This window comes from Phascolarctos cinereus, unplaced genomic scaffold (assembly GCF_003287225.1).
Source record: "Phascolarctos cinereus isolate Bilbo 61053 unplaced genomic scaffold, phaCin_HiC Scaffold_4;HRSCAF=312, whole genome shotgun sequence".
Taxonomy (NCBI): Eukaryota; Metazoa; Chordata; class Mammalia; order Diprotodontia; family Phascolarctidae; genus Phascolarctos; species Phascolarctos cinereus.
The window spans coordinates 646650635-646907504 of record NW_027555847.1 but is presented as its reverse complement, the minus strand read 5'-3'; the positions used below and the strand labels follow the sequence as shown (position 1 = coordinate 646907504).

The 256870-nt window shown below is 43.6% G+C and overlaps 1 protein-coding gene across 8 annotated transcripts; it reads right to left on the bottom strand.

Moving 5' to 3' along the window:
* Positions 1-35433: 35433 nt before the first annotated feature.
* On the bottom strand, positions 35434-232683 carry PTP4A3 (protein tyrosine phosphatase 4A3). Of its 8 annotated transcripts, XM_020994927.2 has the most exons (8): positions 232558-232683; positions 171817-171961; positions 146626-146681; positions 59565-60685; positions 52265-52357; positions 47066-47196; positions 44148-44222; positions 35434-36517 (listed from the first exon to the last, which is right to left on the bottom strand). In XM_020994927.2, the coding sequence occupies exons 4-8, from the start codon at positions 59667-59669 to the stop codon at positions 36400-36402; spliced, it is 522 nt and encodes a 173-aa protein (XP_020850586.1). In that variant the 5' UTR covers positions 59670-60685; positions 146626-146681; positions 171817-171961; positions 232558-232683; the 3' UTR covers positions 35434-36399. The 8 variants fall into 8 exon arrangements, with proteins under 8 accessions (XP_020850586.1, XP_020850593.1, XP_020850594.1 ...); XM_020994934.2 differs by lacking the exons at positions 146626-146681; positions 171817-171961; positions 232558-232683 and adding an exon at positions 67636-67974 and having other exon boundaries at positions 59565-59967; positions 60389-60685; XM_020994935.2 differs by lacking the exons at positions 146626-146681; positions 171817-171961; positions 232558-232683 and adding an exon at positions 67636-67974 and having other exon boundaries at positions 59565-59967; positions 60596-60685.
* Between the last annotated feature and the right edge of the window lie 24187 nt (positions 232684-256870).

Genomic DNA, 256870 nt, shown 5'->3' with positions numbered 1-256870 from the left:
TCCCTGACCCCAAGGAGTTTACACTCTACTGGGAGAGAGAGAGGGACATATGACATATGAAAATACAAATCAACAAAAAGTTATATGAGGAGAAAGAGAATATCAACTGGGAGGGTCAGGAAAGGCTTCATGTTGAAAGTAGCACCCAAGCAGAGCCTTTAAGGAAGCTAAAACTTTTAAGACAGTAGTCTACAAACATTTTTTTTGATTGTGCATCCCTGTTCTTGCATCATATTCTAGAGCACGTACCCTCAATATATGTATGTATACTAATATCTGTAAATTATATACATGTTCATGGTTTTAAAAGTCCAGTTTATTTTAATATTTGATTTTAATTACTGTCATACCTCAAAAAGATACTTCAAAAGATACTTAAATTCAAATGGAAAAAAAATGTGTGGTTGGCTTTACTTACTAAATCATGATACTCATTTTTTTAATCTATTTCATCAGTTTCACAAAAGATCATTGTTGGAATTTGGCCAGCAAATTTCCAACTTCTCGATGTCAATGAGTTAGTCTTGCAAACTAATTGGAAAGTGTTATATTTTTATACTATCAACAAATGGGTTCATAACTCACTGAAAATCTCCATTTGGAAGAAAAACACACTAGAAAATTCCATTTGTAAGTTTTTTAAGTATACAGATAGACTTTATGGGTAACACATCATTTTGGGCAACAAAATCACACAACAATAGAAACATTTCTGAACATCCATTTTCAAAATGTTATTTCCCTTAGCATGAGTTTCTTTCAAAAAGCAGTTGCCTTCTTATTCATTGTTAAAATATCACATTTATCTGATTTACAAAGATATGTAGAGAACTAACACAGATGTATAAGACCAAAAGCCAGTTTCCAATGGATAAGTGGTCAAAGGGTATGAACCAATAATTCCTGAAAGAACTGTGAACCATAAATCATATGTGAAATTGCTCCAAATCGTTGAAAATGAGAGAAACATACAGCAAAACAATTCTGAGATTTCACTTCATACCCATCAAAATTGTAAATATGAAAGTAATCAGTGTTGGAGGGGTTGTAGAAAAACAAGCACACTAATTAACAGAGCCATGAATTGATCCAGCCATGCTAAAAGGAATTGGGAATTATGATAAAACAATAACTAAAGTGTTCATATCCTTTGATACAGAGACCATACAGTTAGGCACATATACCAAAGAGGTCAAAGATAGGAAAGCCTAATATTCACCAAAATATCTACAGCAACACTTTTTGCAGTAGAAAAAAATGGGGAAAAGTAGATGATCATCATTTGGGGAATGGCTAAATAGATGGTGGCATGATGGGTTATTAATACACCAGTGAAGACCACAGGGAGCCATGGGAAGATTTATATGAACTAAGACAAAGTGAAGTGAGCAGAACCAAGAAACAGAGAGAATGACTACAACAATGTAAATGGAAAGAATAACAAAACAAAATGAATACAGTGTGATTAGAATGAAGTTTAGCCTCAAAGAAAACTAAAAATGCATCTTCATTCTTTGCAGAGTGTGACTATGAATGTCAAGTACGACATACTGTCAGACTTGACTGATAGATTGGTTGGTTTTATTGTGCTGTCTTTTTTTTTTCTCTTTTATCCTTTGTTATAGAGGATGGTTCTTTGGGTGAGGGGAAAGTATTGGGATGTATTGGGAAATTAAGGTGATGTAAAAGCATTTTTTTTTAAATTTAATATCAACTCTACCTTAAAGAGACAGTTTGAGAATATTTTTTTAATATCTGCTAGGTATCATGTTACTGATCATCGCAAAAAATGATTAGCAAATTTGTGACATTTTTCTTTTTGGAAAAAAATATTAAATTCAGTAATTCTTTCAAGTTTTTTCAGGAAATAAAAATAACCAGTGAACCTCTTTGTGGTGATAATGTTGGCATTCATAATGGAGGGAGGGGAAAGATTTTTGGAAGGGTTTGTTTTTTGTTTTTGTTTTTTTTGTTTTGGTAGCATCTGCCAAATACTTCATCATGAAATTTTTTCCAATACTTGAGTCTAGAAATCTACAAATGTTTTTGCAATGTATCTTATATTCAAATATACATCCCTTACTCTTCCTATGGCTTATTTCACGAGTCTAGAGATTAAGCTAAGCTTGTAGCATTAAAATCAAGCATGTGAAGCATGTGAATCAAATACCAAAATGCATCTGTGATTCTATCAATTTAGCCAATGAGCACTCAAGTATTAAGTGCCTACTACATTTCAGAGAAGAAAGTACAACTTTGGCAACTGATTGGATACATGGGTTAAAATTGGGGGCTGAGGATGACATCCACGTTGCACATCTGGATGACTAAAAGGATAATGGTAACCTTGACAAAAATGAGAGTCTGGATGATGGCTGAGTTTGATGGGAAAGATAATTGAGATTTTTAGTGCAGACTATGCTTGCCCAATCTTGTGATTCATCTCACCATGAAGACAAGAGGACCAGCCAAGGGTTTCCTAGTACAGCCACAAGATGAAGTAGGGAATGGAGAGTGGGTAAGTTAGGAAGGGAAAGGATTTTGCCAGGTCCACATGTGTAGCTACAGAGGGTACCTGGATCATGGTTAGGTTAAAACAGCTTAGTATGAAAGGAGAGGTTGGAAAAACTTGCACAGCAGTGGAAAAAGACAGACTAGAGGAGTGTTTGGGGAATAATAGAGGAAAGGGGTGGTCGTGTTGTGTTGGAGACAAGATTGGCGATCATGGGGCAGGGGAGGATATGACCCAGATTCCCACCCTACAATCAGTTGGCCTTGGATCATCAGCAGTCACCTCATAGATCTTTGAGGATGCATGGTCCCTGATTTGGAGACTACTGTTCTAAAAGACTAAGCTGAGGAAAGAATACATTTCAGGCATGTGGGGATAGCCTAATGCAGAGTCACAGAGACAGAGGATAGGATGCCAAGTTTCAGGAGCAGCTACTAGATCAAGGCGGCTAGAAGACTGAGCACATGAGGGAAACAACACAAACTATGTCTGGGAAGGTGAGTGGGAATCAAGATGGTGGGTGATATTAAATACCAGGCTGATGGATGTCTTTTTTCCTAGAAGCAATAGGGAGCCACTGGAGATGGTTTTAGGGGGACTTGGCATGGTCAGACATATGCTTTGGAAACATTATTTTAGCAAGTGTGATTTAGCAAGGTAGACTGAAGAGGGGAGAGATTGGGAACAGGGACACAACCTAGGAGATGATGAGAGTCTAAACTAGGATAGTGGCATTGTGAATGGAAAGAAGTTGGATGCAAGAACGTTGTGAAGCTAGAACTTACAAGACTTAGCAACTGATTGAGCAGGGGCCACAAGGGGAAGGGAATATTCAAAGATGACTCTGAGGTTATAAACCTGAATGACAAGAAGGATTGTAGTGCCCTTGACAGGGATGGGTAAGTTTGGAGGAACTGCAGGTTTAAGGAAGGAAGATACTAAGATTCTGTTGTTTGTATATTGAATTTGAAATGACAGTGGGACACCCAAACGAAGATGTCTAGCAGACAACTGGCAGTGAAGGACTACTTGTTGTTTGTCCTTCATTCTTAAAGAGGATCAATGACATCAGGAGGGTAATGCCTTGACTCGCAGGTGAATTGAAGTGAAGCAGAGCTGCACAAAGGCATCAGCCTCACTCTCTCCCCCAGGGTAAGCGAAGTCCAGTGACAGGACATAAGTCAAGATGACTGGCAGTGACCCAGGATGCGGTGGGAGACCTTGACCTTTTGATGCTAAGGTCCTTCTCAGGTCTCAGTTTGTCTGAAGCAACACTCATTCAGTGACTAAAGGATAAATTAGAAGTGAGACAAAAGATGGCCTAGTTTGCCTCAGTGAAGGACTAGAGCACAAGAGATAATAAAACTACATAAACCAATCAACCAACAAACTTCTAGAAAGTGTCTTTGAAGTGCCAGGTCTCTGCAAGGTGCTGGAGATACATAGATAAAAATGAAACGATCCTTGCTCTCAAAGTGTTTACATTCTGTGAAGGCCAGAGAAGAGATAGCAAATTACCTATCTAAATAGAAACTGGAGCCAATGGGAGTTGATGAAATAACCAAGAGAGTCAGGGACAGAGCCTTGAGGAATACCAACACTTAAATGGGTAGGAGATGACCATCCACCAAAGGAGATTGAAAAGGAGAAGTCAGACACTTGAAAGAGCATCAGATAAGCCAAAGGAGGAGAGATTATACAAGAGGGGCATGTAGTCTGCTACATCAAAATTTTCAGAGAGGTCAAGGAGGATGAAGACTGGTCAGAAGCCAGATTACAAGAGTTTGACAAGTGAATATAAAATGAGAAAGAAGGATAAACAACTTTTTTCTAAAATTTTGGCTGTGATGGCAAGACATATGTTAATAACTTGAGGGAATGTCATGGTCAAGTAGAAAGATTTGGGTTTAGGAAAGGCAGGAGATCAAGGAGACTTGGATATATTTTCAGGCAAAAGAAAAAAAAGAAGCTATTATATAAGGATATAAGAGATTTCAGATGAAAGAGGAAAGAAATGATGTAGGAGGAAAGCTCCCAGAGGCTGATCAGAAATGTGTTACTATAACATTGACAGAATAAGAATGAGGAGAGAGTGAACCAGATGATGTCTGTAATCCTTTCTGACATTCTGCGGTCTAAGGTCCCTTCTAGCTTTACTACTCTGTATTTTAATCCGTCTTCCAGCCCTAACACATTATGTTCTATAGTTTAAGGTTCTTTCAAATTTAATATTCTGCGTTCTGATGTCACTTTCAAGCTATAACAAAGGGGAACAACTCACAAAACAAGGCAAGACACAACAAGTACCAAATGTGTGACCCAGACACTAAGTACTGAGTTCTGAGGAAGAAAAGATCACGTCTGGCTGAGACCACAAGTAGAAACCCATGCATAAAATTATGAAGACAAAGATGGGGGGTGGGGAACATCATCTGAAAAGACTCAAGGAGACTGCAGGAAACTCACCAACCAACTTTGATTTGTAAAAGACATCTAGCGAAGACAGAAGCAAGGTCAGATAAGTCAACAACAGAGAAGGAATAAAGGCATGACAAGCTACTATCAGAAGAGTATGAGAAAGAGCCAAGACTGGCCAGGAGAGCTGAGGAGGATACAAAATGTAAGTCATTAGCAAGGAAAAGAGGAGGATGGAAGAAGGGATAAGAATACTACTGGGGATGGGTGGGATGCTAACTGGCAAGAGAGAAAGTTTAGGTACTATTCAGCTGTTTTGTCCCAAGGAGAATGATCTCTGTATAACCAGTAGGTGGCAAGGAAGGCACCTTGACCTACCAAATTGTTCCCAGAGCTAGAGGTATGGGCAAAGTGTCCTTAGAGCTCCTTATCCCTCTCTCATGGAAGTTTTTCAAACTGCAAAATAGCTGCCGCACCCACCAGGCTCACTCTTGGGGCTCTTCATTAGATTTTAGCAGAAGTACCTTAGTCTCATTTTTTTTTTAACCAGTCAAACTAAAACACTGTCCTCTAGGCTTTGCAATAGTTCTAGAATGGCTCAGAGCCCCCAACCTAATTCAACTAGTCAAAATGTCTTTCTCTAGAAGGGGATTCCACTATCCCCTGGCCCTACTCCTTATATTTCTCTATATTTGTAAGCCTTAAATAAAATACAACACATAGCTTAGAAATTTTGCTGCCTAACAGGGCTTTTTTGTCATAGGTTAAGAGCTTAGAAACAGTGGCAAGATAGAGTCAAGACAACCAGCGATGGCCCAGGATGCAGTGGGTGACCTTGGCCTTTCTAAATTAAGGTCATTCTCAGGTCTCCGTTTGTCTGAGGCAATTCCCATTCAATGATTAAAGACTGGGTCAGAATGGAGACAAAAATTATTAAATACCCTTGGGGACATTTAGCTTCCTCCTAGAAGAGAAAGGGAATGACTTTGTCCCTCCTCTCTCATCTCAGCCAGCCTCAATCAACAGTGCAGATTTCACCCAGAAAATAATTCACCCTTGGGTCTTTCTCACCTCTCACCCTCTACTGCAGCCCCACATAGAACTCATCATAACTACTCAAGTTGGCTAGAGCCTCACCTTTGGCTCTCTATGGCCCCATACTGCAGCCTCCTCCTTGTGATGGCTTTCTCCCTCCCATATGCTTGATTTCAGGGTGGTTCTATGAGCAAGCTCCTTTACTAAGGGTAGAGAGGGGTTTGAGCTGGGCCCAGGAGTCTGGGTACTATCACATCCCTTCTCCTAATTCTCCCCACCTTTTTCAGGTGGGGTCAAGTTGGGAATACATTTGGATTGGAAAGGAAAGAGCAGAAAGGCCTAAAAGAGAAGTGTAAGAAACAACTTGGTACAGTGGATAGAGTATGAAACTTAGAGTCAGGAAGACCTGGGTTCAATTCCTTTCTCAGATACTTAATCAGTTGTGTGACCCTTCACACCTCTCTTAATCTCTATTGGTCTCATCTGTGAAATGAGGGGGCTGGACTCAAGAATGTCTAAGGTCCCTTCGAGCTCTAAAACAATCAATGATCCTACAAGCTGGAACCCACAATACGAGAACACCTAATTGCCCTTGACGAATTCATCATCACTGTTCCAGATGAGCTATATCCTTAACTACCAAAAGGAATGATGGATAGGAATGCTAAAGTACTACCAGTGTTATGTGAAGGATGATGAAGTGTACTTGATCCAGGATTTTTTTAAGGAGAGAGAAGACTTGGCAAACTATAGACCAGTGAACTTGAATTCAATTCCTGGTGGAATTCCAGAAAATATTTAAGAAATAACTAGTGATCATCTAGAAAAGAAGACAGTTTTGTTAGATCTCCTCAAGCTGAAGCAGATGCAATGGGTAGAAATTAGCAAGAAGCAAATTTAGGTTTGATGTCAGAGGAAAACTTCTTAACAGTTAGAGAGACCCATCAGTAAAATGGGCAGACTCAGGAAGCAGGGGATTGTCTCTCACAGGAGGTCTTCAAAAAAAGGCTGTATGACCATCTAATCGGGTAGATGTGGAAGCGCTTTTTTTTACATGTATGAGTTGGATTACAAAGCCACTGAGGTTGCTTTGCAGTCTAAAGTTCTATGATACCGATCAAGAAGAGCTTCTCTGAAAAGAGTTCTTCATTTGGATGTAGATCCTAATGGACAAGGCTCTATACCCTAAAATGGGCAGAAATGGGCAAGAAGCACCTTGTCTCTTTCATGCCCAGGAGGCTAGCATGAGGAATGTCTTGGACAGAGGAGGGAGCTTGGCCTGAATGAGGGTTAGAAAAGCCAAGGCAAGGTAGAGAATGGAGATATATGTTGGAGAGGAAGCTTGAAGCCACAAAATGGCTGAATATTTCCTTTACTCTCTTCTCTGTCCCCCAGATCATCCCCTACAGGTAAGAAAAGCCTGAGATTCAGCTAATACATGGTCTCTCATGCAGGTGGGTTTTAGGATGAAAGGAATCTCAGAGTTTGAAAGGACCTCAGAATTCTCTAGCCCAGACTCTATTACTTCCTTATAGCCTCCCATCAGTCTCTGCCTAAATTCCATGACAGGGAACCCACTCTCTGTCAAGGAAAACTATTACATCAAGGGACAGTTTTAGGGGCCATTCTTCCTGGCTCTTTCTGGCCTAGTGTCAAAGGAAGAGAATAGAAAAAGCCTGCTGGAAGATGATGCCATTTATTTCATTGGCTATTGCTAGGAGACAACTTGAGCCTTCACATAGACCTTCAGGTGCAAGCAATCTTTTCTGTGATTTGTGGAATGGTCATTTTCCAAACTGTCATGACACATACTCGAAGCCCTGCCAGGAGACCTGAACAGCAACCACCAGTAAGTTGTGGTTTCATGCAAGACATTCTCCCTTCACCCAAAATATCTAACCAAAAAAAAAAAAATCCCTGATCCAGCACAGGAACATATATGACAGCCATAGAGGAGAGCTGAGTTGTTGGATCTGAGTGTTAGTTTTGCTAATAACATAATAATTCTGCAGTCCTGAGCAAAGCCATTTTCTCTTCTTTCCTTCCTCTCTAAAATGACAGGACAAGACTAAATGACCTGGAAGGTCTCTTCCAGTACCAACATTCTCTGAATGGGATCTAAGACACCACCACCACCATTCCAGCCAGCTAGATTTGAAACCTCATTGTCCTCAGCTCTTCACTCTCACCTGGCATATCCAATGTGTGGTCAAATCTTATTTTTATCTCCACAACCATGTCTTTCATGTACCTCCCCTTCTCTCTACTCACACAGTCACCACCCTAATTCAGACCTTCCTCACCACTCTTCTAAATTACTGCATAGACTCCTATTTGGCCTCCCTGCCTCAAGTATCAGCCCACACCAATCCATCCTCCACACAGCTACAAAAGTAATTTCCCAAAGCAACACCACACTCCATTATAATATAAGATCCTTGAAAACAAACAGGGACCTTTTCGTTTATCTATCCCCAGGACCACCATGCTCTCTCCCCTTCTCAGTAAACCCCAGTGGCTTCCTATTACCTCTAGGAACAAATGTAAAATCCCTTGTTTGGCATTCATAACTCTTCAAAACTTAACCCTTCTTACCTTTCTTATCTTCTTAAACATTCCTCCCCTCTAAGCACTCTGTGGCTCAGGCATAATAGCCCACTTGCTGTTTCCCATGCACAATATTTGATCTCCCATATTCTTTCCCACTGGCTATCACCCTTGCTCGGAAAGCTCTCCCTTCCTACCTCTGTCTCTTGGATTCCCTGGTTTCTCTCAAGACTCAGTTTAAGTGCCACCTTCAACTAATTGCTTGGCGGATAGAGTGCTGGACCCGAGTGAGAAAGGCCTGCGTTCAAATCCAGCCTGAAACAATCAGATGCTTACTAGCTGTAAGACCCTAGACAAGTCATTTAACCTTTGTTTGCCTCAGTTTCTTCATCTGTAAAATAGGAATGATAATAGCACCTACCTCTCAGGGTGGTTATAAGGATAAATGAGATATATGTATAGCACTTTACAAACCTTAGAATGCTATATAAACACTAGCTATGATTATTACTTTCTACAGGAAGCCTTTCTTATCATCTCCTAATCCATACCTACTAGGACCTTTTCCTCTAAAGTTTATCTTATATACGTACACTTTGTTTCCCCCAATTCAGATCATAGGATAATAAATTTAGAGTTGGAACCTACTTCAGAAGCCATCTAGTCCTCCCCCGTCATTTTACAGAAGAGGAAACTGAGGCTTGAGAGAAGTTAAATGACTTACCCAGGATCACATGGTGTGAGTCAGAGTCAGAATTTCAACTCGTGACTTCCCGACCCCTAACTTTAGCACTCTATCCACATTACTACTCCTAACACCACAGAGATTAGGATGTAAGCCTCCTAAAAGCAGGAACTATTCTATTTTTCATCTGTGTATCTCTGATGCCAAGCATGTAATCTGGCACATAGCAGGCATTTAATAAATACTAATCAATTGAGTCCCCTACTCCCTGTCACATGGCCTGAAATTCCACCATAAACGGCTTCAACCATTTAGTTTAAAGCATTGTCCATGACCCCTCTCTCTGCCTCAATTTGCAAATAGAGATTCCCAAGACAGAAGTACAACACAATAAGCCAAACCTAGGTGTACTGCACATAGGTTATATTCAATATTTGTTTACTGATTATGCTGAAGAGTTGTGCTTGTGGTTTCTCTTTTGCTGCCTTTTAAATAGCTCCTTCCCTCCAATCTCAGAGGATAAGGCATCTCTCCTATCCAGAGGATAAGGCATCTCTCCTATCCAGAGCTAACTCCTCCACCTACATCTCTGATCCTGTATATTCCTCTTCCTGAGATCCCCCAGTACGTCTGGAGTGTATGTCTCTGCTCCCAATGAATGCATTGTCTCTTAATAATCCAGTAGCTTCCCTTCAGCACTACATGGATGATTTGGCATAGGGAAGGGGAAGGAGAGGAAAATACCCTTGCAGCTCCCACTTTACAAACTCTCTTACTCTGACAATGCAGAAATTTGCCCAGGGTTTAGCTATTTAATGGGGAGGGGAGGTGAGGGGTGAAGATGGGGGTGGCTAATTTGTTTGCTCAACCAATCTCAATTCCTTCTTGACTTAATCAGACAGGCATTCCCACTCATAAAAAAACAACAACAGGATGTTACACTTCATTAACACATTAAAACCTCATCATGGTGTAATCTCAACTGAGCAGGAGGGGAAATCACATCCTCCTTCTCTCCCATGTGAGTGCAATGTGTTGAGTGTGATACGTTGAGTTTAGCAAACAGCTAGCTCCTACTCCAGTCTGGTTAGAAAGTAAGAGTGCATAAAAGGGATTCAAATGATATAAGGCTGAAAAGGTAGGTTGGAACCAGATTATGGCATGCTGCAATCCCAGGCTATATAGATGTTCTGTCTACTATGTCTACTTACATGTATATGTACATATATAAACACATATTTGCTTATTATGTATGTATATATACATGTATCTTTATGCCTATATGTATGTAGACATGTCTAACTCTTTCTATATATTTATATCTATCTATATCAATTTATCTCTAGTTCTGTAGATATATGGGAGTATGATGTAATGAATAGAAAGGGCAGCCCTGAAGTCAGGAAGGAGTAGGCTCAAGTCTTGTCTTGAACTCGTGCAAACTTTGAAATCTGGAGCAAATCACTTAACCTATCAATGCCTCAGACAACTCTCTGAGACTATAACATACAGGTTAAGTTAATGATCTATGTCAGCAGAAGGTATTTTACATACCCAAATTTTCCCACCTGGGATAAAATCACATGTCTGGACCAAAAAATAAAATGCATTCCTTTGGCTTCAATTGTCGCCTCTCTGCAGAGGATTCCTGGATGTTTTCTCTCATCCTCACCTCTCCATGGAGGTTCTGTGCCCACTTCTCCAATCTCCTGTTGGACAACTCCACCTAGACGTCTGATGAGCAGCTACAATTCAACACAAACAAAACTAAACTCGTTGTCCTCCCCCCAAAACCTCTTCCTCCCAACTCCTCTTTCTGTTGACACCTTCATCTTTCTCAGCACCCAGTCTCAAAACCTCAACGTCCTCTTCTGCTCTTCTCTCCCCCAGCCTCTACATTCAATGAGTTGTCAAGTTCTAACCTCCCCTTCATTTGCAGTGTCTTTTGTAACCACTCCTTCTTTCCACTAACAGTGACCACTGTAGATCAGGCACTAATCACCTTGTCCCCAGATCACTGCTCTAGCCCCAGAACAGGTCTCCCTGACTCCATTCTCTGTTCTCAATCCATCCTGCCATAGCAATCTCCCTAAAGCACACCTGACCATACCACTCTCCTATTGAAACATTTTCAATAGTCCACTACTGCCTACAGAATGAACTCTTAACTCCTGATTTCAGTGCTCAAAGCAATCTAAAATCTAATCCTAACCTTTCCAGCCTCACTTCTCACGACTCCCCTTCATGTATCTTTTATTCCCCCAGACAAATTGACGTATTTATTCTTTCTGGAATCTGGTGGATCAGATCTTCTCCCACTTCCATGATGGCCACATACATGGACCACCCTCTGTCCTCTACACCCTTCAATCTGTCTTTTCCTTCAAGTCCCAGCCCAGGTGCCATTTCTCCAACGATACTTTTTTTTAACTCCCCCCAACTAGAATTACACAATTGGAAAGATCTTTAGGCACCATGGTACAGTGAAAAGAACACCAACTCTAGTAAGGTCAGAGGACCAAGGTTCAAATCTTACCTCCAGCACTTAATACCTGTGTAACCTTGGGCAAGTCACAGTTTCCTCATCTGCACTATGAAAGTTGGACTGAATGGCCTCTGGGATCCCTTTTAATTCTAAAGCTACGATCCTACTCCAACTTTGTCTGGAAAGCACGTACCTGAGAATTGGTCACCCAGCTTTTGTTTGAAGACCTCTGCTGAGGAGAAATCCACTTAAGTGACTCCCTTACGGACAAACAACTAGTAAGTGTCAGAGGCTGGATTTGAACTCAGGTCTTCCTGACTCCAGCCCCAGTGTTCTACCTACTTTACCATATAACTGCCTCTGTAATCTTAGGAAGATTTTTCCTTATTTCAAGCCTAAAGTTTTTCTCATTGCCATCTCCCTTCTGTATCCCATCAGCATTGTCAAGGGACTAGACATAAATCCCATCTCTGTATGAATCTGAGCAAGTCATTTAATGATCAGTTTCCTCACATGGGAAATGAAGATGGCGGATGAGCTGACCTCTGAGCTCCCCTTCTAGCTTTAAATCTTTGATCTTATGATCTGTTTGGCATCTCCTATGCATATAATAATCATCTAACTTTTATCATACCTCTTTGTACATATTCTGTGTATTTCATAGACTCTAAGCCCTTTAAAGGCAAAGATTGTATTGTTTCTTATCTCTGCATCCCCAGGACTGAACATGAGACCCTAGATACAGTAGGGGCTTAATAAGCGCTCATTGAAATGGCATCTGGAAGGCTAATGTTATGGGAGGGAGGAGGGGAAGAGTAGAATTCAACCACACTCTGCTTGAAGCAAATAGTGCCATGCAAACATCCACAGTGCTTTGCATATAGTAGACATTTAATAAGTGTTTGTTTAATCAAAATGAATTGAAAAATCACTCTGATGTACAAAGAGCCCTAAAGGGAGCAGCTGCCCTCAATTAATGACTAGAATCAAAGAATCACAGACTATGCAAGCTGAAAAGAACCTTAGAGGTGATCTAAGTTATCTCTTTATGTCCCCCACTGTATACACCCAGGGATTGGCACAGGACAGGCACTCAATAATAATAATGATGATGATAATAGCTCATACTTACAGAGTGCTTTTTAGGTTTACAAAGTACTTCCTCAAAGGAGTCATCATAATAATCGATTATTCTTCTGAACTATCTTTTTGCTAATTCTTCCTGTCCTTGGGTTTACTGTCTTTGTTCCCAAGGATAAGTGGAGATAGTTATCTTTTTAAAAAAATCTTTGTGATATGCTAAGAGACCTATTGAGAACAAAAGGCACCAATGAAATACTAGAATTATGGTATCCTATAACATCAAACCTAGAAAGGGGATGGGGGGAGGGGGGGTTGTCAGTGAATCCAGAGCCCAGGACTCCCTGCCTCCTATCTGCCACCCACAAGCCACCTCCTGAGTAGTTGTCCCAATGCTCCAACAGCAACAAAGACCTTGGCTGCCTCAGAAAAGAGCTGCCCTGTTCCTGTCAGCAATAATGTTTTTCTCTGCCCAGCTCAGTGAGATGAATGCACAGGGGAGCCCGGCATTGGAATGAATGAGATTAATAGGCTTTATCTGTTCATTCAGCCATTGTGAAGTGGCGTCATTGCGAGGGCAAAGAGGCAGAAAGAGCAAAACTTGTTCCTTTTTCAAAGACACAATCCTGTTACACTCCCCACCCCACCCCCACCCCCCAAGCCTTCTCTTTAGCTGATTAACTATCTGCTTCCTTATAGAAAACCAGCACTGGGTTAGGAGTCCAAAAACATGGGTTCTAGTCTAGCATCTGACCTTGATTCAATCCAAGACCTTGAATAAGCTTCCCCTCTCTGAATCTCATTTTCCCCACAGAAAGAGGGAAGCAGCCTGCATCATGTTCTTAAACAATTTTGTGTCATTGATCTCCTTGGTGGTCTAGTGAAGACTATGGACTCCTGAGAATAATGTTTTAAAATGCATAAAGTAAAATACACATGATTATAAAGGAAACCCATTATACTGAAACACAGCTATTAAAAAAAATTTTAAAGCAAGTTCACAGATCTCAGAATAAGGACCCCTGGAGATATCTATAAGGATACTTCCAATTTTAAAATTCTATGTTTTATGTTCTAAGTACCCTTCCAGCTCTAACTATATATCCCATGCTATTATAACTCTTCTAACTTTGATATTCTGCATTCTATTTTCTAAGGTCCATTCAAGCTCTGACATTCTATGTTCTAAGTACCACAAAAATGTCAGAAATTGCTGGCTTTTTATTTTTCTGAATGGGGAGAAGGGAGAAAGTCTCACAGCTCAGGATGGAATAAGGTAAATGCCCCAATTTTCAAAAAGGCAAGAGAATGTAGTTTCCAAACTATAGGTAAATGAGTTTGACTTCAATTCCTGGCAAATTCTAGACTGTATTGTTAAAGGAATTTGGGACAGGGAGGGAACATTGATGAAAGGAAGCAGGGATCACAAAAAGTCAGCCAGGATGGCTTCACCAAGGAGAGGTTATGCCAGACTAGCCTCATTTCCTTTTTTGACAAGGTTATTGGGCTGTTAAGTCAAGCAAGCATTGCAGAAATGGTTTAGTTGGATTTTAGCAGAGTATTAGATAAAGTCTCTCATGTTTTCTTGTGAACAAGATGAAGAGAGGTATGTTAGATGATAGTACAATTAGGTGGAATCTGAATTGGCTCAATAATCAAAAGATAATTATTAATGGTTAATTTATAGCAATGTGAGATGAATGAAATAAAAAGCATTTATTAAGCACTTATATTGTGTCAAGCATTGTGCTAAGCTCTAGGGATACAAACAGAAAAGTCAAGGCAGTCCCTACTTTAAAGGAGCTCACACTCTTAAATGGGAAAGAGAAAACATATGAAAGATGGTTTCACCTGCAGGGAGGATGGAAATACCAGGAAGATTTAAGGGTGAGGATCCTGAGAGGCTGGAGAGCAGAGTCAGGGCAGAGCAAAAAACTCCTGAAGTCTCCCTTTATAACAGCTCTTTCAGCTTTGATATTCTGTACTGTATTTTCTAAAGTCCATTCTAACTCTGAAATCTTATGGTCCAAGTCCCACAAAAATGCAGGGAGTTGCTGGCTTTCGATTTTGCTGATTTTGCTCCAGCCATATCTTCATTTGCCACCAGCTGCTCTGCTTGGTTTCATATCTTCCCCAGCTCTTGTCCCTTTTCCCATTCTCCATCTACTGCTCTCATTTGGTTTTTAAAAATCATTTTTTAGCTCCTTCTTAAACTCTTGCTTTAGTTCTTCTAGGAATTCTTGCTGGATTTGTGCCCAAACTGACTTTTCTTTGAGACATTGTTTGTAGACGTTTTTGAGTCATTCTCTTCTTTGTGGCTTAAGCTACCTAATACCTCTTTATGGTTGTGGGGGGGTTTTTGGTTTCTTTGTTTGCTCCTTCTTCTAGCCTACTTCTGTACTTTAGACTTTATGTTAGCTGAATATTGCACATTTCTGGGACGTGAGAGGAAGGAGATGTCTAGCCTGCACTTCTGTCATCACATCTTTCTGCTGCTTTCAAAGCTCTGGCTGGGGACCTACAAACTTTCAGTGCCCCAAAGCAGTAAGATTCGGGAGGGAGGGGGGAGTTCTGTTCACTGCCCTCCTGATCTGACTTCTGCAAGTTCTTGAAACAAATTTGGGTCTGCTGGCTTGTTTTTGGTGAATAGTTTCAGTACACTATTGCTTGATTCAGTCACTATTGGCCCAATGGGAGACCCTGCAGGTTCAGAATGATTGAACTGCTGGCCCCTCTTTGGTCTGGGATGCTACACTCTGCTCCTGGGCTCAGAGCCACACAGCTACCATATGCTTCCCAAAACTTGCTCTGTGCTTTGTCACAGCTAGAGCCAACACTCTGCTCTAACTGCTCTTCTCCACCCTGTATCTGTGACCCAGCACTGACTAGTGGGTAACAGAGTTGCTAGATAATACCCTTTCCTGCATCAACTGCTTATTCAAGGATCCCCTGGGATTTCTTTCTGGTGCCCTATCTTGGCCCTCTCACCCCCTGGGCACTATAATACCCCCTACTGCTGAGGGTAGGCTCGCTCTCATGGCCAGATACCCTCCTCAGAGTCCACAGACCTCTCTATCCATCACCCTAAGCTGCCCTGGGTTGGAAAAAAATAAAAATCCACTGACTTCTTTTTTCACTTTTCCCAATCAGAATGTGTTCTCCAGATCTTTGCTGAGGAGATGGGGTGGGGGAAAGCTAGACTCTAATGCTTCCTCTCTCTCTCTGATAGCCTTTGTTTGGTTGAATCCACCACTACCACCACCACCACCACCACCATCATGCCCATGCACCAGGTACCCTCTGGCACTCCCCTCTTTTCAGCTTCCTTTTGTGTATTAGCCTTGCTCTAGATTGTAAGCTCCCTGAATGCAAGAGCTGTCTTTGTTTTTCTTATTTGTGTCCCTAGCACAATGTGCCTGGCACATAGTAGGTATTCAATAAGTGTGTATGGTATTATAGATGGCAAGGCCTGATGGCCCTCCATCTCATGAGAAGGAAAAGAGCTGGTAATTCCCATCTTATCCAAGCAGTATGAGTAGTCAAGCAGCCCTAATGGGGTCTAAGTAGGCCAGGACTAGGAGAGAGGCCAAAGGGAAGGTAAAGGAGAAGAGATAAAAGGAAGTCCCAGTGGAGTCCCTCAAAGATTTGGGTTTGGCCCAGTGCTGTTTAATATCTTTATCAATGACTTGGATAAGGGTAGCGATCAAGTTTGCCAAAAACTAGGATAACTACCAGGACTAACAAATCAGAAAGCAGAATGAGGATCAACCAAGTTCACTTTCTGACAGGTTAGAAGAATGAGTTCAATCTAATAAAACTAGGTGGTTCATATTTGATCTGGGAGGTGATACAGAGCTATTGAGTGCCTTCAACAGTAACAGGGAAGTTTGACCACTGATCAGAAGAAGATTACAGAAGATGGCGAAGTGAAAGCAGTGACTTGCTTGAGCTCTCCCCAAAGTCCTCCAAATACTCATAAAAAATGGCTCTAAACAAATTCTAAAGCAGCAGAACCCACAAAAAGACAGAGTGAAGCAAATTTCTAGCCCAAGACAACCTGGATGGTTGATCAGAAAGTTATATTGCACAGAGCTGGCAGAGGAGCGCAGTGCGGTGTGAGCGCGCAGACTGCAGTAAACCTGGAGCAGGCCTTAAGAGCACTGAATCTCAGGAAGGTGTAGCAGTTTCCAGACCTCTCAACCCACGAAAGGCAAAGACAACTTAGAAGGGCAGTGGGAAAAGTCTGTTTCTGCGGTGAGAGAGGAGCTAGGTCTCAGAGCCAGTTCCAGAGTGCAGAGCTCTGAGCGTGGGCCCCTGGGCAGTGGCTGCATCCTGAGCTTCCGGCCCATAGACTGAGGGGGGATGGAGTGGCTGATCAGAGGGGGACTTGCCAGTGCTGAGGCAGGAATCTCTTGCTTTGCCCATGCTTGGATCTGGGTCACAGTTCTGGATGGCGGTCCTGGGGCGAGGAGGAGTGCTGGCATGGTGGAGCTTGTAGTGGCTGTGGACAGGAAACCCTCCTCACAGTTCCAGGACAGAAAGGAGTGCTTGTGGTCACTAATAGACTACAGCACAGGCCAGGAAAGGAGTAAACACCTTGTCCCTTATCATACCACCTTGGAAGAACTGAAAATTTACAGGGCCCTACAAGTATCTCTGAAAACAGCTGTACAAACCCCTGAAGCTTGAGACAGTATATTCTCCACATTGGAAGCAGACTCTTACCTTAACAAAGAGTTTAAAACTCAAGTAATTGGCCGGGATCATGAGCAAGCACAAAAAGAGTCAGACTATATTATCTTACTTTGGTGACAAAGAAGATCAAAACATAAAACCAGAAGAAGACAACAAAGCCAAAGCTCCTACATCCAAAGCCTCCAGGAAAAATACGAATCAGTCTCAGGCCTTGGAAGAGCTCAAAAGGGATTCTGACAAGCAAGTAAGAGAAGTAGAGGAAAAACTGGGAAGAGAAATGAGAGTGATGCAAGAAAATCACAAAAAACAAGTCAACAGCTTGCTAAAGGAGACCCAAAAAAATACTGAAGAAAATAACACCTTAAAAAATAGCCTAGCCCAAATGGCAAAAGAGGTCTAAAAAGCCAATGAGGAGAAGAATGCCCTAAAAAGAAAAATTGGCCAAATGGAAAAGGAAGTCCAAAAAATTACTGAAGAAAATACTTCCTTAAAAATTAGAATAGAGCAATTGGAGGCTAGTGACTTTATGAAAAATCATGACACTACAAAACAAATTCAAAAGAATGAAAAAATAGAAGACAATGTGAAATATCTCATTGGAAAAACAACTGAGCTGGAAAATAGATCCAGGAGAGAGAATTTAAAAATTATTGGACTATCTGAAAGCCATGATCAAAAAAAGAGCCTGGACATCACCTTTCAGGAAATTATCAGGGAAAACTACCCTACTATTTTAGAACAAGAGGGCAAAATAGAAATTGAAAGAATCCACTGATCTCCTCCTGAAAGAGATCCCCAAAGGAAAACTTCTAGGAATATTGTAGCCAAATTCCAGAGTTCCCAGGTCAAGGAGAAAGTATTACAAGCTGCCAGAAAGAAACAATTCAAGTACTGTGGAAACACAATCAGGATAACATAAGATTTAGCAGCTTCTACATTAAAGGACCACAGGGCATGGAATATAGTATTCCGGAGGGCAAAGGAGATAGGATTACAGCCAAGAATCACCTACCCAGCAAAACTTAGTATAATCCTTCAAGGGAAAAAATGGTCATTCAGTGAAATAGAGGACTCTCAAGCATTCTTGACGAAAAGACCAGAGCTGAAAGAGAATCTGACTTTCAAATGCAAGACTAAAGTAGAACAGGAAGAGGTAAACAGGAAAGAGAAATCATGAGAGTTATTAAGGTTGAACTGTTTACATTCCTGCATGGAAAGATGATATTTATAACTCATGAGACCTTTGTCAGTATTAGGGTAGGAGAGAGAGAAAAAAATGATGAGAGAGAGAGAGAGGGCACAGGGTGAGTTGAAGATTAAGGGGTCATATCTGGAGAATAAAAATAAGGGATGACAGAGGATTATACTAGCAGAAGAAGAAAGGGAGAGGTAGAATGGGGTAAATTATCTCACAAAAAAAAACAGAAAAGAAAAGGCTCTTACATTGGAGGGGAAACAGGGGAAGATGAGAGAGAATGAGTGAATCTTATTCTCATAGGATTTGGCTTAAGGAGGGAATAACATTCACATTCAATTGAGTATGGAAATCTGTCTTACCATACAGGAAAATAAGGGGAGAAAGGGACAAGAGAGCAGGGGAATGATAGAGAGGAGGGCAGACTGGGAAAAGGGGTAATCAGAAGCAAATACTTATGAGGGGGGACAGGGTCAAAAGAAAGAATAGAATAAATTGGGCAACAGGATAGGATTAAGGGAAATAGAGTTAGTTTTTCACAACATGTCTACTATGGAAGTGTTGTGCATAACTGCAAATGTATGACCTATGTTGAGATGCTTGCCTTTTCAATGAGGATGGGTGGGAAGGGAGGAAGGGAGGAAATTTGGAACCCAAAGTTTTAAAAACACATATTTTAAAAAAATGTTTTCACATGCAACTGGGAAATAGGAAATACAGGAAATGGGGTACAGAAGTCTATCCTGCCCTACAGGAAAATAGAATGGGAAGGGGATAAGAGAAGGGGGGGGAGAGATAGAAGAGAGGGCAGACTAGGGGAAGGGGTATTCAGAATACATGCCATCTTGGGGTGGGGTGAGGGGCAGGATGGGGTGAAAATTTGGAACACTCAAAATCTTGTGGAAGTAAATGTTGAAATGTTGAAAATGAAAAATAAATAAATTTATATTAAAAAAATAAAAAGACTGTAGGGCATGGAATATGATATCCGTAAGGCAAAGGAGCTTGGATTACAACCAAGGATCAACTACCCAGAGAAAATGAGCATGATCTTTCAGGGGAGGAGATGAAATAGGGGACTTCCACACCTTCCTGATAAAAAGACCAGAGCTCAAAAGAAAATTTGATCTTCAAATACAAGACTCAAGAGAGACATAAAAAGGTAAATAGGACAGAATGTAACAACATGTTATTAATAAGGGCAAACTCTTTACAACCCTACAAGGGAAGATGACACTTGTAACTCTTGAGAACTGTATTATTATTACACCATGTTAAAGTGGGTGAGTATAAATTGACTTTGATGTAACGATGAAAAAAATCTAATCAAGCAGATTAAATGGGTCCAAGTAAGTGAATTAATTTGATCTAAGAAAATGTACTGACAGAAAAGGAAAGGAGGAGGCAGACAAGGGTAAATTACATCACAGGAAAGGCACAAAAACCTATTCCAGCAGAGGGGGAAAAGGGAGGGAAATGAGCATTGTTTGAACCTTACTCTCATCAGATTTGGCTTAAAAAAGGAATAACATAATCAGTTAGGTATAGAAATCTAGCATGCCCTATAGACAGTAGGAGGGAAAAGAGGAAAGAAAAGGGAGGGGGCTAATAGAAGGGAGGTGGGACTCAGGGAAGTGGTGGTCAAAAGTAAAACACTAGTGAAGAGGGAAAAGGAGAAAGGAGAAAGAAAAGCATAAATAGGAGAGAAAAGGATGAAGAGAAAGACACAGATAGTTATCATAATTGTGAATGTGATATATGCTATTATGCCATAAGAAATGATGAATAGGCATACTTCAGATAAACCTGGAAAGACTTGTATGGTTTGATGCTGAGTGAAGTGAGCAGAACCAGGAGAACGTTGTACACAGTAACAGCCATGTTGTATGACGGACTAATGTTGATAGACTTAGCCCTTCTCAGCAATGCAAGGATCTAAGATATCTCCAAAGGCCTCATGATGGAAAATGTTATCCACATCCAAAGAAAGAATGATGAAGTTTGAATGCAGATCAAAGCATACTATTTGCTATTTTTTTCTTCTGTTGTGTTTTGTTTCTTCTTTCTGGTGGTACCTCCTATTAGTTCTAATTCTTACAACACGACTAATGTGAAAATATGTTCAATAGGAATGTATACGTATAGCCTATATTACATTGTACACCATCTTGGGGAGAGAGGGAGGGAGGGAGGGAGGGGGAGAAAAATTTTAAACTCAAAACTTATGGAAGTGGTTGTTGATAAATCAAAATAAATTAATAAAAAAGAAGGGAAAAAAGAACTAGGTCGTTCAGTGGATAGAGTATGGGGGCCTAGAGTTAGGAAGACTCATCTTCCTGAGTTCAAACCCAGCCTCAGACATTTACTAGCTGTGTGACCCTGGGCCAGTCACTTAACTCTCTTTGCCTTAGTTTCCTCATCTATAAAATGAGCTGGAGAAGGAAATGGCAAACCACTCCAGTATCTTTGCCAAGAAAGCCCCCCAATGGGATCATGAAGAACCAGATACAACTGAACAACACTCGTATTCCTAAAATCAACCTCACAAGTGTATGGTGTGGCTAAACCCCAACTCACATGAGAAGTATCTTGGAGTTTTAACGGATTGCCCACTCAACATGAGTCTAGCATCAATGCTTGATTGAGTCCGTAATCTCACTGACAGTTCTATGCTCCTTTCACCCATCCATGCCTTTTCCTCCTATTTATTTCTCATCCATGTCATCCCATAAAGACTTCACAAGAAGTCTATTCAACATGCTTGAGTCATTCCTCTAGCTCGCTCAACCTTTAGGGGATGCCAGTGGGACACTCGGGGCTATCAATACATGTATCTTGAACACAGACTGCAAATTGACAACCAACCAGGCCCAGAATTGAACAGAAGAAAAGCAGGCTGGTTTCCAAGTAGGAATCAGTGTGACATCCCGGCTGAAAATGCTCATGTGATCTTAGCCTAAAGACAAATTCAGTGTCTGGTACTTAAGAGATGACTGCCCCACTATACTCTATCTGGCTCAGACCGTAGCCGAGGTATTATGTTCAGTTCTAGCACCACATTTTAGGAAGGACATTGATAAACTGGAAAGCATCCAGAAAAAGGTGACTGACATGGTGCAGGGACCTGTTCAGGCCACAACTGCGGTACTTTATCTAGTTCTGGGCAATGCATTTTGGGGAGGCCATTGATAAGCTGGAACACATTCAGATGAGGCCAACTACAATGCTAAGGGTAGTAGAGATCATGTCACACTAGGATCACTTGAAGGACCCTGGAATAGTTAGCCTGAAGAAGAGAAAACTTGGGGCAGCTGGGTGGCACAGTGGATAGAGCACCAGCCCTGGATTCAGGAGGACCTGAGTTCAGATCTGGCCTCAGACACATAATACCTACTAGCTGTGTGACCCCTGGGCAAATCACTTAACTCCACTGTCTAGCCAAAAAGAAAAAAAAAAAAGAAGATAAAACTTAGGGGAGATCCAATGGCTTTCTTCAAATGTCTTTAGTGCTGTCTTATGGAAGGGAGCTCAGATTTATTCTTCTTGGCCACAGAGGGCAAAACTAGGGAGATGCATAGAAGTTGCAGAGTTGAATTTGGGTTGGATAGAAGGGAGTATTTCCTTATAATTAAGATGCACAAGCTACACCAGAAGAAAATGATTTTCCCATCCCTGGAAGTCTTCCAGCAAAGACTGGATAACCATGTGTCAGCATGCTGTAAAAAATATTGCTCAAGACCAGATTGAATTTTGAGATTTCTAAAATCCCTTCTGATTCTACGATTGTCTAAGCTTTGCTCAGCTTTATGGAGTCAAGCCTGGCCCACTCAGGGCAACAATGCTCTGGTTAGGGCCAAGACACTGGAATCACCCAAAGGGTAACTCCTCCAGAGGTTTCCCAACTGAAAAAAAAATCACTAAATAGCAGATTAATTGGATGTATGGTTTATGGACCACAAGTGCCACCAAGTGGACAGAGAGCAAAATAAGTCTTGCTCTCTGCCACCAGAAAGAGGATTTTGGCCTTTAAAAAAAAAAATACACACAACACCAAATTCCTCCATGAAAGTCATAGAATGTCAGTGCCAAAAGGGACCTTAGAACACTGAAATGTCAGAGCTGGAAAATGCTCTTAAATGTAGAATATAAATGTTCAGAACTGGACAAGATCTTGGCAATCTTCGAGTCCAATCCCCTCATTTTACAGCTGTGGAAACTGAAGCCCAGAGGAAGCAAGAATCATAGGATTTCAGAGTTTGAAGGAACCCTGAAGGTCAATAGAAGCCCAGCTCCCTGCTTGTTGCATGCCTTCTAAAGTCTAGAAAGATACAGTGACTTCCCTAAAATCAAGCAACCTTAGTCAAAAGAAAGTCTTATAGTACATTGAAATGAGCCCTATTATTCCCAGTTCACTACCCTCTCTGAGACTGTTTTCTTCTCAGCAAAACAAAGTGACTGGACTAGACACTCTCACAAAGGGTCCCTACCCTTAGGGTTCTGAGCTTGTTGGAAACTCTGAGGCTGTTTAAAGAAGTAAGACTGACACACAAAAAATGAGGAGGAAAATTGGTCAAAACATATTCAGGAGCTAAGTTTTGGGGTATGAGAGCAATACCAAGGACTTCTGCTAATTTCCTTCCCACAACTGATCTCCTCTCCTTTTGTATTCTCTCTCTCTCTTTCTCTCTCTCCCTTCCTCTTTCTCCCGTTCCTATCCTCCTATAAGCTATCCCATAGCCTCACTACCTCCTCCTTGCCATTGTCCTTAGAGAACAGAGGATCCATGACTTTGTTTTGCTTTTTTAATATTCTGATAACTGTATTTCAATATAATTCTTTTCATTTGTAGTTCTAAGTATTCTATCTTATACATTTAGCAACATGATTCTGAAAAGGAGTCCATAGGCTTCACCAGACTGCCAAAGGGGTCCATGACCCACAAAAGGTCAAGAGCCTTCGCTCTGGATTGACTAGTCGTTTTTCAGACGTTCAGGATCCTGTCAGAATGTAGACAACATTACCTGATCATCTGAAGAACTCCCTTTGCCCCTGAGAAATCTGAGGCTCTGAAATCTTTTGTGACTTGCACAGGTCACAGAGCTAGTTATCTGACAGAACCTCATCTTGAGGGCGTATTAGTAGATGACTCACTCTAGGAAAGTCACTCCCCATCCTTGGGGCTGTTTTCCCATCTATAAAATGGGAATAATGATATTTACACTGCCTACCTCAAACAACTGCTATGAAGACAGAGCCCCCTACACCTTAAAGCTCTGGATAAATATGAGCTGTTCTTATTACTGGTCTTGGGCCAGGGGTGTAACCAAAAGGCTTGAAAAGCTGCCTTGGCCTTGTTTCACGAGCCCAGACCGTCCTGGGCTACTGTTGTCCACACCTTTCTGTAAATCTTCGCGCGGTCTCCAACCAACATCCTGGGGACCTTCCTGGACATCTCTTCGCGTGACACGGCTGACAGAGTAGCATGAGGCCACCCCTCAGTTAGTCCTTATTCTCCCTGTAAGACTGGCCCCTCCCCTCTTCCGCCTGTTCATCTCTGTGATGACATCCTTTATGCTGCTTCTCCTGCACAATTCTGAGCCGGCAGCGTTTTGCAGGGTCCTCCTCATGCTCACCATTACCCTTTGGAATTAAAGGTGACCCGAAACTTTGGCACAGTGGAGAGAGCATTGGGGCTGGAGTCAGGAAGACCTGAGTTCAAATCCAGCCTCAGACACTTACTAGTTGTGTGACAATGGGCAAGTCACTTTACCCTGTTTGCCTCAGTTTCCACATCTGTAAAATAAGCTAGAGAAGGAAATGGTAAACCACTCCAGTATCTTTGTCAAGAAAACCCCAAATAGCTGTGTGACCCTGGGCAACTCACTTAACCCCACTGCCTAGCAAAAAAAACCCAAGGTCACCAAGACTCAGATATGATTGAACATGTCTGACTTTAATTCTTCAAAGACCGGCCTTCCAAGAGTCCCAGACATACAGCAAGGATCAGTGTGGGGAGTTATGGATGTAGAAACACCCCTACCTCCTACACCCTCTGCCCCAGCAGATCCCAACCAATGTAACTTAGTAGTTGTCTTTTTTTTTTTTTTTGGCCAGGCAATGGGATTAAGTGACTTGCCCAGGGTCACACAGCTAGTAAGTGTTATGTGTCTGAGGCCGGATTTGAACTCAGGTCCTCCTGAATCCAGGGCCAGTGCTCTAACCACTGCACCACCTAGCCGCCCCTAGTTGAGTCTTAAGGAACCGTTTGAGAAACACAGAGGTTAAGTGATTTGCACAGTCACAAAGCTAGTGTTAGATGTGAGATTTAAACCAAGATTTTTGATTCCAAGCCTAACACTCTGTCCACTACTTCCTCACTGCCTCTGTACCAAGAAATGTGGATTTTTTTTAAAAACCGAGTCTTGTTTCAGGAAAAGCTCGAGATCAATAAAACTCAACCTTAGGCTACGTTAATGCCCAGAGATAAAAGGTAATAGTCCCACAATCTTCTACCCTGCTCAGACAATTTCTGAAGTATTGTTTCAGTTCTGGGGGATACATTTCAGGGCAGTGATGAGTTGAAAGTTTATAGAGTGAAGAGAAGACAGGAGACTAGGCCATATGAAGTTGAGCCTCTGCTTCCAAGGTTGACCCCCACCGCTCCACTGAAACTTTTTTCATAAGTTACCAATGATCTATTAATGGCAAATGGCAATGGTTTGGTTTGGTTTTAATTCTACTTGACTTTTCTATCTCATCTGACACCAATGGCCACCCTCCTCCATTGGGGTTATTTTCTCCTCTCTTGGCTTACCTGATGTTGTTCTCTCTTGGTTCTTCTCCTACCTGTCTGTCTACTCCTTCTCAGTTTACTTTGCAGCTTTATTGGCCACCTCCTATCCCCTAGGAGGGGCAGCTAAATGATGTAGTCAATAGTGCAATAGGCTTGGAACCCAGAAGACTCATTTTCATGAGTTCAAATCTGGCCCAAGACACTCACAACAGAAACAACTGAACAATAACAAAGTCCCCTAGGAATAGGTCTCTCTCGAGGCTGTCCTAGACCTTCCTTCTTTGTTCACTGGCTTGATAATCTCATCTTCTCTCTTGGGTTGAATTATATTTCTGCAGATGATTCCCAATGCCAAACGCCTGCCGAATATCTCCACGGTGATGTCTTATTAGCATGTCAAATTCAACTCACCGAAAATTATTCATCATCCTCCCTCCTCTTTTAAACTCCTCTTTTACTGTTGAGGGCATCAGCATCTTCCATGTCACCCAGGTTCAAAACCTTGGAGTTATCATAGACTCCTGTCTTTCCATCAGCTCTCCAAATCCTGATCTTGCTTTTAGACAGTTCAAATGCTACCTCGTCCATAAAGCCTTCACTTGAGCTCCCCCCATCTCTCTTTAAATTACCTGTTTTCCTTATGTGTAAGCACATATCCTCTCTAGAAGAAAGTCAGCTCTATGAGGGCAAGAACTATGCACCTAGTGCTTACAACACAGTGCCAGGCAAACAGTAGGCACTTAACATGCTTGTTGAATTGAACTGAAGGAACTTTAGGACTCAGGAGAGAGGCATGGTCATGGACCAGAAAGAAAGATACCAGAGCACAGAGCTTGGATCAACAGAAAGGCAGCTTTCAGCTCAATTGTGTAGAGAGGAATGTAGTGAAGAGAACTAAATATAAAGCCTGAGGACCAGACCAGGTCCTAGCTTGGCTTCTAACTATGGGTGTGACTTGGGACAAGACATTTAATCTGGGGGGCGGGGCGCTCAGAAAATGGGGAAGGGGAAGAGATTTGAATTAGATGATTTCTAAAGTCCCTTCTAAATCCCGTAACTAAGCACTACCTAACCACCTGAGCTACCCACAATGGAATAGGCTGTTTTGTTAGGTAATGAGCTCCCTGTCAATAGAAATACAAATGCTGAGGCTGAATTAGCACCGCCACCCCCAAGAGAGGTTGTAAGACGGGATTCCAGCCCTCGGAGGTGTTTTCAAGCTCCAGTGTTCTCTGCTTCAGTGGGAAAGAGCTATTTTCTTATGGGGCTCTCTGCAGGTGAGGGTGGAGGAAAGGAGAGAGATGGAAAAGAAGGACAAAGAGAGGGGGGAGGGGGAGGAGGAAGGGAAAAGGACAGGGAGGAGGGGGAAAGGGGAGAGGGAAGGGACAGGGAGAGAGAAATGAAGTAGTGGAGTAGGAAAAGTAAACCATCCCCCTCCTCCTCAGGTGCCCCAAGGGCACCCTTCAGGTTGTTCCAACTACTGTTCTGCCTGTCTGAGCCCTGGCATCTTACCAGTGGCCCTGCCCAAGACCGCCCCAGTTCCCAGTCATCCAGGGAACACACATTCTGTACAGCCGAGAATCTGGAACAGTGCCATGACTGATGAGACTCTCTGGTGAGGGAGTCAGCGAGAGCCTGAAGGAACTTCGGAGCCCGTCTGCTGTAGACCTCCTCATTTCACAGATGAGGAAACTGAAGACTGAGTATGCAGGATGTCCCAAAAGTCTTAGTGCAGTTTTGAACTTTAATACCTTCAGAAACCTAAAGCTACAAATTTTAAAGAGCAACATTTGAAAGGGTAATTATTTCCATCTTTAAAATTTTGATATTCAGACTATTTCTAAATTTTGTAAGAAACTTTCATCAGCTGCTGTTCAGTGACTGAAAGGACTGCATTTGTAATCCTAGCATAAGAACAACCAAAAAATGAGATTTTGATGCATACGTGGCAGTTTTCATGTCACCCCACAAGAAAAAAGTCTAATGGAGATAGATTAGGTGCCTGAGGGGGCCAATCAAGAGGGCCTCTTCTACTAATCCATGGGACCAAGAAAGTGTCATCCAAAAACTGCCAAACGCTATAATGTATAATGACAGGGTATCTTATCTTCTTAAAATTAAAAAACATATAATTCAAAATTCACAAAATTATATAAGTGCAAAACAAATTTAAATAACTTCAATTTGAAATTATGTTTCCTGTAATATAGCCTTTATATTTCTAAATTTATTAAAGCTTAGAACTACCCTAAATCTTTTGGGATAGTATGTGATTTTTTTTTGGAATCAGAGAACTTGGGTTCTAATTTTGCTTCTTCCATTTGCTTCCCACGTGACCCTGGATGAGTCACCTAACCCCCCTTGCCTCAGTTTCCTCATCAGTGAAACAAGGAGAATGGACTAGTTGACTTCTAGACCTGTCCTCTAAACCTATGATTCTATGACTTGATGTATGCATGCATGACATTCAGGAAATTTTGCCTACAGGATAAAGTCAAAGCCCTGCCCATTTTAACTAGCTTCACCTCCACCTTCTCCTCCTTTGAGGATCTTCTTTGCAACCAATATGCTTTTCCCTCCTGTTGTCCTTTCTGAACCCTGACTTGTATTGTTGCACCTAGACAGCCTCCCCCTCTTCAGACTGCCCTCCAAAGTCCAGTTCTGAAGGCACTTCCTCCAAGAAGCCCCTGACTGCTCCCCACACAGTGACCTCTCCCTCTTCGGAGCTCCCCCACCATTTTGTACCTCTCCTAGAGTCATCCTGCATGATAGTTGCTAGTGCACCCACATTAGGGAAAAGATCAAGGTTTGATTGCCAGAATCTGAATTGGAACAGACCTCGGTGGCCATCTTATCCAACCTCTAACTCACAAGAAACTTCCTGTATAGTCAACAAGTACTTATGAAACATCTACTATGTGCCAGGCATTGTGCTTTACAGCACTCCCAATGAGTGGCCATCCAGCTTCCACCAAAAAAACTCCAATGAGGGACAGCTAGGTGGTGTAGTGGATAGAGCACCAGCCCTGAAGTCAGGAGGACCTGAGTTCAAATCCAGCCTCGGACCAAACACTTGACACTCACTAGCTGTGTGACCCTGAGCAAGTCATTTAACCCCAATTGCCCAAAAAAAAAAATTAAAAATAAAGTAAAAAATAAATTTAAAACTCCAATAAGGGAACAACCATTCTATTTTTGGATAGGACTAGTTAGGAAAGTTTCTTTACAATGAGCTTAAATCTGTCTCCTTGCAATTCATCTTCCCTCCTCATCACCTGGCCATTGAAGGTACTTCTATAGGTGTAATCCCACATCTACAAAACAACTCTTTAAATACTTGATGGCAACTACCACATTCCCCCTAGTCTTCTGATAATTTATTGGCTTGCCTCAAAGATCACTTGTCTTTCCAAAGGGCAAGAAAACAATGATGGGAACTGCTATTCCAGATCTAATTCTCACCCACAATGGAAGCACCGGTTGCTGGAGCAGAAATGAAAGAATCTGGAGAGTGACCCAATTACTCCTGGTCAGACCTTGTGATACTAAAAGAAGAGAAATCTGGGCACAGTCTTGCCACACACCCTCGATGTACGCAGAACAAACATCAAGGGGTTCAGGGAAAGGTAGGATCCCATTACTGAAAATTTTACAGGGGAAGTCAGCCCAAGGAAGATAGGAAGGTCTCCAAAACACACTTCAAAGATAAACCATTCTAATGAGGAAAGGGAGGACTTCACAAAAGAGCTCCATATACACATGCATAAATGCACAGGAAATACACCAACCAATTTAAATTTTTAAAGATCTAAGGAAAATTGGAGTAAGATGAGGTCATGGATGATGGCTAGATGGACAGATGAAGGAACAAATGAGAAAAACCTAAGTGCCACTTGTATGCCAGGCATTATGATAGGTGCTGAAGATACAAATTTAAAAGTGAGACAGCCCTTGCCTTCCAGGAGCTAATATTTTAATGAGGAAGACAGCACACATGAAGCGATGGCTAAGAGAATGGGCTTTGTTCTAAGGAGTCATAGAAAGTGAGTGAAACCATAGGGCACTTGACTTCTACTTCCTTTCCAGAAACAATAATAGTATTGATATATTATTCCTAAAGCAAGAAGTAGAGGGGAGGAAGGGGTATCCTTGAATATATGAAAACTGTTTAGGGTAGATGGATATGAAGCACAGTCTGGGGCAGTCTAGATATAAGGTTAGGTGAGTTTGTACTTTCATCAATCAGGACAATTCAGCAGAATGGTTTAATTCCTCCAGAGAAGGGGGCATAATCTCTGGAGGTCCTGTCCAGTGAGTGCTACTGCGGGTGGAAAAAAAGTAGGAAGTAGCAACAGAACAGACAGCAATATATCTAGAGTGAATATATGTGAAACATAATCTAGGGCTGATTAGATATAAAAGGTAATAAATGCATTACAGGAAGATGGATTTGGAAACATTGATGCCCTCTAGAAAATTTAGCCCAATCTGACCCTGTGATAATTGCAAGGTACAATCCCCCTGACTCCAATTTTGAATTCAGCCTGGAAAACAGAGATAGTGTCATGTGGGTATAATTTTACCCTGAATGAAGCAATAACATTTTCTATTCAGAGTGGATTTTACAAAGTGCTTTCACACATCATCTCTTTAGCTGCTCAGGAGAGCCCCTATATGACAGGCACGACAGGGATTATTCCATTTTTTACCAATAAAGAAACTCGGAGAAGATAATTTGACCCTAAATTATGCCACTAATAATTAGCAGTTAGGGTCCTAGGGCATTACCTGGGTGACCCTGAGAAGTAGGTCCCTTCCTCTTCTCTGTGATGAGGGTAGGGTTGGGCTGGAAGACCCTTCCATCTCTGACTGAATATTAGAGCCAAGATCCTTTCATTCAAGGATGGATAAATACTAAAAGCATGACACAGCCCTGTAAGACTGTTAAAAAAAAACAAAACGCTAGTACTTAGCATGAGCTATTTTTAACTATTGTATTACAGATAAAAGGTTCAAAAAGGGGTAGGGACCACTGATTGGGACTGGTGGGATGGTAAGGTATGAGCTACTTAATTTTTACTTTGCCGATTTTCTCTGCCAAAGACAAAGACTATTGTCTTTTGGGCCAGAAAAGACAGAATGAAAGTAGCTAATGGAGAACTACATTGCAAACTAGGAATAAAAGTAAGCCACTAACTTCTCTTGACTATAAACCAAGGTACACAAAAAATTGACAGATGTTGCTGCTGAGCCACTACCAGTGATCTTAGAAAGGCTGTCAAGAACGAAGTAGACACAAAAGACTGGGGAAGAGGAAACGTTCCAGTTTTCCAAAATATGAAGAGAATGGAATCTGCAAATTATAGCCCAGGAAGCTTTGACTTTCATTTCTGACAAAATCCTAGACAATTGTTAACCAGATGGCTTGAGACATTCTTGAAAAGGAAGTGATGACCACCAAAAGTCGGCAAGAACATCCTCATGCAAATCACTTCCTTTAAAAAAAAATTGACAGGGTTAAAAGAGTGGTAGATCAGCGAACTTCATAGACAGTTTACCTAGATTTGAGCAAACTATTTAACAAAGTCTCTTGTGCTATTCCAATGGATAAAATGAGAAGGTGGTTTAGTTTGGTGGATTTTGGAGCTGGTTGAATATAGCTATTTGTGCTTCACAGTGGTGCTTTTGTGGAGTATTCCAAGGATTTGTGCTTGGTGCTGTGCTATTTAACACCGTTTAACGTAATGGATAGAGAAGCTGGCCTTCCCAAGTCAGGAAGACTCAGGTTCAAATCCTGCCTCTGACATATACTGACTGTACAAGCCTGCGAAGTCATGATCTGTCGATTCCTCAGGCCACGTTCTAAGACTATAACCTGCAGAGAACATTCCTACTTGTACTGATAGAGGGAATTCCTCACTGAGAGGTCTCTGTATCAGTGAAATTACAGGTCCAGCAAAAAACAAAACAAAACAAAGAACCTGCTACTTAGATTAGCATGTCATGCTCATCCAATTTACAAATATGGAAAGCTCTAATATAAAAGAGCTCAAAGTCAATCTGGATTCAAAAAGATGCTGACAGGCTAAAATAGTACAGTCCAATCTAATATGATGATTATTAGAAATGTGTAAAGCCTTCATAACTTCAAAAATAAATCAACTTACAAACACAAGACGGCAGGGGATGGTACGGCAAAGTTGAAATTCATTTGAAGAGGATCTTGGGACTCTTGTGACCTACAGTGCAACATGGTATCCAATAAAGCCAAGATCATCTCAGACATTCAGTCCAAGATTAGTGAGGTTCGATATTCTTGGTTCCAGGCATATTTTAGAGAAGGTTAGAGTACATTCAGGATGATAGCATTGGAGGTCATGCTATAGAGGTTTGCTTAAAAACTGGGGGAGTTTCACCTGGAAAAGACTTAGAGTGGACCTGTTAGCTTCATCTGAAGGGCTGTCATGAGGAAGAGGGATCACACTTGTTCAGCATGGTTGAGGGCGGGGTTAGGGGGCAGAGCAAGGAAGAGAGGGTAGAAGTTACAGAGGTGGAGTTAGATACCCCTTAAAGAATTTAATTGGCCAGAGTAGAATGGGCAGCGTCTAGACAAAGTGGCATCTCCGCCACCAGGAGTCTCCCAGCCAGGATGGACAAACACTTGTCCAGGATTTTGTAAGGAGGTCAAACACCCAGGTAGGCACTGAACTTATTTTCTGAGATATCTTCAAACTCTGAGATTCTTTGATCTATATGTATAACCTTACCACTGGGGTCACTAAGATATGTGTGTAGGATGAATGAAGGAAGGAAGTCTGGAGAAAGTATAGGACATAAAAGTGAAGGAGATTCTCCCCTCTCCCACTCCTGGACTGAAGATTCTCCTCTCTCCCACCCCTGGAGACATACAATACACAAATGTTAGGTCAGTTTGGCTTGGAATGTGATTCAAAGCCTTCGGAGTAATTATTCCAACCAGAGACAAACTTTGGCTGGAGCTTGGGAAGCTCCCAGGAATAATGGGAGTCAGAAGCCAGATCCCAAGAAATCATCTTGCGGTTGTCACTGGCTTAAGAAAAATACTCCCTTCAGGACACAGGCTCACATACCTACAAACTGGACACAGCTGCGTTCACTTTGAGTCTTGAATCACATATTAGGGGTATACACGTACTACCACACACCCACAGTTCAGGGTAGAGGAAGATTCACAAACGTCTTCTGGACAATTTTGCCTCAGCCCTTCCCCACCCCCAAACTCTGAAATCTCAGGATTTGGTTAAAAGGGCCTTCTTGTTTAGCTCATTCCCTTTACATCCACACACACAAGGTAACTCCAGTGATCAGGTTGACAAGACCCATCATTTATGAAACTTCTCTGCGTAAGACTTCATAATTGTAGCCCCCACTCCCCACCCTACCCCCACCCTCTTACATTTTACTCTGTATCTGTTGTTGGTAGTGTGGTTATAATGGGAAAGACAGGGAGCATGGTGTGTGGAAAGATAACATTAGTCCAAGTTTTACTGATGACCCAACCTTTGTGACCCTGGACATGTCACTTCCCTTTCCAAACATCCCCAGGCAACACTCCAGACTACAAGTTGAAGAAGAGTTGCCAGTCTGGATTGTTAGAAGGAGTCCTCAACTAAGAGATCCCTACAGCAATCAAATCACAGATCCAAGTAAAAGTAATTAATAATTAATAACAGGAAAATTACAGGACTCGAGTCAGGAAAAACCTGGATTTGAATCCCACTTAACATGGATATGGCATTTATTTAACTCCTCCCAGCCTTAGTTTCTTCTCTCATCTGCAAAATGGGAGACAGTACCTGTAGTACTCACTCCACAGGGCTGCTATGACAATCAACCGAGTTGAATTCTATAAAGTGCTATATAAATATTGCTATTAACAGAGTTATGTGTCCCCGGGGCCTTGCACACAATAAGTACCTAATAAATGTTTGCTGAATTTTAATTCAGTTGCTGACTCATTCAGGAGTTCAGTCCCATCATGGTGGTAGAATTTCACGTGGGGAATTTCACAGCTCTAATGACAGGAGCTAGCTACCCAGCAAGGCTGAAATTACCAAACAGTCCTCCAGGGGGTGCATATACTCAGCAGTGAGGACACAACAGAGATAGCTTAAATGACCCAGCTGTGCTTGCTCTGATGAATTCTAAAAACTGAACTGAAATCTCCCTTTTCTGGGAAACCAGGGCCCCACAGTTTGGAAAAGGCCATTGATACACTGGGTAGTGTCCAGGAGTCCTCAAGTCCGTATCAGTATGAGAATGAGCTGAAAGAATTAGGAATGTTTCACCTGAAAAGGTCTAAGGAGGCACATGGTTTTAGTTAGATTCAATTATAAGAAGGGCTGAAGAGTGGAAGAGACACAAGCTGCCCAAAGAAAAATTTCATCTTGATGTCAGGAGACACTTCCCAGCAATTAAAGGAATCCAAGAGTGGGATCCTTTGGGGAGACGCCCACATTGGGTCTTCAAGCAGGGACTTGGTGGATTAGAGTAGAGATTCAAAGGATCATGGACCCAAAGCTGGCTGGTAACTTTGGGGTAATCTATTCTAACCCCCTCACCTCACCAAAGAGGAAATAGTCTCAAGGAGATTCAGAAACTTGCCCACAGTATGGATTTAACTCTATGGCCTCAGAGGTCATTTCTAACTATGAAATTCTGGGATTCTGTGAACTTCCCCACTGTGCTCCCTCTGGGGCCAAACAGGTCTACCACTGTTCACAATCCCTTCTTGATCCCTCCCATGGCAGACCCCAGTGGCTGGGGAGGCTGGGGTTGAGGATGAATTCAATTTCATTCAATTCAACAAATATTTATTAAGCACCTACTGTGTGCAAGGCACTGAAAGCATCCCAGGGTCAAGTCTGGCACGGCCACCCCACACCCAAGTTTCTCAGAAGGCTTTAGACAAAACCACCAACTCCCATCTGCTTCTTGTCTAGGCATCTTAGGGCCCATGCATTCATGTGAAACTGTGGCCAGGCCTGGAAACTGAATCCTTTCTCAAAGATAATTCTGGGCCAAGAGAGGGGATCTTAGGCTGTGAAAAAGCTAGAGGGGTCCTAGAAGGAACCACAAAATTTTGGAGTTTTATAGTTCAGCCCCTCTCATTTTACAGGAGGCCCAGAACAGGAATATTACTTGCCCAAGATCACACAACCAGTGGGACAGCTGAACTTAGAACCCAGGTCTTTTAAGTCCCAGCTCTTTCCACTACAGGACAAGAGAGAAGGGCCAAAACAACATTCAGCAAGCACCTAATTTGGGCAAGGGTCAACTGGGGGCTGAAGTCATCTCCTGCTCTCTATGCAAACATCTTTTCTCCCCCAACTCTCACCCTGTACTTCACATGGACATAGGAGTGGGCCACCATCACTGTTTGTTGTTAGATCTCCCCACTATAAACAGCACCGAGGTCCTTTCTGGTCCACCATTCCCCTTGCCTCGGCCAAAAAGAGCAGAGAGATGGAATATGTGACCCTGGACAAGTCACTGTGCTTCCCTGGGCTTCCTCATATGTAAAATGAGGGGGTTGAACCAGACGGCCTTGGAGGTCCCTTCTAGCTAGCCATCCTCGATCCTTTATTTGTTCTTCAGAAGATGCAATTCCCAGGCTCAACCACAAGGTGCTGCCAGTGACTGGACTCTTTTGTGCTTAGGGAGTCATTGGCTTGCTAACACTTGAACAGACACTCGGGGAAGGGGAGGGGACAAGCAGTGACTTCCAAGCCCACCCAACAAGGGACTCACCCCCAGCCCCCAGCAAGGGCAGAAGGCTGAGAGGGAAGGCAGCATGTAGGGACAGCCCCACGTCCATCTCCCCAGTGGGTTTCCCAATCCTAGGGTCTTGGGGATGGGCATGGGGGGTTGGGGGGATGAAGCCTGGAAGCCAAGACCAGGGTTGGGTTGGCACTGCCTGGGCTTCCTCACCCTCCTTCAGAGACAGCCCAGCCACAGGTTAGGCTTTTATTGCATTTCAGTTTCCGGAACAATGGTTTGCCTCAAAAAGTCCAATAATTTAAAGGTGACGATGACAAAAGACTGAGGTGGGGGTAGGATGGAGGGTTGGATGGGAGAGAGTGGAGGAGGAGTGAAAAGTGAACTTAAAAAAAAAATCAACCAAACCAAAAGAAAACAAAAGCACACCCCAAAAGCAGGCTGCCAGATTGGGCTGAGTCCCTCGGGCAGAGAGGGGAGGGACAGGCTGGGGCCACTGGAAGCAGGACAGGCTTCCTGCCCCCTGGCTGCAGAAACAGTTTCAGAGGAAGGAGAGATAGAGACAGAGGGAAACAAAGGCAGAAGCTGAGAAAGAGACAAGAAACAGAGAAAGAGAAACTGTCAGAGATCAGAACATTGGGGAAGAGAAAGAGAAGAAGGAAGAGAAGAAAAGACAGAAGGAAAACAACTGGGAAAGAGTGAAGAACAGAGAAGGCCAAAGGTTGGAAGAAGGCTAAGGAGGAGGACACAGGAGAGAGGGAGAGAGAGAGGGAGGGAGGAAGGGAGAGGGGAGAGGGGGAGAGAGAGAGAGAGAGAGAGAAAGAGAGAAGAAGAAAGAGAGAACGGAAGAGGTTATAGAGAAGATATGGGAGAGGTCAGAAGCCAAAGATTAGAGAAGAGACAGAGAAAGAGAGGCCAAGCAAGAAAGGAGACAAGAGAATGCTTCATTGGGGAGGAACAAAAAATCTGTCAGTGTCTCTTTTATCCAAATCTTCAGCCATTGAACCATCCAAGCCTGCATGTGAGGGGCAGGCTGTGTGTGTGTGTGTGTGTGTGTGTGTGTGTGTGTGTGTGTGTGTGTGTGTGTGTGTGTGTGTGTGTGTGTGTGTGTGAGAGAGAGAGAGAGAGAGAGAGAGAGAGAGAGAGAGAGTGTCGGTCTGTGGGGGCAGGTGTGTGTGTGCTTGGCGAGAGGCTGACGAGGTTACATGATACAGCATTTATTCTTGTGGTTGTGTGGGTCTTTGAATCGGAGTCTCTGCTTTGGCCGGTACTTTTCCAGGTACGTGAGTTGTTTGCTGTTGATGGCACCCCTTCGCTTCCTGGGGGGAGAAAGGGAAAGGAGAGGAGGGAGGTCAGCTGGAGAAGGACAAGACGGATGGACGGACAGGGACCCAGCGGGCCAACCAGAAAAACTAACCAGCATGGTCTTCATTCCCGCGTTTAACTACATGGCCTTTGAGGCCCAGAGGGGAGGAGGGAGGAGGAAGAGGAGCCTTGGGCCCAGTCCACAAGAGCTTAGGCCCTGGCTTGGAGTGAGGGCTCAAAGAACAGGAGATCACAATAGGACTGTGGCCAGAAGGGAGAGATGTCACAGTGGGCCACAAGGATCAGGGAAAGCTTTCTAGAGGAGGTGCCAGCTAAGCTGTCCTGGTGGGACGGGGTGATTTTGGAGAAGTTCTATCATCCCTCTGGCCTCAGTTTCCTCCCCTGTAAAATAAGGAGCCTGGATTAGATCAGCTGGAGTAGAACAGGTCTAAAGCCTATGATCCAATCCAGGAAGGAGCCTGGCATTGCACAACAATGAGAAGACTAGAGAAGAATCTGCCTGGGGTGGAAGGGAGGGGCTGGAAAGGAGAGGAAGAGAACATTAAATGGGAAGCGTGAGTCTCTGTCCTGCAAAGAGGGCAACGAGGGTGGGAGTGGGAATGGGGTTTTCCAGCTTCATCCACCTGGTCCCAGAGGAGCCACTCAGAGCCTGGATCTGAGGCTGGGCTCAGACCATGACACTACTGAGAGCCTCTGGAACGGGCAAGTAGTCCAGAGCATGCAGTGAGGGGTGCAGGGAGCTGAGAGAGGTCCAGCCCGATACCACAGGCCGTTGAAGCTGTGGACCACTATGCAAAGAGCACTGGGTTTGAAGAGAGAACCTGGGACCAAATCCTTGCTCTGAAACTTAGCACCTGTGTAACTTTGGACTAATTATTCCATCTCTCTGGACCTCAACTGCTTCCTCTGTAAAATGCAAAGGCTGGGCTAGGTGAACTCCAAGGTCTCTCTTTTTTCCCCGCTAAAGTCTCTTAAGAGCCCTAAAATCCCATCTCTTAGACTATGGTCAAACCAGCCCAGGAGCACGGCAGGCAGAGAGGCCACCTATACAGCTCAGATTTCATGCACGTGTATGGACCTCCACACGTTCATGTAGAAATACGCACATCTAGTACATGAGGCAGCACGACAGTATCCTAAAGTAGAAAAAACACTAGACTTGAGGAGAAGGAGCCTGGGAACAAATCCTACATTTATGAGCTGTGGGGTTCTGTGGCTTACAACTACTGCCACGCCTCAACATGAATGGGCACATACATACGTACGTGTACACACGCAGTCAAGAACCAGCACATGTGCATACCTGTATGGACATCTATACAGGGATTCCTGCATGTATGAATGTGTCTGCTGGCACGAATAAGAGGCAGCAGAGCTTAGTAGGCAGCATCTGGACTTGGAATCAGGTCGTGAGACCTGGGCTGAAACCCTGCCTCTGGCACTTACTGGCTGGGGCACTCTCCCTGGGTTAGTCACTTCCCCTCTCTTGAGCACCAGGAAACTCTCAAATTTATCTACTAAATAGCAGATGGGCCACTGTCTGTATCAGAGAAAATCTCAGAACCTTGACAGGATGTGTGTTCATCCCACAGTTACTTACATACAAACACACACACACACACACACACACACACACACACACACACACACACTCCTGCTTCTACAGCACAAGACAGTTTACAAATAGCTTTTACACAACCACCTTGTAAGGGAGGCCATGCAAAATACTATCACCCCATTTTACAGATGGAAAAAGTCTGAGAGATAAAATGACTTGTCCAGAACCATGCAGCTAGTAATTAATGCCGCTGACACCTGAACTCAAGTCTGGACTCTAAAACTAGCACTCCTGCTCCCCCACACTGTCTGTGCAAACATATACAAGCCTAAATGTGTCGATGCTTAAACAAATGCACTGTGAGCAGGCACTTCTAGGCACTCCTGTATGCCACCCCCCCCCACGAATATCCTTTCACACACGCAGACCAACATGCTTACCTATTTCCACATACAGGTAACAGAACTCTCCGTTCCCCTCCCTTACTACGCCAGCTCCTCCTCAGAGGCAGCGCCCTTGCCCTATCTTTACTCTGCCTCTGCCTACCAGCCACCGATTCCCCACATATCTGCCCTGGACCTGGTAACAGGAATCAGTGTTTCTGTCCTAGCATTTCACTGACCCAAAATTTCCAAGATTTAGAGGCAGCCTGAGTGGCACAATAAATTAACAGAGCCCAGGACTTGGGAACCAGGAAAACCTGAATTCAAATCCTGCCTCTGACACTTACTAACTGTGTGACCCCGGTCAAACCACTTAACCTCTCCTGGACTCAGTTTCCTCATCTATAAATGGAATAATAACAGCACCTACTTCCCAGGGTTGTTGTGAGAGCCAAATAACATGTGTAAAGCATCTTACTATAAAAAAAAAGACGGTAGCTATCATCTCCTTCATTATTATTATTATTAATTTCCCTCATCCAGATCTTCCTTCTACTTCCATTATAGCAGCCCATTCTCTAAGAATTTCTGTGGCTAAAGAATTCACTGCCCCAAGGCCAGCCCTATCGTGATAAGCAACTGTACTTGACTAGACTGGTCTTTGAACAGAATACAGAGTCTGTCCCTGGGCCCATGCTGGAAGCCCTCCCAGCTGAGGCTGACCTACCAGAGTCTGGGCTCCATTGGACTGACCTTTGGCTTAGGGTCACCTCTGTCCCACAATGAAGCACTGTGAGTGGATGTTACTGCTGCAAAGGCCTTTGTTTCTATGTACATTTCATCCTTCTTTTATAAATCCCAGAGTTTTTTAAACTTATTGACTTCAATGGATAAAAATGTAGCTTTTTAAAAATTTAACTCAATTATTGTTTGAACTTCTGACCTGACTGCAGAACAGAAATTTTTTCTTTGATTTTTCAATTTTCTTTAGTGTTTTTTAAGGGCCAGATCAAACTTTTCTTGGCATATGGACCATAATTTTTTTAAAATTTATCATTTATTATAAATGTGAATGGGCTGAATTCTCTCCTCCAAAAGAAAAAGTTACAGACTGGATTAAATAACAAACTCTCTGAATGTGGTGATTACAGGAAACATATTTAATGCAAAAGGATTTACTCCATTAAAATTAAGAGGTTGGAATAAAATGTATCAGGCCAATAAAGTAAGTATGAATAATGCAAGATTGGAGGCAAAAGATTTTATTCTTTCCACTTTCAGGATATTACAGGGCATCCTGCTGAATATAGGTCATTTCTCCAAACCCTGACTCTTCCCCAGGAAGCCTTTGGTGACTAACCAGGTCCAGCCTGGCCTCCTCTGTCCCCAACTTCCCCCAGGGCCAGGCCTCAAAGTAAGTGCCAGGCCACCTCACATTTGGTGACAGGCATCCTTGAATCATTCTCCTATCACAGAGTGTTTTGTGTATGACAGAAGCCATCTTCTCCAGGCAGATTAGGAGCTTGGACCCATGGGCTTCCCTAGTACTCAGTGCCTACAGGAACTCTGTTCTTCCTACCTACCCCCACTAGATGAGGCCTGTGGGAGCCAGCCTACCTTCTTGTACAATAAACAAGTCAGCCTCTGGAAGAGTACACACAGGATCCCAGGGGCTAGCCAAGACATCCCAGAGCTGGCCAAGCACAAATCCCAGAGGCTCCTCAGAATCGTGGGGAAAGGGGGAGATCTTTTCATAGGATCCTTTTAGCACCAGGGAGAAGGACCTTTGAGAAGTACTTAGGGAATGGGGTTTAGACATCAGTTAGCCTAAGAGGTCTGCTCTCTCCTGGGAGATGAAAGGGAAAAATAGCTCCCCAACCCTTCCCTCTGGCCATAAGGATTTCTCCATCAAGCCCCAGTCCCAAGTTACAGTACAATAATTATACTGAGATTGTTTTAGGGTTCACAAATCTTTCTCCACAACAACCCAGTGAGGGCTATAGGAAGCAAAGTATCATTTTTATTATCTCTACTCTTACAGATCAGCAAACTGATACTCAGACGAGTAAATGACGTGTCCAAAGTCACACAGCTAATCCACGTCAGCTGGGATTTGAATCCAGGCTCTTCTAGCTCTCTCTAGTATTCCCACAGCCTCTAATTGGACCACAGGCTTTAGAGAGGGAAGGAATGATTCAGATTGTCCATTCCAGCTCCCTTTAAGTCCACTTTCCACTCTTCCTCCATTCCCTTTCCTCCAGAGCCTCTAGTTCCATTCAGGGAAGCAAAGTGAACTTGGCCCAGACAGCAAGTAACATCCAGAACAAGATGGGCAATAGTCTTACCCTGGGTGCTTAATAACCAGACTTCATTTGGAGTACCGGACTCAGTTCTGGGCACCAGAGTTTAGAAGGACAGTGATAGAATAACATGGCCAGAAGTGGAAGACCAGAAGAGGGGGAGGGGATGGCTACACAACACCCCTGGATCATCTGAAGGACTTGAGAGTGGTTAATTTGGTAAAGACAATATCAAGGGGGGACATCATAACATAATAACACCAACCCACATTTCCATAGGGCTTCAGTTTTAATACATGCTTGCCTTATAATGATTCTCCTATAAGGGAGATAGTACTATTATTCACCACTCACAAGAAGAGAAGGCTGAGTGAGGCCCAGAGAACAGAAATGATTAGCACATAATCACATGACTAGGAAATGTCAGAACTGGGATGTGAACCCAGGTCTTCTGATACCAAGTCCATCGATTTTTCCACTATACCACAATGCTCCCTCCTCTCATCCTAGGAAAGGCTGTCACAGGGTTAAAGGACCCTTATGGCGTTCCAGAGGGCAGAGTTGGGGCCAAAATGGGGCTGGGAATGGGAGTTCAAGACTCAAAAGCAGCCAGATCTCAGCTCAGGAGACACCTATCAAAGTACTTTCTGTGTACAGAGCTCCGTGGTAGGCCTCAAGGAAATACAGGGTCTAGATAAGAAATAGTCCCTGCCTCCCCTCCAGGAGCTTAGTATCTCTAGAATGGCCAGAACTTTCAAAGTAACCAGAGCAGCTGAATAATGGAATGGGCCACCCATTTAATGAGATAATACCTCTAAGGTATTTACTTCAGTTTCTTCCCTTTCAATCCCCAGGTTAGACCCAGAATCACCAAATTCATGAGTTAGAAGGAATGGGCCTTAGGGGATATTTAATCCCAACTACACACAAACAGGAATTCCCTGGCAGAATCCCTGATAAGCAGTTATCTGGGACTCCACTAAAAGAAATTCAGGGGGTCATACTCACTACTTTCCCAAAGCAGATCACACCACCTATACCACCTTTTTTTTCCCCCCATATCCCCAGTATTTATTAATGACACACAGTTAGGTGCTTAATAAGTGCTTCTGGACTGACTGACTTTGGGACATCTAGAACCTCGAGGAAAGCCTAAACCTATCTCCCAACAACCCCTCTCACACTGCCCCACCCTAATGCTTCTAGTGCTATCAGTAACTCTGGGGCCTCGGTTCCCTCTTCTAGGTAACAATCCTTCAAATGCTTGAAGTAAATTGTCATGTCATTCCACTCAAGTCTTCTGGGTAAACATTCCTTCAGCTGGTCCTCTCATGTCTCCATTCCTCATACCACTGAAACTATTCTAGCAAAGTCTCCCTCTGCATTGCAAAGGGAGAAAAGAGAGTTGAACTAGAGGGACCTCCAAGATTCCTTCCAGCTCCAAGATTCTATGACTCCAATTAATCTTCACTCAGGTGTTTTCACAGGAAAGCTCACCTGGGGTCCCCAAGGATCCCCAGAGCAACTGCTGTTATGTTCCTAAACCAGCCCTGGCAACGCTGTAAATACTCACAATCTCTCCCATTGGCAGAACCCTGGTTAGCTTTCCAAATAAAACACAGCCTCATCTCATCCTTACAAAAGACCTGTGAGGTCAGAACAGCAGGGGTTATGTTCCCTGTATTCCCAGAGTAGGAAGTTAAGGGCCAGAGAGGGAAAAGTGGAATTTCTAATATCACGCAGCAAAACAGCAGTGGAGTCTGAATTACACCAGAATCTGCTTACCAACATGACAGAATCTCTAAGTCAGAAGCTACCTCATATGTCACCTGGTCCAACCCATCCCTGAACAAGAATGCCTTCTAGAACATCCCTAACAAGTGAGAAAGAGAGACTGACAGAGAGAAGGAGAGACAAAGACAGAGAGAAAGAAAGACAGAGAAAGATGATAGAGCTTGATGGTAGAGATAGAGAGATGGAGAGATGGAAAGACAGATGAACAAATAGGCAGACATAGATGACAGAGACTGATGAAAGAGAGACAGATGGATGGATAAATGGATAGTCAGAGAGAGAAACATAGAGAAAGAGAGAGACACAGACACAGAGAGACAGATATTGATGGTAGAGATGAATGGATAGAGAGATAGATGAATAGGTAGGCAGACATAGAGATAAATGACAGAGACAGACAGACAGATGGACAGACGGATAGACAGATGAGAGAAAGAGAGACAGAGAGAGCAAGCAATCTAACAGTATCCAGTAGAAGACTGTCAGTGAGAGGCAACCCACTACCCCTATTTGGCTTCTGGACAGCTAGAAATATTAAAGAGCTTTTTCTTTACATTCAGACAAAATCTTCTTTGCAATTTCCACTCATTACGTCTAGTTCTGTCCTTTTCCTCCTACACATGCCAGCCCTTAAGATGCTTAAAGAGGCCAATGATCCAAGCCTTCTCAAGACTAAACATCTCTGGTTCCTTTAATAAAGCCTCACATGGAATAGTCTACAGCCATAGGAAACATAAAATCTGGAGAGATGGAGACTGGGGAAAGGACCAAATCTCTCATTGAGACTGGTGACCAATTTCCTCCAGGCTAGAGTTAATTTCTGTGGCTATGATAAAGGGTGACAATAACAACCTGTCACTGATTGCTATGGAGGAGCGATGTACCTTTACAATAATAAAATGCTAAAGCCCAGGGAGAGAGAGCCATTTGCCCAAGGTCATACAGCAAAGTCATACTTGAAACCAGGTTTCACAGTGTCCTTGGCTCCTAGCCTGACTTCCTCCTCTCCCTGTCCCCCCACCCTGAAGCTCTATTTCAACTCCTCCCTTCCTACTTCCACTGTGACCCTTCTATAGAATGGAAAACAGAGATTACTACAATGTGCCATGTGATACAGTGAAACTACAAACTAGGAGCCATGGCCACCATGCTCTTGACTTGTCCCTCTGGTCCAAGCTAGCTGTGTGACTTCTGGCAAGTCAATGAATCTTTCTAGGCCTCAGTTTTTTATTGTAGTTGCTGTTTTTAAATTGATGAAATGGAGAGTGGTAACTGTCCATGGATCAAAAAGGCCCCAGTGACCTGCCAGGAATACACAAAGGTCAAACAAGGCAGAGAGACTGGAATTATCTGGGGGGAAAAGTCCTTTCCTCTGGCCAGGCAGTGCTGTAATCTTTTACACTTCATCCCTGGAGCAAAGTCTTCTCCATATTCATTCCCCACAGGACTGCGTGTGTTGGGAGGTGCTAAGGGGGAAGCGGGTTGGAAATTACCTAACTACCTTGTGGACCTGACTCTTATGACAGAAAGGGGGACCCTTCCTCCAACAAAAAAAAAGAAAGAAAGAAAAAACTTTCTGGGCACTTACTGTCGAATGAACTGGATGGCATCTTCATACTTCATCCCACTCTCAATCAGGGCCAGAGCGACAAGGACAGGAGCCCTAGGAGACAGACAGCGGGGTGGGAGTTACTGCCAAAGGTGATAGAGAGCCCTCCGACCCTCTCCCTCCCAACTGAGCCAATCAAACCAAAAGATGATATGTTGTAGTAGACCTAAACTTTGTAGTCAAGAGGTCTCGGTTGTATCCCAATACCAACTCTTACAAATGGTATCACCCTCCACTGTGAGCCTCCGCTTCTCCACCAGCATATGAAGACAATAATTCTTGGACTAACTACCTTACAGAGACATAGTGAAAAAGACCACTTTATAAACAGTAAGGAGTCTACAGTAGTGCATTGTTATTACTCAATACAGCTGAGCATGGAGACAGAGGCATAGCTACTATAGACTCTGGAAGGCCAAGTGTTTGGAGACAGTGGTAGGTGGGCACAAAGATGATTCCTTCCTTTAGATGAAAGAGGAGGGAGTCAGGTCAGATGCCCAGATGAGTTTCCTCACTGCAGGATTTCCCTGGAGACTTTAATAATATAGTTTTTCAGTAAGTAGATTTGCCTCCTCCCCAGCCCTTTACTTTCCTCCCTTGTTTTCTGTTCACATGAATCTGGCTCTAATTATTGAAGAAGCACCTCTGAGCCCACATTCTCTAGTCTTAACTAGAGAATAGTCTGTAACTGCACACCCAGCTTACTCTGATCTCTCCCTTTTCCGAGTACCTACAATCGGGGGCACCTATATCACTCATAGAATCAGAGGATTTCTAAATGAGAAGGGACTCTCTAAATGTCCAACCTCTATCTAAGTAAGAACCTTTTCTGCAGGATCCTTGCTAAATGGAACTCTATCCTCCACTCAAAGCTCTCCAGAGAAAGGAACTCACTACTTCCTAAGGCAGCCAACTCCACTTTGGGGCATGTCTGTTAGGAAAGTCTTGCTTGCCTTGCCCTGAAATCTTCTGCTCCACAACTGTTCTTGGTTGTGCCAACTAGGGCGATGGCAAAACAAATCTAACCCCTCTTCCACATGACAGCTCTTCAGATACAGGAAGGCAGTGATCCTCTGTCCCATAAGTCCCTTCTTCAAATTAAACATCCCTGGTTCCTTCTACTGATCCTCAGATGCTATGCTCTCTACTCCTCCATCGGTCTTGGTTGCCTTCTCTGGACATGTTCCAGCTTATCAATGGCATCAGAAACGTGGCATCAGAAGTAAACACAATATTTCATATGTGGTGTGATCAGGGCAAAGCATGTAGGACAAGGATATCCTCGTTTTGACTGAGACACAGTGTCGTATTTTGTATCGAGACACAATGTCCCAATACAGCCTATGGTTACATTAGGAGGTTTTCATACAGTGCTCTAATATAGTTATCTCTTCTTAGGCCTATGTCTCATCTCCAACACAGTATTGTCAGAACCAGGAGGGAAGGGACTGTGTCTTACACCTCTTGGATTTTTGCCCCACCCTCCCTGGCCCTAGGCCACAGAGCACAGGGCCCAAAACACGATGGGTCCTTGAATCTTTTCTAACTCAACATTCATTTGTTTCCCCCCCTGTCTTTTGCTGAGTGAAAAGATCATCAGATCCCAAGTTGGATCAGAGTTGGAAGGGACCTCAGGTATCTGGTAGTCCAAACCCCTCATTTTAAAGATGACCCAAAGAGACTTAATGGCTTACTGCTAACAAAAGAGAGAGTCGAGATACAAACTGAGGTCATCTGACTCTAAATCCTTTCCAGTATTATACCACCAGACACACCAAAGTGATAAAATGGGAGGAAGAGAGAACAGATTAGATGATAAAAATCTAATTTGAAAAAGATCTGAACTTAGCTCAGTGACTTAAATCTGGGCATGAACTTAGAAAGCATCTGCTCCTTTATTTTACAGATGAGGAAAATTAGGTCTGGAGAGGTTAAGTAACTAATCCAAAGTAAAACAGGTAGTAAGCAAGAGTGATGAGATCTGAAACCATGCCCCCTAACTCCAAAACTCCAGCATGCCTTTCACCACACCACAGTGCCAATGGATAGAACACTGGACTTGGAATCAGGAAGACTCATCTTCATGAGTTCAAATCCAGCCTCAGACACTTTAGCTGTGTTACCCTGGGCCAGTCACTTAACCCCATTTGCCTCAGTTTCCTCATCTGTAAAACAAGCTAGAGAAGGAAATGGCAAACCACTCCAATATCTCTGCCACGAAAACTCCAAATGAAGTCATGAAGAGTCAGACACTACTGAAACAACTGAACAACAAAAAATAATAAACAAAATGAAACTTACTGTGGATGATTGTAATTTTGGTGCCCCTACAATAGGGTGTAAAAAAATTACCTTCACTAGTACAGGATAGGGGAGATGCCACAAAAAGCATTTTGTGAAAGAAAGTCTCACTTATTTAATTAAGGTCTTCAAATGAAGGCTACAAATGAACCCTGGATGGGTTTAGGTAAGGCTCAAACCAGATGGCCTCTGAGGTCTCTTCCATCTCTAAGATTCTGTCATTGTAACTCTAGGTTTTAATGATAACAATTTCAGCATAAATCAACAGTGTGGTGTGGCAGCCAGAAAATACTAATGCAATCTCAGGCTGTATCAACATACCAAAAGTGTAGACACTATGAAGAGTTCTCAATGACAGACAAAGAAATTTTTCTTATTGGTGGAAGTCAATGAAGATCTATTTATTAGGAGAGACTGAAACTCTCCAGTGATGAAGATTCTACCATGTCACTCAATCCACAGTCTGACAACTATCATGGTTTGTTTGGGAAGTGCTTCCTTGTGCCCCTCCTCCCATCTAGCCTAACGCCTCCCAGTGGGGCAGCAGTGGTGTGGGTCCCTAAACACTCTCCCTCTCTGGGGCCCCTCAGACTCACCGCCCCAGGCCAGCCACACAGTGGACAGCAACACAACTGCCAGGGTCTTCAAAAAATTTGGTTTTCAGCAGATTGAGCCAGTCTTCCACGATCTTGCCAGGAGGGGGAGCTCCATCATCAAAAGGCCAGTCCTGGGTGGGCGGGCCAGAGAATAGGCAAGATCAATTCAGAAACTTAAGAGTACCCGGAGAGCCCAAACGTGGAAATAGGAACAACACAGCCACCAGCTGGGCAGCTTCTCTCACACGCTCTCACACACACGCAGAAGTAGGTGCATCTTGTCTTCTGCAGTCAATGGAATTGAAGGGCTTTTGTCCAAGGCTAGAACAGCTAAGCATCTCAGGGTAAGAAGAGCCATCTGCTCTAACTGGCACCTTAGAAGGAATCCCCCTTAGAGCATCAGTAACAAGGAGTCATCTAGCCTTTACCCACAGATACCCAAAGAGAAGGAATTCACAAGAGGTCATTTAAAAAAAAAAAACAACAGACCAGATGTAGGAGGCCCAGGTTTGATGCCATCTCTCATATTAATTAATAGCCATGGGCAAGTCCTTTTAACTCAGTTAAGTCTCTTTTCTTAACTGAAATATTTATACTCTTGAACTCACAGGGTTATTGTGAGCAGAAACACTGGTGAATTTTGTCTAAAAAAGATTTGAGGATTTTGGTGAATTGCAGGCTCAATATAAGTCAACAGAGTGATGTGAGGACTGAAAAAGCTAATGCTTGGGATCCATTAACAGACATGGCTTCTACTCCTCTGCGCACTCCTTTGCAGAAGCAAGAAGTCCACAAGTGTGGAGCACGGCGTATACTTTCAATCCTTTTAGATTTTGTTTTGGTTGGGTGGTTTTACTGACTTTTTTCCTCTTCTTCCTGGCACCCAAGTAATGTAGAAAATAGAGAGTTGGGCCTGGAGTCAAGAAGACCTGAGTTCAAATCAGGTAGAGCCATGATTGCAACCCAAATTGGTTCTCTGGCTCCCATGCACGCACCCAGCTATCATGTCTCCCAAATCTTCTCTTCTCCAGTATATACCTGGAGTTCCTTTAAGGGATACTCATCTGGCTTTGTTTCCTCAATCAATCAATGAACACTTATTAAGCATCTACTACGTGCCAAGCATTGCTCTAAACTCTGAGGATACAAAAAGAGGCAAAAGAAAGTCCCTGCCCTCAAGCAGCTTACAATCTAACAGGAAAGACAAATGCAAACAAATATATACAAAGCAAGCTATACAAAGGGTAAATAGGAAATAATTAACAAAAGGAAAGGCATTAGAATTAAGAAAAGTTGGGAAAGGCTTTCTGTAGAAGGTAGGATTTTAGTTGGGACTTCAAGAAGGCTTCTTGAAGTCTAACTCACATCCATCTTGCTGCAAAACATGGTTACCATCACCTCAAAAAAACTGGAATAATTCAACTTAACAGAGAATTCTCAATTAAAAAAAAAAAAGACATCCTTCTCCTTACAGAGATCCTTGGACCAGACGAACCCTAGTGTACTTTCTAACACTGACATTTCAGTCAACTCAATTCAGTTTAAGAAATTATGTTATTATTAAAAAATATTATGAGCAGGACCTTGTGCTACACTCTGGGGCTACAAAGGAAAAAATGACAGACCTTATGCTCAAAGAGCTGACAGCATAATGCGAAAATACAAAACCTGTATGCAAAAATAAGTTATGGTACAAGTTACATTGTGATGGGGGAAAAGGAAAGGTCCAAGCAAACTGATAACAGAAGAAGGGAGATTATCCCTTTCCCCTGGACCAGCTGGGGCAAGGCTGTCCAGGAAGGCTTCTAAGACGAAGTATTATCTGAGTCACACGCTCTCTGATCTGGAAAGGGCCTCAGAATCCACTGTCTAATCTGTACCTGACCAAAAAAATGTCCTCTATCATATCTGTAAACAAATAGTCATCTAATCTGCTGAAGAGGGGAGACTGCAGCAGTGAGAGGCCTCCTGGTGATGGAGAACTCATAACTTCCACTGCAACCATAACTGCTAGGAAGTTTTGTCATGAAGCCTACATCTCCCATTCTACAATGTCTACCCATCACCATAAGGTTCCACCTTATGGGGCCAAGCAGAATATGTCTAACCCCACTCCATACACATCCTAGTCTTTCATGGGATAGCCCCTCATAAAAATGATAAGAGCTATCATGTCCCCTTTAAGTCTTTTCTCCTACAGATTCAATATCCTCAGCTTATCCAGCTAATCTTCATATCACATGAGCTCCAAGGCCTTCACACACAACCCTAGCCACCACCCCCTGGGTGCTCTCCAGATTCATCAATGTCCTTCCTGAAAGGTGGTCTCCAGAACTGAACACAGTCCTCCCAAGTACCTGACCAAGGCAGAGTATAATGAGACCATCATCTACCTCAGCAATGCAGCCTGAGATCCCAAAGTTTGGGGGCAAGCTATAGCACACTGCTGACTCACACTCATCTCCTACCAGACTCCCTTGGCTCTTTTTCAGAAGAACTTGTTTATGTAGCCACACTCCCCCTCCCCAACTTGCACTTGTGATGCTGACTTTTTTTTTAATCCAAGTGTAAGATTTTAACATTTATCCCTGTTAAAATTCATCTTGTGCCATTTGGCCCAATGTTCCAGCATGTAAGAGATTTTTTTTGGCTCTAAATTCCTTCAGGGAGAGTAGTAGCTACCGCTCCTAGCTTTGTATCACCTGCAGATCTGTTAAACTGGCAGACTTGAACCAAGTCAAGGAAAAGTCAGTGGCACTGGCCATCGTGATGCTTGCTGATTGGCTGGGAATGAGAATAGGATTGTAGAAATGACCAATGAGCCGGTAAGCCTCCAGTGAGCGAATCTCATATTATTAAGCTTGGTGTTTTTGTCCTTCACCACTCTAAGGGCAATGTGGAAGGAAGTGCTCTAGGAGAGAGAGAATCAAGACCTCACCACCTAGCTGCCTCTAACAATAAAGAATAACAATAATAATAGCAGCTAACATTTATTAAGCACCTACTACTTGCCAGGCATTATGCTAAACTGGGGATATGAAAAGAGGCAAATGATAGCTCCTGCCCTCAAGGAGTTCAAAATCTAACAGGGGGAGGCCACATCCCAATAAATATATACAAACAAACTACATAAAGGATAAATAGGAAATAATTAACAGAGAGGAAGCTCTAGAATTAAGAGGGTTTGGGAAAGGCTTCCTATAGAAGATGGTATTTTAGTTGGCACTTGAAAGAAGCCAGTAGGGGGAGATGAGGAAGGAGAGCAATCTAGAGAAAATGCCCAGAGCTGAGAGATGAAGTGCACAGGAGTCAGTCTAGTCGGGTCTCACTTCCAGCTTGGCCAATGAAATGCTGAGGGGACAGGCTGAGGCGACAGACTCCGTGGCAGATTATCCTGCTCTCCCTGGGAGGGAAACAGTCACCCTCTTATCAGGGACCAGAAGAAGGACCCAGGAACAGAAAACACTTTCCTGTTCTTGTTGATGCAGCTTCAGCACGCTTGTTTGAGACTCTGGGGAGCTAAGGCCTGAGTACCTCCCCATCCTCCTCCTCCCTAGGGTAGGGAAAGCCAAGGAAACAGCTCCCAGAGACAGCCCAGGGGATATCCAGGACTAACTTCGACCAAAGCCTAATTCAGCTGACTGCAGGCTGCCCGAGCCCCACAGAAACAAAGCTCTGGTTATCTCTAACCTATCTGTACTTCAGGGTCCCTCCCTATCCAATCTCTTCCAGGAAGCCTTCCTGGACCAGTCTTCCCTTATCTTTTCCTTGAATCCCTCTAACCCTCACCATTTAAACCACGCAACAGAAATAAACAACAGGCATCCAGCAGTCTACACCCATTTGCCAAAATGTTTTCACAATATCTCTGTGTAATCAGCAGGGCAAGGAAAATTACCCCATTTTACAGATAGGAAACTAAGGTTCCAAGTCTTAACCAGAACTCAGGTCTGTTGATAAGCATTCCATGCATCATGCTGCCTCTTACGCCCACACACAAATAAGAAACACAAATTTACTAGCAACACACTCACAGGTACAAAATTCACACACAAGAATGAAACAGGTATGCTCATATATATACTTGAATATGAGTACAAATGCACACATACCCCTGAAACACCCACAGGTTTCACCTCAACCTATAGGTGTGCACGCGCGCACACACACATACACACACACACACACACACACACACACACACACACACACACCACACGGGGTGAGTCTGTATACAATACTACCTTATACCCCTCCTTCCATCTCTGCTTTGCCCTAAAGTTCCTGCTAACCTGCTACAGTTGAGTCAGTCAACAAATAATCATTAAGGGCCAGGCATTGCATGCTTGGCACTGTACGAAAGGATGAGGATACCAAAAGAGGTAAAAGACAGTCTCTTCCCCAAAAGAGCTCACAGTCTAACAGGGGAGAAAACAAGCAAATAAACATATATCTAAAAGTTACACATAGGATAAAGTGGACATAATCAATAGAGGCAAGACACTAAAATTAAGAGGCTTCCCACAGAAGATGGTATTTTATCTGTAACTTAAAGGAAGCTGTGGGGGAAGGGGTCAGTAATCAGAGGGAAGGAGGGAAAAGGGTCCAGGCATGGGGGACAGCCAAAGAAAACGCCCAAGAGCCAAGAGATGGAGTGCCATGTTCTTGGAAGAGCCAGGAAGCCAGGGTCACTGGACCAAAGAGTACATGGTAAGATATAACTCTGCATGCCTGGAAAGGTAGGAGGGGGCTAGGCTATGAAGGGCTCTGAATGCTAAAAAGAGCATTTGGTATTTGATCCTAGCACAGATAGGAAGCTAAGCAATTTTACTGAGTAGGAAGGTGCCAAGCTCGGAACCAAACTCCAAATGGTTTGCAGCAGCTGCCTCTTCCCACCCCTCAGCCCAGTGGAGAGAGCCCTGGGGGTGAGGACAAGTTCAGCAGATGTCTTGCTGTACCACTGTGGACAGGTCACTCTCTGTTCCCTAGCCCTCTAAAATCAGGGAGCTAGATTAAATTATCTCTAGGATCCCTCTCAACTCTACCTTTCTGTGTTCTAAAGTCCCTGCAGCTCGACATTCCAAGTTCTAAGAGATGCCAAATTCTCTGCCCCCACTCCCAAGCCCACCCATCCTATACTCAGTCTCCCTACCCCCCAAGGATCGCAGAAATGGCTAAAGTCCAGGGGCCCTTGCTCACCATGACAGTGATACCATCCTTCTCCAAAGGGGTCTTGTCATAGGTCACCTCACATACCCGAACCACAGTGGTGGCCCCATACTTCTTTAGATCCTGCAAGAGGAGAAGAAGAAAGTCACTGAACAGAGGGGACAGAAAAATCTAGCTCCCAGACTTCAGTCCCAGGCAATCTTCCAGCCCCATCCCTTTTCAAAGAGACAGCCACAGGGAGCTAATTCCAACAGAGGGACTTAGCTTCCACTTAGCCTGAAGTTTCCCTGAAAAATAGGGGAGAAATAACAGTGATAATAACAACAAATAATACCTACCAGATTACAGCACTTTACTCACAAAATCCCTCATGCGGTGAGGTGAAAGGTATGCCAACTACATGGCACAGTGGACAGAGCGCTGGGCCTGAAGTCTGGGAGACTCCTCTTCCTGAGTTCAAATCCAGCCTCAGATACTTATTAGCTAGATGACCCCAGGCAAGTCACTTAACCCTGTTTGCCTCAGCTTCCTCATCAGTAAAATAAGCTGGAGAACAAAATGGCAAACCACTCCAGTAACTTTGCCAAGAAAACCCCAAACAGGGTCAGGAAGAGTCGGACACAACTGAAAAACAAACAACTCCCATTATGTTATCATTATCTCATTTAATCCTCGGAATGACTATGCTGTCACTGCTATTCTCATACCCGTTTTACAGGAAACTGAGGCTGACAGAGGGTGACTTTTGCCCAAAGTCACACAGCTCAATAAATGTCTGAGGCAGGACCCAAACTCAGGTCTTCCTGACTCCACTTCCTCTATCTGCTGTACCATGCAGCTGCCTCTAAGAAGATAATAAATAATCCCAGACTCTGACCCAGGATTCCTGGGAAGCTCTAGTGCCTGAGAGGTCTGCCCCCGGAGCCCTAATAGTGAAGGATGCCACTACGCCTGAGGAAATCTCTTCTCAAATCTATGCCTGCTCACTCTTGATATTAATAATAACCTCAAACTCTGAAAACTAGCCAACTCCTGAGGCTGAGCCCCAGAGCCCCCGGGCTACACTCAGTGTGAGTCCTGCCCCTGGTCACAGCTCAAGCTGGAATCTCCCAGCCCCTTCAAAACAGAGGGCCAGAGGGCCACCCAAGACCTGGGCAAAGCGTTCTAGATGGCTCAGGGCAGCCCCTCTCTGTTGCTATGCAACCAGGGCATCTGAGTCTAGGCTGTGCAGAAAAACGCAGATAATTCTGTCCTTGAAGACTCTCAGGTAGAATAGAGATACTTAAGACATGGGCCTCTCAGGCGCTATTGAGAAAGGCAGAGAATTTTCTGAAAGATAAAGATTCTCCCCAGGGAAGTGCCTTTCCTCCTGTCCCTCCCCTCCTCAGGGCCCCCAGACATGGGAGGCCCGAGAGCTGCTCGGGTAGAAAACCTGGCAGCAGGCGCTGCTGGCACTGGGCTGAGCCAGCCCCCGTGGCCCTCTGCCCAGGGCCTCAGGATTAGACACTCTGATATATGCACAGATTCCTAGAGCATGAAGGGACCTCAGATACCGTTTAGTCTAAGCACCAAATTTTATAGATCAGATGACTGAAAACCTAGACAGAAGAGGTGACTAATCCAAGGTCATCTAGCACATCAGTGGCAGACTCTAGATTAAAATTCCCAAATGCCAGACCAAGGTTCTTAACATTCCCCAACACTGCACCCGGGGCCTTCCTCTTCAGCCATCATCTCTATCTCCCTCCTGGGGCCCCAGGCTTTTACTGCCCTTCCCAGGCAGACATGGGGGCCCCAGACCCAGGGGAGGACGCTGTGCTCAGCCCTATCTTTTGTTCCCCCCTCAACCCTGCCAAGGACAAGCCTGGCTGCTGGGAACACTGTGTGATCACTGCCTGGTGCAGAGACAGGAGCAGCGGGAATGAGGGAAGCTGACAATGAACTTGAGAAGATGTGGAAGGATTTGTGGGGGAGGGGAAGGGAAAGGGCAAGTGGATGGGAGGATTAAGAGCTGGGAGGAACTTAAGAGACAGGACAAGACTAAGCCCCTGGTCCTACAAATAAAAGAAAGCAAAGGGCTTCAGGAGCAGGTGTGTCAGAGGCAGCACTTGAACTCAGCTCCTTCTGGGGCTTTGAGACCAGCTCTTTACCTACAGATGCCCTGCCTCCATACTACCACACAATGCTCTTTAAATAACAGTTCTCATTTCTATAGCCGTTATTCAAGGTTTCCAAAGCTCTTTCTTCACAGCAACCCCACTGATACACAGCGTATGATTATCTCCATTTTACAGGTAAGGACGGTAAGGCTCAGGGAATTCAAGTAAGGTGCTCTGAATTACAAAGCCAACACTTTCTTTTCCCTGATGTTTTTGCTTAGCACAGATATAAAGTGCTTGGCACAGTGTCAAGCACATAGAAAGCGCTACACATTTCCTGCCTCCCTCCCTCTTCCCTTCCTTTTTTCCTCTCTCCCTCCTTCCTTTCCTTTCTCTTTCTCTCCTTCCCTTGCTTCCTTCCTCCCTCCTTCCTTCCCTCTCTCCCTTCTTTCTTTTCTTTTCTCCCTCTCCCTCTCTACCTCTTCTCTTCCTCCCTCCTTCCCGACTTTCCTCCCTCCCTCCCATCCCTTTCCTTGTCTTCCTTCTCTCCTTTCATTCCTTCTTCTCTCCTTTCCTTCTTCTTCCCTTCCTCCCTCCTCTACCTTTTTTTTCCTTTCTCCTTCCCTCATTCCCTCCTTACTTCCTCCCTCCCTTTCTTTCTCCTTCCTTCCCTCCATTCCCTTCTTTTTCCCTCCCTCCTTGCTTCATTCTTCCCTCTCTCCCTTTCTTCCTAAATATCCCATAGTCCTATCTGTCCATGCCTCTTTCACAATCATCCTTCAATCCCAAAGCCTCATTAAGGCAGATGGGATACTATACAGTCTCAGACAGAGAGATGACTCAGTCTCGGCTCTCACTAACCTTCAGTGGGACCTTGCACCCACACCTCCTGGAGGTGGCAGGGTACTTCTTGAAGCTGGCGGGTCCTGGTCAGGACTGACCCTATCCCTCTCCAGGGACAACCTGCCCCCACCACCTGACACATATCCAGCAGGAAACTGTTTAGAGCCCCATTTCCCTATCCTTGAAGGGCCAGAGCAGCCATCTGAGTCAAATCTACCACACCCCCTGCACAAACTGCTCACAACAACCAGTTAGGTGGCGCAGTGGATAAGAGTGCTGGGCCTAGAATCAGAAAGACTTGAGTTCAACTCCAGACTCATGACACTTCCTAGCTGTGTGACCCTGGACAAGTCACTTAACTTCTCTTTGCCTCATGTTCCTCAATTGTAAAATTGGGATAATCATAGCATTTACCTGCCAGGGTGCTTGTGAGGATCAAAAGGTAATATCTGTAACACGCCTAGCATAGTGCCTAGCACCCAGTAGGCATTCAAATAAACAAACGCTTGTTCCCTTCCTTCTTTCCTACAACAATACTAACCCAATAAATTAGGGAATACAAGTGACTCTACTTTGCAGATGAGGAAAGTGAGCTCAGAGAGAGGAAGTCATTTGCCTAAGGCTAAACAGCTAATAAGTAGCAGAGCCAGAGTAGGACCCTAAGTCTCTGGACTCCAAGTCTAGTATTCTTCCCATTATGTCTTGCTGCCTCTCAAACCAACTACCCCTGGGTATAGAATCCTGGTATTCCAGCAAGAATCCACTCTAGTCCCTTTGGTTCGGGGGGCGCTGGCCAGGAAGGAGACAAGGGGGAGGAGAAGAGGAGAATGAAGAATGGCCTCTCCTGGAATACCTCTAGTTACAGAGAGCTCACTACCTATCCACTATTGGAACGCTCTGATTCTTAAAAAACTTTTCTTCATATTGAAACATTCATCCCTATAAATTCTACTCCCTGGAGTACTATGTCTGTTCTTCATGCAAGATTCTGACAAAACCAACAGAACTCATGTCTGAGGTACGTTTCCAGGTATAGGAATGAGCCACATTCTCTTTCTCATCAAAGCCCTAGGTAGCCTTGACTTGGAAGATATCTGAGGAGTTGGGGCTCAGTCTCCAGCCAGGTTTAGGGTTCAGACTTTAGACAGAGGTTAGGGCTCTGCCTGAGACCAGATTACAGCTCAATCAGTTAGTGAGATTAAGGCTGTGTCAAGGGCATTTCCCCTCCGAGGATCCCCATTAGCCCAGAGTCAGCCCCACCCCAGCCCCACCCTCTAATCTAGGTTTGCCCCAGGTGGTGCCTTTGCTATCTTCTCTGGCCAAAGATAAGGAAAGGCCAGATTCTTTTCCTAGACCTCTGGAAACAGTCCTCATGTGTTGGGAAGGGGCTGTAATGACAGCACATGGCCCACTCAGAGGAAATACCCCCCTTACTCACCCCCAAGAATAAAAATAGCCAGATGCCCTAGCGAAATGCCATAGGCTATTTTGAGGGCCATGGGGCTTTCCCCAAAGGAATGCAGGGGCCTCAGCTCAAGAACAGGGACAGCAGTTAGGGGAAAAAAGCATCCACTTCCCCTTCTTCCCAAAGCAAGGTCTGAAATGCAACACTGGTGGAAAGGAGAAATCCCGGGGCTCGGGAAATCAGAAGACCTAGGTTCTAATTCTGTCTCTGCAGCTCCAATGATGGGCAACCTTGAGCAAAGTACTCCCTCTCTCTGGGGGTCAGCTTCCCCTTCTAATTAATGAAATTAGAGTAAATCATCTCTGAGATGCAACAGAGGATAGGTTGGGGGAGCAGTAAACTTTTGGGCTTGCAGTTCACTTGGTGACCAAGTTTTAGGCTCAAGTCTTGGGGGAGGGAGGGTTAGACTTGTGTCTGGGGTGAGGGCTCTATCTCTGGCACCAAGGAAACAAAGCTCACTCACCAGGCCATCCGGGATCAAGTCTGTGACCTTGGCCTCTTCAGTACCAAGTTCTAAGCAGAGACCACAATCTTTCATATGACTTGGCCAGAAGCCAGAGGAGCTGTCTCAGGCTGGTGCCTCAGGGCAGGAGTGCCCACACCCAGTCTGAATACTTCCCCAGAGATGAAATTCAAAGGACTGGGAGCTAGAAGGCTTGGTTTCTAATGTTCTGTAACTGAAAGCCCCTCGATCTCCAGGGCACATCTGCCAGGTAAATATCTTACAGTTGACTCACCTGCGTCCTCAGTCTCTCTCTTTAAAACAGATCTCCTGAGAATCCCGTCTCCTTCCAACAGGGAATCTCAGAGTAGAAAAACAGCTCACAACCTGAAGAGTCATCTGGCCCAACTCAAACCTGAAGAGTCATCACCTCCATATATCCCAGACTCCACCTGAATATCTCCAGTGATGGAGAACTCACTACCACCAAGAGAGACCTTACCACATCTGCACAATTCTAACTGTTGACATCTTTTTTTCCCCCTCTTTATGTTGAGCTGATATTTGCCTCTGAAGCCAAGCAGAACAAGGGGGAAGGGAATAAGCATTTAATTCCTACTACGTGCCAGGCGCTTTACAAACATTATCTCACTTGATTTTCACAACAACCTATTTTACAGTACTGAGGCAAATACAGCTTAAGTGACTTGTCCAGGATCACAGAGCTAGTGTCGAAGACTGGTTTTGAACTTGGGTCTTCCCAACTCCAAGCCCAGTACTCTATACCATGTGCTACCCAGCTGCCTCAAACCTAATCATTCAACCACAGGGCAACCCTTCAAATATCTGAACAATTGCCCTCCCAAATCCTCTATCCACACAGTTGATTTTTTTAATCCAAAAGAAAGACTTTGCATTTAAACCGATTACATTTTACTTTACTAGATTTAGACCATGGTTCTATAACCCAATGGGATCTCCTCCAATCCTGACAGAGTATCCCAATTTAGCTCTCCTTCCTAGTTTCATGCTATTTGCAAATGAAGGATGAGAGGGACAGGGAGGGCTCTGTGTAATCCTATGTGGTTCTTCTCATCTCCTTTTTCCATACCTCTTTTTTCAATAGGCAGGAAACCTGACAAGGATGGCACTGATAGTAACGAGGACCAGGGCCACAGCTCGGTTCCCAGCACAGACCCTAGGCTAGATGGCAAGGAGCATGGACTGCAGACCAGAGTCCCCAAGCGGAGTTTAGCCTGGTGAATCGGTCACCAGGAAGTGGAAGAGGGCTATCTAAGGAACTAACATGACAAGTTTTCCAAGAGAAAGCAGCATCAAAAGCTGTAAATTCTACGGACAATGAGAGATTCCATTCGGTTTGCCTGTTAAAGGCAGGTTCCACAAACACAGCTGAGCCTTGCAAACAGAGCCATGTCAGGAAACAGATCATAGGACTTGGAGCAGCAAGGGTCTTTAGAAGATCACAGATGCAGAGCTGGGAGGGGACCTCAAAGGTCAGTTAGTCCAACTGCCTTACTTTAAGTAAGGCAATTAAAAAGGAGGGGGAGGGGAAAATCATTTGCCTATGAACATAGACTAAGTAGCATAGCCAGAATTTGAACCCAAGTTTTCTGACTACTCTTCCCAAAAGTTGGTGGCAGTTGGTGGGTCTTCAAACCTCCACCGGATTCTGCCAATGGGAAAACATAGCAGAATGTTGGACAAAGCACCAGGCACTGTCAAGAGCCAAGGGATTCTGCAAACATCACCAATCTCTGCAAAGAGCAGTTACAGACACCAGCTGAAGACACTGTGTCCTGGGTGGAGGGAAAAAAACATGTGGGGCTCCTTTTCAGTCACATAACCCACATGGCCAGCATAACCCTTTAGGGACATTTGTCCACAGTAGTATGCCAAGTCAGTGACAAGAGTTGGGACTCAAAGCCAGGTCTCCCTATTGCAGCAGCACAGCTCTTTCCTCTGGGCCACAGAGACGTGAGCAATTCGCGCTCCACACTTCAAGGCCCTGTGATTTCACTGGTGTGATGGTAGAGCTGGCACCAGCAGAAATCATAGCTCCCTGATATGGTAGGACACAGTTCTGGTTTCCTCAGCCAAGATAAGCATCACCTGGTGGCCAAGTGTCTCATAAAAGACCTCTCCAAACTTAGCCTTTCCAGCCTGACAGGAGCTGCAAAGACCCAGGGTTACCTCCATGTCACAATGAGATGTCAAGAAAGGACTTGTGGGGAGGTAAAGAATTATTATCACCAAAACCCCCAGAATCCCACCATAAGAGGCCTTGGCAATCACCTCACCCACCCTCTTCATTTTATGGATGAGCAAACTTGAGAGGTGAAGTGTTTTGCCCTAAGGACACACAGAATTTAAAACGGTAGAGCTCATATTTGAACCAAGGATTCTAGATGTTCATCCTCACCCCACCGCCCCCATGTGTCCTGGCCCACCAGAGGGATTTACCTCAATGAAGGTGTTCAAGGTGGCATTGGTAGGGTTGTGAGTGATGAGGAACCGCATGTTCTTGTAGCAGACCTCGACAGGGGCTGGCCGGTTCATCCGAGCCATGGTGTGGCCTCTTGTGGCAGCAGGAAGGTAAGAAAGGGGCCCAGGAGGGGAAGACTAGAGGAGGGATCAGGGATGGGGAGGTACAAAGGGACCAGGGCGCCCGTCAGATCCCTACCTCCACCAAAAGAAAAAAATTAAAATAAAATAAAACACCCAATGAGAGAAATAGAGCCCTGTGCTTTTTGAGGGTGGGGGCAAAAAAAGAGTTAAAAAGCAACACCCCTCAAAACCAACACAAATGTTGTGCAAATGTTATCGGCTTCTGGAAACGTGTTAAGGTTGTCACAAGGGTTCTAGTCTGTTAAAAAGAAAAACAAAAGCAAAAAAAATCACCAAAAAGCCTGACTCTTAAAAAAAAATGCACCCCCTTCCCCCACCCCCAAAAAGCCCTTCTATACACGTAACAACCAGGCCAAGACTCCAGAACTTGAAGCCAAATACTTATATGGGATAGGATAGGGAGGGGAGGGCCCCAAGGACAAAGACCATAGATCTGCTGTTCTGTGAGCCCCCGTTTAGGCAGTGGGACGCAGCTGTACACAGCCGGGCCCAGCCAGCAGCAGGCAAACGCTAAAGGAGCCTCCTTTCTTTCAGCCTTCCCTCTCCCACTCTTGGGGTGGGCAATCAAAAGAAGCAGAGGGATCTAAGTTTAAAAAAAAACAAACAAAAAAAACCTCCCCAAAAAAATCCCAAGGAACAGAAGCGACGTAAAACTGAACTCGACTGGGGAGAGAAGGCCTCTGTAGATACTGAAAAGTTCGGGGCAGTGACGGGGTCCTGGGTCACGTTACCCCATCGGGGTACGGGGAGTCCTTGGGAGCAGCAGGGGGCTCAGGCAGCAGGGACAGCCACGGGCGGACGCCGGGCGTTGGGAGCCATTCGCAGGAGCCTTGAATGGTGACAGCTGGGGGCGGGCGCCTCCTCACCGGCGGGCGCGATGTTGCGCGTGGCAGTATTCAAAACTGCTCCCCACAGGCGTCTCCATAAATCCCGGGCTGTTCAAAGGCCAGCAACTTCTGGGCAGAGAGGGAAAAATAATTTTTTTTAATCCGTTATTCTGACTCAACCCTGCCATCACTCCTACTATGAGATAACTAACCCATGTAGCTGACCACGTAGGCTCCGAGCTGTGTTTACTGCAGCAAGGATGGTGGGGCACTGAACTCTCTCACTCTCTGGCCAGGGAGTCTTCTAATGCCCTTGAATATGGCACTTCAAGATAGCTGCTAGGATTAGGACTCAGCCAGTGACCAGAGTGGGGCCTCAGCAAACAGTCAACTGACCCACAGAGGGAGCAAACTGGTCACCTTGGCATCAATGCCACCACGTTCGAAGCACTGAGTAACATGGCCAAGATGCACTCATTCAGAGTCTTAGAGTCACAGAAAGTTAGAGAACTAGAGAGCATCTCAGAACGTCAAACCAAGGACATCTGAGCTACGAGAAGCCTCGGAAACAAACAAGGCTGCTGGCTTCAGTTCACAGATGAGAAAATTATTTCCCCAAAGGTCACCCAACCAATCAGAGGCAGAGTCGAATCTCAAACCCAGAGATTTTGATGCCCACACCCACGTGTTCCTCTTACCACACCATGCTGCCTCATTAGACTATTAGATTAAAGAGTCAAGAGAACTGGGTTCTAGTTCCAGACCCCGCTGCTACAAACATGCCATACGTCCCCTTCTGTGATTCAGTTGTTTTCGTCGTGTCCAACTCTTCATGACCCCATTTGGAGTTTTCTTGACAGAGATACCCGAGTCGTTTGCCATTTCCTTCTCCAGCTCATTTTACAGATAAAGAAACTGAGGCAGAGGTAAATGACTTGTCTGGGGTCACACAGCTAGTGTCTGAGGCCAGATTTGCACTCAGGTCCTCCTGACTCCAGGCCTAGCACTCTGTTCACTGTGCCACACAGCTGCCCACATGTCCACTCAGGACCTCAGTTTGTCCACTTGTGAAATAAGGCTAATGAGATACAATGAGAAAGTCCATGACTTTGATTTCAAAGGACCTGGTTTCCAAACCTGACTCTGTTCCTTGTCGCCTGGGTGACCTTGGCAAAGTTCCTTTCCCTTCTCTAGGTCTGTTTCCTTGTCTATAAATGAAGGGGATTGGACCAGATCTCTCCAAGGTCATTTCCAGTTGTAGCTCCTAGGATCCTAGGATTCCTGCTCATCCCACCACCTCCCTCCCTGCCTTACAGGGATCTCTAGTAAAGAGCAAATGAGATCCTGGTGTTTTGGAACATACTGCTGCTGGCAGATGGCTGTCTCTGCTTCATTCTGACTAGGAGCAGTGATATTTCCACCACCATGAGGAAGAAGGTTATGGGGTGACCTATGCCCCGAAGCCACCAGAGCCCAGGAGGGCCCCAGCTGGGGTTTCTTAGCCACACTTTCCGGTATTACAGAGTTGGCTGACCCAGGAAGGTCAGGGTAGAACAGCCAAGAAGGAAGGATATGACGCCGTGGGGCAGCTGTCAGAAACACCTTCCCACATCCCCCAGCCTCCCCAACCAGAAAGATAAGGGGGAGGCTACTGCCAGATTCTCCCAGCTCTGGCCTCCTGCCCAACTTAGGGCTCACAAGATCACCAGAGATGGAAGGAATCTTAGTGTCAAAGGTCCCACCCCTACACAGGCACTGGGGAAACTTCCCCCACCTCTTCCCCAGCCAACAGCACATCAGTTGCCCCTTCTGAGCTGAGAAAAGAGAAACAGTAGTTGTGGGCAAGGAGACAGCTGCAGAGACCTAACCACTGTGTGTGCGTGTGTGCCCGCGCGTGTATGTTCTGTGTATGTGCGTTCTACGTGTGCAGGGGAGTGGACAGGAGGTTGTATGTCCATGGGCACGTCAGTTTTGGGTGTCTCCTGGATGTATTTTTGTACACGGGGAAGGAGGAGCACCACATGTATGTGGCTGACTGTACGTGAGAGTGCTTCGGTTTGTTTCTGCGCCTCTATGTGTACACACACGTATGAGTTTGCACATTAGCATATCAGTGTCTATCTGTCTTCCTTTGCTTACATGCACAAGAGAGATAATATGGGTATAAATATCTATATGTGTGTGGTTAGGTGCGTAGCTGTACGTTGAGGGGGGCATCCATGTATGTATCTGTACACGCGTGCCTACACCTACGTAAATGTGGATGTTGGTGTCTATGTTTATAGGTTTATACACATATGAGTGCACGCATATGTAGGTGGGCATATGAGTACACTATGTCTACATAGTTGTTCAGATGCTGTCTCCTCCATTAGACTCTGAGTTCCTTAAGAGCAAGGAATGCGTTGTTTTCTTTGCACCTACCCCTCCTTCCCCCCTCCCTCCATCGCTTTAGCTCAGTTCCTGGCACATAGTACGTGCTTAATAAATGCTTATTGATAGTGAATATGTACAAGTAGGTAACCAACTCAGTGGGAGGGTAAGTGGATTCACACATGTATGTGCATTGATTTGTGACTGAAATGGCAAAAATAGGGGCATACAGAAGAGTGTGTGTGTGTGTGTGTGTGTGTGTGTGTGTGTGTGTGTGTGAGAAAAAGTCAGTCACTCCTGGATAGACCACACATCATTGTGTCAGTCCTGCTGACTCCCCTGATAAAAGAGAGAGAGAGAGAGGCGGCAAAAGGGGAGAGCAAAAGGCAAGGATCCCAGGGCTAAGTGGGCCTTCCTCAGGTGGGACTTCCAGACCCAAGCCCAACTCCTCCAACAATGCCTGAGCATTGGGCCTGAGCAACAGAAACTTGCTTCTCCTCAGGAAAGGGAGGCCAGGTAGGGACCTGGCCCTGATGCCTGGGCACAGGAAAACTATTCCTCTCCAAGCAAGGAGCATGAAAAGAGGGGTCACCAATTGGAGGGAAGAAGCTGGTAAAGGAAAAGAGGCCTTAATTAGAACTCAAAGTCCTAATTCCCAACTCCTTCTGACCCCCTTGGCATCCAAGACACATCAAACATTCATGTAAGCTGCTTTCTGTCCTTTCATCCCCGTTATCTTGCACAGCGCCTGGCACCTAGCAGGTTCTTAATAAATGTTTGTTCTATTGCACTCCTGGGGCAGCTAGGTGGCAGAGAGTACCAGGCCTGGAGTCAGGAAGACCTGAGTTCAAATACCATCTCAGATACTAGCTGTGTGACCCTGGGCAAGTCACTTAACCCTGTTTGCCTCAGTTTCCTAATCTGTAAAATGAGCTGGAGAAGGAAATGGTTTACCATTTCCAGTATTTTTGCCAAGAAAACCCCAAATGGAGTCACAATGAGCCAGATACAACTGAAACAATTGAACAATAACAAAAACAACAAAGTACACTCCTAGAATCATATGAAACAATATGGGATGGAAAAAAACATATGACTGGGAACCTAGGAAACCTGGGTTCAAGTACCTTCTTTACTAATGATTCTATATGACACTGGGGACATCCCCTCTTGGGGTCTCAATTTATTTCTCTATAAAAGAAGAGGCCTGAACTAGCCAAATGAATAAGTGAATGAAAAAGTATTTATTTAATGCTTACAATGTGCCAAGTACTGTGCTGCATGCCAGGGATATAAATACAAAAGCAAGGAAACTGCCTTCAAGGAAACTACATTCCAACGTCAGAAGCACATAGAGATAATAATAATAACAGCTGACACACACAGACCTCTTTAAGGTCTGCAAAGCACTTTAGATAGGTTATCTAATTAGAGCCTCACACCAACCCTGTAAGGTAGGTTACCAATGAAAAACTGAGGCTCAGAGAAGTTACACGACTTGCCCAGCTAGAGAATGTCTGAGGAAGAACTCAGCGTGCTTTCCTGCTTCGAAGTCCAGAGCCATGGCAAGTCACGGCCAAGGAGGGACTCTATGGTCCAAAAAGTTACTGGGAGGATTACTGGTCTAAAGGAAGAGAAGACTGCCCCGTCCCATCCAAGAACAATGGCAGATTTGATATGATCATGGTCCATGATTCCAGAACTGGAGAGCTAGGGGAGGTGAAGAAAAAGGTATAAATGAGGAAGTAAGGTAAAGGAGTAAAAGGCTAAAAAGGAGAGTGAAATGAAGTATGACTGGGGCTTTTCTGAAACACTAAGTGGGACAGTAAGCAGCAACAATTAGGAGAGGGGGAGCCCCTAGGGTGGAAGTTCCTCCAGGGCACACATCTCTGCCTACTCTGACAGTCTGTGACTATCTACCGTCTCCAATCTCTCTCCACTGACCACAGAACATCAGAGCTTACAGAGCCACAGCTCTTCACTTTACACGAGAAACCAAGGCCTGGAAGAGGTCAAATGGCTGGCCTACAGTCACTGATCGGTAAACAGCAGTGTCTGAACCCAGATCTTCACACTCTAAAGTTCAGAGCTCTTTCCACTACTCCACACTCCCCATGAGCCACTTTTAAGAGCAGTGTTTCCAAGTTCTCAACCTGGGGTCGGTAGACTCCAAAGAGTTACAAGAAACTTGTCAAGGGAATAAGGGGATTATCTGGCAAGTAACTATATTATCCTATTGAAATAATCCACAAACTCCAAACTGATCTCAATCAGTGAAGTTACAAAATTTTGTGTGTACTCTTGGAAGAAAACCTAATTAATCTCTTTATTTCTTTCTTACACATAGTAAGCTCTAAAAACAATCTTTTTTCATGCTAAAGAAGGTGTATGGAAAGATTTGCTGAAAAACCAGTGAGTACAGGAGCTGAAAATGGTTTGGGAAGCCCTGCCTTGGAATAACAGAACTTTAGAACTACAGCCCAGAGACAGGAATAATAGCCCTAAAGTCACATTGCGAGGCCACAGCAAAACAGCTGGGATCAGTGACTCCCCAGAGCCCCTGCCACCCAAGCCAGAAAGCTCTTTCCACTAAACCAGGCGGCCTCTCAGTAACAGCATGATCCACAGGGGCAGCTAATTCTCAGACCTCTCCCCACCTGGGGTTGGGGCAAAAGGGAGGAAAGGCAGGGAAGTAGAAAGGGCGGGATGTTTGGGAAAAGCAACTAGTACTGGCAAACCTACTTCTAGTAGTCAAGGTAAGGATGAAGGTATGATAGGGAGTGAAAAAACTTGGAGACAGACTAGACCAAGGGGTAAAGAGAATTGCCCCAGGCCCAAAGAGAAAAGGCTGGGAGATGAGAACAGAAAGCAGAGGCATGAACAAGAGAGGAAAGTGTGATTATCAAAGCCAGGAACTTTTCATCTCTAGCTGGGAGGATCCACTCTCAGTGCCCAGAGCTACAACCATGAGGTCTGGGGCAGGCAGTGACTATTCCTGAGCCCACAGCTAATCTCCAACTCCTACAGAGCCCACTCAAACGAGGTCCCTTCCCTCCATATCCACATATTCACATCCTCCCCCACCAAATACCCTCTTTACACACGCAAACACATACACATACAGCTCTAGCTACACAAGGAAGCAAATACACAAAATCCCCACACATACTTCCTCCAGCAAGGAGCATCATTTCCCCAAGATACATCCTCCCCAGCCCCATACAGATACAAATTCCCCTCTGACATACATGTTAACACAAGAACACACAAACACCTCAAACATACACACACATCCTCTCCTGCAACACCCTAACTCAAAATCTCCAAACAGGCCTTCCCCTTCCTCCCCACTCCACATCTAGATACATCACCCCCAAACACGAGTCTCTCAACAATACTCAGACATGTCCCAGAGTACATATATCTCCACACATTCTGACAAGAACACACACACACACACACACACACACACACACATATGCCCACGCCAAATAAACACTCACGTTCCCCAACATATTCCAACAGATACACATGGGAACGCCGGCTCTCTTCAAGTCACATACAGAATTTCCATATGACCCTCATATAGCCCTCCTTTGCCACACACACCTCCATACTCTTTGCTCCGGAAATGAGAACGAACACACACACACACACACACACACACACACACACAAAACGGCCCCCAAACTTCAGCCAAACATCCAGCTGAAAGCAACAGGTTTTCCCCTCCCTCCCCCAGCTCCCACAGGTGCTGGGGTCCAACAAACACTGCTCCACCAGCATGCTGTGTCGCCAGAAAAGGCTGCTTCTTCCTGAGAGTGAGAAGCATGCATTCCTGTTCCTACAGCCTTTTGAAAATCTACTTCCACACCCATGTGGGCACCAACACAGACTCATGCTCACCCACATGCCAGTGGGTTCAGATGTGCGGGGGCATGCACACCAACAAATGCTCGCAAAGACCAGCCCACAGAGGAACCCTGATTCCCCGGAAGCCTCTACAGCAAAGTACAACCAGCCACAAGCACATTTCCCAGGCAGTGCCCCCAGGAACACACACACAACACACACACAAAAAACGCCAGTGGGCACCCCCCTCCCAGAAAGGAGAAGCTTAAAGCACCATAAAAATAGGTATTATTATATGCACAGCACATCCTCGTCCACAGGAGATCACGTAATCTCAAAGCTGAAATGGACTCAACGGGCCACCGGGTCCAACAACGTATCTAAGCATGAACCAGCCTGTTTGAGGACCTCCAGCGATGGGGAACTCACTACCACAAGCGGATGGAGCCTAGGCCACTGTGCACTGGCTTTCGATGTTAGAAGTTCCTCTAAATACTGAGTCCAAAGCTGCAACTTTCACATGTTCTCAAGCACAGCCGGGAGCACAATGACACCCACATGTGTGTATGCATGCACGCGCGCACGAACACACGCATATACACATTTTTACACACACACACACACACACACACACACACACACACACGGCACAGGAAGCTTCCCAAAACAAAGAAGCCATCCTCAGCCTTCCCCACCCCCCTTCCAGGAAAGAAAAGCCCTGAGCCAGGCCTGGGGAAAGGCGTTTTTCACAAGCCACCCAAATGTGCCCAGGGCTCGGGGTCTCCCCAGAGCAGCTCTCTCCCCAAGTCTCCCGCGGGGTCCAAGGGGGGAGAGGGCGGGGGAAGGGGGCTCACCTCTGAGTCACCGCCGGGGCGCCGGCCAGGGGAGGGGAGCGAAGCAGGGCTGAGCAGAGGGGAGCGATGAGAGCTCCTCCGAGGGGCTGAGCTGCGCTGCGCAGCGATGTGCTGCTCTGGGCTGAGCTGGGCTGGGCAGCTCTGCGCTGCGCCGCGGCGCACCGCGCCGGGCCGGGCTGAGCTGGGCTGTGTGGGGCTGCACGGTGAGTGTGTGACCTTAATACGGCCGCCGGGAACCAGTCTGGGGCTGCCCTGCTGGGCACATGACACTGACAAGCGAGCGAGAGAGCGAGCAAGCAAACGAGCGAACACACACACGCATACATACATACATACACACACACACTCACCTCTCCAGCTCACGGGGCCCCTTAGGCATTTCCCAGGCCGGCCCGGTGGGGAGGGGCCAACGGGGCCAGGATCAGGGAAGGGGGAGGGCCCTCGAAGGCAGGGACCAGGGCTGGGGCCAGAGCAGAGCTGGGACTGGGGGCGGGGAGAGGCGGGGATGAGAGAGAGAGGAGAGCCACGGAGAGGAGGGGGGACGGCAAGGGGGAAGGGGGAGGAGAAGGAGAATGAGTGAAGAGGAAAGAAGGAGAAAGACAAGAGATGAGTAAAGGCAGAGAGAAAAGAGTGAGGGAAAACTGCAGAATGAGGGAGAGAGGAAAGAAAGGATGAGAACAAGAACCAAAAAGAAATGGGAGAGAAAACGGAGAGAAAGGACAGAAGAGACGCGACCTAGAAAGGGCCTAACTCTAAGGAAAACTCACTTTTTTAATTGCACTTGAAGGCCCTCCCTCACATCAGCTCTGGAGAGCACAAGGTTTAATTATACTCATTTGGGGTCACAGATTTCAAGAGGAAAGGGACCTGAGAGGCCATCTAGTTGAAACCCCTCATTTTACAGAGAAATGAAGCTAACCCTCAGAGAAGGGAAGTGGGTTGGTTGGCAAAAGTCTTCAAAGTCGCTAAGTGTCAGCATTCAGTGGAGGTCTTTTTAGTTCGAAGCCAACCCTTCTTCCTTTACCAGACCTACCTGAGGTATGAGAGAAAGAAAAGAAAGAGAAGAAATGAGGCTGCAAGATGAACAAGGAAAGCAAAAGAAGTGGGGTGAGGGAAGAATAGAGACAGGTCACAATGGGGTTGAAGGAAACAAATGAGGGGGAAATGAGGGTGGAGAACTCCCAGACAGATCAAAAGCTGACTGGGCTCGTCGTGTGTGTGTGTGTGTGTGTGTGTGTGTGTGTGTGTGTGTGTGTGTGTGTGTGTCTGTGTGTGTGTGTGTGTGTGTGTCTGTGTGTGTGACAGAGAGAGAGAGAGAGAGAATGAGAATGAAAATTACTCGAGTCCAGGGGTCCTCTTCCTGTTCACTACAGAGTGAAGGCTGTGTTTCAGAGACTTGGCCCAGCCCTGAATTTGTCTCTGACTAGGAAGGATGTCCTGGGGTTATCTAGAGAAACCTCAATACCACTGAGCTTAAAGGATGTGTCTAGCTTTTTCTTCCCAGTCTAAGGGCTCCAGGAAATCAGGGTTCCAGGTCTACTCCTCCAGGCCCACAGAGGGCACAAGTACAGGTACAGTGTTGCATATATTATAATTTCTGAAAGGTTTTGGAAAATCTGAAGACTTAAGAGATTGGCCTTCCTAGTCACCACAAATACTGTGCCTTCCATCCCATATGCCACAAAGGGTGGCATGAAAGCTGGGGTACAGTGGGGGCAGGAATAATAATAACAGAAATTCTATGAAGACCCCAGCCCCCATCTGTACCATACCTGACACATTTTCAAAACATTCCCCTACATTGTTTCATATATTGTTGCCAATACAATTGTATTCACTCATTCATTAGACAGACATTTCAGAGTGCCTACCATTTGCTTCACGCTGTGGGAGCTAGATACCCAGTTCAGATAGCATGAAATACTAGCTTTCAAGGAAGTGACCATCTTGTAGAAGCGTAAGATACAAACACATATAACTACAATAAATGACATTACATGTTGGAGAGGTACAAAATGTAATGGTACCAAAGTCTAAAAGTAAGCCTATAGCTTCAATGTGTGCCGTCTATATACGTTACTTCTCTGGGTCTCAGTTTCCTCACTTCTTATAACAGGTTTATTAATAAATTCAGCGTTTCTTCCTTGAGAAACAACCCAGTATAGAAGGCAGATAATAGGTAATGGTGGTAAAAATAATAACAGCAACAACAACAACGTATGTACTTAACCTTAAGGGCAGCTAGGTGGCCAATATATAGAGCACTGTGCTTGGGATCAGTAAGACCTGAGTTCAAATACAGCCTCTAACAATTACTAGCCATGTGATCCTGGGCAAGTAAGTTATTTAATGCTGTTTGCCTCAGTTTCCTCATCTGTAAAAAGAGCTGGAGAAGAAAGGCAAACCACTCTAGTATCTTTGCCAAGAAAACCCCAAATGGGGTCATGACAAGTCAGGCACAAGTGAAATGACTCAATAGCAGCAACATAGTTCTTTAGGGTTTGGCAAAGCACTTTACATAGGTTACCTCACTTGAGCCTCACAACAACCTATATGAGAAAGGAGTTACTGTTATCCCCAATTTACAGATGAGGAAACTGAGGCTGAGAGGCGCTAAGGGACTTGCCCAAGGTCACACAACTAAGTAAATACCTGAAGAGGGATTTGAATTCAGGTCTTCTGGACTCCTAGTCTAGCACTCAGTACTCCACCACCTAGCTGTAGCTACTCTACAACATCCCCAACTACTGCTCATTCAGCCTTTGCTGAAAGACCCCCAGGGACTGAGCAAGCCATCCTACTTTTGGCCACCTCAATTGTCAGAAAGTACTGCTTTTTGGTTTTTTTCTCTTATGAATGAGGAAATCTGCCATTCTGTAACTTCCACCTGTGGCTCCCGGTTCTGCCTTCAGGGTCAAAAGGAATCTGTTAATCCCTCTTCCACATGTCAGCTCTTCAAACACAAGCCCTCCTCGGATAGCTTATCTTGGCACAGAGGTGACCCTGGTTTCCTGAAGACTTTGGCCACCACAACACAAACCCTAACTCTACTGGATATGAAACATCCCTGTTTTCTCATCTGTAAAACAGGAATCATAATTCTACTACCTAAACTTAAGAAAAACACTTTGGAAACCTGAAAAGAAAACAGAGATGGGAATAATTATTATTACACCAAGCTAGAAAGGTACAGGCTTGGACATGGACTATGAGCACCAGCCCCAAAGGCTGGCCGCTAGGTGTTAAATGTTCCTGACCCCGGAAGCTGCCCAGGCAATGAAGGCCTGGGGTGAATACCTACATCCATGAAACCACAGATGTTTGGGAACTGTGCAGAAGTGGTAAGAATCCAAAGCCTCCGAGTGCTACCTCTCCAGATGGGAACACCTTCCCCTGCCCCGTGACCCTCTCAAAATAGACCTTTAAGCCTATAAGTAAACTGAAACCTGAGGAGGGCTAAGCTCCAGAGCTTTGTTTATTCCCCCTGCCCTCCCTTAGCTGTCTCCTCCTCCTTCCCAGCCAGCAGCATTTTCTGGGGCAGTCACCCCTCCCCCCTACCCAGACCGTTACCCTGGAAAGCACCTTCCTGGACTCCCTAAGTAGCCATACCTCAGGCCACCCCCTAAAAGGCTGCTTTTGGTTGGAAGTGCCCAGAGGACCAGCAGACCATTCCCCAGGAGAACTGGGTCTCCTCTGTAGTGCTAGGCATAAATCCTCCCCCACCTCTCTGCATGATAATCCTCTCTCCATAGACACTCCTCTGGTTCCTCTTGAGGGAATGAAATACAACTGAGAAACAAACAGTCCTCAATCTCCCAACTTGTTCTGGAAGGGACTTCAGGGGAAGATAAAAGTAGATCTGGGGGAGGGAGAGGAAGGAAGACGATGGAAGGAAGGAAGGAAGGAAGGAAGGAAGGAAGGAAGGAAGGAAGGAAGGAAGGAAGGAAGGAAGGAAGGAAGGAAGGAAGGAAGGAAGGAAGGAAGGAAGGAAGGGAGGGAGGGAGGGATGAGGAAAGGAAGGAAAGGAAGAAAAGAGGGAGAGATGGGAGGAATAAGGGAAGGAAGAAAGGGAGGAGGGAGGGAGTGAAGGAATGGAGAAAGAAAGGAAGGAGGGAAGGAGGGAATAGAGGAAAGGGGAAGAAAGGCAGGGAGGGAAGGAGGGAGGAAGAAAGTAGGGGAAACATGCCCTTAGCTTTGCCAACTCCTGATCCCATTACCCCTAAGCTTTCCCACCTCAGCTCAGCACTTTAAGAAAGCAGGTTAGTCTTTCCTCCTGCTCCAACAGAAACTTCAAGCAGTTTTTGTTTTCTCTAAAGCTGGCAGGGGTTCTTAAACTGTTTGTTGTGTGTGTCAGACCCCTTTGGTGTCTGCCGAAGCCTATAAACCCCTTCTCAGAATAATGTTTTTAAATGCATATGATAAAATACAAAAGATGACAAGAGAAACCAATTATGTTGAAACAGTCTAGTCTGACCCATACCTGAACAGGGCTCCTTTCTATGACAGACCTAGCCTTCTCTTGCAGACTTCTAGTTAGGAGGAACCTATGACCTCCTGAGGTAACCTAGCCCACTCTTTTAGAAAGTTCCTCCTTATAGCTGGGCTTAAATCTTCTCTGCAGCTCCCACCCTTGGTCCCAGGTCTGCTACTCCATGGGTACAAGCAGAACAACAATGTTGTCTTTGGAACCCAAGGGCTTGGGCCAGAGTCTGCATCTGCTACTTATCAACAGAGTAACTGTGGGCAAATCACTTCACTAGTAAAATGAAAATCAGGCCTCTGAAGTCCCTTCTGGCCCTAAATCTATAATCCTATCTGTGATCTCTCCTCTCCCCATCCCCCTTCTACACAGTAGCCCTTTAAGTACTTAAAAATGGCTAGCTTTAAGGCTAACCATTCTTAATTCTGTCTATCATTCTTGCTATAACATGATTTCAAGGCTCCAATTAACCAATGTCCTTCCCAAAATATGGTGCCTAGAACTGAATATGATACTGACCATGGCAGAATACAATATGAATATCACCTCTCTCATTCTGGACATGTAATGAAGCCAAGACACTCTTCAGGAAGCTCAAACTCTTACTAGCTTTCTTGGCTGCCACTTCACTCAATTGACTCACATTAAAAATGTGGTTCACCAAGACCCCCAGGTCTCTTGCAGATAAACTGTCATCTCAACAGCCTGCCTCATCTTGCTTTGGTGATGCTGATTCTCTGAATCTCAGTGTAGTCCAGGTCTTAACATTTTAGTAATCAAGACCTTAGAGATGATCCAGCCAAACCCCCTTATTTGACTGATGAGATAACCAAGTCTCAGAGAAGGGACTATTTACTCTAGGGTCACACACACCATTAGGAGGACTAGTATTCAAATCTAGGTTTTGCAACTCAAACATCCTTTCCATTAGACCATGCTGCCTCCTTGGTTCAGATTCTTAGTATCCCTCCCTCTCTAGGAGGCCAATTTTTGAAGGCTGCTTAAGTTCTTGGAAGGACACTATCTCAGTGTCCACAGTATCTTCTAGAGTAGTCCTCAAATTTCCTCATCTCTAAACTGGAGAGGGGGCTTAGGTGGCCTCTAAGCTCCCTTCTAGCTCTAAAATGTGAAAGAGACCTCTCCTTCTTTTGACTTCTCATAGGTCTTACCTGGTTCGCCTCTTGCTCTTAGGATTCCTGGTTGTCTTCAAAGTTCAGTTCAGGTACTACTACCAACATGAGACTTTTCCTGATCCTCTCAGGGGTGGGGAACCTGTAGCCTCGAGGCCACATGTGGCCCTCTAGGTCCTCAAGTGTGGCCCTCTGACTGAATCCAAACTTCACAAACAAATCCTTTTATTAACAAATCCTCTATTAAGACCTAGTTCCTAGTGCCATTCTCCTTTCACTCCTGCCTAGACCCATGGAAGTACCTGGTAAATCGACCTTGTCTATATTACGTTTTTGCTTATATGTGTTTGGGTTGCTGTCCCCCACCCCTCATGGAGGGCTTAACATGCCTGTTTTTGAGTCTTTGTCTTTGAACCCCAGAGCCTAACACAGAATTGAGGCTTAATAAATTCTTGTGAATTGACTTGTACCATATTCATTTATGTAAATGACTCAGACCCCTATCACACTGCAAACTCCATATGGGTAGGGAGAGTATCTTATCAAAACCTTGCTTTGTGCCTAGCCTGGTAAGCAAACAAGTGGTGCTTAAAACATGTTTGCTGAACTGGAAGTCGAGACTTCATCATTTTTCATCTTTGTTATACCCAGCAACCAGCACAGTGCCCAGCATAAGACAAGTGCCTAATAACGGTTGCCATGATTTGAATTATGGTCCTTGTGAAGAAGGGAGTGAAGATGGCCAGCATTTAAATAAATAGATAATTTGATCAAGAACAACAATGTACCTGACCTCAAACAAAATAATGCCAGTTGGTGGATGACTGACCAAGCACCGTCCACAACCTCAATGAGGGCAAATAGTTTACGGGGAAAAGGAGGGATTCTTCATTTCCTTTTTTTTTTTTGGACAGGGTTACTAATAGATAATAGGAATGATGTGGACTAACATAACTGGATTTCATAAGGCACCTGACAAAGTCTCTGAGCACATCCATCCCCTCATGAAGATGTAGAGATGTGGATTAAATCACAGCAGTTAGCAGGTTTCTAGAAACATTGATTTAAATGGACCTAAAGAGTAGTATTAATGGAACACTGAGGGCTCAACAGGTCTTTAGTGAAGTGCCCTAAGGCTCTTGTCCCTCCTGTTCTGTTCAGAGAAGCTCAGAACTGGAAGGACACTCAGAAAAACAGGAATCTTCTCTACAACATCTCAGACAAGGAGCCATTCAGCCATCACTTGAAGCTCTCCAGTAAGTCTACCCACTACCTCCTAAAGCAGCCCCTTCCACTTTTGGACAAATGTAATCGTTAGGGAATCTTTCCTTATATCCAAAAGAAATCTACAACTTTTTTAAAAAATCAAAGACTTAGATGAAGGCATAGATGTCACATGTGATAAAATTGCCAGTAATCCTGATGATCCTAACATAAGGCAGGGATGAAAGCTGTGGCCACTGGGGATGGTATCGTCAGAATGCAAAAACAAATTCTGGTCTGAATCCAACAGGATGAAATGTACTCGGGACAGATAAATGTAAAGTCCTATGCTTGGGTCTACAGTATCAGCTGCACAAAGATGGAAATGAAGAAAGGTGTCACTAGGCCACAGAAAAAAAATCAGAGGGTCTGGTGGACTTCAAGCTCAATGGTCAACAGTGTGTCAGGGCAGCCCGAAAAACTATAATGGCATCAGGTCACGTTAATCAAGCACTTATTAAGTGTCACAAGGCACTATGATAGGCACTGGAGATACAAATACAAGGAATAAAACAAAAGAGTTTGCATTCTAACATAAGAGATAAGTATTTAGTAAGCATGGATAGCATGAATATAAAGAGAATAAATACACATTCATGCCAAGGAATTAACTGCAAGGTAATTTGGGAGGTTAGAGTCCAGAAAGATGAAGCCGACATTTCTGCAGCACTGCACCCTGGTCATATTGCATCTGGGGGATCATATTCTATTCTGGGTGCTACATTTTAGGAAGGACAAATTGAAATGTGTCCAGAGCAGGGTGACCAGGATGGTGAGAGGACTAGAGATCATGTCCTATGGGGATTGACAGGAGGAACTGGAGTTGTTTAGCCTGGAGAAGTAAAGATTTAGGTGATGGGGTCCATGCCAGGAGAGCTGGTTTCAATTATCTGAAGAGCTGTCTAGGGAAGAGGAATTAGCCTCCTTCTGCCTGGTCTGAGAGGGCAGAACTAAGAGCAATCTGAGGAAGTTCAAGAAAGGAAGATTTTGGTTCAGCATAAAGAGCTCACAATAAGAGCTAATAAAAAATGAAGTAGGTTACTACCCCCATGAGGGAATGAGTTCCCCATTCCTGGAGGTCTTCAAGCAGTAAGTTCAATGACCATTTGTCAGCAGGGTTGTAAAAGGGATTCCGGCTTGTAGGGTTGGATTAGATCCCCTGTGAGGTCCCTTCCCACTCTGAAGATTGACATTCTATGATCCAGGATTCTGGTCCCAACCGTTTACTTCCCCTGCATTGTCAGGCTACAAAATTAAGCCTCTTGTGTGTAAATAAGGTCAATCCCAGGCTGGGTAGGATGTCATGGAAGCCCCATGGGTAGGATGGTCCTACAGCTGCCCCCTCTAGCCCTTCTCTCAACAACTTCCAAAAGGAAAAAGAACTTTAATATCTCTCTAAGCTTCTGAATGGCTGCAGACCTCACTGAAAGGCTCTGCTTGATGTCGGTTGGATACAAGGTCCTTGGGGTGGGAACAGGAAGGATCTCCCTGAAGGAGGGACTGATGAGGAAAGTAGGCACAGAAGCAAGACTCCTTAAGATACGCCAAGGCAAAGAAGACTCAGAGACCAGGTGTCATTGTCAAGAAGGGTGCCCAGGGGTCTGGCTCTCCCAGTAGTCTGGATTGACAACATGCAGTAGCAGACAGAAGACCTGGGGTTCAAGCTTCACTCTGATACTTCCTAGCTATGTGACTCTGTACAAGTCCTATCTTCTCTGAGCCTCAGGGTCCTCATCTGTGAAATGGGGGTGATAACATCACCTACCTCACAGGTTTGTAAGAGCCAGATCAGATAATATCTTTGCAATCCTTAAACAGCTCTATGTGAACTATTACTGTCAAAAGTCCCTTGAAGCAAAAAAAAAAAAAACAGCCCTTTGCTAGGAATTCAGGAGACCTGGATTCCAGCCAGTCCTAGCACTACCAAAAACTCCCTGTATGACCTCAGACCAATCACTTCCCCTGTCTGGGCCATGGTTTGTTCCCTTGCAAAATGAGGGAAATGAATTAGGATTGTCTCTGAGGAGGACCCTTCCCACTCTGACATTGTGTTCTTATGCCCTTATACCCTTTAGGCTCTGACCTTCTGATTTCTGATCCACTGAAATCAGTGAAGGATCTCTGTCCTCCTCAAACTGAGATGACTCTGACACCAGCAAGTTGTAGTGTCTGAACCAGGCACATTTGCTCACCTTCTTACCAACAGAAAATCATGGGTGGGCTGAGGAAGCTGAACCTGGGGCCAGGGTCACGCTCATCAGGACTAGATGACCTCTGAGATCTCATCCTCCTCTGACAGTCTTCCATTTTGAACTCCCACTCATGGTTCCATGAGTGGACCAGAGTTACCACAGAAATGCCTGACATTTCTCATCTGAATCCCCCAACCTCCTGCAGCCTCCTCTATGACTGAAGCACTGGGACGAATGCTAATAATATTCCCAGAAGGTTAAATTAAAACAGTGTGATTGTTGAGCAAAGGCAGAGAATGGATAAGCATGCTGTGTCCAAAGCCTAACTAGGGAGAAATGGGAGCTTAAAGATGGACAGGCCCTTAGAATACAGAATGTCAGAGTGAGAAGGGCACGTAGAACATGGAATGGCAAGGTTGGAAGGGCCCTTAGAACATGGAAGGCCTAGGTTAGAAGGGCCCTTAGAGGGCATTTATGCCAATCCCTTCACTCTACTGAGGCCAGAGAAGTGAACTGACTTGCTTTTTTCCATATAAAAAGTCATTTGAAGATCTGGGAGTAGATTGGCTTGAAGCTAAGGACTGGTGGAGATGGGGAAATGATGTCAGAAGTAAAATAAGGCCAGATGGGCCTTATTCAAGGTAGAGGGCCTTGAAAGCCATGCTGAGGACCAGTGTCTCAATCCTCTCAGGAATGCACAGCCAATGTCTATTTAACATAGTGAGAGAAGATGTAGTGAGATGAGGTGCAATATACTGAGGTGCAGGGCTGATTCCTACAGTGTCTAGGTAGCTCTACCTCACAGTAAATTGGGAGCAGGACCTGAGGGCCAGGGAAATAACTGTCTCCGGATGTAAATGGAAAGAAGGGTGCGTAATGTAGTGGGGAAAATAGTTACGGATGAGGCAGACAGATGAAACCAAGTCAGGTCTCCTCACAGCTCTATAGAGGTGGAAATGTCCAAGCTCCTATGAGTTCAAATACCATCTCTATTCAGATAACTCTAAAATCTACATATCTAGCCCTAATGTGCTTGGATTCCTGAATTCCTGGAATTCCTGAATATGGACTGGCATTAACTCACCTTTGAAAACTCTACCCTCCCACCAAGCTGGACTGGTAGCTATGCCCCAACCTTCATCCTCCAACTCTCCCTACCATACATTTGCACAAGCCATATTCCTCAACTTCAAGAAATCTTGCCTTTGTTCAAGGCTCAATGCAGGTGTCACCTCCCTGATCACTTTCCTCTGTCCCCAGCTACTCATCTCTCCTCTTCCTCTCCTCTCCCTCTTCCCTCTTCTCTCTTTAGTTCTCTTGTCTCTCCTTTTTCCCTCTTCTCTCTCCTCCTCCTCTTCCTCCTCCTTCTTCTCTCTCTCTCCCTCCATCTCTCTCACTCAGATTATTTTTTTTTTCTTTGCATGTAGTACCCTCTCCAATACAATGCAAACACCTTAGGGGTTGGCATTATCCCCAGTGATTAGTCCAGAGCCTTGTATATGGTTGCTTTCTTCAGCTGCTGAATACAGGGACATGGGTGTAAAGCCATGTAAACACGTGGCAGGGGAGTCAGAAGTAGTGGTTCTGAAATTAGATGGGTCTGACCTTCAATTCTGACAGTTAACTGTGTGCCCCGAAAAGCCGATCTGAAGCCAGGCTTCATAGGATCACATCAAAAATCAGAAAGAGCCCTCAAGATCATCCAGCCTCTCTCACAGACACCTAGGGAAGTTCAGTCCTCACAGGAGCTCATTATGCTACTAAGCACTGGAACCACTGTAAGCAGCAAGGGCAGCATATGAATCCAGAACCTGACTCCAAAACCAGGTGTTTTCCCACTAGGCCACAGTGCCTCTCACAACCTTGCTTCCTCATCAGCACAATGGGGATAATAATACTTATACAACCTACATCTAAGGATTGTAGTGAGCTATAGAAAGGTGAGCCATAATTATAATAATTATCATTATAATCTTTTAATTATGACTACGACCACATACTCACCCCTCCCTGGACCACAGAGGGCATGTCCCCAGAGACCTAACCTGTACAACATCCCAGCTCTCAGAGTAGAGATGGGCAGGGAGGCCAGCAGAGTTCCTGACTCAGTTCAGTTTCCAAAACAGGAAGCACATTTGGCCTTTTCCACATGAGCCATGGTCCACTACCACCAGCCAGCCCCAGCGAGGGACACCAGGTACAGCGGCAGACTGAAGAGTATGTGCATGGAGCATAGGGGATCTCAACCAAGAAAGGCCGCATTTGAGAGCCCACAGTGTCAGGTAGCATGGCCTTCGGACGCAGGGGGCCACACTGGGTTCTCTAACAGCTGGGCCCCGTCACTCCCTGATCAAGTACAAGGTATGCAGTGAGGATAACAGCAAACACATAGGAGGAATTTTCCCTCACACCAACCCCTTCGAGGTCTTTCACCATAGGGTAGTCCTTATGAGGACTGGCTAGCCATGGAAAACTGTATTCAACAAATCCCGGGAGACATGCTATCCCAGGCTAGCCCCTGAGAGGTCTGTTATGCCAGGCTAGCCTCCTCTCCAAGATGATGAGATTATCTAACCCACTAATCCCAGATTCATTCCTTCAAAGTCTGCTGCCCACAAATCAGTGGCTATCGGTTCTCCAACACATCAGCCCAGGCTTCAGCTTGCCAATGTATAAAATGCGGATAAATGAAAAAGGATCCATTCTGAATGCGGCATCAGGCAGCACCATCCATTTCACACGTTCCTTCAGCACACAGTCACCCCAAGCAGCTGGCCTCCATCCTGTCTTCCACAGAGTCCACTCCACCAATAATAAAACTCCCTATCTCTGTGACAACTTAAGATTTAATCAGTTGACAAGCATGTATCAATCTCTCACAAATGTGCCAAGCACTTAGAAAGGGTTGTCATCAAACAATTTTGTGCAAATAGGTAGATGTATAAGTTTTATTATGCCCATTTTAGAGATAAGGAAACTGAGGTCCCAACAGATGAAGTGATTTGTCCTAGATCCAACAGCTGACTTAAGTACTGGCGCTGAGATACAAACTCAGGTCTCCTGGCTCTAGATTCAGGGTACTTTCTACCACATTGCAAATAAAATCAACAAATATTTTATAAATTGCTTATTACACACAAGCTGTTCCTACTTATCTGTCTCATCATAATAACAATTGCTATTTGTATAGTACTTTAAATTTTGTAAAGTGTTTTACATGGGTTATATCATCAGTTGTTGCAATCTTACATAGTCTATAGGCAGGTATGTGGTTTAGTGGATAAAACACTGGGTCTGGCGTCAGGGAGACCTGAGTTCAAATCCAGCCTCTGACACTTACTACCTGTGTGATCCTGGGCAAGTCACTTAACCTCTGCTTGCCTCAGTTTCCTCATCTGTCAAATGGTTACCTCCCAGAATTGTGTGAATCAACCGAGATTATATTTGTGAAGTGCTTAGCACAGTGCCTGGCACACAGTAGGTGCTTAATAAATGCTTATTCCATCCATTTCATTTGATCCTCACAAAAAGTTTGTGAGAATTTCAGTGTGATTATTGTCATTTTTATTTTATAGATTGAGAAAGCAGAGGTTAAGCAACTTTCCTACAGTCCCAAAGCTAATGTCAGAGGTGGGGATGAGAAGACAGGTCTCCTGACTCCCTGTGCAGCCCAGCCCTCTACCCACTAAGACACACACAGCAAGTCCTAAAGTCGAGTTGCCCTGAGCCAAGTACAAGTCTGGGTACCTGCCTTGTGGCTCAATTACCACAGACCCAGGAGTGACACACACGTTCTGGAAATGTGCAAAAAATAACGGGAATAGGACAGACAAGTCAGCTGCAGAAAGGAAAGAGGTCTACACAGCAGATCTTTATATGTCTTCTAGCCAAAAGGGACCAATTTTTGGACTATATGCTGCTTTTGAATTATCTAAGGTTCCCAGCCCATCACACATGCAAGAATGAGACTTAACAGTCCTATTCAGCTCCACTAGGTTTTCTTTTTCTTTTTCTTTCTTTTCTTCATTCAGCAAAGTGCTGATATTCTCAGTTCATGAATCCCCATCCAATCCAGAGGTCTAGGTCAGTGAGACCCTCTAAAGCAGAGCTCGGCCCCCTGCTCATATGACCATGGGTGTTCCAGGATGCATCAGGACTGCTTCTCTTACCTCATCCCTACTCCCCGTGTCTCCTTCACTCCCCCTTTCCCATCTCAGAACTCAGCCAGAGGACCCTGTTGCTCTCAGTTGATTCTGCTGCTGCCTCAAAACCCAGGGAGGAAGGGGAGGGGGGATTCAGACATTCTAGCCAGGACTACATAACTAAGGAACTGGAAGGGCCTTTTAAGAACCATTTTATAGACAGAAGAAAACTGAGGCCCAAATAGGTTAATGACCTGCCCAATGACAAGCAGTTAGGTAGTAGCAGAATCAGAATATGACCTCAGGGTTTCTGATTTTAGACGCATTGATCTTTCTATCTGTTCTCAATCTCGCTGATTGATTCCAGCTCCGAACTCCCATACTCCGAGAAGGAAGGGACCACTCAGAATGCCTATCCCATGGACCCCCACCTCCCTCCTTGGAACCCAGAAGGGCTCAGGTATTCCAGCACAGTATTTCACCATTCCTAGCTTACCCAATCCTGAGAGTAAGGGGCCAACAGTCATCTCCATCCCTCTCCAGCTCCAGAGGCCAACTGCTGCTGGGAGCCTGTGCCCTGGGCTAGCCCTCCTCGCCCCTGGCCAGTTTCCCTCTGCAGTCCTGAGCAGCGCCCACCACGCTGGGGCACGCTTCGGGGCCGCTATTGCCTGAGGTGGTAAACAACTCCCATCCTCCCAGAAGCTTCCTGCAGGAAGCAGGAACCCGAGCAGGGACGGATCCCACGGCTCTCCGGGGATATTCAATAGCCCGAGCAACATATTTCCGAGGCTATTTATAGAGCCGTACAGGCATCACGTGGCCAGGCCCAAGTCTTCCCCATTAGGATGGGGTGGCTCCGACGGGCTTGTTTTGAAAGCAGGAGACGGCGAAGGCCCCGCTGATAAACACCGGGCCCCTCGCTGCTCACCCACACCTGTTTTCTATATTTAGAGTCAGGCATCTGCAAGCAGGCTTGCTGGGAGGAAAAAACAGAGCAAAGGAGCTCTGGAGGCCAAAGCAGACAGGAGAGGGGGCAGGCAGCAGTAAATTAAGCCCACTCCCCCCCCACCCCCGGTCCATGGCAACAAACTCCAGACCTTGCCTATAGGGTAAGGGTAACGGGGTTAAGGGGGCAGGACGAAAAAGAGTGAGAGCAAAGGTACAGAAAGCAGCAGGTGGGAGTCCACAAACCTTGGGGGCTGTCGGCTGGGACCTCTGGCATGCCTGGTAGATAGAGCCCTGGCTGAGCAAGAGAGAGCCGGATTCCAGGCAAGGCTATGCCCCTGAGGGCTGTGTGAGCCGAGGCAGATCACGGGCAGTCTCTGAGATAGCCTCCTTCCTCCTCTGTGAAATGAAGGAGCTGGGCTAGAGATTCTCTCTAAGCTCCCTTTGAGCTCTACAAGACTCCAGAATTCTGCACAATTTGCTTTCCCGGATACCATGTGAGGCTCTTGGGAGGTTTGTTAACTATAAAGCGCTAGAGAGAAAAGAAGAAAAAAAAAACCACCCTAGACTTCCCGACTGCCATCATGCTGAGCCATGATGCTTCTCTTGAGGTCAGGGGCTGTTGACCTTCTTTGTGTCCTGGAAGGAAGGAGACAAGCATTTATTAAGTACCTACTGTGTTCCAGGCACTGCACCAAGCAGCTTCTCCTAGGATCCTCACAATAACCCTGAGAGGTAGGTGCTATTATGATACCCATTTTACAGTTGAGGAAACCGAGGCAGAGAGAGGTGAAGTGACTGGCACAATGTCACACAACTAGTAAGCCTCTGAGCCCACCTCTGAATTCAGATTTTCTGCTCAGTTCACTATGCCACCTCGCTGCAGTCAACAAACATTTATAAAGTACCTACCACGTGCCAGACGCTGTGGTTGTTTGTCCTTTGTTCTCAAAGAGGACCATGACATCAGGAAGATGCCATGAATTGCAAGCGGACTGGGCTTAAGTGAGGCAGGGCTGTGTAAAGTCACCAGCTTTACCCTCTGCCCTACCTGTGTCCAGTGGCAAGACATAAATCAGGACAATTGGAGATGGGCCAGATGAAGTGGGAGGCCTTGGCCTTTTGAAGCTAAGGTCTTTCCCAGGTCTCAGTTTATCTGAGGCAACACCCATGTAGTGATTAAGGCTGGGTAAAAAATGAGGGAAAGAATGGCCTATCTTTTACCTAGTCAAAAAGAAAACCAATCTGGGGGTGAAGACCCTCATGGTTTCTGACCAAAACAGAAACAACTGCTGTTTACACTCACTCTGAGCCATCAAAATCCAAACAAGGACCAAGTGAGGCTTGGGCTGGGACCTATTGTTGGCCAATCAATGAAGAGCCAGAGTGATTTGGGTATAAGGCATGGTCCATAAAAAAGAAATCTAGCCCATGACCCCAAGGTCATGAAGTTTCAGCAATCAAAATTAATATTCCTTTGGCCAGAGTACCTGCTGGTAAGGGCATGATTCCCTCCCTATGTGGACAGAGGGAAAGGAGAAAGAGAGGAGGGAGAGGAGGGAGTAAAGGGAAAAGAGGGAAAGGAAGGAGAAGAAAAAGGAGAAGAGGGAAGGGAGGGAAGGAGGGAGGGAGGAGTTATGTTGCTCAACTGAAACTGGCCAGTTAGGTCCCCAATGGGGCCGCTACTACTACTACTACTCATAGGTTGTTGTTTGGCCTTCATTCTCAAAGAGGACCCCATGACATTGGGAAGGTGATGTCATGACTTTCAAGTGAATTGGATTTAAGTGAGGCAGGGCTATGCGGAGTCACCAGCCCCACTCTCTCCTCCAGAGCCTTCTGGGTCCAGTGGCAAGATACAGATCAGGACAACTGAAGATGGGCGCCCATGCTAGGGCTGGGAATACACAGAAAGGTAAAAGAGAGTCCCTGCACCAAAGAAGCTTGCACTCTGTGATATCTATGGATCCCTTCTTGGAATCATGTTGGTTTAGCCTTCTTTTTTCCCCTTAAAAAACAGGGATTAGTAATTATTAAGATGTATTTTTTTTCTCTATGCAAGTTCTCCCTACCCCAAAATCTATCCACAAACCCCATGACCCTGCCACTAAGAAACCCTGCTATAGATAATCAATGAGTGGCTCAAACAACAAATTTGGGCTGATTACTAAGTCACTTTCCCTCTCTGAGCCTCAGTTTCCTCATCTGTGACATACTTGTATACCATCAACATTGAAAGGTAGTCAGGAGGACAACCCTTGTAAACTTTAACCTGCCCCCAAAGCATGCATCATTATGGGGTTAACAAATGTCAACTATCATTCTCATTACTGTTATTGAATTTGCTTAGCCCCTTTGTGGGGGTGGGGGGAAGAGTCCAAGGCTTTCAACAACACAACTGAGAACCAAAAGGAAGATTTTTTGAAAAGCCACCAACCCAATAACATTATCTTACTCAATCCTCACAACAACCCTGAGAGGTGGGTACTATTGTCATCCCCATTTCAGCAATTAGGAAACTGAGGCAAAGTGATCTGCCACCCACCCACAGCCACTGTATGAGTGAAGTGGGATTCAAGCCCTTCTACCTCCAACTTCAATACCCTGCCTCTCTCACTCCCATCAGGCCCTCTCTCCCTCACAGCCTACTGACACTTACTGCAAATGGGTCTGGTTAACCGGCTTCCAAGCCCACCATGGATGACAAGGCAGGAGAAAATAACCCTGGCAGCCTGTGAAGGCTACAGGGGGAAGAAACCAGCATTTCTACAGCGTGTCGCAAAAGTCTCAGTGAAGTTATAAAGCTTTCATAACTTCAAAAGTGTAAGTGCTACAAACTTACAAAAAAAATTTGAAAGAGTAATTATTTCCATTTTAAAATATTAATATGATTCTTATTAAAATTCAACAGAGCAACAGTCATGTGCTATACATCTCTCTAGTCACTTCCCAAACTTTGTAAAAACTTTTCCCGGCTGCTGCTCAGGGACTGAAAGGATTTGGAATCCTAGCCTTAAGATCTTTCAAACATTGAGGTTTTGATATATATGACAGTTCTGATGTGACCCCACAAGAAACCATCTAATGGAGATAAATCCAGATGACTGAGCTGGCCAAGGTGGAGCTTGGCTCCACCAAGTCACTGGTTTGCCACACATGCAATGTACAATGACAGGGTGTCCCATTTTGTTAAAGTGAAAATGTTAAATTCATTACGCAAAAACCACAAAGTGAAACTAGTGTAAAAAATTTAAGTAATCACACATTCAAGAAATGATGCTTTTGGGTAAGTTTGTAGCATTTAATACTTCTGAATTTATGAAAGCTTAAAATTGCACTTTAAAGTTTTTAAAAGGTCTTTCCATACACTCTTTCATTTGAGCCTCACAACACCTCCTCCCCCAGTAAGATAGGTGCTACAGTACTATCATCCTGTTTTACAGACGAGGAAACTGAGGCTCAGAGAGGTTAAGTATCTAGCCCAGAGTCACACAGCTAGTAAGTGTCCCTCACAGTATTAGAATTCAGGTGTCTCCTGACTCCAAGGCCAGCCTACTTAGAGGTGGCAAGTCTAGGAAGTTGTAGAAACCCAGGAGAGAAGGGCTGTACGTTTAGGGAGTAAAGCCAAGGGCAAGTGTTAGCCATGATCAAACCCCAATTATGGTACATACCAGTTTGTTTAGTACACTTACAGAATCTTTCAACTCAGCTCCAAGAACGAGGTGAGTGAAAATAGCACTAATTTTCATTTCCATAGCTTTTTCAGGTTTAATAAAGTATTTGGCCCACAACCACCCTGCAAGGTAGGTAGTACTATTAATATCTCCATTTCAGAGATAACAAAACTGAGGTTCAGAAAAGGATAAGTCTATTCCCCCAAGGTCTCACAACAATAAAGCGATAGAGCCAACACTCAAAATCACAGGTGTGGAAGTTGAAAGGATTCACCCAACCAGTGAAATACACCCTCAGTAACATGGCTGGGAGATATTTCAATGTTTCAATGGGCGTACCCACCATCACCTCTACCAGACCAGAGTGGGAAAGTCACTGGGCCCGAAAGCAATGTAAGCAGCAAGGGCAGGATGAGAACTCGGGTCTCCTAGCAGCACAGGAACGAAACCAGGAAGCCATCTTCGAAGAATCTCACACCTTACCCAACCCAAAGTCAAAGGCACCAGCCTCCCTCCCTCTGGAATCAATACAGCTGCATCAACTGCCTTGGGAGTCTGGAGCCCTGCTGTCCACTTCTAGTTCTGTCTAGAATTTCACTGGATATGAAATAAGTAGAGCACATTAGGGTTTACATATCACGTTCTAAGCAACCACTTTCTAATGCAGGCAGCCCCAAAATTATCCCTATTTTACTAATGAGTAAATGCACACAGGAGCAAAGTAAAGTGGCAGGTCTTGCTTATGGTCAAACTCACTTTAATGGTTCAGTGTGTACTTACCAAGTACTTGCTATGTGCCAGTTACTTAGCTAAGCACTGGGATACAAAGACAAAATGTTTATGTTCTACTGGGGAGGGAGGGGCAGGAGGGGACATGACATTTAAAGAGCTAAGTTAGTACCACCCACGTAACACATGAGTGGAGCCATTAAAAAAAGCCAGGGATGCCAAGATTCAAAGGTGAAGAAGGAATGTGTTCAAGGCAACAGGGACAGTGTGTCTAAAGGCCATATACAAGGAGTTAGAACGTTGGATTCAACAAACACTAGGTAGGCCAGTATGGCTAGAACAGAGGTGACTGATGACGGTAATTTAAAATATATAAATATATACATATTAATATAATATAACATAAATATAACAATATATTTCTATATAAATATATAAAACTTTAAGAGTTTTATATATTATGTCATTTGATGGTCACAACAACCCTTTGAGATAAGCACTATTCCCATTTTACAGATGAGGAAACTGAGGCTGATTAAAGTTAAATAACTGATTTAGGATCATACAGTTAGGGAGTTGTCCAAAGCAGGATTTGAACTCCAGCCTTTCTGATGAAGAAGTTAGACTTACCCAACCCCTTCCAGCTCTGACCTTCAAATTCAAAACCTGTCTCTTGCTTACTACTGGTGGGACCATATAGATCAATCAATCTGAAGCAATCAATCAAACTACCTAGGCAGCTAGTGAGTAAGAATGATGGACTCAGGGGGCTGGGAGATCTGAGTTCAAATTTGGCCTCAGACACTTATTAATTGTATGATCTTGGGGAAGTCACTCAGCTTCTGTCTGTCTCAGTTTCCCCATGTGGAAATTGAGGATAATAGTAACACATATCTCCCAGAGTTATTCTGAGAACCCAATGGGATAACATGCATAGCTTTGTTATTAAACCTTTATGATGTGCCAGGCACTGTGCCTTAGGCAAATCACAGCTTCTGTGGGCCTCAGTTTCCTCAACTGCAAAATTAGGAGCCTGGGCAAGATAATCAACATGAGCAGCATCAGCCGTCATCATCTAAGGTCCCTTCCAGTTCTGACCTTCTGCCTTACAAGGAAGGCCTCTTTTCCGGCTCTGGCACTATATACTCTATCGCCCTTTCAGCCTCTAGGCCCTGTGATCCTTCTGATCTCAGCCCCCTCCCCAACCCTCCTCCCATGTCACCCAAGTCCTCAGCAGAGCTGGGAACAAGGCTTAGGAGTCTCAGCTCCCAGACAACCAGGCCCCCCTCTCATCAGCAGATAACCTGACCACAGTGCTGAGTCACAGCAGTCCTCTGCTCTTGGGTAAGAGAATTGGCTTCCGAGGTTTTCCAAGAAAAACAAACAGGCATAAAAGAAAAACAGACCAAGTGCTTGCAATTAGCCACGGGTTGGCACAGAGGGATGGCACAGCCTCCCCAAGCCAGGCAACATCGGGATTTCGGCATCTATTGGATCTGTCTCCCGGGGCCTGCCTCCTCTTAGAGATACTACTTATGCATTCACAGAAGATGAGAATGGGAAGGAACCTTAGAACTCATCTGGTCAAAACCCCCTAAATTTACAAGTGGGGAAACCAAGGCCAAGACAGGATCAGCAACTGCCCCAAAGCCGCCCAGCATGGCAGTGGCAGAGTTTGGAATCTGACACCAGGCTTCTGACTCCTAATGTTCCCTCTTCGAGGATTATGGAATCAGAGAGTTAAGGCTAGAAGGGACCGTAGAGATCTCGTAGTCCGACTCTTTGTTTTACAAATGAGAAAACTGAGGCCCAGAAAAATAAAGTGACTTACCCAAGACAATACAGGTAGCCTCAGGCCAAGGGAGAATTTGCCCCTCTGTAGGTGTGGGGCAGTGGGATGAAGGAGGGGGAGAGGCAGTTAAGGCGTCCTGAAGAATATGATTGGGGCCGTGCCCTGAAGGTAGGATCGAAGAAAATCTGAGCTTCTCCAGTGAGCATTTCAGGCTCATGCCTCAAATTGTTTGGTAGGGAGGGAGTAGAAGGAGCTGGGCATGCAGCCCTTGGGGCCACCTGCAGGCATTGGGCAAGGATTCTAGGAACAGCCCCTGAGCTCCCTCAAGGCCACTAAGAATAGCTTTCCCAGAAAGGTAATCAGGTCTGGCTTCCCACTCAGTGGCAGGTGGGCCACAAGGCCAACCAGAGCCAGAGACGGTGGAGTTTCATCATAAATGCACCTTAACCCCTACACCAGAAGAGGTGAGCAGAAGGGCGAAGTCCTGGGGAGCCCTTGAACCCTAAGCAAGGAAGACATCTTTCACAGCCTACCACTTATGAGGCTACGGGGCCCAGCAAAAAGGCTGAGGCCCCCATGTCAACCTTCTGACATCTACTCTGCTATGATTAAGAAGGTTTAAGGTGGGGTGTCTTAAAGATGAGGACAGAGCCCTGGTCAAAACTCCAGTGGCTCCCTAATATTTACAGGATTGAAAAATGTGGCCTCTGTTTGACTGTTCAAACTCTTTCTTTTTTTTTTTTTTATTTTTGCATTTTGGTGTGGCAATCGGGGTTAACTGACTTGCCCAGGGTCACACAGCTAGTTAAGTGTCATGTGTCTGAGGTTGGATTTGAACTCAAGTCCTCCTGACTCCAAGGCTGGAGCTCTCTCTACTTGTTCAAGCTCTTTTCAAGCTGGCCCCTATCTACCTTTCCAGTCTTCAAACAATTTATTCCTTTCTAGACATTCCACAATCTGCCTCCTTACTGGTCCTCACACATGCCATCCCATCTCCAATCTGTAAACCTTTGTGCTATCGGTCTCTCATGCCTGGACCACTCTCCCTCCTCACCTCTGCTGCTTAATCTCCTTGTCTGCCCTCAAAAATCAGATCAAAAAATAAAAATAAACAAAATTTGAATGAATGAATAAATGGAGTAACTCAAATCCCACCTTCTGTAGATTCTTTTCAGCTGCCTCCTAACTCCTACATATACACATCACTCCACCTGACTTCTCTCTGAGATGACCTGCCATTTACACAGTATATAACTTGCATGTACATCCTTAACCGCATGCTGTCTTCCTTATTCGAATTTAAGCAACCTGAGGGTAGAGACAATGTATTTGCCTTTCTTTAAATCCTGAGCACTTAGCACTTAGTGCCTGGCCTGCAAAAAGCACTCAATAAATGCTTAATGATAAGTCTGTCTAGGCCACATCTTAGTTGTGTGGCCTTGGGCAAAGCACTTCCTCCCTCCAAACCTCAGTTTCTCCATCTGGTAAGAAAAAAAAAAAAGGTAAGAGATCATTGCACCACCTCCCTCAGGTGGTTGATGGAAGCATCCAAATTCAATTCCACTGAGATTCATGAAGCACCAAAGTACAGACAGTTGGGTGGGAACAATGACAAGGAATCATATTTATAGAGATTTTTGAGTTCATGAGGTATGAACTGAAAGATAAATTAAGCAGGTATTATAAATGCTTGTTGATTATTCTTACCCTCATTTTATAGAAGGAAATAAGAGGCAGCTTGGTGTGGTGGATAGAGCTCCGGACTCAGAGACAGGAAGACCTGTTCTCGAGTCCTACATCTGGCAAAAACTAGCTGTATGACCCAAGGCGAGTCACCTAACCGTTTAGTGTTCCAGACTGTAAGATGTAGAGAAGGCAATGGCCTTCGCTGAGAGAGGATGGTTCCCTCATAAATTCTCCTCAGGGAATCAGCGAAATCACCAGCCTGGTCTTTACTCCTAAGAACAATTGTTCATAGTTACTTAGCGCTTTAGGTCTTATGACACGTTTTACCTGTGTTATCTCATTTGATCCTAACAACAAGCCCATGAGGTATTATTACCCCCCATTTTACTGAGCAGGAAACTCTGAGGCTCAGAGAAGGGAACTAGCTTATTCAGGGCCACACAGAGACTAAATCAGAAGCAAGATCTGAACTCAGGTCTTCCTGACGCCAAGGCTAGCACTCTCCCCTATACAAACTATTCTTAGCTTACCTACTATACAAAAGCAGTCAGCGGGCAGGACTGGCCCGTGGGCACTGGGTAGACAGCCCTAGTCCTACACCATGCTGCCTCTTTTATGGATGAGAAAGCTGTGACTCAGAAAAATGAAGTAATTGCCAGTATTAAGAAAGCTTCTGATCCAAGATTCAAAACCTGGATCTTCTGATTTCACGGTCAGAGCTCTCTTCTCTATACCAAATGACAGAACTGAATCCTAGAGAGGAGAGGTCTTGCCCCAGGTTATAGAGAAGTAAAAAAAATAATAATAAATAAGGTAGATCTTTCTTCTTCCCCTGTGATCCTATGCTGGCTTCTCTGTTCTCTTGGACTGCAAATTAGATTGTGAGCTCCTTGCTTTTTTTTGTTTTGTCTTATTTTGGCTTCTCTTTCCATCATTAGATCTTAGCACAGTGCTCGGCACTTAGCAGGTGCTTAATAAAAGCTACCTGACTAGTGGACTGGTTGAAGTCTAGTGTATGAAAGCACTTTGGAAGCATAATGAGAAGCTAGTGCTAGGATATATGAGAGAATATGAGAACAAACTCCTCAAACTGGGAAACAAAGCTACCTGAGAATGTAGGTTGCAGCCTTCCTCTGAATGAATCCAGCCCTTGCTTGCTTCCTTCTATATCACAGGGCAAAAAGCTCACATTTATGTAGTTCTTTCCGCCCAGAAGATTAAGAGTATATCCCATTTAACAGATGAAGAAACTGAGACTCAGAGAGGGTAAGAGACCTGTCCCTAGGACAGCAATTACAGGACTGTCAGGGTAGAGGAGAAAGGGAAGGCTTCAGAACTCCTGCTGAAGTCACCTCCTACTCAGGAGTCTCAAGTTCCGGCTTGAAACAGTTCCAGGGATGCCATTCTGGCTCTGCATGTTATACCCTCCCCCTTTTCTCTCTCTGCCTCTGCAAATTCTACCTGTCCTTTGGGGCCCAGAACAAGTCCTACTTCCTCTGGGATGCCTTCCTAAGCTGTTCTGGTCTCTCTAGCCAGTCAATTTATACATCACTTAGCGTCTGTATTAAAACATTTCACGATAACAATAAAGTGACCTGAATTGTTCTGTTAACTACTGACTACGGTAGGTGACCTGTCTTTGTCAATTTGATTCCAGCCACAAAACATCTATTAGGTGCCTCCTAGGACTAACATCCTCTACTCTGTGCTTAGTATACCATAGGCTGTATATAAACCTCAAATGAGCAGGGCCCATATCTTCTTTTCTATCTCTCCCAGGGCAACCCAGTGCAGATAGGGATAGGCATATAATCCACGTTCAATAAATAACCCTCGCAACTTATATTTCTACAGTACTTCTTGCTCACCCTTCCATGGAACACTGGAAGTGAATCACAGAACCTCAAAATTCAGAAAAGAAAAGGAAGTGAGGGGAGGGGAAGGGGGAGAATCATGGAGCAAGTTTGTTTTTTGTTTGTTTGTTTGTTTGTTTGTTTGTTTTTGCTTTTTGGTGAGGCAATGGTTAAGTGACTTGCCCAGGGTCACAAAGCTAGTAAGTGTCAAGTGTCTGAGGTCGCATTTGAACTCAGGTCCTCCTGATCCAAGGCTGGAGCTTTATCCACTTCGCCACCTAGCTGCCCCCACAAAGAAAGTTTTAGCTTCACAAAATACTAAAACAAAAGAATCTTAAAGAGTTAAAGAACCTCAGAACACAGAGCCTTAAAGTACAATCTTCACAGGATATCAGAACAAGGAACTTTGGAACTAAAGAACAGCAAACCACAAAAGCAGAAAATCTTATAGTTAGAAAGGGCTCTCACCCCCCCCAACCCCCACTGTTGGGTTAATAAACATTTATTAAGCACCTACTGTGTGCTAAGCATGGTGCTTTGTGTTGGGCCTGCAAAAAGAGGCAAAAGACAGTCCCTGACCTCCAGGAGCTTACAATCTAATGGAGGAGACACATAACATCCAACTTAAAAGAGAAGAGAGGTAATGTAGGAATACACCAGCTGAATGTCCCTTGGTCAACATCCAGGGAAGTGATGAGCATTCTGCATGGAGGAGAGAACAACAAATCGGAAGAATGAGAGGGAGATGAGAAGGAGTCTACTAATGGTGGCCTTCAGCTAGTGGAAAACCGGGGACATGGTGGGGGGGAATCTAACTGGCCCCATCTACTCCCCTGGAGGCTGACCACCCTGGTAAGCCTACGGCCCTGCAGGCCTTCCAAGTACAGGGCTCCAAAGGGAATATCAAAGTCTATTCCTTTCCCAGCCTCCTGCCCTTCTTAGTGGGGTTTTACAAACAAAAACATTCCACTGTGCAATCAGGGCTAATTACAGAGGGGACAGAGACCACAGTTCCCTTTGGGGAATCTGATGCCTCGGGACTTCTGTGCTTGGGTAGAGGGACCATTGCCAAGTTGTAAAGGACACAAGCTTCTGAAGGCTCATGGGGAAAAGAGGGAGGAGGGAAGATGAGGCCCCCACGGATCTACAATCTGAGATATGACCAGGGATAGCTGCCCTTGCTGGGGTTGGCCACACACTGAGAGAACTTGCCTGTGCCCCAACTTTAAGAGAAGTATTAGAAAAAGCACCGTTTGGGGCTGAGAAAACCTGGGTTTAAGTGCCAGGCCCTCAGCTACAATATAATACAACAAAGATCTCTTAAGTGCTTACTACATGAAGAGCACGATGTCAGTCACAGGGAAAGAAAGCTGAGAGATGCTGTGTGACCTTCAGGAAGACCCTTCTCCTTTCTGGGCCACATGTTCTGTAAGCAAGGGTTTGGACTCCTATCTCCTGACTCCTCTGTCGAAAGGGTTCCCCGCCCTCTCTAACAATCTGTGATTTAACTGCTCACATGGAAAATGGGCAGTTAGGTGTTATCTATGTGGGGAATAGAAGGGGAAGGCAGGTGCTATTCTGATGTAATGAAAAGAGATGTGGCTTGGCCTAGAGGTCAGGAGACTTGGGTGTGAGTCCCAGCTCAGCATCTAAATCACTGCATGACCTTGGGCAATTCCCTTCCCAAGTCTGGGACCTTAGGTGCCTCCCCTGCAGAATGAGGGAGTTGGCCTAGACAAGTCCCTTCTAGCTCCTCACACTGCAGGTTCTAATATTCTATGTTCTAACGTCCTTCTGGCATTCTGTGTTCTAAAGTCCCTTCCAGCTATGACACCTTACTAGCACCAATGTTCCATTCTATTTCTAACTTGGCAGGTGATGTTACTGGCTTCAATCTAATAATCAACGTGTCTTTGCTTAATTCTGGAGAGGGACATACTAGGTTTAGGGATTCTTAATCGGGAATCCACAAACTTGTTTCTAAAAATATTTTTACAAGTATATTTAATTTTTCTTTTGTAATCTTATGTATTTTATTGTATGCATCTAAAGAATCTTGTTCTGAGGAGTCTATCAGCTTCCCCAGAGAGCTAGAGGGTTCAAGGTCAAGAGCCCATGTCTCAGACCACACTGGGAAGCAGTATAGCGTGAATAAAAGCTGTGAATGATTTCTCTAATGAACAGGGAGTAACAGTGCTATTACAATATACTACCACCTGTGTAAAGAGCATTGTATTGGCTTCTGAGGGACAAAGTTTCAACAGATAAGACTTCCTCAGGAACCTCAGAGTCCAGTAATGGGATGAAATACTAATACAGAAAGGACCTGGGATTTCATCAGGGTGGAACTCTTCATCTATGTAGACTGCAACCCACATCTAACTTTTGGTCTTGGAGAGCTGTCTCAAACTCAGAAAACGTTAAATGGCTTGTCCGTGGTCACCCAGTTAGAGGTAAGGTTTGAACTCGAGTGTCTCTGAATATAAGCCCAGCACTCCCTCCATCCACAACTCCAAGCTCCCTCTCTATGACCACCACACAGATGATGATGATACACAAGATTACACGTTAAGTGCAACAGAGGTATAAATGCTAAACACCATGCTAAGTGAGATCCTGGGAGGCCATTACTAAACTGGGGAATCAGTGGAGATTTCCTGGGGAAAGTGACATTGGGGCTTTCAAGGATGGGTTATTTCTGGTTTATCCTGTATCTTTCTTGTTTGTACATACATCGTTTGCACATTATCTCCCCCACTGGACCGTGAGTTCCTTGGAAGCAAGGCCTATCTTTCAGCTTTCTTTGTATCCCCAATGCGTCACATAGTGCCTGGCACATAGCAGGTGCTCAATATTTACTGACCGACCAAAAATAAGGAGGGAAAAACTTTCCAAGTATAAGGAAGTTCTATTTCTGCACTGATTCTGTGTTTATGTACGTCTACATATGTGTGGGTTACAGACCTGTGATTCTTACAGTTATACATAATGACTGCTGTCTAACAATTTATAGTCTTAGCTGCTTGGGACACTGAAAGGTTAAGTGATTTGCCCAGGGTCACAAAACCAGTATGGGTCAGGGCAAGATCTGAACCTAGGTCTGCCTTGACTCCAAGATCCTGCAGGTCCTCCAAGAATCTCCACTACAATGCACTGCCCTGATGCTACAGAGATATTAAAAGAACCAGAGAAAATTTTTTTAAAGTATCCTTTAAAAAAAAAAAAGAAAAAAGAAATGGAGGAAGGCCTCCAATGTGTTGAGTGGATCACCTATGAGGTATTTATGGAAAGACGTCTATAGGACCATAGCACAAGAGCTGGGAGGGGCCTCAAAGATCAGCCAGTCCAACTCCTTCATTTTATAGAGGAGGAACCTGAGGCCCAGAGACATTAAGTGCTCACATCACACAGGTAGCAAGGAGCAGAGCTGGGATCTCAAAAATCTAGTACTTTCTCCCATTGAATCACCCATTTTGATATGCACAGATAGTTTAGGATATGAAGAAATGATGGGAACATTCATATAGATAAGATTAAGAATCCATCCAAGGGCTGAATTATGCTACTCTAAGTTCTAATACTGCTGGAGCAACGAAGGTGACCATGGATAGTCAAAGAAAGTTTCCCAGGGAGGTATGCTTATACTTCACCTTGACGTATGGATGAGGAGATCAGAGAAGATTCAGAAAAGAAGGAAGCCTTGGAAACCCCTGCCCAGCCACCATCCTTCTGCAGACCCCCCTCCATATGTCCAGAATAGCTTTCCCTGCCTAGCCTAGTGAGAAAGATTCTTAGCTCTTCATCTACTGAGCCTGAAATTCCACCTCCTTTGGGAAGCCTTCCTGGACTCCTCACAAAAAAAGACTTTTAAAACTCCCCCAGGGGGATTATACCAGCATGTGAAGCAGGGTACTAGATGTGAAATCAAGAGTCACAGGTTCAAATCCCAGCTCTTTTTACTGATTGGGGCAAGCTACATGCCCTCCACAGGTCTCAGTTTCTTTAGCTACAAAATGAGGAAGGAAGGAAACAAGCCTAGATGAAGTGTCTACCAGGCACTTCAAACATGATCTCATTTGATCTTCACAACACCACTGGGAGGTAGGTGCTGTTATTATCCCCATTTTACAGTTGAGGACACTGAGGTAAACTAAAGTTAAATGACTTGCCCAGGGTCACACAGCTGGAAGTATCTGAGGCCACATTTAAATTCAGGTCTTCTTGCTCCAGACCCAGCTGTCTATCCACTGAGCCACCTAGCTGCTACTGGGAGGTGAGACTAAATGATCTCTAAGATCCCTTTCAATCTAATGACTCCAAACCCACCCTATTTGGAAACACCCATATTCCTGTCAAAGGAACCACTAATTCTTGCAGCCTCAAGTTCATAACTCTGGCATATCTTCAACTCCACTCTTCCTAACCCTACGTGTCCAATCAATTCATTTCTACCTCCACAAAACGTCTCACACCTGATCCCTTCTCTCTCCTCACACAGCTACCACTTCAACACCAGCCAGCCACACCTTCTCACCAAAATGACTGCCCTCTCATCAGTCTCCCCACTCCAACCCATCCCCCTCACTGCTGATGAACTGGTTATGTCACTGCCCACATCAATCACCTCCAGTAGCTCCCTCTTACTGCCTCTGGAACCCAATATAAACTCCTCTGCTTAGCCTTCAAAACCCTTCCCACCTTGCCAGTCTTCACTGCTCCCCTCACTCTGTTACTGAGCTATTCTGGCCTTCCTGCTATTATGTACATGGGACACTCCTCTGCCTTCTCCATGACACTCTGCACCAGCCTTCTCCCAATTCTGGAACATGCTCTCTCCCCACCACCACCTCATGGAATTCCTCTTTTCCTTCAAGACACAGCTCAAACCCCACCTTCAATGTGAAGCCTTTCCTGATCCCCTCAATGCTAGAGGCCTTCCTCCCAAACTCCCTTGTATCTGTTAGTATTCACTTGCTTGTTTACTTGCCATATATGTACTTGTCCGTATGAATATACAGACATGGTACTTGCATGCCCTACAGCATGCATATGTGTGTATGTAAATATATTATATCTATACATATTATAGATGTGTATGTTATACTCTATTATATGTTCTATTACACATATTACATTCTAATGTGTATTGTATGCATATGCATACTCATACATACATATATTCATACATATAGACATATAGTCTTCCCCATTAGACTGTAATGTAATAAACTCCATATAATATAATATAATATATGCATGTGTATGTATCTGTGTATATATGTACTGTGCACATGTACATTGTGGGCATATTGTCTATACATATACACATATAATATATTCACACATATATACATAAAATATGCATGTGTAAATAAATGTGCGTGCATGTATTACATATAATATTGCACTATAATATGCATGCAATTTACATACATATATGCACACATATACTCATCTTTCCCATTAGAATATACTGTATGTTATGTGTGTGTCTATTTGTCTATATTGCATACATATGTGTGCACACATATACACAGTGCATATACATGCATCTATATAGGGACACACACGTATGTTACACTGTAACATATGTGTGGTGTACACGTATGCATATACATAAATATATATACACATACACACATATTTGTCTTCCCCATTAGAATATAATCTCTTCAGCAGGGATTGTTTCATTCTTTGATTTTGCATCCCCAGAACCTAGCACACAGCAGGCACTTAATATATGCTTGTTGACAGACTTTTATCAGTCAATGTTGAGACTACTAGATGCCCAGCTCAGTGCTATAAGGGAAACAGGAGGAAGAGAACCCACCTTCCAAGACCTTTGCCTTTTTCCACCTTTCTCACTGCTAGTGCCCTGAACCCTTGACCTGGCTATTCAACGACTTACTTGTTTTAAACCCTCTCAGACATCATGCATTCTCTGGATGACTCCTGTGTTCACGTTCAGGATGTCTATCTGGGCCAGTGTTTTTCCCTCTGCTATGGGGCTGCACGTGCTCAGACTCTCTAGGGAGGTGTGGAGAGCCACTCCCTACACTGGGGCTCTGGGCTGAAGGTGAAGAAATCTTGCTGTGCATTCAGCCTCAGCCAAGGACACACAGAGGCCCCTACAATCACTGTCATTTTCAAACCTTCCATATCCAGGCCAACCTCTGCCCTTCACTCTTCTACGCCCACGCCAGCAGTCAGCATGTGTGTGCTGGGTCTGCCCTCTTCCCCCATCAGCCTACTAGTTATCCAAGGCCCAGGAAGGAAAGGAAGACTGAGAAAACAAGGGAGGGGGTGAAAATCGGGAGAAAAGGGCAAAAGGAAGAACAGAGTTGGAGATACAAGGGAACTGAAGGAGAAAGGACAATTGTACAGTTCTTGAGGCCAGGAACTAGCTCATATTTGAATCACCTATGCCTAGCACAGTGCCCAGCACATAGCAGATACTCAATAAACAGAATTTAATGGAAACTGTGGGAAAGAAAGAAGTCAAAATGGGGAGAAAAGGACAGGGAGAAATAGGGAGAGTATGGATAGAGGCAGAGAATAAAGGAAAGAGGAAGAGCAGAAGGGAAAGGAAGAGCTGGGAATGGGAAGGGAGAAGACGAGGAACAGTACAAGGGAAGTGAGGCTAGGAATGGAAGGAAGAATAAAGAATAGGAGAGACATGGGAGGGGACAAGATTCATAAATTGTCCTAGCACAAAGAGATCTGGGAGATCATAGCATCACAGACTGCAAGCTAGAAGAGACAAGAATAAGGGTCCTTAACCTTGCTGGTGTCCAGAAACTCTGGCAGCCAAGTGAAGCCTACGGGCCTCTTCTCAAGAGTAATGTTTTTATATGCATAAAACAAAATGCATTGGAGAACAAAGGAAATCTTGGTGTAATTTTCCCCCATTCAAGTTCCTGGACCGACTGGACCAAAGGGATGACCTGAGGTGAAGAACTCCAGATCCAGCCTGATCTCCTCATTTTACAGACGGAAAAAGCAGGGCGTGAGGAAATTAAGAGACTTGACCAAGTTGCCCAAGTGAGATGTGACACGGTTGGGATTTGACCTCATGGCCTGCAATTCCCCATCCAATGCTCTCTCTTGCCATTAGGCCCTGCTGCTTTCCCACCTGCTCCTACTCCCTGACCTGTGGGCACAATGCCCAACCAGAAGTGTTTCGGTTTTATTTTGCTTATCTTTTCTTTGCCAAAGAGAATGCTTTTTGGACTTGAAAGGATAGAACAACAACGACTACTAGGGAATTGATATCTAATTATAGGGAGGTAAGAAGTCATTACCGAAAGACTCTTAATGGGTTTCAATCACTAGGCTTAATGAACTACAGCCCAAGTCCTGAAAGAACCAGCAGACATGACTGCTGAGTGACCATCAGTGATCTTCGAAGGGTGACAGAGAACAGAGGAGATACCATGGGATCTGATTTTCCAAAAAGGAAAGACAATGGAGTCATCAATTGTATGTCAAGGAAACTGACATAGATTCCCTAGACAAACTCTGAAAAATGTTACCAAAGGGATGGTTAGTGAATATCCAGAAAAGGAAACAGTAATCACAAAGAAAAGGGGCAGCTAGGTTACCACAGTGGATAGAGCCCTGTGTCTGAAGTCAGGAAGACTTCATCTTCCTGAATTCAAATCAGGCCTCAGACACTTTACTAGCTAGGTGACCCTAGGCAAGTCATTTAATCATGTCTGTCTCAGTTTCCTCATCCGGAATATGATCTGGAGAAAGAAATTGCAAACCACTCCAGTATCTTCACCAAGACAACCCCAAATGGGGTCACGGAGAGTCATTCACCTCCGAAAGACAGAACCACAACAATCACAAAGAACACGGCTTCATAAAGAATTCATTAAGCTAACCTTGGGCCAGGAGAACAGCTGATAACTAGCTCGGTAAAAACATTTATTAAGCATTTACGATGTGCCCAGGTACCGTGCTGAGTGCTGGGGATACAAATGCCAACAAGTAAGACAGTCCCTGCCCTCAAGGTGCTTACATTTTAACAGGGGAAGACAGCCTACAAAGGGTAGCTGGGGGGGGGAGCAGGTGGAGAGAGGGGTGGCTAGAGTGGAGGCATCTTGCTTTGGAGCTGGTGACAAGCTCCAAGGGCAAGGGGGAGGCTTCATTCCAGGCAAGATCAAGTAAAAGTTCAGCTAGGACATCCTAGGGGGGTTCCTGGAGGGAAGTCTAAGTTTCTAGTGAGGAGGTGAAGAGATGATAGCCAGAGTAGAGAAAACATGGTTTGGAGCTGGTGATTGGGAAGAAAACACCTCCCTCCCTTGTAAAGGTGGAAGACTATTGACTGGTATGGAAAGTTGCATATACAGTCAGAGATGTTGCAGGAGTTGGCTGATTGTTAAACTGTTTGTTTCCTGCCTTCCCCTACATCTTCTTTTTCCTGCATGGGATGGTTCCCTTGGCAGGGTTCAGGGAGAGGTATAGTCAGAAATAAAAGTGATATAAAAACAAAAGATATCCAAAAAAAAAATTTTTTTTAAATAATGGTCTTGCCACACTAGCCTTACTTCCTTTTATGACATGGTTTCTAGATTAGCCAATCAGAGGAATGCAGTGGAACTTAATTTACTGAATTTTAACAAAGCATGTGAAAAAGTCTACCAGGTCATTGTTGATAGATTCATAATTAGTCAGACGGCTGGACCCCAAGTATGGCCACTAATGGTCTGATGCTAACTGAGAAGGAGGCCTATAGTGCAGGACCCCAGGGACCTATGCCTAGCGCTGTTTTGGTTAACAGTCTTATTTATGACTTGATCAAAGGCACAGAAAGCATGCTTAACAAATTTTCAGACAGCACAGGGAAGAAGCTTAAAAAATGGATGCCAGAATCAGGATTCAAAAAGATCTTTTGCAGACTAGAACACTGGAACAAAACTAATAAGATTAAATTTTTTAAAGCGAAATATGAATTCTTATATTTGGATACTAAAAAGAAAAACATTTTAACATGGTAAGCAGAAGATAGGGGAAGGGTAGCTAGACAGCAATTCATCCAAAAGTGCTCTGGGGATTCTAGTGGACCAAAAGCTCACCGTGACCAACAGTATGATACACATGGTAGCCAAGAAAGCTAATGCAATCTTTGGCTCCATGAAGAGAGAGAGAGGCCTGGCTTCTTCTAGGACTAGGGAAGTGATGCTCCTGTGCTACTCTGTCCTATCAAACTACCCAGCCTTGAGTGCCATACTATCATATAATACTGCATAATATGAGATGCAAGCAGACAGAAAACCTACCTCAGAGTCAGAATTACCTGGGTTCCATATATTGGCCACGTAACCTCTCAGTACTCTGGGTAACTTTCTAAGATTCTAAATTGCACAGAAAGTGCTCCTTTGCATTGGGGGAGGGAGCTCCCTATAAATCACAGACTTGGAATTTTAAAAAAGAAAAAAAAACCCTGCAAACTGTATAGTAGAGTTATCTGTGAAAGTGTTACATCTATGTACTGAATTATAAGTTCTATGAGGGCAGGAATTACATTTCATCTAAAATTTCACCTCTTCCCTAGTACCTAGAATGAGGCTCTGCATGCAGTGAGTATAGAATCAGTGTTTTTATTGTATTGAATTTCTGAATTTTATCCTTCCAAACCAATTGAGGGTTGGGAACCAGGGAGAGAGAAAGTTGAAAAGACAAGGAAGAAATTATTCTCAACCATCAGAGAAGGGAAGTGACACCCACAGGAGGAAAAAGGGTGAGGGAGTGGGGAATTGACATACCCAAAGCCAAATTGCAAGGTGGAAGCAGAGCCATCTAGGACTAGACTATGTCTCAACTCCTAGTGCATTGCCCTTTCCACAGCCTCTACCAGAGTGGGGCAAGATGCCAGGGAGAGCAAGGCCAAGTTCAGAGGAAACTTTGGAACATGCCCAGACTTGACAAAGAACCAGCCTGACAACCAAGTTCTGTTTGGGGCCAACAAAACAGCCAGAGGACAACGTGTTGTAGTGAGAAGAGCCTTGGGCTTTGGAGAAGATGATGAGGATCTCAAAGGTCACTGTACAGCTTGGGCAAGCCCCTTCACCTCTGTGCACTCTGGTGTCCTCATCTGTAAAATGAGGGCCTTGGACAAGAAGAGGTGGGTCCCTAAGGTGGGTCCCTTCTATTACCATGGGATGTTTCCTACGGTTCTGAGTTGTGAGTATCAAGAAAAGACACCCCCTCAAGTGGTGTGGTGTAGTAGCAATGATTATTTCAAAGCATGCAGTGCCTACGTTATTTATCCAGGTTTTATGGATAAGGAAAGCGAGAAAGAAGGAAGTCAGAACATCTGTCTGTCCATAGTCACGTTCCAGTGTTCATTCCACAACATAACAGTGTTTTCTCTAGAGATTTGTGGATCATGACAGAAGGCAAGCTTCCTGGAGAATAATGGGACCTTCTCTGGCATTTGGGAGGCATGCCACTAACACACCTTGATGGTCAAGAATGGGAGAGAGGAAGGAGAGTTGAAAAGGAAACCCTCAAGTCTCCTCCCCACCACACAGGACTATATATGCCTCCTGGCTGTCTGAAGTTCTAGCACAAACATCTTTGCTGAGGTCATACATACCTTAAGTCTGAAGAACCTGCAGAAAGAGTCCAGGTTGACAACCAGAAGATCTAGTTTCAAATCCTGTCATTGTTACTGAATAGCTGCATGACTTTAAACAAGTCATTTCCCTTTGCTAGGCCTCAGTTTTTTCATCTGCAAAATGACTAGACTGAACTCAAAGATCTCTAAGACAGATTCTACTTCTAAGTCTTGGACTTAGGACCTAACCTGCTTCTATTTGCTGAGCTTAGCCATGTTTGTGACTACCAGCTATGCACTGTGTGCAAAACCTCCCATTGTTTGTAAAACCTATCACCTTTTTAGGACTCAGTCCCCTAGAAAATGGTTTAGCCTGAATCCTTGCTCCCATGGATAGAGATCCCTTAACAGACTCTTAAGGGATGAAATTTGCTTAGCGGTTCTTCCATCTATCATCTAGTCTTCTTGACATCCAGTCCAGAGGGTTTTTTTTACTGGGAGCTCAGCAGTTAATGCTACCTTCTCCAAGTCTCCTCTGACTCAAAGAGTGATAGAGAAAAGGGAGTAAAAGAATACAGTTAACATAGAGCCCTCTCTCATCCTACTATAAAAGAAAGGATAAAGCTCGCACATTGGATGGAAGAATCAGAATCAGAAAATATCTCAACAGGCTAGAACCGTGGTCCAAATTTAATAAGCATAAATATAAGTCCCATAGTTGGGTTCAAAAGTCAAACTTTTTAAATGAATAGTTAATAATGTTTTGTGAGAACAATGCATTTGAATATGCTTCATTGTTTTTTAAATAACAGTTTACCATTTTGTGATACAGATTCAAACATGTGGTCCTAAATTCATTTTATGAAATACTTAGTCTTAATAGCTGTCAGAGCTAAGAAAGATAACCCACTAAGATACTGTGATCTACCTGAAAGAAGAGCTTAATGGTCTGTGATTAAACCACGATTATCACTAAGTCAGAACACTTTTGTTTGAAATTAGACCAGCAAATTTCCATCTCTCCTACCATCAATCAGTTGTTCTTTCAAACTCATAGGAAGATGTTTTGTGTTTAACAAATGGGTTCAAAACTACTAAAACTCTTGTCAGAAGATTTTTTTAAAAAGGTTAGAAAAATTGTTTCCATGTACGCAGATATGAGTGCTTTTTAACAGGGGACATGTTTACATCATTCTGGGCCACAAAAGCCCAATTTCTAAATGTCTTGCTAATTATGATGGCTTCACAGCATTATTGATTAATATCCCAAGGCACAGTATATATGCTTAGGGTGAAATTCATCGTTAATGACAGCAGATGTAAATTCACATTATTTTAAATACTATTCTTGATAAGTTCAATGGAGAGGTAATTTCTTGCTCATAGCTGATCCCATCATTATTATTTTTACCCTATAATGAAGTCAGATTGCTTACCATCTCAAGGAAGGGGGAAGGAGGAGGGAGGAGGGAGGGTTAAAATTTGAAGCTCAAAATTTTTTTAAAAAAGAAGTTTAAAAATTGTTTTAATGTGCAATTGGGGAAAAATAAAATATTATTAAAAAAAAACACCTTGTACTATGTATGGGTGCAGGAGAGATGACAGCTCTACCACTTTCCCATCTGTCTTGCCATTATTAACATTATCTCAAATTTGCAGGGTTTTTTGCATGTACCTTTTTTAAGGCATTTGTCCATTTTGTGAAAGTTAATTTAGTTAAAACCAGATAACATAATCCATAAATCCACTTAACTGGCAATGTATCTATCACCTTTCAAGCTGCTGGCTGTAGGTGCCCAGGGAGCAGTAAAGTTACCCTGAGAAAGGAGGTTTGGGGACATTTGAGGGGTAGGAGAAAGAGGGCACAGATAACAGTAGGTACAGTTGTGTTGGAGCAGTGGCGATTGTAAAAGGGGCCACTGCAGTGGAATATGACCCATTTTCCTATTTTCTAAATGGTTGATCACCTGTGGTCAGGCCACAGCTCCCACTCTGGAGCTCAGTGACCCAAAGAATGTCTTACCTAACACCTTCATTTTTTTTTTGAGAAATTGACAAGGAGGCCCCAGAAAAGAGAAGTGACTTACCAAAAGTCACCCAAATAGTAAAGATCAGAACTGGGTTTCAAACTTTGTTTGTTTTTAACTCCAAATCTGGTATTCTTTCTAAACTGAAGGGAGAATTCATGGCACAAGAGGAGGGTGGGATAGGGGTAAGGAAGCAGAAGAGAAACAGAAAGAAAAAAAAAAGATCTCAGCAGATGGATAATAAACTCCCTATCCACGGAAGTCTTCTGGAGAACACCAGTTAACTATTTGTAAGGAGTTTTACAGAAATTCCTTTCCAGGCATGGTTTGGACTCCAGATGCCCTCTAAGGTCCATGCCCTCTCCAAGATTCTGTGATTTCAGCCTCGGAAGAGTTATGAAATGTCTTCTGAAGGCAATATCGATTATAAGATCAGATGCCCAGCACTGAGGAGGGAACTGGAGGGTGGCGGGGTGAGTGGGGAAGGGAGGGCAGGCGCCACCGTGGCCACTGATAAAGGTCTCCCGGGGCCTGAAATGAAGAGTGGAGGAAAACAAGCAACCTGTCTTTCAACCACCTCATTCCAGGAATACCACAGAAACAGAGAGCTTACAGGTCCCTCCAATGAGCAGGCCTAACCCCTCGTCTTCAGTAAAGGAAGCTATTATGTTCTCTCTTTTTTTTTCAGGACAGGCACCTATGGCTCAGAGTGGTTACATAACTTGTCTGAGGACCTGGAAAACAGATGGTGGAATGGGGGCTAGAATCTCAGTCTCCTCAGTCTCCACTCCAAAAATCTTACTGTTGGAAGGGTCCTTGTGTGTTATCTAAATTCAGTCTCCCACCTATTTTATACAATCGACAACCACTTCAGTGGATCAAAGATCTGAAGTCGAAAGGATCTCAGAGGACATTCCTGACCCAACCTCAACATTTTACAGATAAGGAAACTGAGGCCCAGAGAGGTTAAACAACTAGCTTTAAGGCAAATAAGTGCTGCAGTGGATAGAGTGCTGGGCCTGGAATCAGGAAGACCTGAGTTCAAATTCAGCTGTAGACATCTGCTAGTGGTTTGACTTTGGGCAAATCATTTAACCTCAGTTTTCTCAACTGTAAAAATGGGGATCATAACAGCACCTACCTCTCCTGGTAGTTCTGAGGATCAAACAAGATAAAATTTATAAAGTGCTTAGTATGATGCCTTGCATACAGGAGGCAATTAATAAATGCTTGTTCCCTTCCTTCCCTGCCTAAGGTCACACCAGAGGTGGCGTATGAATCCCTTGACTCCCCAGCAGTTATGCATCTACTCTCACTCAGAGTACTGGTTGGGGTGCTGGGGTGGGAGAGATACCTCAAAGATGAATCTCACTTTTCTTCACACACTCTGTGTTCCAGCCAAATGGCCTACCCCATGTTTCCGGTATATACCATTCCACTTCCTGCTTCCCAGGCTGGAATATGCTCCTATCCTCACCTCTTCATCTTGGAATATCTACCTCCTTTCAAGGTTTAATAACTTAAGTACCACTTTCTACAAGAAGCCTTCCTCAATTAACAATTATCAACGCCTCCTTCCACTCCCCCAATAGTTATTTATTCCGTACATATCTTGTATTTTCTTACCTGGGTATACGGAGTTTCCCTACTAGCAGAATGCAAGCCACTTGAGGGCAAGCGTTGTTCCATTTCTGTCTTTCTATACCCCAGCACTTAGTACAGTGCTTGGCACAAAGTAGCCACTCAATACATGCTCCCCTTTCACCAAATTTCTCTTTCCAGCCTCCTAAATGGGCCATCACTCATTCTCTGCTTGAATACACCCAACAGCAGGAAACTCTGTCTCAGGAAGCATCTTAATCCATATTGGGATGGAACTGTGTATTAGTAAATCCCTCCTGATCCTGTGCCAGGCAGAATCCTAGTGACTGTCCTGTCCTCTCCCCATCCCACATTCCCCTCCCCTATCTCTTTGTCTTCAGCAAGCAAGTCTGCTTCCAGTACCCTAAGAGAGTCCCTCAGGCATCTGAAGACAGGTCATGTCCCCAAGTCCTCTCTTCTCCAGCCTACATAAGCATGTTGGTTTCTTCAACTGGTCACTATGATAGTCTGGCTTCCAGTCCTTTTTACTGTCCTGGTGGATATCCTAGAAGCAACAGTTCTGATAAGGTTGCCTGTCCTCCTCATTCCCCCTCCCAGAGCTGAGAATCTGATCTAGCTCAGCCAAGGTCCCCAGAAATAAATATATTTGCATATCAAATATCATTAAAGCAATGGAAAAGCTGAGCCCAAAGAAAACTTAGCTGGTAAGAGCAGAAGAAAGAAGGGAACCCAAGTTCATGGTCCATGAAGCAAAATAGAGTCGGATCTGGATTCTGACAAGGTTCAAATCCTGGTGTTGCCACTTACTATGTGACCTTGACTCTGAAACTGGGGCACCTGGGTTCAAATCCTACCTCAACAACTTAATACCAGGGTGACTTTGGGCAGATCCCTTCCCTTCACTGCATCTCATTTTCCTCATCTACAAAATGAAGGGATTATTCTAGAGGGCCTGTGTGGTCCCTTCCAATTCTACAGTAATGGACTTTGAATTTCTGGCTCTTAAGCCAATCCATTCTGGGTCTAGAGCTATCTATAATTCAATGACTTCAAACCTAGTAACCTTCCTACTACATGTGAGAGCTGAGATCCCAATGGTTCTCCTGTCTCCAGCACTATACACTACCTCACCAAAGCAGGGTCACTCTGCCAGAGAGGCTAGGGAAGAAGGGCAGTCAGTCCTAAGGAAGACTCACCTCTCAGGTCTTTCAATAGTCTCCGGGTTTTGTGAGTATGGGGACACAGGGCCATCCCCTCACTACTCCACACAATCCAGCAGACAGCTCTGGGTTAGTCTTGCCCAAGCCCAAGGTGCTTTAAAGGCACCATGGGGTGTTGGCTTGCAGGCCTGCCCTTCCCCTACCCTACCCACCCCTCAACCTGGGAAAGCCTTGTGGAATAAATACAGGGCCCAAGACATGTGTGCACACAAGAGTATTGCTGCTCTAGCAATCGAGGTGGGCTGTGGGCAGTGCTCAAAGTATGGAGAAGAAAGGGCCTCCCTGTTGAGAACTGCAGGTTCTGCAGAGTCAACTGATAAGGGGTTGTCTTGAAGGACAAGGGCCAGAAAGGCTTTCATTAACTCCTGGCAGGCAGCCCCAAAGCAGTTTTTAAATACCAAGTAAACAAGGGCCCAGTTGGCATGCTGAACTGAATTGGGGTGGGGAGGGAGGCATCCTAGAATCTCCCAAGTTGGGACAGAGGACATCAGAGAGGACATCATGACCAACTTCAGAACCAATCTCTTGCTGTCCTACCAGTTGTCCGTGGTCCCCCACTCCTCCACCCCATTCTTCTTTCTAACCAGGTGTCCTGACACACCACCACCTGCCAGTTCAGGTCCAGCAAAACTCTGAGACCAGCTTCGATGAAAGCATATAGGAAGTCTCTGCCAATGAGAGCTTGTGAGCACAGCATCTAGCCCTGCCCTGTTCATGCTGTCTGGGCCCTATGTCTGATACTCAGACCCTCTGGCCTGGATCTTGACCTAGATGCGGCCCAAACTATCCATCAGTAAGACTTGGTTTCCAGACTTTCACAGAACATGAATTCACAGAATGTCAGAGCTTTATGAGCTCAGAAAACAGAAAATGTCAGAGCCAGAAGAGACCAAAGAATACAGAATGTCAGAGTCAGAAGAATCCTAAGAGCTAGAGTTCTTAATTTGGAATTTGTAAACTTAAAAAAAAATTTTCAGATAAATATATTTCAATATAATTGGTTTCCTCTGCAATCCTATGTATTTTCTTTTATGTATTGAAAAACCTTACTGTGGGAAGAAGTCCATAGTCTTCCCCAGAGTACCAACTGAGTCCATGGCACAAAAAAAAAAACCTTAATAAACTTTGCCTTAGAGGTCATGTAATCCAATTCTTTCATTGTACAAATGCCCTCCACCCCATACTTTGAGCACTGCCCACAGCCCACCTTGGTTGCTAGAGTAACTTCTTATGTGTGCACATTTTCCCCCATCTGTATCAGATGGGGACACTGAGGCAGAAAGAAGTTAAAGCACTTGAATGGCATCACACAGGTCTTAAGTGTCAGAATTTTGAGTCAAGCCCAGGTACACTGACTCCAAATCCATTCTTCTCCTCTGTTCACTATATTGTCTCTATTATTCATTCATTCATTCATTCATTCAACAATTATTAAACATTTACTATGAGACCATGGAGCCATGGGACTACAAGTAGCCTCCCCAGATCATCTCAGTCATCCCTCCACCTTAGGGCCGATTTACCAATGATGTCAGGAGAGAAAAACAATTCAAAACACATATATTTTAACTGGGTGCAAAGGTTTTGCTCACTAGCCAAATCCTGGGCCAGGGCAGGAAATTGGGGCTTTTCTGGAATAAGGCTGGTGTCAGTTCTTTTCCAAGCTCCCTCAGCCCCCAAGTGTCACACAGAGCCCACATCTACAAGCTCAGACCTGCCCCTTGCCTGCATCATGAGACACTGTGGCTTACGGAAGAATGGATGGGTATTGGTTCTGGGATTCTTGAACAGGGAGATCTGTGTCATGTGGGAACAGGAGAATAATAGGCTTGAGGGCTTTCTATCACCTTTGGGAAAGAAGGGACCTAAAATTCCCCACAATAAGTAAGGACACAGCATATCACACCTGGTCCCAGTGAACAAGTGGGCTGAAGGAGCCTAGGGAAGGAAGGCAACTCCAAAACAGAGGCATGTGAGAACTGCAATAGGAAGTTTTCAGATGCCTCTCACTGGCAACCCGAGATTAGGCAAAAAGGACAGGTGAAAGGTGGTTCAGAGTCAGCAGGTCAAAGAGAAGTAAGCCCTAAGAGAAAGGAAGAGAGGAACAGAGGAAGGGGTGTTCCAAAGGACACCAGGATCCAAGAGTCTTTGAATCTGGGAATTGAGTCATGATAGAGGCTGAAGGACCTTTAGAACAGATAAAGGAATGTCAGAGCTGAAAGGAGCCTTAGAACATGGATTTTTAGAACACAGAACACAGAATGTTTAGCCTGAGACAACTGCTACTACATAATCTTAGAGAAGGTCTGCCTTCTCTAAGAATATAGATTAGTGCCATAATTTTGTGGTTTTGTCATTTCTAACTCTTCATGACCCCTTCTGGTTTTTTGGGGTTTTTTGGCAAATATACTGGAGTGGTTTGCCATTCCTTCTCCAGCTCATTTTACAGATGAGGAAACTGAGGCAAACAAGGTTAAGTGACTTGCCCAGGGTCACACAGCTAGTGTCTGAGGCCAGATTTGAATTCCAATCTTCCTGACTCCAGGCCCATCACTCTATCCACTGTACCACCTAGCTGCTCTAGAGCCATAACCAGGATGGGGTGATTAAAGCTTTGTCTCTGGGTATCAATATCCAGAAGTGTACCTCCTCTCAGGGGGAGGTGGGGGACAGGGGTTGCCCACTTTCTTCCTGTAGTAGTCTAGAGATTACTTTCCCTGAACTACATGACACTCAGCCACCCAGAGTGACCATGCTGCTCATTCTAGCACTCCCCTTTCCCCTAATCTCCCTCAGGACACCAAGGTGAACTCTATGGAAGTTGGACTATTTCCTCTCTCTAAACAGTAAGACTATCCTCTGTCCCTCAGTACCACTCTTCCTCCACTCCTCTTGAAAAAAAGAAAAGGTCACCTTTGATTTGCCCCAGACACAACAATTACTAGTTACTAAGAGTAGAGCGGCTATAAGTGGACGTGACCTCCCACACAACGTTAGAGCTTAGAAGGGGCTAACAGGTCACCCAGTCAAAGATTACTAAATTTCAAGCTGGAAGGGATTAACTTGTCCAGTCCCCTCATTTCACAGATGAAGAATAAGGCCAGGGAAAGTTAAGTGACTTGTACACAGCTAGTAAGTGCTTGAGGCAGGATTTGAACCCAGGTCCCCCTAACTCCAAGTTAAACATTACTAAAAGCTTCTCATCTAGTCAAACTCCCTCATTTTATAGCAGAGAAAATTGAAGGTCAAAAAGGGAAGAGACCAAACCTCACATAGTGAGGAAATGTTAAGAGCCACACTACAACCTAAGTCTCTTGACCTCTGATTGAGGAATCTGTGGGCTAAAAAATTTAAAATATGGCTAAGAAAGAGGAATGGGCAAGACTCCTTTGGTCTTTCTAACTGAACCGTGCCTCACGCTCACTCACCAGCCTATGAGACCATGCCTACTTGCCTCCTTTATGATACCAGCCCAAATGTGCTGCCTTTATCTTTCCACCATCCACCTTTACCTTTACCATTACCACTGACCCCCAGGCTGGCGAACAAGGGAGGCACCTGCCTTGTCTGCCATCTGTGGGAGGTCTGGAACCCACACCCAACCACCTGGGAGGAAAGGGGAGGTGATTACAGGTGTGAGGGAGAGGGCCGCCCACTTACAGAAGAGTACAAAACCACTACTTTGCTCCAGACAGGTCTGCATGGCGCTGAGGTTTGCCCAGACAGATGTCATTAGTGGGTTAGGAATCCCTGCAAAGTAATCCATTCACCTGCCCTGATCCCCTCACAAAGACATCGAATTCCAGACTATAGTAAAAAACAAGCACCATCTTTAGCTGAGATGGGCCCCAAATTCAGCTACCCCAAATCATCTCTGACTCCTGTCTCCCTTGACCCCCATACCCAATCAGTTAGCAAGTGCTACTGAGCCCAGCTCACAATATGCCACCTATCCATTTTTTCCCTCTTTGCTCCTAAATGCAGCCACCCCATTTGAGGTCTTCTTTACCTAATTCATAGAATCTGAGAATAGGAAAGGACCTCAGCAGTCACCAAGTCCGACCCAGCCCCCAAAACAGATCCCCAGTATAACTGATCTCTTGACAAACGGTCATCCAAGCTCTGCTTGAAGACCTCCAAGGAAAGGGAACCTACTACCTCCTGAGGCAGTCCTTTCTATTTCTGGAGTTGGCAGGGAGTTATTTAATAATGACATTAACTGACATTTATGTAGCACCGACTACGTGCCAGATACTGAGCTGAGTGCTTTACAAATAACATCTCTGACATCCAGCCTAAATCTGCCTCTTGGCAACTTCTGCCCTGGGGGGCTGGGCAATGGGGTGAAGAGAATAAGATGTCCCCAGAAGAGGCCATCATCTACTTGGACATAGCTACATCCAAGGTTAAACCGGACCAAACATGCCCCATGCCTTCAAATGATCTTCCTGGGACATTTACTTGAAGACTTTTACCATCCTAGTAGGGGCTCTTCCCTGGAGGCTCTCCACCCTTACTGACATCCTGTTTGGTGACCACGATGGAACACAATGGTCTAGATGAAATCCAACAGGAGCAGAGAAGAGGGGTCATCACCTCCTTATTTCTGAGTTATGTCTCTCCCACTATTAGACCAAGACCTTAGCTTTTTTTTTTTTTTGGTTACAACACCATACTACAGAACTGACTTGCACTGATCTTGCAGTCCACTAAAAACCCTAGACCTTTCTCAAACAACTGTCAAACTTTTTGGGGGGGGCCTTTAAAAATACCTCTGGCACTACACAGGACTGCTTAATAAGTACTTATTGACTGATATCTTATACTTGTTAAATTGATTTTCTAAACCCAAATACAAGATGTTACATTTATCCCTACTGCATTTCATCTTAGCAGATTCAGGTCATTGCTTTAAGACTTAAGGCAGGCAAAGTGCAGCCTATATATAAAATCTGTGCCTGGTTTTGCACATCCCGAGATAACAACAGTTTTTATATTTTTAAATAAAGTTTTATTATACTGTATTTTAAAATGTAAAAAACAGTCAGCTCAGGGTCCATACAAAAACAGGCTGCCTGCCCTTGCGCCATATTTTGCCAAGCCCTGCTCTTTCTACCTGTCAAGGTCTTTGAGGGCCTGATTCTGTCATCCTGTGTATTAGCTTTCCCTCTGGGTTTTGTGTCATCTACAAACTTGCCTTCTTACCTTCATCTAAGACCAGGTGATAGAGAAAATACTTCTCACTTAAATGACTGAAATAGGTTCCTAACTGGTTTTTTTGGGTTTGTTTGGGTTTTTTTGCTTCTAGTTTTCCCCATTCCTTAATCATCTTTGATATCACTACCAGAGTAATCTTCCTAAGGTAATACTCTGATCACCATTTTGGAGTCAGGAAGACTTGATTTCAAATCTAGACTCAGATACTTATTTAGGCCCGTCACCCTAGGCAAGTCACTTAACATCTGTTAAGTCCACCTCATCTATAAATTGGGGATAATAATAGCACCTACCTCCCAGGGCTGTTGTGAGCATCAAATGAAATGATCTTTGAAAGGCTTTGCAAACCTTAAAGCAATATATAAATGCTAGCGATCATTCTCATCATCATCATTATCATCATTTCACCACTCAAAAACCTTCAGTAGCTGCCCATTGCCCACACAAAATAAACTAAATTCTTGACATCCAACAGTATCAGAATATAAGCTCCGAGTGGGCAGGAACTGTTCTTTGTTTTGTCTTTACATCCCCAGAGCTTACCCTAATGCCTTACACACAGAAGGCATTTAATAAATGCTTGCTGAATGAATGAATTCAAGGCTTTCCCAAGTCTGGCTCCAACATACTTTTCTAGTTATATTTCATACACTCCAACCAATCCGAACTCCCCTCTACTTCCCCATTTTCACTGCCCACCCTCTAATTTCCATGCTTAGAATGGAATCCCCCTCCCTCACCCTCCATAGACCCAAGTTCCTCCCTTGCTTCAAGGGCTAATTTAGGGGCTACCTCCTCCCTGAAGCCTTCCTATGACAAGGCAGCATGGGGTCATAAAGAGTGTTAGAATAGAAGAAAGAAAGACCTAGGTTTGAATCTCAGGTCTAAGCTTTAAATAGCTCTGTGACCATGGGCAACCCATAGGATCATAAATATACATCTAGAAGGGATCTTAGATTAGATATCATCAATCTGATCCCTTTCTTTCACAGAGTAGGCAATTGAGGAACCAAAAAGTTAAGTACCCTGCCCAGGGTCACACAGACACTATGTGTCTGAGGTAGGATTTTAACTCAGGTCTTCCCGATTTCAAGGCCAGTGCTGATCCAATATGACATGCTGCCTCTCATAGGAAATCATTTAATCTCCTTGGGCCTCAGTTTCCTCATCTGTGAAAAGGAGATCAGACCTGTAGTACCTGCCTCAGAAGGTTATTATGAAGATGAAATGAGATGAAAATGTATATAAAATGCTTTTGCCAGCTTTAAAGAGCTATATGAAAGTTGGTTATTATTATCATTAATACTGCCTTACTTGACCAGGTAAAAGTGACATCTCCATGCCTCAAGTTTCTCATGACATTTCATCTGACCTCCTTCTTTGCCTTTATCACACTTATTTATTCACACATCTTTCTCTCCTGTTATCAGACCTCTCTGTGGCTCCCTCAAACTATACATGAAGCTCCAAATATGACAAGCCATTAACAAATTCTTACTCAATTTAATGGAGAGGGATGTCCCAGCCATGAACCAGGGCAGGGGTAGGGAACCTGCAGCCTTGAGGACATATGTGGCCTTCTAGGTCCTTGGGTGCAGCCTTTTGACTGAGTCCAAATTTTACAGAACAAATCCTTTTATTACGGAGATTTGTTCTGTGAAATTTGGATTCAGTCAAAGGGCCGTACTTGAGGACCTAGAGGGCCACATGTTCCCCACCCCTGAATCAGAGGATGAAAACAATGAAAATGATGATACACTTATTAGAAGGAACACCAACATCAACATCCTCAGGGAGGACCCTTCCCCTCTCCAAGCTTCAGTCTCCTCATCTGTAATATAGAAGGGCTGAATGAGATGACCACTTGAGGTCCCTTCCGGTCCTATCTTTCAGTTCTGGCCTTCATTGGTGATATCTTTAATTCATAATGAATACCATTAACAGGGGAGTTTTAAGGCATTTTTCAGTTGAATAGATTTACGGTACCCAAATCTTACCAGTCCCTTCGAACTCAGTCCAAAGCTTGCCTCCTCCAGGAATCCTTCTCTGACCACCCCAGCACATAGTAAGATCTCTCTTCTACGGCACATATGGTCTGAACAATATGATCTAGGTCTGGATCACGAACTGGCTTTTTCTGGCCTCATTCCTTATACTTGAATGAGTCCTGTCTTCCCAAACAGATGGGAAGCTACCAACATTAATTCTTCCTCTGTCCACCCTACAATACCTGGCCCACAACTGGATCAAAGGTATTTGGTCAAGACTCCTTGCCTGACAATCTTACTTTTCCTGGAAATTTTCCCCTTCTTTTTAGGGAAAAACAGAAAGGGAGACAAGGCACAGGATGCTAATAATCAACAGCATTTATTAAGCTATGTGCCAGTTTGGGCGGGGGGTACAAAGACAAAAATTAAATAGTTCCTGACCTTAAGGAGATTACATTCTATCATGGGAGACAACATGGACATCTAATCTATAGGTTTATAGAAGCAGATACAAACGAATACAAGATAACCTAGGATGAGGGCAGCTAGATGGCACAAAGAATAGAGAGCCAGGCCTTGAGCCAGGAAGATCTGAGTTCAAATGTGGCCTCAGACACTTACTAGCTGTGTGACTCTGGGCAAGTCACTTAACCTCATTTGCCTCTTTTTCCTCATCTATAAAATGAACTAGAGAAAGAAAGGGCAAACCACTCCAGTATCTTTGCCAAGAAAACCCCAAATGGGGTCATGAATAGGACATGACTGAAAATAACTAACCAACAACCCTGGATGAAAAAGTACCATAGCTGAGGAGGTCAGAAAAAAATCCCCTGCAGAAGTTGAGTGTTTAAGGAAATCGGGAACCCCAAGAGGTGGAGGTGGAGAAAGAGACAGAGACAGAGACAGTCTCTCTCCCTCCTTCTGGAGTGAGAGAGAGAGAGAAACTGTGCATGTCTCTGTCTCCCTCTTTCTGAGTAATTTCAACATGAAAATGAAGACTCATGCAAAGGAGAAGCTTATGCTCCATCCCATCAACCTCCAGGGATGCATCCAAAGGGTCTCCTTTTTGTGCTAATGCTCTTGTCTACCAGACTTTTCAGATCATCTCTGGCTAACTCAGGTTTTTATGCTAACTACAGGATTCAGCTGACTTTCCCTCTCTTCTTTCTGCAACAGTCTTACCTTCTCAGCTAATTACCTGTATAATCCTAGGCAAGACAATTCCCATCTCTTAGCCTCAGTTTCCTCCTCTGTAAAAACAAAGAGGTTGGACTACATTGTCTCTAACATCCCTTCTAGCACTTACATTCTATATTCTACATTCTAAGTCCCCTTCAGGCTCTAACATTTTATGTTCTAGGGTCCCTTCCATCTCTGACATGTTTGAATTCTGACTTCATCATCTGAATGAGTGTCTTCCCCTTCCAAAATGTCTCCCTGGGCTATTCTATTCTAAATCTGTTATTCAAAGCCCTCCTCAAGCTGGCTCCCACCAACCTTTCCAGTCATATCTCTATTACTCCTCTCTACCCACCCTCTGTTCTAATTAAGTGGAACATTAGCCATTCTCTCTACATGACAGTCCACCTCCCACTTTTACACCTTTGTACAAAGGGTTGCCATGTCTAAAATATATTCCTTTCTCACTTCCACACTCTAAGAATACTTAACTTCCTTCAAAACACAGCTTGGGTATCACAGCTTAATAAATGCTATTGATTTTTTGCAGCCCACATTCCTTTCTCCCTTTCTACTCTCCCCTAAAAAAGAAGGGGAAATTTTCCAGGACAAGTAAGACTGTCAGGCAAGTATTCTTCACTGAAGGGAATCTTAACTTGGTATCCATGGAGTACATTTCAGGGAGTCCATGAACTTGGACAGGAAAAAATACAACTGTATTTCAATATAACTGGCTTCCTTTGTAATTCCATGTATTTTATTTTATGCATTTAAAAACATTATTCCAAGAAGTAGCCCATACACTTCACCAGACTGCCCAGGGAGACAAAGACATACAATGGTTTAAGGGTCTCAGCACTAAGCCTTTCCTGGACTTACCCCCTCCCCCATTATTATTAATTCTTCCCTCTTCAAGTTATCTACTTGTATTTGTATATATTAAGTATTGACATACTTTGATGCCTTTTGACTACATGTGGGTTCTGTACTCCAGAAGAATACACTTTTTGCAGGCAGATTGTTTCTTTTTCCCTTTACATCCCCAGCACTTAGTACAGTGTCTTATGCACAGGTAGTTGTTTTTTAAAATGCTTGTGGAATTTAAATGAACCCTGACCATGAGGCTGCCATCAATCAAGCTATCTCTAGTTTCCTCTATGGGGACTGCCTATAGGACATATTTTACAAGTCCTAAGCAGAGGCAAATTCTCATATTTGAGAGATTTTTTTGGAAAGGGCCCAAAGTCATTCATTCAGAGACATGTCTGATGAATGAAGCAGGAGATCAGACCCATTTTAGGTCACAGACAAGATGTGCCTAAGATAGTTCTGGGAACCTGTACTCACAGCACTTAACACTGAAAGCCCTTTCCATGATGCTTTCAGCAGCAGTAGCAGCAGCAGCTACACTGAAAGCCCATACACAGCAGCACCTTTGAAGTGGCAGCATCATTTAGATCAAGAAGTCCTGGCTTGTCTTTTTAATAAGCAGTATTGTTCTTTTGTAATCAGGGCACCTCTTACCATCAACTCACAGTCAGCTGATTGAAATGCTGAGGACCTAAAAGATCTGTTAGAATTATTTTTTCTGAGAAAGTAAGAACAAGGCAGAAATTCATTTCTGTTTTTTTAGACCCCAAGCCTGGACACCATACAAACCTACCCAAACTTCATTCCTACCCTGGTCAATCCAGTCTTGTGGCTACAATGTAATCTTTCCCTAGTGAATGTAGATTTTCTCCAAGAATGAGGGTCAAAGGATTTAGAGCCAGACGGACCCTTAAAGATCAGCTCAGTAGCAGAAAGTACCACCCCTGGAGTCAGGAGTATCTGAGTTCAAATCTGGCCTCAGACACTTACTAGCTTTGGGACTCAGGGTAAGTAATTTAACCCTGATTGCCTCACAAAAAAAAAAAAAAGTACACCTTCATTTCCTAGAGGACAGAACTGGAATTGGCATGTACAGAGGTCACAAAGGTAGTACACAGCAGACTGGGATTTCCAATTCAGGTCTTCTAACTCCAAATCAATGAATTCTCTTCACAATATCCTATGCTGATTCAATTCAATTTACCTAATTCAGAATCTCAGAGTCAGAAGGCTTTTCAAAGATCAACTAATAGGATCCACAGCTAAACAAGAGTTCCATTTAATTCAACAAACATTTACAAAGTGCCTATTATTTGCAAAGCCCCGTAACATGCTGGAGATACAAGATGAAAAATGAAATAACCAATAGTCTCCAGAAATTTATAGCCTAATATGCGGAAAAAGCCAAATGCTTATCATCTGACAAGTAAGTCAGATACAAGGTACAATGGGAGAGGGGCAAATGAGGAATGCCAGGAAACCTGGGGAGGGAGAAATCACTTTCTTAGGAAGGAAAGGCTTAATGTATAAGATAACATATATATGTATGTATGTATATATACGTATACACACATGTGTGTGTGTATATATGTATGTATATATACACACACACGTGTGTGTGTGTGTGTGTATACTGAGCCTTGAAGGAGGGAGAGGGCTTTAACAGGCTGATGGAGTATGTTCCCAAGGTTGTATACATACACACACACACACACATATATATATATATATATATATATATATATGTGCCGTGTGTGTGTGTGTGTGTGTGTGTGTGTGTGTGTGTGTGTGTGTGTGTGTACTGAGACTTGAGGGCTTCAACAGGCTGATGGAATGTGTTGCCAAGATCAGTACAACCTGGAGGGATGAAAAGGAACTGTCCAAAAGTAGCACAGTACATGGACAGAGATCAAGCCTCAGAGTCAGGAACATCTGGGTCAGAACCCCACCTCAGATACATAGTGTCTATGTGACCCTGGGATAAGTCACTTAACCACAAAGTACCTACAGCCTAAAACAGTTGCCAACCTGCCCTGGAAGAGTAGAAGGCCTTTCTTCACCAGAAGCTTGCTGCAACATTGAAATCAAAGATCCAAGGGGAAAAAAAAATTATCACATTGTTGATACACGTTGAGCTTGCAATCCACCAAAAAGCCCACACTTTTTTTTGACTTTCTGTCTAGTCATGCTTCACCTATCCTACACTCATGAAATGCATTTTTTTCCAACCCACATGGGGCTTTACATTTATCTCTATTAAATTCCATCCTTTTAGGGTCAGACCAAGAGTCTAGTCTTTTCCAAACCTGGTATCCAGTGCATTAGCTCTCTCTCCTGGCGTGGGGTCCTTGGCAAATATTCCCTCTCTCCCCCACCCCACCCCCATCTTCAAATTCAGAGAGAAGTTCATCTGGAAAAGATCAGGGAGGGGAGGGGGCATCACTAATGGACTCCAAGCTCAACTTCCTCAAGGTCTGAATGTTTTAGTGGACTGCAAATTCAACGTGGGTCCGCAGAGTGACCCAGAAGGCCAAAAAAAAAAAAAACAGAATCTTAGATTGCATTAAAAGGGCATCTCCATCTCCCTTCTCTGTCCAAGTAGGTCCCCACATCTGGCATGCTCTCCTTCCTTCCCCCTCACCTCACTCCCCTCACTCCCTTCAACGCTCTGCTCAGGTACCCACTCCTACATGAGAACCTTCCTGATCCCCATGGTTATTTGCATCAGAAACACAGCCAGAAAGGCCAAAAGAAGAGTACAGAGAATGATGATAAGTCAGCATTTATAGAGCACCTCAAGTTTGCAAAACAGTTTACATATGCACTCATCTTTGATTATAGCAACCATTTGAGGGAGGCAATGTTAAGCATTATCATCCCTATTTTACGGATGAGGAAAATTTCAGTTCAGAGAACACACAGAATTTCCCTATGATCACACAAGATATTGGCAAAGGAAAAATTGGAAGCCAAAGCCTTCCCAACTCCAACCCTTCTGGGAGTCTGCTAATACAGAAATGATTCGCCTATCTAGGGCTCAGCTCCCCAGCAACTTCACCTTACCAAAACAGCAACAACTACTCACATTTGAAATAAAACACTTATAACACAACAACACTATAAAGCAGGGATGCAATTATTATTATTATTGTCATCTTTTACAAAAGAGGCATACATTAAGTGATTTGCCTATGTTCACTCAGTAAAAACGATATTCAGGATTTGAACCCAACTCTCCTAAATCCGGTGCTACTATATGCCTGCCACACTTCTTCTCATGAGATCAAAATATACCACAGAGTCCATGCCTCTTATCCAGAAGGGAGGTCCTGGCTCAGAGCCTGTTGACTTTTTTTTTTGGTGTCATTTTTCAATCATGTTCGACTCTTCATGACCCCATTTGGGGTTTTCTTGGCAAAGACATTGGAGTGGTGATTTCCTCCTCCAGTTCATTTTACAGATAAGGAAACAAAGGCAAACAAGGTTAAGTGACTTGCCCAGGGTCACACAGCTAGTAAGTGTCTGAGGCCAGATTTGAACTCAGGAAGATGAGTCAGATGACCGAGAGCTTTACAGAGAGAAGTACTCTACCAACAACCAACAAAATAATTTAACAAGGGCAACGGTAGAGCCAATGTGTGTAGGGGAAATAGAAATCAGCTTTACCCACCTGCAGAGGGCAGCAGTGTACACGGCCTCTCTGGCCAGATTGGGGATCTACGCAGGAGCAAAGCTACAGTACTGAGAACCAAGCAACTTTGTTTCAAAGCCTCGCTCTGCCACTTACTAGCTCTAGGTGATCTTGGGCTCCCTCTCAGCCTTGATTTCCTATTCTGTAAAATGAGAACAATACTCCTGGTTCTACCTACCTTGTAGGCTTGTTGTAAGGAAGAGCTTTCTCAAACTGCAAAGTATTATACAGACAACTTGAGTTCTTGTAATAATTCATAATGACCTGGAACACCCAGGTCAAAAATATGTTCGGTTTCCTCTACTTAAGAGGGCAGGCAGCATATGGGAGACTGTCTAAAAAGATGTCTTTGCAATCAAAACTGGTTTCACTCCAAACAAATGTGTCACTTTAAAGCCGTCTTCTTTCTGACTCTTATTAGAGGATCAAGAGATCAGAAGTCTGGAGCTAGAAGGAAATCCCCAAAGTTCTAGTGGAATGTGAAATTCTGCCTTGGATTTGCCCCATATCTCTCTTTCCCTTGTTCCTCCTATTGGAGCCATCTACAAGGATGTAGACCAGCCCTTCACCTCTCTCCAAAGCTCTCTTGGATCCCTGAAGGCAAGAAAAAGCCTGCCTCCCACAGTTCTTGCTTCTTCAGTGTGAAGAAAATGATCTTACAGAACCACAATATCAGGGATGGGATGGACCTTAGAGCACAACACAGACTATCTTAGCAGGAAAAGGGAGGAGAAGAAAGGGTGGAATAAGCAATTTATAGGGCACCGACTATATGCCAGGCACTATGCTAAGTGCTTTACAAATATTTCTTTTAATCCTTGCACAAGCTGGTGAAGGAGGTGCTGCTATTATCCCCATTTTACAGATAAGGAAACTGGGGCAGACAGAGATTAAGTGATTTGCCCAGGGCCACAGACCTAGTAAGTATCTGAGACCAGATCTGAACTCAGGCTCAGAGCTCTATCTACCCAGCCACCTAGCTGCTTCATACAACCTAGGTACCTTAGATCTTAGAACACAGACTATGGGATAACATAGAATATAAGATGTGAGAGCTGGAAAGGGACTTAGTGACCAGCCATTAGAAAAGAAGAAACAGAAGCAGAGAAAGTAATTACTTGCCCAGGGTCATGAAGCCTAAATTGAGCAGCAGGGTGGTGACTAGACCAAGGTCTATAAACTGTTCAGAGCTCATTCCACACAACCACAACCCCTCTTTTCTGTGGCTCCAATAGTGACATAAAGAACTGGAACTTCCATATCATCTTTGCTCCTGAGAGTTCAAATCCTTTTCAAGAATATTTGTGTCGGGGCAGCTTGGTGCCACAGTGGATAAAGCACCGGCCCTGAAGTCAGGAGGACCTGAGCTCAAATTCAGCCTCAGACCAAACACTTGACACTTACTTGCTGTGTGACCCTGGGCAAGTCACTTAACCCCAATTGCCTAAAAAGAAAAAAGGGGGGGGGAGAATATTTGTGTCTCCTCCATCTTCAACATATCCCTGCAATGCCCACAAGGCCAGGCAGAGGAAACCACCAAGGCCCATGGTATGATTGAGGTCAAAGGGGACACAGTAAGCCAGTGATGGGGCCAGGTGCCATTGCTGCACAGGATCCAGCCTTGGGATCCAGCACCTGGCAAACACAGTAACCAAAACTAAAAGCACCAAATCCATGTTTCTGCCACTAATGACAACAACAATAATAATGGCCATAAGCACTTGAAGTTCTTTCCTCCCAACAACCTAGTAACAGAGGAAATACAAACAAAAACATTTTTTTCTGATGAGGAAATTAAGACCCAGAAAAATTAGCTAATCTGCCCAAAGCCACTTGCTAAGCACTACAAGCAGGATTTGAACCCAGGTGTCCTGACCCCAAGTCCAGTACCTTTAATATTACATCATTATATTTGTCCCTTGCCCTCCTCGGGGCAGATGTTGTACCCCAAACTTGAGCCAGAAGGTACACCAGCCCCCACCCCTATGACTTCAGGCACACTCTTAGGGTTCCAGGCTGGCCCCTTGAGGGAGGGGCCAGTGCCCCAAAGCTGGCCCAGACCTGTACTCACTGATGGCATCTTGATGGCCCTTGCTCCCAGGCTGCTAGAAAGGAATGCCTCCTGGGGGAGGTGACCCTGGTGGAACAGAGGAAAGTGAAATCCGGTTTTTATTTTCTGGAAGATCACCCCCTCCTTCTTCATTGGCCTTCCCCTATCAACAGCTGGGAGTCTGCAAACGTCGCACCCACGTCAAAAGCCCTCTCTGGGCTTGGACTCTGAGCAGGTCTCATCAATCTTTCCCGAAGAAGACAGGAATGGAATGGAGCTCGTAAACACCCTTCTACTTCCATCCCTTGCCAACAATCTTATCTTCACACATCATTCTGACAATTTTGAAGTGAAGCCCTGCCTGGGCAAAGGGGTATCCCCTCTTCATCCCCCCCTTAGTTACCATGTTTAAGACAGGGTTACAGTCTCTCCCCCTCCCCCTCAGCTTCCAATCCCTGCTTCTGTCCTCTCAAGGAAGAGAAAACTGGATCCAGATCCTCTGGGGAGAAAGGAGGGAGTGGAGATAGAATCTAAGGAATTATTGCTGTCCCTCTGTTTCAATTTGGAGGGGAGGAGAGAGGAGTTGAAAAGGGCAGAGAGGGAGAGAAAAAGGAGACAGAGAGAGACAGAGGAAAAAAATAAGAAAGGAAAGAGAAAGACAGAGATGGAGAGAGAGGAAGAACCAAAGAAGAAAGGGAAAGAGATAAGCTAAGAGAGAGAGAGACAGAAGGGCAAACACAGCCAGAGACAGAGATATACAGGTAAGAAGACAGATAGATGAGGAGTGAGAAAGATGATAGACAGACAGATAGATAGATAGATAGATAGATAGATAGATAGATAGATAGATACAGAAAAAAGAGAGATACTGGGAAAAAGAGATGAGAGAGAGAGAGAGAGAGAGAGAGAGAGAGAGAGAGAGAGAGAGAGAGAGGGAGAGAGAAATGTTAAAGAAAGAAAAGGAAGGAAGAAGCAAAGCCAACTCCCCAGGGAGTCATAACCCTACCCTTAGATTTGAATGCTTCAATGGGCCTAGGTTCAGGACTCAACTCCCCAAGTCTGAGGCCCTAACAAGGGACAGGACACAGGGCAGAAGAAAAGAGAGACCAGTAGGAAGGGAAAGGGAGTCTGATTTTGAAACATTCCTTTTGCCCCCACTTTCAAGCACTGAGTACAAACTGAGCCCAGTTGTGCAAGAGTAGCTCATATTTACTGAATGCTTCCTCTATGAAGGGCTCCTTGATTTATCCCCCAGTCAGAGTGAATCTCTTCTTCCCCTCAACCCCCAGAGCTACGAGTCTACAACTCTCTGAAGTCTACCCCTCTGATTCCGCACTGCCTTGTATTACAGATATGTGCGTCCACGTCCCCCACCACCCAAAGGGAGGCTCTAAACTGCTTGACGACATGGACCCCCTTAATGCCAGGCTTTCTCTCTGGGGATTATCTGCAGTTCAGCCTGTCTATATCTTATTTGAACGTAGTTGTTTATCTGCTGCCTCCCCTCTCAGCCCTGTCAGACTTCAAGCTCCCTGACAGCACAGACTGTTATTTTGGGCTTTTTAATATATATCTATATATCTATATAGATATAGATATATAGATATATATATCTCCTCAGTGCTTAACACAGTGACTGGGGCATGCAGTAGGTATTTAATGAATGCTTGCCCACTGACTAGTCCTATTCATCTTCCCAGTCTACAACACAGTCCTGCACTCTAGCAGGTTAGGCAGGCAGTGAACTTGGGTTGGAATCCTGGTTCCATCACTTACCTCCATAAGCAGACCTGCAGCAAGTCAGCTTAACCAATCCTCACCTATAAAATGAAGATACTAATACTCTGATTACCTACCCACGGGAGGAAAGCACTGAATTATTATTATGATTTCCCTATGCAAATGAGAGTGGAGTGAGGAGAGAGAAGGGGATTGGAGTGATGAAAAGGCTAGAAAATAAAGAATTAAGTCCTATGGAGAGGGCGACTCCAAAGGTTGAGGGCATATGTAGGTAAAGTAAAGAGGCCAGTCATGTAGTGAGATCTGAGATGGAAGGGAGAGGAGCCATCCCCCCAATTACCTCTTTTCTATGCCTAAAATTACACTGTTAAAGTTTTATTCCCTTACCTCTAAAGAAAAAGACAATCAGCTAGCACGCATGAGGTACTACGCCTAACAGCTCTGTGTTAAGCCTTGGCTTTGACTGGGTCAAAGACAAACAACATCAACAATAATGATAGCCAGCATTTTTATATCTCTTTAAGGTTTCTGAGGCACCTTACAAACATTATCTCATTATACTCTCACAACAACATGGGAAGTAGATATTATCCCCATTTTTACAGATGAGAAAACTAAGGCAGATGGAGATGAAGTGCCTTGCCCGGGGTCACACAGATAGTAAGTGTCTGAGGTGGGATTTGAACTCAGGGGAGACAATGAAAACCAAAAACTCAGCCTTCCAGGAGCTTACATCATACATGGGAGAGATACGAAAGCAACGATGCACAGACAAGATAGTAACAGTATAAAAAGAAAGTAAACTCAGAAGGAAGAGACTGGGGGAGGCAGAAAGAGGGGTGGCATCCTGCAGATAACAGGATTTTGAGCTACGTCTTAAATAAAGTCCAAAAAGCTATGAGTCAGAGGTAAGGAGGGAGAGCATTCCTGGCATGGGGACAGCCAGTGCAAATGCACAAGCATGGAACAGCCAGAAGGCCAGTATGGCAAGATAAAGAGTAGCAGAGAAAGCAGACTGGAAAAATACAAAGGGACCATGTTTTAAGGACTTTAAATGTCAGAAGAGGGTTGTGGTTTTAGTTTTTGCTTGTTTTTTTTTTTTTTAAATCATGGAGGTAATAGGGAACCACTGGAGTTTATAGAGTAGGGAGAGTAACAAAGTTGGACCCCGGCGTTAGCAAAATCACTGTGACAGCTGAGTAGAGAATAGGCTGGAGTGGAGAGGGACTTGAGGCAGAGGAATCAGCCAGCAGACTACCGCACTAGTCCAGGCAGAGGTGACGTGGGCCTGCTCTTGGGTGGTGTTTGTGTAAGCGGAGAGAAGGAGATATACAGGAAGGATGACATGAAGGTTAAAATGACACAAAGATGTAGTGGGGTAGATACTGCAGGTGTTATTCTCCTTCTACTGATATGGAGACTAAGGCACAGAGAGGTGAGGGAATTCGCCCAAAATCATGCAGCAAGTTTGTAATCAGAGCTGCGATGTGAGCCTGGAGTCCTGAGTCCAGGGCCAGTACTCTCTTTACTACTCCATGCTATCTGTCAACTACAGTCACAAACCAAAGGGGTTCCAGAGGAAGCATTTAAAGGACACCCTTCCTCCACTCTAACAATCATGGCTTGGTCTGAGAGCACAGCCTTGCAGACAAAGGACATTAATGCTCATTAACTCAGCTAAGTGGCACGGAGGATAGAGAGCTGGGCCTGGAGTCAGGAAGACCCTCTTTCTGAGTTCAAATCTGGCCTCAGACACTTACTAGCTGTGTGACCATAGTTGTTTTTCAATTGTGTTCAACTCTTCATGACCCCATCCTTGGCAGAGATATTGCAGTGGTTTGCCATTTCCTTTTCCAGTTCATTTTACAGATGAGGAAACTGAGGCAAGCAGGGTTAAGCAGTTTGCCCTGGATCACACAGCTAGTGTGAACTCAGAAAGATGAGTCTTCCTTGACTCCAGGCCCTGTGATCTATCCACTTTGTCACCTAACTACCCGAGGACCAATTAGAAGGCTGTTGAAAATGTCCAAGCAATAGGTGATATACACAGAGATAAGTAAATATAGACTACTTAAGCACACAGTGGGTGCTTGGTAAATGTTTACTGACTTATAAGCATATTATCTTTTTATCTCCCCAAAAACCCTATGAAGTGGGTGCTATTATTTCTCCCATTTTACAGATGAGGAAACTGAGGCAGACAGAGGTTAAGAGGCCTGCCCAGAATCACACAGCTATTCTGTGTTTAAGGCTGAATTTGGTCTTTCAGACTCTAGGCCTAGAACTCTATCCATAGCACCACCTTGATGTTCTGTTCTAATGCTCTTAAACGTACAAAATGAAATATGTAAAATTACAAAGCAAACCAATCTTACTGAAATTCCATAATCAAAACAAAATTTTTTTTAGCCAAGTTCACAGACTCCAGGGTTAAGATGACTTGCCTTACAGGCAACAGGGAACCACTGATGGTTTTTGAGCTAGAGTGTGATGTGGGCTGACCCATGCCAAGAAATGCTCATGTGATGTTTCACAGTTTACGAAGAATTTGTCTCATAACCACTGGGGAGGTTAATCATGAAATGACTACAATCTTCATTTTTAAATATGAGAAAACTGAGTCACTAGGAGGGGAAATGACATGCTCAGCATCACACCGCTGGTAAGTATCAGAGGCATGAGCTGAACCAAGATCTTCTGACGCCACGATCATTGTGCTCTTCCTGTACCATATGGGAAATCATGGATATAAACATACATGTTTGGGAGGAGAGGGAAGTGCAGGAGGAAGCACAGGAGAAGTAAGGTATACCAGAAGAGCGAAGCCAACAACCCTAGGATTACAGGAGTCAGAGCTGCTTGGGACTTTGGGACCATCTAGTTCCTTACCTATATTTTACAAATGAGGAAACTGAGGACCTGGAGAGGTTATTAACTTGCTTAAGGTCATAAAGTAGGTTAAAAAAAAAACGCCAAACTTGGAACTAGGAGAAATAGGATCACCTTACCATAGAATCACAGATAAATTTAAAGCCAAAGGATCATAAAGGCAGTTAGGTAATCACAACAGAGAGAGAGAGTGCTAGACCTGGAGTCAGGAAGACCAGAATTCAAATCTGGCCTCAAATACTTACTAGCTGTGTCACCCTGGACAAATCACTTAACCTCTGCCTCAGTTTCCTCATCTGTAAAATGGGGATAATAATCATCTCCTTGGGTTGTTGTGAGGAAAACAGTATTTGTAAAGCACTTTGCAAACCTTAAAACACTTACAGAAATGCTAGCTGTTATTACTATTATCATAGTATCATAATTAGGGACAGAAGGAACCTCAGAGGTGATTGAGTCTAAACTCCACCATTTTAAAGAGGAGAAAACTGAGGTCCCTGAAAGTACTTGCCCAGGGTCACTGAGCTAGTAATTCTTTGAGGCAGCATTTCCACCCAGGTCTTCCTGACCCCCAAGTCCAGCAATCCGTCCACTATTGCTACATTGCCCCTAAGGGATCTTGAGCCATCTTGTTGAAACTTTTCATTTTACAGATGAGGAAAATGAGGCCAGGAGAGGCTGTCACTTGCCCAAGGTCACACAGGAAGTAAGTGGAAGAGTCCAGGGTATCGTTATACATAAAGAAAACTCTTTGGCACACATTACTACCCCATCATCTGAGGCTTACAACCACCACACAAAACAGATACAAGTATCCCCATTTTACAGATAGGAAAACCTTCCTCTCAAAGAGGATAAATGATCCAGAGACACTGGCCTCCTTGCTGTTCTTCACAGAAAACATTCTATCTTCCCACCTCTGGACTTTTTCATTAGCTGTTGCCTCTGCGTCTGGAATTCCCTCCTTCCCTGCCTCTACCTCCTGGCTCCCTTCAGACCCTAGCTCAAATTCTACCCTTCCCTATTCTCCCTGAATGCTAATTCCTCCCTTCTATTGATTATCTCTATTACATCCTGAATATATCCTTTTAGTACCTAGTTGTTTGTATGCTGCCTCCCCATTAGACCATGAGCTCCTCAAGGGCAGGGACTCTCTTTTGACTCTTTGTACCCCCAGTGCTTAACACAGTGCCTGGGCACACAGTAGGCACTAAATAAATGTTTGTTGACTGTCTTTCCCAGGGTCACTTGGTGAACAGCCAAGGGGGGCAATATTAAATTCCAGGTTTTCCTGGCCACACCTGAGCCACTCTGGGGTTCCATGAGGGTTCCTCTCCTGAATGATTTTAGGACCCCAGTTGGATGGCCAGGGGTCAGTACTAGCAGAACACAGCAAACTCTGAATGATTCCTAGACATGACGCAAGCTGCAGCAGCAGGAACTGTGACGCAGCCTTAATCCTGGCCTTCCCAACCCCCGCCCCACGATCCTCCAGGGGAGAGCTGGGAAGCACGGTTCCCACAGCTCCTGGCCGGCTGCCCCCAAACACAAACGTTTTCTTTTCTTCTTTTTAATGTTTCCCCCTGCTGTAACGCAGCAGCTGGGAGCGGAAACAATAATTCATGTCTTGCCTCATGTCCTAACTTCTCTTCTAAAGGGCAGATTTCTTATGCCACATGGGCTCCATAAAGTGCCCAGATCCCTTATAGGCTCATAAAAGCCACAAATTCCTGCCTAAGGAAGACACCCCATGGCTCCCTGACCACGTACCCCTCAAGTCTAAATATCTCAAAATATACATGACTTTCCCAGCTCAGAGTGCTGGAAGGAGATTTAGTGTAGGAATGCAGTGGGGATGGGGGGAGGGGAACCTTCCTCCCTGAAGCTGACCCACAATCAAATAACAAATATTTATTAACACTTACTATGTTGCCAGACACTATGCTAAGTGCTGGGCCAGGGCTGGGCATACAAAAAAAAATGTATAAAACAGTCCCTGCCCTCAAGAGTTTACATTCTAATGAGAGAGACAACATGAATACATACATACATACATATATGTGTGTGTGTGTGTGTATACATACAGATAGATAGATAGATAGATAGATAGATAGATAGATAGATAGATAGATAGATAGATAGATATAGAGACAGAGAGGGTAGACGGAAGACTAGTTTTTTTTCCTTCCAGATAGTCTCCAGGTGATCAATGTTCTTCCCCCATTGGGCACCCAGCACTAAACACAATATTCCAACTGGAGTCTGGTCAAGGCAGAATACAGTAGGACTACCTTTCACTGAATCATAGAGTCCAATCCCTACCTAGACGAGAATCCCATCTACAATATCTGACAAATAAATGGTCCTACAGCCTCCACCTGAAGCCTAGCAGTGAGGATGAACTCTTTACCCCTGGAAACAGCCCATTCTGCTCTGGGAGAGCTCTGACTGTTTTCCAGTCTTTCCCTACAGCTTCTACCCATCCATTGCCCCTCCAGGACTATGCAGAGCAAGCCTAAAGCTCTCTTCCCCATGAGAGTCCTTCAGATTCAGGAAGACAGTTATCTGTTATCACATTCACCCTGAGTCTTCTTTCCTGCATGTTCCAGAAGGCTATTGCTGTTCATTTTTTAGTCATGTCTGACTCTTCATGACCACATGTGGGCTTTTCTTGGCAAAGATACTAGAGTGGTTTGCCATTTCCTTCTCCAGCTCATTTTACAGATAAGGAAAGTGAGCAAATAGGGTTAAGTGACCTGCCCAGGGTCATGCAGCTAGTAAGTGTCTGAGGCCAGATTTGAACTCAGAGAGTTGAGTCTTCCCGACTTGAGGTTCAGCACTCTATCCACTACGCATACGCTTTCCTCAACAAGTCACGATCCAGCACCTTCCGCTCCTCTCAATACCTTCCTCCCTTTCCTCTGCACACACTCTAATTTGGCTACAATACTCTCTGATGGAGCCATGACTATCTCCATGTGGGGACTCCTTCCAATTGTAAAGAAGGAAGCATATCCAAGCCTTCTTTGGAACTTTGACTCACCCAACATTGTCAGGAGCTGGGATGGGAACAATTCTGCAGGAATAATGATGATGATGATGATGATGATAGTTAATAACAATAACAGCTAGCATTTATACAATGCTTTCAGGTTTGCAAAGCACTTTACATATGTCATCTCATTTTACCCTCACAACCCTGTGAGGTAAGTGCTATTATTATCCCCATTTTACAGATAAGGAAACTGAGGCAGACAGCAGTTAAGTGACTTGTCCAGGGACATAGAGTTAGTAAGTTCAGGGTCCAAAGTCAAATTGGAACTTTGGTCCTCCTGAATACAAGTCCAGAGCTCTAACCACTGCACCATCTAGCTGCCTCATAATCACAGCAAGAATTTACATACTGCTTATATATGTTAATTCATTTCAGAGCCTAGAGGCTATACTCTGAATTTATACAACAATGAGCCTGCTCTAACACCCTATCTTTTTACCTGTGTGACCCTGGGCAAGTCACTTAACCCTGTTTGCCTCAGTTTCCTCATCTGTAAAATGATTTGGAAACGGAAATGTCAAACCACTCAGGAATCTGCCAAAAAAACCTCAAATGGGGTCACAAAAAGTCGGACACAACTGAAATGACTGAAAAGTGACAATCATGTCTTTGATTTTTCCCGTGCTTTTGTTATCTTTCCATACTTAAGATAATTTGAAAATCGATCCCTCAATGCTTTTCAAAAACGGTGCCACCTCCAAGCACACATTTCTTCTGTATGCAGTGGGTCCCCTGTCGTTTTTCTTCCTTAATTCATCTTTTAAAGCACCATTTCCACTTCCTTAAAGAGCACACAGAATACTGAGTCCAAATGTAAAAGTTCCAAATCATCCCAGATGAGAAGCAATCACTGGCAAATCTGCTCCATTTTCCATCTATTTGTTATTTCATCCATCTGTTCCCTAGGGACGATAAGGCTCACCTTGGTCTCCTTTCAGGCTTTCTTCAGACTCACTGTCTCTTTCACTATTTCTTAACACAGTGCTGCTATCCTCTTCTCGAAGGTCTGGAAGATGAGTTGACATGCTACACTGATACTGCTCCAATGAGGAATCACAGTGAAACTTCTGGGCAACTGGTCAATATCCTCCTTATAACACGGTACTTGTAACTGAACATAACATTTCAGATGCTAACAGCCAGAATATCATATTCCTTATTCTGGACATTAGTTTGCTCAATGGGGCCCCAAATCCTATTCATTATTTTGGCTGCTAGGTCACAATAGTGACTCATCACTAAACCCTCAAGTTTTCATGCAAACTGTTCCCTGGCTTCCTTCAAGTCCCAGCTAAAATCTATCTTCTACGGAACTCTTCGCTAATCCCTCTTAATGCTAATGCCTTCTTTCTGTAGATTATCTCCAATTTATCATATATACACGTGTACATTTAATCACAGAGGCAGCTAGGATAGAGCACTGAGCCTACAGTCCAGAAGACTTGAGTTCAAATCCAACCCCAAACACTTCGTAGCTGTGGGACCCTGGGCAAGTCACTAAACCTCTGTTTGCCTTAATCTATTGAAGAAGGAAATGGCAAACCACTCCAATATCTTTGCCAAGAAAACACCATGGTTAGTATTGGAATGCTATGGCCCATACGGTCAAGAAGAATCACATATAACTGAACAACTGTCTCACACACACACACACACACACATACATATACACACACATATACACACAAACGTAAGCACGCGTGGCACACACAAAATAAGTAAGTAGACAATCAGTCAAATATTAAGTACCTACTATGTGCCAGGCACTGTGCTAAAGTACTAGAAACACAAAGTAAAACTAAAGACAGTCCCAGTCTGCAAAGAGCTCCCAGTCTAATGGGAGGAAACCATGGACTAGGTACAAACAAGATAGAGGTAGAGGTAGAGGTAGAGGTAGAGATATAGAGGTATAGATATAGATAGAGGTATAGATGATATAGATATAGATATAGATAGAGATAGAGATAGATATAGATATAGATATAGATATAGGTATAGGTATAGGTATAGGTATAGGTATAGGTATAGGTATAGCTGTAGCTGTAGCTGTAGCTGTAGGTGTAGGTGTAGGTGCAGGTGCAGGTGCAGGTGCAGGTGCAGGTGCACGTGCAGGTGCAGGTGCAGGTGTAGATGTAGATGTAGATGTAGATGTAGATGTAGATGTAGATGTAGATATAGATATAGATATAGATATAGATATAGATATAGATATAGTATAGATATAGATATAGATATAGATATAGATATAGATATGATCATCCCAATGACTAACCATGATTTTAAAGGTCTGATGAAGTATGCTACCCACCTTCTGACGGCGGAGTCATGGACTTGGGTACTGAATGAGGAATATATAGTATAGACATGAGCAATAAGAGAATATGTTCTGTTCGCCCACCAACCTCCATTCCCTTTCCATCTCTCCTTCTGACTTCCTGGGCTTCAAAACCACACTTCACTCTTACAGTGACTTGTAAGTAGGAGCACAGAAGGCAAATGATGGGAATAACTCAGGACTGAGTTTGTCAAGGCAAAAGCAGCAGTAAGATAAAAGGGCAAAGGATTTGAAGGAAAAGAGGAGCTAAAATAGCTACCTGCTGAGCTGGGTTAGAGAAGGAAACTGAAGTCAGAGCAGAGGTAACTAACCTGAGAGAGTACTGAAGGGTAGAGGAACTAGAGGCCCACCTCCCCTGGAGAAGCTCTAGTTTGTTAATTACCTTCCTAAAATGTGGTACCCAGAGCCGAATGCTTTCCTACTCACAATGCAGTCTGACTTGGACACTGCAGAACAGAACTATTACCTCCCTCACTCTGAATACTAGGCTTTTCTTAATTCAGAATAATGTAATGTCTCTTCCCATCTCCTGATGCACACACTGCTGAGCTGTTCCAGGGATGATGGAGATGGGAAGATGGGAAGTCACCCAAAATTCAACAGAAATCCCCATCTGGCCAAAGGAGTGCAAGGGTGCCTCCCTCCCCCTAAATCAATTTTTTCTCAGGGGTTTAGCTGTAAAGTTCTCTCCCTCTGTCTTTTCAAATCTCTAGGGTTCTGAGTAGGCCCCAAAGGGCTATTAACCAAGTCCCTCATCCAATCAAAGACAGATTTCCTGCCTCATCTAATGGAAATGTCTTTGATTGAATGGAGGACCATCCAGGCCTTGTTCAAACCTAATGAACAATCCAGATATGTTCTCACCTGATAAATTCATGTTACCATTTAAACTACGTTGGAAAATTTAGTTGATTAAGCAATTACCCTCCACCTTGACAGAAAGATCAACAGAGGGAAGGGGAAAAGAGTGAGGAAGCACTCACTGTTCCCTCACAAGTTGTCAGCATTCACCCCTTTCCCTCTGGGTAGGACTACTGACTCAAACCAGTTGGGACACCCAACTTCCTCAATTTAGTGTCACCTTCCTTGCAAAAGCTGTCTCCTAACCTTGAAATTCCGTCTTCCCTCTTGGGGACATGTGCCTCCACTCCTTCCACGGTGAACATCAAGCAATGGAGTCACTTTGTCCTCTTCTCCTCTCAACCCTAGGCCACCACAGGCCAGAGGCTCTAAGAAGGACTTACAGAGGGGTACATCACATGCCTGGTAGAAGTGGAAAGAACCTAGAACCTAAAGACAAAGACGGAGACACACACAAAGACCACCTGAGAAACAGAAAGACAAAGAAACACAGAAAATGAAAGGCAGAAAGAACATAAGAAGAAGACAAGACAGGAACAGAAGCAAAAAGAGAGAAATGGACATAAAAAGAGCACAAACACAGAGAAGACCCAAGGATAGAAAGACAGAGACAGAGAAAGAGACTAAAACAAAGACTGAAAAACAAACTAAGAGCTCCGGCCCCAAAATAGAGACTGTGAGAGGGGGTGGGTACAAATGGCATGGATATGGAGAAATGGCAAGGGTTGGCAGCAGAAGGAGAGAGGTTCTCAGCAGGCTGGGAGTTCAAGTCACTCTCTGCAAACAAAACGGATCACCGTAGTGGCTAAGCGGGCCATTACTTTGTTTTCCGTTTTTCTAGGTCAGCGTCTAGAATATCTAATATGCTTATACCCAAGTGTCCACCTCTTCTGCATATTGTCAGCTGCCAATGGCCTGGAAGCACCCTAAGAGCAGGAGCCGGATCTAATACATCTTCACGCCCCCCACAGTTCAAATCACAGGGCTGGACATGGAGAGTGGCGCTTACTAAATGCTTAGGTAAGCAAGGTCCCTCTTAGCCATCTCATCTCTCCCACCTTACCTGGAAAGGCCATTTGAACACCCCAAAGCATTTACATCCACTGACTCCTTTGATCTTCACAACTGCTTCAGGAAATGATTGTTAGCCCCATTTTACAGATGAGAATACTAGAACATACTAGAGAAGTATAGAGCATTTTATAGATGAGAATACATAGAGCATAGAAAAATAACACTAGATCTAGAATCAGAGAACCTGGGGCCAGAACCCCAACTCTTCTACTAGGAAGTGCTACTACCTGTGCAAACACTGCCGAGTGGCTCTCAGAGCCTTAACTTCATTATCTAGAAAATAAAGGGATCTAGAAAATAAAGCCATCTAAAGTCCTTCCCTCTCTAAATTTCTGATCCCAAATGAAATGATTTATCTGAGGTTTAAGATCAAATCAGTGGTAGGGTTGGGTTTTGAACTCAGGCCTCTTTGGCTTCTAGCCCGTCCAGCTAGGAGGCATGGTGGATAGAGCCACGAGTCTGGAATCAGGAAGACTAGAGTTCAAATCCAGCTTTAGATACTTACCAGCTCTGTGACCCTAAACAGGTCACTTAACCTCTCTCAGCCTATGTTTCCTCACTTGTAAAACGGGGATCACAAGGTTTTCGTGAAGGATGAGATAATCTCTGTAAAGCACTTCGCACAGTGCCTGGACCAGAGCAGGTATCTGTTTCCTTCCTTCCTACTACCCTCATTTTGCTCCCCACTTCATTTTCCTTTGATTTCAACTAACTCAACTCAGAACTCTGGCCACCCCCCAAATCCTGCTCCTCACTCCACCCTGCCCCCATATTCAATAAGTGAGCCAGTCTGGGAGTCAGAAGACATAGACTTGAGACTTCTTCCAGGCTGTGTGATCCTGAACTGGTCACTTCTCTCTACACCTCAGTTTCTGTCCCTGTAAAATGGGGAAAATTGTTCTGCCTACCTCAGAGGGCTAATCTGGGAGGACGGCGGTTTTGTAAGTTTTAGCAGAAATGTTAGTGGTTATTACTTATTCTTCTTTACCTCTTGTTCAGGCCACCTGCCAAACCTGAAATCCCTTCTACAGCCCCTCCTCTGCTAATTCCCATTCCCCTTTCAAAGATTAGCTCTAGTCTCACCTCCTTGAAGCTTTGTACATGTTTATTTTAAGATGCTTATGGGACGGTGAGAGGGGGTTAGAAGGCTGGAGCTGGGAGTCATTTGCACAAAGATAATCAAACCCAATGCTGAGGAGATTACCAGAGCAGTCCTTGGAAGGCTTTGTCCCTAAGCCCCCCTCCTCTAGATCTTTGTGTGTCTAGACCCACTCCTCTATCTCCCAGGATGTGTGCTCACCTCCCAGGGACTCAGCTCCTTTACCTTGAAAATAGGGGATCAGATAAGACTTCCAAAACACCTCCCTTCATTCTCTATAATTTCCTTCTCTCTCTCTCTCTCTCTCTCTCTCTCTCTCTCTCTCTCTCTCTCTCTCTCTCTCTCTCTCTCTCTCTCTCTCTTTCTCTCTCTCTATCTGTCTGTCTCTGTCTGTCTCACTGAATGATCCTCTCTCCTCAAAACTCTTTCCTCAGATCCCTTCTCCTCCCATCTTCCTTGCTCCCTCTTATCTCCCCTCCCTCTTGCTGTGTCTCTCAACCTGCTGGACTCTCTCATTCTCTCCTCCCTCTGTTCTCTCTGTCTCTGTCTCTCTCTCAAGCTCTTTCTGTCAATCTTTCTCTCTTTCACTGTTCCCCACCCTGTCACTTTTCCCCTCTCTTCTTCCCCACCTTCTTTTTACTCCCTCCTTCTCTCATTCTCTCTCCCTATCCCCACCCCACCCTCCATCTTTTTCCCTTTCTGTTCCCCTCCCTCTTACTCTCTCCCTCTCTCTCTCCCTGCCGCCTCCCCATCCACCCCTACATACACATACATATACATGTACACATACACACACACATTCAGGAGACAATCCGAGGGGCCCAAAGAAGAGGGGATGGCCTTAGTCGCTTCCTTCTGTGCTGGCAGAAGGGAGTTTTTCCTGCTTTACCCACTGGGCTGCGAACCAGACACAGAAAGTAGGTTACTGTCTCAGCACCGGGGGCTGACACTTCCGCCCAACACAGAACTTCTCCTGGGTTCCGGCTTCTTGGTGCACTGGGAAGGGAGACACATGGATCGCATACTGGCCAGCCAACAGCTTTGGACTCTCAGGGACAAATGTGTATGTCGAGCCCTAAATTCCTGAAAAGGACAGCTTGCAGACATACACAAACTCAGAGCCCATTGAAAAGCTGGAAGGAAAGGGTTTGAGGCCCTAGCCCAGGCTGTCTTCTTCCCTACTTTGCAGAGGGGAGAGATTGGGGGGGGGGGGTTATTCTCTGAGAGTGGCTCAGGCTGAATAAATAGATAAGCAGGCTCCAAAAAGGATGGGATGGAATGGGGAAGGGGAGAAACAGCTGCTCCCAAAAAGAGCAGTGTGGAGAGTTTAGGGAAATATGGGGCCTTCCTTGCCCTGGGACAACCCCTTCAGGGCAAGCGGCCCAGCTTCCTCCAAACTACCATGGTGTGAAGCATATACAAGTGAAGCCTTGGAGCAGCCCAGTCAGTATTAGCCTCTGAGACCTTCAGAGGGTATTCTGGTCCCTGTCCCCACTCCCAGGTAGAGCTGTGCCTACAGAGCTCCAAACCCAGCACCATCTGCACTGCCTGGTGACCAACACATAGTAAGTGCTCGCTAAAGCTTGCTGACCTACTGAGTGACCAGTGCCCAGCAGACCCAGATGGTACATGGGATACTTAAAGCCCTGTACAATTTCATTGGCTCATTAAGCTCAACATTTCAAACAAACTTGGGATCTCACTGATGTAAGCTTGAAACAGATCCTTGTAGTCAGCTCATCATCTTTTTCTCTCCGACAAGTCTCTCATGATATTCTTGTCATACCACTGCCTTCATAACTCCTGGTTTATAAGGTGCTGCAGTCCTCTAACCCCCACCATGCAACTCTCCAATGCCCTTTTGGAGATCCTCAATGAATCATTAAAAGTTAGTAGTACAAGGACCATTCTTCCCATTTTACATCTGAGGAAACTGAGGCATGGAGAAACAAAGCAAAAGGCTCAAAGCCAAATATTTAGAGGACAAGACAGAATTCCCTATTGCTACAAAGTGAAGCCACTTTCATAGAATCAGAGAAGTTGGAAGGGCCTCGATTCCCCTCTATAATTGCTTGGCATTCTATCCTTCAACTGGGCTCCCATATTCTAAGTAAAACTTCATGGGGTAGCTTCACAGAAGAAAGAGACTTGTGCTCAACAAAAAGAAAGCTAGTTGAACTAATCACTAGTTCTATGACCTTGGGCAAGTGACTTAATTACTCTATGTCTCAATTTTTCCCTCTGTAAAATGGGGGAAGGGTATAGACTAGACCACAGCTAGTTGGCATAGAGGATAGAGTGCTGGGCCTGTAGTCTCTGAAGACCTGAGTTCAAATCCAGCTTCAGACACTTACTAGCTGTGTGACCCTGGTCAAGTCATTTAACCTTATTTGCCTCTGTTTCCTCATCTCTAAAATGAGATGGAGAAGGAAATGGCAAACCACTCCACTATCTTTGCCAAGAAAACCCTAAATGAGGTCACAAAGACTGAAACAATTTAACGACAACAACAAAGACTAGATCAATGATTCTCAAAGTGTGGTCTGGGGGACTCTGGCAGTCCCTGACACACTTTCAGGGAGTCCACAAGGTCAAAACTATTTTCATAATAATAAGATGTTTTAATTTCTAACAAAGTATGTTTCACTAGATGTAGCTCACCCAAACAAAAACTCTTTGGGGAGGAGGGTCCTCAGTGATTTTTGAGAGTGTAATGGGGTCCCAAGACCAAAAACATTTTGAGATCCACTGGCCCAAATGACCTCGAAGGTCACTTGGGGCTCTGACATTGTATCTTCACAATCCCCTCCTAACCTTGACATTTTAAGCTCTGATATTATGCTTAAAGGCAGCAAACTCAAGTGGAAATGGGGCCACCAAACCATATGGAAGGATCCCTCCATGTGCATACTGACTTAGAATATCCACATTTTATTGTATTTTTATTTATTTTGTGACATATTTCCCAATTACATTTTAATCTGTCTCTGCAAGTGTTAGGAGCTGCATCGTGCTTTGACACTTCTGCTCTAATGCTCTGGCATTCAGTGCTGTTTAAATCCTGGCTCTAACACCTACTAACAGTAGGACCTCTAGTAAATCATTTCACCTCTGAGGTTCAGTTTCCCCACATGAAAAACAAAGGGGAGGGGGAGCATACTAGATAAATCTAAGGTCTCTTTACAGTTCCAAATCTATGATCTTCTGGTCCACAGTACAACATCCCTTCCAGCTCCTATATGGTCTAAAGTCTCTTCCAGTTCTTCAGTTGTAGAACTTTATCTACCCGAGGAGAGTCTAATCGCAGTGCAGCCTCTTCTACTGAGTACTTAATCCCAAGTCCTTAGAGCTTTCCTCTGGAGCCCTCTAAACAGTTGGCAGAGTATGCCCATGGCCCCCCTGCCAAAAACTCCACATCCCACTTAAAAGTCTAGTGCCCAGAAGTAGGCATGGTTTTCCTGGAAGAACCTAAACAGCTTAGGGGGATGGATGGAGAGAGGGCCTCAGATGGAAGAGTGGAGAAAGGTCTCTCTGCTCCAGTTATCTTGAACAAGCTCAACAGGTTAGAATACAGAGCTTATTGAAGCCAGCAGCACAGTTTTATTCTCTATTCTGAGGAGGAGATCTTTACTCAGTCACAGTCATCTTGAAAGCTCCCAGCTGAGTGTCAGTCCCAGCAACATACACTGAGCCCTAACTCAAACACCACAGATGCACAGAGTCAGATAAGACCCAGGTATAGGTCGACATGAGACCCCAGATACACACCGTGACCGTGCCCCGAGCCGGGTCAGCAAAGGACTGTGTGAAGAAAACAGCCTTCCATGTTTTAGCAAAGGCCACTCTTACTCTCGGAGGCCAACAAGGTCAGAGCTGTGCCCTCCAGGCCTGAGAGAGGGACATCATCTTAGTAGGTGCTTAATAAATGCCTGTTGGATTAGATTGGATGGGAACAGGCTACATAATATTAGCAATGAAGAACTATGCCAGGAGAGAGGCATAAAAGATATTATCAGATAAATGAACGACAGAAAAAGGAAGTGAGCTGGTCGGTTACAGGCAGAGTGGATAAATTCTTAAACAGGATCAGGAAGACCTAGTTTGGAATTCCATCTCTGATACTTACTATGTAGGGGACAAAGACAAAACATCAATTGACCTATCTAGCCTCAGTTCCCTCATCTGTAAAATGAGAATAATAAATACCCATAGTACCTAAGTCGCAGGTTGATTTGTGGATCAGAAGTGATAATGTGTGAAAAGTTTTTTCCAAGTTTTAAAAGTTTCACATCACATCCAGGCACATGACCAGAGCAACTGGGAGGCAGCCTAGTACAGTGAAAAGGGGCTCTAGAAATGGATGAGGCTCTGGAAACGGAGGAACTAATGCTTACTAGTTGTGTACCCTAGAGAGTTGGATTAGTGGCTCTCAAACCTTTTGGTCTCAAGTACCCCTTTTACACTCTTAAAAAATATGGTCAAAATAAGATAAACTGAGGCACAAAGTTCTGAGCATAATCAATTTATTAGTAAAGTAGCAAATCAATCTTATTTCAGTTGAGGACCCTTCCCCCTCCAAAAAAAAAACCCTTTTGTTTATATGGGTTATATCTATCCATATTTAGTATATAAGAAATTAAAATGTCTTAGTATTATTATGCAGATGGTTTTGACTTCACAGATCCCCCTGAAAGGGTGTCGAGGGCCAACCACGAGTCCTTAGACTATATTTTGGGGACTGCTGGACTGGATGTTCTGCAATGTCCCTTTCTGGCTCTAAATCAATGATCTTACGAGATTACCATCTGTTCAACATCTGCCCTGATTCTCACCACTGGAAATAGTACCTTTCAAACCAGATCACTAAAAACCATGACCTAATCCACTTGGCTTCACAACACCCCCACTGTAGGGCTAAAGTCTTGACCGTTGAAGGAGTGAGTATAAAGTCACCCAATCAACTCTTTCTAGCTGGCTCCAGACCAAATTATGCTTCATATCCCATCCAACCATCCACATTGGCCAACTTTTCATCTGCCCTACAGGTGTGCCCTCCCCTTCACGCCTTTCCAACTACTATTCTGGATACAATAATCAACTCCATAGAAATCTGCTCTCAATTGCCTTGACTCCACAGGTCAAAACTCTCTACTGTGTGTTGCCTTCCCCCACAGAATGTAAGCTCCTTGAGGGCAAGAGATACAAATAGAAAACTATTTGTATCCTTATTGTTTGGTATAGAGGCAGTCAGGAATAAAGTATATAGAGTGTAGTAAATAGAGCCCTGGGCCTAGAGTCAGAAAGACTTGAGCTTAAATCTGGCCTCAGACACTTACTAGATATGCTACTTTGGGTAAGTCACTTACCTCTGTTTGTTTCAGTTTTCTCAACCGTAAAGTGAGGATAATAATGGCACCTATCTTCCAGGGTTATTGCGAGGTTATTAAATGAGATAATATTTGTAAAGTGGTTAGCACACTGCATAGCACCTAAAAGGTGCTTAATACATGCTTCTTTCCTTTCTAATAAGTACTTAAGAGGCAGCTAGGTGGCACAGTGCATAGAGAACGAGCCTTGGAGTCAGGAGGACCTGAGGTCAAATCTAGCCTGAGACATATAACACTCAACTAGCTATGTGACTTTGGGCAAGTCACTTAACCCCAATAGCCTCACATACATACATGAAGAAAGTAATTAATTCAATAAGTACTTAATAAATGCTTTTTTCATTCATTTACATAGATATTGGTTGTCACTTCAATTATTATGGAGAGAGAGCAATGGAAAACCAATGGGACTCAGGTACTCCATTTGTACCCACACGATGTCAAGCAAACAAGAGTCCCTAGTATATGAGATGGATCACCTTCGACTAATTTATAGGGGGACATGGACAGAAGTCATGATGAGAGGGCACTTTTGGGTCGCCATCTATACCACTGGAGAGAGTATCCCACATCAGTGAGACAACATAGACACCAAAGAATAAGGTCTGGACCAGTGATTTCAATGATAAAGAGGACTCCCAGATGAGAAAACACCTTCTACTAATACAGTCATCATGTTCTCTGTAACTTAGAATCTTAAAAGATTTGCTTAGTGCTCTGGAAAGTTAAGTGACTTGTCCAGGGTAACACAGCCAATATGTGTCAGAGGCAGGCCATGAGCCCAGGCTCTTTGGTTTCAAGTTCAACTCTCTATCTATGACATGAGGCTGCCTCTCTACCAAAGTATTATATCTACAAAATAATGAGTCAGTGTGAAAAGTCTGACAAGCAGAATAGAAAAAGCATTTAAGGGGTCAACAGAAGACCCAGGATCCAACTTTAACACCTATCAGAGCCTCTGGGAAAGTCCTTCCTTCCTCCCACCATGCCTCAGATTTTTCATCTGCATAAATGAGGTTATTAATGGGGCATTCTACCACTAGAACTGATTATGAATTACAAAATCCCGCTGATGGTATGATAACCAATGGTTCAAACAAATGATCAAATGAGAAACAAGAGTAACACGAGAGTAAAATGAGACATGATAGAACCAATACAGTACTTAGAATAATCCTCCAAAAATGAAGTACAGTAATAATAATTATTATTACCATTATAACTAGCATTTATATAGTACTTTAAGGTTTCAAAAGAGTTCTCTATATCACTGAAATCACTGGCTCAGTCTTTATGCTTTGGTGGCTTTGTTGTCTCACTGATGTGGGATACGCCCTCCAGTGGTGCAGATTGCGACCCAGCACTGCCCTTTCGCCTCGTATGACTTCTATCTATATCCTCCTATAAATTCTTCAAAGAGGATCCATCCCATGTGCTGGGGGCCTTCCTTTGTTTGACATTGTATGGGTACAAATGAAGTACACTGGTTTTCCATTGCTCTCTCTCTATAATAATTGCAGCAACAACCAATGTCTGTCTATAAGGTTTACACAAAGTTTTGCACAAGTTTACAAATATCTTATTTTATCCTCACAACAACTCTGGAAAGATAGGTGCTATTCCTATACTCATTTTACATGAAAAAAATTGAGGCAAAAAGAAAGGTTGGATTATTTGCCCGGGGTCACAGAGCTAAGCATCTGAGGCAAAATTTGAACTCCAGTCCTCCAGAATCCAAGTTCATTACTCTCGATACCCTGTCCACCTAGCAGCCACAGAGACAAGAGCACAGCTTACTTTGGATAAAGTCACTTGAGAGGCGCAGGTTTCCTCCTCTGCATAACGAGGGGTGGCAGTAGATGACCCCTAAGGTCTCTTCCAAATGCTGACATTCTCACAGACTCAGAAAATATTAAGAAGAGACGTTCTCTCCAAACACAGAAAGTCAGAAGTGAGGGAAGTGAAGGGCACATAGAAGTGGATGTACCCACCCTAGGCAACCAGTGAGTGGCAAGAGCGAGGTTGGAACTAAGGGCTCATGATCCCGGCACAGTGCTCACCATTGCACTATATTATTCTCAACCGAGAGAGAAATAGTCATTTGATAGAATTACTTCAAATTACAGTCCCCACCATATCTACTTTTATGTGTTTACTGTTTCTTCTTGTTCAGTCGTTTCGGTTGTGTCCAACTCTTTGGGACCCCCTTTGGGGTTTCTTGACAGAGACACTGGAATAGTTTGTCATTTCCTTCTCCAGCTCATTTTACAGATGAGAAAACTGAGGCAAACCAGGGTTAAGTGACTTGCACAGGGTCACACAGCTAGTATTTGAGGCTGGATTTGAACTCATGAAGATGAGTCATCCTGATTCCACGTCCAGTACTCTATCCATGGCACCCCTTAGCTCCTTACATATCATCAAATTCTGTCATTGGCAGTTAGGTGTTACGGTATATAGAAAGCACTGGAATCGCAGTCAGGAAGACCTGAGTTCAAATCTTGTGACTCTAGGCTAGTCATTTAACCTCTGTCTACCTCAGTTTCCTCAACTGTAAAATGAGAATAATAACAGCAACTACCTCCCAGAGTTGCTGTGAGGATCAAATGGGAGACTATTTGTAAAGTGCTTAGCACAGTACCTGGCACATAGTATGCACTAGATCAATGCCAGCTATTATTATGATTATTAGACCTCGAGTAGGTCGCTATTTCCTCTGCAAGCCACAGGGGTAAAATGAGGACACAGTGTTTCAGGCAGAGCAGCAGCAAATTAGTATCTGAAGTCTCTCAGCAAAAGAAAGAGAGAAGAGGTAGGTAATTAGATAAATGTAAATAACTGTAGCCTTGCTGGTAATTACAGTAATGCTGGAAGACGACAATTGAGGGCTGTTTCTGTTTATAGTAGGACCAGCCAGCAGTCTGCTAGGTGCCAATCAAAGCCAGCTGAGCAAGCTCGTACCCCAGCCCAAAAGAAGGCAGTAAAGCCTGCAGGAGTCACCATCAGCGAAGCACCCAGCAGGGCAATACAAAGCAGCATTCAAGGGCTAGCTATTAGACAGCTAACGTGGGGAAGAAAGGAATGTGGCCAATGTAGGCAGGGCCTGTGCAGAACATAATGTCTGTGTATTGGTCAGTGCCAATCAGCAGCTCTGCCTGCCCAAGGGGGAGATGCGTCTCCATCCTGGGGGAGGCAGTGAAAAGGTCACAGGAATGCCTCTCTGTTCTCAAGTAATGAGAATGAGTGAAGTGCTCTGGGGACGAATACAAGTAGGGCTTCAAGGAGGAAAAAACGTCTGGAGGGGCAGAGAAGCCTCCTAAACTGAGCCTAGAAGGTGGAGGACAGGGGGAAAATGTGGCCACTAAAATGCCTGGGACTAGAATACATGTGAGGCTCTCCCTTTAAAGGGGACAACCAGACCCTCTGAGGAAGCAGCTTCTTCTGATCCAAAAAATAGATAGACAGACAGATAGATAGATAGATAAAGACAGATATAGATAGATGGAGAGATACATACAGATACAGACATATAGACAGATGGGTATAAAGATAGATTAGAGAGAGATAGAGATACAGATAGACGGATAAAGAGAGAGAGGAATAGACAGATATAAAGATAGATAAGAGAGATAAGAGAGATATAGATAAGAGATAGTAAGACAGAGATGGATAGATAGATAGATAGATAGATAGATAGATAGATAGATAGATAGATAGATAGACAGATATAGATAGATAAGAGACAGAGATAGAGAGAGGGAGAGATAGACAGATATAAAGATTAGAGAGAACTAGATATAGACAGACAGACAGACAGATAAACAGAGACAGAGAGAGAGGTATAGATAGAGATAAAAATACATAAGAGAGAGATCATAGAGATAGAGAGGGATATAAAGATAGATAAGAGAGATAGAGATAGAAGAATAGATAGATATAGATAAGAGAGACAGAGATGGATGGATGGATGGATGATGTGAATATACAAGTACCACCAATCAATCAACAAGCAGTTATTAGCTCCTACCGTATGCCTATGATCCTCATTAAACATTCCATTTACCAATCCAGGCAGACTTCCTAGAGGAAAGGCTGACTTTCTAACCCTTTCCTGGAGGGGGCTGAACCTGATATGGGCCTTGAACAATGACTACGATGGGCCAGGTTTAGGAACAGACATAGGTGGAGGGAGGGAGGATAGTATGGGCCAAAGTTATGAAGCTGAGAATAAGCTGGGTTTAGACAGGGAAACAGAAGGGAAGATGGCCCGCCTGGAATGTGTATAGGAGAACAGGAATAGTCAAAAACAGAAGAGTCATCATTAATATGTATAACAAATAAATTAATATGTATAATAAATTAATATGTATAATAAATGACATTTTAGGGTTTATAAGGAATTTTCAAATAAACAATTCAACTCAATATCAAATAGTTACGTGTTAGGCAGTCAGGGTACAAAGACAAAACAAAAATAGTTCCTGCCTTTAAGGGGCTTAGAGATAGATCACAATTAATCTTAGGTCTAGAGCTAGAAAGGACAGTAGAGTTCAAGTAAATAGGAATTTTTAAGCATCTATTGTATGTCAAGCATTGGGGATCCAAAGAAAGGGAGGAATAAAACCAGGCTCTAGTCTCAAGGAGCTCACAGTCTAATGAGGGCGATAATATGAACAAAGCTGTGTACAAACAAGACACACGGAAGTTAACTAGGGGGGCGGTCTCAAAAGGAAGCCCTCAGATTAAGGAGAACTAGGAAAGGCTTTATGAAGAAGGAGGAATTTTAGCGGAGACTTGAAAAAAACTAGGGAAGCCAAGAGGCGAGGATGAGAAGGGAGAGGGTTCTAGCCATGGGGGATGGTCCGTGAAAACTGCCTGGACTGTCTGTGCAAGGAACAGCTGTCACCAGACTGAAGGCCTTTTCATCTCACCCCTTCTTTCTACAAGTGAGGAAAAAGAGGTCCAAAAACGCTAAAAGACTTAGCCAAGGTCACACACAGGTGATCCTGGCAGAGTCAAGATGTGAAGCTAGGACCTCCAACTCCAAATTCAGTGTTCTTTTCAAGGCATCATCCTGCCTTCCCAAAAGAAGGGCAATCACTATTATCCCCATTACATAAAGGACAAAACTCTAGCTCACACAGATTAAATGATTTGCCCAGGATCATCAAAGCTCATATTTATCAGAGTCAGGATTTGAACTCACAGCTTCCTTGATTCTAGGGCTGACCTGCTCTCCACTGGACCATGACATGCTTTTGCTGTTTGAGCTTGGACTCAAAAGGGCTTTCCAGGTTCTTCAGTTTCATCACGTTTTGAGTCAATTCATCAAGTTTTTATTAAGCACCTACTGGATGCTAGGCAAAAAAGCAGACCAGCCCCTAGAATCAGGAGGTTCCGAGTTGAAGTCCTGACTCTGACACACGAGCCGAGTGGTCAATTCACTGGGCTCAGGGCCCTGGCTACTTTCTAGGAACACAAACTGCAGCCTAATTGCCAATCCGTATCAACAAAGCTTCCAGAGTAGGAGTTTCCTACATCAAGAAAATTGCAAATCTTGCCCCAAAATCTTAACTTTAAAAGTGCCAGAAACTTTACCAGGTATGAGGATTTTTGTTTAGTGGTTTTTTTTTCCCCCATCATACTGATCCCCATTTGGGGTTTTCTTGGCAGAGATACTACGGTGTTTTGCCATTTCCTTCTCCAGCTCATTTTACAGATAAAGAAACTGAGGCAAACAGAGTTCAGGGACTTGCGTAGGGTCACAAGGCTAATAAGTGTCTGAGGCCAGATTTGATCTCAGGTCTTGTGCCACCTAACTACCCAGATAGGAGGATACAAAGACAAAAGAAACAGCCCCTGCCCCCAGGGAGCTTACATTCTACTAGCAATACAAGATGGGCTAAACCTAAGCAAGTAAGTATAACACAAAAGAATTGCAAGAGGGAGGACACCCTAACAAGAAAAGGGTAGGGAGTAATCTGGAAAGGCTTCCTGGAGAACAGAATCTCCACAGTCCCAAGGCATAACAGCATCTTTTTTCTCATGTTTATATGGAACATGGCAAAGACCTGAAGCTTGTCCAGAAAGCAAATCTTGATGGATTCCAGATGAGTCTCTATCAGCTGGGTACTCATCTCCCATTATTCCAGGCAACTTCAATCTCCCATTTAAGAGCACATCCAAGTGGGTCCACCCTTGGCCTCCTACATCCATTCTCCACCCCCACCTTGTTCCAGTTCCCCTGACTACTCACCTCAGGGAAGCAAAGTGGGCTCAGGTCTTCACCAAATAAGGTCCCTTTGGTCCAGCCTGGTTTGGGAAAAAGGAAAAAAAATAAAGTCAGACATCTCTCCAGACAGCTGGTGCTCTCAGGCCCCACCCTGAGCCAGATAGTCAGAGACAGAATGGGAAAACCTTACCCAAGACCACACAGCTAGTGACTGACATCGATGGAATATGAACCCAGGTCGAAGTAATTTACAGGCAAATTGTTGCATGTTTAAGACAGCAAAGTCTAGGAGATAGAGTCTCTGAAGGACAGAAAGGTTCTAGGGAGAGAGGAGTCTGAAGGGAAGTTTGTCTGCCCAGGCTTTTGCATATAGGCCACACAGAGGGTATATACAAAAAGACAGATGCTCAACAGTCACAAAATCACAAAAAGTGTCAGAGCTGAAAGAGACCTCTGAACACAGATAATGTTAGAACTAGAAGAAACCTCAACACAGGAAACACAGAATTATAGAAGCAGAACAGAATCTGAAAATCTACAGAACATAGAATCTGAAAAAAAAAAAAAGAGGGGCCTGAGGTATCAAACAGAAAGCCTGAAACAGATTAAAATGTAACTGGGAATTGCTTAGCAAAATAAATAAAAATACATGTTAACATTTGGTTTCCTAAGTCAATATGTGGCTCACAGAGATCCTTATGTATGTTTTGTGGCCCCCTTTTCTATATAAATTTGATACTACTATCTTAGAACACAAGACACTGGGACTAAAAGGGGACTAAAAAGAGAACATTACAGCTGGAATGAACCTTAGAGACCTCCACAGAGTGTCCACCTAGAATTATTATCATTTTCTATAATAAAAAGGATGCTAGATTTTGAAGCAGACAACTTGAATTGAAATCCTAGCTTGGCCAATTACTAGTTTTCTTGACCTTAGGCAAGTTATTTAATCTCTCTGGGCCTCAGTTTCCCTCATCTGTAAAACAGTCAGGTTAGATCTCTGAGGTCCCTTTTAGCCCTACGGTCCTAGCCTGTGGGCTCTCAGCTGTGTCTTAATGAGCAGGGATAGACAGCACTGAATGTGTAGATGAGACAGCTGATAAGTTAAAGGGCCCATCTGTTTCCAGGGTATAACTCAAAATTTATTAAGCACTTACCATGTTTAAAACACACTGCTGGGCACTGGAAGAGATGGGCTTAATCATAACACCTAAGATGAAATATGCATCACTAAGAAAATTATCCTCCAGTGGAGACATATATTATGACCTATTCATATAACATAATATAGGCAGCTGGTGTCACAGTAGCCAGAGTGCCAGATGTGGAGCCGGAAAGACCTGAGTTCAAGTCTGGCCTCAGACACTTACTAGCTGTTTAACCCCAGGCAAGTTATGTAACTACTGCCTGCCTCAATTTCCTCATCTGTAAAATGTGGATGACAAAAGCACCTACCTCCCAGGGTAGTTGTGGGGATCAAACGAGATCCTATTGGTAAAGTGCTTAAACTTTAATACATGTTAGCTGCTATTATTCTATCTACAAGACAGATGTGTGGCTGGATGAGGCACTTGGCCTTTCACCAAGATAGTCTTCTAACAAAGCATGACATGAGAAGCTGAATCTCATTGGGATATTACAAAAAGAGAAACTGAATCCCTGAAGACCTGGGTTCTAATGCCAGTGATTTCCTGTGTGTCTCTGGACAAGTGTCTTTGCCTCTCTGGGCCTTGGTTATATCCTCCACAAAACAGGGGCCGGTGGCTGGCCCCAAAGGAATGATATGACTATCAAAGGAAAGTCGGACTGCCCTTTTAAATACAGAAAGTTAGTTCCAGATACACAACCCACAATGAAAAAAGCCTGCGGGGACAGTAACTATTCACCTCTCTGATTAGGACTTGATGGAGATACTGGTGGCATAGTGGATGGAGGGCCAATCTTGGAAGCCCTGAGCCCAAGTCCTGCCTTTGACATCTCCTGGCTGTGTGACCCTGGGGAAATCACTTAACATCTCAGGGCTCTAGACAACTCTTTGGGAATATTGAAAATACTGTTGGAAAGGTACCTCGGTGAAGGGAATTTCTTTATCTATGACTTTTAAATACCAATGAAATCACAGGTTTAGTCAATCTCCTAATTATTAATCGGGTGGGATTTAAAGAGATTCTTGTTTTTGAATCAATTGGGTTTTTTATGGTCTCCCATAGAGGCTCCCAAGTCAGGCATGATATAAATGTCAGGCATGATATAAAGGAAATCCACAGCTGCAGACAGCTTCTTTTTACTGTTACTCCTTTCTCCTCCTGTTGTTGCTACCTGACAACCCACCCCCCCCACCCCCACCATCACCATCACCTAGGAATGCCTCCTGTCGCACCAAGGGCTGGTGGCCAGATCACAAAGTCCACAGGACAAAGACCATTTTCATTCAGAACTCTTTCCCCTGCCAGGGAAAGCAAGGTATTATTCTCTGTAGCCTTAGTTTCTCTATCTGTAAAATAAGCCCTTCCAGCTCATGTATTCCGTGTTCTTGATCAACCAAGCAACAATATTGATTAGGTATTTATTATATGTCCATTCTGACATGCTAAGGTCCCTTGTAGCTCAGATATTTTATGCTGAATGAAAGGAAAAAGTATTATAAGCTTTTGGACAATACTAAGGACCAAAAAAAGACAAAAAAGGGAGGGAGTCCCTGTGTTTAAAGATTTTACGGGAGGAGACAGAGGCAGCCAGGTGGCACAGTGAATAGAGCACCAGGCCTGGAGTCAGGAGGACTCATCTTTCTGAGTTCAAATCCGGCCTCAGACACTTACTAGCTGTGGGACCCTGGTCAAGTCACTTAATCCTGTTTGCCTCAGTTTCCTCATCTGTAAAATGAGCTGGAGTAGGAAATGGCAAACCACTCCTGTATCTTTGCCAAGAAAAGCCCAAATGTGGGGCAGCTAGGTGGTGCAGTGGATAGAGCACCAGCCCTGGAGCCAGGAAGATCTGAGTTCAAATCTGGCCTCGGACACATAACACTCACTAGCTGTGTGACTCTGGGCAAGTCACTTAACCTCAACTGCCTCTCCAAAAAAAGAAAGAAAAAAAAAGAAAAGAAAGAAAAGCCCAAATGGAGTCACATAAAGTCAGATACAACTGAAAAGCCTATTGAACAACAACAAGGAGGGGGAGAAAATGAATAATAGGGTGGTAACAAGCTGGAAAGAGAATTTGGGTCTATACAGCCACAAGGATGGTAAGTTGATCCATGGACCAGGAGACTGACATGTCCTTTGCAAAAGCAATCTAGAGCAGATGATAAGATAGGCCAGATAGAATATAAGGTGGGATGAGTGTGACCTTGGTCTAGTCTGAGGTTGGTGAGATAGAATGGGCTACAAGAGTTTGTAGCTCACCAATCAAAACAGATGAGCATATCAGATTTTAAGTTCCTTGAGGGCAGGGACTGTTTTCACCTTTCTTTGTACTCCCAAGCTTAGCATAATACCTGGCACATAGCAAATACTTAATAAATGCTTTCTGACTTGACTAAGACTTAAAGCAGAATGCCAAAGTTCTTTTGAAGAATTTAGAATTTTATGTTCTATTGGATTGGATTGGATTGGATTGGATTAGATTAAATGAAGAACTAGTAGGTGCTTAATAAGTTGACTTGACTCTGACCCAGGGCAATAATGCCAGTACCACAAGAAACCTTTCCAAGTGTTCCTTAATCTTAATGCCTTCCCTCTCTTGATTTATCCTGTATGTATCATTTGTACACAGGTGCTTGTCCACTGTCTCCCCCCCCCCCCCCCCCCGTTAGACTGTCTGGACAGCAGGGCCTTTTCCCTTTCTTTGTATCCCCAGTGCTTAGCACAGTGCTTGGCATATAGCAGCCCCTTAATAAGTATTAGTTGATTGATTAGATAAAACATTTATTAAACACATGCTACATGCCAGGCACTGTGCTAAACAAAAAGAAAGGCAATCTCTTGCCCCAATGAGTTTATATTCTAATGAGAGACAACACACAAAACGGAGCTAATAAAGGGGTAGGGGCAAGGTGGAACAGTAGCCTGGAGAGAGTGATAAGCACAGCTGGTGTAGGAACTTTCTCAAATGGAGGTTCCAAGTCGGAACTCATGCGTTGGGGGAGGAAGTCTCAGAGCAGCAGAAGCATCTGCTGGAGAAGAGGTAGAAAAGGAATCCAGAGAGCTTTATGTTCTAAGGTTCCTTCCAGTTCTGACATTCTATGTTTTATGTTCTACTTTAATATTCATTCAGGGAAGCTGGGCAGGGATTTCTATACCCATTTTACAAATGAGCAAATTGAGACTGGGGTTAAGCAACTTGCTGAAGAGCACACAGCTAATTATTAGGAAGAAGACTAAACCTAAGGCTTTCTGACTCCCTAGCAAATGTTTTTCTTCCTACTTCTGACCCTTATTAAAGGTACCTTGTGATTTTTCTCTTTTGTAAAAAAGAGGACATAAAAGTATGAGGATTCTGTATAATCTATAAAAAGTTTTGACCTCTTGTTTCTTATTCCATCATGTTTTCCAAAATAATTTGCTCTTTTCCCCGACACCAACCTTTGTGTTGAAGTCATTGATCATTACTGTTTAGAGATGGGGATGGGGACTGAACCTGTGATTTCATTAATATAGTTTCCTCCCAGAAGAGTAAACTCACTCTCCCAATGCATGTCAGCAAGAGCTACCCAGGGCACTGAGAGATGAAGCGATTAACCCAGGGTGACACAGGCAGTATGTGTCCAAGGCATGACATGAGCTCAGGCCTTCCTAGCTCTAAGACCAACTCTCTATCCACTATGCCACACTGTCTCTTACTAACATTGGTTTAGGGGGTCTTATCTAATTCTTTGTAGAACTGTTTGGCCCACTCATTCTCTGGAGCAGATGGATATTGCTACATAAGCTGTGATTATCTTCAGGGCAGTACATCTGCCAAAGGTATTCCCCATCATCATGGAGAGTGTCTAACAGAGCCCAAGTGGAAGAGAGAGGGAACGACTTCCAGATGCTCAGATGTATTTATGGATGACATTGTGTTGACTGTATCAAGCCCCAGCTGATCACTAGGCCCCCTAAATCAGCTCCTCAATCACTCAAAAAAAAATAACAATCTATTCCCTAGCTCAGGACAACAAAAGACAAGGACGTGAAGAATGCCTACTGTCCAAACTATAATATGCAGTTCGATGAACGATATACAGCCTTGGTTCATATGTCTTGGACAAACACTGGACATGGACAATGAATTTTGCCCAGGCCTGGACAGTGAGAGAAGAGCAGGCTAGAAACATTCCTCTACTTATGATGAAGCACATCTTCTGTCTCTAGGGGAACAGGTGATGGACTAGAGGCATATAACCAGATGTGCATTCTCAGATCTTAATAGGGAAAGCTTCTCCTTAAAGATAGCAGGGTTGGTGAGCATGACAGCTACAAGGGAAAATGACCATCAATAAAACACTTTAAAAGATGCACAGAGGGAAGGGAGGGAAGATACATAAAGGGTCAAAAAGACAGCTATTTGTTACTGCCTAATTATATTAACTGTATGTCATCATTCATGTTGGTTTGTAGTTGTTTCAGTCACGTCCGACTCTTCATGACCCCACTTAGGGATTTCTTGGCAAAGATACTAAAATGGTTTGCCAAGTCCTTCTCCAGTTCATTTTCCAGATGAGGAAACAGAGGCAAAGAGGGTTGAGTGACTTGCGCAGGGTCACGCAGCTGACTCTGGGTCTGGCACTCTATCCTCTGAACCACCTAGCTGCCCACCCAGCTATAACTCATAGTTCTTTATAATAACAATAATAATAATAATAAAAGCTAGCTTTTACACAGCACTGGCTAAGTGCCAGGTACTGTACTAAGCACTTCACAATTATTATTTCATTTAATCTTTTTTTTTTTTGGCTAGGCAGTGGGGTTAAGTGACTTACCCAGGGTTACACAGCTAATAAGTGTTATGTGCCTGAGGCTGGATTTGAATTCAGGTCCTCTTGGCTTCAGGGCTGGTGATCTATCTACTGCGCCATCTAGCTGCCCCAAGAATTTTTAAAAAGACAGTTCTTTTAATGGCACCAAGCTTCTGCCAGACACAAAGGTCCATCTTTTTAACAGCAAAATTATTACAATGACTCTACATGGCTTGAAATCATAGAATATCAGAGTCTTGAAAGTATTGGGCATATCCTTCAAAGGGCAACAGCAAAGGACAGGAGAGAGTGAATGGGGTGCAACATATTCCCAAAGAGACCACCTAAATGATATCATCCGAGAGAAGAACAAAGGAAATGTGGATGGAAGGTGGGCAGGTCAAGAGGAAAGGTGGAGGCATAGCTGATGGAAAGCCTTAAAGCCTGATCAATTTCCATGCAATGTCAAGGGCTAAAGAAAGGCCTTTGCCACACTCAGTGGGGGTCCCCTAAGGAAAATTTATGAGAGGCCATGGCCGGGTTCTACGTGATAATAATCTATATAATAATGAGAAGACATGGATTTATTTCAATTTTTACCACTGGAGAAAGGAGGTATGCCATTGTGATCACTGATCTACAGAAGTGTCAAGAAATTTTTTTTACACGTCAAGAAATCCTTGCACTCCTCCTCATATCACAGGGTTTATATGATTATAGATCTGGAAGGGACCATAAAGGCTCCCTAGTCCAAATCCTTCCCTTTACAGATGAGGAAACTGAGGCACAGGAAGGTAACTGAGTCACAAAGGTCACAAAAAAATAGTGAGCATTAGAGGGAAGGAAATAAATTTAGAAAACTTACAGTACTCTAGCAACATGAGTTACTATTACTGTAGTTATTACTATTTATGAATTGTATCAGGAAATAATACATACAGAAAATTCCAGTCTCACAAAAGCTCAACCTCCTGAAAGGCTCAAAGGTACACACACTGCCTATGAATTCAAGGTTAATGCACAGGTCACCTTGGTCTGTTCGACCCCAAGAAGGTTGGGGTCACCAATGTAGGGAGAGCACCCGGTAAAGGATGACTCTCACCTTGGGGAAGACCTCTGGGCAAGAGGCAAACCTTAAAGCACTTTATCAGCGTTAGCTATTATCCTTATTAATAGAGAACCAGGAAATCCCAGAATCTCAAAGCTGGAAGGGAGCATAATCTAATCCAACCTGAACATAAACAAGAATTACTTTCATAACATTTCCAACCAGTGGTCATGCAGACCCTTCTTGAAGACTTTCAGTGATAGCACACCACCTGCTAGGGCAGCCCATTTCACTTGGGGACAACTCTGGTAAAGACGAAGTTTTTCCTCAGATCGATCTAAATCTATGTCGCCATTTCCTCCATCCCCGCTGTCTCCCACCTTGGTCACAGTTCGGCTCTTTGGGGCCAAGAGAGGGAGTGAGCGAGCTACACAGAGTCCCAGGATACCTGGACCAAACCTGACACCCAGATGACTGAATGTGGGCTCTAGGGATGGGAGAGAGGGAGGGGAAGGAGTAGGGTGGAGCTCCCAGATGCTCCAGGGAAAATCTCCAGGTGCCTGACTCCCTAAATAGATCTGGAGCAGCTTTAGTGAAGGGCATGGCCTTCTGGCCTCCCTCAGAGATGGGAGTCATGATGAGGCAGCATTTCAACATAGGCGAGCCCAGGCAGGAGCCTCAGTGGCTCAGCCGCCCCCCTCCCCTCCCCAAGGGGGGAGGGGGAGACATGCTCCAATCTGCACAGACTCCCAGACTAAGAACTCAGAAGAGGAGACTACAGCATCAACATTGCTAGCTCTTCTTCTTTCAACCAATCAAGCATTTATCAGGCACCTAGTATGTGCCAGGCATCCTGCTAGGTCCAGGACAAAGGAAAAAAAATGAAAGTCTCAGTCTTCAAGAAGTTTAGTCTACTAGGCAACCAACATGTTCCCACAGAAGTATATTCAAAATATATCCTAGGTAACTGGGGAAGGGGAGGGGAGGGGAAAGGCACTAGCAGATGGGGGGATCAGGTTTCATGTAGGAGGTAGTGTTTAAACTGAGCTTTGAAGGAAAATTGGTATGCCAACAGGCTGAGATGAGGAAGATGTGTGTTCGAGATGGGGGAAGGCCTAGGTAGAAAAGCTATATACACTCACTCATTCTAAGCCATCAAAAGCTAAACAATGAGCCATAGAGGCTTGAGCTGGGGGCCATTACTGGCCAGTCACCTTGACCTCTGTCTTCCCACTGGACTTCGATGACTCTGGAAGACAGTGAGGATGACGACTTTGAGCAGCTCTGCCTCACTTAAATCCAATTCACACACAAGTCAAGACATCACCCTTATGATGTTACTGGTCCTCTTTGAGAATGAAGGATAAACGATAATAATGTAAGAAAAGCACAGAGAGGGGAGATTACGAGCCAAAGATATGGAACAATAAGGTTAGTCTGGCTCTACCCAAAAAGACATGAAGGGAAATTTCAGATAGATAGAAAGATAGATATGTGTTATATACACACATATGCATATGCATATGTGCATATATATGCATGCATATATATGTAGATATGTGCATATGTATGTGTTCATATGTGTGTATGTATATGTATGCACGTGCATTTATAAAATTTCCCTGTATATTATTTCCCCTTATGTTATTGTTATATTATTATATAATTTATCACATAAATTATATTATACAACCTGTTATATAATTTATATTATATAATTTACTTTTATATGTATATAAATCTGTATATATAAATATATTTATACGCATATAAATATATATGTATATATATATATATATAAATGTGTGTGTATATATGTATATATAAAGCTAGAAAAGTGAATTAGAGCCTGACTCAAAAAGGCTTTAAATACCAGAGGAGTTTGTGCTTGACCCTAAAAATAATAGGGAGCCGCTGCAGTTTCCCAAGCAGGGGAGTGACATGTCAGACATGTGCTTTAGGAATATCTCTTGGGCAGCTGTGTGGAGGACAGATTGAAGAGGGTTGACTGGAAGCCCTTCCCATTGATTCTGGCCCACTGGAGTCTCTCTCTGAAACTTTCCTGGCCTTTGCCATCTATGCCACCCTTTGAACACACCAGATATAACAGCAGAACATCAGGGCTGAAAGGGACCTTAGGCCAGAGAACACTGGAATATAGAATGGTGGTGCTGAAAGGGGCCTCAGAATCCAGAATGCTAGAATTGGGTGAGGACTTAAAGGTAATTGAGGCTACGCTCTTCATTTTACAAAACTGAGGCCCAGAGAAGTCACACAGCAAGTCAATCGGTAGTGTCACTGGAATCGGAACCCAGGCAACCTGATTCCCAGGTCTCAGGCGATTTGCAGTGCAGCAATCTCCCCCAAAATGGCAGGTCTTGTTACTCACCTTCCGACACAGAGGTATTTTGCCTCTTTAGTAAAACTGTGAGCTCTAAAAAGGAGGATTTCTCCATACTCCCAGCACCTGTCACTAGGCCCTATACATACCAGCTACTTAACAAATGCACGTTGAACTTAATTGGATTATCAGCTCCTGGTGTGTACAAAGTTTCTCATCTTGTCCTATCTCCCCAAAAGCATAAGGTATATGCCTGCTTGTGAGCGCACAGGGGCTCATGAAAACCCCTATCAACTGGCTGGTGCAGTGCTGATTCCCTAGGGACAAGGGATCTGGCAGTGGTGAGAGTAATCAATTCAGATTAAGAAACCCTATAGTCAAATCCCCACTAGCTCCATGGTCTTCAGTTTCCTAATTCATAAGATGGACAGAATAATGTATATAGTACTCCTCACAGAGGCTTTGAGGGGTCTTTAAAGGGGAGGGGGCAGAAGGGAAGTTGGTCAGCTCCATGATTTCATCAGTGACTGGATCTTCCTGTGTGGAAATTCCCTTTCCCTGCCCTATTGTGGCACCACCCAATCTTTCCAATCATGCTTCATCTTATCTCCCCTCCCCCCCAAGCACTCTCCAGATGTTACTTGATAAGTGACCGTTGAAGATTTGGTGCAGAGGAGTCATATCACTAGATACTGGGGTAACAGTGAGAAGGATGAGTTTGAGGGGAGAGGGAAGCAGCAGGAAGACTTTCTGGAGTTTATCATGCTGTAGTTCAGATAGATAATGATAAGGACTTGTGGCAAGATGAGAATAGAAACAGCCAGAAGGGGATTTGGAACCTGCCAAGTATCCAGTGTGCCACTGTCTTACCTACCCTGCAGGTGGGGGACTGCTTTATCCTTCTCTATCTAATTTTTAGTGTTGACAATTAGGAATGGTCCCCTGGGAGTGCTCAGTAAATATTTGTTGGCTGAAAGCTTAATGTCTTCAGATTGATGTCTATAGGCCTATAATGGACTGTCCCCCTCCTAGCCTGGTGGCAGCATCCATTCCCACTGCCCCCCCAAAAAAAAAAGATGCTTTCTTAACATTTCCACTAGGATCCATTAAGGGTTGACTTTCATTGTGGAAGAAATTTAAAGGTTGATATTTATTGTGTCAGAAATTTCGGGTTTAAATTTCACTGTGGAAGAAATTTAAGGATTGACTTTTGTTGGGGAGGAAATTTGGTGGCTAACTAGACCGAGGTCTGCAGGCTCTGCTTTAGCCTCATTTGGTGTATCTCTCCCATCATAAGGCCCTAAAGGTTATGAATAAATTCTCCAATTGATAATAATTGTGTAATTGATAATAATGGCTCATTTTTACATTTCTGTAACATTTAAGGTTCACAGAATGTAGCTCCTTGAGGGGCCTGGACCGTTTTGGTTTTGTCTTTATATCTGCAGCATCTGGGGATACAAAGTATCTGGTACATAGACACCTAAATATTTGTTGACCAATTGAGGTCTAACTTTCCTCTCAACTCTATGAGGCAGGTACTGCAATTACTATTCTCATCATTTTACCCACCAATAAGGAGATTGAGAGTTACAGAGAAATGACTTAGTCAAGTTCACAAAGTCAGTTAAGTTGGTAGAAGCAGGATTTGAACACAGGTCTCCTGATTTCCAAGTCCACTCCTGCTACACTGTGCTATTTTATGGTTTACCAAGTATTGTGTCTGCCTCTCCACCCAGTAATACTTTAGTGAGAGACCTCAGATTTAGGGAGACAAAGGTTTCGTTTCCTGCCTCTTACACACAGTAGGTGTGGGACTCCAGGCACTTCAGTCACCTTCCATACATATATTATCCCATCTGACCCGATTCCCCTACATACCCAGCAATCTCTTGCCTCTACCCTGTTGCTGTGCTCCGTCTTCGTCCGCAGAATTCCCCATCCATTCTTTTAGAAATAAGCACAATGACCACCTCTTCCATGAAGCCCCTCCTGACCCTGTTGGTCAGCAATGACCTCACAAAGTACTTTGTCTATACCTCTGTAATGGACCTATCATTTATCCTTGCTCTGCTTGGTTTTGCTTTGTTTTATTTTGCTTTGAGACTGGATTTCCCTGCTGTTCCCAGGCTAGAAGGATATCTGCCCCTCACAGATCCATCTCCACTGTTGATGAGCGCTAAATTCGAGTTAGGGTTTAACCCATTCCATTTCTGACTGGATTGGTTTGCCCCTACCTGAGTAGTCTGGTGGTGCCCACTGATGGGGGCTCACCGCTCTAGTGTGGGATACCCAATCGGGTGACGCCCTCCCTGCTCAGAACTGATCCAGCAGCCTCAGCCTGCCTGGTAATATGCACTTTCATATCCAGCACCTATCACGCATTTGTTTATATTTATTGTTGTTGTAGTTCAGTCATTTTAGTCACGTCCAATTCTTCATGACTCCATTTGGGGTTTTCTTAGCAAAGATACTAGGTTTCCCATTTCCTTCTCCAGCTCATTTTACAGACGAGGAAATTGAGACAAACAGGGTTAAGTGACTCACCCAGGGTCACACAGCTAGTAAGTGTTGGAGATTGGATTTTATTCAGCTCTTCCTGACCGACTCCAGGCCCTCATTCTATCCACTGTGCAACTGAACCATCCTATTCATTCATACGTTGTAGTTACCTATAAGGCAGCCAAATGACTCTGTTAGACCGTGAGCTCCAGAAGGGCAAGCACCCAGTTTTGTCTAAACTTTACATCTGTTACAAGTAGCTATCACAGCATTCTGCATACATAGTGGGTACTTAATAAATGTTTGCTGAATTAACCTCATTTTAAAGATGAAAAAACTGAATTAAGTTTAGTGGCCTGAACACTTGTCACAGAGCCGGTAAGCAGAATTCAGTCACATCTAATCAAGTGTCCTTTGTACCACATCACACTGCTCCTCATAATTATCATTCTGAGCATTCCCAGAGCTCTTTCATGTGCTGCATGTTCTGCCTAGTTTGACCCACACAACAGCCCAGCAAAACTATATGAAGGGTAAGGATAATTTCCCCCACATTTATATGGAGAACCTGAGGCATGGAGGTTAAAAGGTTAAGTACGGACCCAAGCTCTCATTTGGAAAAGACAATAGGAATCAGGTGTGAGAGAGAACAGCATCAGCTGCAGTGGTTAAGGAAGGCTTCCTGGAAAAGGTGGGATTTATCGGGAGTGGGCAAGATGCACAAAGGCAAAGCATGTGCCATGTGCCAAGCACTGGGGAAATGAGAAATGAGAAATGAGGAAGACAAAAGCAGTCCCCGTTCTCCAGGAGCTCACAGTCTAATGGAGGAGGCAATATGCAAAACAATGATGTACAATCAAGATACATACAGGATCCATTGGAGATAATCTCAAAGGAAAGACAATGAAAATGCAGTCAAGAGATGGAACAAGCAAGAGGCCAATAGTGATGAATCACAGAATGCATGGAGCAGCGTAAAGTGTAAAAAGACTGGAAAGACTGATGAATTTGGAGTCAGAGGACATGAAATCCTGCCTCTGTCACATATTATTTGTATGACCTTGAACATGTCACTTCAGCCTCAGTTTCCTCTTCTGCAAAATACAGGCATGCACCACCACACCCAGCCAGATTTTTATTCTTGAGCCATTCCTATCCCTCATGGTTTTCACTATGGAATATTGGTCCATGGGATTCTATCCATTCCTTCCCATGAACCCTTCAAAATCTGCTCACCCAAGGTCTAGGTTGCATGTTAAGATTATGTCTAACTTTTCTCAATCTCAAAAAGATGGCATGGTTAGTGCCCTACCTCCCCCAGGCTGCCATCATTCCAAAACTAATTCCTCCCTACTGGCCAGAATAAAATGCTGCATAAAATGCATGATATCCTCTTATAACCTTTTATCTATCCTGACTCCCTGGAATAAGGCAGACCTTTTTTCAGAGCCATATTCAAGTCACAGGTCTCATTCTACCTCCTCTATGATAACTATGAAATCATGTCACCTTGGTGTCCTGGGTTCAAGGATTCTACATTTGAAGGTCCCTTCCAACTCTGGCATTCTATGTCCTAAAATCTCTTCTACTTGGTTCTTAGAGAAGGCTGATAAAAATGGAATATAGTAAAAAAAAATAATGATGACAGCAGTTCACATTTCCATAGCACTTCGTTACAACAAACTCACAACATTAGGAGTCATGTATTAATTATTACTATTATCATTATTATTATTACTCTTTTACAAATGAGAAAACAGAGGCTTAGGCAAGTTAGATGGTTTTCCCACAGTCAAAGAGAAAAGAGGCAGAAGTTTAACCCAGAACTCCAAATTCCCACCTCAACACTTGTTCCACTACACCATGTAACAAGTAAATATTGGGTTTGGGTTAGTGTAAGCAGGGAATGCTTCCTGGAGAAAGTAGAACTGGAACTGTGTCTTGAAGGATGTCCAGGATTCTGAGAAAAGAACAGACAGGGAGAAGGGAAGGCACCAGAGGCTTGGGAGTTATATAGCTACAAGAGCAGGTTGTCCTCCTCCTCAGGAAAGAGAAATGAAGAGGGGTACATACGTCCAGAATACGAGATCCTCAGTTCTGCACACCTAGGGAGAGGCGGATGCTAAAGGAAGAAATTTGGGGGTAAATGGAAGGGTTCAGTGAAAATTTACCAAGCACCTTCCTCACAACAACCTGGTAAAGAAGGTAAGCATGAGTATTATCATTCCCATTTTTCAGATGAGAAAAACAAGGCTAAGTGAAGTAACTTGTCCAGAATCAGACAACTATTAAATGCCAGCATTGGGATTCAATCCCAGGTCTCCTAACTCCTGGTCTAATTCCATTTCCAAATCCAAGAAAACTTCACCCAACTTCCCAATTTTGCCTAAGGGATTAAACACCCAGTGAGGGCTGACCACATCAAGGGCAGAGCTCAGAAGTCAAAGAGTTCCCAAAGCAGAGCCTCATTAGAGAGAAGCATGAGGGTGCATGGGGTCTGCAATTAGCCTGGATCAGCAAAGAGTCATTGTTTCTGGCCCCAACTGGCCCCAATTGCCTAGTCCTTTGAAGAGAGATGAGAACTGAAATCAAAGAGAATCCAAGGTCAGAGCTGGAAAAGACTTGAGGATTCGTCTAACCTGGGGTTTTAAACCCTTTTTGATTTCAACAGACCCTTATGTCTATCTGACAAATCCTATGGACACCCTTTGCGTAACATTTTTTTTATTTTCATAATTGCAAGAAATGCTAAATTTCAGTTAGAGGTTGGCGAACCTGTGGCCTCAAGGCCATATGTGGCCCTCTAGGTCCTCAATCCAAACTTCACAGAACAAATGTGGATTCCATTAAAGAGCCACACTTGAGGACCTAGAGAACCACACGTGGTTAGAGAAAATAAAGATGTGGGGTTTTGAGGGATCCCAACAATCTCTGCATGGCCCCAGCTTAAGAATCCCTGTTTTGTCTAACCTCCTCATTGTACAGAAGTAGAAACCAAGTCCCAGAGATGGGAATTAATGTGCCTGATATGACACAGAGATAGAGACAGAATAGAATCCAGGTCTTCAAAAACCCAGGAAAGAATTCTTTCTATTGTACCTGTCAGTCATTCACAGACATTCGGATTTCAAAAGTTCCAAGGATCCATGATTTCAGTGGTATTACTGTTTCTCTGACCAGCATGGATCCCGACTTTTTTACACTTAATTTCATCCCCTCTTGTCCAGCTACATTTCTTAGCTAAGCTGATCTTCAGAGGACATATACAGCCTGTCACAGACTTTCTTTCTAGCTTCTACTACCTGACAAAGCTTCCTTCCTTTAAGAGCCTTTAAGAGCCCAGGACCATCTCCGTGCCACTATAAGGCTTAGGAGGAAGACTTTAATGGAATCTGAAAAGGGAAAAGACAAGGAGTCACATGGGGATACAAAAATGCTTCACTGTCTCAATGTTCAGATGATTGAATGAATGACTGAGTGGTTTCAGGAAATCTGCTTATTCAACTCAGCAAAACATTTTCTGAACACCTATTATGTACAAAGCATTAGGTGAAAATAATAAAAATCTGTCATTTCCTCAGATATCAGAAGTATTCTATCGACCATGAAACCAATCTCTAATATGTAAACAGCACTTGGCCCAGTGCCTGGCACATAACAGGTACAGTACAAATACTTATTCCCTTCCTCTTCCCTTCCCTTATTCCATTCTCTCCATGTTGCTTTTAATCCAACTAATACACAACTTGGACCACGGCTGGACCCCGCTCAAACACTGTCGATGACACCCAACAGACGATCACTGTTCAAATAAAACCTGCCTGCTTGGGTTTTGAGGCCACTTGGAACTGAGGGACACAACTTCCTCCTCCTCCTTTCCTACAGGAAAATTTCCTGTTCCAGCCAGACGACACCAATAACAATAATAGCTAATACTGACATAGTGCTTTAAGGTTTGCAAAGTGTTTTTACACATATTATCTTATTTTATCCTTATAACAAGGCTGGAAGGGAGGTGTCACTAGTATCTCCATTTTAAAATGAAGAAGCTAAGGCTGATAGAGGTTAAGTGATTTGCTCAGGATCACATGGCTAGGAAGTATCTAAGGCAGAATTTAAACTCAGGTCTTCCTGACTCAAGGTCTAATGCTCTATCCCCTGTACCACCTAGATGCCTCAACTGACCAATCTCCTCACTGAGTCTGAGTTCACCAAGCTTGTTCTCAAATCCCTGTTTTCTGTTATGCCCTCTCCCATTACTTTGTGTCTCCAGATCCTGTCCCTACTTCAAGGACTGCTCAAGTCCTAACTTCACCAGACAGTCTTCCTTGGCTAAAATCATAGAATCTCCAAGTCAAAAAAGGACCTTAATAATTTACATCTGACTCCTCCCCAAAGCACAAATTCTTTGTATGATGGCCTGGATAAGGGGTCATGCTAGCCCTTGCTTCAACACCTCCAGGGAAGGGGAACTCACTACATTCAAAGGTATCACATTTTTGGACAACTATTTTTAACAGAATCAATCAACAAGCATTTACATTATGCACTTAAAGAAGGTTCTTTCTCATAATGAGCCAAAATCAATTTCCCTGTAACTTCTCCCCATTGGTTCTAGTTTGGCCATCTGGGACCACACAAAACAAATCTCCTTCATGAGTTTAATGACAGCCCTTCAGATATCTCAAGATGGCAATCATGTTCCACCCCCCCACACAAGCTTTCTCTCTGTTCTACATAGATTCTCCCTTCTCTGAATTCCTAAAGCACTTAAGACTCTTGGAAGGCCTTACTGGAGAAGAGTGAAGGAGGATATACAAGGAATTTGAAGAGTATGAGCCAAAAAGGAATAGAGATAAAGAGCAATGGTCAGATGAAGTACAGAGTGTACGATAAAGTTAATCAGAGTTTGGTCCTTGAGTGCCAAGCTTAGAACCTTAGAACACAGAACATCAAATGTCAGCATTGGTAGTTTACTCAGTAGCCAACAGGGAGCCATAAAACAGTTCTGAGAAGAAGAAGAGTACTGTCATATTTATGAATAAGAAACATTAATCTGGCAACACGTAAAAGATGGATTAGAGGAAGGAAAGACTAGAAGCTGGAAGACTTCCAAGGATCAATGAAGTTGGAGGTAGAAAGACCTTTAAAGATCATCTGATCCAACCTCCTCCTCATCTTACAGAAAAGGAAACTGAGTCCCAAGATGGTTGATTAAGTGTCTTGCCCAAAGTCACAAATGTAACATGTTGTTTGTCCTAAAATCACTTTCAACGTCTGACACTTCATGTTTGATATTCCAATGTCCTTTCAATTTCTGTGTTCTAATGTTCCTTCCAGCTCAGACATTTTGTGTATCTCAGAAGGGTACTAATATGCTTAGAACACTCTCTGGGGGCAAAAAATCTCTGTGTTGAACCCAGGCCCTTGGACTGTAAAAACCAGCCCTTTTTTCACTTGTACTACCTGGCCTACCAGAATTAAGGAAAGAATAGGTTTAGGGGAAAATACTTACAGCTCAGTTTTGGACATTGTGAGTTTGAATTTTCAAAGGATCATCCAGTTGAAGTCCTAAATGAATTCAGAGCAAAGATTCTTAACCTGGGGTCCACGAATTTGTTGTTTTTTTTAAATTTTGATAACAGTATTTCAATATAATTATTTCCTTTTTGTAATCCATTTTATTTTATATATTTAAAACATTATTCTGATAAAGGTCTATAGACAGATTCATTGGACTGCCAAAAGGGTCCTCAACACACACAAAAAAAGTTAAGAACCCCTGATTTAGAGGCTCAGTTCCAAAGTTTTCTCTTCCACAGGACTGGGTACAGGGCAGCTACTGAGAAACATGATGACAGGAGAATGATATGATTTGGGGTACCATGACCCAAAAGTTCAAGTTTTCAGGGCACTGTCACTCCAGAGGTAGTCCTTCCCCAGGGAGGGACCTGATCATGTTGAAGAAAATCAGTCTTGGCCCAGGCCAGAGAGGCTGTGTCTAAAATAGCCTCATCTCCCTTCAAGACCAATTTGCCTCCAATGAGGGCCAGCACGTAGTCCTTCCCAAAGCAGCCAATGGTGCCAAGCCAGAACAGCAGAAAGGCAAAGCTATTTTTGTATACCCTGGCACTAAGAGGTCTGAAATAAGGGGCCTTGAGATTTCCAAGATCTCTCCTTCCTCCCATACCAGTCACCCCAACTAGTTCTTGTAGGCTACAAAACTGGAAATTCAATCAAAGCTCAGATGTCTGACTCTGCTCATTTAGAAGGCAACAAAGGTGAATGGGAAGAACACCAGACCTTTTAATGTGGAGATCTAAGATCCAGTCTCATTTCTGCCACTGATGTGTGACCTTAAGTAACTCACCCTCAGTTTCCTTTTCTATGAAAGAATCCAATGAAAATACTCTGAAAACGATAATAGCCTAATGAAATCTTATGGATCTGCTATTATTTAGAATTTCTAGGAATCTAAGACACTGAGCAATATTATTCCTGGGTCACTGAAAAATAATTTAATTAATAAGTAATATAAACTAGAGGCAAAAGGGAGAGACAATGCAAGTTTAGCTTATTTGAGGGAATCTTTTTTTTTCCCTTTCAATCAACAAACACCAAGCACTTGCTATGCCCAGAACATTGAGTCCAGCAACTGGTGGCAGTTAATTATGTTTTGACAAGTAATAAAAATAACTTTGCTTTTAGTTCAGGTGAACTCAGAATGACTCTTCTCCTATCAGTCTAAATTATTAAGCCTACATTGTTTAGCCAGAAGCTCAGAGATTCTTTCTTTTTTTTCCCCAGAGAATCTTCTAGGCATATTAGTACCCTTCTGAGACACACAAAATGCCAGAGCTGGAAGGAACCTTAGAACACAAAAACTAAAATGTCAGTGATGGCTACCATTAGACACAAAAGGGGAGTGGGGGGAGAGACAGACAGAGAGAGAGAGAGAGAGAGAGAGAGAAAATGTCAGTGCTAGAAGGAACCTTAAAACAAAGAAGAAAGAATGTAAGAGATAGAAGGAACCTTAGAACACAGAAGCTGAACGGACACTGGAATATCAAACATGAAATGTCAGAGGTTGAAAGCGATCTTAGGACAAAGAACATGGAATGTCAAGAACTCAAAAGAACCTTACTGCACAGAACATGAGAGCTAGCAGGAACCTTAGAACATAACATTTTAGAACCTGAAAGGACCTTAGAATATCAAACATAGAATAGTTAAAGCTGGAAGTAGCTTTAGATTTTGAATCCAACCCTCTCATTATATAAAGAACTTTTGCCCAGGAAGGATGAAGAGTGACTTGCCCAAAGTCATGGAACAAGTCAGTGGCACAGCTTAGAACTAGAACATATGTCTCCTGACTAAAGTTCCCAGGCCCCTTCTCCTATACCAGATGACAGAGCATTGGACTTGGCAGTGAAAAAGATCTGGGTTGGAATCCTGCCTCACAAGCTTACTAAATAACCATGTGACCCTGAGGAAATCATATATCTTTCTGGGCCTCAGTTTCCTGATTGATAAAATGGGAGAATTGGACCTGATGATTTCTGAGGTCCCTTCCATCACTAAACCTATCAGCTACGAAAAGGCATAATAACATAATTCCTCCATAAAATATTCCCTGATAGTTCCACCCCGCATAGCTTTCTTAACTTCTTTCATGTCCTAATGCTTACAGCCCATATCATGAAGTCTGACAAAGGGATTCTTAACTTGGGATCTGAGCACTTGGGCTATTTTTTAATAATCTGATAATCAAATTTTGACAATAATCATAACTGGTGCCCCCTGTAACTCTATGTATTTTGTTTTATGAATTTAAAAACACAATCCTGAGAAAGGGTCCACAGGCTTCATCAGACCACCAAAGAGGTCCATAACACAAAAAAAGGTTAAGAACCCCAGTCTGTCATTTGGTTCTTTACTATCTTACTTCTCTCTCATTATCCCCTGCACATAAGTTTGGCCCTCACAAGCACACCTGGAAAGCCTTGAATGAAGAACCCAGTTCCCTCTTTCTCCTTCTCTCCCATAGGCTAACCTATGTGGGTTCACTGATCAAGAGCTAAAAAAGGAGTAATCTCCATTCAACATCAAAGAAGGGAGTAGACAAAAACATACATGAAAACCCTCTGCTCTGCAGCTTCCACCAGAGTGAGGGAGCCTGAATTTTAGTTTCAGCTCTGTCACTAACTAACTATGTATAAGTCACTTCTGCCTCCTCAAGCCTCAGTTTTCTCACCTGTAAAAAGAAAAATATGGACTAGATGGTCTCAATGGTTCCTTTAAGCTCTGACACTCTGTTCTGAGGCCCCTTCTAGCTCTAAGTGTCTTTATGAAGATGGCTATTTGGATAGTATGCCCTCACCTCCTGCCAGGCCATGATCAGCCCTCTCTCCACTTCCCCCTGGTACTTTCTCAGACGGCTGGAGAATGTCTCAGGGGCTTGGGACAGGAAGGCAAAACCACAGTTTTCCTAACTCGTCCCAGAGCCAGACAGACACAGGAAGCGGATCCCTGACCTAGAGGAGGGGGTGAGAGGGAAGAGAGCTTATGAAAGTCCCCGGAGATGGGTAGGAATTACCCACAGCCTTCGCCTCTGCCAGGGGCCAGGGTCAAGGGCAAAGGATTCCAGTCCTCCCCAGCTGGGACTGTTTCCCTCCTTCCTGGGAACTCTCTCTGATGATCAGAGCCAGTGGGCAGCCTACGTGCCTCTCTCAGTCCTCTCAGGGGACTGCCGTGGAAGGAGAAGAAGGGGCCCCAGGGTAGTCCTGGGCTTTATTGCCACTGACATTTCCAAGGGCTTCTAAAAACACAGGATTGAGTTTGCACTCCCACGAAAAACACATGCACATTTATACAGCCAAGTACACATATAGAAAGGCACAAAAATGTACCAATACACATACCCACGTACCTAGCTAGAGTGATGTGCATATACAGGCAGATACATCTGCCCACATTTGATGCACAGACATATGTACATAAACATAGAAGACACAAACATATACATATGTGCAACAAACACAGTAAATGTGTTCATAGGTCAATATTGCTCAAGTTGAAATCTTCTCTGCAAGAATGCAGGAGATGGAGTGTCATGTGTGAGAAGACCAGTCCAGCTAGACTTGAAAGGCCATGAGGGGAAGCAATGCATAAGAAGGCTGGAAATGTAGGTTGTGAAAAAGTTCCAAATGTCCAACAAAGGAGCTTCTAAATGATCCGAGAGGGAACAGAGGGCTCCTATAGTATAGTGGGCAGGAAAGTGACAGTATCACACCTGAATTTCCAGAACATTCTTTTCGTAACTGGGGGGGATGAAGGCCTGGAGAAGGAAGAAACCTGATAGAAGGAGATCAATTAGAAGGTTACTGCAATAATGCTGGTGAGGTGAGAAGGATTTAAAGTAGGGGGGCGGCTAGGTGAGCAAAGATAAGGACAGAGATGAGCATTACTTTGAAGGAATCTCTGACAAGGCTTGGCCACCGACTGAATACATCAGGGGAGGGAGAGCGAGGAGGTGAAGCCCCAGAATGGATAAACCTCAATGTCTTGAAGGATGGTGATGTCCCCTTGACAGAATCAAGGAAGTTCAGAAGAAGGGTGGGCTCGAGAAGAAAGATAATGAGTTTAGTTTTGAACATAATGAGTTTGAGATCAACAGGGTATCCAATTGTAAATTTTCAATAGGCAGCTTGGTGACCCAGGAATGGAGCTCAGGAGGGTGACTAGGGCAGCAAGGTGTCATAGACACAGAAATGATAGGCGGTAAGGATGGATCCAAGGAAGAAGGTGGAAAAGGAAGAAAAAGGAGTCTGGGGCAGAGCCATGGGGAACACACATAGCTAAGAGGAAGGGAATAGATGTTAATACAGCAAGGAAGACTGAGCAGAAGACAATTAGTCCAAGAACCAAGAAAGATGTTGATTTTATAAAAGTGCTTTGTTCAGTCATTTCTGATTCTTCATGACCCCATTTAGGATTTTCTTTGGCAGAGATACTGGAACGGTTTGCCATTTCCTTCTCCAGCTCATTTTCAAGATGAGGAAACTGTGACTTGCTCAGGGTCACATAGCTAATAAGTGTCTGAGGCCAGTTCTGAACTCATGACAAGGAGTCTTCCTGACCCCAGGCCCCGCACTTTATCCAATGCACCACCTAGCTGATCACTTTACAAGACTTAAAGTGCTATAGGAATATTTGTTATTCTTATAATGTGTGCACGTGGGAATATTCCACACGCACATACATGCATACACAGGACTGAACAGCTGACTGCATATAGACATGTGCAGGTGTGTGCACACAACACAGAGAATCATAGACCTAGAGCCGGAAGGGACCTTAGAGATCATCTACTCCTATCACTAGGGCCAGGCAAGTTAAGTGTCTTGACCAGAGTCACAGATAATAGATAACAAATAACAACAGTCACAGAGAAAGAGTCGGAATTTGAACCCATGTACTATCTCCAAATTTAACACACCCCCAGTGTGGCAGGTATATATATAGAAAAAGACAGTGGTTCATCCCTCCGCCATCCCAGGTAAAATTACTCCCCATCATTTGATGGCTAGGGCTGGTGGCACAGTAGATAGAGTGTTGGGCCTGGAGTCAGGAAGACTCATCTTCCTGAGTTCAAAACTGGCCTCAGACATTTACTAGCTGTGTGACCCTGGGCAAGTCACTTAACCCTGTTTGCCTCAGTTTCCTCTTCTGGAAAATGAATTGGAGAAGGAAATGGCAAATCACTTCAGTATCTTTGCCAAGAAAATCCCAAATGGAGTCATGAAGAGTCATGCATGACTGAAAAACAATTGAACAACATTTGATAGGGCTAGAGTAGGAGGTGGAGTTTGGGGGGAAGGGAAGAAGGGAGAGAAAAGGACTTTAACCAGTTGGATTATCTGGTAACTACCTGGATTACCCACATTGCTGAGGGTTGAGCTTTCAAGGCTCTCTTCATTGTGTTTGTTCTATAGCTGTTCTATATCTCTCTCTGTCTTTGTCTCTGTCTTGGTGTCTCCCTTTCTGTCTCTTTGTCTCTGTCTCCCACCCACCCATTATAGCTGCTCCTCCAAGTACCAAGTGTGAAATGGGAACTGGAGATGTCAGGGGCCCCTTCCAACTCTGATTCCATTCTTTTGACTATGATTCAGAGATTCCTATGATTCTATGATTATAATCTGATACCATTAAATTCTGAGACTCTGTTTCTAAGATTCCACGAAGTTTCCCCAAACCATCTACAGTCTCATTCCTTGGAGCACAAACCACACCCAGAATATCCAGGAGGCAAGAGTTGTTCATATTTATGTTTACAAAGGCAGTAGCTGCCTTCACTAGCAGAATCATGTAGAGAGACTGGAGGAGAAAAAAAAAGAAAACTCAAGGTCGGAGGTGGGGTCATTAAGGAATCACAGCCCCGCCTCAAAGGTAAATGCAACATGACATACATATTCACACACTCTGAAAGATTCATGACTACAATGATAGCCAATTCCTGCTCATGAATCTGCCATGGCTATCCAATGCCTAAAGAATAAGGTCCTCAAGGCTTACCACAATCTAGCCCCCAACCCACCTTTTTAGATTTATTCCTTCCAAAATGTTTGCTGGGGGAAAAGTGGCTGAAAGGGCTGACCTGACATCCCCAGACCATGTCCTATGCAATTTACACACTGAATCATGCCCTTCCCTGGGTCTAGAAGACCCTCCCCCTTCTATCTTCACCCATTCAAATCATCCTAAGATCTACTTCAAAGGAATTGTGTTTATGAAGTCTCCCTTGATATCCTGGCTCAGGTGAATTGGCTCTATGCCCTTCAATCACCCATTATGACATACTAACTGGCATTATACTGATCTGTGCCCGTTAGACTATCAACTCCATGAGGGCAAGGATGATTTAATATTATGTTCCCCAGTCCCAAACTCAAAGTAGGTGCTCTGGAAATGAAGGAGAAGGGGAAGGAGGGAGGAAGACAGAGTGTGATTAGTGTGAGAGAAGGAAGGAAATATGCATTTATTAAGTACCTAATATATGCCAAGCACTGTGCTAAGTGCTTTACAAATATTATCTCAATTGATCTTCACAACAACACTGGGAGAAAAGTGCTGTTATTGTCCCCATTTTACAGACGAAGAAACCAAGCTGAACAAAGTTCAAGTGACTTGCCCAATGTCACACAGCTAGTAAGTGTCTAAGGTCACATCTGAACTCAGGGCTTCCAAACTCCGAGCCCAGCGCTCTATCCATTGCATCACCTAGCTGCCTTGGCACCGTCCCTCTGAGATTACCTCCCATTTACTGTATATATATATATATTGTATATATCTTGGATGCATTTGGTGGTTTGTGTATTTTCTCTCCTATTAGAATGCCAGTCCCTCGAGGGGAGGAAAGGTCCCCATACTTAGCACAAGGGCTGGCACATAGCAAGCACCTAACAAACACTTGTTGCCTGCCTATGTGACCTTCGCGAAGTCATTGTCCAATCAGGGCCTTTCTTAGTCTCTTCATGTATAAAATGAAAGGGTTGAATTAGATGAGGTCCAGAGGTCTCTGGTGGCTGCAGATCTAAGATCCTGGGATCTTCTTCCTCACATTTAATAGTTAATTTAAGCTCTATTAATAATAAGGCCACAAGCTTTACAGCTTAAAGGGATCTTACCCAGTCACTCTGGCCCAGTGCACTCATTTTATAGATGATCAAACTCAGCTTCAGAAACCTGTCATAAGTAAATTAACCAAGGTCACACCAGCAGCAAATTGGAAATGCAGGATTCCAGCCTAGCCCTTCAGAATCTAAAGTCTGCATTCCTTCCACCACAGGAAGCTGCCTTTCTGTGTTATTCCACAGTAACTTGCAACTAATGTATCCTACAACCAGATACTGATTAAAGACAGTGAAGATCTTAGAAATGAATTCAAAATTATACCTTTCTCCCTCTCATATTACTTAACAATGCCTTGATATAAAAGCCTGATGTAAGGCAAAAAGTGCTGTCCTGGGCACTATGCCACTGAATTGACGCACAGCCATGGATGAGCAAGTCTCTTCTCTCTCTGGGCTCCAGCCTCCTCCACGGTGAAGTGACGGTTGGGCCAGATGGGTCTCTAAGGTTCCCCCTTCCAGCTCTGACAGTCTATGTTCCAAGATCCCCTTTAGCTCTGACATTCTGTGTATACAGATGTGAAGCCTGCCACATCCAAACCTCCCAGGCCACCCAGGACTGGCGTTAAGTTCACACCAGTCATGCTCTGTCTGGACAGCCTTGTTTCAGTTCAATAGGTATCTCCCCAAATAAGAGCAATGGTATGGAAACAGGAGGACAATAAAGAGAAGATGAGCTCCCCTCTGCACGTACCTCAGCGGGGAACCCTGGCCCCTGCAGGGATAACGCAGCCTGTTGGCCTCAGCCTCCACATCCCCAATTCTCCACCGTGCCCAGTCAGCACTTGGTGTCTTCCTCCTCTGGCCTGTGGCTTTCAGACTTGGCCCATGTTGTGGATCTAAGAGAGAGGAGAAAGCGATAAAGCAGAGCTCAAGCTGGTTGGCTGGGACCCACAGGGGTAATACCAAGGACAGAGGACTAGTGCTGCTGACACAACCACCCCAGGACAAGGGGGATACTGGGTGTCTTCCAGAGGATGGTATTGTCCCAGTTGCAGTAGAGAGTCCTCCCTATACACCTCCTCCACCACACGGGTGGCTGGGATGGACTGGGGAGTTGAGGGGAAGGCCTGTGTGGGAGGAGAAAAATGCTGATTCACAAATAGGATTTCTGGTTCTCCTAGAAAGAAGGGTGGAGAGGAGAGGGGACAAGGAGACGCTGGAAGAAGGGCCAAGATGAGGTTTCCCAAAGCCAAGGGGGTTTCTGATGCCAAATCCCTGGCTTAGAATGCCTGCCCACAGAATTATAGAATCAAAATGCTGGGAGAGACTTCAGGAGTCATCAAGCCCAATCGACACCTGACAGGAAACAGTCTGGGTACCAGACTTGATACACCTGGTCCTCCCTCCCGCCCTGCCTAGTGAGGCAAGTTCACAACTCCTCTCCTTCACAAAAAGACAATGAGAAGACTTGAGACTATGCCATAGAAGAAATGGCTGAAGAAACAAGGGATGTTTAGCCTAGGATATAAACTCCTCAGTGACAAGGAATTTCCCCAGTACTGAGTAGGACTTCTTGGCACACAGTAGGTACTCCAGAAATGCTTGCGGACTGAGTGATTGACAGAGAAGAGAAAGTCCATGGGATGTATGATAGCTATCTTTATGCAAGGGTTGCCATGTGGAAGAGGGCCATCCGCCATGATCTCCTTCTTCTTCCTCACTCCACATCTCAAAAGCCTCTTCATTTATCCTCTTGTTCTGCTTAGCCCCAGAGAGTAGGAGAGGAGGGAGCAATGGTGGGTAATATAAGAAAGACTTTGTTCAGATCACCGAAAGAAGAAATTCCCAACAATTAGAGTTATTAGAAAGCAGAATGGGCTACCTTGGGATCACAGATTTTGAGGCAGAAGGAACCTTGGGTCTAACTGCTTCATTCTACAGATGAGGTAACTGAGATACAGAGATGTTAAGTGACTTGCCCAGGGTCACAGAGCTAGCTAGTGTCTGAGGCAGGATTAGAACACAAGTGTTCCTGACTTCAAGTTCGGGTATTCTAGCCACTGTACCACACTGACTCACACAGAAAGGGAGAGAAAAGTGAGCTTACTCCACAGAGGTCTTCAAGTAGAGACCAGAGGGCCTCCGGTCGAGGATGCTGTACAGAGAATTTCCACTTCACATAGAGGTAGCACCGGATGATCTCAGCTTTGAGATTCTGTGAGTCTGTTCATTCTTCCAGACCACCTTAACCTGTATTCATCTTTCCCTCCCTGATTATCCAAAGCACAGACTAGTTAGTCTGTATCAGACACTTTAAACACTTGATTCTCTACAGTCTTGTATTGCTGTCTAATTGGAACTCGAGTGTCAGGGTTGGAAGGAAAGGGAACTAGGTGTGAATCAAGAAGACCTGAGTTTGAATCCTGCCTCAGACACTTACTGTCTGACCCTGAACAATTTACTTCCTCATCTGTAAAACCGGGATAATAATTGCCTCACTGAGTTGTATTGAGGATAAAGATGTGTGTGTGTGTGTGTGTGTGTATGTGTATAGTCTCATAAAAGCTAAAGTGCTGCATCAATGCTAGCTAATATTACTAAGTAGATGGGGAGAAAATGAAGAGGAAAGGAAGAAATCATTAAAGAAAGCAAGCTCCCAGAGGAGACTAGAAGGAAGAGATTCAAGAGCATGAGCGAAAGAGTCAGCCTTGGCAAGGAACAGACCCACCTCTGCAGCAAGAAAGGAAAGCCAAGGAAAGAACAGAGGATAAATGAAGAAGGCTTTTGTGATGTGGAGTGGGAGAGAAGAGGGAGCTCGTGATGGATGGCCTCTATTTTCTCAGTAAAGTAGGAAGCAAGCTCATCTGCTGAAAGAGAAGGGCAGTGGGGGTGTAGGAGGCATTGGGAGAATGAAGGTTTGAAACACTTGCTGTGGGAAGTGTGAGTAAGAGACCACTGGTGAAGAATAAAAGGATTTCATCACAGCAGTGAGGACCCAATGGAGATCAGGTAGCAAACATTTTGAGTGGAACTATCTGGAATGGTTGTGGGCTTTCTCCTGGAATATTCAGCAGCAGCATGTGTGGGTATAACAAAGGCAGATAGTAGGAGCAAGTTACACATGTGACTGAAGACAGGATTAGGAAGCAAAGGATTCAAGGATCTCTGATAAGAGATGATCAAACCATTCAAAACTATGAAAGGAAGGAAGAGAGAACAGAGCTGGGGCAATGAACTGGGAGAGCAAGGAAAGGGAGTGGCAATGGAGGCCATCAGGAGAACAAAGTGTGGCTTTAAGAAGAATAAGGCAGAAGGAAAGACTGAAAGGTTTGAGAGAAGACTTTCAAAGATGTGGATCATGGAGAGTGAAAAGTTATGGGCAATGGGCAGACCATGGGGATATCTATCCATGCATGTAGCTGAGGTAAAGGGAAGAATAAAGCATGGGAGTTAAGGAAGCTGATGAACTGGGAAGCCACAGTGTCCAAGAGAATGTTGACATGTACACTGAAGTGTCCAAGTCTGAGGGTCAGGATTAAAAAAGACAGAAGACTGAGTCAGGTACTGAGCTCCTTAAGAAAAGAAGCAGCATGACCTAGAGATAGGTATGTGATAGTGACAGGGAGTAGGACTGGGTGAGAAAGACAGATCAAAAAAACTTCCACGGAGAAGGGGCTGCTAGATAATGGTGGCAAAGGGACACTCAGAGAAGTGAGAATGAGGAATCAGGAATAGCTCTCCCTCTTGTCCCAGTGCTTGGGTAGGGAAGGGATAAGAGAAGAGCACTCAGTACTAGGTGGCCAGGAATGTAATGTTATCAAGGGAGAGCCTGGTTCCCAACAAGACATGAAAACAGAAAGAGTGTAAAGTGAAGAAATCTAGGATTGTTCACAGATCAAGGATTCTAGAGAGCAGACAATGAAAGACTGTGGAGAAGGATAGAGATGAGAGGATAAGTAGAAGGAGGAGAGGATTTTTCAAGCAGATTCAACTGATATAGATGCTGAAGCAAGAGGATGAAAGGGGAGCAAAAGCTGAGAATTGGTCTTTCATAGTCAAGTCAATAAGTCAATAAGCTTTTAGTAAGTATTTACTATGAGCCAAAGACTGGGGGCCCAAAAAGGAGTATAAATGGTCCCTGTTCTCATGGAGCTCACAGACTAATAGGAGAAACAACATGCAAATAAAAATGTACAAACAAGATATACATGCAGGATAAATTGGAAATAATCACAGAGGAGGGTAGTAGCATGAAGGAGGCCCAGCAAAAGCTTCTTGAAGAGGATGGGATTCTGGCTGAGACCTGAAGCAATTGAGGAGGTGGAGACAAGGAGAGAATGCATTCCAGGCACAATGGACAGCCAATGAAAATGCACAGTCAGAAAAAAAAATAATAATAAATTGGGTACCCCACCCCCCCACCCCTGCCAAAAAAAGAAAGAAAATGCACAGTCAGAAGATGGAGTGTCTTGTGTATGGAACATCAAGGAGATCAGAGTCACTGAATTGTAGAGTATTGGAGAGGAGTAAGGTGTAAGAAGACTGGAAAAGCAGGAGGGATCCAAGTTATGAAGGGCTTTAAAAGCCAAACAAAAGATTTTATATTTGATCCTAGAGGTTATAAAAAGAGGCCCCAAAATTTACTGAGTAAAGAGAGAGACATGGTCAGACCTGCAAATTAGTAAGATCCCTTTGGCAGCTGAGCAGAGGAACGGAGCATGAGTAGTTAATCAGGGGTACCCACCATCGAAGGACCTGTGATGACAGCACTGAGCCCACAGATGTGGGCCCTCACTGTCTATAACTTCTGATGCCTGAGACAGAATAAGGTAGTGATTAGAGTCCGAAGAGACTGAGGTGGTTTAAAGGATCCTCCAGGAAAGGCACTCTACTCATTGCCCCAATGCATAGAGACTGACACTTAAGAGGCTTGAAATCTCATAATTCGTGGAGCACAAGGATCTAAGAAGTTACACAGGGCTTCTCAAGGCTTGTCAAATTCTGGTGACTTACGTGGATGTCAGTAATTGTTCCATAAAGAGCTAGAAAACGCTGCTACAGATCATAAAGTCTAGGGCAAGGAGGTAATGTTCTTAGGAGAACAAGGGATGTTTACATCTCTGCTTCCCAGATCTGCTGAAAAGAAATGCAGATTTGGGAAATCAAACAGTTGGGGCATCTGACCCCTGAAAGGCAGCTTAAAACATAGAAACAAACAACACCCTCCTGATACCTAACAAGGGTTTGTAAGAATATATTTGCATGGAGTCTTATAAATCACACAAACGAAAAGAACCATAAACTGAAAAGGAAGAAACTGGGAGAAAACTGCCTATAAATATATCCAGAAAGCTGATTAACCCAAGAAGTAGCTATAATATCAAAGAAGATTAGCCACAGAAACATCCAGAAATTCACAGCACACAAAATACAAGAAAGGAGCAGGCAATAAAATCCTTTACTTCAGATGGCTATAAACTAACACACAAAATATCAGTAAAACAGAGGATTCACTAGACCTCCTATGGCAAGGAGGCAAATACCACTTCACCACCCTCATTGAGGTGGGAGAGGTAGAGAAGAAGAATATCTGTGAACTATCATCGAGTGAGCTTAATTTCTATCTCTGTCACAATTCTTGAAAATAATAATAAAGGAATAGTTAGTGAAAGTCTAGAAAAGAGAACAGTGATCCCAGACTGGCTTCTTTAAGAACAGGTCAAGCTAGACTTACTTTATTTTCTTTTTTGACAGGATTACTAGGCTAGTGGACATAAGAAATGCTACAAATAAGGTTCACTCAAATTTTAGCAAAGCGGTTGATAAAATCTCATGCTATTTTTGTGGGGAAAGGTGGAGAACTTTAGGGCATAGGTTAGTCAGTAAGGAATTTTCGAAACTGGTTAAATGGGCAGACCCAAAGAGTAGTCATTAATGGCTCCACGTCAACTTGGAAGGAAGTTTCCAGTGGAATGTCCCTAGGATCTGTGCTTGGTCTCATCGGGTTTACAGTTGTTTGTTTTTTTTTTTTTAAATCAATAGCTTGTACAATGCCATCAATGGCATGTTTATAAAATTTGCAGGTGACATAAAGCTGAGAAGGGTAGCTAGCACTTGAATGGCAGATTTAGGATTCAAAAAGAATCTGACAGACTAGAACATCAGGATAGTCCAAAAAATCAACTTCAGAATTAAAAAATGAAAAAGGTATCACTAGAAAGAAGTCTGAAGAAGTTAAATCAACAATCATTTATTAAGTACCTACTATGTGCCTGCTCTAGATACAGTCACTACACTAGGCCCGGAGGATATAAGGACATAGAATGAAACAAGGCCTACTCACAAGGAGGATCTGGAGAAGTTAGGGGCCTCAATATGTCAGCAGATGACACTGACAGTCCAAAATAATGTGACCTTAGGCTGGATTAAGAGCCAGAGTGTCCAGTACTAGGGAGGTGATAGTCCCACTCTCTTCTTATTTGGTCAGACCTCACATGGAGAATTATGTTCAATATGATGTCATGTTTTATAAAGGGCATTGATAAGATTGAGAGATTAAAGGTGATCATGAGGGTGAAGGTCACAAGATCATAAGGAAGATTTACTGGTGCAATTGTCTTAGAATCAGGAAGGCCTGAGTTCAAATCCAGCCTCAGACACTTATTAGCTATGTGATTCTGGGCAAGTTACTTCACCTGTTTGCCTCATTTGTTAGATGGGGATAATAGCATCAATTACTCACACAGTTATTGAGTACCGATGAGATAACAAATGTACACCATTCAGTAAACCTTAAATAACCTTTATAAATCTTATGCAAATGCAAGCTATTTATCATGCCATAAATTATGACATAAGAGGATCACCATTAACACTACTGCCATGATGAGTCCTTCTCCTTTTCTTCCTTCTCCTCTTCTTCCTCCTCCTATTCCTCCTCCTACCATGAGCTTTGACAAGTCACTTTCCCTCCCTCTGGGCCTGTTTCCTTACCCATAAAATGATAGGCTTCAACAGAACAAATATAAACAAATGAAATTTGACGGGAATAAATGTAAAGTCCCACACAGGATCAGAACCCACAAAGTTCAAAAATTCAACTGCCCAAGTATGTAATGGGAGAGATATAGCTAGACAACAATCTGTGGAGGAAACAGCTGAGATTTAATATAGTAAAAACTCAGTGTGACACAGATGGCCCCCAAATCCAATGGGACCTGAGGCTGCACCAAGAGATTCACAGCATCTGGACAAATGTGACAGTCCCACCCACACAGACAGTATTTTGTTCAGTTCTGAGAGTTACATTTTTTTAAAAACTTGACAAGATGGAGCATCTCTAGGAGGATGACTAGGATGGCTAAGAACACACAAGAAGATCTGCTGAAGGATTAGGGATATTTATCCTGGGGAAGAGAAAACTTAGGGGAAAGGCCATGATAACATTTTTTAAGTACCTGAAGGGCTGACATAATTAAGGTGGATCAGATTTGTTCTGTTTGGTCCCAGAAGGAAAAACCAGGACCAATGAAAAAGTAGTACAGAGTCAGAGTGAGGCTGCATCTGAGAATAAATGTCCTAACAGGTACAGTGCTTGACCCACAGTAAACCCTTCATATATGCTTGCTGACTAATGATTAGAACTGTCCAAAAGTTCAACAGGGTATCTCAGGAAGGGGAGCGGAGGGCAGAGGGAGGGAAGGAGGGAGGGAAAAGGAGAGGGAGAGGGAGGGAAAAGGAGAGGGAGAGAGAGGCTTTTCTTTCCTGAAGGTTTTAAAATTGAGGCTGAATATGTCTACTTCTTCAGACTATGGTAAGAAGGAGTTCCTGTTCAGGTATGGACCTTCTATAGGTGGATGACCTACTGGTCCCTTCCAATCTGAGATTCTATGATTCACCTCTTCCTTTTGAAGGGATCTCTCCCTCTTAAATTCTCAGGATACTTTATCTAGCCACTTCCTTTACACTTATTTCATTCTGCCTCACAACACATTTATCTGTGCACATTTATATGCGTGGGCACGCGCGCACACACACACACACTATCCACATTATTAAACTATAATGAAAACAACTCTGTAAAGCAAGGAGTGTCTTATCCTATTTTACAAATGAGAAAACTGAGGCTTGAAGAGGAGAAGTGACTTGCCTGAGAATTACTCTGAGCACAAGGACTTGGAGCTAGGTCTCCTGACTTCATATCTGGTTCTCTTTCTACTATACCATGATGTTTCTCTGTCATCACCTCCTTAAGTGCAGGACATCAGATATCAGCTTTTCATTTTTGTATCCCAGCACCAAGTGTCTGGCCTCATTGTTAAGCATGTGGGAGGTGCCTGTAGATCTGGAGCTGGAAAGGCCCATAAAGGCCATCAATCAATTATTCAATCAACAAGCATTGATTATAAGCTTACTATGTGTCAGGCAATGGGATAAAGGGAGACAGTTTAGAGAAAAGAGCAAAAACAGTCCCTTCTCTCAAGAAGGTTACATTCTAATGTGGGAGATAACAAATATATACAAGACCTATATGGAGTAGATACAAAGTAACCAGAGAGCTAAGGCAATAGCAGCTGGGCGTGGAGGGTACATGTAATCCAACCTCCACATTCTACAAATAAAGCAACTGAGCCTCAGAGAGATTAAGCAATCTGCCTATAGTCACATAGTAAGTGTCATAGGCATGACTGGAACCCAAGTTTTTCTGACTTCAAGCCCAGCACTCACTATGCCCACCATGTCATCATGACTCAAACATTTGCTGAACTCAATTAAATGCGACCGAACCACACGTGGAGAGAAGGAAGGATGAGATGAGTTCCAGAAGGCAGGGGACTGCTTGAAGAATCTGCCTCAGATGAAAAGAGGATGAGAATCAGGAAAGGCTATACACTCCCTAAGGGAGAATCCTATGTGACTGGGGGTTGGGGGTGGGCAGTGAGAGAGAAGAGGATCAGGAAAGGAATTGGGTCAGAGGCAACAGGCTTTCCCTTTAGGATTATTAGTTCATTTAAGGTCTTCAACCTAAGCCAGAACATGGCTTCACCAGCCTCAGTAAGACCAACCATGGAGCAAAGAAGAGGGTGAGAACTGGATACAAGGTCATCATGGGTTTGAAAAAGGGATGAGAAGGAAGAGCAGGAGTCAGAGATTGGCTGCCTTCCCATTCCCCAATAAAGTGAGGGACCAGATGGGATAGCATTTTGTATATCAGAACAAGGGTTCAGTGGGAGGTGAAGAGAGCCAAGAAAGGGCAGGGAAAGTGATGAGAATTGGACTCTAGGTCACTGGGGGCAAAACCAGTCGCTGTCTGTGGTCCTGAACCAGTCAGAGACAAAGAGACCTCTGCTACCCACAATCAGAAAACCTCATTTGTAACCAACACCCTATCACAGAATCTCAGTGTTTCAAGGTGTTGAAAACCTGTGAGAACATCTCAGGGTTGAAATCTCAGAGACCGTCTTGTCCAATCTATGCCTGGACAGGAATCCTGTCTACACCATATGCACCAAGTGGCCATCCAATACAGGACTTTGCTTGAAGAGCTCCAAGTGGGGGTGAACTGGCTATTTCCTAAAGCAAACCATCATGTTTTTTAGATAACTCTAATTATTAACAAGTTTTTCCTTATATCATGCTCAAATCCTCCTTTTTAACAATTCCACCCACTGCTCCTAGTTTTACCTCCCCCCCAAAAAAAAAAACCAGAATGAAACTCAAGGGTTTTCTGAGTATTTTAACAATAGCTCTGTTTTTTTCTTCAGCATTTTAAAAGGGTTCTGGAAGTTAAATGATTTTTTTAAGTCTCCCTATCTTGCCCAGACTGGAAGTACAGGAGCTACTCACAGACCCAATCCCACTCTAGTAGTCACAGGAGTTTTGACTTGCTCCATATCCAACTTGGGCTGCTTTTCCCCTCTTTCAGCAACCTGTTAGCCCCCTGATCTCCAGGGCTTATCATATTAATGTCAAACTCAGTGTGGACATTGATCAGCTTAGCTCACTGTAGCTTGGAACTCTGGAGCTCAAGAGATCTGCCAGCTTCAGCCTCCCCTTAACAGCAAGGATTACAGGCATTCACATGCAGCTAGAAGTTACATGTTTTCCCAAGTTCACACAGCTATGGGATATAAAACTGTGCATAATCCTTGATCCACAAATACCACTACTAGGTCTATATCCCAAAGAGATCATAAAAAGGGTAAAGGACCCACAAGCACAAAAATATTTATAGCAGCTCTTTCTGTAGTGGCAAAGAATTGGAAATTGAGGGGATGCCCATCAATTGGGGAATGGCTGAACAAGTTATGGTATACAAATGTAATGGAATACTATTGTGCCGTAAGAAATGATAAGCAGGCACACTTCAGAAAAACCTGGACTTACATGAACTGATGCTGAGTGAAGTGAGTAGAACCAGAATACTGTACACAGTAACAGCAACACTGTGTGATAACCAACTTTGATAAACTTAGCCCTTCTCAACAATAGTGATCTAAAACAATTCCAAAAGACTCATGATAGAAAATGCCAGAGAAAGAATTGCAGAGTCTGAATAGAGACAGAAGCATACTACTTTCTTTTTTTGTTTGTTTTTCTTTCTTGTGGTTTTTCCCTTTTCTTCTGATTCCTCTTTCATAACATGACTAATCAGAAATGTTTAATATAATTATACACATATATCCAACATCAGATTGTATGCTGTCTTGGGGAGTGGGGAGGGGAAGGAGGGAAAAAAAATTGGAACTCAAAATCTTATAAAAGGAAGTGTTGAAAAAATTTTAATTAATTAATTAAAAAGAAAAATGGAAGATTCCTGCATTGGCCACTGGTTTAACTAGGATAACATTTCAGGGTTCCTTCTAGCCTGAAGTTCTGTGAAAATGTAGGTAACAGGCTACAAATTTTACAACATGTTTAGCAAGGAGTCCCCTACACTGAGAAAAGCAAGACATGATCCAGAGCAATGGACTTTGAATCAGTTCCCAGGCACTGTCACTGACAGACATTTAACTCACACCCTCTAAGCCTCAGTTTCCTCATCTGTATAATAGGAGGCAGAACACTATAGCAGAAATAATGTTGGATTTGTAATCAGGAAACCTAGATTCAAATTTTGGCTCCACCATTTATTAGCTGTATTTATGACTTCAGTCAAGTCACTTTACATCTGAATCTCAGTTTTCTCTGTTAAACAAAGAATAATATTTATATACTGCCTATCCTTCAGGAAAGTTGTAAGGGGAGATCTTTGTAAATTGACAGAATGTGACTTTTTAATAACACCTCAAAGGCTTGTACTGGTAACCAACATGAATATTAATTTATAAATCAGTGATAATAATAGCTGATATTTATGTAGTGCTTTAGGTTTTCAAATCCCTGCTTTACATGTATTATTTCATTCATTCCTCACTACAACCCTGTGAGACAGGTACCATAATTATCCCTATTTTTTGGAAGTGAAACTGAGATGCAGAGAAGCTAAGGGATTTGCCAAGATTCACACTGCTAGTAAATCTCAAATCCTGGGACATCATTTGAACACAAATTTTCCTCACTCTGAGGCCAGCTATGTCAAACTGCCTCTATGGTACAATGTCATTATGAGATATAATCTACAATAGGGAAAAATCATCATTTCTATCTTATCTACAACACATTACTGAATGAATTAGCTTTCAGTAAAATCTTGAAGCAGATGCATTGAGCTTCTAAGTTCATTAAGTTGGGGAAAGCAGCACGTCACCGAGAAAGAACACTGGCATGAGGGCCAAAGACTGAAGTCAAGTCCTAGCTCTGACACTTAGAGCTGTGTGATCCTGGGCCTCAGTTTCCAAAATTGTAAAATGGGGACAACAATCTTTTTCACTGCCTATCTCCCAGAGCTATTATGAGGAGGGAACTTTGTAAATCCAAAAGTGCCATGGAAATGGGAACTATTATTATAGTTAGAGGGAGGAATAGGCTGGCCTGGCCTTTTTCTGGATCGACCCCAGAGCAGCTCCAACTCACTACAAGACACAGTCTGATGCCTGGGAACTTTCTCCTGACTTGGCAGCTGAGCTGCGAGGGCCTTTTCACACAGGAACTAAACAAATGTGGCTGTCAGTGCTATGCTCAGGGCTCCTACCCTCAGGGTCAGGTCGCTCTAAAAAGGAAAAAAAAATCAGACAGTAGATGAACAAACTCAGGCAGAAAAAAAATCACTCCTTGATTTTCTCAGAACTTCTGGATACCAGGTCTAGGGCCTGAGCCAAGGGTTGTCATCTGGCTGACTTCAGAACAAAACCACAGCCTGGGCACAGGGGAGCTTAAGTACAGCGGGATTTGTCATCTCACTGACACCACTGGTGGAACACGGGAAAGGGAAAGGCTGAAAGTGTGTGTGAGACACAGATACACACACACACACACACACACACACACACACACACACACACACACCCAAACTACAGAAGGAAGACAAATATCAACTGATAGCCAAAATAGAAAAAATCAATCACAGGCAGATTTCTCAAACCAGGCCCTGGTTCTCTAGTGCGTTCAACAACCATTAATTGAGCATCTACTGTCCCATCACAACCCAATCCCCAAAAATACTTTTATTAAGTGTCTGCTCCATGCAGCTGACTCTACTGAGATACTTCGGGGCTAGAAATTACTGATCTACTTAGACAGCTATAGAGGGGAAAGGAGAGAGGTTGCCTCCCGTGACAGTGATTTCCTTTATAGACTTTCTGAAAGCTGAATGATCTGCCCATTAAGTAGTGAGCTCCCTGTCACTACAAGTATTCTAGCAGAGGCTAGTTAAAGACTTGTTAGAGATGTTGGAAAGGGGATTCCTGATCAGATACAGGTCAGATTAGAGCAAGAAAGAATTGGAACTAAAAGGGAAAAGTCACACAAGACTAACAACAGGAGATGCCTAAAAATGGAATGGGTTGCTTCAGGAAATCATGAATTCCTCATTTCCTGGAGGTCTTCAAGTAGAGGCTGGATGTTCATTGTTTGAGAATACAGGGACAGAAAGACTCCTCATTCAGGTGCATGCTGGATTCCGTTCCTCCCAGATCATTCCAGCTTGTTGATTTTACACTTCTATGAAGTCATTGCCCCTGCCTTGAAAGACCTTGCAATCTAATAGGAATAGGATATGTGATGGGGGGAAGAGAGGGAGAAAAGGGAATAAGCATTTGTTAGGTGCCTACTATGTGTCAGGCAGTGTGCTGAACTGTTGCTGTCCAATCATTTCAGTCATGGTGGACTCTCCATGACCTCATTCTGGGGTTTTCTTGGTAAAGATACTGGAGTGGTCTGCCATTTCCTTCTCCAGCTCATTTTACAGATGAAGAAACTGAGGCAAATAGGGTTAAGTGACTTGGCCTGGGTCACACACCTAGTAATTGTCTGAGGTCAGATCTGAACTCTGGAAGATGAGTCTTCCTGATTCTAAGCCCCATTACAACAAGCCTTGGAGATAGGTGTTATTATTCCTATTTTATAGTTGAGAAAAGTGAGGCAGACAGAGGATAAGTGAATTACTCAGAGTCACACAACTAGCAAGTGACTATGGCCAAATCTGAACTCGTGTCTTCCTAATTCCAGGCCCAGCACTCTCTCCACTGTACCACCTAGCTGCTACTGCTAAAGAGAGCTGCAGAAGAAGTAGCAGAGGGGATAGTGGAGCTAAGCCTTGAAGGACAAGTAAGGCTTCAACAGCCAAAGCTGGAGGAAGTCTGGGGGGGGGGGGTATTCCACACTGAGCTCAGCTTATGGAGCAGCAGAGATCGCTTGGGAATCAAAGATTGAGGCTCCACCACCTACTAGCCTTTTGCCTGGCTCTATCACTTCCCTTCTCTAGCCTGCCCTTTCCTCATCCAGCCTTTGCAAGAGCTGTCCTCTAGGCCTGGAATGCTCTCCTTCCTGCTCACCTCTGCCTCTCTGCTTCCCCCAAGACTCAACACAAATCCCACTTTCTGCAAGAAGCCTTCCCCAGTCCCTCCTGCCCTACTGCTAGTGCCTTCCATCTGACTTACCTGCCATTGACTCTGTATAGACCTTGTATGCGCAGGGCCGCTAGATGACAACACTGTGGTCAGAGCGCTACCATCAGGAAGACCTGAGTTCAGTTCTACCCCAGGCAAGTCACTTACCTGCTTGTCTTAGTTTCCTCAAATGTAGAATGGGGATAATAGCACCTGCCTCCCAGGGTTTTTGTGAGGATCAAATGAGATCGTATTTGTAAAGCACTTAGCATGGTGCCCGGCACATAGCAGATGCTACAAAAATACTTATTCCCTTCCTAACCTCCTTGACTATCCATAGTTCTTTACATCTTGTCTCTCTCATTAGGATTCATGTTCCTTAAGGGCCAGGGCTGTGTTTTTGCCTATATTTGTATCCCAGAACTTAACAGAGTGCTTAGCACATAGTAAATGCTTAATAAATGCCTACTGACCCACTAAGTGTAAAATGGAGAGATTACTTGCCCTACATCATTCACAGGACTGTTGAGAAGTTATAATAAAATTTTATATATATATATATATTATATATATATATATATATATATATAAACACTTCACAAATTATGAAACATTACATGAAGGTCAGCTATTATTAATTTTCTTATTCAATGCAAAAGGAATGTAAGCTAAGGGCAGAGAAATGGGAAAATTTGGGCAAACACAAAGACCATGACAGGGGAAGATGGCATAAGAGACACATGTCTGGAGAGCTGTACTGGAACAGGGTAGTGGAAGGCCTCGAATGTCAGACTAGAGGCTGGACTTTATTTGGCAGGCAAAAGAAAAGGGAGATGGGGGCAGCTGTCTGTGATAGATTGTACAGTGTAGGGAGAGAAAACAAGAAACACGTTAGCATGCTGCATTCCACACGAGAGAGGCGACCTGTGGCTTAATTTAGCATCTTGGATTCAGCAATCACTGTAACAGAAAATAACTGTGTCATTAGCCACCCACTGCCAGCCTGGGATGATGACTGCTTCAACAGGAAAAATCATATTCATATGAATTACCTCCTCCCTTCCAACCTTAATTGTTCATAGAATCACAGAATCTCAGAGTTTTCCGGTACCTGAAAAACTCCCAAATTCAACCTATGGCACAACAGAAATGTTGTCTACAATCTCCCTCACAAGTGGCCATGGAACCTTGGATGCCCTGCCTCCCTCCAGGAGGAGGAAACAGAAGAGAGAGATGCTTGTTTTCAGGTAGCTTGGGCCCAGCAGGCCCAGCAGTGGTCTGGACATTCTGATGGTTACTCTAGACTGCATTCTAAGTGTGGGAAGGATCCCACTAAACCTGCACAAAAGAGGGGAGGAGAGGGTGAACAAGAGATTGGCCTTTACATCTCTTAAAGGAGACCGTGGGGAAGCCGGAATACACTTGTTCTGCACAGCCCCAGTAGATACACTAGGAATGATGGAGGAAGTCACACAGAAGCCAATTTGGGCTCAGTCAAATCAAGAACTTCCTAACAATCCGAGCTCTCCCCGACAGACCGAGCTAGCTGCTGCTTGGGGGAGTGAGTTTCCAGGCACTAGAGACATTCTGATGGAGACCAGCTAAGCAGCTGGAGAGGTGTTATAGAAGAGATTCCTGCATAAAGCTTGGGAATTGGGGTCTATGCCTTCAAAGGTCCTTTCCAACTCGAAGACTCTATTATCCCTGTGTGCTGAGAATAAAAGGAAGAGCAGAGTAAACTCAGTCCAAATCCTTTCAGCTGCCTTTATCATGTCCTCAAAAGGGCACAGCTGAAAAGGATCAGCCCTCCACATTCAATTCTGCGTGTGTGTGTGTGTGTGTGTGTGTGTGTGTGTGTGTGTGTGTGCGCGCGCGCGCGCATGCGTGTGCGTACATATGAGGCGAGGGGTGAGAGGAGAGAGAGAGAGAGAGAGGGAGAGAGAGAGGAAGAGAGAGAGAGAGGGAAAAAGAGAAGGGGAAAGAGGAAGGAAGAGGAGAGGAGAGAGAGAAGACACAGAGATGGTAAAGAGAAATTGGAGAGAGGGGAGGAGGGAGAGAGATGAAGGGAGAGAAAGATAGACCCAGACAGAGAGAGAACCACAAAATCACAAAACCTTAGAATTTGAAGACATTTTCTCAAAGCCAGCTGGTCCAGTCTGTCCCTGAACAAGAATTCCCTCTCCCACATTCCTAGCAAGTAGCCCCCAAACTTTCCTTGAAGACCCCCAGCAAGGATAACTCATTCCAGGGACAGGCGACTCCAAACTGTTCAGGAAATTTCCTTTACATAAGACCTGAATGTGCCTCTTTGAAATATCCACTCACTGTTCCCAGTTCTGCTGTCTACCGCCGATTCTAATCCTAATCCCATAAAAACAGCCCTTTCAAATACCTGCCCTACCTCTCCCATCCTCACCCCCAGGGCACTAGAAAATAGACTGCAGTCAAATCATCCTCATCCTGATAAGCCTCCTCTTCATAGTTATCAATATCCTTCCTAAAATGAGACATAAAAACTCCAGGCGTGGTCAGACACAGCAGAACTATCACTTCCCATCTTACTGAAATAACGCTGAAATTTGAACAATTGGCTCACACTGGTACCAGCTAACTGCAGCACACCCTTAGACAGAGATAGAGAGGTACTCCAATGATTGGGAGAAAGAGGGAAAAGACTGTACTGTATTAGGTTGGGAAGTACTATCTAACAACCAAAGCTATCCAAAAGTGGAATGAGCAACCTCATGTAGTAGAGAGATCCCCAACACTTAAAGTTCAGGCTGGAATAGCAGTTGTAAAGAATGTTCCACAGGACTCTTCCTCCTGTTCAGGTCTTCCTGATCAGCTAGGTGACTGAGTGGATAGAGTACTGGGCCTGGAGTCAGGAAGATCTGAGTTCAAATTCAGACTCAGATACTTATTAGTTGTGTGACCCTGGGCAAATCACTTCACCCTGTTTGCCTCAGTTCCTCATTTGTAAAACAAGCTGGAGAAGGAAATGGCAAACCACTCCAGTATCTTTGCCAAGAAAACCCCAAATGGGGTCACGAAGAGGTGGAAATGACTGAATAATCACGGGTTCTGGAAAGACTAGACCAAGAAAGAACTAGGACCTATAATGAAAAGTCACCAAGAGATTTGACATTTTCATTGATTTATAATTTGGGTTTTCCTAATATTTTAATTTTTCTTCATTTGTAACTATTTGTGTATATGCTATAGCCATTCCTCAAGAGTTCAGTGAACTGCCCTTGACCCTGAGAGAAGGAACCATCATTGTTCACCTTGGCACAAGGCCTTGCCTACAGTGGATACTCAGCAAATGTAAAGTGAATTAAATTGAATAGAGGCTTAAATGAAAAAAAGTAGACTGTGAGTTCACAGGGTTCTACCTCCCAAGAATAATACTGCTGGATGGTCAGGGGATAGAATGCTATGAGTCCCACACTAACCAATATCTGAGGACAAATTTAGGGAATATTGCCACCACCACCCCCAACAGATACTATCAATACTCAGCATAAAATACATAGAAATCATCATAAGGTATCCATTTTGTGATTTGGAGCTATCTTGCTGTAACATGATGATAGGGTCAGAAATTTAAAACAAGAAGGGACTTTAGAGTTCATCAAGTCCAGATCTTCATTTCACAGATGAGAAAACTGAAGCAAACGGGGTTTAGTGACATACCCAGGGTCACATAGCTAGTAAGTATCTGAGGCCATATCTGAACTCATAAAGATGAGTCTTCCTCACTCCCAGCCAGAAGAGCCCTGGAACAGAAGCCAGAGGATCTTGGTTGGAATCCAGTTTCTGCTACCTACTTATCTGTGTGTGTGATGTCAGACAAGTCACTTAACATCCCCGGCCTCAGTTTGGTCATCTCCAAAATGAGGGTGTCGGAGTAGATAACTCCATAGTCCTCTGCAGTTCTAAATATGGGAGCCTGTCATTCTAATTAACAGGAAAGCCTGAATTCATGTTCTCTGACTCCAAATTCAGGGCCCAGACATCAAACTTGGAAATTTTTTTTTTGCTTTTTTTTTTTAGTGAGGCAATTGGGGTTAAGTGACTTGCCCAGGGTCACACACCTAGTGTCATGTATCTGAGGATGGATTTGAACTCAGGTCCTCCTGACTCCAAGGCCAGAGCTCTATCCACTTTGCCACCTAGCTGCCCCTTGGAAAATCTTAAAGCACAATAAAAGGGTGAGGAAAAATTATAGTGGAAACAAGAAAAAAATAGAAAGAGGCTGGAAGCCATCAACCAATCAGCATAATGTGCATCCAACTCTTAAGTAGAGGTCATGGTAAATACGAAATCAGGGAATATTGAAAATAGCTGGCCATCCCTGAAATTAGCCGGAACTTTGGACTCCAGTTGGGTTTCCATATACCTAACAGCTTCTCAGAGCAGCTAGGTAGCACAGTAGATAGAGCACTGGTCTTGGAATCAGGAAGACCCACCTTCCTGAGCTCAAATCTGACCTCAAACTCTTCTAGCTGTGTGACTCTGGGTAAATCACTTTATCCTGTTTGCATCAGTTTTCTCATCCGGAAAAGGAGCTCTGGAGAAGGAAATGGCAAACCACTGGAGTATCTTTGCCAAGAAAACCCCAAATGGGATCACTAAAAGTCGGACACAACAGAAATAACATTTGCTCAAATTCCAAAATAATTTCTTCACCATTCACCAGAAACCATCACTACCCTAACTTTCCAGCCTCCAAACTTTTCCTCATGTTGTTCCCCGCTCCTGCTGTGCTCTCTTTACTCCTCTCTGGTGTTCCAAATTCTACATATCCTTTCAAATCCCATAATTTTCAAGCTTTCCATGACTGCTCCAAACCAAAATGCTCCTTCCCTCACGCGCACTGACCAAGGCCATACAGGCAAAATACCTAGAAGAGTTGTGTGACTTTAAGCAAGTCAACTTTGTGTGCCTCCGTTCCCTTATCTGTTAAAATCGGGTCAATGATAATAGTTGTGCCACTGGCATCGAATGGAAGCCTAAAGAATTCCATCAGACAAGGTATAGTTCTATAACACACTCCTTCATTTCTCTCTGGGCTCCACTCCTGACTCTCCAGATTTTTCCCACAAGCCACAGTGGCCTCCTCACTGGGACTTCACTCAGCCCCTGTGTCCCCTTCCTTTCATTGCCAAGTTCCTCCCAGCACCTCCATTTTAAGGGAAGTGCTCAGGCCAGCCATGTCTTCATTCTTCTCTGAGCTCCATTCCACCATGCCCTGGCAGGGGTACCTTCTTTCCATATACAGTATTTTTTTATGTATTGTCTGCCCCCATTAGAACTTAAATTCACTGAGAGACGGACATTCTTTCTGCTTGTATTTCACTGAGCACTATGCTAGCACACAGTAGGTGCTTCATAAATGCTGACTGCCTCAACGTGGCAAGCCACAAAGCATTAAATCAATGTAAACTTAGTAATATGTGGAAATCTTATCTTGCTATCTAACATTTTTGTGTATACATCTCATCTCTCCAACTAGGCTCTAAATTAGCTCCATGAGAGCAGGGACAGTCTCCTTCAGCCATATTTCCCCCATGCTGCTGGACTGCAGTGACTTACATAGAACAAGTACTCAGGAAACTTAGTGATTGATGGATGATGACATGCAGGAGAGGTATTTTGGATTCCCACCAGGCCTGCGAGATTGTGAAGGGTTCACTTTTCCCAAAGAGCTTCTCCCTTCCTTGCCTTGCCCTACCCTAGAGGAGGCCAAGGCCAGACCTACACTGAGACAGCCTTCCCAGAAACTGCCAAAAATCTGGGCGGATGGGCTGCTCAAGACTGGCTCATTCTCTGGGGTTTTCTCACACTTGCTTCCTTGTCCAGGCAGAGTTGGAAAAGCCTCTGAAACAGCTGACGTCTGCTCGACCCCGCCCCCCCCTTCCCAAACATTCCTTCTTCCCCAACCTCCAGGCCCTCTTCCCCAGAGGAAGCTATTTCACTATGAATGGTTGGCTGAATCCAAGGGAAAAGCTTCGGAGGAAGCAAGGAGGGAATTCTCTCTGCCCCTTAATCTCATTCTCATAAAGAAAATTCAGGATAAAGCTGATAAATGCTGCACTGTTCTTCCTCTGGATGAAAACAGTGATCCAAATGGTAACAGCAGCTCCTGCTGCCTGACTTCAAAGGGAAGGCTATGTTTTCTTCCCCAAGGAGGGAATCTTGTACCTTTTGACACTGCATCCAGATTTCTGAAGTGCCTTCCCAATCTCCAGTTCCAGGACTCCAACACAGAGCAGGGCTGATGAGTCCAAGGATGGAGACACTCATTCTTCATTCTTCAAAAGAGATCGTTATCCTTCCAGTTAGTTTCATTGAGCACCTTTCACTGTGATTTGCAGGGTGCTCAAGGCAATGGGGGAGGCCAGAGGAGCTAAACACTGGGGATACAAAGAAAGGCAAAAATAAAGATGTCTGCCTTCAAGGAACTCACCTTCCAGGGATAGCTAGGTGGTGCAGTGGATAGAGCACCAGCCATGGAGTCGGGAGAACCTGAGTTCAAATGTAGCCTCAGACACTTACTAGCTATGTGACCCTGGGCAAGTCTCAGAGAGAGAGAGAGAAAGGAACTAGACTAAGCCTCTGTCCACAGTCTAACTGGGGAGATAGAACTGACACAGACGATATGTAAGAGACCAACTGGGTGCTCTCAGAGAGGGGGCAATGGACAAAGGCAAAGGGTGTCTTGAAAAAAGCATTGGACTCAAGACCAAGGTTTGAATCCTGGCTCTGCCATTTACTACTTATGTCAAAAGCTCTGCAGGCCTCAATTTCCCCCCCTCTCTAAAATGGGTAAAATACAACTTGAATTACCTCACAGAATTGTTTGGAGGAAAATGTTTTTAAAACTTTTAAAACTTGAAAGTGCTCTAGGAAGAGGAGCTATTGTGAATAATGAAAAACCATGCAATACTACTAGTACAGCCAGAATTCAGAAAAAAAGACTCAGCCGTCAGAATAGGCCTCTTGGAAAAGGCAGGCCTTGAGCTGGGCCCCAAAGAATGTGAAGGATCTGGCTATGAAATGATGAACCAAGCCCTCCGCCTCCTTATCCTTCTCCAAGCCCCTAAAATGATTTTTGGGTATTTTTGCAGCTATTCTTGACCTGGATGTCAAAAACTGAATTCTTTATCTTCTCTGCCCCACCCCCAAGCCCTTCTCTCTTCTCTCTTCTATCTTACCAACAAGGGTGCCACATTCTCCCAGTCCCTGAGGCTCATAACTTAGGTGTAATCCTGGACTCTTCACTCTCTCTCAGCCCCTTTTTCCAATCTGTTACCAAAACCTAGCAATTTTATCCTCACGGTATCTCTCCCCTACCTCCTTTTGCTCTTCTGACACTGTCATCAGCCTGCTGCACCTCCACCACCACCTCACTCTTGGAATTGCCTTAATTGTCTGCTGCCTAATCTCCCTGCCTTAAGCAAGTCTCTCCCTAATCCAGCCTCCACTCATCGCCTACAGTGCAAGGCTGACCATGCCACCCCTTACTCAATAAACACCAATGGCTCCTTATCATCTCCAGGGTCAAACAGAAAATCCTTTATTTGCATTCCAAAGCCCTTCTCAACCTGACCCTTTCCTACCTTTCCACCTTCTTCCACCTTCTTCCCCTCCATCTACTCCTGGATCCAGGGACACTGGCCTCCTGCCTGCTCCTGGCACAAGATAAGCCATCTCCTGATTCCTGGCATTTTTGCTGGCTCTCCCATTCTTTCCCTCCTCATCGCTACCTCTTGACTTCCCTAGCTCCCTTGTTTCCTTTAGATTCCAGCTAAAACCCCACCTTCTGTAAGAAGTCTTTCCTGATTTCCTTTAAAGCTCCTGTCTTCCCTTTGTTAATTATCTCCCATCTCCCCTACATATACATCTTGTTTGCATGTTGTCTCCCTCGTTAGACTGTGAGCTCCCTGAGGGCTTTCTATCCGCAGCACTTAGCCCAGTGTCTGGTGCACAGTAGGCACTGAATAAATGCTTGTTGACTTGACTGACCCATTCTCCATCTCTTCATTAAGACAAACCACAGGGGCAAGAGGTAGAAAAAAAAAAGATGCTCTCCTCTCTCACACAATCTAGTAATCAACAAATAGTTACTAAGTACCTTGTATGGGCAGTTAGGTAGTACACTGGATAGAGTGCTGAACCTAGAGTCAAGAAGATCTGAGTTCAAATCCAACCTCAGACACTTACTAGCTGGGTGACCCTGGGCACGTCACTTAACCCCATTTGCCTCAGTTTCCTTACCCAGAAAATGAGCTGGAGAAGGAAATGGCAAATCACTCCACCATCTTTGCCAAGAAAACCCCAAATGGGGTCACGATGAGTTAGATACAACTGAAATGACTTGAACAATAAGTATGTCAGAAGCTGAGTTAAGAACTGGGGATACAAGTACAAAGAATGAAACAAATCAGTTCTTACATACAAGAAGCTTCCTGTCTAATTGGGGTGACAAGTACACATACAAGTATACACAGCCGATATACACAATGATTACAAACAATATAAACAGAAACAACAACCAATCACAAAAATGAATGTCAAAGAAATTATAAAGAATAAGCTTGACCCCAAAAAGCAGATGAGAGAAGTTACCTCCCCTTCCCCTCTTTTACACAGGTGGGGATCCATGGGTATATGGAATTGTACATATAGTCAGATTTTTTTGATATACTGATTGGTTTTGCTGGTTTTTCTTTCTTCTTTTTCTTTTTAAAAATAAATTGTTATACTGGATGACTTTTTGGGAGAAGTGGGAGAAATACACAGGGAAATTTAGGCAACTTAAAAACAAAATATCAATAAAACTTATTTTAATTATCTAGGGCATGAATATGAAATGAACAATATCAAGAAATGCAAAGTGGTTCAATACAAGGTAATTAGAAAAAGAGAAAGAGCATTCCAGGCATGGAGATACGGGTGATGAAAGAAAAAAGATGTCAATAAAATTTTAAATAGTAATGTGCATTGTTATTATTCTAGTACTATAGGACAAGGTCATAAATTCCCTGCCCTCGGAGAGCTCACAGTCTGCTTGAGAAGAGAAAACTCACATGAATCAGAGAATGAGATAGGACAAAGTACAATCAAGGGTCGGACAATACAACATAGACTAAGGATGTTACAAGAGAAAAAATGTGAGGATTTGGTCTAACTCAAAAAAAGGTTAGTGCGGCACATAAGAAGTTTAATAAATGCTTGCTGATCGGGCAGACTGTGGACTCAGTTCTCTACCCCCCACCCCCACCCCACATCCCCAGTTCTGGCTCACTTGATACCCAGAGAACAAAGCAAAACTAACTGACCCTCAGGGGGGATTAGCTCTGTACACCAACCAAGGAATTAACCAACCACAGAACACAGCAACATTTTTCTGGAAAAATTTTATCAGCAACCATAGACTCAGGACTGAGGGTATCATTCTCTCCAACCCCTAAGCAAAAAAACAAGAACTCAGTCACACCCCACAATAACTGGTTGGGGTACTTGTTAAAGAAAAAAATGGCTGGGCTCCACTCTGACATAGCTCTGAAAAAAGAGCAAGTACAAAACTTCTTTAGACCTTAGTTTGCTGAACCTGTAAAATGGGTACAGTAACAGTGCCTCTATTCTAGCTTGAGGTGGATAGGAAGAAGACACTGTTCATCACCAACATGTTTTATGTTATTCGATCTATTTTGTTCAAATAGAATCCTAGAGTTGGTTATCTAGTCTAAATCCCTATTCGGTGAAGAAGGTATTCACTCTACACAATTCCTGACCTTTACAACCTTACAATTAATTTCCTAAAGGAATCCAGCCTGCTCTCGGCCCATTCCATTCCAGGTTCATCTGCAATGTCTAAGTATATATAATAATGGATGAGCTCTCTATGTGGTCCATAGTCTGGACATAGGCATCCTACACTCACTCGTTTTTTTCCTTTGTGAATAGTTAGGTCAAGCGCTTTAGACTAGTGATTATGGATCAGCAATATTCTGGGGTTTGATGCAATCACAACAATGATGTCTCTAACAGAAGACTCCAAAAGACCTCACCAACTAGCCTCTATAGCAGCGGTTCTCAACATGGTAGAAATGAATAGAGTTTATTTTTATACATATTTTGATAACTATATTTCAATAGAGTTGGTTGCCTTTGTAATCCTGTGTATTTTAGTTTATTCACTTAAAAGCATTATTCAGAGGAGGGCTGCATAGGCTTCAAAAAAAGTTTAAGAACCACTGGTCCATAGGGAATTCCTCTTTGTACAGGACCATGTGCCAGATCTCCTCCATGATAATGACAAATGCCTTTGGTTAGAATACATTTCCCTCTCTTAGGTCTCCATATTAATGATTCAAAGATCAAATCAATCAACAAGTATTTATTAAGAGCCTACAATGCCCTAGGCATTGTGCTAAGCAAAAAGGCCATTAGCTGTATGACCTCTCTGAATCTCATTCTCCTCTTCTGTCAGATGAAGGGGTTGGGCTCCAAGATCTCTAGGGCTCTTCCTGGCTCCATCCCAGATTATTTCTAAGATTTATGCTTGTATCTCTCCTTCCCCCCCCCCCGGCTTTCAGGGAAGGGAAAGGAGCTAGTCCAGTTTGTCAACAGCTGCTGCCCCACTGAGGTCAGGTCTGTCCCAGTGGTTCCAGGAATCAGAGGTGGCTCTTCTCCCCTGCCCTGGTTTGGGCCTCCTCAGAGCCCCACAGGACCTGCCCCTTTTACTGTCTCTTCTCCACCCCCTCCCTTCAAAGCCCTGGGAATGTTCACATGTTTCCTGGGAAACAGGCAGGCTGGGGATGGGTGAGGAAATGCTTCCTGATACTCTGGCCCGAAATTTTCCCCACCACCCACCCAACCACTCGTGAAGGGACTTACCTGGTTCCACCCTCTTCCTCCACCCTACCTTGGGGAAGTCCCTCCAGCAAAGGGGCCCTCTCCTTTCCTGGCATCCATGGCCTGGATGCACTTGCTGTAACTTGCCTGGCATTTCTATCCCATTTCTCCCTCCCCCACTGCTTGAGTCAGGGCCTCAGCCAAGTTAAACATTTTAGCTTCTGTAATCTCTTCCCATCATGGGTCACTTTCTCTGTCCCCTCCTCCTGCCTTTTTTGTTCTTCCTTGGCTTTTTGCCCAGCTAGCTTACAGCTGTTGAGTATCGAGCTTTGCAGTGCTGAGACCAGCTTTCTGGGTGCCACAGGTTGGCCCAGGTATGGTCTGGCCCTTTGGTGTAGGGCAGGGGTGGGGAACCTGGGGCCTCGAGGCCACACAAGGCCCTCAAGTGCATGTGGCCTGGTGTAAGGTAATTTCAGACTAAGGATGGGGCCAGCAGGGAATATGGGGTGAGGGGAGGAAGGACTCAAAAATCCTGGAATTTCATAGAATTACAGAATCTCAGGTTGGAAAGGACCTCAGAGGCCATCTACCAACAAGACTTGAAGTTAGAAGACCTGGATTCAAGGACCAGCTGTGCTCCTTACTGGCTGAGTTAGGCTGGACAAGCTCTCTGAGCCCCAGAGCTCTGTAGAACTAAGATCTCTATAGATCTCACAGCATCTGAGGTCTGTAAAAGGGAATGGGACAAGCTGTCGCTTCCAGGTCTAATCGTCTACAAGCTCCATGGTGCTGACCTCGTTTGCCACTAGGATGTCCCATATACCATGCTCAAGGACCTCCATCAATCCCATAAGGATCCCTGAATGGCTTCCTCTAATCTGGTCCAGGAGCTTCCAGCCCCTCTACCAGTCCACCAGGGACAATGTAATGGAGTCAGCTTCATGCACAGCTCTGGTCCCATGACGAATCACATTGCCACCCCCAATCAAGAACCTCTAATGGCTCTCTGCTAACATCCAGACTTCTTTTGGCCTCACATACAAGGCCCTCCATAATCCAGTTCCTTTCCAACCTTATGTCATGCTCCTCTCCTTCATACACCTGACACTCCAGTCATATTGGACCTGGGATGCCCATACACATGAGGGGAAACAGAAGGAATAAGCATTTATAGTAATGGGGGGAGGGGTTTTGTTTGTTTGTTTCTTTTTTTTGCGAGGCAATTGGGATTAAGTGACTTGCCCAAGGTCACACAACTAGTAAGTGTCAAGTGTCTGGTCTGAGATTGGATTTGAACTCAGGTTCTCCTGACTCCAGGGCCAGTCCTCTAACTACTGTGCCACCTAGCTGCCCTCGAATAGGCATTTATATAGTGCCTAGTATGTGCCAGGCACCGTGCTAAGCATTGTATAGATAATATCTTACTTGATTCTCACAAAAACTGTGGGAGGTAGGTGTTATTGTTCTGTTGTTTTTCAGTCACATCCAACTCCTCGTGACCCCATGTGGGATTTTCTTAGCAAAGACACCTGAGTGGTTTGCCATTTCCTTCTCCAGCTCATTTTCCAGATGAGGAAACTGAGGAAAACATAGTTAAGTGAGTTGCCCAGGGTCACATAACTAATAAATGCCTGAGGCCAACCCTGAACCTAGGTCTTCCTGACTTCAAGCTCAGCACCCTATCCCTTGTGCCACCCAGCTGCCCATCCCAGGTGCGGCTGCTGCTGATAATGATAATAACAATGATAATGATAATAACCAGGATGAAGATAAGGATGACGATGAGCTCCCTGTCCCTCTTCTTCATCTGTAGGCAGGTAGGTGGTACAGTAGATAGACCCACCAGGCCTGGAGTTGGGAAGTCCAGAGTTCAAATCCAGCCTCAGACACTTACTAGCTATGTGACCCTGGGCAAATCACCTAACCTGGTTTGCTTCTGTTGCCTCATCTGGAAAGTGAGCTGGAGAAGGAAATGGCAAACCACTCCAGTATCTTTGCCAAGAAAACCCCAAATGGGGTCACAAAGAATTGGACAGGACTGAAATGACTGAACAACAACATCCACCTGTCTTATAATTCCCCTCAAGAGTATAATCTCCATGAAGGCAGGAACTGTGTTTTGTTCATCTCTGCATCCAACACCTTAGTACAGTGCTCACAATTCTCACTGTAAAACAGTAAAACAGATGTTCATAAAGACAAGGTATAAGCTGGGAGTGGGAGAGAGAGAACATAGGTGGTTACGGAATTGTGACTCTCAATGCAAAGTCTATTTACTGAAGACCCATGAGCAATAAAGTCAGTTGGCAACTAGAACAAAATGGCAACACAGAAACGTGATGAAATTTGTACATAATTTTTGTTGGCCACATCTGTGTGGCATGTGAAGCAGGACCATGGCTCCACTTCCATGATGAGTCCACTAAGCTACATTTCACCTGTATGGCTCCCAATCCCTCTCTCAAAGAATTCACTGCCATGCCTTTGCACCGACTGTCCCCTGTACCTGGAATGCTCTCCCTCCACACCTCTGGCTTTTGGTTACCCTGGATTCCTTCAAGGCTCATCTAGAAGCCCACCTCCTACAAGAAGTCTTTCCTAGTCCTCATGCCTTCCTCTCTGAGATTACCTCTCATCTCCTCTGTATATATCTTGTACGAACCTCATTTATTGCATGCCGTCCCCCCTCCCCTCCTTGAAGGACTGTGTATCCTCAGCACCTAGAACAGTGCTTAATACATAGTGTTTTATAAATACTTTCTAATTGATTGATAACTATAGAACATGAGGGCTGAAAAGGACCTTAGAAAATCATCTAGTCCAACTGCCATCAACACTCATGCCATTTCAGAAGAGGAAACTGAGGCACAGAAAAGAGAAATGCTTTTCAAAATCATAGAATTTCAAGAGTGGAGAAGGACCTCAGAAGCTTTCAGGTCCAATCTGTACCCACGGAGAAATTGTCCTACAACACACCCAAGGGGTCTCCAGCCTTTACTTGAAGACTTCAAATGAAAGAGAACCCACTTTGTACACTGAACACTTAGTACAATGTTTTACACGTAGCAGATACATAGTAAATGCTTGATGAATTGAATCGAGCTGTGGGAATGAGGGAGAGTACATTAATATATGAATATGTTGAACCATGATAAGGTGTCGGTGGAATGTGGGCACGTCACTTAACAGTTCTGAGACTCAGCCGTCCTCATCTATAAAATGAAAGGAGTTAGAAAAGACCTCTTAGGATCTCTTCCACCTCTTGATCCTCTAACCTCACGAGGCAACTCACTGCACTTCTGGACAGTGATCATCATGTCAATCTTATGTATGTCATCACTTTACATCAACCCTAAATTTGTCCCTGCAATTCTGGCCACTACATCTAGTTCTGCTCTCTGGAACCAAACAGAACAAGTCCTGTGCCTCTTCCATATTTTGGCCCGTCGAGTACTTAAAGACAGCTATTACCGTGCCCTGTACCTATTCTTTTGTACAGACTAACTGTTCCCAGATTTTTTACCCAGTACTTATATGGCATGATCCTGAAGTCCTTCGTTGGCCTGGTATCTTTTTTTTTTTCGAACGTTCTCCAGTTTATTCTAAAATCTGGCACCCAACACTGAATAGTGATATATTTCTATCTCTAGACCAGAGACACAAGTTATCCTATTATATTTACTCTGAAGATACTATGTGCACAAATCTATCAGAATGAACTAAGACCACTAAGCAAAAACATCAACTAGGTACTGGAGGAGATACAAAGTTTAGACAACATACTGGCCTGCCCTCATGACACTTAGTCTTGTATGAGAATAAGAGACACATAAATAACCATAGTGAGGTACAAGCAAAACATTACATAAAGTCAAAGATTTGTGAACCGAGATCAAAGGGGATTGGAGATGGCTTATATTAAGCTCAGAATTTTAATGGGAAAGACACCAACCTAAGGTAGATTTAGGTAAATATAAATTCATGCTAAGTAGAAAAGGTGGAGACTGGTAAAATGTCTAGGAGGAGAGAGAATTTTTCCTTTAATGCTTGTTCTGGGATGGTAACTTGTTTCCAAAGATTTTCTTATGGGGCATAAATGGATTAATAGTCAGTTGTTTTCATAGGTTTTGCAGAAAAGAAAAGAAAAAGTTGGCTGGACTAAGTTATTTCTCATGAATACTGACAGGATTCCAGAAGGCAGAAAAGCTATCATAAAATAGCAACAAACCACCCAGCCAATCACCACCTGTGACTAAGCAAAAGAAAAATGAATGAGTATATGCCCTTCCCAGGGATTTTCCTCTCTAGAAGTTCAGCTCAGTCCAGGTGCCACCTCTCAAGGGAAGCCTTTCCTAATCCCCTCAGCTACTAGTGCTCTCTTCCTCCTCAAATTATCTTGTATTTACTTATTTTTATATAAATTATGCCCTCCCAGTAGATGTAAGCTCCTTAAAGGCAGGGACTGATTTATTTTTCTCAATCAACAAACATTTATTAAGCACCTACTATGTTCCAGACACTGAGCTAAGGGCTGGGGACACAAAAAGAGGCAAAAGATAGTCCCTACCCCCAAGGAACTTACAATCTAATGAGGAAGACAACATCCAAACAAATATATACATATAGGATATAAATAGGACATAATCAACAGAAGGAAGGTACAGGAATTAAGAGGGGTTGTAGAAGGCTTCCTGTAGAAGGTGGGATTTTAATTGGGACTTACAGGAAGCCAGGGAGATCGGCAGTCAGATCAGAGGAAAGAGAGCATTCCAGGCATGGGGGAACAGCCAGAGAATATGCCTGAAGCCAAGAGATGAGAGTCTCTAGTGCATGTTTTCTTGTTGCATTTCCCACACAGAGAATCTACTATGTGCAAAGAACTGCTGTAAATTAAAAATGATTGTTAAACTAAATTTAACTGAGGTGGAAGGGACCTAAGCTATGCAGACCATGTAAAGGAAGAGGAAGATGAGACAGGAGAAGTTGGAACAGAGGGCAGAAAACAGTTAATAAGTTTAGTTTGGTCACTTGGAGAATGTAAAGGAGAATATCATGACGTAAGAATAGGTTGAAGTGAAACTGAGGAAGTCTCTGAAGACTAGGGTCAGAAGTTTATGCTTTATTTGGTAGGTGACTAGAAGCAGACACGCATAGGAAAAATTAGGAGACTCACTGGTGGAGAGAGGTCAGGAGGATGGGAAACTGTTACAGCAGTCTAGAAGAGAGGCGGTTGGTTAGACCTGAGCTAGGACATCCTGAGCTAGGCATAAAATGTGGGGAGCGGGAGGGAGCAGGAGGGTGTATACTAATTAGCAGGACAATGAGCTCCCCTTCCAAGGCACTAGGAGACCCACAGTCCCTGAAATCACCATAACTTACATACGCTCTTTACAAAGTGCTTCCCTGACTACAGATCTATGATGCCGGCAGTACCTTCACAGAACATCAATGTCAGAAGGGCCCTTGGAGGCTAGAAATTCCTTCTACAATTCACTTCTGTTCTGTCCTTCCACAAGCTGGAGGTAACACTGCTTCGGAAATCTAAATAGAAAAACAGCTGGGTGTTGTTTCACAGAGGATGGGACAGGAAATCATGAGACCCAGGTTCTGATCCTGGCTCTGCTATTTACTACTCTATGGCTTTAAAAACTCCATGCTTCATTTTCTAATTTTTTAAATGAGGAGAGGGGATTTCTATATTCTCTTTCAGCCCTTACATTCTGTATGCTAAACATCCTCTTTCAGCCCTAGAAATTAATATTCTATGATGTAAGGTCCCTTCCAACCCTGATATTTTACATTTTAAAGTCCTGTTGATTTCTAAAGCTCAAAGAGTTTTATTTCACCCATTCTACAGATGAGGAAACTGAGGCTCAGGGTCTTAGATGCTCTCACATACATACTGCTGTGCAGTGTTGGAGCTGGGATCTGACCCCAGGTTTCCTAATTCTCATGTCATTGGGTCTGTAAGAAATATCCAACCTTGAAAAGACCTACCTAAATTAAGAAAGAGTATCTGGAAGTCAATCTCTCCACCACCATGGCCAGCACAGTGAGGACTCAGAAAACAGGGGTAAAATGTTGATACAGCAGTTGGGAGTCAAGCCAGACTGGAGTGGGGCCCCATGAGAGGACGTGGTCTCCCCCAAGGCCTGCTCAGGCTGGGGCACAGCCCCCCTTGCCCAAATCCGACCTCTGATCTTGAGCCAAACCCACCCTTCCCTGCCCTCAGGGTGAGCCTGTCTGCAGTAATGATATGTTCCAGCCTAGGACAGCTTGTTCTTGATGCTTGGAGCAGGGATGGGTGGGGCTCGGGAAACTCGCTGACCTCCTTTAACTCCTTTCCCTGAGCCCACATCTTGCCAAGCAAAAGATCTTCCCATCTTTCCTCCCTTTGGCCTCAATCACCCCAGTCACCAACCTCCCCCAACCCGTTCTACCCTCCCTCTTGACAAAATGCCATTTCGGAAGAATGAATTGAACCATGAGAAAGTTCTTTGTTCCAGCCAACACTCAGAATAACCCATCTGGAGACAGTACAGTTAAGTGAGGAGTCTGTCCAGAGCCCTAGGACCAGGCTGACCTTACCTGGCTTGAGCACCAAGGATGTTGGATGGGGAAGGAACAGGGTAACAATGCAACAGAACCAGACAGAACAGCAGAATCTGCACTTGGATAGGACCACTGAGGTCAAGTCCAACCATTACCCAAACAGCAATCCCACCTTCAACATCCTGGAGAAGCGATCACCTAACTTCAGTGCCTTAAGTGGCCGGATCCATCATCTATTTTCTCTAACAATGAAAATTACCACTGAACTATAAAGGGAAGGGGGGAAATGGCTACTACGAGGTTGACAGCCAAGACAGTCAATTCAACAAACATTTATTAAATGTCTACTCTTTGCAAGGCATTATGATAATGAAGGCACTGAAGACAGAGAGGTAAAAATGAAGGTCTCTGATCTCAAGGGGTTTATATCATACCAACAGAAGAACAATGTATGTATACGTATACACACACACACACAAATATAGTACAAGAAAAATGGAGGAAGGAAAGGGCCAACTACTAGAGGAATGAAAGGAAGCATCACCTAATTTATGCCTTGAAGACAAACAAGGTTTCTAAAGAGGGGATGAGGAAGGAGAGTATCCTAGCAGTGGATTAAGTAGGGATAGGTAGGTAAATAATCTAAGAGCATTTAGCTGCCCTTGGATGAACTAAATTCTGGGATGCTGAAAGAACCAACAGTATAACTGCTACTCTATTCACTGTCAATGATCTCTGAAAGATCCTGGAGCACAGAGAGAAAGGACAGAATTCAAAAAGGACAAATGTCCCAAATTTTACCAAAAAAAGGGAAGGGGGAGAAGAGTCTGCAAAAGATAAGCTTTACTTCAGTTCCTGACAAAATTCCAGAATGCATTACTAAAGGGCTAGTTAGTGAACATCTAGAAAAGTGACAAAGTATACAAGAGTCAGCATGGACGAATTCATCGAGATTTTTTGTTGTTCAGTCATTTCAGTCATGTCCAACTCTTCATGACCTCATTTGGGGTTTTCTTGGCAGAGCTGGTTTGCCATTTCCTTCTCCAGCTCATTTTGCAGATGAGGAAACTGAGGCAAACAGGGTTAAGTGATTTGCCCAGGGTCACACAGCTAGGAAGTGTCTGAGCCTGTATTTGAACTTAGGAAGATGAATCTTCCTGACTCCAGGCCTGGTACTCTATCCACTGTGCAACCACTGAGCTAGGTCATGCCAAACTGCATGGTTTCTCTTTTTGCCAAAGTAATTAGACTGGAAGAGTGGAGGTAGACTATAAGGAATTGTTTACCTAGATTTTACTCAGAAAAGCATTTGATAAAGTCTCAGAGGCTATTGCTATGGGAAAGAAAGTGATGTGACCTATACAATAGTACAATTACAGAGATACAGAGCTGGTTAAATGGTGACATCCAAAGAGTCATTAATAGTTTGAGATCAACTTAGTTCAGGGATCTATGCCTGGTCCTGGGATGATGAACATTTTTATCAGTGACCTGGATAAAGTTGTACACAGACGCTTAACAAACCTGCAGATAACACAAAGCTGTGAGGGATGCTAAAACACTGAACAAAATCCAAAAAGTTCTTCACATGGGGCCAAAGTTAATAAGATTAATTTTAAGACATAAATATAAAGTATTACACTTGGTTTCAAAAAATCAATTTCACTCAAAAAAATTTTAATTAAAAAAATCAATTTCACAAATGTAATATGGCAAGACAGTAGTTCATTTGAAAAGGAGCGGAGGGTTTTTGTGGACTGAAAGTAAGCTCAATGTGAACATTGTGACATGCCAAAAAAGTCAACTGGCTAAATTAAGACAGCTATGGGTGTCCAGAATAAAGAAAGTAACAGTCCCATAACACTCCTCCCACTGCCATTTTTGTGGGAGTCTATGCCAGATTCAAGGAAGGAAGGTTTTGTTACTACTACTTATGCTATGCCATTTCAGTAAGTGCCTTTTGAAGCTGATTATGTCAAATGACTATTAAAGGTAAATACAATGGTAGGGGCTTATAAGTTACAGTTTTAGGAGTACGACCCAACAGAAATATCCTGAACCTAAGGTAGCTGTCCTCCCGGAAATCCAAACTGCAAGTATGAATGTGGTGAGGGTGGGGGGAAGGGGAGAAGGGGAGAGAAAACCAAAGAGAGAGTACCACATGACACACAAGGAACAACAAGCAGGCAGTTCGACTGGTCAAGACAAGGGCAATCCACAAGCATTTATTAAGCACCTACTATGTGCCAGGACCCTGTTAAGGACTAGTATAGTAAGTACGTGAAGGGAAGTAATATGAAACAAGATCAGAAAGGTTATTTTATCTTAAAAGCAACAGGAGAAACTGAAGGTTTCTAAGGAGAAGAGTTCAAATCTGTGGAATAAGAGTATCAACTTGGCCACTGTGTGGCCACAGAATAGAGGGGGGGGGTAGTACAAGTGAGGAGTCCAACTAAGAGACTTTTTTAATTGTCCAAGCAAGAGGTGATAAAAACCTGAACAAGGGCAGTGGCTTTAATAGTGCAGAAAAGAAGACAGTGACTTACGGAGGATAGAACTATAGGATGGGGCAACAACCAAAGGGATGTGGAAGGATAAGGGAGAGGGAAGACTCGAAGATGACTCCAAGGTTTCAAACTATGGTGCCCTCAACTGAAATAGGGAAGGGGGGGAGGATGTGTTTAGAAGGAAATTTAATGGGTTCTATTTTGGACATGTTGAGGTTAAGATGCCCAGAGGATAGCCAAGTGGGAATGACCAGCAGATAGTTGTCAATATGGGGAAAGAGCTCAGGAGAGGTAACAGGACTGGACAGACAGGTTTGGGGGGTCATTTACATACAGATTTCTCAGGGGCCTTCCCGCTGAGACATCCTATGATTCAATGATAGATCAGCTCCCTGAGTTTCAGTGTTTTAATTGGAAATTTTTTTTTTAAAGTGACACTTTCAATAAACTCTCTGCCTATCTGAAATCTGAAATTTTAAAGTCATGAAGATGTGCTTTTAATAAATGCTTTCCAAACTCAGTCTGAGTTTCACATAAGCACACTCCTATTTCTGTAAAATAATCTAAAACACCCCTCCCCCTCAAATCTTCACCCCTTACTAAAGTTCTTCCTCCCTCTATATTCCCCCAAGGGGGTGAAAAGAGCATCTGGAAGTTCAGACCCTGAAATATTTGGCAGGCCTTCCTCAAACAAAGAGTTTATTTTAGAAGCCTCTCAGGGGCAGCTGGGAATTACCCAGGAGGCCTAGACTCGGGCTTTTCCCAGATGATGACCTGACCTAGCTTACAACAGGAGGGCCAAGGCCACAGGAGAGATAGGGGCTCCCATCTCCAGGCCACCCAGTCCTCCACAGGGAAGATGCCTGGCTCTAACCCCTTACAGAAGCCACTGAATTCTCCATGAAAGCAATTTAATTGCTAAAACAGTAAAACCACTACTTCATTTTTTTCGGGATGCTTCCTGACATTGATATAGAATTTTATGGAAGCAAAGCACTTTGAACACATTATAATAATAAGAGCTGACGGTTCTAAAGCACTTTAAAGTTTGCAAAGCATTTTATTGACATTCTTTCTTTTGAATCTACAAACTTCCCTGAAAGGTTAATTATTGGTCTCATTTTGGAGATGAGGAAGCTGAGTCAGTGAAATGAAGTGACTTAATTGCCCATGTCATAGCAGTAAGCAGCTTGGGAAGAGATCTGAACTTAGGTCTCCCTCATTCCAAGGACAGCCCTCTATGCCCTACAATTTGAACACAGGCCCTCAGATTTAATATCTCCACAAATCTAATATCTCTACAAATTTCCATTGCATCAAGCTGCCTCCTCAAAAAAGCCAAAAAGATCATAAGCAGAATTCAAAACCAGGTCTTCACTGACTCCAAATCCAACATTCTATCCATTACTGAATGATGTTGCCCCCCTCACTTGAACACCTCTAGGGAAAGGAAGCTTATTATCTTACGACGAACCCCATGTCGTAGTACTACAAATCTCATAGTTAGGAAGCTTTATTCAACTGAGTTAGGATCTATCTATCTCATTAGGTGCTGTTCCCAGTTCTGCTCTGGGGGCCACATAGAAATCTTCTCCCTCTTCCATGAGAGCCTTTCAATCACTCAGTCAGTCAATTAGCATTTATTAAGTTCCTACTATGTGACAGGCAATATGCTTAGCACTGAGGAGGAAAAAACAAAAACAAAAAGCAGTCACTGTTCTCAAAGAGCTCACAATCTAAGATGTGGAAACAATGAACAAACAACTACAGTTATCCCTTCCACATTTAGACTTTCCCCATCTTAGTTTTGATATCTCATGGGTCAGCACAAGAAATTAAATGGGAATTTTTCAGGAGTTTTGTGGAAGCTACAAATGATACAGAGTCTATGACCAAATACTTAACCCAAATTTTACAATAAGGTACTATAAATACCCCATAAAAGAAAAAAAAGAAAAATTTCAGACTTCCTTTCTGGTATGAAGGGAGGGCCAAAAAATTTCACTCTGATTTTCCAGATCATGGTGGGGTGGGGAGAGAAACGTGATCCTAACCCGAGATGTGGAAGAAATAACTGTATGTAAAAACAATAAATACAGCATAAACTGGAAATAGTCTCAGAGGGAAGGCACTGATATTAAGAAGGACACCGGAAAAGCTTCTTGTAGAAGGTGGGACTTTAGCTGAGATCTGATGGGAGCCAGGGATGCTAAGAGGCAGAGATGAGAAGGGAGAAGATTCCGGGCATGGGGGACAGCCAGAGAAAATGCTTGGTATAAGGAGGTGGAATACCCTTTGTGAGGAACAGCCAGAAGGCCAATGTCGCTGGATCAAAAAGTACACAGAAGGGAACAAGGTACAAGAAGACTGGAAAGCTAGGAAGGCCAAAGAGGGGATTTATATTTGATCCTGGATGTGATATTAATAGTTAGCATTTATACAGCATTTTAAGGCTTGCAAAGCATTTCACAAATATCTCATTCTGTTCTCACAACAAACCTGGGAGGTAGGTATTTTATTATCTCCATTTTCACAGATGGATTTAGTGACTTACCCAGAGTCCTATAGCTAGTAAATGTCCAAGGTCATATTTGAACTCAGGTCTTCCTGACTCCAGACTCAGTGTGTTTTGGGTACCTACTTTACCACTTGGCTTCCCAACAAAGAGTCAATGGAGTTGACTGAATGTAGGAGAAGGGTGCCGCATGGTGGCACAGTCAGGCCAGGTTGGGCAGATCAATTTGACAGCTACGTACAGGATGAGATGGAGTCAGCAGAGAAATGAAGCAGGAAGACTAAACACTTAAGCTCCTGGAGCCTCAGTTTCCTCATTTGTAAAAGTGAGAATGATAATGCTTTCAGTAGTTTCCCCACAGAACTATTCACAGGTTTCTGGTTTTTAGTTTGTTTTGAGCAGTTTGCAACAAGGATCCAAGGCGTTTGTGCTAAAAATCCTCTAATGGAACCTTCAACAGTAAATAACTGCAGAATCCTATGAGTACTTTATTAAATTGCCCTGAGGGTTCACAACACATTTTTTGTGGTTGTTGTTGAAAAGGATTCATGGAATAAAAAACATTGGAACTAATGGATTCGATGATCCCAAAATTCCTTGCCAACTCTGAGATTCTGGGAGTAGCTGAGATAGGGCTTTTTAATCACTCTTTCATTCAAAAACAAATATTTATCAAAGTAACATTGATTAGGCACATAATATGTGTGAGTCAATGGTACTAGACATGGTAAAGAAGAGGAAGACTGAACAAAGAGGTGTGCACATTTAATCAGAAGACCTATATGTGGCCCCAGCTTTGATACTGACTCCTGTGTGAGCTTCCACAAATTACTGCTATCCTCTAAGCCCCAAATTTCCCATCATTAAAAGGGCAACAATAATCGTTATGCTACCACTCTCATAAGGTTGTTGTGAATATCCAATAAGCTAACTGAAACCATAAAGCACCATACAAGTAGGCTTTTATTGTGTATTATTTCTTACCCCTCTCCCAAATGCAGCCATGCATAAGGTGCCCCCAGCATCCTGGACCCTGGCCATGGTCATTCCCCTGCTTTGCCCATGCCATGTCCCTCCCTCCCCATCTGTTGATCCAGTAGTAATGGCATGCAGTAGAAAGAGTCCTGAACTTGACGGTCAGAAGATCTAGTTTTGAATCCTGGAGCTCGTAAAGACCCTGATTAGCTGGGTGACCATGGACAAGTCCCAACCTCTCTTGAGCTTCAGTGTGCTCATCTGTAAAATGAATGGGTTGGATCAGGTTCTTGTCAGACCTAAATCTATCATCTGTGGGCTATACTTCCCCTACCATGAACTAGCCTTGTGATCTTGGACAATTTACTGTCTTTGGGTCTCAGTTTGCTCATCTACAAAATAGGGGCAGACACCTAGCTTACAGGGGTTGCTGTGAGTACAGTAGATATTTGTAAATTTTAAAATTGATATAGAAATGGGAGTTACTCTTAGCAGGAATTGTAGTGATGATAAGGATGAACGTTTGCTATTGTGGCCAAGGCTGGTGCAGGGGTATAGGCATGCAGCCCGTGGGCACAATCTATCAGTATCAGTGAGGCCAATCCTGGGTGGGGAAAGGGAAGGGATAGGTACCACTTGGGGGCAAGGCCACAGGCACATGCATGGGAGAATAAGCAGACCAGGCAACAGGAGGAAAAGTCAGGCAGCAGTGTAGGGAGGAGCCCATGGACACACAAGACTGTGTGCATATATGACAGACAGTAAGCACCCTCTTTTCCTCCCAATTCAGTTTCCTGGAGAAGAACTATGAGCTCTCTGAGCATCTATCATTTTTTACAGCTTGTCAAATGGTCCAGTGAAGCCGAGCCTCCATCTGAAAAGGCTGTCATCATTAGGACCACACCAAGTGAGGGGCATCCAAGGAGTACAGGGTTCCCCTGTCTGAGCAAAGGATGGCAGTGACACCATCTCTGGTCCCTTCCCCTCTCTGGAGAGCCTCTCAGCTTCCAAGGGGCTCTGCTCACAACTTCAGGCATTTCAAGCAGCACAACCCCCTTGTTCAGATGAGGAACCTGAGGCTCCCAGGTATAAAGGGATTTGGCTGGTGTCCTGTTTGCTATGATACATCCCCCAACCACTGTCAGAAATGTCAGAGCTGAGACGTGAGCCTTCACCTACTAGCAATAAATCTAATGCTTTTCAATTAACTCTACAACCCTGCCTCTCTCTCAAGGGGGAGCAAAGGGAGTTAATCTTCCAAAATAGAAGCAAAACAGGCAAAGACATGGACCAAAAGCCATCATGGACAAAGGCCTGGACAGAATGGCGTGCAGAAGGGACAGCTGAATGCAGATGCACAGGAAGGAGACATGATGTTCACTCATCCTCAGGGACTTCCTGGTCCAATGGGAAGACATTCCCTGACAGGTTTCTCAGCTTTTCTCCTCTATTTTACTTCATCCTATCTAGCATTCCTCCAGCCCAGAGATCAGCACAGCATACTCCAATCCTTCCCCAACTCTCTTCCTTTTAAGCCATACTCCTGGTTTTCTGGCCCTCCCTCCCCACTGAATCTCATAGCTAGAAAAGACATCACAGCATCCTCTCTTCTAACTCCATATTCCTGAATATGAATGGGAATCCTCCCCTACAACATGCCTGCAAGGCGGCGATGTAGCCTTTGCTTGCACACCTCCAGTGACAAGGAACTCAGCACCTGACTTCCACTTTGGGACCGCTCAGTGATCTGGGATGCCGGTTATAAAGTAGATGATTCCAGTAACTAGAGAGTAAAAGAAGGAAGACAATATATAGGAAATCGGAAGGTGAGAAACTTGCCTTGGAGGAGAACATCTGGATACAGAGCCTTCTCAGCTGTACTTTTGATCTAAAGATCAAATAAGATAATAATCATGGCCAGTATTTATAAAAGGCTTTAAAGTTTGCAAAGCACTGTTCATAAATGATATTATTTGATCCTTATAACAACTCAGGGAGGTAGATGCTATTACTATTCTCATTTTACAAATGAGGAAACTGAGGTTAAGACAAGCATTGTGTCTTGCTTAGGGCCACCCAGCGTGCAAGTGAAGCAGAATTTGAACTCAGGTCTCCCTGACTCCATGACCGGTGCTCTATCTGTGGCTTCACCCAGGTGCCTCAATAACACTTGCACCACCTATCAACATCTCTAAAAGCAGAGAAGATGCCAAAAGGATGGAAAAATAATAAACAACATTTCTTCTCCTCCCCTCCAAAAAAAGGCAACCATGAATACCCACATGCCTGCTTCCCTATCCCTAAAAAATCTTGATGGGAATGATCTACATACATACAAAGAGAATCCTTACAAAAATAAGAGAAAGGAAGAGGCTTCCATAAAGGTTCCTTGCCTTCCAAGTGACCCAGGAGCAGCAGAACCCTAGATTAGGAGTCAGAGGATTTGGCTTTGAACCACCTGTGTGGCCTTGGGTAAGTCACTGCCTTTCTGGGCCTTCCTCATCTGAAACATGAGGGGACCCCAGTTTATCCTGCATAGATCTTGTTTGTACGTAGCTACATACAGTATGTTGTCTGCCCCATTAGACTGTGAGTTCCTAGAGATCAGGGACTGTTTGGTTTTTTGCCTTTCTTCGTATCCTTAGTGTTTAGCAAAGTGCCTGGCATAATAAATGCTAATTGACTAAGGGATTCTTACTCTATTCTGTGTCATAGACCCCTTTGGCAAACTGGTGAAGTCTATGGACCCCTTTTAAAAACAGTGTTTTTCAATACAAAAATAAATAAATAAATAAAATGTGCGGTACTAAAAAGAAACTGGTGATATTAAAATAAAGATGTAATTTTTTTTCATCTGAGTTCATGGGTACCCTGAACCCATTGATGATTTCTGGACCCCACATTAAGAACCCCCGGACCATATTATTTCTAAAATTCCTTCCGAGTCTGACTCCCATAAACCAAGAACACATATGATCAGAACAAGTGGGCTAGGCCAGTCATGTAACAAGGTGAGGGATGACATATGGACAGTCCAAGGGTGGCACTAGTTCTCACAGAATATTTAAGTATCAGAGGAAGCCCTCTAGCATAGTGGGTAGATCCTCCTAATGAACAAGGAAAAAAGTCATACAGGACTCTCTTGAAGGACAGACTGGCATAATCCACTGGATTTGGCATCAGGAAGACCTAAGTTCACATCCCATCTCAAATACTCACTAACCACGTGAACCCATGCAAATCACTTAACCTTTCTGGGCCTCAATTTCCTCATCTGTAAAATAAAGGGGTTGGATTCAAGGTCCCTCAGAGCTCTAAATCTATGATCTTTTGATTTGGAATAGATGAGGTTAGGATCTTCACCAAAGGGAGGAGAATGATCATGGATCCAACCAACATCTGGAATGCAGAAAGGATTTAGTAGTCAGTCAGTCAACAAACATTTATTAAGCACCTACTAGGTGCCAAGCACTGTGCTAAGTGCTGAGGATACAAAGAAAGGCAAAGTCATGGTCTCCACCTACAAGGAGCTCACACTCTAATGGGGGAAACAACATGCAAATAACTACTTTACATAAAAGATATACGCAGAGTAAATGGAAAGTAATCTCAGAGTGAAGCATGATAAAAAGGTAAACTAGCATTACTACTGGGGCCCCCACTCTGGAGGTTAGGGAAGTATCTGTAAGGCTTCCTTTTGGTAAAACTAAAAAATATTAATAAATTCTATTTTCTCTAGTGGCCTCTCCAGACTCCTAAGAAAAGTCCCTTGGAAAAGTGGATGATGATGATGATGATGATGATGATGATGATGATGATGACGATGATGACGATGATGACAATGATGATGATAATGACGATGTTCAGTTTATCAACTCTTCATGAACCCATTTGGGGTTTTCTTGGCAAAGATACTGGAATGGTTTGCCATTTCCTTCTCCAGCCCATTTTATAGAAGAGGAAACAAAGGCAAATTGGATTAGGTGACTTGCCCAGAGTCATACAGCTAGTAAGTGTCTGAGGCCAGATTTGAATTCAGGTCTTTTTGGCTCTGGGCCTGGCACTCTATCCACTGTGCCGCCTAGCTGCCAAGGTGGGTGATAGGTAGAGGATAAAAAGGTCTGTCTTAAGGAAATGAATTAAGGATGACAACTCTTAGCTCTAACCTCAACAAGATCACTGCCTTTTTCACCCTAGAAGGACTGGCTCTAGGGCCTTCCCAAAGGAAGTACTCTCTTCCACTGAAAGAAAGGCATCAGCTCAGCCTCCTATTCCATAAGGTTTTCAATAAAGATGTCTGGGAGGTGCTCCATTGATACTTCAAGGGGAGTAGTTCAGGAGGAACAGGATAGAACATAAAGCTAGAATATATCTTTTCCTTGTTCAAAATTCCTACAGGTTACCTGATATCTTCTTGGGGCAGAGAGTCATGTCTAAAGACTAATTTGGACAATGCTAATTTGGACTTCTCTCTCCCTCCAAATTAGAAATGCCTTAGATACAGATTAATGTTAAATTAGATAAAACTGTTTCTGGCAAATTTTATTAGAATACAGGATTGGTATTCATATTTTTTGTCAACAAGATGAATACCTTTGTACTTTATTATATTAACATATGCAGTAGCAATAGTAATTTGTATCTATGTCTCATTCCCTACTGGATCATAAGCTGTGTGAGGACTGGGGCTGTCTTGGTTTCTAACTTGTTATCCTCAGTTTTAATGAAAGCACCTTGAACACAGCAGACACTTAATATTTATGAAACTGAATTCTCAGGGGCAACTAGATGGTGCAGTAGATAGAGCACCAGCCCTGGAGTCAGTAGGACCTTAGTTTAAATCCAGTCTCAGACACTAGCTGTGTGACCCTGGGCAAGTCACTTAAACCCAACTGCCTCCAAAAACAAACTGAACTCTCTTTCTGTACCCCTATAGTACCTAGCACTGAGCAAGTTATTCAGGAGCTACTAAATACACACTTTTAGAAAGATACAGTGGTGCTAGAGAAAGAGAACCACAGAATACTCAGAGACAGAAACCTTGAATTCAAATACTGTGTGACCCTGACCAAAGCAGGAATCTCTCTGAGTTTTGGCTTCTTAATCTGTAAAATGGAAGCATTTCTATCTGCAATGCCTACCTCACCAAGATGTTCTGAGGAGAACGTTTTGGAATCCTTAAAGCACAGCAGAAATGTGAGCTGCTATTATTATAAACAAGGAGAAAGGAAAACAGTCAAGAATCCCCAGAGGGCAGGCTAATGCCTAGGACAGAAAGTGGCACTAGCCATCTTTCAAGGAGGGGCAGAATTTTGTTTCTATTCTTGGTCCCAGAGCTGTCTCCTGGCAGGTTGATGAGCAGGCTCCCTGTCACCACTCCAAGGTGACCTGCACGAGGACTCTCAGCCCTGACCTCAGAGTGACAGCCAGTCCAGTCACAAATGCACTGGATTTGCAGTCAGACAACCTGGACTTGAAACCAGCTCCAATACTCACCACAGCATGAACTACCAAGTCACTTCCTCTCTCAAGGTCTCAGTTTCCTCATCTGTCAAATAAAGGAATTAGACTAGAATCATCTCAGAGTTCCCTTTGTAGGTCTTATCCTCTGGGTTTTAGGTTCAAACACTCTACATTCTCTATTTTAGGGCTCCTAACAACTCCTAATATCCTCTGATCTAAGAGCCACTCCAGCTTCAACATTCTGTCCTCTATTATAGGCTCTACCAGCTCTAACAGTTTATGCTCTACATTCTAGAACAGAGCCACAGAACCTCAGACTTGGGAAGGTCCTCAGAAACCATCTATTCCAATTTGTACCTGAGAACTCCTTCTAAAACATCCCCACCAATTCAGTCTTCCCCTGACCCTCTACAGCAGAGGTCAGCCCCACCAGCTTATTTTTGAACAGCCTGGGTGCCATAAGAATGATTTTTACAAAAACAGGAGGATGCAGAGGGATCAGTGCTTCCCCACAAGCCCTTCCACACCCAGGTCTAGAGTATGAGTGTGTGTGTATATGTGTGATTGACTCCTCTGTAGCAATCTAGTATAACCTAAGGGCCCTTTCTCGGAATAATATTTTTAAACACATAAAATAAAATATGTAGGATTACAAAGAAAGACAAATACACTGAAATAGATATTAATATATCTGGGGTTTTTATAATATGTTCATGGACGCCAAGTGAAGAAATCCTGCTCTATAGAAAAAGCACTGACAACGTCCTGAAGCAGCCTTTGACATTTCTATAGCTCTAATTATCAAGAAGCTTCCCCTCACAAGAAGCCTAAGTCAGCCTCTTGGCAACTTGCACCTGACATTCCTACTTTTACCCACTGGAGTCAAGTAAAACAAACCCAATCCCTCTTCGACACAAGGGTCCTTCAAATAGCTGAATCAATATTCTGTCTTCTAACGTCCCTGGGTAGCTCCTCTTCATCTCACAGACAGAAAAGTACATTAGAGAGATTCTCTCTGTCTCTGTCTCTCTCTTTCTCTCTCTCTCTCTCTCTCTCTCACACACACACACACACACACACACACACACACACACACACGCACACACACACACACACACCAGCTCACAGTGACACAGCTCAGACAGCTTGTCAAGGTCATCCATAAGGCCCCAAGGTTGGGTCAGGGGGAAGAGAAGAGAGGAGAGACGAGAAAGAAGGAGAAGGGAGGGAGAGAGTTAGGGAGAGAGGAGAGAAGAGAGGGAGAAGACAGAAAGAAGAGATGATACAGATAAGACAGAGGACAAGACAGGGAGAGAGAGGAGGGAGGGGAGAAAGAGAGAAGAAGGAGGATAAGGAGGAGGAGGAAAGGTGAAGAGAGGGAGAGGAAGAGGAGAGGGAAGGAAGAAAAGAAGGAGAAGAGAGGAGAAGAGAGGAAAAGGAGAAAAGAAAGGAGAGGAGAGAAGAGAGAAAAAAAGAAAGAAAAGTAAGAGAAAGATGAGAAAGAGGAAAAGAGGGAAGAGGAAGAAGGACGGGGAGGGAAGGAACCAGAGAAAGAAGTAAAGAGGAGAGGAAAGGAGATAAAAATTAGAGAAGAGAGAGAGAGGAGAGAAAAGAGAAATGAGAGACAAAAGAAAAAGATGAGAAGAGAAGAGAAGAGAACAAAGGAAGAGAAAGAGGAATGAGGGGAAAAGAGGTGGGAGAGAGATAAAGAAGACTGACTTAACCCATTCCATTTCCAATAGCCTTTGTTACTCACAAAGCTCTGCCACTCACCAAAGGCTTCAGGAAATTCCTGGATTCCCCAGCTATTAGGGGGAAAATGAAGCAGTTTTGGCATGTTCCAAACCTGTAAGAACCTGATCAGAGAAGATGACCACGGTCTTACCTCAAAAGGCCCTTAATGCCCTGGGCTGGGCTTGAATGATGGGCCAGAGTGAACATGGGAATGGCTCTGAAGGCTCTTGTTCTTATACCTCCGTCACAGTTAATCATGTAGCCCACTGAGTATTGGAACAAACCTCAATATTCTATAATTCAACTTCCCATTTTACAAAGGAGGAAACAGACCAAAGAAGGTAAGTAATCCAAAAACACACTAAGAACCAGTGGTGAGGCTGTTAAAAATGCCAACATTTCCCCAACTCTTATTCTAGGGGCAAGAACAATCCCTGACAATTAATGAAGCTCAGATGGAAGGGAAAACAGTGGGTTATAAGAGATTTCGAAATGTCTGTCTCTACAGTGGACACAAGAATGGAGAATCCATCAAAGCATCCCCTCACTTAGAATCAGAGCAGGTACAGCACTCAGGAGAGGCAATGAATGGGATGCGGTGAAAATGAAAAGTGGGCTTGACTTGAGATCCAGAAGACCTGAGGGCCTCTGGCACATTCTGAAGCTTGGCCTAAATGCTATTTGTTATGAGGCCTGCTGAGACCCCCTGGATGCTAGTGTCTTGGCAAAATTACTTTGGATTTATTCTGCCTATACGTATCATGTACCAGTTGTCTCCCTTACAAAATGTAAATTCATCGAAGGAGCCAAATCATTCTTGTCCTTATATTCCCAGCATCTATTCCAATATCTAGCACACAGCTAACATTTAATGAATCAATCAAGAAATAAGCATTTATTAAGCACTTATTCTGCAGGAAGTACGGAGGTGAGCAGTAGGGATACAAAGGCAGTGTGTGGGGATACAAAGAAAAGTATAAACAGCCCCAGTCTGAATCTATGCTGGGAGACAACATATGGAGCTGGGTCACAATAAGTGCTAATAATGAACCTCCCTGAAGTGGTTGTATATATTTGGAACTGCACTATTCACAGTTATAATTATGTAAAATATGGTAACTGGTTGCAGCCCAGTGGAAATATACAGTGCAAATTTGAATGATGTGATCACTTCAAGGCATTCATTATTCACACTAATCAGGGCCTAGCTGGACATAAATCAGGACATACGAGATAAACAGAGGGTAGATTAAGGTAGCCATTTGACCTTCTACAGAGGATTTAGGGAAGAGTACATATATAAGAATAGCACAGGATGAAAGGGCACTGAGGAGGTTAGGATTTTCACCAGTAAAAACTGTACATAAATCTCTGGCACCTATTATCCACATCGTGTCAGGCAAATGAGTTCCCCCTTTCTGTGCCTCAATTTCCTGATCCATAAAAATAAAGACAAGGACACCTGCACACTGCCTACCTCACAGGGTCACTGTCAGAATCAAATGAGACATTTTACGTAAAGCACATTCCAAGGCACAAGATGCTCTATGAATTCCTTTTTTTAACAATCATCTGGGGGCAGATAGGTGGCCCAGTGCATAGAGCACCAGCCCTGAAGTCAGAAGGACCTGAGTTCAAATCTGGCCTCAGACCAAGCACTTGATACTTACTAGCTGCATGACCCTGGGCAAGTCACTTAACCCTAATTGCCTAAAAAAAAAAATCACCTGGTCCAACCTCCTCATTGTATAGACAAGGAAATGAAAAACCAGGGTTGGGGAGGTGAAGCATCATGATGTAACTGATTGTGGTTTTCACAGTTTCAAGAAGTCTAATGATTCTTAAGATTATAACTCCTTAACATATTTTCCAGGTCAGTTGATTTTAATAGGAAATACCTTATACTTGCTTCTGTGTTTTGAATCTTTTGATTTTTGTTCTAATATTTCTTGGTATCTCAAGGAGTAATTGATTTATTTTTGGTCCGTTCTAATTTGTAGTGAGTCTGTTTCTTGGGTAAAATTTACCACCTTCTGTAGAAAATTGGGAAAGAATGTTTACAGCCAGTCTCTCTGATAAAGGCCTCATTTCTAAAATATATAGAGAATTAAGACAAATTTATAAGAACACAAGCCATTCCCCAACTGATAAATGGTCAAAGGATATGAACAGACAGTTCTCAGATGAAGAAATTAAAGCCACCTATAGTCATATGAAAAAATGTTCTAAATCATTATTGATTAGAGAAATGCAAATCAAAACAACTCTGAGGTATCACATCACACCTATTAGATTGGCCAACATGACAAAACAGGAAAATGATAAATGTTGGAGAAGATGTGGGAAAATTGGAACGCTAATACGTTGTTGGTGGAGTTGTGAAATGACCCAACCATTTTGGAGAACAATTTGGAACTATGCCCAAAGGGCTACAAAAATGTGCATACCCTTTGATCCAGCAACAGCACTTCTAGGGCTATATCCCAAAGAGATCAAACAAATGGGAAAAGGACCCACATGTACAAAAATATTCATAGAAGCCCTTTTTGTGGTGGCAAAGAATTGGAAACTGAGAGAATTCCCATCAATTGGGGAATGGCTGAGCAAGTTGTGGTATATGAATGTAATGGAATACTACTGTTCCATAAGAAATGATGAACAGGCTGACTTCAGAAAAACCTGGAAAGACTTATATGGTCTGATGCTGAGTGAAGCGAGCAGAACCAAGAGAACTTTGTACACAATAACAGTCACGTTATGCGATGACTAATATTGTTAAACTGAACCCTTCTCAGCATTACAAGGATTAAGACATCTCCAGAGGCCTCAGGATGGAAAATGCTGTCCACATCCAAAGAAAGAACTATGAAAGTCTAATCGCTATCACTCATTTTTACCTTCTATTGAGTTTTGTTTCATCTTTCTGATGGCTCCTCCTATTGGTTTTAATCTTTACTTACAACTTCACTAATGTGAAAGTATGTTTAATAGGAATGTAAACGTGAAGACTATATCAGATTGTGCACCATCTTGGGGAGGGTGGGGGGGAGAAAAAGGGAGAAAAATTTTCAACTGAAAAGCATATGGAAGTGATTGTTGATAAATCAAAATAAATTAATAAAATTAGAAAGAAAAAAAAATTTACCACCTTCTGTTCTAAGCTATTAACTCTCCTTCCAAGTCTTTCCTCCATAACTTTCATTTCATTTATCATCTCTCTATTCATTTATTCTAGGTACTCCTGTAGTCCTTGTGAACAAACCATTTTTCAACTCTAAGGCTCTGCTTCTAATAGTTGTTATGTCATTCTCTAATCTCTAATCCTGGGTGTTCCTCTTGGATGATTCTTGACCCACAACATTTCTTCACAGTTCTTTGTGTTGTCTTCTGCTCTCTGTATCTCCAGCATCCATCAACATCCTCAGTCACAACTCTGATTATGAACTGGTTATGAATCCCACCTCTGACACTTTCTAGATATGTAGTCTTGGGCAGAGACAAAGTGATAGGATCTGTTATTTCTTTGGTATAGGAAGCTTCTTCGTAAGGAAATTGCCCCTAGTAATGCCGGTTGGTACCTTCTCTACAACTTATCATCTTGAAGAATATTCTAGAGCAGGGCTTCTTAAACTTTTTCCACTCAATACCCCTTTTTACCTTTCGGCAGCATTCATTGGAGTTGCCTGGCCTGAAGGCATGGACAGTGCAAAATGCACACCCTTTGTGTTCAGAACCAAGGCTGCAGTGAAGTTGCAAGACAAACACAGGGCAAACACTGCCAGAAACACCTCAGATTCATTACATGTTTGATTTTTAATTAATTTTTGGTCGTTGCACATTCAGAAACTTTTTACAGTTGCCAAATTTTTTCATGACCCCACATGGAGTCATGCCCCACAGTTTAAGAAGCGCTGGCCTAAAGTTGCAATGGATTCTCAAACTTTTGGGGTTTAGAACCCTTTTATATCTCAAAATTATTGAGAACAATCATGATCTCAGGCTAAGTGAAAGTAAAAATAGACTTAACTAAAATGCAAAATCAAGGAATCTACATTTTGTTAAAAGGTACCATAGAAAATGAATTAATATAAATGACATAGCAGCTAAATTCTTAAAGGAAAAGTTAAATGAGTTACAGTAAGAAACAGAAAGTAAAACTATAACAGTAGAGGACCTCAATTTACCCCCTCTCAGCCCTAGATAAATCTAACCACAAAATAAACAAGAAAGAAGTTAAAGAGATGAACAGAATTGCAGAAAAGTTAGATGAAATAGACCTCTGGAAAACAATGAATAAGAATAAAAAGAAGTATACCTATTTCTCAGTTGCGCATGGCACTATCATAAAAATTGACTGTATTACTGCTGGAAAACTTCACAAACAAATACAGAAAGGCACAAATATTAAATGTATATTTTTCTGACCATAATGCAATAAAATTATTTTCAGTAAAGGGCCTTTGAAGTCTAGATTAAAAACTAAATGGAAACAAAATAACCTAATTCTAAAAATTACTGAGGACCCCAGAGAGCTTTCAGTTATGTGGGTTATAGCTATCAATATTTACTATAACAGAAATAAAAACTGACACATTTTAACATATTAACTAACTTAAATAGCAGTAATACATGCATTACATGTTAACATATTCTTATGAAAATAATTATACTTTTTTAAAGTTTAGCAAGAAAAGTGGTACTGTTTTATGTTTCTGTACACATCTTTTTAGCATCTGGCTTAATAGAAGACAGCTGAATTCTCATATATGTTCTGCTTTCAATCTGTTGCGATATGTTGGTTTGTTTTAAATATATTAAGAAAATCCAAGCCTCAAAAAGATGTGTAGTTGGAAAAAAGAGGAATAGTCTAATAGGCATATAATGTCTTAGTATTATTATAAAAATAATTTGACTTCACAGATAGCCTGAGAGGGTCTCAAGGACTCCTCTGGTCCTCAGATCCCACCATAAAAACCACCAGCCTAGAGCACTGAGATGTTAAATTACTTGTCCCCGGTTATATATACCGGTTGTGTCAGAGGTAGGACTTGAACTCAGCTCTTCCCTCCTCCAAAGATCCCTTCCAATACACCACATCGTCTCTCTTAAGAATAAAGGATCATGGAGCTTAAGATTTAAAGGACCTTAGAGGCTATCGGATCCAACCCTTTCATTTTAATTCTTTTGTTCTGGAGCTAAACACAGTTAAGTGACTCACCTACAGTCATACAGCTAGTAAGTGTCTGAGGATGGTTTTGAACTCGGGTCCTCCTGACTCCAGGGCCAGTGCTCCATCTACTGCACCACCTAGCTGCCCCCAGCCCTTTCATTTTAAATTAGGAACCTGAAGCCCCACTGAGCTGAAGTGACCTGTTCAAAGTTATACTGGCAGTCAAGTGTCAAAGCTTATTGCCAAAGTCACACCCAAGTCCTCTGATACCTGTCTCATCTTCAACACAAAACATCTTGTATTCCCCTCTCAACTCCTATGGAAACCACCCAGCCCTCATGACCACCTGTCTGAATTAATATTTTTTATTCTGAACTTAGACATCCAAAAAAATGAACATTTCCGTGTGCAAAGTAGAATAGAAAATTAGGATTCTATATAAAATGCTCAATCTCTATTACACGAAGTTTACTTTTCTTTTTAAATATATAACAAACTAAACATGTCCCTTTCAAAGCTGTCCTACTTGTTTGTTTCCTTCTGCTTATGTTATTTTTTATGTTCTCTCCTGTGCATTTTCTGAAAATGCTTCAATGCTTGAAAAACACTTCCAAAACGCCCTTTTCTTTCTTTTTTTCCAGCACTATTGCCAGTGCCTCTTTCCTCCTTTGTTGTTGCTGTTGTTCAGTCATTGCAGTCTCCTGCCCCTCTTTCCTTCCACCTCCCTCCATAACCTGTTGCACCCTACACTTGCAGCCTTATTTCCCACTGCCCTTCTCTCTCCCCTTCCAAAGAGTTCCAAGACACCCTAATGTTCCAGTCAATTGTTGCCACTGTTCAGCTGTGTCTGACTCGTGACATCATTTGAGGTTTTCCTGGCAAAGATACTGGAGTGGTTTGCCATTTCTTCAGCTCATTTTACAGATGAGGAAATTAAGGCAAACAGGGTTGAGTGACTTGCCAGGGTCATACAGCTAATAAGTGTCTGAAGCCAGATTTGAACTCAGAAAGATGAATCTTCCTGACTTCAGGCCTGGCACCATGCCACCTAGCTGCCCTTCTTTCCTTCTACCTCCTCCCTAAAAAAATGGGGGTAGAAAAAACCCTTGTAACAAATGTACCTATTCTAGCAAAACAAATTCCCCCACTGACTATATCTGAAAAGGCATCTCATTCTGCAAGCTGGAGTCTATCCCCCATAAGGGAGTAGGTGGTTCATACATCATCAGAGGACCTCAGGAATCATGGCTATCATTGTACTGATCCAAGTTAAATCTTTTCAAATTGTTTTTCTTAACAGTATTGTTACTACACAAATTGTTCTCTGAGTTCTGCTCTTATAAGTCTTCCCAGGGTTTTTTGTTTTGTTTTTTTAGGCAATTGGGGTTAAATGACTTGCCCAGGGTCACACAGCTAGTAAGTGTCAAGTTTGTTTTGGTGTGGGGCCAGATTTGAACTCAGGTCCTCCTGACTTCAGGGCCGGTGCTCTATCCCCTACGCCACCTAGCTGCCCCCTTCCCAGAGTTTTTTGGAAACAGTGCCTTTTACCATTTATGAATGTTAAAAGAGGCCTTAATTTTTGATGGGCACCCTCTTAGTTTCCAGTTTTTTGCTATAAAACAAAAAGAGCCACTATAAACATTTTCATATATATATATACATATATATATGTATATATATATATGTATATATATGTATATATATATATATATACACACACACATACATACATATATATATTTCCTTTTTCTCTTCATTTGATCAGAAACGAATATGGTTTTAACAGCAGAAAGTATATGAAAGAATAGGCACTGCCATATGTTTTGATGTACCCTAAGGGCCATGGGACTTGTCCATCAGACTTGAAGCTAAAACTTTCTATCTACACACATGTAAAATATAGACACAACACACACATGCATATATGCATATGCACATATACACATAAATATACACCCATGTATAGATAGATGACTGATAGATAGACAGACAGACAGACATATAGCTAATGTCTTTTGTTGACTAATAGAATGTTAGTAGTGCAAGGACTGTCTGTCTCTTGTTTTTTATTTGTCTCCATTGCTTAGCACACAGTAAGCACTAAATATATACTTTTCCATTCATTTATTCTTTCCTCCAGGTTAAACATTCCCAGCTCCTTTAACTGATCCTCATATAAGGAGCCAAATTCTGAGTGAAGGCAGGACAGGATGGGAGCTGAGAAAAAGATGAGGCAAAAAAGCCCAACTGACATTCCAGTTCAGCCAGGGGGAACCATTACTCAAATGCTTTTAAGATCTCTTGAATGTCCTCTTGTTTGTTGTTTTAACCCATCTGTTTTCCTGTGGTTACAAGCATCAACAGCCCTTCTTTTGAAAAAGCTCTCAGAAATGGTTGTGTGCTTACTTAAGGACAGGAGGGGAAGCTGCCAGACTGGGATTCCCAAATTCACCGAGAGATCTCAGTTGAGTCCCTTCCCTTCTCCACTGGCTCTGAATTTCCTACTATATAAAACAGAAGAGGCTGAACTAGATGACCTCTAAGGTCCATTTCAACACTAAACCCTGTGGTCCTAAAACAACCCCATTAATGACACCATGATCCCTGGCTCAACCTACACCCAGACTCATTCATCAGCAAATATCTATCACATAAGAAGAAGCAGAAGGACCAGGAAAGAACCAGTATTTAAAACAGCAACTGAGATGCCAAAACTAGTCTACCCCATCACCCCTCATCCCCTTATCCCCCTCTATGGCTCACAGTGTCCACATTCTGCTGGCGTTACTCCCAGCAGCATTATTCAGAACTGATCTTAGAGCCAGGCTTTTTTATTTCTTGGTTCAGGGGCCAAAGGTAGCATCTCTTAGGAGGCTGGGGAGGGTGGCTTATATACCCCCTATGCAGTTCATGGAAAAGTCAATATACCAAAACATTTATAGAAGAACTTCGTACGGTAGCAAAAAATGCTCCCCTCTGATCACTGCATATTTATTTTATATAGACTCGTATATTTATTTCTCTGAGAACCTTGCCTCTCCTTAGCAGAATGTGGTAATCTCCTTGAGAACAGGAACCATCTCACTTTTGCATATCCCCAGCGCCTAAGATAGTACCTGACCAGGACCAGATTCTGAATAAATGCTTATTAATTGTGACTGGAAGTAAAGTGAGTACCACCCAACTACAGAGTGGCTCAACAAACTGAATTACAGAGTGTCATGGAATATTACCGCTCTATAAGAAATGATAAATATGAAGAATTCTGAGAAACATAGGAAGACTTACATGAATTGATACACAGCAAATTAAATTGAACCAAGAAAACAGTATCCAGTGAGCACAATAACATAAACTACCCCCACCCCCACAAAAGCCCTCAGAGTTCAGATTGATTTATCTTGACTCCAGCAGACCGTGCATCACTTCTGGACAGGTGCAATAATCCCACCTCCAGACAGGCTTGGAAAGGTGCTGAAGAGGCACACCCGTCAGTGTCTCCTTGTGTTTTGCTTTGTTGTGCTTAATTTGTTACAAGAAAGGATTCCCTGGGGAAACTGACAACAAGGTAAACTTTTTAAAAGCATCAATTAAACATGTTATTGAAAAAAGATCAAGTGTTGGGCTGGGAGTTACCAAGGCAGCCAGAGCCTGATCTCTAGCCATCAGAACCTCTGAGAACTAGACAAAATCTCTCATCAAACAACAAACAGTAACTTAGTCCAGCCCTATATAATAGTGGCGTCAGATTCCATTAGAAACAGGGGCAGTAATCCACATATGTGGATCTCTGCAGGCAGCATACTGACTTAGTTTTCAAATGTAATTCTATCTATGCTTTATTGCATTTTTATTTACTTTGTTAAATATTTCCCAATTACATTTTAAACTGGTTCAGGCCACAGTTGGGAGTACTGTGGGCTTCATGCACCCACCAGCCCCATGTTGGATACCTCTGCTATATAGAAATCCCTTTACACCCTTCCTGGAAGGGGCAATTCTAGCCAGTCCTTTCACATTAGATGAGTTAATTCAGCATCTGTTGGGGGGGGGCGCATTATCCTCAGATAATGGGGAAGACATGAAGTTTAACTAAGATTAGACTTCATGGAACTTACTGTCTGGCGCTGGAATTAGAACTTCCCTCAGACCTGGCACCTTCTCACGCTGGACTGTCCCCTCCATCTTTCCAGCCCCCTTCTCCCAATGGTGACTTCCTCGCAGGGCCTCCATTTTGGGGACAGGCCCAGGCTGCCCATGCGTCATTCGTCTTCTAGCTGTGTTTCAGACTTCTCCTCCCTCTCCCCTTTTCAGCTTCCTTTTTGTGTGTCTTCCCTTTATTAAAACGTTAAGTTCCTTGAGGGGAAGAAGTGCTTCCCAATGCTCAGCACAGTGCCTGACACATAGTAATTGTTCAATAAATGCTTGTTGCCCCCCCTAAGACCAGAAGACACATACATTAATAAAAATAGACAGTAGTGTATGAAAAGGGTGATAGAGCACAAGGAACTCTGAATTTAAAGTCATAAATCTCAGCTCAGTCACTTACTATCAATGTGATCCTAGGCAAGTCATTCCCACAGGCCACCCACCCCTACCTTGGTTCACTCCTCAATAAAATGAGAAAGCTTAGATTAAATTCTCTCTGAAGTAGGTCTCAATGCTAAATCGTTTAAGTGTAAATTCCTCAGAGGCTGCAAACAAGCTTCTATATAAATGGCATGCACAGAGGAAGAGATCATTAATAACTAATGGGGATTAGGAGGTAGCATCCTAGACAGAGCAAAGGATGCATAGGAAGATCTGAGTGCAAATTCTACTTCAGACAATTACGAGTCGTATGACCCTGTGCAAGTCACTTAACCTCTTCAGCCTCAGTTTCCTCCTCTGTCAAATGGGGATAATAAAGTACCTATTTCACAAGGTTTAGGACCAAATGAGATAACATATGTAAAGCACTTTGCAAACCTCAAAGAGTTCTATGAATTCAGGCCTCAATTTCCTCATCAACAAATACAGGATAACAAAAGCACTTCCCACAGAGTATAATTGTAAGAATATATATACATATATGTAAATAACTTTACAAACCTTAAAGTGCTAAACATTTTAGTTACTGTTATTATATATATATATATATAATACTGCTATTATTTCTAGAAGAAACAGCATTTCAGTTCAATTAAGCAAGAAAGCATTTATTAAGCACCTACTACGTGTCAGACATTGTGCTGGTGATACAAATACAAAATGAGTTTGTCCCTGATGGGAACTTAAGAGTGTATGATGGTAGATATCTTGTGCATATAAAATCATATACAAAATATATACAAAAAAATAGGAGACAGCAGGCAGCTATGTAACATAGTAGATACAGTACCAACTCTGGAGTCAGGAAGACTTGAGTTCAAATTTGGCCTCAGACACTTCGTAGTTATATGACCTTGCTCAAGTCACTTAACCCTGTTTGCCTCAGTTTCCTCATCTGGGAAATGAGCTGGAGAAAGAAATGGAAAACCACTCCAGTATCTTTGCCAAGAAAACCCTAAATGGGGTCATGAAGAGTCAGACACAACTGAAAAAATGACTAAACAAAAATCCTCATACCTAGCACAGTACATGGCACTTTTAAAATTACCATTTTGGAGCAAGATTTGCAAATTTCTTTGGGTGGGGAACTCCTACTGTGTAAATTCCCTACTGTGTAAATGTTCCTAGAAAGTAGCCAGGGTACAGAGAAGTTCAAAGGTTCAGCCTCTGATCACCCAGCTCATAAGCATCAGAGTCAGAACTTGAACTCAGAGCCTCCTGATTCTACAACACTAGATGGCAGGAGGGATCAGATGCCACTGGAGCTACTTCGAGGAAACTAAAGATTCTGAGAGGATGGTGAGGAGGAAGTAGGTACGCAGAGTGCTAAGACAAGGAGAAGGGAAATGAAGTGGCTGTGTGGAAAGAATAAGAAAAAGACGAGTTTGGCTAAAATATAGAGTGTATAAAATGGAAGTGTTTAGTAAGATACTGTGGGGGTGAATTTATTTTATTTCACTTACAATAATTAGATTTGCATACAACTTTTCTGAACAGAGTCTACTGTGTACATAAAGGTAGAACTCCATTAAGGAGGTTGCAGAGAAGGACAATAAAGGGAAAAGGAGGGATAAACACAAACAGTAAGAGCTAAGAAGTGACTCTCAACTGGGGTAGTAGAAAGGCCCCTAGACTGGGGGGTCAGGAGATCTGGCATGATAGAATCCTATCGCTAACACTTTTAAATCAGGTCACTTCGGGCAATCACTTCAGCCCCGAGCGTTGATTTCCTAATCCATACAATAAAGCTAAAAGTACATGTTCTACCTTTCTCAAATGAGCTGCCAGGATCTAGAGATAATGGGCATAAAGCACTTTATTTTTGAGTCTTCAAAGACTGTAACATTTCATAATTCATCGAGAGAAAATTGGTGTTAAAAAAAAGATGGAGCTTTGTGTCAGGGAACAGTTTTGGATTCTTCAAAGCATTTCTCAAATCCCCAAATACAATTCAGCCCAGTCTCTTCCCTTTGATGCCATTTTGGGCCTATTTGGGTAGCTTGGCTACAGTGCCTGCTTAAGATATCTACAGCTAATACAGTAACTCAATGGGACACCTACACAGCTGCTTATGCTCATCTGGGTAACACACACTCTTCATTCACTTGGAAAGATCCTATATGGATCACTAGGCCCATCTCTTTTAAATCTCTTTTTAAATTCTCTTCTATGGATCCCACAGAAGAAGTCACGGAGTTTGGGGACAGGGGTAGGGAGTAGTCAGTGAAATCGACACAAACAAGAGCCGGGTCAAAGACCTCACCTGGGGATTCCCTCTTCCTTTTGGACTATACAAAGGACCTCCCCCAAGAGAGCAGCAAACACCTTTGGTGACTGACTACATGTCATCCTGTTGCATGACCTTCATTTGCCCAAAAAGCAATGAAGACACACTTGAGGAGCAAGAGCAGGCTATGGAATTATTTCCAAAAATGAGCTCCATGCCAAAAGTGGCATAAGGAATATATCATCCAAAAATATGTTTGATTGGGAAAGGAAGTGGGTCAATCACTTAGCAACAGATAATAAAAGAGTTAGCTTTTTATAATGCTTTAAGGTTTGCCAGGCACTTTAAAAAAATTATCTGATTTTTTTATCCTCACTACAACCCTAGGAGGTAAGTGCTATTATTATACTCATTTTACAGATGAGGAAACTGAGGCAGACTGAGGTTCAGTGACTTGCCCAGAGTCACACAGATATTAAGCATCAAGTGTCTGAGGCCACATTTGAACTCAGGTCCTCCTGATTCCAAGGCCGGGGATCTATCCACTATGCCACCTAGCTGCCCCAGTCTTTCTACTTCTTAATCCATAAGCTCCTTCAGGCTAGGGACTACTTCACTTTTCTTTACAACCCCAGCTTTAAAAATGCTGGTTGATCCATTGACTTTGTTGGTTCAATTATCCCTTCCACCAGCACAAATTTCCAACTCCTCCATGGGTTAGTAGTATATGACCAAGAAAATCAAGCACCCTGCAAGCCAACCTGAGTTACCTTTGGTGGCAATCCAGGACAATTTACCTGGAGAAAAGAAGAAACAACATTAGGCTTTAAAATACAAGGAGAAACATTAACAATTTGGGTTGCCTCAATAGGTAGTGAGTTACCCATCATAAGAGGTCTTCGAGAAAAGGTCAGATGCCTTCTCGATGGTGACACTGTAAAAGGAAATCCTGTTCAGTTGTTGGCAAGCTGGATTCCATGGCTTCCACAGTTTCTTCCAACTCAAATCCTGTGATCCTGATTCTGACCCTCTCCCCAGCTGACTGGTCTAGCATTCAAACACAGGACAAGTCCCCCTGGACACCATTTAAAGGATTATCTAAGGATAAAGCCTTTCATCCTACAACCAGACCTAAAAGCTTAAATGCAAACAGTTGGGTAAGGTAAGATCTCACTGACAATGGCTTTCAACCAATCAAAGAGCAGATGGTCATTTCAGATCCTTTCAAGTTTTGACACTGGACAAGGAATGAAGAGTCCAAGGTACCTGAAATAAGCAAGGCCAGAGAAAGGGTACAGGAAAAGGTGGGGAAAAAGAAGACTCTACAACTTCACATAGGGTTGGCTTTCATCTATAGAAGGAAGAGACAGAGGTTTTCACAAAAGGATTTCAGAAAGGTAGCTGCAGATGCTACTTACTGCAAGGAAAGTAGGAAATAAGCATTTATTAAGTGCCTATGTGCCCGGCACCACGCTGAACAGTTTACACGTATTATCTCATCTGATCCTCAAGGCGACCCTGGGAGGTAGGTGCTATGATGATTTCCATTTTACAGCTAAGGGAACTGGGGCAAACAGAGGTGAAGTAACTTGCCCAGCTGTTAAGTGTCTGATGCCAAAATCAAACTGAGGTTCACCACCCAGCTGCTCCTAAAGAAGAAAGTACTGAGGGTCAGAAGTGCACTTGGAAATTATCCAGTCCAGTCCCCTCTTTACAGAGGAGGAAACTGAGACTGGGGGTGGGAGTGTGTGGAATTACTTGCTCAGACAGGTCATAAATATTAGAGGAAAGAAGCAAACCCAAGACTTCTGACTACGAATCCATTTTCCTCTATACCAAGGGTTCTTAAACTTGGGGTCCCTGAACTTTTAAAAATTATTTTGATAACTATATTTCAACATAATTTTATTTCTTTGGTAATCTTGTAGATTTTATTTTTTGCATTTAAAAACATCATTCCGAGAAGGGATCCATAACACACAAAAAAAGATTAATTCAACCTGCTTTATACCAAGTTGCTTTTCACAGGGGACACAAATATGTTCCACTGCGATTCAAACATGGATCACTTGAAGCAGAGTCTAGAATCATTACACACCATATCATCAGCATTGCTATTGTTGCAGTGTGGTTATTATTCAGGCATATCCAACTCTTCATGACCCCATTTGGGGTTTTCTTGGCAAAGATAATGGAATGGTTTGCCATTTCCTTCTCCAGCTCATTTGACAAGATGAGGAAACTGAGACAAACAGAGTTAAGTGATTTGTCCAAAGTCACACAGCTAGTAAGCGTCTGAGGCCAGATTTGAACTCAGATCTTCCTGATTCGGTGCTCTATCCTCTGTACCACCTACCTGCCTCCCCATCACTAGATACCATGCCAAATCACCATGTAACAGGTTGGAAGGATAGTGGAGGCATCAAGGCAGGCCACTGCTGGTATGGGGGATGCATGTGATCAAAGACAAAAACAGAAAAGCACAGGACAAGAAAGGGACCAAAGTCCACACAGAATTACCTCTCTAATTCAATTCAATTAAATAACATTTATTAAGCACTTACTACATGCCAGGCACTGTGCTAAGCACTGAGAATACCAAAAAAGGCAAAGGACAGTTCCTGCCCTCAAGGAGCTTACAATCTAATGAGGGAGAGAACACACAAATAGATATATACAAAGTAAGCTATATACAGGATAAATAGGAAACAATTAACAGAGGGAAGGCACTAGAATTAAGAGTGGTGAGGAAAGGCTTCCTCTAGAATGGGGGTGGGGAATCTGCAGCCTCAAGGCCACATGCGGCCTTCTAGTCCCCTGGGATTTGTTCCGTAAAAAACTTAGACTCAGTCAAAAGGTTGCACCCAAGGACCTAGAAGGCCACACGTGGCCTAGAGGTTCACAGGTTCCCCACCCCTGATCTAGAAGGTGGAATTTTAGTTGAGATCATAAGGAAGACAGGGAAGTCAGTAGTCAGTGCCAAGGAGGGAGAGAGTTCCAGGCATGGGGGGACAGCCAGAGAAAATGCTCTTGTGATCATGGCTGTGGGATTTAGGAACAACCAAACTCATTGCCTTTATGATCTCTGATTTTCCTATAATTGATAGAAAGGAAGCTCCCTGCAAGCAAAGACTGACTCTTTTTTGTCTGCACTCCCAGTAACCAGCACAGTGCCTGGCCCATAGGAAACATTTAAGAAATTCTTTTTGATGGACTTCAGTAAGAATAACTGATTGGACTCTCTTGTCCTGCCCCTTCACTTCAATGGTGCAGGCTCATCCCTTCTCCATGTGAGGCTCCAATCCTGACTCCAGTCAGCCAGCTGTAAGTTTGGAAGATGACAGTTCCAGAGAAGTCAGCAGCCCCACCAAACCTTCAATATGTAACCAACTGCTGGGATTTAACTTGGGTTTCCAATGCTACAGGCTCATCTGGAAACCATCAAAGCATACCAAAAAAAAAAAAATTCTTTGGGTATGCGCTGTCTAAAACAGCCTGAGATAGACTGGGGAAGGGGAGGGGGGGGAGGGAACTGAAGAAATCAAATTTCTCCCTGCAAGTAGTTTGGGGGAATGGGAGTCCTAAGTTCCATGATTCTCTGCCCCAAAAATGACCTACATGTAGTCAGTCAATGAACATTTATTAAACACTTTCTACCTGCTAGGAACCGTACTAAGTGTAGGGGAATACAAAGAAAGGGCAAAAGACAGTCCTTGCACTTGACCAGGTCACAGTCTAATGCCAGGATACGAAAATGACTACTTAGAAAAAAGCTACATACAAGATAAACTGGAGATAATCAACAGAAAGAAGGTACTAGAATTAAAGGAGATTGGTAAAGTCCCCACTCCCCAGTCACAGAATCTATTAGGTCACTGTGCCTGCATACAACTCTCCAGAACAAGAAAATCCAAGAGGCCTCCCTTTGCCCCCTGCTGGGCTCTAAGATCAGTGGCTAGTCTGGCCTGTCAGAACACCCAGGTTAAGAGGCTAGAGGGCACCCTCCCTTCCCACAGCACCTCAGCCCCATCTGCTAGCCTGGATTCTGGATCTGGGCACCACTAAGATTTCCAATCAAGGAATCCTAGTCACAAAAGAGTGGGCAGCAGTACCCGAAGGTGCCAAGGGCCTAGGTAGCACAGGTGTCACTTGTCTCAAGCTGTCCACTCAGCCCAGCCCCAGGCTCTGTAAGGAAATGTCACCCCAGGCTACCTGGACCATTTCTGATTCTGGTGGGCACCTGCCCAGACCATCCGGCCAGGGCAGGCTTGAATACCTACGTTGACCCCAGAATCCCAAGTTGCTCTGCGGGATCAAGTGCAGAAGTGGGGGTGGGGATGAATGAAAGCTTCGAAAGCTTCAAGATGACTGGCAGAATGGGCAATTTGAGATTTCTGGTACCTGAGAGGGCAGGGAGACAAGAGTCTGAGAATCCACAATTAGAAGTAGGGAGTGGATGTGGGAAAAGAAGGGAGGGGAGGAGGGGTTCTCAGAAGAAGACCCTGGTGGGATGGGGGCGGCAGGAGCATCCCTGCTCCCCTCTCACCGCCCACCACAGTCCCAGGGAGAAAGAAGGGAACCCCCAGCCTCCTGGCGCAGCCAGCGTGGTCCACTCGCTGCTGCAACACAAAGCAACTCGACCTCCCCCAACCCCCACGCATGCACAACCCCGCCTCGACTCGCCTAGCCAGCCCCAGCAAATCCGAATCCCCTCCCTCGTCTCCTCGCACCCCCATTCGTGCACCGCCCCGCCAGTGCATGCAAACTTTGATTTCCTGACCCCCGCCCCCAGTGCAAGCAGGCGCTAATGCCTGGGTCTCCGCCCTCTACCCCCACCCCCATCCCTTTCCCCGCCGGTGACACCCTCCTCCTTTCCTCCGGCGAGCGGGCTCCGGCTTGGACACTGACCTGGCTCCCGCTCCCCGGAGGCTCCGCGATCCCCGGCGGCCCGAGCTGAGCTGCACGGTGGTGGCGGCGGCGACCTCAGCGTGCTCTGAGGCAGCTGCGACTCTGGGCTCCACGCGCCCTTCCCTGCCAGCCCCAGCCTCCGCCTCCCTCGGCTCTGGCCTCGTTATGGTGGTCTTTTCTTTCTTTGCTTTGCTGTTGCTTCCCTCTTTCCTTCCCCCTCTCTCCACCTCTCCTCCTCCTTCCTTTCCCCACCCTCTTCGCCCCCGGGGCGCACGACTGAGCTCTGTCACTCGGGCTAGGCTAGGGCTGGGGCTCTTACTCTCCAGGGGTGGGCAGGAGGAGGGCGGGGGCGTGGGAAGGGAGCTTGCGTCTGGGTGGATAGGGAGGGAAAGAGTATAGTGGGACGCACGCGCGAACGCGACCGCCGGGCCTTCCCGGGCTGCGCTACTGTCCCTGGTGTCCCCCTATCCAAGCTACGCCCACGTACTCCCCACAAGCTCCCCAGGGGGCCCTCAGTGGGATAGAGTGCAGCTGCGCGCCCCCCTCCCCAACAGCCTTTCCACTTTTGTCTTTATGAGATTCTCTCTCTCTCTCTCTCTCTCTCTCTCTCTCTCTCTCTCTCTCTCTCTCTCTCTCTCTCTCTCTCACACACACACACACACACACACATGCCTAAGAGGTGGAGGAGGTGCCTTTTCTTCCTGTCACCCTTCCTCCCCAGCCTCACCATCCTCCCTTCCCCCTCAACTCCCAGAGCCTTTGTAGTTGGAACTTTGGGAAGGAGGAAAAGAAGGACATTAGGGGGAAACAGGTTAGATGATTAGGTTAGGGAAATAACAGGGTCACTGATTTGGAGCTCAAAAGGACCTTAGTGGTCATTTATTCCAATGGTTTTCAAAGAATGGTCAGGGAACCTCTGGGGGTCCTCAGATCCTTTTAGGAAGTCTTGGGGGTCTGGGGCTCAAAATTATTTTTCATAATAACACAATGATGCTTTAATTTCCAATATGGTAAATTTCTATAACTCACATGTACAAAAGCACTTGAGGGGGTCCTCAGTTTTTCGGAATGTAAAGGGATTCTGAGATGAAAAATGTTTGAATATTGGGGCTGTTTCAGTCCCTTCACTTTACAGATGAGGAAACAGAAGCCCAGAGAGGATGCTGTAAGTGGCAGGGCCTATGATCAGGTCCCCTGACTCCAGATCTAAGGCCTTTCCACTGGACCACAAAATAAGCAAAGAGTTTAGGAAGCCTACTTGGGGGTAGGGGACACACTGGAAGCTTTCAGTGAATACTTGTTTTGTGACTGGGTGGATAGAGTAAATATGATAGCACAGCTTTTGGGGCAGGGGTAGAGTGTAAATTTAAAGCTGGAAGGGACCTCAGGAAGCCATCTAGTCCAAATCTCTTATTTTACAGATGAGGAAACAGGTTCAGCTAGAGCAGCTAGGTAGTGAAGTAGATGAGTGCTGGGCCTGAAGTCAGGAAGACCTGAGTTCAAATCCTGTCTCAGACACTTGCTAACTGTGTGACCCTGATCAAGCCATTTAACCCTGTTTGCCTCAGTTTCCTCATCTGTAAAATAAGCCAGAGAAGCTAATGGCAAACCACTCCAGTATCTTTACCAAGAAAGTCCCAAAAGGGGACAGAAGAGTCAGACATGACTGAAAACAACTAAACAACTACAAATCAAGGTTCAAATGATTCAACCCAGGCCGTAGTAAATGTCAAAAGCAAGACTTGCACCAAGGCCCTCTGACTCCCAAGTCAATGCTCTGTCTACTGAACCACAGCAAGTTGAGGTAGGAAAAAAAGAGGTATTATCCATGAGATGGTCATGAGATCAGCTACTGAGATGGAACAGGTAGAGGAAAATTGACTCCTTGTCACCTCTAGGATGATATATAAAATATAAATATAAAAATAATGAACAAGTAAATATAATAAATGAATAAATAATATATACATGTATGTCACACACACACACACACACACACATATATGTTATATATAGTCCTCTGGTGTTCAAAGTTCTTCACAGCCTGGTTCCCTTCTTCCTTTCCAGTCTTCTTAACTCCTCCGGACCATGGACTCTTCAATCTAATGGCTTCTTACTGCTCCTTGGACAAGACTTTTATCTGCAGACTCAAGAATTGTCACTGGCCATTCTTCGTGCCTGGAATACTCTTCCTCCTCATCTGTATCTCTGGGATTCCTTGGTTTTGTTCAAGTCTCAGCTAAAATCCCACCTTCTCCAAGAAGCTTTTGCTGAACTCTCTTAATTCCAGTGCCTTCTAATCTATTGATTATCTTCAGTTTATCCTATATAGCTTGTTTGTACATGGTTGTCCAAATATAGTCTCCTCCATTAGACTGAGAGATCTTTGAAAGCAAGACTGTCTTTTGCCAAAATGCTTAGCACAGTGCTAGATACACCATAGACACATAATACATGCTTACTGCTTGACTATTTAGAAGAAAAGACAAGACATACGAATCCAAGATGGACAGGAAAGAAAATAGAGAACTGTGAATGAAGGAGTGCTGATTGGCATTATATAACAGGGTTTAGGACTCTTTTCTCCTTGTTGGACAAGATAGAGACATGTGGACCGGATAATAGTATAGTTAGGTGGATTCAGAATCTGGCCATTCAACTGAAAGAGTAGTCATTAACGGTTCAGTAGCATCTCCGGGCAGCTAAGTGGGGCAGTGAATAGAAAACACTGGGTATAGAGTCAGGAGGACCGAAGTTCAAATCCAGCCTGCAACACTTAACAGCTGTGTAACCCTGGGCAAGTCACTTCACCCTGTTTGTCTCAGTTTCCTCATCTGTAATATGAGCTGGAGAAAGAAATGGTAAACCACTCCAGTATCTTTGCCAAGAAAACCCCAAAGGGGAGTCAGACATGACTGAACAACCATCTTGGAAGGAGGTGGCATACACCAAGGATCACTGCTATTTGACATTTTTATTAATAACTTGGAAGAATCTAGATGACACGCAGCTAAGATAACTAACATATTGGATGATAGGATCCAAAGAGACTTTGACAGGCAAGAATAGCCCCATAACACTTGGCCCCAACCCAACTTTTCAACCCCATTGGACATTCTTCCTCTTCCTTCACTCTGAGATCCAGCCAAATTGGCCTTCTCTCTGCTGCTCACATATGACATGCCTCCCATTTCTGTACCATTTCACTGTCCCTCCCACATGCCTAGAATGCAATCCATCCTGACCTCCATCTCATAGGGTCCCTCTCTTCCTTTAAGCCCCACTTCAGGTACCATCTTCTGTATGAAGCTTTTGCTTATCTCTCCCACCTGAACCTCTAGTGTCCTCCCTCCTATTTATTTACCTACTTTGTATATATCTGTATTTATTCACTTTATGGTCATGCTGGATATTTTTATACCTGTAGCTCTTTTCCTCCTCCATAAGTTCCTTGTGAGTAGAGATGGCTTCATTCTTTGTAATTGTATTTCCAACACCTAACACAGTGCCTGGCACATTGTACATGCTTAATAAATCCTGACTGGTTGATAATGAAAAGGGTAAAAAAAAAATTTGTTTCAAAAGTTCAAAATGGAAAAAGCATCTATATAGATGTCTTCAAAAAGATCCAGGCACTGTGATCTGGCAGCCCAAAAGGCAATGTAATCTTGGGTTGCATTAAGAGATTAGATGGAACAATACCACTACTAGGTCTATTTCCAAAGAAGAGCAGGGAAAAAGGAACAATATATATATATAGGTTCTAAAATGTTTATAGCAGTTCTCTTTGTGGTGGCAAAGAACTGGAAATTGCAGGGATGCCCATCAGTTGGGGAATGGCTTAACAAGTTGTGGTGTATGACTATGATGGAATACCACTATGCTTTAAGAAATGATGAAGTCAGTAATCTTAGAAAAATATGAATAGACTTGCATGAAGTAGTGAGAGCGAAATGAGCAGAACCAAGAGAACAATGTATGCTGTAACAGCAATATTGTTTTATGAATGACTTTGAGCGAATAAGTCATCTTGACTATTATAAAACCCAAATTAACTATAAAGGACATGAAGAAAAACCATCTGCATCTAGAGAAAGAACTGATAAATAGAAATATGTATAGAATAATTTTACATATATATACCTATTTGTGTCTAATGTGTCATCTCTATGGGGGAATGCTCCATTTTTTGAGGGGGGAAGGAAAAAAGGAGAAAAAATAAATTTACATGATAACTGTTGTATATTTAAAAGTTGTACATAGTAGATTTGCAATTTCATGTGCAATCATATTTTTTATTATACTATGTTATGGAAATGCTTGTTTTATTCCATCAATTGAAACCAAAATAATTTTTTAAAAAATAGAGATTAGGTAATGTCTAGTACAAGGGAGATGATAGATGCATTGGACTTTTCATCCCTTGTCAAACCATATCTGGACTTTCATATTCAGTTCTTGAGGTCACATTTTAGGAAGAACATTGATAAGATGGAGACTCGTCCTATGAAGGGCAGGGTATTATGGTATGGAGGAAATGACACCAAATTTGGAGTCAAAAGACCTGAGTTTTCATCCTGGCTCTACAGCCTATGTGATCCTGGACATGTGACTTCAATTCTCTGGGCCTCAGTCTCCTTCCCTATAAAATAAGAGGTTTGGTCCAAATGGCTTCTAGAGTCTCCTATGGCTCCCACTCAGGCAAGCACAGTTGCTAGCACCTAATAAATACATTTTCATCCTTCCACCCTACATTAAGATTATGCAAGGGGAAGTGCATCTGAAAGAACTAGGAATGTTGATCAAGGAGCAGAAGAAAACAATTAGCCTGGGATATAATAGTTATGGTAAGACTATGGCATAAAAGAAGCTTGTGCTGCTTAGCCCCAGAGGGCAGAAATAGGAGCAGGATGTCGGTTTAATGTAAGGAAAAACTTCTAACAATTAGAGTTATCTAATGAAGAGTGAATTGTTCCATGGGAGTCGAGGCATTGGGTTCTACGTCTTAGAGGTCTTCAGGGGGCAAATCCTGAGGTGACCCCTTTGTGGGGCTGCCATAGAAGGGATTCTTACTTAGGGATGCGTAGCATTAGATGACCTCCAAGGTCCAGGAGATTCTGTGACTCAGAGGAGTATGCTCCCAGGGAATATAGGTCAGCATTCTCAGTAGGCTCCCTGTTCCCAACACCTCATCTCTCCACATAATCCTTAACACTAAGGTCATAGCTGTGTCTGCCAGCATATATTTTGACCACCTCCCTTCCTCCTGCTCTGCAGGGACCTACTGTACTAGAATACTCCACCCTTTTTCAAAGCTTTTCATCAGGGCCCTTCCCAAGGACTCTTCTTCCTGAAACTGATCAGACAAGCTCAGGCAGCAGTCCTTGAGTGGGGGAGAAAGAGAGAGGAACAGGATGTGGGACCTACTCGGCTTTTACAAAGGAGTTTGGAATTAAAATGGAAGGAGAGATAAATATTAAAAATGGAACTGCAGAAAAACCCAGAAAAAGGAAGAGGGTTATGAAACCAGGTAATAATGGCAAACAGAATAAGCCATGACTAGTAAATTTTTAAAAAGCACACTAAAACTGAATAATTGTAATGACCAGTCTGGGGTCGGAGAAGGATGGAGCAAGAGATGACAAAATCTCTCCTTTCTGTAAAAGGGTTTCAGGTACAGAATGTTGCATACAGGATCTGCCAAAGTCACCGTATCTGTCTATTTTACCTCTCTTTTTGTCTTTGGCACAAGATAAGGGGTTCATTTCTAATATAATATAATATGATATAATATGATATAATATATGATATAATATAATATGATATAATATGATATGATATAATTATAATATAATATAATATAATATAATATAATATAATATAATATAATATAATATAATATAATATAATATAATATAATATAATATAATATAATATAATATAATATAATATAATATAATATAATATAATATAATATATAACAAATATACAGCAAACAATGACTGTGACATAAAAATAAAGGGCATCCACAAAGCTTTTTTTTTTTTAAGAAAAGCAAACCAATACTAATGCTAATAACTCCTATTTCTATAAGCCTTCAAAATTTATTTTGTGAGATAGATAATGCAGAGGATTATTGTGCCCATTTTATGGATACAGGAACTAAGGCACACAGAGAAAGGAAGTGATTTGTCCTGAGTGGAACATCTAGTAAGTACTGGATGAAAAAGCAGGGGCTTAAGTACTTGGAGGCAACCAGGTTAATTGTCTTCCAAAGTTCTAGGTGCTGGAAGTCTATAAAACCCAGGCAAGGATAAGTCTCTCATAGAGACCGCAATTAGGGAATGAAGCTGCAAAGAATGCAGGCAATCACAGAAAGACCCATAAAGGTTTTCTTTGTTTCCTCCCTCTCCTTAGGCCCCTCACATCCAATCAGTCACCACGTCCTGGCCATTCTATTTCAAAACCTCACTTTAGTCAATGCTCCTTTTCATTCCCAAAGAAAAGTTCAGGCCCTTCTCACCCCTGGCCATGAAATACTGCCAGGGCAGTGGAAAGAGCCCTGGGATTCAGTCCGGGGATATAGGTTCAAATCCCAACTCTGATATTTCCTGCCCGAGTGACCTCGAATAGTCAATAAAGTTCCCTGAGCCTCAGTTTCCTCATCAGTAAAATGGCATTGTACTGATATGAAATCTAGATTTGAGATTTATCATTGTAATTGCCGAATAACTGGTTTTCTTGCCCTTACCCTACTTCCTCCTCACCTTAATGACTCCTATTTCTATATGACTGTATGGCTTAGAAAGTACTTTCCTCACAGCACCCTTGGTGAGGGACCTAGCACAAGTATTATTTTGCTTGATGAGGAAACTGAGGCATGAGATGAGAAGTGACCTATTCATGGTCACATTAAAACCACGTCTCCTCATTCCAATTGCAGAAGGATTTCCAGAGTCTTGTTTTCTAGCCTACACACTATTTACCTGACTAATCTTCCTAAATCAAGGTTCTTGAGCACTGTAATATTTGCAAAGTGCTTAGCGCAGGACTTGACACATAGTAGGTGCTTCGTAAATGGAGTACTCTAGTACAGTAGGTCCCTGCAGAGCAGGAGGAAGAGAGGTGGTCAAAATATCTGCTGGCAGACACAGCTATGACCTTAGTGTTTGTGAGCCTGCTCAAATGGCACCTGCTTGCCCACAGGATAAAGAGCAGGCTCCATAGCCTGGCATTAGGTGACCACCATAATCTAGCACCAACCCACCATTCTGGCTTTATTTTCCACTACTCCCTTTCATACGGCAGCTAGGATGGAGCCTGGAATCAGGAAAACTCATCTTCCTGAGTTCGGATCCAGCCTCAGCTATGTACTAGCTTTTGACCCTTGGCAAGTCACTTCACCCTATTTGTCTCAGTTTCCTCATCTGTAGAATGAGCTGGAGAAGGAAATGGCAAGCCACTCCAGTATCTTTGCCAAGAAAACCTTAAAATGGGGTCACGAAGAGTCAGACATGACTGAACACTCCCCTTTATTCTATCCAAACTGGCTTTCTGTATGTTCCTGGTAACCACTTTTTTTTTCTTTTTAGGCAATTGGTGGTAAGTGACTTGCCCAGGGCCACACAGCTAGTGTCAAGTGCTTGGTCTGAAGTTGAATTTGAACGCAGGTCCTCCTGACTTCAGGGCCGGTGCTCTATCCACTGCACCACCTAGTGGCCCCCTACACCACTTCTTAATCACTTTCCTGTGTGCCTATGTATAGGTTGGCCCAGTTAATGGAATTCACTCCTTCACCTCTGCCCCTAGATTAGTGCCTTCAAAACTCCACTATAGCACCACCTCCTATAAGGGTCTCAACCTGGTATCTGCAGTTGCTGCTGCCCTCCCTCTCCCCAAATTATCTTGTTTTATTTACTTTGTATATCTTTTTTTTTCCTTGACCATGTGTACATGTTATTTTCCTGTCCTCATGAAATATAAGCCCCTTGAGAACAAGAACTATTTCTATTCTGTCTTGGTATACCCAGGGGTCTAGCATATTACCTGGGCACCTAGAAAATTCCCATTTTATATATGCACGAATGAATGCATCCCCTGCTCCAGTCAAACCGGGCTTCTCAGTGTTCCCCAGATATGCTACATGCCTTTCTGCCTCCTCCTCTTTTCTCATGCCATTTACTCTGCCTTGAAACTTTCCCCATCTGTTTCTCCATGTTCGGTAGCAGTAAAAGGCTTTAAAAAGACTCCTGTCAGCTTAGAGAGGGAAGGGGAAGGGAACAAGCATTTACGAAGTGTCAAGTCCTGCGCTAAGTACTTTGCAAATATTGCAACATTCCATTCTCACAACAACTCTGTGAGGTAAGTGCTATTGTTCTCCCCATTTTACAGATGTGGAAACTGAGGCAGGCAGCTGTTTCGTGACTTGGCCATAATAACACAGCTATTGTGTCTAAGGTGGGGTTTGTACGCAGGTCTTCCTGATTCTGCACCCAGCTTTCTATCCACTGTGCCACTTAACTGCCTTCCTAGATACAGGAAGATGAGAAACTGTGTCTTATTTCACAGTGGTTCTGGGAAGAGGTTCAAATGATAGAATAGGTGATGGCAGAACAAGATGAGGGAGAGAATAAGCCATTGGCATTGTAGTTAAGGGGAAGAGAAAGTGAATGGAGGGGCAGCTAGGTGGCGCAGTGTCAGGAGGACCTGAGTTCAAATCCGGCCTCAGACCAAACACTTGACACTTACTAGCTGTGTGACCCTGGGCAAATCACTCAACCCCAATTGCCTAAAAAAAAGAAAGAAAAGAAAGTGAGTGGAGTAGGATATGGCCCATTGAGGATGGCAAAAGGACCAGAGACAATGCCATATGAAGGCTGATTGACAGAACCAAGAATGTTTAAGCTCAAGAAGAGAATACTTCAGGGGCAGCTAGGTCGCCACAGTGGATAGAGCACCAGCCCTGAAGTCAGGAGGACCTGAGTTCAAATCCAGCCTCAGATGAAACACTTGACACTTACTAGCTGTGTGACCCTGGGCAAGTCACTTAACCCCAACTGCCTAAAAACAAGAGAAAAAAAGAGAGAAGAGAAGAGAATACTTTGACTAAAATAGGAGAAGTGCCTCTCTCAGTGGGCATAGGTGAAGAGCTGTCATTTGGAAGAAGGATTAAATGTGCTCCACTTGACCACAGTGGCCAGACCTATAAATAATGCAAGGAAGGGAAGCGGATTTTGAAAACTTGATTTAAGGAAACATTATATAAATATGTTGTTGTTGTTCTTGTGCAATCGGTTCATTTGTGTTTGACCCTTCATGACCCCATTTGGGGTTTTCTCTGCAAAGACACTGGAGTGGTTTGCCATTTTCTTCTCCAGCTCATTTTACAAATGAAGAAGCTGAAGCAAACAGAGTTAAGTGACTTGCCCAGGGTCACACAGCTAGTCTTAGGCCTGCATTCCACCCACTGTGCCACCGGAGGCCAGTACTATAAACAATGCAAGGCAGGGACACAGATTTGGGAATTTAAGGAAACATTATATAAATAGAGGTGCCCAAATGTGGAATTGGTTGCCTCAGAAGATAATGAGTTCTCCATCTCTGAAGTTCTAGAACATTTCTTGTTGGGGAATGTTGCAAAGGAAGTACCGACATCCTGTTTAGGTTGAGGATTAGACTAGATTGTCTCTGAGGTTTCTTCTAGCACTTAGATTCTGGGTTTCTCTAACAGAGAGGCATTTACAGGAGACTTAATTCTTTTATGTGTTCCTGTATTACTATTGTTCCAATCAATTGTCCCATCGCCATGTCTGAAATGAGTCACTCACCTTTATATAGTACTTTAAAGTTTGCAAAGTGCCCTGCATATGTAATCTCTTTTGACTCTCACCACAACCCTATAAAACAGGCTCTCAAAATCTAATTATTCCCATTTCACAGATGAGGAAATTGGGGTTCAGAGAAGGTAAGCAACTTGCCTATGGTCACACAGCTAGTAAGAAATAAAAGTGGGAGCTGAACTCAGACCTTCCTGACTCCAAGTCTAGCACTCTCTACTATTCCATACTGCTAAAATTATACCATTAGAGTTACTCCTATAGTCTACGGCCTTGACTCTTCACAAACCTGCTTCTAAAACTTAAAGCTGTCCCCAGAAGGACATTAGAAAATATTCTGATACCTTAATGAACATACAACTTGCTAGAGTCAGGAAGACTTGAGTTCAGGGGCAGATAGGTGGCACGGTGGATAGAGCATCGGCCCTGGATTCAGGAGGACCTGAGTTCAAATCCAGCCTCAGACACATAGCACTTACTAGCTGTGTGACCCTGGGCAAGTCACTTAACCCCATTGCCTAAAACAAACAAACAAAAAAGACTTGAGTTCAAATCTAGCCTCAGACATTTACTGGTAGTGTGACCTTGGGCAAGTCATTTAACCTCTATTTGCCTCAGTTTTCTCATTCTTGAAATGGGGATAATTATAACTCCTAATTATAGGACTGACCATATCACTCCTCTATTCAATAAACCCAGTGACTCTTAGCTCAAGACTCAAATATAGAACCCCCTGTTGGCACTTAAAGCCTTCCACAACCTGGCTCATTCTTCCCTTTCCAATCTTCTCCTACCTTATTCTTCTTCATGTATTCTTTGACCCACTGACACTGACCTTCTCCCACTTAGCCCTCTACCTCTTGACTCAGCATTTTCATTGACGATCCTTGTTCCTAGAACTCTCCCTCTCCCCTGCCCCATCCTTTCTGCCTCCTGGCTTCCCTGACTTCCTGCAAATCTCAGCTAAAGTCTCACCTTCTGCAGAAAGCCTTTCCCAGTTCTCCTTAACCTCAGACCTTTTGTCTGAGACTACTATCAATTTATACTGTATGTATCTTTTTTTATACATAGCTACTTGTATTTTCTTTCCCAACCCTTAAACCGGGAGCCCCCTGAGAGCAGGAACTGTCTTTTCCTTTCTTTCTATCCCCAGCACTTAGCACAGTTCCAGGAATATAGTACACATTTTAATAAATTCTAGTTGTCACTGATTCTAGATTCAGTGTTCTTTCCACTGTGTCTCCTATGCCCCCCCTTTTTTTGAGGCAATCTGGGTAAAGTGACTTGCCCAGAGTCACACAGCTGGTAAGTGCTAAGTCCTTTTTTTAAAGCCTATTCGTTCAGAGAGTATTCAGTAAAGAGCCAGAAAGCATCCCACTCCCTTTGTGTAATTACCCGGATGAGATCTGGGCATTTGGAGAATCCATTCCCCCATTCCCTATTTATCCAATGAGATTACCCAAACCATGCCCCTATCCTATAACTCCAACGAAGAAGACAGAAACTATCCCTTTCTTTCTTTCTTCAGAGGAAGCAGAACACAGATTACAACACACACACACACACACACACACTCTCTCTCTCTCTCTCTCTCTCTCTCTCTCTCTCTCTCTCTCTCTCTCTCTCTCTCTCTTTCATGGAATGATACAAATCAGTCTCCTTTCCACATTTACCATTGGAAACACAGACAAATTATACAACTTCCTCATGACTTCTCTTTCAAGCTTTAGTTAATGCTGGAGCCCTGGAGGGCAGCTGGCTTCCCAGCCCCACCCACTCCCAGCCTAGACATTTTTCAACCAGGTCCCATCTGCTACGGGGTCACCCTTGGGTCAGCATACACCAGTAATAGTGTCCAGGCTCTGGGGGAAGTTCTGACCCTGAACTGAGAGTCTATTGTTTGTGCTGACTTGGCAGGGTCTTCTTTTGTGGATGCTTTTTTTTCCGGCAGTCATCAAGGACAGCCTTAGCTGCTGTTCTGATTACATTTGCTTCTTAAAGGAAGAGGAGACTGACAGTAAAGTTAGATATGTGTGACATCCTCCCTTGACTTACTCCTCAACTTCCACTCAGGTTTGAAGGTTGGGTCTCCAGCCTGGTTTGGTGCTGCTCTTCTGAAACTACAGCTCAGGAGCCCATATGGGTATTGCTTCCCATCAGCAGTCGGCCAGTAGACTCAATTAGCTCTTAGCAAAGATATTTACTCAGGAGGTATAAGGCATTCTCCCCGTAAACCTGGAGTGTGCCTCCCCACAAATTCACACTGAGTTCATGAAAGAGTGGACATGAGGAACATGTGTAAGATACACATACAGCAAAGCATCTCAAAACTGGCACAGCAGGACCTGAAAGTCTTGATTCATCATACAAATCCCCTTGGGTTCATCATCTCCTTTGGGTGACATGCTCAATTGGTTTCCCAGAGTTTGCTCCTCTCCATAGTCAGACTCTTATCTTCTCCTACAACTTGAACTTGCTTCCTACCGCTGTGACTTACTGTTTCTGTGTCTTTCTGGAGTACACAGTTCAGCTTCTCCACTGATTCAGTGACCTTCAATAGTCCTTTTGCTCCCACTCAAAGTTATGTGACTGACTGGAGGAGGAGAAGAAACAAGAAATCCTCCCTGTCTTCTCCACCCCCAATAGTCTCCTCTACTGGCAACTTGAGGTTTATAATCTCTCCAACTCTCCACTCTGGAATTCATCCAGGGTTTAAGCTACTTACAGCCCCCAGGGACCTAGCTAATTTCTTTGTCAAACCAATTGCTGTTATTCCTTCCTTCCCTCAATCAAAAGAGTATTTGCACACCTTGTAGAGCTCAGGGCAGGGAGACACCAGAATAGGTAGTTTAATGCCTCGTTAAGAACTTTTGGAATTGCTTGTGTGACATGAGAGACACTGGCACAGAACCACCCAGCATAGGGTGCCCTCATCAAAGAAGGTGTTGTTCTCTATGAGCAAAGCAGAATTGAAGCAGCTCATAAGAAACTTGAGATGCATAAATTTAGAGACGGTTCCATCCCAAATGTTCACACGGACTATTTGTGCCCAACCTGTGGTAGAGCATTCCAAGCTCGTATGGGTCTGATTGGACACAGTCGGACGCACTGTACCTGACTCTGGCAGAGTGGCGTCATTTTGGTCCTCTTCAAGAACAAAGGACAGCAACCGACACTTTGTGATTAACATGCAGGGCTTTCAGTGACTAGATCCACTGAGGTGGAGGGGAACCTCCGCCCTAATGTATGATTTACTTTGGGGAGAAAAAAAGACTGAACATACACAATGAGTGAGTTCATTCTCTCAAGCTGCGGGGCAGTGTGGCTTTAGTTCTGTACGATGTGATGGAAGGATGTTGCACTTTGAATCAGAAGACCTGGCTTCCCACCTGAGCATTTCGTACATCTCTTGCTCAATTATTATATTCAACCTGGTATTATTGTTATTTGTGTCCATGTCCCATCTCCTCTACTAGACTATAAACTCTTAGAAGGCAGAGAACCATGTCTTATTTTTGTATACCTCATAGCATCAATTTCAGGGTCTTGCACAGAGTAAGTACTTAAATGTTGAATGGATGAATGGATGAATGAATGAATGAATGAATGAATGAATGAATGAATGAATATTGAGGCTATCCAGAAAAGCTCCCTCGGTTCCCCTACTCCTTACCTCTAACTCTATGACTTCACTTAGCCCCTCTACTCCTGTTTCTCAGGAAGAGGGCAAAGAGCACATCATTTTTATTGTCTCTGCAATCCAAAGCCACTCAAAGGAGGACAGCCTAGTCATCCACTGGGGAAAAATACAAGTGGCTGAAAAATGCCTGTTGTCTATATTATGACATGCAATTGGACTCTCAGTCTATTGGGTTAGCTCATCAGCACATCTATCTTGGGCTAGCACTGAGAATGGAGAGGGAGGTAGGCCCGGAATTGAATAGGAGGAAGAAAATGCTGCAGATCTCGTATGAGAGATGGCACAGTATCTCCAATGACCCCAAGCTATTCCCTGCCACCAAAGCCCATCCTTTTAACCCCAACATTTTCTCGGCAATGCTCTAAGGCTGCAAATCATGAAATGCTCCCATCTCAAAAAAATTAAAATGTAGGTGACCTAAAGGGCAGTGGAAAGATGCCTGGCGGGGATAAATGGGCCACTGCATATGACCAGTGATGGGAGGAGTAGCAGAAAAAGTCATCAATAGCTACCATCAGGTACCTCTTTTTAATAACAAAAATAATAATAATAATAATAATAATAGCTAGCACTTATATAACACTTTAAGGTTTGCAAAGCACTTTACTAATATTGTCTTATTTGATCCTTACGACACCCCTGGGAAGTAGGAGCTACTATTATCCTCATTTGACAGATGAGGAAAATGAAGCAGGCAGAGGTTAAATGACTCACCTAGGGTCACACTGCTAGTAAATGGCTGGATTTGAACTCTGGTCCTCCCAACTCCAGGTCCAGGACTTTATCCACTGCGCAGCCTATTTACGATGATAACATTCAAATGGTACTTTGCATTTTGCAAAGAGCTTTTTTGGGTACTGCATAATTGGATATTCCTAACAACACTGTAAAATGCTGGGTCGTGACCCCTTTGACGGCCTGAATCATATCTTACTTAATTTTTTCTTAAATCTCTTTCAGTGTATAGCATCATGAGTGAATATGGGAGACATTCTCCTTCCCTTTTCCCCTGGCCTAATTCAGGGTCTGGACTCAAAGCCTGTTCTTAGAAAATGCTGATTAAATTGACTTGGGTTTCAGAGGTCACACTTGTCCTGACTATCCTCTCTTATCCCCACTTCTCTCATTTGAGAGAGCAAGGCAGGAGTCATGCAAGTATAATATTAATAGCAATAGGCATTTATATGAGGTTTTAAAGTTTGCAGAGCACTTTTCACACTTTTATTTCATTTAGCTCCCACAATCCTGAGACCTATGTAATGTTATTCATTCCCATTTCATAGATAAGAGAAGGGAGGCTCAGAGAAATTGTGACTCGTCCAATGTCAAGTGGCTAATCTGTGGTACATGGGTATGTGCTTCAGTGGCAGGGGACCCAGATCTGTCTTTTACATCCATTGCCTATTTGAGTGATGCTTCCTTTGGGAGAGGTAACAGATTCAGACTCTAACATGTTGTTTTGTGATGGAGTCATAAAATCTTGGAATTTGAAAAAGGAATTTGAAAAGAAGTCATTTGTCCCAACTTCTAACTAATGAACATCCATCACATCGTTTTTCCAGAATAGCCTGTGAGATCACTGGTGACCTCTGGGAGTTAAGGGTCAAAGGGTAGGAATGGGGCAAAGGACAAAGAGAGGGAGGTGAGTTACACTAAAGACTTCAGCAATCTCCCTCTTTTTCCAAGGGTTTGCTTTGTTAGGAGGGTGGAATTTGTTCTTTATTCAGTTCCTGTCTGTGCCAGTTCCATTTAGTTCAACTCACCAAGTATTTATTGGGCTCCTACAGAAGGCAGATAAAAATAGGACCAGCCGGGCAAAGCAGAGAGACAATTGAATTGTTGAGTGCGTCTCCTCTGGGTGATGTCAGTTGGGTGAGTGATTCACTCTCCCCTCCTCCCTCCCAGTTGGCCGCCTTAGTGGATGACACTTGCAATGCCTGGTTGCATCAGCAGGATTGGATAGTAAATCATGATACAAAAAACTCAGCCTGAAGCCAGGGAAACAAGGTTTTTTCTTCTTTTCTTCTTGGGACTAAATAGTACAAAGAAATCTTTGGGTGGGCACACAAAATCAAATCTCCAGAAGCCACAGAGAAAACATTCTGAAACATTGCAGGGTCATGCTATGTGTTCCTTGAATGACCCACCCAAGCTTTCTGAAAGACAAACCAGCTGTGACTCACCTATTATTGGCACTGGAGGCTGAAAGGGAATGTTCAGGCTAGAAAGTTTAAAACCAAGAAACCTGCCCTACCCCTATCACCAGAGCAGTAACTAGAGCAGGGTCATTGGAACTTTGCCTCAGGGCACTGAAATTTTAAGGGTGCTGACAGCATTTATACTTGGCAGGTAGAGACAACTGAGCTTAGGACCTAGTTAGCAAGAATATTTAAATAGCAAATTATTAGATGGAATGCTTCTCCCTAGTGACCCCACCCCAAGTAAGCTCTTCCCCAGCTCCGACTCAATCTCTCCTCTAGAGATAGCCTTCCTGGAAGGAATCTCATGGTATCCTATGGTCTCTACCCTTCCCCTCATCCACTAAGGAAACTGGTTTTCCCAAGCCTTCTTTCCAAGATCTCTCTTCTCACTCAAAAATTATTTTCTCTTTATTTTATTTATCTATTTATTTAGGCAATTGGGGTTAAGTGACTTGCCCAGGGTCACACAGCTAGTGTCAAGTGTTTGGTCTGAGGCCAGATTTGAAATCAGGTCCTCCTGACTTCAGGGCTGGTGCTCTATCCACTACGACACCTATCTGCCCCTTAATTTCTCTTTAAAAGTTGGCTTTTAAGAGCTGCTCTAGGGAAGTTCGTGGTGCTGTTCCCAGGCATCAAAATCACTGCTTACTGCTCTGCCTCCCACCTGAAAACATCTCATTGAATCACAGAAACTCAAGAAGTGGAAGGGACACAATCATGGAACTTGAGTTAGAAAGGACCTCCATGGCCATCTATTCCAACTTATACGTGAAATCAGTCTCCACCATAACATACCAGACAGGTGGTCATTGTGCCTCAACCGAAAGACTTGTAAGGACCAAGAATCCATCGCCTCTCAAGTCACATCCAAGGACATCTAGTCCAACTCTTACCTTAAGCAGACACTCTTTCTATAACACCTTTAAGAAGTGGTTATCCAACTTCCATTGGAAGAGTTCTAATGATGGGAACTCACTATGTCATGAGTAGTTAACTCCGTGGTTTGACAATTATAACTATTAGCAAGTTATTCTTTCTTCTGAGCCTAAAAATTTGTGCACTCTCCTCTCCCATCCTAATTCCACTCTGTGCATTGTTTCCATCACCAACCCTTTGGGTTTCAATTCTGCTCTCTGGAACCAGTCAGATTATGTCTAATCCTTTATATACTTGAAGTCAACGGTCACATCTCCTTCAGTCTCCTCTTCCCCTGGCCAGATATTACTAGTTCCTTCATCCGCAGAAGAAGGTGACCTTATCTTCAGAATTTACGTATTGCTTATGATTCTGGTATATTCTCTCTGCCAGGCTATGTCCCATCTGCCAAGAGTCCCCACATCACTCTACTGTAATACTTTCTGTCACTTGGCCTTCTTTGGATAGTTGTGAGGATACTTCCTTTAGGATGGGAGATTCACTTAAGCTCTTAGGACCTTAATTTCATCATCTGTAAAATGAGGGAGTCAGACTAGAATTCTGGGGTCCCTTCTAGCTCTAAGCCTGTGACCTTATAAAAACCAATTTCGAAAATTTATCATTTCTAACACTCAATCATATTCACTAAGAGAATACATACGTTAATAAAGGTGGGTTTTGCTCTTCAAAATGTCTTACCTAGGATGCTTTATCTGGCCTCTGTCTCACTTCAGTAGCCTTTCTGAAAGTGATTCCCCATTTACCACCCACTAATTTAGTCCAGCAACTAATTTTCTTCCCAGGTTTGTCTAGTGAATGTTGAGGGTAGAGATGGGAAAAGGGACAGTCTGATTCACATATCATCTTTGACTCCAGATAACCTCCCATATTCAGGAGGATTCTCCTGAGGGTTGTACAAGGCAAGGATTGAAACTCCTTCTTCCTCCGTGCCTCATAGCACCCCATTGTCCCTGCTACAGAGAAGCAATGTAGCATAAAGCTTAGCATAGTGCCTGGCACATAATAGACATTTAATGTTGATTGATTGATTGATTGATAGTAGATAGAAAGAGGGGCAGCTAGGTGGCACAGCAAATAGAGCACGGAGCCTGAAGTCAAGAAGACTCAGCTTCCTAAATTCAAATCCGACCTCAAACACTTAATAGTTGGATGACCCTCGGCAAGTCACTTAACCCTATTTATCTTAGTTTCCTCATCTGCAAAATGAACTGGAAAGGGCACTGGCAAACCACTCCAGTATCTTTGCCAAGAAAACCACAAATGGAGTCATGAAGAGTGGGACATGACTAAAACTACTAAATAACAACAAAGACAGAACGAAGGACCTAGAGACAGGAAGACCTCAGATTGGAATCTTACCTTAGATCCTTAGTAGCTGTGTGATCCACAGCAAGTGACTTAATTCTTCCTAGCCTCAGTTTCCTCAGCTGTAAAATGGGAATAATTAATAGGACTCAGGGTTGTGAGAATTAAGTTAGATAAAGTGTCAAGTGCTTTGCAAACCTTAAAACCCTATATTAATGTCTGTTACTGTTATCATTATACTTCTTTGGCTCCTGCCTGGCTCTCTCAAGTGAGGGAGGGTGGAGATGGGCGCAAATGTGGCTCCTGAATCCAAGTCCAAATGAATGTAATCAGTACTTTCTAACCATAGACCATGTGTTCAGCTCTGAATTGGGCCAGAGGACACAAGGAGGAGAATCTTGCATCGGATGACTTGGATGAAGCCTTGGATGGCATGTTTATCAAATGTTTGGAATATCCAAGAGCTGGGAGAGATAGCTAATGGATTAGTTTTTGGACTGGGACCCAAAGCATCTCAATGGCCTGAAAAAGTGGCCCATATTTAATAAGATTACGTTCAAATAGAGGGAAATGAGGAATTTTACACTCAGGTTTAAAAAGAAAATCAGTGACCAGCCCCATACGTTGTCCATGGTAGGTCCTCAGTCAGTATTTCTTGAACTTTAATTTCAATGGTACATGTAGAGGATATGGAAGATGGGGGCAGACATCTGTCCCTGTGAACAAGGCGTGGAGAGAGTACAAATACAATAAGAGCCATTAACTTGCTTCCCAAAAAACCTAATATGATGCTGGGCTGCATTAATGACATCAGAGTGTCCAATGGAACATGGAAGGACCCTGGTCATTTTCTGACAACGCCTAAGTCTGACAGGGCTGATCCTCCTGGAAAAGTGCAGGCCAGCCTGCTGTGGGTCTGCCATCTATGGAGCAGCCCGAATAAAAACATGACGGGCTCATCAACAGAGGACTGGCCAAAATGGGTGAATTTTTCTTTCAAGTATGGCAGTTCACAGAGATGTAGAAAGACTGTGATCTATGTAGGTGGAGAGGGGGTAGTCCTGTTGTCCTTTGCCCTGGTCAGACTCCATCTGAAGTATTGTGTTCAGTTCTGGGTGCCACATTTTAAGAAGAACACTAATAAACTAGGACCTGAGTATTTCCTCAAGATGGTGGTATGAGGAATAGCTCACCAATCACAGAGAAGGGGATTACTAGGGCAAGAGACCTTGTTACAAGGAAAAAGATTTATGAAGTACTATGTAGATATCTTCTATTATTATTGTTTGTTTCTAACAGTCCTGGAGAAGACTTCCAATGCATCTGCTGTGGAGACAAAAGCTGCACCGTAACAGCCATATCTACTGAAGACACAGAAAAGAAGTTTCTTGTCACCAAAGTCCTTGGCATATCAAATGGTTCGACATGTGAAACTGATATGATTTTATCAGTGGAAATAACATTAAAGAAGAGCCATCATCATCTGCTTTATTGCTGAACTCAAAGGACCATGGGACTTTTCCATCTGCCTTGCAGCTAAAACCTTCCATGTACTATGTACTGCATTAGAATGGGAGCTCCAAAAGGCCGGGAGCTCTTGGCCTTTTCTCTTTGGATCCCCAGCACTCCAGAGGGCTCTTTACAAATGTAGTCCTTAATGAAGGCTTTTTTTCATTCATTAGTGTATCCAGTGGCTACTCAAGGGAGAATTCACTGGAGGACACTGGCAAGATTCTTCCAGGATGGGAAGTATGTTGCTGTTCTTTAGCTGTTTTAAGTCACGTCTGACACTTTGTGACCCCATTTAGTGTTTTCTTTGGCAAAGATCCTAGAGTTGTTTGCCATTTTCTTCTCCATCTACATTTTACATATAAGGAAACTGAGGCAAACAAGGTTAAGTGACTTGTCCAGGGTCACACAGCTAGTAAGTGTTTGAGGCTAGATTTGAACTGAGGAAAATGAGCCTTTCTGATTCCAGGCCCAGAGCCTACCCACTGCACCACCTATCTGCCCCATGGGAAGTATAGATGGTTTGAAATTTGCATTGACGTTCATTCAGCTATGAGCCAGATCCCAGATCCAGGGAAGTATTAGGGAATGTTATTGTTGTGAGAGTCAATTGAGTAGCAAATATAAAGTGCTTTGTAAACTTCAAATCACTATGTAAGTGCTAGCTATTATTATAATTGTTCAGGAAGAGGAGTTAGCTAGTCTGATGTTGAAATGAATGGTGATGTAAGACTGTCAAACCATGTCGTTGACAGTGAGGTTTATGGTATGTGCAGAAGATGCGAATGAATGGCCTGGTAAGATTACAACAGCGGCAGGGGAGTTGGGGCAGGGGGAGTTGTGTTTCTTCTTTGTGTTTGTTCTGGGTGGCCCTGAATACTGACCTTCTGGGGAAGACAGTCATGAACTCCTGTGGTTTGGCATTGTTCCCCTGGACATCTGAAGGTAGTCCAAAGTCAGGTTCTGTAGCCAGGACACAAAATACATGAAATAGGATACCTAAAAAGTGATGATGTGTCCACCAGATTCAGCCTCCAAACCACCCTACTAACCTTCTACAAATGGGATCAATCCCCTATTGTATAGGAAAATCCCCCTGTGGTGAGGGACATCTCCGCTAACGTAGAGTTCCAGTATCAAATCACCCAGATGCAGGCATAATCTCTGGCCTGAGCCCCTCAATCCTCTGCTCCCTGGTTTCTTATCATGTCTCCAGTAATCAGGTCCCTGCCATGGACCTCCGCCTGCTACCGCCTCTACCCAAGTGACAGCATTTCCCAACCCTGAACTCCAGGGCCCCCATGAATGAATTTTGCATCCGTGCTATGGGACATCCTGATACCAACTCTCTGCTTGTCTGGAGCACTGCCCCGTGCCTCTGCTTGGACTCCATTGACTGAGACCAGGATTAGGGGCCAGACAGCTCCCTGAGATTCTTTGAAGCACTCTGGCCTTCAAGTCTAGGAAAGGTTATGATGGAGAAGGGGGCTAAGTGTCTTCTCATTTCTGTGTCCATTGATATCTCAGAATTCCTGAATGTGAAGTGTTGTTGTATTGGTTTCTCTCTTTCTTTTTTTTGTAACAAACTATAAAACCTCCTGGAACACTGAGATATTGTAACACCGAGTAAACCATCCTAGAATATTGAGATAAGGACCAGGAGGCAAACAGCATGACTAGTTCTATTAATGAACGTCCCATCCTTAGTTAATGTGGACAATGTGGGCCTGTATCCACATTGCTGTTCTCAGTTTAACGGTTTGTGCCTTTAACGGATGGTACGCTCCCCCTACAAGGGGCCATTGGCTTACTGAAAAGGATGCCTGCTCAGTAAGCCTGATAAAAATAACTGAATGGAATTTATATTTACTTTTTGGTTTCCAAGGCTAATTGGAAAATTACCCTTCAGAGAGGCAAACACTATGTAGTGGAAACAGCCTTGGACTGAGAGTCAGAAGAGCTGGCTTTGTCTTCCAGCTCCAAGGCTTACTGGCCTTCTTACCTTGGATGTGTCCCAGTTACCACTTTAGGCCTCAGTCTTCTTCTCATCTATGAAGTGAAGATAATACTTATAATTACCAAATCTCCAAGGAAAGAGGTTATCTATTATGAATTGAGGGGGGCTGACCTAAGTATCAGTTGGGTTATTCTGACTTGGGAGAGGGAGCACAGCACAGTCACTGTAGAAGATTGTGTCTGCTTCTTGAGGACCAGCCTAGCTAAACATGGAGACATACCACCAATAAGTAGTCTGGCTGCAGGATGACAGAATTATTTGGCCATGGCAACCTATGAAACAAAGAAAAAAACAAAACGGTCCTCAGTCCAGTGTTGTCTCCTTCCTCCTTCCTTCAAATACAGCCCTGATAAGTACAATGGCCGTGGCACAAAAGGGGTCAGAGGATGCTGAGAGTAACTAATGAAATTTTAGATCATCTACAAACATTAGTGACTGTTACTTCTAGAGAAAGGAATGGGCAGCCTCTTACAAACTACAGGCTGCAACTTCGTAGTCACATAATTGACTGAATGATATAGAAAATATAAGAGCTCTCTGTGCTTATCATTTGTTGACTATTTTTCAAAAATGAGTTGGTAGAGCAAAATGTGACCTTAAAGCGGCTTCTCCAACTTCTGACTGAGCATCATTCTCCACCATCCGAAGATAAGTCAAAGAATTGGTGTTGAATATAAATCTGAGTCAGAGTCGCAGAGTCTGATTCCTAGGTATTTACTGACCTAAATGCCTGATCTATTCTCTCTTCTTCCCTAGTGCTTAAGACAGAGCCAACACCACATTGCACAATCCCTTTTCCTTTGAGTTGGTTATCTCCACTCAAATAGTTCTCTACATCCCAGCCCTATGGCCAGCCACCTTCTACCTCTTCCTCTCCTAATCCCCATGACACAGTTGTCTGCTATCCAGACAAAAGTATGGAATGAGTGCAAGTTCCCTTGCACTCATTCCATACTTTCTTCATCCTCACCTCCCCAACCCAACCTCTCTTATCTCCCCATCTTACTCGGTCTTCCCTTTTCACTGTATCCTCTGGAATCCCATTAATAAGCTTTCCATCATCTTAGACCTCTTCTTAGACTTCTTCCATCTACTTTTATTTATAGAAATATGGCTTCCTCCAGAAGATATTGCATCCCTGGCCACCCTCTCAAGAGGGAAGGTTATACCTTCACTTATATCCCTGTAACCCAGTGGTCCAGGAAGAGAAATCACAGAATTTGAGATTTGGAAGGCATCTCATCTAGTGACCTTGCAGGCCAATTCCATATGCCAAAGAATCCCCTCTTTCACATCCAGCAACTGAATATACAACCTCTACTTGAAGACCTTCAATGAGGGGGCACCCTCTTCCTCCCAAGACAGCCCATTTAAACTTTGGAACAGTTCTAATTGTTACGCAGCTTTTCCTGGACATTAAGCCTAAATCTGCCTCTTTGTCATTTCCAAACATTGTACCTGGTTCTGATCTCTAGAGCCAAACAGACCAAGTCTGAGACCTCTTCCCCTGACCAAAAGCCTTTCACATACTTGAGACAGCTATCATGACCCTCCTGAATCTTCTCCTCTCCAACAGTGGACAGAATCCTTCCTCCTCACTAAACTGTGCCTCAACCTCCATCGCTCAGCAAACTCTTCTTTCAAATTTCACTCCATCCAAATCTTGGTCAAAGCTATCTATCATTCCATAGGCCATTTTCCTTCCTTTCTCTAGTTTAGTTCCCGTTCATGTTCTCCTTCTCGATACTAATCCTTGTTTTTATGCTTGAGGACTTCAATACTCTCGCGGAATCCCCCTCAAACACCTGGACTTGTCAGTTTATCAACCTCCTCAGATCCCGTAACTGTGCTTGGACCTTTACTCCACCTCGGTCACAGAAGGATGGTCATACCCTATATCTCACCATAGTGATAATTAGTTGTTTTTCAGTTGTACCTGACACTTCATGACCCCATTTAGGGTTTTCTTGGTAAAGATACTGAAGTGGTTTGCCATTTCCTTCTCCAGTTCATTTGACAGATGAGGAAACTGAGGCAAACAGGATTAAGTAACTTGCCCAGGTCACACAGCTAGTAAGTATCTGAGGCTGGATTTGGACTCAAGTCTTTCTGACTCCAGGCCCAGTGCCCTATCAGCTATGCCATCCAGCTGCCCACAGTAATAATACCTAACATTTACATAGTGCTTTGAAATTTGAAGAGTTGTTGTTGTTTTTACATGCACTAAGGGAGAACTTGGTTCCTTCCCTGCCTGGTTCAGCTGATATGACAAAGGCTGTAAACCAACAAGGTGTTAACTGATCTTATTCTTTTACAAAGTATGAACACTCCTCTGATTGAGTTGGAAGGGAGCAATGCCATTGGATAAACAGTGATTGACTACAACCTTTAAAAGAGGCAAGGAACTGGAAGCATTCCAGACTTAGAGCAGTTGTGTCTCTGATCCCTAGCATTAAGAGAAGGGAAGGGGAATTTTTCTGCCTATTTCCCTCTCAGTCATGGCATCTGGCAGCTGAGAGAACAAAGGTCTCTCTATACATCCATATCTTTCTGAAGAATGTATACCAACCTCCTAAACTGTGCCTCCAACTCACTCTCCAGCTTCTGGATGGAGTGTCTCCTTCTGGGTGAGTGTTGCTAATGCCATGATCAAGGACTGGAGATGTGGAGGGAGCACACTCCACAATCCCTTGCTACCCTTCGGTATAGATGGAGGGGGCACACTCCACAATTGCTCTAGACCTAGCTTACCCTGAATAAACTCAGGCAAATTTTGTGAAGGGATCATCTGTGGGTGTGATCTAGAAGC

What these genes read in the sequence shown, in the direction of transcription:
- PTP4A3 (XM_020994927.2), bottom strand. Translation starts at nt 59,669, where the DNA reads ATGGCTCGGATGAACCGGCCAGCCCCTGTCGAGGTCTGCTACAAGAAC. An exon ending in CCTTGAACACCTTCATTGAG is followed by an intron (nt 52,358 to 59,564) that starts GTAAATCCCTCT and finishes CTCCTCTTGCAG; the next exon opens with GATCTAAAGAAGTATGGGGC. An exon ending in TGTGTGGCTGGCCTGGGGCG is followed by an intron (nt 44,223 to 47,065) that starts GTGAGTCTGAGG and finishes TCTGTCTCCTAG; the next exon opens with GGCTCCTGTCCTTGTCGCTC.